General features: G+C 38.2%; 1 protein-coding gene across 1 annotated transcript; it reads left to right on the plus strand.

The window, feature by feature from the left end:
- The first annotated feature begins 44007 nt into the window (after nt 1–44007).
- On the plus strand, nt 44008–191770 carry si:dkey-234i14.6. Its single transcript, XM_039763357.1, has 5 exons — nt 44008–45313; nt 77432–77608; nt 136061–136288; nt 185380–185593; nt 189714–191770. The coding sequence occupies exons 1-5, from the start codon at nt 44849–44851 to the stop codon at nt 189890–189892; spliced, it is 1263 nt and encodes a 420-aa protein (XP_039619291.1). The 5' UTR covers nt 44008–44848; the 3' UTR covers nt 189893–191770.
- The last annotated feature ends 96588 nt before the right edge of the window (nt 191771–288358 follow it).

The raw sequence follows: 288358 nt of genomic DNA on the forward strand, positions 1-288358 counted from the left end.
GAGGTGTCACCCGCTACACTCGGGTCCTAATCCAGGTGTTTCGTTGTGAGGTGGTTAGTACATGCTCCCTACCTATATACAGGTTGCACATGTGCGCATGGGAGGCAGCAAGGTGGTCCAGTTAATGTTGAAACTCTTGTGTGTGGGGATAATAATATGTACTAATGTCTCTTCTCACTCCTTACAAATAAGACCTAGTCCACTTCCCCTTCTGACTCCAAACCACACGCTCCACCAATTTCATTTCAGCCTTTTTCCTTCAGATGACCCACCTCTTCCTTCCCCTCAGCTACAAAACCCCACCAGCTCTGCTGTGCAATTGAGCCCTGTTTTGTGATTCAGTGTTTCATGACTACTCAGTGGAGTATCACGTATCATTTCCCTTGCAGCGACTCTACAATATACAGGGTGAACCCCCATACCTTTAGTGTTTTTCCTTTCTTTACAAATTATATTTAGTGCAACAATAATGACAAGCCAGTATTAAAAACATCTGGTTGGTCTAAAAATATTTTCCTGATATATACTTGAACAAATGGGATGCAAACTGCAGCATTTATGGATCTGCTATAGAACATCATTCAAACCTTCTGTGTAAACTGGTAAAATAACAGAGTAATTTCAACCTTGGAGATATTACATTACCACTGGTTCTGCAATACATTATCAGGGCTGTCACTGGTTTAATTAGTCACAGATACTGGAAAAAGCACAGTGTGGTAACATACAGAGAACTACTGGGATCACTTATTTCATGGAGTACACTTATTTTCCTTGCCCATTCATTGCCCACTTTAAGATCTAAGTGATTTTATTTAAGGCACTAATATTAGATATTGAAACAAAATCAAGTACAATTATAATACAAATGTACTAACTTAACAGGCTGTACTCCTTAGTCTTGGAACAGATCTTTATGAGGCTGCATCCAAGGGTTTTGGATAGCAGCTAGGGAAAAGCTAAAAGTAGGATTATATTACTGAAGTATAATGACTTATCAGTGGAGTTTAACAACCTTTTTTTGGCCAAGCAATAAACTTTAACTTTGTCAGTGATTTTAATACTGACATAGATGTGAAAGTGGACTCTAAAATGTCCAAAGAACTCTCAGTCATATTTTAGATGATATAGTTTTTCTAATTTCTGATAACATAACAATCCTACTTATTTCAGATTTCTGCTTAATTATAATTGACACTTTCCAGTCAATGTTTAGGTTAAAACAAAAGTATTACATCTAAATTCTAAAAGTATTTTGTATTTTATGAAATTTGTTTTTGTTGTTTAAAGTCAAATTATATCTTTGATCCAACAGGTCAGTACTTGTATGATTATACATTGTCACTGAAAGACACTTTACTGCTCATATAATGAAATCTCAACAGAAAGGTGGTTAGAAAAAAAGACATTTACTTCAGAATTGCTAAAACTAGAATGCAGATAGAGAACAGCAAAATTAGGAAAAAAATAGCAAAAATAGGAAATCTAAACTTCCATATAAAATACCTTGCTACATGTTTTTTTAACATTAAACTCAAAACATGACAATACATAGAGCCTTGGCTTAAGGCATTTGCAAAATAATTAATTATATATCACACATGCGCAAATAGTGGGCAGCCAATGGGTCAGATGGAGCGTGGTAGAACAAAATGTATGGGTTTTGAACAGAGCACTAACACCTTTCTCCCTTATTCAGCAGAAAAAAAACAAAGGTTGATGAATGTACCTTTTGGAGGTCCACCAGGGTAACGTCCATTCCACATCTCTAAGACGATGCCACTTCCAGGTTCCTCACAGCCGCTGATATTTCCGTCTTCCCTCCAATGACTTCATCTCCAGTCCACTACAGATGACCTCACTTTCATCCCCTGATTGTGTCATCACCTCTGTCCATCATCATCATCGTCACTTCCTCCATTAATTCCACTTCCTGCTATGACTCCATAAATGTCCCGCAAACTTGTGTTGCTTTGTCAAATATATAATCTAACTCTCATTAACCATAGTTTCAGTCTCAAACGATTATATGGTTCATTCCCCTAAATCTTGATCTGTGCCTTGTTTTTGTTTGTGTCGTTACATATAAAAATAATAGACTTTGAAGGGGGAAATCACATTAATTTCTAGAATGAAATCTACAACTCTTCCTGAGAACGAGTTTCAACAAATGTATTGAAAAACTAGGTATTTTGGCTGAAAATGATAGAAATGCATTCTGAAAACCAAAAATCTTTGCAAACAACAAGCAAGTGAAAAAAGTTCAATGTTAAGGACAGCACCCATGTGGCATGCTGCATGAAATCATATGAGCAGTGCTTTATATAAGCTTTCCAAATAGATATATATATATATATATATATATATATACAGCCTGCTAACCCTGTATGACTGAAGTTTTGAAAAACAAAGAAAAACACTGAATAATGCCAGCAATATCTTCTCAGACACGAGTTCTCAAATTAAACTGATTCAAGATGGTGGATCTTCTGGTCTTAGGTCATTAGGCAGGTACAGGAAGTGCCATCAGTGGTGGTCTACTAAATGAGGAAGAGTAAAGGCATTAGCACATAGTGCCAACCCCTGAAGCAGCTAGGAATTATAATCACAAGAGCAATTAATTTGTCCCTTATGTGCAAATGCTTGAAAACGTATTTTTATATACAGACAATCTTCACTTAACAATCAAATTCCATTCCTACAACTAGGTTGTTAAACAAATTGGTCGATAAGCGAGGAGTTAGTAATAGAGTCCATACTATGTGCCCCCTCCATTCTGGGTGCATTATTTTTGAGGGAACAGAAAGGACAAGGGCACAGCAGCAGAAGAAGAAGCAATGTGACTCCTGAAGATTTTTCTGCTGCAGGGTGAATTGAGATGCATCATGTGAGATTTGGTAATGTGGAGATTTTCTTCTCCCCTTTTTCTCTTTTTCATAATCACAGCCCCATTGTAGGTGCAGAAGGGCCTCTGCACCTCTTGTGACAGAAAAATGCAGCCGATTCAGCGGGCCACATCATGTGATGGGCATGCAGTGGCTGCAGCACAGTGACTGCGAATACCGACCAACTACAGAAACGAGACTGAGACTGAGAAAGAGTGATGCGAGATGAGATACTTGACACTGAGACGCCGCACAGCCATTTTCATGACCATAGTTCATCATACAATACCGGCTGGCTGGAGAGCTGGTCTTAAGTCCACATGGTTGTTAAACAGGTAGGTCATTAAGAGAGGCGTATCTATACTAATAAAAGGCAAAGCCCTCACTGACTGACTGACTGACTGACTCACTCACTCACTCACTCACTCACTCACTCACTCACTCACTCACTCACTCACTCATCACTAATTCTCCAACTTCCCGTGTAGGTAGAAGGCTGAAATTTGGCAGGCTTATTCCTTACAGCTTACTTACAAAAGTTAAGATAGATAGATAGATAGATAGATAGATAGATAGATAGATAGATAGATAGCAGGTTTCATTTCAAAATTCTACACGTAAGGGACATAATGGTCGATAACGGTTGACAACATCTGTCGTGTTGAACTTTCTTATTTATGGCCCCATCTTCACAAAATTTGGGAGGCGGCTTCCCTGCGCTAACCGAAACTGATGTACATACTTATTTCGATGGTATGACGCCACTGTCAGCTGCCATATTGAACTTTCCAATGTCACTAATTCTCCAACTTCCCGTGTAGGTAGAAGGCTGACCCCATCTTCACGAAATTTGGTAGGCGACTTCCCTGCATTAACCGAAACCAATCTACGTACTTATTTCGGAGGTATGACGCCACTGTCGGCTGCCATATTGAACTTTCCAATGTCACTAATTCTCCAACTTCCCATGTAGGTAGAAGGCTGAAATTTGGCAGGCTCATTCATTACGGTTTACTTACAAAAGTTAAGCAGGTTTAATTTCGAAATTCTACGCGTAACGGTCATAACGGTTGACAACGTTCGCCATGTTGAACTTTCTTATTTATTGCCCCATCTTCACGAAATTTGGTAGGTGGCTTCCCTGTGCTAACCTAACCAATGTACATACTTATTTCGGTGGTATGATGCCACTGTCGGCTGCCATATTGAACTTTCCAATGTCACTAATTCTCCAACTTCCCATGTAGGTAGAAGGCTGAAATTTGGCAGGCTTATTCCTTACAGCTTACTTACAAAAGTTAAGCAGGTTTAATTTCGAAATTCTACGCGTAACGGTCATAACGGTCGACAACGTCTGCCATGTTGAACTTTCTTATTTATGGCCCCATCTTCACGAAATTTGGTAGGCGGCTTTCCTGCGCTAACCGAAACCAATGTACGTACTTATTTCGGTGGTATGATGCCACTGTCGGCCGCCATATAGAACTTTTCAACAGTCTTTGTTACTTATGGGCCCATCTTCAAGAAATTTGGTACGCGGGTTCCCAACGCTAACTGAATCCTATTTACATACATATATACATCATAGCCTGCAGCTTGGTCACTGTGTGAGGTGGCGTTGGGTCCCCCATCCCAGCGCCTCCCATGTTGTTGGCTGCCTGCCTATATAAGGCCGTCCGTTGCTCCGGTCTCTACATTCCCTTCCTTGCTTCGCCACGGGATTCACGTCTCCCTGCTGATAACTACAGCCTTTTTATTTAATTCACGGCTTCTCCGCTGTTTTATTGTTCGTTTATTACAATTATAGTTATTGTGTAGGTATTCTAGACTTACTTTACATTGTTCAGGTACCCATTTCCTTTATCATTCCAACTGTACCCCCATTAACATGTCTATCGAGGTGATCACTATCGATCAAAGAACTGTCACTTACCGAGTGGTTTTCATGCCCAGAGATGGCACCTACCTCCTCCATTCTCTTTGTTACATATTGCACGGCCATATCAGGCTCACTCTTGATATCTAGAGGAACATTGTGTCTTATGTATTGAATGACTGGGACAGGTTCAAGATGTGGACTGATGACAGTACAGGAGATAATTATACTACACAGGTGCACTATAAGAGTAAAAATGCTTAAGCCCTTCACCTATGGTTCTGCATGTGAGTTGATGGCTGCTGCTGAATTGTTCGGTTGTCGCTTTCAAGTGTACTGCAATGGCCAAATATTTTACACCTTTTAACAACCTCCAATGCCTCTTAAACATCTTAGGTTCACAGGTGACGATTTGAGTAGTGGACACTTTGATGTTTATGAATGTTTAAACTCTCAAAAGCTGGATGTGAAGTTATCGATGAAACCGGTTGTATGCTTACAACACTTGACAGATGCCGAATGTCACTTCAACACAAGTCCTGCAAATACTGTTGTAATTGAAACAAACCATCAAACTCAAACCGATTATGACAGCAGCAATCCAAGCTGTGAGATTTGAAACAAGATTACTGTTCACATGGCCAACTGTACATTGCATGCTCAAGAGTAAGCTCAGCGCACAGCTTGGTCATATTACAACGGGACGGCCGAACTCACAATGTGGTATACAAAGAGATCCTTAACAAATAAATATTGGTATATTTTCCCTCAGTTTGAAAAGGTTTAATTTTCTTCTTAATAAAAATTTTAAGGCAGTACTTCGCTGCTGCGAAGCACGGGTATTTTGCTATGTATATATATAAATATATATATATATATATAGTGTCACTGACGACTGGGGTTCTGACCCGGCAGGGATGCCTAAATGGACCGGAAGGTCATAAGAATAGCTTCCGGGACACAAGGGGGCAACCGCCCTGGAGCAGGAGAGGACCACGGAAGAGGAGGAGAGACTTTCCAACTCGTTGGGACCCGTGGCCACCGCCAGGGGGCATCTTAAGCCTCCTAGAACCTGGGAGAACATTACTTCCGCCACACTTGGCAAGATGGCGGAGGAACCTGCCAGGGACGCCTGGAGTGCTTCCGGGCAAAGGGCAGCACTTCCGCCACACCAGGAAGTGCTGCCGGAAGATCGTCATCAGCCACCTGGAGCACATCCGAGCGGAAATAAAAGGCGCCGCCTCCCAGCAATCTGGGAGCTAGAGTCGGGAGTGGGAGCAGGACAAAGCTCCCAGGAGGAGATTGGCGGCCATGGACAGAGATAGAGAAGAGTTCATTGTGGGTGATTATTGCTGTGTGCTTTGTGTCATGTTTGGGACTGTGTTTATTTGTGGATGAATAAACGTGTGGCTTTTATAAAGATGTGGTCTCCAACTGGTGGTGTCCGGGCAAGTCTCACAATGGTGCCCGAACAGGGACTTCCTGTCTGTTCCAAGACGGGGAACCCTTCAAATAAAATTTTTGTGAGCTGCCTGGTACCCCAGTCAACCACACACACGTCCTGCAGGGAGGCAATCCGCACACGCACCGCGGATGTTCCGCACATTGCCCGGTGGCCGTTGGAGATTCTCCAGAGGGCTGTCTTCCACCCAAGGGGACTGAGGAATGCCAGTCAAGGCTAAGGAGAAGGGGATTCCCCAGCGTTTGTCGTCGCCGGAGGGACTGCAGTAGGCACAACCACTGATGGGTCCGGAGGAGGTTGCCTGGACTCATGTCACTGTCTGGGGTGTGCATATCTGGTCCGCGAAGCCGGGACGGCATCGCTAGAGGAAGGGGAGGATCCGCCACGTCTCCAGCAGCCGAGGCAGAGGGACGGCAGCGAGAGTTGCAGTTCCCTTGGGAGAGGCAAGATGGCCGAAGATCGGAAGTTCCGCCCCGTGACAGGCGAGGGATTGGATGGTGTGTGTCGTGTTCCCGTCAATGATTGGTTGAAGATGGGGCAGGCGAACGTCCATCTCTAGCAAGGGGAGGGACCGGTGAATCCCGGAAGAAAGCTCCAGAAAACACAGCTGGTGAAAAGGACTGATGGAATGGTAAGTCCTTCACTGGCTGTTGATTATTTTCTACCTGCAGGTCCTGACATGTCGGAGAAGATGCTTCGATTAAGGGGGATGGTTAAGCAGGTAGAACATGACATCCGAGTCTGCATGGACGAGCTGGAGAGGAAGGCAGTCGCATCAAGTCAGACGTTACGTCACGAGACAGAGAGAGGCGACACTGGAATCTTTGGCCGGAGGATCGTGGCGGTAAAGGTAATTAATACCCGTACTGTAAAGGAAAAGGGAGGCGCGAGCGAACCCGTTCCAGGATCACGTGGTTCGAAGACTTAGTAGCTGTATCTCCGACAGTGGAAACGAAGCTAATTGCTGATCGCTTGGAAGGGGTGGAGCCAAGACGCCGGCTGACAAGTGCTGTGGGTCTTAGTGCTCAACCGCCAGAGCCAGCATCAGTCTCGCATCTTTCTACAAGGGCACGGATGGCAAGGGGTCTTTTCCTTTTAAGTAGGAAGACCAGGCCGTCAGAAAGCCCCAGAGAAATGGGAAGAATCGATGGGGGAAAGCCAGTTCTTCCTACATAGGGAGACGTGAGCCAGTGAGCTCACGTAGCGCGATACGTCGTCTTCTGCCCGGGCAGGGGAAAGCCCCAAAGTCAGCAAAGGCGAACCCAGTATGTACCCCGATGAAGGGGAGTGGACATTACGGGAGCGGGTGCCAAGGTTTTGGTGACCAGGGTGCTGGTCAAAAGGGGGAGCGTTGGCTCTATTTCAGGGAGAAAAAAGCCAGACAGTGGCATCAGGGCAACGTCTCCGTCCCTATGTCTATTTTATATTTTATAGGACCAGACCATGGAAGAAAACCAATTATGCCCGCTTCGTCTGAATTACACACTTGCGGGACAGGCCGCTACGAAAGACTTCTTCGCTGGCTTCCGGAACACAAGGGGGCAACCGCCCTGGAGCAGGAGAGGACCACGGGAGAGGAGGAGAGACTTTCCAACTCGTTGGGACCCGTGGCCACCGCCAGGGGGCATCTTAAGCCTCCTAGAACCTGGGAGAACATTACTTCCGCCACACTTGGCAAGATGGCGGAGGAACCTGCCAGGGACGCCCGGAGTGCTTCCGGGGCAAAGGGCAGCACTTCCGCCACACCAGGAAGTGCTGCCGGAAGATCGTCATCAGCCACCTGGAGCACATCCGGGCGGGAATAAAAGGCACCGCCTCCCAGCAATCTGGGAGCTAGAGTCGGGAGTGGGAGCAGGACAAAGCTCCCAGGAGGAGATTGGCGGCCAAGGACAGAGATAGAGAAGAATTCATTGAGGGTGATTATTGCTGTGTGCTTTGTGTCGTGTTTGGGACTGTGTTTATTTGTGGATGAATAAACGTGTGGCTTTTATAAAGATGTGGTCTCCGACTGGTGGTGTCCGGGCAAGTCTCACAATAGATATATATATATATATATATATATATATATATACAGTATATGTGGATGTATGTGTGTATATATATATATATGTATGTTTATATAAATGTGTGTATGTGTATATATGTAGATATGTATGTATGTGTGTATATGTGTGTGTATATTTGTAGATATGTATATATATATATGGATGTGTGTGTGCATGTGTGTATATATATATATATATGTTTGTGTATATATATACATGTACTGTATATGTATATATGTAGATATGTAGATATGTATGTACATATGTATATGTGTATATAAGTTTATATGTGTGTGTGTGTATATATATATATATATATATATATATATTACAGCAACACTCATAACAGTGATAAAACAATTACATTGACAATCATATTACATTATTTTGAAAATATTTCCTTTTATTTTTCATTACTTCTTTAACACACTACTTCTCCGCTGTGAAGCTCGGGTATTTTGCTAGTATATATATGTACATACGGGCTGCTGTTCAATTTATAGTTAATCTCACAATTAAAATATTTAATTTAGACTAACTGCATATTAATTGAAATTGTACGTATTTCCTTGCCTAGGAATATTAAATTATTGTTTATGGAAAAATTTTGTGAAACATGAACAATATCTAAAAAAAGCACAAGCCAATATACAATGTATGTTGTTCTAAGTAATATAATATTTGAAGCAAATATAAGCAACACAGCTATAAAGATTATATAAGCAGGATGTACAAAAGTGACCATTTAAATTAAATGAATAGATAAAGTAGACAAAAATAATAATAATAATAAGCCAATAATTAAATATGGTGTATTGGGAATCAGAACTGCACTGATAAAACAGTTTAAAAATCTTACTTGCAAATAGGTGCATGTTTTATTGTATTATCAATCCCAGCATACAATAATGTGTTGTACATAGTCAAAGATATACACTTAATGCAACAATCACAGCACATCAGAAAGAGTCAGCAAATGTAAGATAATTAAATACCCCAGGATGAAATATCTCAATATATCTATTACCATTAGCATAATGCAAAAAATAATAATAATACTAAGGGAACAGGCATCAGTTTCATCCAATCGACCTATATAAACCATGGTTGTGAAAGGATACTGAATATGAAACAAAGGGGATTTGCTGATGTAAATGGGTTAAATGTATGATGTATTTCAGAACTGTTCTGGTTCCTTCCTCTTGGATCATATAGTTCAGATTTCAACAACTCAACAGCTTTCAAACTCAATTGCAAAGTCCTCAACACATTGATGTTGTAACAGCCTGGTGCCGCTCAGATTCACACCATCGAAGGAACAGTGATTTATTTATTTTTTTGGTGGGGATTCCAGGAATGCACCCAGCCTTGGCCTGACCCACACTAACTCACAGACAAAGACATGAAATCAAATAAATGAATGAATAATATTAAATGGAAAATAAATATAAAAAACAAATAATCAGATAACCCTCCCCTTCCCCTACTGCGATAACAAAAACAACAATTAACACCTAACAATAAACACCCATGACAATGTTCATGAATCAATTCTAAAGCAGCAGTAACAGAAGTAGTGGTAGGGAGTAAAAGATGACAATCCCGAAAACAGCTTTCCATAAGTAATGTAATAAACAGTCCTACCAGTAGTCCTGATGCAGCCAGGGGCGAGATTTGGGGAGCGCTCGATGACCAATCCAACACTACTCACACAACAGGCAGCCACAAGACAGTCCAAACATCCTTACAAGTTCACGATCCAGGGTATAAATGATATTCCATACGTGTTATGGCAGACGAGACAAACTGGTGAACAGAAGCACAGACAACAGCTTCCTTTGCTGTTTGGGTGGCTCCTTTTTAAGATTCCTGCTGGCCCCTCTTGTCTCCAGCAACCCCTATGTTATCCTTGATTGTCCCATCAGGGCAATACCCTCGGGGCAGCTGGGAAGTGGAGTCCTTTAAGTTGAAGTATTGCTACAAGGTATCCAAAGTTGGAATTAAAAATAGAAGAGGATTAATATATAAAAGATTTATTGTTATTGTGATGGAACAGATCAGAAGAAAAGATATGCTTGAATGAGTGATCAGCTGTAGTACTCTCAGAATAATACAGACCGTAACAATAGCATGTTACATAATTGATACAGGAAGTCAGGTTTGTAATGCTCATTTAAAGGGGAAGAACCCAACTAATTTAAAAATACACTTAAACTGTTTTCAAAAAGAGGGCTGTGGATTGTCGTAAGAGAAATGAAAACAGTACTTGAAACTGTCTGTCTGTTAATTTTGGACATCCTGACTTCATGTGTATCAATAAATTTAACTTAGAAAATGAAATAATATATAACATTTATTTAACTTTATTTTTTATTCAGATTATTATATAAGACGTCTTGTTTATTTTAACTAGGTATTTACTCATGGCTTTTCATTATTCATTATTTTGGGGCTTGACATAATACTTAACAGCAGAAGTGTATTTCTGGACAGTACTATTTATCTGTATGCTGACTGGTGTGTTTGAAATGTTTGGTAATCATTACATGTAAAAGAAACCTAGCTGAGTAAAGGAAGCTTTTTCTGTTAGGTTTCTTTAGTCTGCCATGATGCTTTCAACAAGGCACATGTGGCTCTATCATCTGTATAAATAAAGGTTGTCATTGTTTGTATTTCGTATTTAATGGCTAAAGACTCTTCCTTATTTCCTAAGTCATTTCTGTAACACTGTGATATACTGAAAAAACAAAAAAACCTACCAAAGAGAATAAAAATGACAGGTGGGATGGTCGCAGAATGCTGCTATCTGTTCACCTCATTTGATCAAAATCACCAAAAAGTGCCCAGGTACAGCTATTTCTTGAATCTTATCTAGCAGGTTATATGGGTGCCATCACAAGGTACTGTGAAGTAGCTGAAGTAGTTTAAAATCAAAACAGTCTTACTCCTTGTAAAGACTCTGCTACAATGCCAGTCAGGCACATTTTACAGAACATTAACAGAAGATACCTTTACAAAACAGCTGGAACAAAAAGAGACTTACTAAATCTTTTATAGATATATTTGCATGTTTCCACAATTCTGGCACTGCAGAGAGAGAGAGAAAGAGAGATTGGTTAGGAGCATGCTCTGATACAGCATGTTGCCGCTCCCACCACATGACAAACCACCTCAAGATCCCGGATTAGGACCCTAGTGCAGCCATGTGGTGGGTGACACCTCAGCACCACACTAGTTCAAATGGAATGGAACACTGTGAGGTTTTTTATGGTGACTGGAGTGCAAATTCTGCTACCAATCCCCATTTTTTTCCCCTGCAGGTTGGAGGGCCTACTTACAAGGCTAGATGCAGATTAACGTCATACACAGGAATGGAGCAATTGCAGGTTAAGGGCCTTGCTCAAGTGCCCAACGGAGTAGATTCACTTGGACACAGTATATATTTCTTAAACTTTAACATATGCCTATAGTTTTTAAAAACTATACTGAAACAATTATCTCAGAGTAAAAAACTAACTGATGTAAGTCATCATTAATAAAAAACTAAAATAAAAATGGTCAAAACTTCATAAACCTAAACTGCAACTACCGTATATACTCGCGGATAAGTTCTCACACGGATAAATCAGGACTTGATTTTACTGTATAATTTCTGGTATTTTATAATGTCAGTTGTATAAGTTGAATATGGAAAGCTCGCGTTATTGGTCCAAAAGATTATGATATGCTAACGCCCACCTGAGAGAGTAACCATGGAGCACACTGCCTTTTTTTCTATGTGGGTGCAGCAATGCGCTGTATCAGCACGTGCTCCTAACTTCTCTATCTCTCTCTCTCTATTGTGCCTATGTGACCACATAGTAATACCCAAACTATTCCGAAGCAACATTTGCACTCATTTGTGTTTTTTGTATCTCACACCCTCATACTTTTATCATAAGAGCATCCGTTATCAACAATGGAGCATTCGATCAGAATTAAATACGAAGGTGGTTTTAAAGTGGTGAAGGAAATTGGTAACTGCGCTGCTGCAACAAAATTCGATGTGTCTGAGAAACTGATGCCAAATTGGAGGAGGAGAAGATGAAAAAAAAAAACAACAAATAAGTATCACATTTTTGAACTGGCCTATAAGTCAAGATCTGATTTTATGATCGATTTTCTGGGTTTGAAGACCCAACTTATACGTCAGTATATTTGGTAATCAGAAAATGAATTGACAGGTTCAGAAAATATATAAACTAAAGTTATTTTCAGAAAATGGAACTAAAATAACACTGGAAACAGATAAAACAGCTTTACAATACTAAATCTTTAAGGAGATGTCTTAATCTGCGTGGATTTCTGTTTTTCCTTTGGCTCCAAGTAAAAACATTTTCTTGTAGTGTTGAGCACTTGTTGTCTTTTCCATGGGGTCCATGGTGTGGCGTCATGTTCCTCGACTCACTTCGGGTACCTTAAAATTTGCTATGTATAAAGAGTACAACATTATAAGGAAAAACAGAACTCTTTCTGGTACAAACCTAAAGTCACTGAAGCTCCCTCTTTCAAGTTGAGCTTCTTTTCCTAGATCAAGTTCAGTCACTGTCAGGCAATGTAGCTTAGAGATGTAGCACTTAGAGTTTATAATCCCTTCTGGGTTCATGATTTAAGTTTGAGGTTGCACAATTAACATGAATACTCTTCTAGGTTCTTCTTAGTTTGGTAAAGTCTACAGAGATGTCATCTTTGATTAATACCTGTGAGTATCCGATGAAATTCAGAAATCAAACTGACAAAAGATGGAAAATACTATAGTAGAACTGCAAAACAGCCCAGCCACTCAATGGAGTATCATTCTGTAATGCATAACGGGGAGGTTTAATTTCTGCATCCCTGTCAAGTGTGTTCTTTTCATGGAGAATCTCTTATGAGCCACTGAAAGCTTAGCAAACATGAGTTAATACCCATTTTACCCTATATCACCAGTGCTAAAATTGCCATGATTAAAAAAAATCATGTTCTAATATATTCTGATCCCACTTTGTTTGTTTTTGAGCAATTTATACTGTAAGAGGTCATTACATTTATTTCTGGTCTCAGGAAATGATTGAGTTTGATCACATGTTGCACTGTTTCTTCTTGGGAGAGGTTTGGTCCCGCAAATTTTGCTTATTTATGATGTGTTTCTGCATTGATACAGTAGATGTTGCAATTCCTAATTTCAGAAGAATTTTGGAAAGACTCCCATTTTCAGGAGGAACTTAAAAAAGCAGAGAAGATTAAACGATTCTTGCTTTCTTATAATAGGAATGGTTTAGGAGAGTTAGGAAGGTGAGCCTCTATCAGCTGGAAGATTTGTTGCTCATCTTAAAAGAGATGTTTATGTTGAGCTTCAGGGTTTAGGAATTGTCAGTTTAGCTTTCAACCTTGATATATTTTTGACTATTTGTCTGGTTCTTCTTTTGTTTAGACACCTGGTTATAGATTACAGCAGCATGGTGACCTAGTACTGTCTTTTTTGGCATTTGTATGTTAGAGATGACTTTTCTTAACATGCTGTTTTTTTCCCACGTCCTAATATTATGTTACTTGACAGCTCTAAAATAGCCCAGTGTGACCCAGTGTACCTTACAATAAACTTTCCAGGCTCAGAACACTAAAAATATACTAAACAGATTAAATACGAGGACTGAGACATTTCAGATTTCTTGCTTATGACCTATTTTTAGTTTTTTGATTCAGTTTTCACTTAGGGAATGGTTTAACATTTTCCCCTTGAGAGTACAATAAACAATCTAGGAGCCAAAAAAGAAACATGATTTTTTTTTGTGACATTTCCACTTGGCTAGATTATGACGTGCTTTATAGTGAAAACATTATTCTTACTCCAGAGAGAAATGGACCAATCAGAAGTCTGACTTGCCAGTAAAGAAATAATATTTTCCACTTTAAACCTGTAAGTACTGTAGATCAACTAAAGACGATATAATAAAGTCAAAGCATTCCCCTGTGTGTCGCGCTTGTCAAGAGACACAGAGATAACATACATACTCCACACTGACAGTGACCAGGCTGGGACACCATCCATACCTCAAGTGCACTTCAGAGTGGGACTGTGGCAATGGCTGTGCTATTTTTACACTGCACTTGAAAATAACATCAGTCAACTGAGACCTATGTAGTTTCCATGTGTTTCTTGCATTTCTGCCATCTGCTTTTAGTTCACTAAGGCAAATGCCAGTTCTGTAGGTTATATCTGTTTTGGCAGGTAGTACTGACTACCAAGTATATATCAATTAATCATTTCTACTGTGAACATGAACACACTACTAACAATATTATTTTAAAAGGTCATTAGTATGATCATTAATACCATATACAGTAACAGTCATTTTTGTGGGTTAATGCCACCCACTCACCAGCTGATGCCACGCTATTCTTGCTTTTTGAAATGGTGCATCAGCGTGATATTGCCTTCTGGAATATCCAAAAAGCTAAATAAATGACTGATTCATTGTAATCATAACATGCACTCTGGTATGCAGAATATGTATTTATAAGTTCAGATAAGTACATCAAGTACTTATCGACCATAAACTTAACTGGAAGCCTGTGTAAAGACTAGAGGGCAGGAGCTACATGGTCATCATTCCTGGCAACAATGTTTGCAGCTACATGGATTGACTGAAGACTGCTAATAGACTGCACTTTGAACAGTCTGGGAATAACACACTGCAGTAATTAATTCTACTTGAAAAGAATGCAATAATAGTTTCAAGGTGTTCTCCATCTTTAGAAACCATAATTTAATTCTCCTGTTGTTTTAAGCAGGTTTTAGTTAGTGTTAAAATGTATTTAGTAAAAGAGGCAAAAGAGGGGTGTGGAAAAGATAACAGTTGACGAATGTGTATGACTACTGAGTAAAATGGAGGCATTAATAACATTTATTTATTTATTGTATTCAAAGACAAGAAATTATCTCTCACCAGTCTTTTAACTCATTACATAAGTCATTATTCTCTGTTTGTTACTTTATGTTCAACTAGCTCTGCTACCCATCTGAGCCTGGTACAAATCTAACCAATGTAGACCTCAGCATTAATGTTTGCACTGCACCATACAATGCCTATGTCTCTGTTATGTCATAAGGTATAGGATTCATAAAAGCAGTGTTAAAGTGTGTGATGTGCCACCTACTGGAATGGCAAATGCTATGCATTTTATTACAAAAAATGTTTGTGATGCTTCATCTTTTGAAATGACAGAGACAAAGCAACCGACATTTAAACAGACATTTATCCTTCTTTTAGGTGGATTATTTTTTCATTTCCTGATTCTTTTTGAATTTCTTGCTTCATTTACTATCATGGTAAGTCACTTCACTTGCCAGATTCTTCTGTAGAGTTTTTACAGAATCTTCTTTTTGTGTATAAAAGTGGTTATTCCTTAGATAAAAATTCTTCAAAATATATTAAGGATTATTTTCAAATGTGTTTAGAATATATTTTTAAACTATTTGTAAGAACAATAATATCACTATGTAGAAACAGCTTTCTTTGCCAAAAAATAATTAATTAAAAAAAGAATTCCTTGTGTAATGTAAAAAGATTAATTGATGCATCAATTTATTGATTATGCTTTCTTTTACTTGTATTTTAAGAAAGATGGTCCAGAGAGTATTAATTAAATGCGTTTTAATTTTAAATTGTTATTTTTATGTAAGAAAATAGATTTTTTGTCAAAAATTGATTACAGTGAGTTTTATTGATGATTCTGTAGCATTGTCACATGCATTCCTTTTTGTATAGTATGCCCTGTTTGGTGATTGTTAAATGTTAGTAACAACACTGGATGCTCAGATACCAGGTTTGTAAATATGGGGTCTGCATCTTTAAACAGGTTTGCACAGATGCTGAGGGGCTTGTGGAAATTGTAGTGTGTAGCTGTAGGCACTGTACATATAAAAACAGAAGAGAAGGATGTGGCTGGACTTTTTGACTTTTCCATTTTCCCACCAACTTCATTATTGGCAGTGTTGGAGGATTTTACACAGCCATCGGATACAGGGATGGCAAGTATGTAGTTTTTCCCAATTCCTGTTTGCAGTTGCTCTTGATGAAGATGTGTGCCTCAGAAGTCCATTCACCTTCTGGACTCTGGTGGTAGGACTGTGTTCATTATCTGTTCTTCCAGGAAGCAGTTTACAAAAGGAGATTATTGCACCGTTTGCACTTCAGGATCAACTCTCAACACTTATAGTAACTTTTTCAGGACTGTACATATCGTCTGAGGGGGAGAGATGTTTGGGAAGTTCATTTTATGTTTGGCATTACCTTTCTTTCCTCGGTTTGTAAATACTTACATATACATTTATTGCTTTATATATTTTAATTATTTTGACATTTTTCTGGTGTGTTTTTTTAATATTCGGTGTTAGGTTGGAAAATACTGTAGGGCTTAGGCATTGTCCATATTCCATCCGTCGCTCATTTTATCAGCATAGAAGCTTATTGCTCCACAAATCTCTTTGCAACCTTGGCACCTTCTCAGAAGTCTGGGTCTGCTACAATTCTTTTTTTTTTTAACCTATTTTATTTACCTATTTAGGGTGTAGAATGGGCGGCACGGTGGCGCAGTGGTAGCGCTGCTGCCTCGCAGTTAGGAGACCCGGGTTCACTTCCCAGGTCCTCCCTGCGTGGAGTTTGCATGTTCTCCCCGTGTCTGCGTGGGTTTCCTCCGGGCGCTCCGGTTTCCTCCCACAATCCAAAGACATGCAGGTTAGGTGGATTGGCGATTCTAAATTGGCCCTAGTGTGTGCTTGGTGTGTGGGTGTGTTTGTGTGTGTCCTGCGGTGGGTTGGCACCCTGCTCAGGATTGGTTCCTGCCTTGTGCCCTGTGTTGGCTGGGATTGGCTCCAGCAGACCCCTGTGACCCTATTCTGATTCAGCGGGTTAGAAAATGAATGGATGGATGGGTGTAGAATGAGAAAAGTCAAACTAGAATTTCAACTTGAATGGGAATCCAAAAAAATGCACACAGTAAAAAAATGCTACTGTCTGTGTGTGTGTGTGTGTGTCCGGTCCATCTGAGCAATGTGATTGGTCAGTTTGGCTTTGGTGACTCAATGGTAGGGATGATAACCCGGTACCAGGGGTGGGAAGTTCAATTCCCGATTGTGACAATTTGTTTTTTATGTTTATAGAAAAGGAGTTAAAATGGAACTCAACAACAACAAAGCAAATAGCATAATGAGCACTGTTTGGTCACTAAACACAACCCAAGTCTCCTTCAAAAATAGCAAGTATTTGCAAGAATAGAAATAATATTATTACAGGAAGTAATAAGGACCCATCTTCCATTGATGGTAGTCAAATAGTTGGCAGCAGCTGAGCAGTTTGCCTCAGAATGACACAATCTTTACACGAATGCAATCAAGAGACGGAGCACTGGGCAAGAGAGGGTGGAGACATGAGCATACTGAGGAAAGGCTTAGGAGGAACACTGAAGGTTCACATAGGGAAAGAGATATCAAATATTTTACATTTATTCTATTAGTTTTCTTCAACAGGTAACAGAGCTAGTAGTTAATGAAAAACTGCCTACTCAATAGCATTAATTCATAAAGATACAAAGCACTCACACATATGCTCGCTAACACAGATTTATTCCAGTGTTTTAAATAATGCTCTAGTTTGGTCAGGGCTGCGTTATGGAATGCTCGACAATTCTGTTTAACTTGACTGCTTTCCAGAATTAATGACATGATTAATATTTTAGGTTATTTCATCGTGTGGGAATCCTAATCAAACTGATCACACTGAATTGCATTTATAGCTTTTAGATTTCTTCAGTTTTAGGTGGTGGTTAAAGAGCTCATTAAAAGTGTACAATATATTTTAACTTTTAATCTCAAAGCTGCATCACATCTCCATGAACCTGGGTTCTAATCACATAATGGCAATTTCCTGCACAGATTTTGGGTATTCTCTCTGTATAAGTTTTCTCCAGTTACTTTGGTTTCCTACTGCCTCTCAAATATAGGATAATTACAGACTCTTAATTGGGTCTGCATAATTGAATATGGATTTTGCATAACTGTGCCCTGATAAAAACATCAAAGCTGAAAACAAAAAGATTATTTATAGCATGTGCAGTATGAGTATATTTTATTTATTTGCCTGGGCTCATTATGACTTGTAAAGTCTCCCATTCAAAGTCAGAGACATTTTCCTACCTAATAATTCTTTCATGCCATCTGTTGACTCTGGTGTAGATCTCTGTCACGTATTAGACAACTTGAAATATTTTAAATTTATGTCTCTATGAAATCTGAAACTTACATTTTACAATTGTTTATAACTTTCTTGTAATTAAAATCATATGGTTATAATTACACTCTTAAGAGTAATCCATGATATACTGCAGGTTACAATATAAGCATGACTGTTAATATTTCACCCTTTATGATTATAGTTATTTTCTAAAATTCAGGAATATGTTTGTTACTTTGACAAAGAACAAAAGATTAAAGACAAATGGAATAATGTAGTTAGTTTATGCTTATTAATTAGTAAAGGTCAAATTCATAATCAGATTCAGTGGTAGAATGAGAAAAACATTTGGTACAGTATATTTAAAATTCTGCTTAAGAGAAGACTATTGTTAATTAAGCATCTGTTCAGAAGGGAATGGTTGCATATATCAATAAATAACACAATCAGAATAAGCAGGCAAATGAATGAAAAGCTATTACTTTGATAGAACAGTAGAATACTGCAGCATGTAGGAGTAGAGTAAAATTACAGAAGTCTTATTATGATGCTGTTCCTGAAACAGATAGATAAAAGACAGCCAGGGCCAGTAGGAATCCAACAAATATAAGATACAAATATTTTATTTTACTCTTATGTTTTTAATTTACTTTAAATGCTGATGATTAAGGTTAAGTGTAATCAAAGAAAAACAAAAGCCAGAGCAGAGGTACCGAAGGGTAGAAAGCTTGTAGGCAACAAAGTAATCATAGTAGACACTGAGGAAGAACAGGAAGTTCTTATCAATAAAATGAACGCTAAAGGTAACTGTTGTGTTTTAGCTCAGGCTTTTACCTCCTTCTCTACTAATTGTAGTCAATTAAATCTCTTAATTGGTAACTGCCCTTCAAGGGAAGCAGTTAACAACTCCGCAATCATCTAAAGGGCTTCAAAGGCCTATGTAAAGGCCAGGATTCTGACTTTTAATTTATTCTTGCCACAGCTCCATCATTGTTGTTTTCTTACTCTGTTTGACTAATTGACATGTTCTACTGTTTTTGCCTATGGTATTGTTTAAGGTTATGTTTTTGCATATGGCTATGTTATAGTTAGTTGTTTTAGTCTTGGTATGATTATGATCTTGCTTATTGTGTCTGACTTGTAACTGGTTATACTCTGCTTATATGTAAAAGGATATTCAGGTAACAACTTTAGGTTTTCTGTCATTATGGCAAATTGTGTAAAAAATTAAAAATTCACTTATTTAGATTTATTTTTCTCTGCTTAGTTTTGTTAAATCCAATAAAGGTTTTATATTTTTAGACTTTAGTTTTAGATTTGTCATATGGCCTGACCATTTTTTATGTAGTACTTTTTTAAGCATGTGAGACAAATTTCAATAAGTCTTAAGAATTTTAACCGTTCACATCAAATAATATACTTACAAGTTTAGCGATTATTGTTTGGCCACAATCATACTGGTTATTTACAGGACTAAGTGACTTAGATTGTATGATATATCCAGCATAAATTAAAATAAATAAATTCTTTGCATTTATATAGCGCTTTTCTCACTACTAAAAGCGCTCAGCAATTACAGATTAAGGGCCTTGCTCAAGGGCCCAACAGAGCAGAGTCCCTATTTGCATTTACGGGATTCAAACTGGCAACCTTCCGATTGCCAGTGCAGATCCCTTGCCTAACCCCTAACCCTAACCCTGTGAGTCCCTGTCTTGCACCCCAAAACATAAGGCTGAATCTCAGTACTTTTGCAAAACCAGCTTTATTCAGCTTGAAACAGGAACAATAGAGTTATTTATTGTAGCAGGATTCACCACTCTTTGATACATAGACTCGGTAAGCGGGCAGGGTTGGGACCAGGTCAGTGGCCAAGTTATACTGTTCCCTGCTTAAAGTGCGACTGCAATTGGCTCATAGTTGGTTCTGCAGTGCTATGCTACTATGCTGTGAACCTGCCTCGGTGATAGATAAGCAGTCCTCCACAGACAGGGCTCTCTTAATGCATGGGCACGCTTAACAGCTACCTGGGGGCCCCAGGAGCATAGGGTCCCTATGTTTTATGGTTTTCCAATTGAGTATCTTTTATATGTTGAAATTTTTTGTGTTTTTCAAGGCTCGTGTTTTATTGTTCAAACATTTGTGTTGATTAATCTTTGGTTTACAGCATGTTTTTTTTAATGTTTAAACACTTATTTTGTTGGAAGTACCAATACAATAAATATATGTTAAATTTTATCGACCATTAACATTTTTATTCTTGTGATTGGTTGTATAGGTAGGATCCCTAGTGGTTTGCCTGAGGGTCTATAATACTGTTTAGACAGCACTGCACTTCAACGTGTCACCCTGTTTGGTTTTGGGGGTGTTGGGGGGTATTGAGGGTCCCAAAAGAGTTTAGTAGTTTAGAGTTTGCCCTCCATGCCTTACCAACTGCAAGACAGATTATAAATTGGAACTAGTCTGTAGTCATAGGGACAAGAAATAATTAGAATATTCAATTTATAATTTAGCTAGAGGAGGTTACTATAGAACCTCCCATTGACTATGCACAAATAAATAGGCATACATTTCAATATAACTAAGAAAATACTTCTGTCAATTTAACATAACCTAACTAACTGATAAATGGCTCTTACATATCTGGCACCTAATTGTTTATGGTAAGGGCAAAGACAATTACTACTACACTACTTGGGTAAGAGCCTTAACTTATTTATAAACACTTAAATGTAAAAGCAAAAACAAAATGTAAGCACACGAAATATCAGATTTATCATTCCAAGGGAACCGGAAGTGACCTCCTTCTGACGTCATAACAGGAAGTGACATTCTTCTAGGTGCTGGAACTGGAAGTGCCGTTCCTCTAGGGGCTGGAACTGGAATTAACGTCTTTATGTCACAAAGGTTTTTCCATGTTTGGTCTGTAGAGGTAACAGAAGAAGGCTTACTGCACCCCGTCACCCCCTGGCCTGTCATGGAATTACCCTCACTTGGTCCATACAGCTTCCTCCTACTCGCACATGTGTAGCACTGCACACAAACTCTTCTGACTACACCTTTGACGTCTGGCATTATCTTGCTGACTTGACCCTGGTGTAGCTTCATCTACAATGAGAACAATGTCTCCTGGTTCAAATTTTCTTCTTGGTTTAAACCATTTTTGACATTCTTGGAGTATTCGTAAATACTCTTTAGTCCTTATGCATTTTACTTGTCTCCAGAATCTTCGTGTGTGCTTGTCATTCTTTGAAAAAAGTCATGAAGGTATGCTGGGTTGAGTCTTTAGTAACAGCAATTGGTTGGGTATCAGTGCTTCCAAATCATTTGGGTCATAGTGGTAGGCGCCGTTGTGAGTGGCAGCCTTTCCAGCAGCTATGCTGCTGCTGGAGTATGTGAATTTCCCCTTGGGGATTAATAAAGTATCTATCTATCTATCTATCTATCTATCTATCTATCTATCTATCTATCTATCTATCTATCTATCTATCTATCTATCTATCTATCTATCTATCTATCTATCTGATACCTTTGTGAAGGATCTGTTGTTGATTATGGATTCTGCTTCGCACATCACTCTTTGAAGACTTATCCCTAATGTTTGTTGGCTAAGTGCTGAGTTAAGGACTTTTCTTATGTTACTTTCTATACTTAAAGGTTGTGTTATTTCTCAATGGCAAACCTACATAGGCTTCACTTAGTATATGCAGTATATTCTGTACATATGGTTTGAAACTGTCTGACAACCTACAAGGCAGATCATATACTAGTCTGTAGTAGGAAAGACAAGAAATAATTTGTAATTTAGCTTTTGGGGGTTATAATTATATAATCAATATATAATTATGTATCAATAATAATTGAACCTTCCACTGACTATGTGGTAATACATATGTATACATTTTAACATAACTAATAAAATACTTCTGTCAGTTTAACATAAATTAATTTACAAATGTCTCTTACAAAGAGTTTGAGACAATCCTGGCAGTATCAGGTGCAAAGTATGAGCAAACATTAGATACATCACATGTCTAGAGAATACACTCATGTGCATAGCCATTTATACTGTACAATTGCAAAGGGAGAATATGTAGACTCCATATAGACTGTGACTAGGCTGGGAAATGGAATCTGGGACTCACCAACCAGTGTGACAGCTTTACACTCTTCAATCAATTAATATACTTACTTTACTTTGTGCAATCCACTGTAATGGAGGTTACAATAATGCTTACTTCCATTTAAGGTTGAGATTCTGAGAGGATGCTAGAAGAAAATGAGTAACCTGAATCGCATAAGGAAAACTTTTCTAGGTACTAACAGCAGCACCTGGCCTTGCCTAGGTAAGTAGATCTAGAGCAGAACTATCTAACTTCTATTTGGCGGGAGAAGACACTTTGCCAAATGCAGTCATTTTTTTAGGGTACATCATGTTGACAAAAACAGGAATTAATACTGATAAAACTCAAAAAGAAATCTTTGTTTCTGACACAAAAATTATGTGTGACAATTCACTTTAGTCAAACACAGGCCAGTGCTTTTTACCAGATTTTGAGCCCTGAGATTAATTTGTTTCAAGGCTCAAAAACTGGGAAAGGCACTATCCTTAAAACTCACTGTAGTAAAAAGAACCCCCTCCTTAGGGTGCTGCTAAAATAGATATATTACTAGGGGGCTTTGCCCCCTGCTTGCTTCGCTTGGCCACCCCCTCCCTTCTCCCACCGGGCCACTACGCTCCAGCCACTTTGTGTCTCTGCCGCTCGCGTTATCAAATGGGGGAGGGGGAGAGGGCTCTGAACGCACGCTGAGGAGATGCGGTCTGATCAGCTGCTGGCTTTCTGCCGCTGGTGCTGAGCTGCGTGTTCTGCTTATCACGCTGTGCATCGATCATGTAAAAGCCTGTACAGCAGCTGTCCTTTTGTCTCACTGTCTTGTCTCGCGTGATGTTAAAGTGTCTCCCGCAGGACATCAGATTGTCTTCTGAGAAGATCATGTATTGTCTCCTTCCAAGCCTTCCAAATTTTTTTTTTATAATAGAGAGATGAGGGACGACTGGAACCATTGCCAGGCCAGGACACCCTCAGCATGAAAGGATGGGGGAAACAGCATGCACAGGGCATTGTCTCCACCAGATCACTAAATGGCAGCTCCCCTGGGTTGCTTCAGCACCACAGATTCCCACAGGGCATAACGGGAATTGGAGTTCTTTGGCTCTGCCCTATTGGGTTCCTTGGGTGTCGTCAGGGGGTGCTGTAGAGACTAGAGAGCCCTACTTTGTGGGGCTCCCACCTGACCCAGAAGTACTAAAGGGCCAAGTCCTTGGGACACCAAAAGTACTTCTGGGGATCACTTAAAAGGAACTTCCTTCAAGCTTCTCCCAGCAAGCTTCATCTCCTTCCTCCCAACTCTGGCTCTTGGAGTTGTGGCAGATAGCTGTGATGTTCCTGCAAGTAGTTTTGCTCTCCAGTTACAAATATGCAATCCATATCACTGACCTTTGCTTCCATATGTATAGGTATGAAGCAACCAGATTTACAGTATTTTCTAAGGCAAGATGTTCGCCCAGTACCGTTCCCTCATTGCTCCCAAGTCATTTGGTGTTTTCCTACATCCCAATGGCAGGTGAGGTTGATTAATGGCCCCAGTTTTCCCCAATTTCAGTTATTATTCAATTTAACATTCCCTAGTTCTGAGTCTAGAGTTGATTCCTGTCTTATGTCTGATGCTGTCTGAACAGACATCTAGAAACTTGTAGTGAAGCAAGTGCATTAAGAAAATGGAGGCAGGGATGGACGATTAGTTAAGTGTGTAACACAGAGTAATTGGGACTTTTTAAAATATCTAACACTTTTCTCACAGGCAGAATTAAATGATCATCCCGAAAGGCATAACTTGATTTCTGACTGATTGCAAAGCTATCCTCTAACATCAAATATGTCCAGTCTTAAACTCACACAATACACATTCGAATTCAGGGGTAAAGAATTGTTCTAAGATTAATATCAGCTTGTTTGGAGTGTGTTCATTTAGCTCACACATTTAAAGCAGAAATTGATTTAGGGTTAGAAGAATGTCTAGAATTGCAAGAAAAATTATTTAGATGCCAATTAGAAATTACTTTTTATTTATTAATTTTCAGAGGGTATTGTTCGACTAACAAAAGTGCTATTTTCAAGGTTTTCTAATGCTAAGCATGTCTAAAATGCACTAAATCAGCTTCATCAATAAAATACATTTAACCTTCATGTGAACATATTAAAAACTCTTTACAATATTTAATACAGTACATGATTAACATATAGCAATTAATATCATCACACTCAATAGACTTAGTAAAAGTGCGTGAGGCTTTAGGTTGTATTGATGTGTAAAATATTAAACTTTAGGTAATTCACACAAGCTTCGGTTTCCTCCCACTGTCGAAAGACATGTAGGTTGAAGAGGTTGAGGAAGGTGAACCCAAGGAAGGCTGCATGACCCGACCGGGTGGCTGGACGTGTGCTGAAAGACAGTGCGGATCAACTGGCCGGAATCTTCACTAGGATTTTCAACCAGTCCCTGTCCCAGGCCACTGTCCCACCCTGCCTTAAGTCCTCCATCATTGTACTGATGCCGAAAAAATCTATCACAAGTCTGAATGACTTCTGCCCAGTGGCACTCACATCTGTCATTATGAAGTGCTTTGAGAAACTGGAGCGGAGTCATGTCATCGCCTGTCTGCCAGTAGACCTAGACCCATTTCAATTTGCTTATCAAGCAAAAAGATCCATGGATGCCAGTGTGGCTACAGCCCTTCATGCTGCTCTGACCCACCTGGAGCAGCAGGGGAGTTACATCAGACTGCTCTTTGTGGACTTCGCTTGGCATTTAATACCATCCTCCCACATCGACTGGTGTCCAAACTGCAGATCTGGGACTTCCATCACTCACCTGCAGTTGGATACTATACTTTCTGTCTGGTCACTCCCAGAGGGTCAGGCTGGGTCCCCACACCTCCACTGCTCTCAGCCTCAACACCGGGACGCCTCAGGGTTGTGTGCTCAGCCTGTTCCTCTACACCCTCTACACATATGACTGTGTTCCCACACACCACAGCAACAGGATCATAAAGTTCATGGATGACACGACAGTGGTCGAACTCATCGCGGGCAAGGAGGGTGAGCTGGCATACAGGGATGAGGTGGAACGACTGTCAGAGTGCTGCAGAGTCAATAACCTGCTCCTCAACACCACAAAAATGAAGGAGCTTGTTATTGACTTTAGAAGAAACAAAACTGACATCCAGCCACTCATCATTGGTGGGGTCTGTGTGGAGAGGGTACCGGTGTTCAGGTTTCTGGGCATTGAGCTGGAGGATGACCTGACCTGTAGCGCAAACACCAAGGAACTGCTGAAGAAGGTGCAGCAGACTGTATTTCTGAAAATCTTCAGAAAGAACCATCTCCCCAAAAATATGCTCCTTGCCTTTTATCAATGTTCCATCGAGAGTGTGCTCATGTACGGACTGTGTGTGTGGTACTCCTCAGAAAGGAAAGCACTCCACAGGGTTGTCAGGACAGCAGAGAGAACAATTGGCTGTAACCTCCCCAATCTGGAACAAATCTACACCTCCCGATGCCGCAAAAAAGCAATAGACATTTCACAGGATTCATCACATCTCAGTCATTGCCTCTTCCAGCTTTTGCTATCGGGCAAAAGATACAGAGCAATGAAAACCAGGACAAACTACCATAAAAAAACAGTTTTTATCCAAAAGCAATCATGGCCTTGAACTCAAATAAAACTACTCCATATCATTCTCTAAATGTGAAATATAGACCTTAAGTCAACCAGTGCAATTTGTACATTTAACCAGTGCAATTTGTATATATGACAAGTGTAATTTGTATATATTTGTAATGTACTTTTATTACTATTCCTTTTCTTAATTTTTTAACTCTTATGCCTTACATTGAGTTGACAGCACCTTCAATTTCATTGTTCTTTTGTAAAAGTGACGATGACTAAAAAGATCTATCTATCTATCTATCTATCTATCTATCTATCTATCTATCTATCTATCTATCTATCTATCTATCTAGGTTAGGTGTATTGGTGATCCTAAATTGTCCCTGGTGTTTGCAGGTGTATGGGTGTGTGTGTGCCCAGCGGTGGGCTGGCGACCTGCCCAGGGATTTGTTCCTGCCTTGCGCCCTGTGCTGGCTGGGACTGACTCCAGCAGAGCCCCGTGACCCTGTGTTAGGATATAAAGGGCTGGAAAATGACTGACTAATTCACACAAAGCACTATGGATTTATTTTACATTATATACTTGTATCTTATAAGTATCATATTGGCGTCCATGGATGTTCTCTACAAAGTCATCTAGTCAATGTTGTGACAAGGACTTTGGGATTATGCAAATGAATGCTGTGATAAGGACTGGCTATTTACAAACATATATAACTTTGATATTTTTCAGTAGTATGGTACTTTCAAATTCAGCAAATTTCTTCAATTTTGCATCATTCATTAAACTTTATTATGGATATTTTACTCATTCTCTGATTTTTCCCCCTGTTTAATATTCAGCATATTATAATTATACTCTACAAGTTATAAATTGATTAGATCATTAAATGCATAAGCTGTTTGTCGACAGTTAATTTTATTAGCAAGCAGGAAATTCAGAAAAATAAACAAAGAAAGACAGCCCCTGTTTCCATGGTTCCCAGAATTTCTTACTTGCTAATGAGATAGTAGTTTGTTGTAGCTCGCTAATGAGACTTCACTTCTCCTGACTAAAAACATGCACTGGCCAGAAATGACAGAAAGTAGATGGTGAGAAGCACAGAGGATGATTAATGAACACCATTTAACTTATATGTCAGTAAAGCTTATCACCATTATTTGGAATATGTAATAATGTGGTGACCAGACCAATGTTTTAACTTTGGTGAGTGTCTGATGCTAAAAGTGCCTGGCCTGTGGCTGGGTGTCGCACAATATCAGCATTGTCCAGCTTACTGAAACGCTGAAATAAACAAAGTTACTAAATCAATTTCCCTATCCGTATGGGGATACTTACAACACAATTAAAAGATAAATGTCAGATACGCAAACTCTTTCCAATGATATTTGGAAAAACCAAGTTTATCCACTTGATGAAATTACAATCAATCTATATATAACTCACAGACATTCACAATTAACAAATTTATTTTTCAGGTAGTAAGTGATATTGTACAACTACATTGGATTATGCTGTTATACTTTCAAATGTTAATACTGCATGCTTGGAAATTAATTATGATTCCTAATGCAAGGCATATCATCAAAAAAGGTACAGTTAGATATAAACTCATATTCTTTTTAAAAACTCAAAGTTTATCCTTCTCTTTTTTCTGAAACAGTGTTCTCTGTGGTAAAAAAAAAAAAATCAGGTTTGTTTTTGTTGATAATCATGTATGTATTACTTAAAATTATATTCATTATTCCATTTTTCCATTTATTATTTTCATAACCCACTTTTCTATTGCTGATTATTGAGGATTGTGATCTAACTCACTAATACTGTGAACAGAGTAAAAAAAATCTGAACTGTCACAGGGCTGACTCATGCATGCACACTGCTAAATATCAGACTTATTTAAAGTCACCAATTACACTAACATGCATGTCAAGGGGATTGGGCAAGGAACAGCCACATGGGGTCTACCGCTGGAAGTCTGTAGCTAGACTTTATTGGCTTTGGCAGGAAACTGAAACACCCCAAATGGAGAAGCTATACACTGACAGTGCCATGGAACATGTCCACTTGCCCCTCACAGTGTATTGGAATAGGGCAGGCTCAGATGTCAGGCACATCATGTTTGAGTTAATAGAAGGTGCTTACTCTAATCTACAGCACCAGTTACAGCATGGAGTGTACTGTACTGTGACATTTTCTGGGCCAGTGTCATGCACATATGGACCACTGGCACACATGTACGAACGGTGTCATGGGACAATGGCACACACATACAACAGTGTCATGGGACAGTATTGCATGCTCACAGGCCAGTATTTTGGTTCTATGGGCCAATGTCTTGCCTTGCGTTACAGGTTACTGGAGTGCCATCACACACTCCATAGCATGCCAGGCTGAGGAGTTGTTTGAGACCCCTAATGGCACAGGGCGCCAGGGCTGACTAACAGCATTATGGGTCCCCAGACAAAGTAGTGTGCTGGGGCCCCTGTTTTGATAGCAAAACTGAAACATATGTAGGCATCAGAAACATTGTGTCCCCTATGCCAGTGCCCATTGTGCCATACTTTAAGAAGGCCCTGCAGGGCACCCATTACAATAGTTAGGAGCCATTACACAAGTGCAGTCACTGTTGTAATGTGTAACCTTTTTCTTGTTCTTCTGAATGTAATCAATATTATACAAAAATACGTAATGTTTGCAATTAAACCGAACGCAAAGCAATACCAAAAAAATGAAGAGGGTTACAACAGCCTTCAGTACTGTTTCCTTTGTCCAGACCAGTACTTTCCTGAAAGGTTTTTGTTATTATTTTTTTTTTTTACATCTGTATCCTGGAAAGAGAATTGGATTCAAATATTTGCAGTGTATTGGGGTAGGAGCAAACGGTAGGAGACTTTGGGACAGCAGGAAAATAACTATCATCCTAAGAATTAGTAAGAATAGACATGTTTCCTTACTGAGAAGGAATTAGGGTGTATGAATAGTTTATACTTTTTATTTTATTAATTGATTTTATTTATTTAAAAACGTAACATAGTATGCAATCAAGCAGATAGAATTTATATACCAAATAATTTCAAAATTAATCTAGAAAAAAAACAGAAAAGTTTAAATATAAAAGAACTCAATATCTACTCAAGAGAAGGATTGCCTAGAGCAGAGGGAAAAATACATTTCCCCTATATGTATGCTTACTGTAAGATTTTTAAAAGTTAAGTCTTGCCATTTTTTAAAGAGGTTTTGGACAGTTCCTTTAAAGAAGAATTAGATTTTTTTCCAATTTCAAATAATATACAACATCAGTTTCTCAGTTATATAATGTAGGTTGGAAGTCTTCTAGTTAAGCAAGACAGTTTAACATGCTACTTGTGTGATATGGGCTGGTATGATCCATTTGTCCCCATCCAGTATAAGCCCATCTGGGAGTCAACGAAATATAGTTGAAAATGTGTTAGAAATGATTGTGACCCCAATGCTGTCTGATAAATATTTAGATTTTTTGTCCAAATTTGATGCATTCCCAAAACGTATGGTTGGAGGCAGTTGAAGGGTTTGAATCAGGGTGTTGACATACCGGAACCAGGGGTTGACGCTAAGCAGTAATATAACAGGTGTTAAGTAACTGCAATGGTAAATTTAAACCATTATTTATTTTTTAACTAAAAAGGGATCTGATTAATTTACTAATGCAAGTTTTGATTATGAGGCCAATATAATGCAACTTCTGTTCAATATTGGAGCAGTTTTGGATGGCTTAGATGAATTAGTCCTTCTTGATTTGAGATAGAACTATGTGTGTCGCAGTCAGACACAGGCGCAAGTAAAAGAGGCACTCTGTCCTCGTGCATCAACCCCAAAATTGTAGATGTCAAACCGTCTTCAGGACATTGCAGAATTGGACAGTGACTCTGAAAACTCTGGGGTGGTAGGCAGGTATGTGATGGACTTAGTCTGTAGAGGTATTGAAATGCAGGTTTTTAATCCGGGAGCAGGTACTATTGTGCGGTGTATTGTCTTCTGGATCCACAGATGGGGGAATGCCAGAGTAGAGATGGATATAGATGTAATTTCCACGTTGGAACTAATAACCTAAATTACATTAGGCTATCAGTTCTGCTGTCAAAATTTAAAGAGTTAAAAGAGTTATGTGCCAAGCTGAGGTAGAGTGGTCTGAAAGTCTTCCTGTGCTGCACAGCCATCCAGGTTAGGCTGAGGACATTAAAACATTTAACACATGGCTCAGACCTTGGAGTAGGATAGAAAGGTATAGGTTTATGGGACCTTAGGACTCTTTCTGGAAAAGATGTCACCTGTTATGTTGTGATGGATTACATTTCAACAGAAGGAGTACCAATATTCTGAGTAATCAAGGATTAGAAGCGAGGGAGATTAGGACAGGTCAGGTTTAGAAATTTACATAAGGAATGAACAGTGGTAGAATAACAAATACGCATGGGAAATTCATTTTGTAGCCCAAGGTGAAAATTCTAAAGTAAAATAAATAACATGTTGAAAATCGCTTGTTTAAATTCTAGAAACATCAAAAATAAAACGAGCAAGTTGAAGTTCTATGTACCTAAGCACAATTAGGAAATTACAGCAAGAACTAAAACCAAGGCCAAGATGGGTCATAAAGATGGGGACAAGTATAACATTGACAAGTACACATTATTTAGGATAGAGAGTTGTCATTTATGTAAAATAGACTTTGAAATGAAGTCTTCATCAAGAAGCTAGTGAGCCACTGCTTACTGAATTTGTTTGTATTTGATGAGAAAGCATTAAGGATAGGGGTCCGATATTGAGACTGTGTTAAAGACATTCACCAAATGGAGAAAGTAATTTCAGTATGAATCTTTTTAATAATATTAACATGGCAGGTTTAGAGGGGAATGTTATAACTGTGTTAACTGTGTTAACCTTACAAAAAGTGAAGTACAACTGCAGGAGTTTTCAGACATAATCAGGGACTCATTTTTGACGAGGAAGGCAGCCTGTCTGGATTTCATATTTTGTAATAACCAGGAGAGAATTCAGGGTGTACAAAAGTACTGATGTACTGTGGTCAAGTGATCATATTATAATATATTTCACAGTGTTCTGACAGGGCACATATTCAAACACTAAAGCTAAAACCTAACATACAGAGTAGGTAAAATAATGGAAGGAATTACTAAGGGACAGATTAAGCATCACATGGCAAGAACAAGAGTCTTACTGAACAGTCAATATGGGATCAGATTAGGAAGGCTGAGTTTCACTAATATTCTTCAATTTCAATAGGAAGAAACAAAAAGCATATGATCAGGGAGGAGCATACAACACAATTTGTGTTGGTTTTTAGTACTAGGGTGTCATACCATGTTAGCCATTGTGAAGGAAGTGAGAAGTCAAGCAAAATGAAACCATTTTCTGGCTAACTAAAAAAGATTACAATATGCAAGCTTTCGAGGCAACTCGGGCCCCTTCTTAAGGCAAATGTTGGGTTTTAGAATTTTTTGATAAGGTAAAAACAAAATGTTAAGGCAAAGTATAATGTAAGTGAAAGTTATCTGACAAATTTTAATTTGAATGTTTATCCTTAAGAGGCAGAACTTGTAGTTGTAGTGTACTCACTGGTGTCCACATCGAGACATTGTGAAAAAGTCATAAAGAAGGCATAGTATGTATAAGTCAGTGGTGGTTATATGCAAGCTATGTACCTCTCCTGGAGTTCTGTGTACAGTTATGGAGTCCAAGCTAAGAAAAACACATAGCTACGCTAATAGGACCTTCAGAGAAGATTGACTAGGCTGATTCCAGGTAGAGGCTATGACCTATGAGGAAAGACTGAGGTAGAGTATGAGGTCATATGATTGATGTTCCCTTTTTATTTGTGAAATGAATTAGTTCAGTGGATGTTTCAAGAAATGGAGACAGAAGGAAAACCATTAAGAGAAGATTTACTTCACACAACGAACAATAGACACACAGAATAAGAGACCAATTAGATGGTAGAGAGCAGGACTTTGGGGCCTTCATAACTCAACTAAATGTTATTTTGCAGAATTCAAGTTGATATGACTGACAAGCTATGTTGAGCTTAATGGACTGTTCCCATTAAAATTGTTTTAGTGTTTGTTATGACACTCTTTATTTGTAAAAATTATGAATGCTTGCTTTGTGAGGACTGTTATGTTCTCACCGAATAAGCAGTACAATGCTTTTTATTATTTTAAATACAATATTACCAGTATATCATAAGAGCACATTTTAAAAGCAGTACATAATAATAGCTACATTGTTTGGCTGGAAGAAATCATTCAATCTGATATGTGTTTGCCATTCAATCAGGTGAATCGGTCTATTTTGGTTCTTGATCCTTTAAAACCATTTTATGCTAAAATAATTTAAAAAAAGATGTGTACCATGAACATGAATTTTTTAACTGATATGTAGCTTTAAAATGCTACAACTTGATATTAAAGCAAACCATGTTAAAATCGAATGTGTTGCTGTCATAGATTTCTTAAACAAGGTCGAGCTGTCTGACGTTTCTAAAATGATTAATTGACCCATGTATACTACTGAAACAGCTTTATGATAAATTACACTTTTTATAACAGGAAGAGCTTTTGGTATAATTACAGAGCTAACATTATGAAGAATGTACTAAGCACTGATAAATGTAATTGTTTCATTTTCTCATCAGGGTCACCACAAGCTTATGAAATCCTCAAAATTCTATTATCTCCTGCATCTCACTCCCTATATTTACACACACCCATGTCAGGAATGATTAAGTAAACACTACACCCTCATGGTTTAATGTTGTCAATGATTTTATTTTAAAAACAAAATAGAATTATTGAGAATAAACTTCTGCAATGTTCAAATGCTTTTCACATTTTGACATCCCCTGAGATTAGTGCAAGTTCCACTTCATATCAACAAAGCTCCTAACGTTTATGTAAGATGTTAATTGTGATCTATAAAAATACAGTATAAAAACAGACAAATCAGATAGAAGACAATGACAATACAGCAAAGTACAGTTAACCTTTTTTGCTACTTTTTTAAAAGATAAATGTGGGAAGGGGCACTTGACACTGGTCTGTGAGAGTCAAACGTAACTGTACTGTACAGTAGACTCAATGCTCAAACCCCTGCAGCTGCTCTGCGACCCCAACACCCTGCAAAATTTGAAGACAATTACTTTTCCTGGGTTCTTGAAACACTCACCTTTACTCACGCACAAGTGAAAAAAGTAATAAAACACTTTTAAAGGGGGAGAAATTGTTTAGAAATTGACGACTTTTAGTGGGAAAAAGTTTTAGGGTAAAAATTTAAATTTATATAACTGGCATACAGAACTATCATGCAACATCTGGGACTGTTTATAATTCAAACATTGGTAACATTACGTATTGTAGTTTAATTCTGTTTCAGTTCAGAACAAGAACAAAAATGTGTTATAAAGGCAACTGCATAGACTGTTCCTCAGCCCAGCGTGCTATGGAGTACATGAAGGCACCCTAGTAAACTATAATGCAAAGCAAAGCATATTACATCATAACACTTTTTTTTATTTTTAATGTTTGCAGTATTTGAATTATAAGTGATGCCAAGTGTTGGATGTTTTGCCTAAGGAGACCCTGTTGCAATAATTTCTCCCTGTTTAAAAGTATTTTTTCAAGCACTGAGTGTACAGTACTGTACTGTTACGTTTGACTCTCACGGGCCTGTGTCTCACACCCATGAGCCACTGCCCTCTCCCCCAATGTCCATCCCCGTCATGGGCCTGCGGCCTGCACTTATTGACCATTAGCTCATCTTCACACACCAATGGCCCACCTTTTGCTCTAGGCCATTGACCTGCCTTCACTAACCCACCTCTTCAGAACAATAGTCTGCACCTCAGGCTATTTAAGAAACAGAGAGATTAACGGAATAAATTTCTGCAAGTCGACTATGTGATGTTCTTAAGCTACATCTAATTACTGTATGTTCTACCCCATTTTTAATAGTTTAAATGATTAAAAAAAATCAGACAAAAGCTTTCTTTTGTAAATGTACTAGGTTATATATATATATATACTAGCAAAATACCCGTGCATCGCAGCGGCGAAGTACTGCCTTAAAATTTTTATTAAGAAGAAAATTAAACTTTTTAAACTGAGGAAAATATACCAATAATTATTTGTTAAGGATCTCTTTGTATACCACATTGTGAGTTCGGCCCTCCGGTTGTAATATGACCAAGCTGTGCGCTGAGCTTACTCTTGAGCATGCAACGTACAGTTGGCCATGTGAACAGTAATTTTGTTTCAAATCTCACAGCTTGGATTGCTGCTGTCATAATCGGTTTGAGTTTCACGGTCTGTTTCAATTACGACAGTATTTGTAGGACTTGTGTTGAAGAGACATTCGGCATCTGTCAAGCGTTGTAAGTATACAACCGGTTTCATCGATAACTTCACATCCAGCTTTTGAGAGTTTAAACATTCATAAACATCAAAGTGTCCACTACTGAAATTGTCACCTGTGAATCTAAGATGTTTAAGAGGCATTGGCGGTTGTCCAAAGGTGTAAAATATTTGGCCATTTCGGTACACTTGAAAGCAACAACCAAACAATTCAGCGGCAGCCATCAACTCACATGCAGAACCATAGGTGAAGGGCTTAAGCATTTCACTCTTCTAGTGCTCCTGTGCAGAATAATTATCTCCTGTACCATCATCAGTCCACACCTTGAACCTGTCCCAGTCATTCAATACATAAGACACAATGTTTCTCCAGATATCAAGAGTGAGCCTGATATGGCCGTGCAATATGTAACACAGAGAATGGAAAAGATAGGTGTCATCTCCGGGCATGGAAACCACTCGGTAAGTGACAGTTCTTTAATTGATGGTGATCACCTCGATAGACATGTTAATGCGGGTACGGTTGGAATAATAAAGGAAATGGGTACCTGAACAATGTAAAGTAAGTCTAAAATACCTACACAATAACTATAATCGTAATAAACGAACAATAAAACAGCAGAGAAGCCGGGAGCAGGGAGACGTGAATCCCGTGGCGAAGCAAGGAAGGGAATTAAGAGACTGAAGCGACAGACGGCCTTATATAGGCAGACAGCCAACAACAACGTGGGAGGCGTTGGGATGGGGGACCCACGGTGACTGAGCTGCAGGCTATGGACATATATATGTACGTAAGTAGGATTCAGTTAGCGCTGGGAACCCGCCTACCAAATTTCTTGAAGATGGGCCCATTAGTAACAAAGACTGTTGAAAAGTTCAATATGGCGGCCGACAGTGGCATCATACCACCGAAATAAGTACATACATTGGTTTCGGCTAGCACAGGGAAGCCGCCTACCAAATTTCGTGAAGATGGGGCCATAAATAAGAAAGTTCAACATGGCGGACGTTGTTGACCGTTATGACCGTTATGCGTAGAATTTCAAAATTAAACCTGCTTAACTTTTTTAAGTAAGCCGTAAGGAATGAGCCTCCCAAATTTCAGCCTTCTACCTACATGGGAAGTTGGAGAATTAGTGACGTTGGAAAGTTCAATATGGCGGCAGACAGTGGCATCATACCACCGAAATAAGTATGTACATTGGTTTTAGGTTAGCGCGGGAAGCCTACCAAATTCGTGAAGATGGGGCCATGAATAAGAAAGTTCAACATGGCGGACGTTGTTGACCGTTATTACCGTTATGCGTAGAATTTCGAAATGAAACCTTCTTAACTTTTGTAAGTAAGCTGTAAGGAATGAGCCTGCGAAATTTCAGCCTTCTACCTACACGGGAAGTTGGAGAATTAGTGATGAGTGAGTGAGTGAGTGAGTGAGTGAGTGAGTGAGTGAGTCAGTCAGTCAGTCAGTGAGGGCTTTGCCTTTTATTAGTATATATATATATATATATATATATATATATATATATATATTTATATATATATATATTTATATATATATATATACAGTAATCCCTCCTCAATCGTGGGGGTTGCGTTCCAGAACCCCCCGCAATAGGTGAAAATCCGCGAAGTAGAAACCATATGTTTGTATGGTTATTTTTATATATTTTAAGCCCTTATAAACTCTCCCACATTGTTAACATTATTAGAGCCCTCTAGACATGAAATAACACCCTTTAGTCAAAAGTTTAAACTGTGCTCCATGACAAGACAGAGATGACAGCTCTTTCTCACAATTAAAAGAATGCAAAAATATCTTCTCTTCAAAGGAGCGCTGTCAGGAGCAGAGAATGTCAGAGAGAGAGAGAGAGAGCGTGACAGAAAAGCAAACAATCAAAAAATCAATACGTGCTGTTGAGCTTTTAAGTATGCACACCGCGATAAAGCAGCCGCAACAGAAGGGAGCAATGTGAAGGTAGTCTTTCAGCATTTTTTAGAGTAGTCTCCGTATCTTCTAGACAAACAGCCCCTCTGTTCACACCTCCTCCATCAGGAGCAGAGAACGTCAGAGAGAGAGAGCCCGCGAGATAAAAGCAAACAATCAAAAAATCAATACGTGCTTTTGTGCCACCGCGATAAAGCGCCATTTCTTAAAGGAGCGTCCATTTCCTCTAGGCAAACAGCCTCTGTGCAAACAGCCCCTCTGCTCACACCCCCTCCGTCAGGTGCAGAGAATGTCAGAGAAAGACTGAGAAAAGCAAACAATCTGCTCGGGAAGCACATCGTATATCATTGAGGAGTTTTATTTAATATGTAATACGTGCACTGATTGGGTAGCTTCTCAGCCATCCGCCAATAGCGTCCCTTGTATGAAATCAACTGAGCAAACAAACTGAGGAAGCACGTACCATAAATTAAAAGACCCATTGTCCGCAGAAATCCGCGAACCAGTGAAAAATCCGTGATATATATTTAGATATGCTTACATTTAAAATCCGCGATGGAGTGAAGCCGCAAAAGTCGAAGCGCGATATAGCGAGGGATCACTGTATATATATTTAGATAGATAGATAGATAGATTGACAGTGATGTTTGCAATACTGAGTCCAAAACAGAACTGATTTCTTGGTTGTAAGATGTGGAAGTGACGTCATCGAGGGGGCCGGACCCAGAACTGTCGTTATTGAGGGTGCCAGACCCGGAAGTGACGTCATTGAGGGAGTCAGAACCTGGCAAGATTTCTTGGGAACGGTCTGCAGGGAACTGAGAAAGACAGTTAGTGCACCCCGCTGCCCCCTGGTCAAATGTGGTAATACCATTACTTAAGCCCTTCAGCTGCCTCCTACTCGCACATATGTGACAATATATATAGATATATTTATATACTGTATATATATATATTTTATTTCTTGGACTGTTTTTTCATCTGTTTTTCAAGTATGTTGAAATACAAATTTAGTTTTTCAGATAAATTAAACACCTCCAGGGCACAATGTCCTTACTGTTGCAACCTGACCGAATCATCGCTGGAACACATAGAGAAAAGACATCTTAAAACATGCAATTCATTTCCTATAATTACCTCTGATTTGTACATTACTATCTAAATGTAGATACTAACTACTAGGTCCTTCTTATTAGGTGTAATGTCAAGTTTCAGACCTCCTGTTGAACATTCAAATTTAATTTTTTTACTTCAGTTAACTTTTACTTAATTTATAATTTATCTTAAAGTTTCATTTTTACGTTGTCAAAAAAATTCTAAAAAACAACATAAACTGTGTTGTATGCTCCTCCCTGACCATTTGCTTTTGTTGCTTCCTGATGGAACTGAATAAGATTAGTAAAAGATAACCTTCCCCATCTGATCGCATGTTGACTGTTCACTAAAACTGTTGTTCTTGCCACGTGATGCTCAACCTGTTCCTTAGAATTCCTTCCATTAATTTACCCATGATGCATATTAGTTTTTAGTTTTTGTGTTTAAATTTGTGCCCTGACAAAATAAATAAAAAAAAAGAAATTGCACACTCCAGTACTTACTTATTACTGTACTATTATGCTGGGAGCTGTGCACATTGAAACATTTTTCCCTTGTGCTAGCATGTAGTGTTCTTCTCCAGCACCACAGTGTCAGTTATGTACCTTCAGTTTAAATAGCATTTTGTAGCTTTTCTCTTGTGTTATAATGAATCTACTATACCTTGTTATGGCCGATAAACATATGCATGTGGTTTTAGAATTGTCACAAAAACTTGAAATTATTAAACATTTATGAAACGGCAAAGCTTCTTCAAGTATTGCATCAATTTAAGGAGTAGGAAGAACAACAGTGAACAATATAAAGCGTGATGCCGACATTTGAAAAACATATCAAAAATGGAAACCACTGACAGTAATGTTATTCTGTATTGATGTTAATGCTCTTCTGTATGTAATTTTATTTTTAACTTTTGTTATATTACATTTTGTTAATATATTGTGACATTCAGGCTTCTTCTGATTAGCTGTGCAGGTGCAGAAAGGGTGGAATGAATGCTGTAAGTGATGGGACTGGGTAAACGACTTCTGTTCTGTGAGGGGCAGACACGCTTGTTTGGAGAAGAGTGACAGCACAAGTTAGGAGAAAAAGGAAGGTGCGGCAGAAGGAAGTTTTAACCAGGGAGTCAGGAGGCAAAAAGCAGGAGTGTCTGTGGTAGAGAGAAAAAAAGAGTGTAAGTGGCAGGAGATAAACTGATTGGTAGGGAAAGCTTTGTTTTATTGTTTTGGAGATGTGCTGTGTAACCCAGATAACAGAGTACAAGATAGGGCACTGTTGGTTATGAAAGTAAGACTCTAAGTAAAATATAGAAAACTCCAGTACCTCTGAGTTGTATTTGCTTATTACACTGGTCATTACAATATTATATAGATTCATTAATTTTGTTAGAACTATATTATATTCTGTAGATATAGTTTTGTTTTGTAAATAAATATGACTATTCACTAAGCTAATCTACTGTATATCATTTTTAAAGTAGCTGTTCTGTTATCCGTCTTTTCTCTTATCCGTCACATCCTCAGTCCCAACCCCTGACGGATAATCGAGGTTTTACTGTAATGTGTACTTGTCAATGTTATACTCATAAAGTCATAAAGTTCATAAAGTCTGTACTGCTAATATCTGTTGGTATTTTGCACTGTTGATCTGAATTCCCATTTGTTAATTTAGCCACTGTTCTAAACAGTACCCGAGGATTTTTATTATTGCTATCTATTAATGTAGAATAGTATTCTGAGCGAGCTTTAAAGAGGGCTTTTTTATATTTATTAACACTCTCTGTCCATGCAATTTGAAAGACATGTAGCTTTGTTGTTCTCCATCTGCGCTCCAGTTTTCGACACTCTAATTTAAGAGCTCGAGTATTTTCATTAAACCAGGGAGAGTTTCTATGTGCTTTGATCACTTTTGTTTTAAGGGGAGCCACTGTGTCCAGAGCATCTTTCAAGGTCACATTATAATGTGATGTTAGCTGATCTAAATTGTTTTCCACGTTTACATTTGATGTTAACTGATCTAAATGGTTTTCCACAATTACACTCGACTTACTCAAGGTATCTATAAATTTTGAAGCAGAATTACAATCTAGATGTCGCACTGTCTTTGTTTTAATCTGTGAGTGCGTTGGCATGGGCAGAACTAAATCAAATGTAATTAAGAAGTGATCGGAAATAACTACATTTAATGGAGTAATATTTAAATTTTGAATTTCAACTTTGTAAGTTATAATTAAATCTAATGTGTGGTTATGATTATGAGTTGGACCTTTGACAATCTGACAAAATCCTACTGAATTTAACAAATAAGTAAAACATTTGCTAAAAGTGTCAGTTTCCACATCAATGTGTACATTAAAATCCCCATCAGAACTACGTGATCATAATTTATAGCCAAATCAGACAGAAGGTTGCTAAATTCAGTCATGAACAATGAATATGGCCCTGGTGGTCTGTAGACTAGCACTATAATTGTGTTGGAATCTGTTTTAATATTTAAAATGAATGCCTCAAAGGATGTAAAGTTGCCTAAATTTTTAGGAGTGATTTGCAATTTGTTACAATGAATTATTCCAAGGCCTCCTCGACCAGAATCTCTAGACTTATGAAGGAACGAGTATCCATCTGGTGACGCCTCAGCTAGGGGAACAGTGTCATATTTACTAAGCCAGGTTTCAGTAAGAAGACACAGATCAGATTTTGTACTTAATATATATCATTTACCAAAACAGCTTTAGTGCCAAGAGAGTGAATGTTCAATAAACAGCATTTAAAACTGCATGGTTCTTTCTGAACTGCTGATATATTTTTTGTTTTAATTTGAATTAAATTTCTATTACAGATGCCCCTGGTGGAGGTCTGGTTTTATCCCTTGGTCTAATTATACACCTTATTTTTGGTTATCAATTAATTTAAGGTTTGTATCAAGACTAAATTTACTGGATGCCCCACAACAGGGATTATGGGTAACAGCTTCAGGAAAATAACAGGTGGGATAAACAACAGCCTGTGATTTAAGATCACATGACTGCGGCCTGGATGGTGCTCTAATCAGTCAACCAGGCAGTTTTGCTGCCATATTTTGGGATAATACATAAGATCCACTCCAGTTAGGATGAAGACCATCTCTTCTGAAAAATCCAGGCCTTTCCCAAAAATCATCCCAATTGTTCACAAATGCTATGCTTTTATTTGCACACCAGGTTTCTAGCCAGCAGTGAAAGGAATGCAATCTGCTATAAATCACATTCCCTCTATATAATCTTGGTAAGGGACCAGATACAATTAAATTCCGACATTTTGTTTTAGCTTTGGTGCATAGAGATGAAGTTCGCTTTAATACCTTAGATTGCTGTAAATAAATATCATTAGTGCCGACATGCAGCAATAAGGTAGATACTTCATCGTCGGCGACACAGTCCAGTGCGGAATGCCAGAAATCTTGGCCCCTGTGAGGCACTTAACATTAACTGCTGGTTTAACATAGTTTGGAATTTCGCACTATGGAATCGCCATTTTTAGCACTTTATTATTCTCAGTCTCCACAGGCTGCGAGAGCTGAGAATCTGTTCTGGGTCCAATTGGTGACCTGGGTGCTGGGGACTACATTTTGGATTCTTAGACCCCCATCTTACTGTTACCCACTTGCCCTGTGGCTGAATTGGTGCTGCTGATTTCGGCCGACTGACTACAGTGGGACCTGGAGAGACTGAAGCGAATCAGATGTAGCGAATTGTCTAAACAAACTGAGTCGATCCAATTTTCGGTTTGCCTAATCGCTATCAGATTCCTAACGCGGTCCTCCAATTCGTGTATTTTCCTGACCAACTCTAAATTAACTAAACATTTTGGCAGGTGAAGCTATCTACACTGTCGGCGGAAAACCTGAACTGTACATACTGCAGGACACGCAACATATAAACGTACCCTCGACGGGCAGAGAGCAGATAGAACTTACGGTAAGTGTTGAAGTCATCTTTGCCGTTTTTATAGGTGCTTCGGCGCTTTCTGTGTTCAGCTGAATCACTAAGAGATCATTGGCTTTAAGTTTCCACCACCCGCTGAGCGATCGACTTTAATTTCTTCCATGCTGAAGAGATTTGACCAGAAGCAATGACTTGTCCACCGACATTGGTGTACCTTGTAAAACTACATATCAAGCAATATCAGGTTAAATAGTTATGGCTTACAAACATTCACATTGTACTTTACTTCTATAATATTTTAATGAATATTATCAATTATACATTATTAAATGTGTAACATGACTTCTGGTTGTCCTTTTACTGTGTATAATTGCCAGATGTTATAGATGTAGAAGAGAAGGTAGGAGAAATGCTAAAATACAGTACCTTATAAAAGTGGTAATCGTATGGGATTTAAGGCACTTAGTAAAGTTTACACAATAAAAAGTAAAAAAAGGGGAAAGCAGAGAGACATAACACTCTACCAAAACAATACAATGACTTCTCAATTAACACCTCACAAAAGTAGTGGCCATACATAGCATTATATGCTTATAGCACTCAGTGGCATTCACTAATTCACTGAGATCACACTTCTCTTGTTTAAAACTGTCCAAAATGTACCTATAGGGCAAAATCCAGCCTGTGAGCATTGCCATCTCGTTCCAGCCTCACCAGGACATTTGTTTTGGGAATGCGTCAAATTAAAATCATTCTGGACAAAAAGGTCTTTAAATATTTATCAGACAGCTTTGGGGTCATGATCATTCCTAACCCATTATCACCAATATTTGGAGGACTCAAAGATGGGCTTACAGCGGATGTGGACAAAAGGACTGTACGAGTCTATACCACACAACTAACATGAAGAATCATCTTACTTGACTGAATGATTCCCAACCCAGCTTGCATAACTGAGGAACTGTATTATTTGAAACTAGAAAAAAAAATCAAAAGACCCTGTCCAAAACTTCTTTAAAACATGGCAGTACTTAATTTATTTTTTTTAGAATAAGCATACATATTGTATAGGGGAACATGTTTTTTTTTCGTCGGCTCTAGGTTATTCTCTCCTTCTCTTGGGTGGGGGTTGAATGTATTTATTTTGTTAGTTTTTTTTTTTATCTCTGTCTTCTTTTATATTTAAAAATGTCTGTTTTTTTTAGATTAATGTAGAAATTATTTGGGGTATAAATTATATCAGTTTGATTGTATACTGCTACTTTTTTGAAATAAAATCAATTAATAAAATAAAAACGTTATTCGTACACCTTAAGCCCTCCTCAATAACGAAACGTGCCTATTCGTTATTAGTCCTGGTTATTTTTTTGCGGTCCCGAAGTCTCTTACCGTTTGCGCTCTTCCGCTCCCCCAACACGCATGTAATATTTGAACGCAATTCCCTTTTCGGGATTCAGGTGTAAACAATAACAGCAAAAACGTTTTGAGATTAGCATTGGTCTGGACAAAGGAAACAGTACGTAGGGCTTTTGTAACCCATTTTATTTTCTTTGGTTTTGTCTTGCGTCCGGTTTAATTGCAAACATTGCGTATTGTATTGTGGTATAATACTGTCTCCGTTCAGACGAAGAAGAACATGAAAAAAAGGTTACAATGTTATAACGGCAACTGCACTTGTGTATTCATTCCTCCTGGCTATTGTAGTGAGCGTCCTGTGCCATTAGGGGGCACGTACTGTTCCTCAGGCAAGGCAAGGCATTGGACCGTAGAACCGACACACTGGCCTGTGCGCGCGCGCTACTGTCCCGTGCCACTGGCTTGTGAGCGCGCGTTATGGTCCTGTGCTATTATCTCATGTGTGCGTGACGCTGTCCTGTACATGCGTGCCAGTGGCACGTACGTGCGGACGGTAGCCCGGAAAACGAAACAGTACGGTACACTTAATAGCCTAACCTCTCTTTCCTAATGTACTATACTGCTGTACACAGGTAATTCTCCGTAGTTATTGAGGATTTGACGTCTGACCTTGCCCTGCGTCACCTCATGCAGCTCGGACCTGCTTGTTTGATCGGGACTATCAGTCCAATACCCTAACCTAAACATCACTTGGCAGACCTGAAACTGGGGTGTGTGCGTTCATCTTCTTGTTCACTTCTGAACTCACTTAATCCTTAAAGTAAAGATATTGTCATTTAAAATAGCCTAACTACATTGGAATATCTTTATCGACCAATGTTAAAAGCAGTTTTGTATGGAAACGTGGTGTCGCGCATGCACCATCCTGTAAGTGTCAATCAAGCGTGTAAGAAAGGCGCCGGCTAGTGTACATTCTGTAAGACAAAAATCAGTGAGAACCAACACACTGCTCTTCACATCATAACATACGGACACACTTTAGTGATAATACATTTGTAACTGGATTATAGGTTCTACAGTGTAGTTCTGATGTATTTATGAAAGAAATGACAGAACGGGTTGTCGTTTTGAAAGATGAAAGCTTTTTGGAGTGGGACACATTTCAGTTTTGCTTTCCGTTTAACTGCCTAGAAATCCACGTTTATTTTACGCTGGCAAACATATCTAAGACTCGCTTTTAATTGTTCTTATGAAGCTTAATATTCTTTAACATTTGCTGAGAATGCAAACATAAGAAGCTAGTATGGAAAAATCGAATATTTTTTATAAGGCTAATGAAGTCTACGGATCTGAAAACACGACATAGTAGCTGCCACGGCAGTTTTTTTCCTCTCTACGCGAAACTGCAGCCACAGCAGCACCGGAGACTGTAATCACATTGCCGATGGAGAGCGTGTGCATACGGCATAGGGGTGTGTCTTGCTTTTTGCTGGAGGAAAAACCTGATTATTGCTAGCTATAAAAACTTAGCTCATAAAATATTAGTGACGCGTATTGTTCCACCTGCTTTCTGTCTTGCAGCAGAAGTGCTTTAAAAAATATTTTCTCCAGGACTGTTTTACAGCAGAGTTTTTGTCACATTTCTGTTTAGAGCCTTTCCTCGAGCTCTTACTCTGCAGTTGGGCTGCTTGGGCAATGTGCGGTTAATTTGCGGTTAACCGAAATTACAGCAGCTCTTTTTGTAATTACAGAAATTATCAGACTTTCATGTCTTTTCAAACGAAGAACATGAGGAGGTTTTGGGACAGCTGTTCACAATAATTTTCGCACATGTAACTGGCGACTGAGATATCCTATGCAGCTGTCAGATTAAATATGAGTAACACTGAAGATTACTTTAACAGCATTGAAGAGAAGTATGCAACTTTGGCCTACGACACGATCCTTAGTACTTTGTTTGCAGTTTTGGTGTATGTTGTAGTTAAAGTCAGTTTGGATGGGATCAGACAATGGAGAGCTCGTATCCCAATTTTAGTCGTTGGTTCTGGTCCGGTGGGGCTAACTGCTGCATTAGTCGCTGTCCGTTCCGGAAAGGTGCTGAAACTGACTTTACTGGACGAACGTAATCGGACGGCGTTACTGTGCAGACCTCAGCAGATCGCACTGGACCCCCGTAGCGTAAAGTTTTTGCTTCGCCTTGGGGTTGATTTCGATAACATGGAAGGCTGTTGGCACAACGACCACTTTTTTACAAAAATAGGCGTATTTCAAGAACATCTTTTAAGCATTTTGGAGCAAAAGAAACGACGGATCGATATCAATATTAGCTTGGGCACAAAGGTAAAATTCTATCTATCTATCTATCTATCTATCTATCTATCTATCTATCTATCTATCTATCTACTGCTCAGTTTGCCACTAATTTTTAATGCGCTTCAGAATTAATTTAGTTGATCTTAACGATCCATTATTTTGCCACTCTAACAAATCTGCAATGCAATGAGAATTGGTGTGGGAGATATTTTTCTTCGGTAACCTTGCGTCTTAAATGGAAAAAAAGACAAAGCCGATGAACGCAAAGTGTCGCTATTTTTCAAGTAAGTAGTAATGTACAGCGTTTATTGTACTATGGATATTTTGGGGCAATGGAAACATTTTAACCTAATAACTGAAAAAGCAGGCATACAAATACTCGTCTAAGTGATGTACTGAATAAAGTACCTGAACACTTTACATCACATTATACTACTTCACATCGTATACAGATTTACTTTTTATTTAATAATTTAATAATCTGACAGCGAATTGTCTTATTTAGGGTTAGTAAGAAAAGAAATTATGCATGGCTTGTAATCAAAAGCTGAAAAATCCGAGCACTGCTCACAATGTGCAGTGCTTGTTATCTTGGCATTCATTTTGGTCCTTTTTATGGAGCTGTAAAACAACGAAAATTTAATTTGTTACTTTATTGGCTTTATTTGTATTTAATGACGCAAGTCTATGTTGTATTTTTTTCTGCCTGCTAATGATGCAACTGGTGGTTATAATATACTTATAATATAAAAACATTTTGTCTGCACCCTATATAGTCAATATGCATTTAATTTGATTGCCGTAAACACAGTGACTTGTTTATAGTTTGTAAGAGGTAGTAGCAATAGGCTTACATTACTATGTTCTCAGATCATTTCATTCTTACCACTCACAAGTATACAGGTACACCCACAAACTGTTGTACAAGTATTCTATTTTAAAATAAAATATAAGACTGTACAAATGGCTATAAAACTTTTTATGCATTAATGTATTCATAGCGAGTAAAATGCCACATGCTGTGTGAAGATTACCATATTCTATTTTAATTTATCTAAATATCTTTTTTTCTGATACAGCTTATATAAAGAGAAAAAAGAAAGAATCATAGTTCCATATTGCAAATCACTACATTGGGTGCTTGAATTCTAAACTAATAGACATGAAAATACTAATTGATATTTTACAAAATAATGTATACTCATTGTAAAATCATAAATAATCATAATAAATCATGAATATAAACTAAGATGATTCCACATTGATAAGGATACTGCATTATGAAGGAGTATCTTTAAGAACAAATTTATGGATTTTAACGTTTATGTGATATTTAGTAGATATAGATAATATAAAGTGTTTAATAATTTGAACACTTGTGCTACAGAATGGTACACAAGTATGTGTAGCAAAAGGCAGCAACAATAATGTCACCCAGTCTGTTTGTTATAAATGACTGAATGAGTGTTATCAGTTGCTATGAGTCCAATGAATGAGCCAGTAGGTACCTAGTGAGCCTAATGGTCTTTCTAGTAGATTCATTATCATCAGTTTAATGAGCAATTTTAACATTGCTCATGTGTATCAACATCAATGATTTTGATTGACATTATTTGCATATGGTCAAGTATTGCTAATTGAGTATACAATTGTAAATTAATGTCATTTTGGAAATGTTTTACACAAATGGCATTCTGTAAATGAAATCCATTCCAGCATGATTTTGTTAAATATGCTTCTGTTTCAAAAATCTAGTTAGTAGATTAGGTTAGTAGTTAGCTTCTTTTGTTGCATGTCACATTTTCATAACAACAAGCTAAATCACATTGTTGTATTGTATAAAGCACATGAACACTGTTATCATTCACCGTACTGCCAATAATGAATTCCCCAAATCTACGATGAGGCTACTGGCCCACTGTTACAAGGGTGATGAACACTGATATTGCTGATTCAGTTGTGTAATAATAAATATATGCAATGCAAAGTTGACCAACTTACTCAGTAACTCACTCATCAATAAAAACACTTTCCCATTTAGCTAAAAAGCTGAAATTTGCCAGAATGGTACATCAAGGTATCTACTAAGAACAGGCGTTTCAATATATCAATATTTAGAGGAAAAAAAAAAACAATTTAAAAATTTAATTAAATTAAATATCCGAAAATATCAAAAATGTTTTGACAGATTTGATTGAAACTTGATAATGTTTCAGAAAAAAACTAAATTAGCCAACACTTTTTATTTTTAATTTGTTGATTTTTCCCAATAATGCTGTGGCGAGTAGGGCATTGTAGCGTTTCACATCTCCAGTTTCATAGCAGTGCTGATAAATGGGGCCTGCTGGTTTATGTATATATAAACCATCTGCAGAAGTGAAGTAAAAAGTGCAAAGTTCAGCTCAAAGTAGCAAGTGTTTGCCAGGTCCCATAGGTGTGTGCGCGGTCAGTCTTATCCGCAACCTTGTGCAAATGCTGAACTAGGAGCTACAATTCCCATCAGCCAATGTTCTGCTCCAGATGATTTCATTAGTGCTCACAAAGTTTAAATAAGAACATCGATAAATGCAGCATGTCATTAAAAGTAGCAACTACTGCATTATCTTTTTTCCTGAACCACACTGAGATAACAATTTCATTGTCTTGTTGGAATAGAGCAGTGCTACTCAGCTTTTGTGGCCTTGGGACGCAGTTTTACCTTAAGTCCATCGACAACCCACAGACTGTATTTAAAAAGCGATTGCCTTCTTAGTGAAACAAGTGCAGCTAAAAGCAGAGAAAAATATCCCACAGCACTGTTGGTTGTTTTGACAGATCAGAGGGTCTGTCACATGTGACAATAAATTGGAGATAAAATTATTTCTCTACATTTTTATCAATGCATAGCATTTTTAAAAAAGCCAACACTATAGTCACTCTTCATATTGCTATTAAGTTTGCAATATCAATCAATGATAAGCATTAAGCACTTTTTGTGGTTAAAAGAATTCCAAGAGAAAAAAACAATGCTTTATTATTTAAATCCTAATAACTGCTCTTGAATAGTTTAGCATTACTGATCTGGGGCTTAAATTGTAAAATCCTTCTATATAAAAGCGGTCGGGTGTCCTTCCGTCCCGTGAGTGCTACACGGGCGCGGAGTTTCACACACGCCCCATCCATTTTGCAGTGCACGATGGGATTTGTAGTTTCGTTTTTCCAGGTAAAAGATGATTTTTTACTCCAGACTGTGCGAGTAGCACGGAGTTTCACACACGCCCCATCCATTTTGCAGTGCACGATGGGATTTGTAGTTTCGTTTTTCCAGGTAAAAGATAATTTTCTATTCCAGACTGTGCGATATCTTCTTCTTCTTTCTTACTATATAAAAATGGTTGGGATTGTCCTTCCGTCCCGTGAGTGGAAAGTGTAGCGGTATTCCGCTTATCAAAGACTTACTACTTGCAGCTTGCGGTACGAAGCGACATGGTGCTCCCATCGTTTCCTTGCTTTTGTGCGCAATGCACTGGAAAAATAGACAAAATATGTCTCTGGAAATAATTAATGTTGATGGAGTACAAATGTCTCACCGCGTAGTAAATATCAGGAGGGTTCAAAAGGGCAACCTTTTTAAATTTCATCACAAAAATAACAGAAACTACTAGTGTTAAAGTAATACCGCTCAAATGCAATATAACCAAATTAATGAGTTTGTATAAAATATCAAATTGATCTACATATTGAATTGCCTTAAGAAGTGGTCAACTTAAAAGTCGTTCGCCTTAAAAGGCGGGTCAGCCTAGTAAAACATAATACTTGACATAATAATGTAACTCCTGTAACCAACATAATGTTTTCCCTGTTACTTTGCTGACAAATCAATACAACAAAAATCTTTACAACACAGTAACAATTTGAGATTGACATTTTCTGTCATCCTGTAAACATTTACTTTTGTCAGCATGTCTATAGCCTCGTTCAAATGCTTAGTGTGCCACAGGAAATGATTTAAAATGTATTAGTGATTCTGAAGCATTTTATTTTTCAGCTAAAAGTCACTGATCAGTAGCACTTTAAGACATAAGTGCTCCCTGGTGACAGACAGCCAAAATATGTCCAATGTTTTATGATTCTTCATGTTGTAAATCTGCAACTATGCAGATTTTCTGTGTATTACTTTATTACACATCACAGTGCACAGCAAATATTTGAACTGCAAAAATGCCTAATTGCAGTTTCAACAGCTTTTCAGTAACACCAGTACAAGCTTAATGAAGGGACCCAGAGGTAACCCTTTTAGTACAGAAGAATAGGCAGGCAGTATCCAATGAGTGAATGAGGCATCCAATAATATTGAAGTCAAGAGTTGGAGCAGACAGAGGCAGGAAATATAGACAAATGAGGAAAAAAAAAGACTTTCCTGCCTTTCAATGGGTTGCAGTACAGAGCTGAATAAAATAGGAAGACATCTTTATCTGTTTTAGTTTTATTTCTTTAATGGTGGATGTTGCACAGTAGGTCTGATCACCGTTGCTACCATGTTACATACCGTTGTCACCATGCTACATATAGCTCTTGGTGGTGTTGGTGTAAAAGAAATTGCTTCAGAACTCTTTATTAAAACAGTATTCAGTAATGTTACAAAGGTGATTTAAAACTCTTTCATTCCAAGCTAATAACTGCAAAAAATCTCGACTCACCATTAGCATCAAAGCCTAAAATAAGCATTGCCTTTGTATATAGTAGGTTTCAATAATTGTCTATCAAAAAAAAAAAAAACACTAATGACATTTACTCACACAAAAAGCACCATCCTGTTCTGTTCTTACCACATTCTGAAAAACAGCATCTCTATTTTAGAATATCAAACACAAGACATCAGACAGATGAGCTCCTCTTCTATTTGTGAGGTTCAAAACATGTGTGCTTCTTATTTCTTACCACTGCATTATATGCATTGTACCTCTGGATGAGCAATCATTGGCAGTCAGCTCTCCTGCACAAACAGTTGGTCTCTACAATTAAAGGGAAAGTAAAGCCTGTATGATTTTATCTAAGCTTGTCGCACACTTGGTTGTTGGGCATGTCACATTAGGTGATCACCTTCATGGGAGAGCACTGCTGACTGCCTCTGACTTGCTACGATTATATAAATGAAGGCTGCAACTAAAAATCAGTTGTGTAATATGACACAGACTCATTGAAAACCTGCTCCAGAGAGATGTAGACCTCAGACTGGGCAGAAGGTTCACCTTCAAACATGACAATGAATGCAAGCAAAAAGCAAAGCAAAATGTCACCTAAACATGTGCATGTTCTCTTTGCTTGTTTTCCACATGCCAGAGACAACTTTTGATTGATTGTATATGTTTGAGTGGACATGAAAGGGATAAAGCAGATCCAGGAAAAGTGATAGAAAGCAATCAAGAGATGTACCAGAAGCAATATTTAGTAATGGTCACAACTGCTGAAATATTAACACAGGTTAAAAAAAAAATACATATTAATTCTTTAAAGTAACTGCATATTCTGCTTTTTATTTTGTAGAAATGGAACTGAAATGCTCTTCAGTTTTCTGTTTAGGAAAAGAGCAGCTCCCAGTTAAAGTTAAGATTTTAATATGAGCCAGATATTATGTTCTTGTTTCCCACTATACAAGCCTGAAGAAATAGTACTAGTAATTAAACTTTATTGTGTAACGACTGTTATCTATATACCACTATCTCTTGATCCATTATCAGTATCTAACTTTGCAGGATCACCATAAAATCATAAATATCACTCATATCGCTCATAAAATTGATTTTGACTAACCATTTTCACCCATTTCAGGCTCAGGGGGACCGAAACATATCCCAGTACCATTGGGCTCACTGCCACACTAACATTCATTCAAAGCACAGTCTATACTGGGCCAATTAATTATCAGTTAATTGGACCTGCATGTCTTTAGGGATATACGAGGTAAACCACATTACCCAGAAAAAAATTCACATCTATATCTATATCTAAAATCCAACATCTGTCTGTCTGTCTGCTTTTCACGAGAGAACTGCTTAACGGATTTAGATCAGCTTTTTTCTATAATTTGCTTGAACATTCTGGTTGATTTGCCAGCCTCTCTCATCGAATCATATCATAGTTCGCTCACGGTACTGATTTATTTGCGCAAATCTGAGAGAGAGCATACAGGGCCTCGGGTGGGGCTCCTCACTGAGCTCCAGCCTCTGTTCCAGTCACTCTTCCTCTCACCAATGTGTTGGAGCATACCTTGGCCCCGCTTAGCTAGTGATACCTGTTTGTTCAACAGACATTATCATCTACAGATTGTAAAGGAGTAAGTCCGGATATCTTTGAGAGAGGGATCAGAGAGATATCATTGCCACATGGTTTTCTTCCCACATAGGGGATGCTGTTCTGTCAGAGCTGAACACGATCAAATACAGTGACAAACATTTGAAATTGGAATGTAACTACCTTCCGCTTGGCCATTTTTTTGTTTGTTTTTTAAAGTTTGTCCTGTTTCACTGCTATGTAGGTGGAGCCAGCAGAGGTCAGCTAGTATGGAAAATGAGAATGTACAAAATCCATGACCAGAAGAATGACTGATAACCAAGGCTTTGATTCTTGAAAAAACACTGGTAAATACTACACCATCATTCCATCTAGAAAATAAAATATGTAGCCATTTAAATAGCAATATATATATATAAATACGAGATTCTGCATACTTTTTAAAACAGAATTTAAAGTCTCAAATTTTTTACATCACTCGTGGTTAACAAATTTTTACCCAGAATTCTCTCCTGGTTCAAGGCCCATTTCTGACTCACTCTGTGATCATGCTCAAGTACAGCATACAGTATACAGATAATTAAATCTACAAACCTTTACAAATAATTTGATGTAAAGGCTAAAATCTAAATTGATCAGAATTGACATTTTTACCCTTAATAAGATTTGTAACCTATAATAGTGGAAAGAAGTGTGTAAGTTTTAGGGAAAATAGACACTTTCAGGGCCAGAATAAATATCTAGATACTGTATACTTAAATCAGATTTAATAAACAAATAATATTGTGCCACCACATATTACTACTGAGACATGACAATGATGGAACATCTAAGCAACATTAATTATTCTGTGTTATCAAATGCAACATCTAAATAATTTAATTTTGCTTGGTTGAGTAGTAGTAGTAAAATTAACTCAAAGCACATGGACCCAAGTTTAATTTCAGGCTGTGGTGGCTACTTTATAGAGCTGTCATTATTTTCCGATGTTGTCCTTCCACAATCCAAAGGCACGCAGTATGACCAACCACTTCTTTAAAATGCCCAAGACTGTGTTTGTGTGTGTTCTATGATAAAGCAGTATTTTGGTCTGAGAATGCTCCGGGTGTTTTGAGGTCAGCTCACTTGTGACACTTACCAGGGCATACTGTAAATGTTTGCAAAAAGAAGTAAAGTACTGTGGTTTACAGTGAACTTTAAATATTATATTGAGTTTTCTTTGTTTCGACATTTGGAACAGTGTATCTGATATTTGTTGCATGGCATCCATCTGTCTATCCATCAATTTCTTGAACCCATTTTTTCCCCAAAAAACATAACGGGAAAATAATGATCATATGGTGGTATATGTAATGCTGTGAACCATTTTTAATACAACTAAGGGCATAGAATGTAATTTTATGGTGAAAACAACAACAGAGCAACTATTAATGATGGAAGGGAGCCTATACACATGCAATTAAAAGCCAGACAGTTTGTTAATATTTAACTAATCTAAATCATACAGTGATTCAGATATGAAAAATTTTGATTTGGCATCTTTAAAACACATATGGCACATATGGCAATTGTTTATATTCTTTAAGGCAATTTCTTCATCACACTGACAATGACAAAATGACTATTTTTGAATGGTTCAAATATAAAGGGCAGAATTGTATGGTAGATGATGCAACACATTTTCCAGTATCCTGAAATTTTTATAGTCCCGCTGATTTCTTAGCTAGAACTGAATTATTGCTGCCAGTTGAATGTATTTTTGAGATACCAAGTTGCTTGTTTATAAACATTCAAGAGCTTTAATTATATCTTTTTTTAGTAAGCTACAGTTAAAAATTATATGTAGATGACAAGACAACCACCAGCTATGTCGATCTGAATTGTTCCTGCGTGTACTCCAATATAAGTATCTGTCTCAGTATTTTTGTGGAAGAAAATAAATAAGAAAAAAGTAAACGTATTAGAAGAACTAATTGGTTCCATTTCACAAAATGTTTTAATGATGTTCTCAAAAACAAAAAAATTCTACAATATTAGATTTTTTTCATGGCACAATAAGAATACTAAGAACCCAAATGATTAAATAATATCCTTCCCTAAAAGCTAGAAATAATGATTATTTAAAAAGTATTTAAAGTTAAAATCTTCAGCCACTTCAGACATTTAGAATCTTCTCAAAATATATGTGTAACCTTGGTCTCAACTGTGAATTGCTGGGTTCAGCATTTAATACATCTTATCAGTGCTTTCCAGATAGTGCTCAAGGACTAGTATCTTCGAATGCCACAAAATAGTGAAAAAAAATTTCCTCAATTTTGGCAGTTATTATTTGGTGCATGTAATAAACAGAATAGTCATACTGGACTACTGTTACTACCACTGTTGAAGAACCAAGATGGATAAGGTCACGTACTTTACTACAGTGATTTTGTGCTTAAGAAAGTCAGAAAAAAAGGCTTTGAACCATAAAGAAGGCCTGGCCCTAAAATTCAAATAAAGGCTGACAGCTTGTACCCTAAAAAAGGGTATCAGGCCTATATTCTTCAAAAAGGGAAAGTGGAGCCATAAAAATAATAAAACAATCCTTATAATAATAATAATAATAATAATAATACACTCTAATCAAGAAATGAATACAATCAAAACAAGAAGAGAATTCAAAAATTACCTGAGAAGGAACAAAAAAGTTGGTTCAAAGAGGCAATCCAAAAAAGAAGAATCACCAAGTCCACAATCCATAATCTAAAGCCAAAGGCAAGAATCCAAAAACCAGACAACCAAAAGAGAACTTACAAAATCCCAAACAGGCAGTAGGGAGATTCCATGAATGAGAGTCGAACAACATGTCAAAAACTCTGACTCTGTATACCCTGTATAACATGTTACCTCCTGTATAGTCATAGCCAAAAGATTTGAGAATGACACAAGTATTAGTTTTCACAGATCTTTTTGTCAGATGTTTCTGCGGTATACTGAAGTATAGTTACAAGCATTTCATAAGTTTCAAAGGCTTTTATATGACTATTACATTAAGTTTATGCAAAGAGTCAATATTTGCAGTGTTGGCTCTTCGTTTGCAAGACCTCTGCTCTGGCATGCTGTTAATCAACTTCTGGGCCAAATCCTGACTGATGGCAGCTGCCCATTCTTGCATAATCAATGCTTGGAGTTTGTCAGAATTTATGGGTTTTTGTTTGTCCAGCCGCCTCTGCATTGACCACAAGCTCTCAATGGGATTACGGTCTGGGGAGTTTACTGGCCATGGACCCCAAATTTAGACGTTTTTTTCGCAGAGCCACTAAGTTACCACTTTTGCCTTAAGACAATGTGCTCCATCATGCTGGAAAAGGCATTGTTCATTACCAAAATGTTCTTAGATGGTTGGGAGAAGTTGCTCTCTGAGAATGTTTTGGCTGTGTTCTTAGGCAAAACTGTGAGTGAGCCCACTCCATTGCCTGAGAAGCAACCCCACACATGAATGGTCTCAGGATGCTTTACTGTTGGCATGACACAGGACTGTTGATAGTGCTCACATTTTCTTCTCCAGACAATTTTTTCTGGATGCCCTAAACAATCACAAAGGGGATTCATCAGAGAAAATGACTTTACCCCAGTCCTCAGCAGTACAATCCTTTTACCTTTTGCAGAATACCAGACTGTCCCTGATGTTTTTCTTGGAAAGAAGTAACTTCTTTACTGCCCTTCTTGACACCAGGCCATCCTCCAAAGGTCTTTGCCTCACTGTGCGTGCAGATGCACTCACACCTGCCTGCTGCCATTCCTGAGCAGGTTCTGCACTGGTGATGCCCCAATCCTGCAACTCAATCAACTTTAGGAGACAGTGCTTGTGCTTGCTGGACTTTCTTGGGTGGCCTGAAGCCTTCTTCACAACAATTGAACCTCTCTGTCTAACTCAATCAGCATGGCAGAGTGATCTCCAGCCTTGTCCTCGTCAACACTCTCACCTGTATTAATGACAGGATCACTGAAATGATGTTAGCTGGTCCTTTTGTGGCAGGGCTAGAATGCATTGGAAATGGGTTGTTTGGGATTAAGTTTATTTTCATGGCAAAGAGGGACTTTGCAATTAATTGCAATTCATCTGATCATTCTTCATAACATTCTGGAGTATATGCAACTTGCCATCATTTAAACTGAGGCAGCAAACTTTGTGAAAATTATTTGTATTATTCACAAAATGTTTCGCCATGACTGTACATTTTTTCCTTTTTCTATTTCTCATGGCATCCAGTTGTCATTTTCATCTATTCTTCTTCTCTCTCTTTTACTTTTTTGCACAAATTCAGCTGTCTACACTATCATTCTACACCTGTTAAATGTGCATGTTGCACTTACTCCCTTCCTCACCTGCTTGAGCATAAGTTACCTGACCCACCTTTTTCTAATCCCCTTCTTTCCTTCTATTGAATTACACTTGCTTTTTCTATATTAAGTGACAACGATAAATTACTTCTGGCATTGCCACCTTCTCTTGCCCTTGTTGTAGAGTAAATACAGAATCCTTTCAACCTCACTTAAGTGTATGCCTAATGATACTTGTGTGAAGCTGAAAAAACAACAAGAAACGTCAATAGAGAAAAAGCTGTAAAAAAAAAAAACACAGCCTCTTATTGGCAACCAAAAATGCAATTTTAGAAGAACACACTGTCAGTGCAAGTACCATTGCACACAGATAAAAAAGCACAAAAATAAGCTCACCATAGTAGCCAAGCAAAGACGATTGTATGTCATCAAAGTCAGACAGTCTTGTATCTAATATAAAACAACAGGAATATAACAGAAACTTGGCTATGAAGAGATAAACATGGATCTGGGTGCAAAGAAAGTAGACATTGCTTTCCAGGCCTTTGATTATTTGATAGAAGAATCTGCTAATGGATATTGAGCATTTGCTGCTAAACACAAATAGGTGAAGTGAGACATTAGTGGAAGCATGTGCGCTCCGATTTATGTTCATGTCTGGCTCCATCAGCATTTCCATCATTAATTAAGAAAAACTGGAACTTCTCACAGTCAACATGAATAAGGATGGATGGCCTTTTGGATTCTATAGAGCTCCATCTTATTCAGCTACAGAGACAGCTGGTTACTTCAGGTTGTTATAGTTAAAGATCTCCGATACTCAGGTGCTCAAAATTGAATTGGATTAGATTGGATTTACTTTATTGTCATTCAAACTATACAACAAGGAGTGTGCAGCTGAATGAAATTGCATTTTTCCAGGCTCAATGTATGAACACCAACATAAAGACAAGTTAACGTTATGTAACAACAGATAGATATAATAGCCAGCATAACACACAGAATATATGTATAATCCAATAGACACATTGGTGAAGAGCTGTAAAGTGTTCAAGTGATGAAAAACATAATGCACATATATAACAGCATTTTATGAGGTATGCGATTCTGATATGTGTTCAAACAGTCTGTGTGTGTGTTTTGAATTATTTAACAGTACCAATATAGCAACATGTTGCTTGTTGTTGGTGGGAGTTTAGTAGTCTGCTGGCCTTTGGGAAGAAACTCCTACTGAGTCTGGCAGATTTGCACCGCAAAATACGGTGGCGCATCCCAGAGGGCAAACATTTGAATAGTCCAAGGGTTGGGTGGGTGGTGTCTGTGACTATCTTAGTAGCTAAGGCAGCGTGACAAATACATGGAAGGAAGGGTGGTTCTGATGATTTCCTCTGCTGCCTTTACCACACTCTGGAGGGACTTCTGATCTAACACAGTGCAGCTACCATACCAGACTGAGAGGCTGCTGGTCATGATGCTCTCTATAGGGCCTCTGTAAAATGTTGTGAGGACAGGAAGGGAGAAGTTTACATTCCTCATCAGTTGTAGAAAGTGAAGGCATTTCTGAGGCTTCTTGACAAGGGAGATGGTGTTTGTATTCCATGCCAGGTCATGATCTGCACCCCCAATAACTTAGTGCTTTTTTCTGACTCCACAGAATTGCCATGGATTATAAGTGGAGTGTGTGCCATGTGTTTCCTCCAGAAGTCAACAATGATCTCCTTTGTCTTCTAGACATTCAGTGACAGGTTGTTGTTGTCACAACAGACAATGAGTTGGTTCACTTCCTTGATGTAGGCAGAGTCATCATTGTTGCTGATGAGGCCCACCACCATTGTGCCGTCTTTGATGATTTGATTCGAGTCATGCCTGGCATGAAAGTCATGAGCCATTAAAGTGAACAACAGAGGACTCAGAACAACACAGCCTTGGCAGACTACAGTGTTCATAGTGATGGCCTCAGAGATGTTTTTTGCCAATATGCACTGTCTGGTGTTTGTCTGTGAGGAAGTCCAATATCCAGTGGCATAATAGGGTGTTGGTGCCAACTGGGTCAAGTTTTCTTACCAAGTGCTTGGGGTTAACTGTATTAAATGCGGAGCTAAAGTCAATAAAGAACAGCTGCACATTAGCTGTTCTTATTTTACTTAAGAGCCATGATCAGATGGAGTGTTGTTGATATGGCATAATCGGTGGAGCAGTTGGGGCAATATGCAAACTGAAGTGGATTGAACGTTGCAGGGAGTTTGGATATTATATGGTCTTTGACCATCCTTTCAAAGCACTTCATCACGGTGGGAGTGAGAGCTATAGGGCAATATTCATTGAGCATTGATGCTGGTTTTTCCCAGTTTTTTTATGGTGCTTTGACCTAGCCTGAGACACTGACTGATTTATGTCCCTGTTTAAAACCAATATGACACAAGCAAGACAGGAAGAATGGTCTGTTTTGGCCAATAGCAGAGCACAGATGAGGACTGAGGTAATGCCATAATTAATTACATCCTTTCATAATGGCAAAATATAACAGCACATGTATAGTCAGGTGTCTCAGAGCCCTTCAGCTTCTTTTTGAGATAGCAACTAGAAGTGTGTCATCCAAAACATGTATAAGACATTGAGGGGACTGTTTGTAAAGGTGTTGAGTGAATCACCCTGGTGGAAAAAGGAGGTGGGGGAGAAGAGCATAAAAAAGTTTGAGCTGAGGTTTGCAATTCTTATTTTACAAGAAAGAACTGTCTCTGAGAGATTAACCCAGGGCTCCCAGAAGGGACATAAACGGCCTCTTTCTGCTAACCAAACTTTTAAGATATGCTCCAGCATATCTGCTTTCTGTTTGATACTGACTTAATGGCATATATATTTTACATTCTTTAATTCTTTGCACCATGGATACAGCAAAATACTAGTAATGTTATTTAGGGATTCTGGTCCATGCTGACACAATAATATTACATAATTTCTGCAGATACTTGGCCACACATTCATTCTGCAAACCTCCAATTCCACCCATAAGTACTTTGTTTGATTGAAATCTGAGGACTTTGCAGACCATTTGAGTCAACTAAAGTCATTATGCATTGTAAAAGGCGCTATATAGTGCCCGACCCGGCACAGACTTACGCAGAGGCACGTGTAAAACAAACAGGCTTTTATTAGTTTTCTTCAGCCGTGGGGCACGTCTTCCCTGTGTCCCACAGGCCCAATACAGTTCCAAAAGCACAAAACACAGTTCAAACAACCCTTCTTGGCACCACCACTCCTCCGAGGCAACCTCGTCCTCTTCCTCCCGATTCTGGCCTCGAATGAAGGGAGGCTGGCCCGTTTTATAGCCCACCCGGAAGTGTTCCAGGTGCTTGACTAGCTGGCCCTGATTGCACCTCCGAGTGGGGCTGATAACTCGTCCAACCTTGTTGCTGGCTCTCGGCAGCACCCCCTAGTGGCCACCCCATCTCCCAACCAGGCCGTGGAGGACTCTATGTCCCATGGAGCCACGTGGGAGACTGGGAAACGAATAACGGCCGGGGAGGCTGCCAGCAAGCGTTCCGAGGAAGGTATTGAGCTGTCCATGGTGGCTTCCCCAGAACATATGTAGCAGGGGCGTCCCGGCCGGGCATGGGACCTGGCTGTCCGTCACAGCATGTTATAGCAGAAATCAAGATTTGTGAAATGAAACAATTTTCCCAGTCTTCAGTCATTTATTTTCAGCGAACACATGCCTGATCTTTCTGTTCTTAGTTGTCAGGAGTTGAACTCAGCATGGACGTCTGTTATTTTGTAAGTCATGCACTGGAAGTTCCAATGTATTGTACATTCAGAAGTGTCCTTTTGCAAACTTCTGTTCTAAACAGCTATTATTTGAAAAAGTCTGGCCAATCATTGAAAAGATGTTTTCACCCACATGACTGCCACTCGCAGAGTGTTATCTATTACCCCATTCTCTATATATTCTTGTGACTCTAGTATGTGAAAGTCCCAGAAGGGCAGCTGTTTGAAATGCTGAAACCGCCACATCAGGCAGCAACAATCATATCATGGTCAAAGTCACTGGTCATACCTATGCTAATATTTGGGGTGACTACCACTAAACCTTCTGTGTCCTTGCTATACACTATTGAGCTGCAATTACATGACTGGCTGTCAATACACATTTGGCAAGAATGATTTGTTTCTCTCAATTAGCTTGAAACTTACCTAAAACCAATATAACAGCTTGAAAGCCAGCTCTGCCTCCTTGTTCTAATCCTTGTTACAACTTTTCACACTGTATGGTAAGAACAGAGGAATTTCAGTGGTCTGGGAATACATCGTCACAGTTGCTAGTTCTAACCCTAATAAAATTTCTTTTTTATTTATATTAGCATTGCCATTATTTAAGCATTTTAAATTATTATTGTAAATTATTGTAAATTTCCCCTTGGGATTAATAAAGTATCTATCTATCTATCTATCTATCTATCTATCTATCTATCTATCTATCTATCTATCTATCTATCTATCTATCTATCTATCTATCTATCTACTGAGTCAGTTATAGAGTACTGTGTATACTCACATTTATAAGGCTGTGTTAGCTTACAATGGTTTATTAATTGCTCTCTATTGGCAGTTTATTTAGTTTTAAAATTAACTGTGCAGTAAAATTATCTGTAAACGTGAGAGGAGTTGTACAGAATTTAAAAGTATTCTTTTAACATTCTTAGCTTTCACCTTTTGTTTTGGCAGTAAGCATTTAGCAGTTACATTTCAGAAAAGGTCTGTGCACATTTCTGAATGGATTTTGTCAAGAGCAGCAGCACATTCAATGTCAAAGTCATTTCAGTTCAAGCCTGATCATTGGTTCCTTTGATCTATCCAAATGGTACATAACACACTACTAATAATGCTGGGACAAGAAAACACACAATTCACTTCTTGAGTTTAACTGGGCAATGAGTGCAAACGGCAAAATAAACAAAAAATTAACTAAAATGAAGCGACTGAAACCCAGGTGAGAGGCAAAACTCACAATTGATATTTAGCCAGTAAGTCAAAAACCAGGCAAAAAATGAAAATTAACCATAGAGAATACAAAAAAGGTTTAGAGGGAATTATCTTCAGATCGGATAAAGCTAAGTGCAAACACTGGAGATGGGTTCAGCTGCAGAACTCCACAGCTCCACGATTCAGTAGCTCCGCTGGACAGCCAATTGGATTGCAGGTTTTTGTCACTTGGTTTACTTGACTCTTAGCCATAGTGTAAACAGGTGTTATCACTGATGTATAATATAAAGCGACAATATTCCACAAATGGAGAGGAGCTATGGAGGTCTGCAGCTGCTAGTATCTATTGAAACACTGACCTTTTATTCCATCTTCTGATGAACTCTAGGTCACGACCCCAGAGACCACACCCCTAGAAACGCAGGATTCAATCCTAACAACGGTACACAAAATGGCTTCCATAACAGGAAAAAGCTACAAGACCCCAAAATTCAGCCCTGATTATGACATCCAGGTGGCTCAGTGGTTCGATTAAGAGTGTTAGGCTCAGTCCCCAGTTGATATACCATGTCTGTATAAGTTGCTTGTTTTCTTTATGTTTATGTGTAATTTTTCAGAAAGATAAACTTTTTAATAATTGGCAAAATGTAGGTTCAAATTTGAAGAACAATAAAATATCTATGGATTTACAGTAATGGGTCTTTGAGGTACAATAATTTATCAATCAAACCTGACACTAAATGGTTTTCTCTTGTTTATCAAATTCCTTATGTTCTCATTTTCTATTTTTGTATTAATTCAACATCAAAAAATAGAGATCTGTGAATTATTTGATAAATAACACTAATTTTGAAGTCCTGTGTTCCACACTATAGTTAGCATATTACTGTAGGCCCCTTAGTTCCTCTTATTTCTCTAAGAATAAGGTAGGAAAATTTGGCAAAAGTAGATCACATTGTCTAAAAAACCTTATCTGATATATGTAATAAAGCATTCCTCAACAAACTTCATCCAATTTTTGTTCATTGGGGACTGGAATCTAAGCATGTCTCATCCTTTGCAAGGTAGGATCCAACCCTAGGAAATATGGCAGTCCATTGCAGGGTCTATTCATGCACAAACTGAGACTAGGATTGGCAATTAATCTAAAATATGAGAATATGGAATATGAAAAGAAATTTTCAGTATCTAGAGTAAAACCAACACATATATAAGGAAAATGTGCAAACTTCACATAGACACAATGACTAAGATGAGTAAGATTGGACCTCAGGACAATGGATTAGTGATAATCCTCAGACACCATGTTTGTCCATGGTGCCATTTATTAATGGAAACTTTTTTCAACATGAATGGACAATTTGTTCACAGACAACATAATTCTATGTAATTATCAGCCATTTAAGTCTGTGTCTATAAAATGGTGTTTTGCTATTGATATGAATGAAATATGCAGGATTAACATTCTGAAAAATATTTCCATATTTTGAATTGCAGCACAAGCATAAAGATTTTTCTCTCCACTATGCAGTTAATGCAAAAAAGAAAAAAAAAAACAAAACTATAAAATCAACCATACATGTCAAATGAAATGTTTCAGGTTAGTGACTACAGGTCCTGTTTTGCCCCTGGCTATGTTCAATTTGCCATTCCCTGCTAGTCTACTCTCGGTTCTGGGCCTTCTCTCATCCCTAACATTCTGTGGCATTTTTGAGGCTTTGTTGATCTGTCTGCCTGATTTGTGCACTGCACCTAAGAGCAGAGTAATGCTAGTACCGACTGTCGGAATTATTTAATGTAGTTTATTGAAACATTAAAGAATGGAGGTTGAGACAATGACATTCACTCCTGCCTTAACACAGAATATTACCCTAGCTAAGCACTTACTGACTGATTAATATACAACAGGAAAAAAAGATTAACTCTTCTGGAGTTACTACTTTTCAGAATGTGAACAAGTCCAGTGTACTAAATGTATAAAATAACTTATGTTTCATCAATAAATCAACAAGGTGAAAAGATCTTTATGTGAAAATGTTTAATTGTGTCATTTCTCTTAATGTGCTCTTCCTTATCTTCACCCTGCACCCACTTTCAGTTTCCTGAAATAATTTTTATCTAATTTATTGCCTGCAGCCATTCAAAAGACCTTGATCAAGCTTGAAATAATCTTTTTTCCTTTCAGGTTTTATGGATTAATCCTATTTCTTATATTAAAGTCTGTTTAATTCAATGTAATTTTTCAAATGGTGCACAAGCTAATAATAAACTTAGAGCATCCTGAAACATAACAATTTAAAAATAAAACTCGCAATAACATTAAATCCAAGCTCAAAAGTTTTGTTACTCTTTTCTGAATCTTCCAGTGGCATAAATGTCACACATAGTGTGACCTGGCTGCAGAAAACACACCAATAGAAATTTCATCAGCTTATGTACAGCACCTAGTAGGTTTGAACAGCTGGACAGAGCAGGTTTGGTTTGGCAGAGCCGTCTTATGGTTGGCTCTGGTCCAAAGGCCATTTTTTATAGGACAACAACTGGAAGGGGCAGAGTCATTTGTCCACAGTGGGGTCTTCTCACCACTGTGGATACTGTTAGCGATAGTGTCACCCTCTTTTCTTGGTGTGGGAGTACATACCCTTGACGAGCACGGAAGGCAATGCATGACTTGAGAATGAAAGCCACCATGTCGCACAGTATTTAATGCTGCTGACTTTCTTTCTTCAGAATGACACTCTGTTTCTGTGTCTTCTTGAGATTTTTTCATGGGTATTCCTGCCACATCTCAATGACATTCATGATAGGTTTATTAACTACTTTAAATCAGCCCACATTTGAGTGTTGACTATGAAACACCTGCACTTTGACAGGTTTCTTCCTACGTTCTGATCAATCACTCTGGAGTAGGCCTTGATTCCCAGTGACCCTAAATTAGATCAAGCAAGTTTGGTAAATGAATGGTAGGATATTTAAAGTATATATAATAGACCAATATTTTATCAGTTTTTAATGATCTTGTTATCTTTTCTCTAATGGCTTGTTAAAATTAATTTCTTTTTTAGAAGATAATCCTATATGTACCAAATGCACAGACTTATACACAAAGATATTAAAATAAATCTATCATGTCTACTCTGGTACACCTTATATTCGGATAGCACTAAACAGCAGTAGCTTTGACAAACAATGTAATAAATTACAGCAGAGATAGTATAGCTCATAAAATTGTGATGGCTTCACCATAATATGCTATGCAGCATGCATGTTACTGAAAAATATTGGTTTTTAGTTTAGGTACTGCAAAAATGCATCAATTATCCATTTACTCTTATGTAACAAGACCTTAACAAAGGTATTTTTGGCCTTCATAATACTTATAAAACATCAGTATATAGGTTATTAATTTCTGTGTGGTGTGGAATATTGACATGATGGTAAAATTAGTTGTTAATATGAAGGATTGACAGGTTTTATAATTAACATATAATATCAAGAGTGATGTGCCTTAAGTAAGCAGCCTCAGATTACTCCAAAGTGACGTTTTGTTAGTGGATCACACTGTAGAGATAACACTTTACTGATGCTATGTAATTGTTACAAAGTCCCAACTAAGTTACATAGTAGTGAATGGGCAATAGATGCATTTTTGCAGTATCTAAACTAAGGTGGCGCCAAAATATCTTATATCTGCAATCTGCCGTAATACTGTATAGCCAAAATACGCAGAATCTATTAATCATTATTTTATATACAACCTTCCACAGTAGATCACAAAATTCATAGCTTTAAATCACAAGGTTTCCAGAATTTCAATGTGACCTTCAGCAGGTCACTCAATTTTTGGTACTGTATGAAAAAATGGGAACTGTTAAACTATAATTGTACTATAATACTGTAGCTCGGTACTTATAAAGTGACTTGGAATTGATAAGGTGCAATATGCATATAAAATTTCTTGTGTTATAAGTTTCTGAACAATGCATCTGAGAATGCACTTGTAAATGCACATTCAATAATTATAAATAGATACATACTGTAATTGCATAGATTCTAAAACATTCTAAAGCCAACTTGGGGTTACAGGGGGCTGAGCTTGTCATGCCAGTATTAGATGCAAGGTAGAAACCATTCCTGGACTGGCATAAGTTTATCACAGGGAATTCTTATTCATGCAACCACATTAGCAATGGGCAATTAATGGGTCATTTATTATTTTTTTTTTTTTTGTCTATGCATCCAATTAAAGATCTTGGAAGAGTTTATCCCAAAAGCAGCAGGACAAGGTGCCAGCCCATCAGAGGATAAACTCCACATAAGGCATCTAAGGTGCTATATACAATTAAATTGTAATGGTGTTTTGCAGTATAAAATCATTTATATATTGGCTTTTGAAGTGTTAACTCATTATGTAATAATGTAGTAAACTGCTAGTTGGTTTGTATATAACATAACATAGCATGACATAACATACTCGACCCCTCTTAATGTCAATTTCAGTCATGGGGACTTAAACAAGGCAGCCCTGGTCAGAGCACCGGTCTATAACACGGCCCTCACATGCACACACAAACACTCGGACTTTACTCGAGCAAATTAAAGATAACACATAATATAACATTGTTCACTGGAGGTGGGAGCATAACCTGTAGCATTGGGTGCAAAGCAGGAACCCTCCAAGGGCAGTGTGCCACTCTGTCAAAAGGCCGACTCACACATTCACGAGTCTTCATACATGGCAATTAAAGATGCTGCTTAAAATTTATTTGAAATGGTGGTCTAAAATATATAAACTATTTTAATATGGATTTTGGAATTATTCTTGAATGTAATCGGCTAATATACATGGGGTTGTTTGCTTTATGCAGTATATATAATTAAATATTTTATAATCTTGAGCAAAATGCTGTTATACTGCCATAGATAATGATTTCTCTTTGAGGCATTCGTGTTTAAAAATAAAACTAATGGCTTTTTTAACTATAAGCCTCTTATGAAAGGATGGGATTACTCCAGGCTTCTTGCCATTTCATGCGGTGATCCTTTGGACATATTAATTAATTTTTAAGCTTAGTAGATGTGTCATGCATGTGTGAGATACTGAGTCTGTTATTAAGAACTAATTATAATAGACAGTAGGGATAAAGTATAATAGGGTCAAGAGGTCACAGTATTGTCAAAGGATCTAGTATATGGCACCCAAACACTGTAGAAGGATTACAGATTTTACAATTTATTATTTTTTTCTATATTAGTGTTATGCAGGCAAAACCAAGACTGCCTAGCCCCTAGAGGGATTAAATAATTTAATGTAGTCAACAGTTTTGTAGATGAATTTATTTATAATAAAATTAAAACACCCTTTCTTCCTCGCTGTTTGCCTTTCCTCCATTCCAGTGAGCTGATGCCCCAATCTTTCTTCATGCACGTTGTATTAACAGTTTTTTATAGCCCTTTTTGTCACTTTTCATGGGCTGAATCAATACTAACTATAAGTCTCAGTGCCTCTGCTATGTATATAATGCTGAACATGCTGTCCAGTTTTGCATGTTAGCTATATTCAAATTCCGTTATCCGTACTGTTTCTAAATATTCAACTATACTTTTTGTTACACATTTCCCTTTTTTATTTTCCCGATAAAAAACTCAATTCTTATTTATTCCATTTTTTTATGATACTCACTTTGCTGTAGGATATTTCATATTTATAACGATGCCTAAACCTAATGCTTACTTTTAATATGGAGTTGTATTTATTTTGGTATACTAACTGCATACTGTATATAAATTGCATTTTTTATGGTTTATTGTTCTGCACCTGGTGATTCCCACACTAATTTTCTAAGTCAAAATGTGCCTATTGGAATGACTAAAATATATGGAAAGGATAATAATAATAATAATAATAATAAACCTAACACATTAACTGTTAGGTGGTGAAAGTGAGAAATAATTAGCCAATTATAGGGCGGGGAAGACTAGGTGGCCAGAATTACAAGGTTGTGATGGACAATTTAGTCAGGATATCGGGATGCACCGTACTCTTAACGAAAGAGGCCCATGGATCTTTTTATGACCACAGAGATTAAGGACCTCGGTTTTATGTTTCATATGAAGGAAAGTGCCATTTTTACTGCACTTTGTCCCTGTCACTGCGCTGAGGCATTGGGATCCACATTAAGACCACAGGGTAAGCACACCCCTGCTGGGCTTTGCCAACACCTCTTCCAGTAGCAACCCAAGCTTGTCCTGGTTGGTCTCCTGTCCAAGTACTAGCTGGGCCTGAACATGCTTAGCTTCAGGTTGATAACCTGTTCTGAAGTACACGTGATACGGTTGCTGTGACAGCAATTTCCTTTGAAAGATTATTAAGTATTTGCAGAATGCTGCCTCATTAATTGACTTCAATGTGAATTACCATATTTAATCCTGCTGGCCTTTCAGGCAGACAGGACCGAGCACTGGCCCACTTCCAGACTGCTAAAACTCTTTGTTGGTATATATTAAAATGATACTGACAGGTCTACAAGTGTCAGATCTTCATACTCTGCTGAATGACTGACTGCTGTTGCGTACCTCAATGATAGTTACGAGTCATGCTTCTGTAAAGTTTACTAATGGTCTATTGTATAGTACTGTATAATGTTTATAATGTGTGTGGTGTATAGAACATTATATATTGCATGGCAAAACAATATTAGCTCCATTTTTGTTCTCTGCTGTTTACATCCTTTATTCTTTTTCTCATTTATAATGTATAAATGTCTAAAGAAAAATTCCAAGATGATATATAAAAGTTTATGTTAAATTTATAAAGTGTAATGTTAAATTGAAACATAATGTACCTATTTTTTATTGAGATAAAAAATTATCATTAAAAAATGAAGTGAAAAGAATAAAGAAACATTACATATGCAATTAAAAAATAAAAAATAAACCTGCATCCAGTCAGTCAGTCGTTATCCATCCTTCTATTATTCAACGCGCTATATCCTAACACACGGTTACGAGGGTCTGTTGGAGCCAATTCCAGCCAACACATGGCGCAAGGCAGGAACAAATCCCTTGGCAGGGTGCCAGCCCACCACAGGGCACACGCACACCCACACACCAAGCACACACTAGGGACAATTTAGGATCGCCAATGCACCTAACCTGCATGTCTTTGGACTGTGGGAGGAAACCGGAGCACCCGGAGGAAACCCACACAGACACGGGGAGAACATGCAAACTCCACACAGGGAGGACTCGGAAAGCGAACCCAGGTCGTCTTACTGCGAGGTAGCAGCGCTATCACTGCATCACTGTGCCGCCCTACCTGCATCCACCCCTACATATATTATTAAATGACAGAGGAAATTACTAAATAACCTAATGCACTTGCGTGTATGCTTACCCCACCATAATAGGGGACCACAACTTTTACTCTGAGCCCAGGATGCACCTAACATAAAGTTGCAAGAAAGTTTGTATATGGGCCATGCACTTTAACATCTCTAATAATAATGTGTAAATATTACACGATACAACAATATTACTAAAGCATTGAAGAACTACAATTCACATGAATGCAGAAATTACTAAATATGGCACACTGGGTTTGAAGTATAAACCAGAGGCGGCCTTAGTGGTGTGTGTGGCTTAGGGCTGACCAACCTCACGTGGGGCAGGTTACGTCAAATGCTGTTACCGGTATGTGTGGACTGTATAAATTTGTGTGCAAATTTCTTAAAAATAATGTTAACATACACTGAATTTTGTCATTACAGTATTCAGCTAAACTTTTGCAAGATAACACATAGACTTTATAAAAATATAATGATATAATCTATAAAAAAGTGCAATGCATAATTCATGACAATACCACAACAGTACGAAATGCGATGTGGTGTCATGCGGAAATTAGTATGGCCTCTTCTAGAAAAGTATACACTGAGTCTCGATATGCAGGATGTCATAGTCATAACTCACATTGATAGATAGATAGATAGATAGATAGATAGATAGATAGATAGATAGATAGATAGATAGATAGATGTCATGTCAGTCAGTTATCATTAGCGATACATGTTTTTGTGCATTAATATTCGGACTCCGGAGTGTTTTCAAAGATGTACATGTACGGAATATGACCTTGAAGAGGGATTTTAAAAGGGTTCTTCTTAGAATCATCTCAAATATATATACTGTATACTGGAGAATATAACTTGACAAATCCGCTCGAATGGGACACTTGGACTTCAAAAGCGGGGCCCCCTAAGGCACGGGGCCTGGAGCAGTTGTCCCACTTGCCACCCCCAAACGCCGCTCTTGGTATAAACAATATCATTACAATAATAATCACCAGTGTAGATTACATGCTGCACAGCAGGTTTTATTCTTAGGTGCTTGCATAAATGGCAGCAATTTTTAATACCATTATTAGTTAATTTCATAAGAAACTCATTGTGCATTCATTCATTGAAGAATTTTCGGCCTATTCAGGATCAGTGGGGCACAACCTGTAAATGTCCAGAAATACATTTTGCATTTTTTACTTTCAATCTTTTTGTCGCTCCAGTTTTGCTAACAGCATGAAAGATGAAAAAAAAGATGTATGTATTATTCAAGAAGACAAAAAAAAATTAAATAAGTAATTGGCATAATTCCATGAGGAAAATGTTTTCTCGACATATATGAAAGAGAATGCAAAAAGAGAGAAAGCTAATTGTGTAACAACTTCATTTTTGATGCTTGTAATATATCAATAAAATATCATACAGTAGACAGTCTTACAATGAAAGATATAAATTATTGTGGACAATAAACCTGTCCTGCTCAATACTGTTTTGGATACGAGGATAAGGTATCAAAGAGCAAGTGATCTTAGCTTTCCTATCAATAATGAAGGCCCGCTACTCGGAACACTATCTTGGCTACTAAATGTTTAATAAAATGATCATTGTTAAGTTAGCAAGATAATTATATATCATTGTTACTAGTGACAATCAGTGCAACTGCTTTTATTATTTTATATGGGCTATTTGTCTGGCATGTTTACCCAAGGCAGTTTGTAATATTATTGTTCATTACACTTATTTACACACTGCCTTTTACACGTGGAACACGAGATAGGTACAGGTACTGAGATGGAACCAGCAGTCTGTTAAGTGCAGTTAGCTAGTCCACTACACTTTGGTACGTTTACTTTGTAATTTTTAACATTTGCAAAATAAGATCAGTTTATCAAATTTCATTGTCTTTATGCTTTTGTGTATAGTCTTAAATAAAGGCCAGTTGATATAAGCCATTCAGTTGCCATTCACGTGCCAATGTATTTAAAGAGCACCTTATGTTAATTGTGAGAACTGAAAAACTAAGGGGATATGTAAACTTTCGTAATATGGACCAAGTAATTGTAGATTGTATATTTGGCTGATACATTTATCAAAAGTAATTTACAAGATTATTGTTCCTTATGGTTATTTACACAACTTGAACATGGACTGGGTAAAGGACTAGCTCATTTTCACACACTGTGATGGAGGCAAGAACTGAACCAGCAGTTCTTTAAAGTGCAGTTACCTTGAGTACACTTACTCGACAAGTTTTAACATGTGCAAAAATAATAAGTGCTATTTGTTTAACTGAGACAAATTTATCCCATTTTATTGTCTTTATTTTTATGTGTAAAATATCTCAGATAGGTATAATCTTAAATAAAGAACAATTGACTTAAGCCGCGCAGTTATATTCACATTCATTTAAACAGCACCATATCTCAATTGTTAAAACAAAACAACTGGTATATTCCATATTGGCATACATGATCCTCTATTCTCAATGTTGGTCCTGGGGACCCCCTGTCGCTGCAGGTTTTTGTTCCAACCAGCTTCTGTTTAATTGAACTCCTGGGCTAATTAAGTGAACTGATATTTCCCAAGTTCTGTGTTTAAGGAACAATATATTAATTAGAAAACTAAGTTTGCTAAAAAATATATAAACTGCTCAAAAAAATTAAAGGAACACTTTGAAAACACATCAGATCTCAATATGGAAAAAGAAATCCTCCTGGATATCTATACTGATATAGACTGGGTAATGTGTTAGGAATGAAAGGATGCCACATCGTTTGATGGAAATGAAAATGATCAACCTACAGAGCCCTGAATTCAAAGACTCCCCAAAAATCAGAGTGAAAAATTTATGTGGCAGGCTAGTCCATTTTGCCAAAATTTAATTGCAGCAACTCAAAATTGTACGCAGCGCTTTGTATGGCCCCTGTGTTCTTGTATACATGCCTGACAACATCGGTGCATGCTTCTAATGAGATGACAGATGGTGTTGTGGGGGATCTCCTCCCAGATCTGGACCAGGGCATCACTGAGCTCCTGGACAGTCTGAGGTGCAACCTGGTGGCATTGGATGGACCAAAACATAATGTCCCAGAGGTGTTCTATTGGATTTAGGTCAGGAAAGTGTGGTGGCCAGTCAATGGTATCAATTCCTTCATCCTCCAGGAACTGCCTGCATACTCTCACCACATGAGGCCAGGAATTGTCGTGCACCAGGAGCCACTGTACCAGCATAGGGTCTGACAATGGGTCCAAGGATTTCATCCTGATACCTAATGGCAGCCAAGGTGCCTTTTTCAAGCCTGTAGCGGTCTGTGTGACCCTCCATGGATATGCCTCCCCAGACAATCATTACCCACCACCAAACTGCTCATGCTGAATGATATTACAGGCAGCATAATGTTCTCCATGGCTTCTCCAGACACTTTCACTTCTGTCACGTGCTCAGGGTGAACCTGCTCTCATCTGCAAAAAGCACAGGGCACCAGTGGTGCATCTGCCAATTCTGGTATTCTATGGCGAATGCCAATCGAGCTGCATGCTGCTGGGCAGTGAACTCAGGGCCCATTAGAGGACATGGGGCCCTTGGGTCACCCTCATGAAGTCTTTCTGGTTGTTTGGTCAGAGACATTTACACCAGTGGCCTGCTGGAGGTCATTTTGTAGGGCTCTGGCAGTGCTCATCCTGTTCCTCCTTGCCCAAAGGAGCAGATATTGGTCCTGCTGATGGGTTTTGGACCTTCTATGGCCCTCTCCAGCTCTCCTAGAGTAACTGCTTGTCTCCTAGAATCTCCTCCATGCCATTGAGACTGTGCAGGGAGACACAGTAAACCTTCTGGCAATGACACGTATTGATGTGCCATCCTGGAGAAGTTGGACTACCTGTGCAACCTCTGTAGGGTCCAGGTATCGCCTCATGCTACCAGTAGTGACACTGACTGTAGCCAAATGCAAAACTAGTGAAGAAACAGTCAGAAAAGATGAGGAGGGAAAAATGTCAGTGGCCTCCACCTGTTAAACCATTCCTGTTTTGGGGGTCATCTCATTGTTTCCCCTCTAGTGCATCTGTTTTTAATTTCATTAACACCACAGCAGCTGAAACTGATTAACAACCCCCTCTGCTACTTAACTGACCAGATTAATATCCCATAAGTTTCATTGACTTTATGCTATACTCTGATTAAAAAGTGTTCCTTTAATTCTTTTGAGCAGTATACTGTATATTAAAATGTAACAAGCAGTTATATAGGAATATTGTATTTTTTTCTTTTTAACAGTATTTTCATCTTGATTTTCATTCTACTTTTCTAGGTGTTCTAATTGTTTAATTAATCCATTATTTACTAATTAGTGGGTCCAACTCTAAAGTAGCTGCAGCCTTTGATTATTCAGTGTTGTTTGCCTGGGTGTCTGATTTGCTCGCTTTAAGTTGTCATTATTAAGATACAATGAAGGGGGAAAAACTGCACAGAGAAAGGGCAAAGTATAATGAAATCAACAAAAGAGAGTTAAGCATTTAAATCAATAGCAAAAGCAGAAATATTTGTAAATGTCTTATACATGTGAAAATCATGCTGCTGTGCTTTTCTGAATGTTGAATAAAAGAAAAAAAAATACCAGCTAATTAAATGAGATCAGTGCTATAAGGTGTTGTCACTGATTAGAAATCTGGTTGGAACAAAAACCTGCAGCCACAGAGGGTCCCCAGGAACGAGAACCCCTGCTCTATAAGATGCACCAAATGAACAAATTTAGTTGTATTCCTTGATGAATCTATGTATAAACTACTAAAACTACTAATGGGTACCTGCATTCTCAACATGTTCTTGACTAATAAAAATAAAAAAATATAAAAAATCATTGTATTCCACAATTCCCAGGGAGACTTGGAGAACAACATTACAACAAGACCTCTAAGCTAGTGGTGTAACATAGGAAGAAGCAACTCAGCTGGCCACTGACAGAGCCCAATGTTCAGCTCTTGCTGCCTGATATCCCAATAGGGGCAGGAGAAACTACGGATTAAGGATACCTTCAGTTTTGCAGTACAATTATTTACACGGTAACTTGTATTTCACAAAGTGTTTCATGGAGGTGCACTGATTAGCAGTGCTATTGAAAAGCTACAGGAGTCTGATTAAGAATCATGGAGCTGTCACTGCCTGTGTTGAGTTTCCAAGTCCTACCTTTATGTAGACAGATTTTCCAGATATTTTTCATAAAGAAGATTTAATAAATAAATAAATATTACTGTGTCTTGCAAACTTGTTTGATATCATTCATGTCTGGCATGGCATAATTTATAAAGTAAATGATTAAAAAGGAAATATTACTGAAAAATCATTTGGATTTATGGCAATGATTCATTCATTTACTTGTATAAAGCAGAGATTCCATAATAATGAAATTTTGTCCCATTTAGTCTGGATATTGAGTATATTATCTGGGTAAAGTTCAGAACTGTCCCAAGTGCAGAAATTTCCCTAAAGGGCAAAAATGGGAATAATGTTGAGAAAGAATATGGAAAGCATCACAAAACCATTTATTTGTGAAAATAAGGCATCTTTGGTAAATAGTTTAATAAAGAAAAAAAATCATAACTTAAATTTGACTTTAACAGGCTAATTATGCATTACGGAATATGACAAATTATTAGTGCTCTTATGAAAATGCAATACATGCCACATTCCAGGTTACACCTTAGACCAATAATTGACATATCTTGCCTCCATGTCTTTGATTCTCAGTTTAAAAACATGCAGGTCTTCATGGAAGTGCAACAAAACAACTCTATGATTCCAAAATGAAAAGGTGAAGGTTGAAGGTCTGTTAAGTCCTTTTTCAAGGACTGCTGGCTTTCTAATCTGTACCAGATCCAAGTGGCTGATTCTTGATATGGAAAACTACATTGGGAAACAGCAGTCAAGGGTCGTTTGTGCTGACTTTCAAACAGCAAGGTAAATTTCTGACTGACATGTTTGGCTGTAAAGTACCATATTGAAAAGTGTACCATTGTTCACAGTGTGTGCTGAAAAAAAGTTGTTTTTCTAAAACGAAAGACTATTAGGCTGGCAGAGCCGGCTAGTAAAAGGGCACCATTCAGAAGGCAAAGGGCAGCAACAGATCTGTCAGAAAGCCACTAGAAAAGTGAGAGAATAAAAAAAAGAGAGAGAGAGAGAGAGACTGGTAGGAGGAGAGGTCAATGCACAAGGGGGTGCTAAAGAAGCTGCAGCTTTTTGTTGGGGTAATAATTGAGCATTAGTGCATGGCTAGAGGTCTGCATGAGTTAACCTGGGCTAATGCCTAAAACCCCACAGACTATTGGGAACTTGAAATTTATTAACTTCTATGAAGATTTAGTTTTCTGTTTTTCACAGAAATATTCCTGCCTCTACACTGTCTGATTGTTTCCTCTTTAACCTCATTACTGTTATTCCTGATATCACTGGTCAACCATTTAGCCACAAGCACCCCGTCTTTTACGTTCTGGACACAGAGTTTGAGACAGCAGGACTGGCAGAATATGGTCTGTCAGAACATGAAGAAGAAATCAATTTTAATGTTAGTGACAGTTGTTTAGAAAAGGCCAATGACTGCAGTATACAGTAGATTGCTATAGTGAAGGATACGAAGGTGATGACTTTGCCTAAACAGTAAACTTCGGAATGTGTGACTAAGTATAACACAGGTATTGTCCTGTCCAAAGCAAAAAAATGTTTGGTAGCTGCTGGCTTAGACTGTAGTTAGTCCATTCCAGGTCTAAACACTGCTTTTTTCTTGAGAATGATGATTCAGATTGCAATGTAAGTCCATGTCTTTTTTACATAACTAGTAGCTTAATTAAGTATCAGGTTCCGTATACTGTATTATTACATTGTGACATGTGAGTCCCTGTCTTGCACCCCGAAACATGAGTCAGAGTACTTTAGCAAAACCAACTTTATTCAGCTTGAAACAGGAACAGCACAGTTATTTATTGTAGCGGGATCTACCATTCTCCATAACACAGACGCAGCAATCAGGCAGGGTTATGGCCAGATTAGTGACCAAGTAATCCTGTTCCCTGCATTTATAATGTTCCTTGCATCACCCATCAATGGCAATCACTTATGCCGTGACCGTCATTTTCTCAGATCTGCTTTAGCTGCAAGCTGCGTCCACGTTGGGATAAACTGTCTTCCATGGATACAGTGATTGCGCTTCAGGATGCTCTTCGGCATGTCGTCCCGTTGGGGTGACTCACAAATGAGTTTAGAAACCTTACAATATCTACATTTTCCATTTACTTTGTGTGTTCACTGGTTTGTTAAGGAGTGTAGGTAGTTGGAGACTTTTCTGTTTACTTGCAGCTGGTCCTATGTATGTGTGCGGTACACATTGAAAGCAAAATCCAAGTCTGCAATCTGGCAAAACACAAAATTAATTTCTCATCTGCATATTTTAGGACATGTAGACCGAAGTGGATCATGTAAGTATTGTGTATAGTCAAAAACTGATCCCACAGCCCTGGTCATGCATATGTCAGTGTAAAAGTAAAGGGGCCACCTGTGGTAAGTATGTCCTATATGCATTGCAGGTCTGAGAAGGGCATTAAGACAGGGGAACCAACATGACCGTGTGAAAGAGTTGGCCTGGGTTTAACTACACAGCTTCCTCAGAACATTAGATAATTAGTCCGCTGGCCAGAGAGAGAAAACTAAAGGCAACAATTACTCCTGGCCCTCCTTCTTCCTTATCCTTCTTTCCCTCTTCTGTGTTGGGTCAATATGCTTGTTCAATCTTTTTTTACTTTATCCTTCCACCTCTGCTTTGGGCTCCATCGCTTTCTCTTCTACTGTACTCCCATTCCTATCACTCTTTTGTCCACATATTCATTGTCTTTCCCCATCACATGTTCATATCTAACTTTTTCTCCTACACTCCTTTTACTGCCCATGTCTCAGCTCTGTACATCATTACTGGTCTTACCAATGTCCCAAAAACCTTACTTTTAACCGTCACCTTAATTCCTCTATGACACGATACTCCTAATACCTTCTTCCAGCTGTTACGTCCACACTGCACTGTATGGGTTATTTCTGTATCCATCTTTTCATCTTGGGCTACCACTAACTCTAGATATTTAAATTTATCCCCTCTTTTCAATAGCTCTCCCTAAGGCTAACTCCTGAATCCTGTTCATCGTCAAACGCCATATATTCTATCTTCTTCCTATTTATCTTCAACCCTCTATCTTCCAAAGTCCTTCTCTATTTTTCTAACTTCCTCTCCTCTTCCTCATTTCTGGTGCTAAACAACACAATGTCTCCAGCAAAAGCCTAAGAATCAATTTTTGCGACCATTTTGGGCAAGGGAGGTGCTCTCATAATGACACCCAGCACAGAATGTAGTATTTGTTGCACCTTCTTTTATATTTTAAAGAATATTTAAGTGACATGTTTGTGTGTGTCCTTCGGTGGGTTGGCACCCTGCCCAGGATTGGTTCCTGCCTTGTGCCCTGTGTTGGCTGGGATTGGCTCCGGCAGACCCCCGTGACCCTGTATTCGGATTCAGCGGGTTAGAAAATGGATGGATGGATAAATATAATTTTTGGATTTATTTTTAAATACATTACAGCAACAACATGCTTATAAATGTCAAGTTCAGGTTTATTGTCATGTGTACATTAAACAATTAAATTATTTATCATCATAATAACAGTAATGAGAAACCAACAAAAGACACAAAAAGTTAAACAGTATACAAAAAATGGCAAGATGAATATGCAGTTATATACAATACTAGCCAAACTGCCCAGTCTTGTCTGGGTATATCTGCAAAATGTATTTGTTTCAACTGTTGACCCTTTTGTCATTGCTGTCTGAAATGCAAGAGACCCATTCATTATCTACACCACCTTTCTGATAACTACCAATATCTCTGCTTTCATCAGATGAGAATTTGTTCTTTTTGTGTGTGACTGAATTTTATAATGACCTTCTCTTAGGTCTTGATCAGATTTGGTTGGTACAAAACGTTATGTACGCTGATAACGATGTGTTCCTATCAGCCCCAGCCCTCTTCCATTACCACCCATCTCACTGACAGCCTATATTTTAAACTGGATCAATGGCAATGAAAATGCAAAATTTTGAGAAAATTGGCTCACCTGTCTCTATATGATTGGCATTTTTATTTATTGATAATGATATCTTCATTTTATTGATACATATTGGTGATTTTTTTTTTCTTGGCAGTTTACAGAAGAATACTTCAGGCGGATAACATCTTCTGAATGTCCAAGGATCATTGTGGTAGCAGATGGTTCATATGGGGAGTCGTGTTCTGTTCTTGGGATCAGTTCAGATTACATAGTAGAATCCTGCAATGCCTATGGTGTCAATGCTACCATAGAACGTCTGGATCAGAGACAGGTAAGCAGCTTTCCATTGAATAAAATTCATCTGTCAATTTAGTTGTATACATTGAACAAAGTAAATTGTGTAAATAGATGTGTGGCGTAAATAGATAAGTCAAAACAATACAATGGACTTGATGATTAAGAAATACAATGGTAGGCATTGCTTAAAAGTGAACTTAAATTTGTCAGACGAGTGTCTAGAGAACATGGGGACATGTTGTCAGGTAAAAATCATTCACAATTAGGGTTATGAGGTTCATGTTTAAAAGCAATAATATTATTATGAACCAGGTTTTATCATTTGCCATGATTTTTTGTACTTTGCTGTGGCTCTTGTATAGCCCAATACTGCTCAAATTTAACTTTCAGTGTTTTCTTTGTTTTGAAAAAGTGGCATAAACAATAAGAAAGCAGCTGCAACAAATTAGATGAAGCCATGTCTCATAAACACTGGCTTATAAAATAGGAGTATAGCAGAGTTCAATGCTATTTGTAACTGTAAATCTCTGTATGTGTCTTCAGATCTTCTTATTACTTTATTTGGGTTTAGATAAAATAAACAATCAGACTATGCCAGAATTATTTACATTAAAATTATTTTGGCATTAAGGCTAATTATTTCCATAATCTAGCCAGATGGGGATACATTTATTCTTTACATTTTCCACTCATTTTCCCCTCATTTATCATTTCTGGTTTCAGTCTTTTGTTTACCTTTCAGTTGATTTATGCTTCTCACTTTATGAATGCTGCTGTAATACAAAAACAAAATTTATTTTTATATGCTGTGTTATCCTTTGTCCATTTTTGCTAGATTTATTTATTTCTAACATCTTTTTATTGTAATAAACTCTCCAATTTGGATAATTGTGGTTTCCTGAAGGAGACATTTTTCATAAACAAGCACTATGAAGCAGGGCAGTATTTAATGTATAGGAGTTATATGACAGGGAGATATAGGTGCAAAATGAGCTGGCTGCATTCATGCCCAGAAGGCAGTCAAAAAGTCAGCAAACACTTTAGGGAAAGTAAAACCAACAATCAAATGGAAAAATTGCTAAACCAAAATTATTGACCAATTATTGAAGTTGGTAAACAAAGAAGCCCAAAGCTACTTTGTTTTGCTTACCCCTTATTAAGTTACCAAAGATTTTTAAATCGAATAGATCAAAAGCTAGAATGCTTGAAGTTGCATGCCGCCATCTTATATAGGTAGCATGTGATGATAAAAAGGTGTCATGCCATGCAAGGATCAACATAAAAATGTAGTCAACCACAGCAAAGCATAATACTGATTACAATGATAAAAGATTTTGATCTTTTTTATCTTTTCAAATGACAATGTAATAATTTCAGAAATTAATCAAAGGTGCAAATGCATTATACATACATGTTCAGTTCTGAATTATTCCGTTTTAAAAGCAACAGCTTCTGGACCTACTTTTCCATTAAAGGGTCTGTATATGTTGCATATAATTATTTTGTCTTTCTGCTATATGGCAGTGAAGCAGCTTAAAATAATAAGCAAAAAGGGTAATATGAAAGAAACTGGATGAAATATGGCTCTTTGCTGTGAGTTTCCAGATTGCGGAACTCAAAAAAGGCTCTTAAAACTGATAAAAAAAGCTTCTAAACATAAAATACGTCTGACCAGGAAAATCCTAAGCAGGCTTACAAGTTAAACTCACAAAAAAATACAAGGCAGAACTTACAAATTCAAAAAGGGGGAAGGGAACCAAGAAAACCCTTGGGCAAAACAACAAAACCAGCATTCTTTTAAGAGATGTTTGTCTAACAAAATGATTAACACTGGCAAAGAAATAAAATAATATTTCAAAGAAATTAATCCAAAAATAATCAAAACAATGTCCAGAATTCTAAAAGCCAAACTTTAAACTGTCAGAATTTGGCTTAGAATTTTTATCTTACCTTTTCTTGGTTTCTACAAATTATTTGGGGATTATTTTTAAGGTTTCTGAATCCATGCAATTTTTTTGTATATAATTCAAAAAATTCAATTCTATTTTGGAAACTTTTTGCTAAGACTCAGCATCCTGTTGCTAGTATGCAGTTCTTGGAAGTCACATGTCATAACATCAATAGGGTAATGCTTTAAAAGCCTGCGCCACACGCTCCTGGTCATTCTAACTTAGAATCCCAAACAGAAAAACACTGATATATTTTTTATAGTTATTTTTTAAATTACTGGTTTTAAAAATTGTTATGCTCTTTGAACATGATTTCTGTTTTCTGTTTTGGTTTGATTATGTGTATAGCATATAAATTACTATTTTGTTCTCTGACTTCAATTCTGTTTACATGTTCCGAGCTGTGTGAATTAAACAGTAGTCTTCCCAATTATGGTCCATGCATAAATTCTGACTTTTCCATGCTATCTTTTGATTTCATTTTGTTCTCAAAATTGATTCTTTTGAATGACCCATTTAAGATAATTGTTTGTTTTGATTCATTTAATTTTTAGGATGAAATGCTTGTGCATATACACTCAACTAAAGGATTATTAGGAACACCGTACTAATACGGTGTTTGACCCCCTTTCGCCTTCAGAACTGCCTTAATTCTACGTGGCATTGATTCAACAAGGTGCTGAAAGCATTCTTTAGAAATGTTGGCCCATATTGATAGCATCTTGCAGTTGATGGAGATTTGTGGGATGCACATCCAGGGCATGAAGCTCCCGTTCCACCACATCCCAAAGATGCTCTATTGGGTTGAGATCTGGTGACTGTGGGGGCCATTTTAGTACAGTGAACTCATTGTCATGTTCAAGAAACCAATTTGAAATCATTCGAGCTTTGTGACATGGTGCTTTATCCTGCTGGAAGTAGCCATCAGAGGATGGGTACATGGTGGTCATGAAGGGATGGACATGGTCAGAAACAATGCTCAGGTAGCCTGTGGCATTTAAACGATGCCCAATTGGCACTAAGGGGCCTAAAGTGTGCCAAGAAAACATCCCCCACACCATTACACCACCACCACCAGCCTGCACAGTGGTAACAAGGCATGATGGATCCATGTTCTCATTCTGTTTACGCCACATTCTGACTCTACCATTTGAATGTCTCAACAGAAGTCGAGACTCATCAGACCAGGCAACATTTTTCCAGTCTTCAGCTGTCCAATTTTGGTGAGCTCGTGCAAATTGTAGCCTCTTTTTCCTATTTGTAGTTGAGATGAGTGGTACCCGGTGGGGTCTTCTACTGTAGCCCATCCGCCTCAAGGTTGTGCCTGTTGTGGCTTCACAAATGCTTTGCTGCATACCTCGATTGTAACGAGTGGTTATTTCAGTCAAAGTTGCTCTTCTATCAGCTTCAATCAGTCGGCCCATTCTCCTCTGACCTCCAGCATCAACAAGGCATTTTCGCCCACAGGACTGCCGCATACTGGATGTTTTTCCCTTTTCACACCATTCTTTGTAAACCCTAGAAATGTTTGTGCTTGAAAATCCCAGTAACTGAGCAGATTGTAAAATACTCAGACCGGCCCGTCTGGCACCAACAACCATGCTACGCTCAAAATTGCTTAAATCACCTTTCTTTCCCATTCTGACATTCAGTTTGGAGTTCAGGAGATTGTCTTGACCAGGACCACACGCCTAAATGCTTTGAAGCAACTGCCATGTGATTGGTTGATTAGAAATTGAACAGGTGTTCCTAATAATCCTTTAGGTGAGTGTATAAAGATCTATACATGTATAGTGATGTGTACGTCCCAGACTTGCACAACAGAGATAGAGGAAAGTCCAGATTTCTAAAAAAAAAAATCAGCTTTATTGTTGTGACGACAAGACCATTCTCAAAACATTTATTCAAACGGGAGCTGTCACTCAAAAATACTCAGCATGCAAGCAGTGACGATGACGTCATCCTGCATTAGCGCCATTCTTACAGTATATCAAAAGAACAGATAGCCTTCATGCACAAGAGAGGAGACAGAAAGTGAGAGCAAGGCCAGTTTTAAATGTTCCCTGCATCAACCATCGGGTGACAGACACGTTACGTGGTGGGCCTGTGAACATACAGTTACACTGGTGGTGAAAAACCAATCCTTCCCTGTGTTCACAGCACAGTTAGGGGGGGTTGTCGGGGTCTCAAAAATCTCACTATATATTTAAAATTAATTATATATGTATCATGATGGTAATTGATATTTACCAGTAGTGTTGCAGAGTCACAAGTGAAGGAGAAACATGCAATTTGTTTGTAGTTAATGATTCAGTTTGTGGATCAAATGAATGAGATTTGTGCAATTGGTTCTCAGGTAAAGATTTGTTCATAAATCAAACGAATGAGAATCAATTGGGTAATGATTCAGTGTGATGATGTTACATGTGCAGTATAGTCACGGAGCCATAAAAAAGTGTGTGCTAAAGTAACTTTGAAACTAAACATTTGTTAGAAATCAGAATCATATTTTTATTAGGTTCATTTTGTGTGACTAATTTCTTGAATGTACAAAGTGACATGCACACAATAGTTTTACTATTGTTTAGTTTCAAACAATTCCAATAATGAATTGTCTAAAACAAAACAATACATTCTGATGTAAGTGTATTGTTACTGTATTGTTTTTGTATGACAAATGAGGAATTTTCAGTGACAGAGATTTTGTTCGCCAATATTGATAATATTTGAACTCAAAAGTATCAATTATGAAGTGAGTTGAGACTCATGATTCAGGCAGTACTTGCACATGCATTTTCATCATTTACCAGCATCAATAAACATGAAAGAAACTGATGATATCACGCAGGACAGGCATGTGCTTTAGCAATCTCATTGAGCTACACTGAATAGATTTTCGATCGATTCATTTGAGTCACTGAAAATAATCTTTCAAAAAGAACTAATTACTCCTGTGTCGCTCATCAGTACAAAACTGTTGTGTCCTTTGACAAGTAGTACAAATGCAGTTATTTAGAAAATCAAAAAATTATTTCAAGTGGAATCCAAGGATGGGCACCAAACAACACCAGTAGTAACTCATGCCTCAGCACAAGGCTGCAGCATCTCAACACTTTATACAGTATAGGCTGATGGTGATCCCCACAGAAGGCCCTGACCCCGTGCCTCAACATATATAAAACAAGGAATGTGACTAACAGAGAAAATAATATCACAATGATTACAGTGATAAAAACACATTATGTGAAAATAACAAATGACAGGGATTAACAAAAACAATAACATGAAAAATAACCAGAAGTACCACTAATCTACATAAAAGCACCAAAATAAATACACCTAACAAAAGAAATCAAAGAGTAAGAGACCGAGATCTAGTTGAATCATAATAGTCTTGAGAGCTCAAAACATAAGAAAATAATATCAGCAGAAGGAACAGTTAGCTCCAGAGTAGCTTCCTCCATATCTGTTCTGTGGGTAAATACATATACTATGTATCTTTCATCCATCATGGAGGTGTTTAGGAGAGATGGCAGTGGAGTTTTTAACCAGATTGTTTAATGGAATCTTGGAAAGTGAGAGGATGCCTGAGGAGTGGAGAAGAAGTATACTGGTGCCATTATTTAAGAATAAGGGGGATGTTCAGGACTGTAGTAACTTTAGGGGGATAAAATTAATGAGTCACAGCATGAAGTTATGGGAATGAGTAGTGGAAGCTAGGTTAAGAAGTGAGGTGATGATTAGTGAGCAGCAGTATGGTTTCATGCCAAGTAAGAACACCACAGATGCAATTTTTGCTCTAAGGATGTTGATGGAGAAGTATAGAGAAGGCCAGAAGAAGTTGGATTGCGTCTTTGTGGACCTGGAGAAAGCATATGACAGGGTGTCTCGAGAGGAGTTGTGGTATTATATGAAGAAGTCGGGAGTGGCAGAGAAGTATTTAAGAGTTGTATAGGATATGTATGAGTGATGTGTGAACATTGTGAGGTCTGCGGTAGGAGTGATGGATGCATTCAACGTGGAGGTGGGATTACATCAGGGATCGGCTCCGAGCCCTTTCTTATTTGCAATGGTGATGGACAGGTTGACAGATGAGATTAGACAGGAGTCCCTGTGGACTATGATGTTTGCTGATGACATTGTGATCTGTAGCGATAGTAGGGAGCAGGTTGAGGAGACCCTGGAGAGGTGGAAATATGCTCTGGAGAGGAGAGGAATGAAGGTCAGTAGAAACAAGACAGAATACATTTGTGTAAATGAGAGGGAGGTCAGTGGAATGGTGAGGATGCAAGGAGTAGAGTTGGCGAAGGTGGAAGAGTTTAAATACTTGGGATCACAGTACAGAGTAACAGGTATCTATAGAGAGGTGAACAAGAGAGTGCAGGCAGGGTAGAATGGGTGGAGAAGAGTGTCAGGAGTAAGAGTGAAAGGGAAGGTCTACAGGACAGTAGTGAGACCAGCTATGTTATATGGGTTGGAGATGGTGGCACTGACCAGAAAGCAGGAGAAAGAGCTGGAGGTAGCAGGGTTAAAGATGCTAAGATTTGCATTGGGTGTGACAAGGATGGATAGGATTAGAAATGAGTACATTAGAGGGTCGTTTCAAGTTGGACAGTTGGGAGACAAAGTCAGAGAGGCGAGAATGCGTTGATTTTGACATGTGTGGAGGAGAGATGCTGGGTATATTGGGAGAAGGATGCTAATGGTGTAGGTGCCAGGGAAGAGGAAAAGAGGAAGGCCTAAGAGAAGGTTTATGGATGTGATGAGAGAGGACGTGCAGGTTATGGGTGTAACAGAACAAGATACAGAGTACAGAAAGATATGGAAAAAGATGATCCGCTGTGGCAACCCATAATGGGAACAGCCGAAAGAAGAAGAAGTATCTTTCACCCATCATTAAAATAATCAATTAAACAAAATGCCCTTTTTTATAGTTTTTGCTTTAATTGAAAAACATATAGAACTATGTTGGTGGTCTGATTTGTGTTCCTGATGTCAGTGAAAAAAGGCAAAATAACTTATGATGACCCACATATACTATGTGCCAACCATATTTAAAGTTTGAGAAGCCTATAGCTTACTAGCTGTGTAATTTCCTGGACAACAAAAAAAAAGAAGTAATGTGTCAAATATTTATTAAAGGATCATTAAAAACATTAACACTATAATTAGTTTTTCACATTTCTAAGAGTTAAAACTAGAATGAATTCCCAACACCTTAAGATATTGTAAAAAGAAAATAAAAAAGATCCAGGTCCAGATCAACTGCGTGTTTGGCATGCCATTGGCTGTATGTACAGAATTGTGTATATTCTGATTATGACAGTTGCAGAATTTAATAAAGCTTGGCATGCAATGCCAACATTCTTTTCATCGGTATTACAGTTCCTTTATTGTCATATTGACAGATGTTAAGCCTTCCTGAAATCAAAGGATTTTAGTGAAATATCTATTTTAGTAAAATAATATTTTTATATTTCAGAAGACATTATGTTACTGAATATAAAAAATAATAAATAGTAACAAAGACAGATAATGCAAAAAATGCTCTTTTTTTGTACCTACTGGTCTGTAACTATTTATGCTTAGGATGGCTTTATTGACTACTCTTCCTCCTTAATTGGCCAGATGCCAAAACATCATTACATCTGTGGTTAATCTGCATAAAGTTTAATATTTTCATGTAAACCAAAAAGAAAGTTTGAATCCAAATGTCACAGTATTTGAGCTGTTTTTAACCGAGAATAGTTGTAATTTTTAATATTAATATTTGACTGTTTCAGAGTCAAAAGTAATTTCTAGGTAAGCAAGAGTAATTTTATCCTTTTTGATATTTTAAAATTTCTTTCTTTTATATTACTAGATCTTAGATATAAAGAAGTTATACACTTCCCTATTATACACAAATGAAGCTTTCTTACATTATACTATTCTAGTTTCCACAGTTTAAAAAGAACATTTAAATGTGTAGACCTCTCAGGATAATATTATGTCTTAAAATATTTAGATATACTAAAACATTCCAGCAATACACTATTTCATCCTTTAAGAAGCCAAAACAATAGGCAATGCTTTCAGAATGGATTAGCCTGCTTCCTGCCTTAGGAGACACTTTTACTGACCTGTGATTTATTCCAGCCTATTTTAACTGCACCTTTTTTTACTGTGGCTGGTTTCCTCTGGCACATTCAGGTCTAATCAGCCAGAGGACGGTAGATTTCTGTTTCTGAGGGTCATGTCAGTTGCTTCACCTCTACTTTCTGCTGCCAAAACTTTACACCTACCACATTTGCTTCAGTCACAAAGGGTTAACTGATAAAAAAGCCTTGTGAAGGTTAAGACCCCCATTAAATAGCAGTGAATCATTTTTTTTATTTTAATGCTATAAATCTGAGGTATGTACAACAGCTTGCTTTAGAAGGCCCTGACCTTTGCAGTGTTCTAAATAGACTTCAGACTCAGCAGCAGAAACAACAGATAAGTAATGAATTTGCGGAGAACTGCTGGTCAAGTAACAGGACTAAGTTGTGCACACTCATTTTTTACAACTCCTGTAGAGCACCTCAGAGGACTAAAGCTTTGAGCCAAAAGTCACTCCTTAAAATCAAGTATCTTTCAAATATTCTTCAGTATCGAGACAGAAATACCACTTCTGTCTCAGTGCGTATCTGAACATGCTTCAGTAGTAATCATTTCTTGTATGACATTTAATAAGTGGTGATATCTCAGTAAAACTACATCTGAAAATGTATGAAACAAGTAAAACTACGCAGATTGTGAGCTTCCTACATGAATATGTTGCTACAGAGACAGAGGAAGTTGAAGCACAGGTATAGAATATGTCCAGTGCACTTGTCGTTAATTTACTAGTTTACTGCATGTATCCAGGTTCTTTTCACACCCTGTATGTACCATTTTCTTTAACTCCTTAACATACTACATACCCAAAAATAAACAGCTATTACTCTGCTTATGCAATAAAGGGTCTGCAAAAGGCTGAAGAGTAGTGAGTGTAATGCTACAGATTTTTAAAAGAAAGTATTTACTATATATGATTAAAAACCTTTGGTTTATACCAATACCAACTAAACAGAGCAGAACAAAATCTGGAACTATAGGATTTTCTCTCCAAAAAAGTGGATTTTATAGTACATAACCAAGACATTTTTATGATTCATAACCCTGGAACCAAGTTTCTTTTTGTTCCCGAATATGCCAGCTATCATTATATACCAAACTAGGATGTCATATTCCATAGCATTGCAAAATACTGTTTGGAAACATTTAGCACCTAAACATTCTCTAAAGACAAGTATTGCAGTAGCAGTTACATTTTTATTTTTAGGGAAAAAAATAATAATCTATCTATCTATTGTGACAGCTCTCCAGGCGTGCCAGCCACCCAACCTGACACAGACAGATGCATGAAGCACACTTATAAAAGCACACATGATTTTATTTTATTTTCTTCCCTTGTGGGAAACATCTTCCCCATCTCTCGCAAGCACAACAACACAGTCCAAAGCACAAAACATTGCACAATACTTTCCTTCTTTTCTTCTTTTCTCCTCCACTCCTCCTCGACAAGCTTCGTCTCCCTCCTCCCGACTCTCTGCTGGCTCCTTTTATATGTTACCCGGCTGTCCAGGTGTGGTGAAAGGATGACCCATATAGGCTCTCGAGCAGCTTCAGTGACCCCTAGCGACGCCTCCGAATCCGAAACAGGGCTGTATGCAACTCCATCTCCCATGAAGCCCTGCGGGAGTCCGAAGCACTGCTGCCACCCAGGGCGACTGCCATCTAGCGTTCCAGGGGAGGTAATGCTTTGTCCACACTTGCTTCCCCAGTCCTTCCAAGGAAGAGGCATCCCGGCCGGGCAAGGATCCCAGCTGTCTATGACACTACCTACCTATCTATCTATCTATCTATCTATCTATCTATCTATCTATCTATCTATCTATCTATCTATCTATCTATCTATCTATCTATCTATCTATCTATCTATCTATCTATCTATCTATATACATTGTGATGGATGGTGGCTGGTGTCTTTACCCGGCTGGGGCGCTTCCTTAAAGGAAGGATAGGGGGAGATTTTGAAGGATGCTATCTCCCCCAAACTGCTATTTGGTAGCCCACCTGGGTTGTAACCACACCACTGAGTCCCACAGAGCTATATGGGACTTAGTATTGATCTGCTCATTCCAGTTGGGTTCCAGGGATGCCGCCAGGGGGAGCTGAGGGACCTGCAGATCCTACATTGGACTTCCACCGCACCTGGCAGTAATTCCAGCCATCTAGAGTTTTCCCGGGTGTGGCTTAAAAAGGAGCCAGCTAGCTCACAGAACGAGCCAGAGTCGGGAGGTGGAGGACAAAGATTGCTGGGAGAGGAGTGGAGGTGGGAGAAAAATAAGAAGAAAAAAAAGAAAGAAGGGACTGAGCATTACTGCTGGTGCTTTTGTACTATGCTCTGTAGTAGGGAGTGAGGAAAAGGCTGCCCCATGAGAAATAAAAGTGTGTTGCTTTAGACTTGGGTCTTTATGCCAGACTGTGTCTGGGTTTGGGAAGCTGTATGCCTCCGGTATTCCACAACATATACAACTAAACACACACAATATATCATTCTGAAGCAAGAAGTAAACAATTTGTAACTATGTACCTAGAATTATGTACTAATATCCAAACCTTTACTTTCTGAGTTGTTTTTTTATAATTCCCCTTGAAATAATTTCTGTTTACCATTGGACACAGAAAAACCATGCATTTTGTACAATACAGTACATTGGGCTTTTTGTGCCGCAACTCACACATTTTCTCCTGCCTTAATGTTGCTCCACAGAAGTTCAGTGTGTTTTTATTTATTTATTTTTGCTGTTGTTGCTTTTTTCTTGCATTTCGCATCCAGAATAAATTAAGTACGTACAGTATATACATTTTTATACCAGCTTCTTCCAGTGGTGGGTTATGGAGGTGGGGACAATGCCTTTGCTCACAGCCCTGGGCACAGTACTAGTCATACAGACTCACACACTTTATTAAGCATTGTTTCTCAACCTCTTTTGAGTTGCAGGTTGCAGTTTCTGGGTCTCAAGCATATGAGAATAACTCACTGTATAATCTGCCCCAATCCCGCCATGGCCATCGAAGGGATCAGCAGACTTATGTGAAATATTTTTAATATATGCTACTCAAAAAAATTAAAGGAACACTTTTTAATCAAAGTATAGCATCAAGTCAGTGAAACTTCTGAGATATTGATCTGGTTAGTTAAGTAGCAGAGGGGGTTGTTAATCAGTTTCAGCTTCTTTGGTTTTAATGAAATTAACAACAGGGGCAACAATGAGACTAACCTCAAAACAGGAATGGTTTACTAGTTTTGCTTTTGGCTATGGCCAGTGTACTACTAGTAAATTGAGGCGATACTTGGACCCTACAGAGATTGCACAGGTAGTCCAACTTCTCCAGGATGCACATCAATGAGTGCCATTTCCAGAAGGATTGTTGTGTCTCCCAGCACAGTCTCAATCTGAAGGGTATGGAGGATATTCCAGGAAACAGGCAGTTACTCTAGGAGAGCTGGACAGGGCTGTAGAAGGTCCTTAATCCTTCAGCAGGACCGGCATCTGCTTCTTTGGGCAAGGAAGAACAAGATAAGCACTGCCGTGCCCTACAAAATGACCTCCAGCAGGCCACTGGTGTGAATGTCTCTGACCAAATAATCAGAAACAGACTTCATGAGGTTGGCCTGAGGGCCCGATGCCTTCTAGTGAGCCCAGTGCTCACTGCCCAGCACTGTGGAGCTCAATTGGCATTTGCCATAGAATACCAGAATTGGCAGGTCCATCACTGGCGCCCTGTGCTTTTCACAGATGAGAGCAGGTTCACCCTGAGTACATGAGACAGATGTGAAAGGGTCTGGAGAAGCCATGGAGAATGTTACGCTGCCTGTAACATCATTCAGCATGACCGGTTTGGTGGTGGGCCAGTGATGGTCTGGAGAGGCATATCCATGGAGGGATACACAGACCTCTACAGGCTAGACTATGGCACCTTGACTGCCTTTAGGTATTGGGATGAAATCCTTGGACCCATTGTCAGACCCTGTGCTGGTTCAGTGGGTCCTGGGATCCTCCTGGTGCATGACAATGCCCGGCATCTTGTGACGAGAGTGTGCAGGCAGTTCCTTGAGGATGAAGGAATTGATACCATTGACAGGCCCCCATGCTTGCTTGACCAAAATCCAATAGAACACCTCGGGGACATTATGTTTTGGTCCATCCGATGCCACCAGGTTGCACCTCAGACTGTCCAGGAGCTCAGTGGTGTACTGATCCAGATCTGGGAGGAGATCACCCAGGGTCTAATCCATCGTCTGATTAGGATCATGCCCCAACGTTGTCAGGCATGCATTCAAGCACATGGTGGCCATACAGACTACTGAGTACGATTTTGAGTTGCTGCAATGAAATTTTGGCAAAATGGACTAGCCTGCAGCATCATTTTTTCACTTTGATTTTTGGGGTGTCTTTGAATTCAGCCCTCTGTATGTTGATAATTTTAATTTCCATCAAACGATGTGGCATCCTTTCATTCCTAATATATTACTCAGTCCATATCAGCATAGATATTCAACAGGATTTTTTTCCCATTGAGATCTGATGTGTTTTCAAAGTGTTCCTTTAATTTTGTTAAGCAGTTTATTTGTAATCTTGCTCGAGTCATAATCCTAGCTGAACCCCCCTTCCCCATAAAGGCCTCACTTCAATATTATTTCCCATTTGTAATCATGCTCATTTCTGACTTCCTTTTGGTTCAGAGGAGTTAAAAACAGGATAAAAAATATTGTAAAACTGAAAAATTGCATAGTTTCAAAGTTTTACTAAATGCAGTATTTACAAATCAAATATAGTATCAAGTCCTTCAACTAATGCATCATTCTTAATAGTGTCAAAACTGTGATCAGAATCTGACTCAAGCTTTGTGCGTAATGGTGCAAAAAGATGAGCTGTTGCTGAAGCCATTTACTGTATTTCCTGTCCTTTACGCACAGTTGTGACATGTAATAAAAATTACCAATCATAAACAACTATACATCATTTAAATGGTCTGAAACTCAGCTATCCCATGGTAATGAGCCTTACATTGTATGTGGCTTGAAGTAGGTGAGACCTTTGATAAAAGCAGATTCACTCATTTGTTACACACTGCTCGTCACGGAGTATGTGTGTGCAAAATGCTTATTTTAATAATGGAAGAGAGCAGACAACATGTAAACTTGTGAGTTTACTTAAAAGAAGACACCCTTAGATATGTAAAAATATCATTATTGCTTTTGATTGACTTGTGACTATACTGCAACATACACTAACAACTTTGAAATATGGCTGTGTCCCACTGGCAGTACACTTCATGCTTAAGTGCCTATGATAGTCCAGTGGCATCATTTTTTATCTTCCACTTGACTTTTTTCTCTCTAGTCTCCCTTCAATAATATCTCAGAGCAGCCTGTGATAACTAAGTGCATGCCAAGCCTTTTCCTCTGTCATATTCAAATTAATCTATTTAATGTCCTTTCCTCTCCTGAATTTCTCAGCACCTCCTCATTTCTCATGCCTTCTCTCCAGTTTATTCTCTCCATTCTCTCCATCCATCTCAAACCATTTAAGATCTACTTTCATTAGGGTCTAAATGTCTGCTCCACAAAATAAAGCCCCTTTACAATTCACTTTTATTTCTCTGTTGAATCCATTGGTGAAGAGAATTTTTCCTTAACCATCGTAATTCTTGCTTTAATCTCTTTCTTAGAATTTCCATCTTCTGTCATTTTGCTATACTGACCCACCTGTTATTTTTTCTGTAAACTGTTACTTGCAATTCATCATATCTGTACTTTACAGTATTCATAGCTTTCATCTTTTTTACACTAATTTTCATTCTAATGTTATCTGCTGTGGTATAAAGACAGCCCAACATAGTTTGTAGCCCATATCTTGTGGTTGCTCTTAATGCTTGATCATCTGCAAATTTAATAGTTGTCATCATCTCTCCTCCAACTTTCATTCCTATATCTAATGTATATTCTCTAGTTCTTCTCTCTCACAATTGCTTACGTATTAAAACTGAAAAGACCTGGTGAGACAAGGCAGCCTTGTCTAACTCCTGTTCCAATGATACAAGGCTCTGTTGTTTCTTCACCAGGTGCCACCCTTACAGTTTGTCTCATATACTGTATGGATATCAATGTTCAATCTTTCCAATCTATTCCTCTACACTTTAGGTACATTTGTCAGTTTGATCCTGTTTACTCTATTGATTATCTTCTCATATGCAACAAAACACAAGTTTATGTAATGGCCTTTGTGCTAACTAAAACAATAATAATGTAATGGCATATAGTCAATGGATTTTTGATACTGAGGGAGTATTGTATCATATAATACCACATTTTTGTAATTGTCCTGTTGGGCTATATTCACCACTATTTTCTGTAGTTTATTGCATTAACAAATACAATTAATTTATCCTATTAATTTATGCAATTTTTGTAATTAGTATGCAAAGCATATAATTGGAATAACAATAATAAGAATAAATGGAATTGAACTAAGCATTCTTTTTAGATATTACCGATAAATTATTGGAGTTTCACTGGACATATTCTTATTTTACATAAACATTTCATATGGCAAGCCAAATTAACATTTAGAGATATATCAAAATGAATTTTGGATATCTTAAAATGTAATTTACTTTTTAAGATATCTGAAACTCGCTTTGAGATATCTTAAAACAATTTCCTTTACATTTTAAGATATCTGCAATACATTTTGAGATATCTCAAATGTATTTCAAGATATCTCAAATACAGTTTCAGATATCTCAAAATAATTGTGTCTGCATTTCAAGATATCTCAAATGAATTTTCAGATATCTTAAATTGACCTTTCATGCATTTTAAGATATCTTAAATGCATTTCAAGATATCTCAAAATCATTTCCTGTAAAATTGCCTATTATTTCAATGGGACTACTTGTTTATTATAAGATATCTTAAAATGTATTTGAGATATCTTGAAATGTGCAGGAAGTCATTTTAAGATATCTTGAAATGTATTTGAGATATCTGAAAATGGACAGGAAGCTGTTTTAAGATATCTTAAAATGCATTTTAGATATCTTGAAATACAATTTGAGATATCTTGAAATACATTGTTAGATATCTGAAATGGAGCAGAGACCCATTTTAAGATATCATGAAATTAATTTTAGATATCTAAAAATGTATTTCAGATATCTGAAAAAATGAATTTCAAGATATCTTGAATGCTTTTAAGATATCTAAATTATATTTCGAGATATCTCAAAATAACTTCCTTCTCATTTTAAGATATCCCAAATTCATTTTGAGATACAGTGGTGTGAAAAACTATTTGCCCCCTTCCTGATTTCTTATTCTTTTGCATGTTTGTCACACAAAATGTTTCTGATCATCAAACACATTTAACCATTAGTCAAATATAACACAAGTAAACACAAAATGCAGTTTTTAAATGATGGTTTTATTATTTAGGGAGAAAAAATCCAAACCTACATGGCCCTGTGTGAAAAAGTAATTGCCCTCTTGTTAAAAAATAACCTAACTGTGGTGTATCACACCTGAGTTCAATTTTCGTAGCCACCCCCAGGCCTGATTACTGCCACACCTGTTTCAATCAAGAAATCACTTAAATAGGAGCTGCCTGACACAGAGAAGTAGACCAAAAGCACCTCAAAAGCTAGACATCATGCCAAGATCCAAAGAAATTCAGGAACAAATGAGAACAGAAGTAATTGAGATCTATCAGTCTGGTAAAGGTTATAAAGCCATTTCTAAAGCTTTGGGACTCCAGCGAACCACAGTGAGAGCCATTATCCACAAATGGCAAAACATGGAACACTGGTGAACCTTCCCAGGAGTGGCCGGCCAACCAAAATTACCCCAAGAGCGCAGAGACGACTCATCCGAGAGGTCACAAAAGAGCCCAGGACAATGAAAGAACTGCAGGCCTCACTTGCCTCAATTAAGGTCAGTGTTCACGACTCCACCATAAGAAAGAGACTGGGCAAAAAATGGCCTGCATGGCGGATTTCCAAGACGCAAACCACTGTTAAGCAAAAAGAACATTAGGGCTCGTCTCAATTTTGCTAAGAAACATCTCAATGATTGCCAAGACTTTTGGGAAAATACCTTGTGGACTGATGAGACAAAAGTTGAACTTTTTGGAAGGCAAATGTCCCTTTACATCTGGCGTAAAAGGAACACAGCATTTCAGAAAAAGAACATCATACCAACAGTAAAATATGGTGGTGGTAGTGTGATGGTCTGGGGTTGTTTTGCTGCTTCAGGACCTGAAAGGCTTGCTGTGATAGATGGAACCATGAATTGTACTGTCTACCAAAAAATCCTGAAGGAGAATGTCCGGCCATCTGTTTGTCAACTCAAGCTGAAGCGATCTTGGGTGCTGCAACAGGACAATGACCCAAAACACACCAGCAAATCCACCTCTGAATGGCTGAAGAAAAACAAAATGAAGATTCTGGAGTGGCCTAGTCAAAGTCCTGACCTGAATCCAATTGAGATGCTATGGCATGACCTTAAAAAGGCGGTTCATGCTAGAAAACCCTCAAATAAAGCTGAATTACAACAATTCTGCAAAGATGAGTGGGCCAAAATTCCTCCAGAGCGCTGTAAAAGACTCATTGCAAGTTATCGCAAACGCTTGATTGCAGTTATTGCTGCTAAGGGTGGCCCAACCAGTTATTAGGTTCAGGGGCAATTACTTTTTCACACAGGGCCATGTAGGTTTGGATTTTTTCTCCCTAAATAATAAAAACCATCATTTAAAAACTTAATTTTGTGTTTACTTGTGTTATATTTGACTAATGGTTAAATGTGTTTGATGATCAGAAACATTTTGTGTGACAAATATGCAAAAGAATAAGAAATCAGGAAGGGGGCAAATAGTTTTTCACACCACTGTATCTGAAATGCATTTTCAGATATCTTAAAATGACTTCCTGCACATTTCAAGATATCTCAAATACATTTCAAGATATCTTAAAATAACTTCCTGTGTATTTCAAGATATCTCAAATTCATTTTGGGATATCTCGAAATAGACAGGAAGTCCCATTGAAAGAATAGGAAATGTTACAGGAAGTGATTTTGAGATATCTCAAAATGTATTTGAGATATCTTGAAATGCACAGGAAGTTATTTTAAGATATCTCGAAATATATTTGCGATATCTCAAAATGCACAGGAACGTATTTCAAGATATCTCGAATTGCATTAAAGATATCTTAAAATGCATTTCAGATATTTCAAAATCTACAGCATATCATTTCAAGATATCTTGAAATCTATTTAAGATATCATAAAATGCTTTTTAGATATCTTAAAATAGATGCATTTTTAGATATCTGTAAGTCAATTTGAGATATCTAAAATGCATTTCCAGATATCTTAAAATCCATTTTGAGATATCTCTAAATGCCAGTTTCCACAGTGTGGATGTCCTTGATCATCCAGTCCTGATAAATTTATGTTATTCCATTCAGTCTGCCAAGAATGAGTTTTATTCTTCATGCTGCTGTAATTTTTTTTTTTGTTTCCACAGAATAACTTTAAATGATTACTCTGTCTAGCCAGAGTGGCACACTGTCACATTATTCTATACTCAGAGAGGATTCTTTTCTTAAAAAATTAAATATGTTTAGCCCCAAAAGGAAAGCACCAAGGTTGATCATATTAAAAATAGGAAGACAGAAAAGAAATTAGAGGGGAGCTCAAATAATATGGCTATATACTTAGAATACCAATGACACATGTGGTATAAGTGAAGGAAGTCTTCTGCAATAAAGAATGTCATTTGTCATTGCTCAGTACTGCTATGTCATATCAGTTTTCTTTTTTTAGAAACACTGCATTTGATAACCATTTGAATGTATATTATTTCATGTCTGGTGTGAAAATAATAATTTTTTGGCAGGTAAAAACCCTGAAAGGGTGCCAGAGTGAACACACACACATCCCACACACCAAGGCCTATTTACTGAAGCCAATTCACCTAACCTGTATATCTTTACATAATGGCAGGACATGAAGGAGCCTCACAGAGAACACGCAAATTCTTCACAAAGAGGACTTGGGACTTGATCCCTGGTCTCCTTACTGCAAAGCAGCAGTGCTAACACTGTACCACTGTGCCATTCGTGAACACTCACTATAAATTTTAAATCCATGAAATTTTGAAAGATGCTTAGCTTCCATATTCAGCATTTTATTTCAGTATTGTTATTATTAACACATTATTGAGAGGAAAAGCAGTAATTATCTTATAAATACTCCACATTATGCGAGTGAACACATTCTGTAATTATAAGTGCAGCAGGTGGGCTAAGGTATATCTTATCAAAAGAAAAAATATATATATTAAGGTGAATACAAAAATAACTGAATAGGTTTCTCAGACCAACTTAATATAATTTAGAGTTGCAAGGGATTGAATCTTACCTTGACAGAGTTATGTACAATTCAGGAAGCATTATTTTAGCATTGACAATTAATCCAAGAAAATCAAAGGGGGGAGAGAAACAGGAGTAGTGTTATTCTACTTATATCTTGATAAGAGTTGTCCATATGTGGTCATTGATCTTCAGGAAGCATACTAGAATCTGCTATGCATAACAGCATTTTAGTTTTAATTAGGTATTTAAATTTTTTATGAGTAGCATTTTCGTAAAAGTAAACTTTTTCGAATGTCATTTAAATTCACAGTAATAAAAAATATATGGTGTTTAAAAAAATTTGTAAAAACTGGCATGAGAGTTACTGTATTTCAATATCAGAAATGCTTTATACTTCTAAATTAGAAAGATCCTTGTCCTATTTAGCTGTGAAACACAGAAATGAGGCAAGAGCAGGGACAGCAGCTCAAGGAGAAGGCCTTGCTATGTTCCTCTTTTAATCATATTTCTGGTGCTTGTTGCTTAGTTACAATTTTGAACTAGGCTGGACCATCTTCCAGGGCTTTATAATCTGGACAAAAGAAGCATGGAATACCATGGCTTGGCTCTGAAGGACACAGAAAATTATGGTGCTCTTGTTGATTTAAAAATCAAAGAAATACATATTACTCTTCAAAGCTCTTAGGTTGGAAAATATAAAATCATATACAAAAAAATCTCTTCAGAAATACATTGTACAAAGATTTCATCACGTCATTGTATCATTCAGCAAAACAGCTTAAGAAATATAAGTAGATATGCTCTGTAATGCTAATAAAAAATATAAATAAGTTGTTATAGAGCATTATGTTAAAAAGTAAGTAGTGCAGCACAGTGGAGAAGTTGTTTGACCTGCTGCACAGAGATGGACTGGCGATCTGGACCACCAAGATAATTCCCAGGCTGTCAGACCACAAGCTGTGACACCGACTGAGAGAAGATGGGAGTAAATGAGAGAGAGAGAGAGATACTAAATGTGAGTGGTCGCACAGTATAAATTGTCTTCTACCATTCACCTCTACCTGAACCTTGTTACTTAACTAAAGCGAAGAAGAGGGAAGTGAGTGACAGAAACAAGAGAAGGGATGAAGACTTCTTCAAAAAAGGGGAACATGATGGGTCTGAAAACTAAGAATAAAGAATACAAATTATTCCAACAAGAGCAAGGGGCAGCAGCGTAAACTCAGCAAGCAAAGAAAGTTCATCAGAAGATTATCATTTAAAGAAATTTTAAATTATTTAATATGCCATAATCAGGAAAGTTTAGGAACACAGTGTTATTTTTCAGTGTTAAACAAGACAATGTGAATAGGTAAAATGTTGCTCTTTGATGTTATTTCCTTTAGTTTAATGTGGGCATTGATCTAAAATGTTTCATGCTTTTTTTAACAAAGAAGAACAAGTTTCAAATCCATGTGGTGTGACATTAACATTTGTTCGCGTGTAGTTTTTGTGGCAGCCAATAATGTGCTGTCTGACAGAGCCTGTGCTGTACTAAGGGTGTACAGATACAGAGAGTTTAGTCTCAGTCTTGTTACTTTTTTTCTTTTTTCCATTCTGTCACAGTATGTAAACACAAGACATCAAGTAGATGAGTTTCTTTTCTATTTATGAGGTCTCAAACACCCACCTTCCTTTTTTCTCGTTGTTGCATCATATGCATCTACTTCCAGATAAGCATTCATTGGTTGTCAGCTGTCACGCACACAGAGCCCACTCCTACAACTAAAGACATGATTTTGTCAGGGCAAGTCACAAACTAGTTGGAGTTAGTTGCTGGGTGAACCACACTAGGTGACTAGACTCATGGGAGTGTCCTGCAGACTGTCTCTGACTCACTGTAATATAGCAGGTCTGTGAAAGAATAACAGGCCAGTTTTAAATAAATAATCGCTGCGCTCGTGGCTTAAAGAGGGGACATGGTAGTGTGGCCGAAGTGGTTCCTGGGCACGATGTGGGCTTAGGTGTTTCTACACTGAAGTGCTAATCGCCACACCTGTGCCACGTCCCCATTATATATAGTAGGAGTGTGAGTGTAAAGGGAGAAGAAAAAGATCGGAAAAGAGGATGGAGGTTAGAGGAGGAAGAAGAGGAAGCTGGAAGCTGAGAGCTGGTGCAGTAGTGAGCGAATTAGCAGGAAGAGCAAGCTCGCTGGTAGCAGAAGGCAGCTGGGAAGTGAGCCCTAGTGGGGTGTTTGGCTGGCACCTAGGGGCAGATGGATTGGGTCTCTCCTGCTGAGTTTTGCAGAGGAGCAGGAGTGACCACGATTGAGGATGGCTTGCCACAGAAGGCAGCGGGAGTTGGAGGCTTGGGAGGTGGAAGCCCCAGTGTGAACGCCGTGGTCGCTGGGGGAACCCGAGTCTCGGTCTGGCAGAGCCCTACGGACCCAGGGTCCAATAGGCTACCAAAACATTAAGAGAAGTCAACTGCAGGTAGGGCGACTCCCGTGGTGCAGGGCCCGGATGGGAGAAGCATGGGGAGCCACCAGCTAAAGAAGGGACTACTTCCAGCCTTAGTATTTTAACCTCATTTTTAAATGGAATATTTATTGGATTATTTTAACCTCCACTTTGGATCACCCTGTTTTTAATGGATTATTTATTTGTTGAACCGATTTGAACACTGAACTATTGTTTTGAACACTTTTGGGTTTGGAATGTTTTAAATAAAAGCACTGTTTATAGTTTGCACCTTTCCCTTGCTTCATTTGGTGTCCTCATTATCCAGCTCATCCAATGACATTACCGATGGTGTCGGGTTCAAGAGGCTCACAGAAGAGTGGTGGGAGCATGGAGCAGAATCTGCATCATCACAATCATTAATATTATGTAAATGAAGGCTACGACTGAAAGCCAATGTCATATTATTTGACTTCTAGCCTTTGGGTATGTAAGACTAGCTGACAGCAGCTGCTGTTCTTGTCAGTGGACCATGTCAACGTCTTTGATCTAAAATTACTTGTCATGTTAACTTTAGGGACTGCATGCTAACCGTAATCTCAGCTGCAATCTCAGCCCTTTTTTTCTTTCCATTCTATCATAGCACATAAAATACAAGACATCAGACAAATGAGTCTCTCTTCTACTGGCAATGTCCAAAACACTTGCGTTCCTTATTCCTCATGGCTGCATTATATGCATTGAACCTGTGATGCATTATTATGTAAATGAAGGCTACAATAAAACATTACTGGAAAGGTTGATGGATGGATGAAAAAGAAAGTATTAAGAACTGCAGTTTGAAATAGTTTGTTTTCTGGTCAGGAAAATATTTTATAAGGCTTTTGAGGACATGGAGTAATGCTTCTGTGAACATTAAATGTGGGCAATGAATAAACATTGAGTTATCATGATTTGATGAATGGAATGTGATTAGGCACCCAATCTTTGTTAACACACTATCAAATCAGCATTATCAGTGTTCATCAGCTCCGTAGAAATGATGTGCCAGAAGATATGTAGTGAGCCTACTAGCAGTTTTTTGTTTTTACCAGTGATGTAATAAAAAAATGAGACAAACATAAGCAATTGGAATTTGTTTGATGTGCACTAACTGAACCATTGTTCATTGAATGTTCAAATGTTAATTAATATATTTTGGAAGGCCTTCTGCCTTATCTTGGTTATATTCATTGTGACACATTTTTAAAAAGTGTTTAAGGTTAGGTTGGGCTTGTCAATCAAGTTTTAATGACCATTATGCATTGTATCCTAAGAAAAAATGCTGTTATTTATGTTTTTGTAAAAGCTTACTCACTCTTAATGCACATGAGGATTGCTATTGATCAATAAGCAGATGAATGCAAAAATCCTAAATCTTTCAATGTGCAAATTACTTATCTAGAAACTCGTTTGTTTGAGACTGATTATATGTGATAGCACACATACAGTTATAAACAACAGGCAGAAGGTGAGGACTAACAGAAATTCCTGCATAGAGATTTTCATTTAACCCAAATTTTTATAATGTAAAACATGCATTAACACCAAAAAGAATGCATTTAGCTATATAGAATATATTTTAGACATATCCTGATAATAGGTGCCTGTATTATATTTGTTCGGCACGGTGGCACAGTGGTAGCACTGCTGCCTCGCAGTAAGGAGACCTGGGTTCGCTTCCCAGGTCCTCCCTGTGTGGAGTTTGCATGTTCTCCCCATGTCTGTGTGGGTTTCCTCCGAGCGCTCTGGTTTCCTCCCACAGTCCAAAGACATGCAGGTTAGGTGGATTGGCAATTCTAAATTTGCCCTAGTGTGTGCTTGGTGTGTTTGTGTGTGTTCTGCGGTGGGTTGGCACCCTGCCCAGGATTGGTTCCTGCCTTGTGCCCTGTGTTGGCTGAGATTGGCTCCAGCAGACCCCCGTGACCCTGTGTTCGGATTCAGCGGGTTGGAAAATAGATGGATGGATGTATTATATTTGCTAAATTTTCTTAATATCTTACATTATGGATTATTGATTTTTGAGAAAATGAGGGCAACCATTAAGAAGGATATCAGAGAGGCTAAAAGACAGTTGGAGAGGAATATAGCAGATAAGGCGAAGGAAGACCCCAAGAGATTCTTTCAGTATTTTAGTAGTAAAAGAACAGTTAAGGAGGAGGTCAAGTTCATCAGGAATAGTAAAGGGGAATTAAAAGATACAGACAATGAAATAGCAGATGCCCTAAACTTACATTTTTCTGAGGTGTTTACAAGTGAGGGTGGCACGGTGGCGCAGTGGTAGCGCTGCTGCCTCGCAGTTAGGAGACCTGGGTTCGCTTCCCGGGTCCTCCCTGCGTGGAGTTTGCATGTTCTCCCCGTGTCTGCGTGGGTTTCCTCCGGGCGCTCCGGTTTCCTCCCACAATCCAAAGACATGCAGGTTAGGTGGATTGGCGATTCTAAATTGGCCCTAGTGTGTGCTTGGTGTGTGGGTGTGTTTGTGTGTGTCCTGCGGTGGGTTGGCACCCTGCCCTGGATTGGTTCCTGCCTTGTGCCCTGTGTTGGCTGGGATTGGCTCCAGCAGACCCCCGTGACCCTGTATTCGGATTCAGCGGGTTAGAAAATGGATGGGTTTACAAGTGAGCAAGTGGATAACCTGCCAGAGGTAAACGTAACTACTAAGGAGGTACTGAGGGATTTGGAAATTGTAGAGGGAGAAGTGCTGCTCAGATTAAATAAGATGAAATCAAACAAATCACCAGGCCCAGATAATATTTATCCTCATGTTCTTAAGGAGGCTAGTGAGTACATATATAAACCCTTGACACATATTTTTAGGAAGTCACTTAGCACTGGAGAGATTCCAAATGACTGGAAAATGGCAAATATCATCCCATTATATAAAAAGGGTGACAGGGCAGATCCAAGCAACTATAGGCCAGTAAGCTTAACAAGCATCACAGGAAAATTAATGGAAGGAATTATTAAGGATAAGATTGAGCAACACATGGCAAGGACAGGAGTTAGTCTGAACAGTCAGCATGGGATCAGAAGAGGGAGGTTGTGTTTTACTAACATGTTGGAATTCTATAAGGAGGCAACAAAAGGATACGATCAAAGTGGAGCTTATGATATTTATCTGGACTTTCAGAAAGCATTTGATAAGGTGCCACATGAGAGGTTGGGCATCAAGTTAAAAGAAGTGGGAGTTCAGGGTGATGTTTTTAGATGGGTGCAGAATTGGCTCAAACACAGGCAGCAGAGGGTGATGGTGCGAGGAACCTCATCAGAACTGGCTGATGTTAAGAGTGGTATTCCACAGGGGTCAGTCCTAGGGCCGCTGCTATTTTTAATATATATAAATGATTTAGATATGAATGTAAGTAACAAGCTGGTTAAGTTTGCAGATGATACCAAGATAGGTAGATTAGCAGATAATTTGGAATCCGCTATATCATTACAGAAGGACTTGGATAGCATACAGGCTTGGGCAGATTTGTGGCAGATGAAATTTAATGTTAGTAAATGTAAAGTATTACACATAGGAAGTAAAAATATTAGGTTTGAATACACAATGGGCGGTCGGAAAATCGAGAGTACACCTTATGAGAAGGATTTAGGAGTCATAGTGGACTCCAAGCTATCAACTTCCCGACAGTGTTCAGAAGCCATTAAGAAGGCTAACAGAATATTAGGTTATATAGCACGATGTGTGGAGTACAAGTCCAAGGAGGTTATGCTCAACCTTTATAATGCACTGGTGAGGCCTCATCTTGAGTACTGTGTGCAGTTTTGGTCTCCAGGCTACAAAAAGGACATAGCAGCGCTAGAAAAGGTCAAGAGAAGAGCGACTAGGCTGATTCCAGGTCTACAGGGATTGAATTATGAGGAAAGATTAAAAGAGCTGAGCCTTTACAGTTTAAGCAAAAGAAGATTAAGAGATGACATGATTGAAGTGTTTAAAATTATGAAGGGAATTAGTACAGTGGATCGAGACTTGTATTTTAAAATGAGCTCATCAAGAACACGGGGACACAGTTGGAAACTTGTTAAGGGTAAATTTCGCACAAACATTAGGAAGTTTTTCTTTACACAAAGAACGATAGACACTTGGAATAAGCTACCAAGTAGTGTGGTAGACAGTAAGACGTTAGGGACTTTCAAAACTCGACTTGATGTTTTCTTGGAGGAAACAAGTGGATAGGACTGGCGAGCTTTGTTGGGCTGAATGGCCTATTCTCGTCTAGATTGTTCTAATGTTCTAATGTTCTAATAGTTCAAAGTATCTGTTCTGGTTGGCATATTGGTTCAGTGGTAGCTCTGCTGCCTCACAACAAAGAGACCGAGATGTCCTGAATGTTCACTATGTGGAGTTTGCATTGTCTCCCCATGTCCACATGAGTTACCTTTGGGTGCACTGATTTCCTCCCACAGTCTAAAGACATAGAGGTTAGGTGAACTGGTGTTGCTAAACTGGCCTGTGCATGTGTGACTCTGTGTGTGAGCATGTTTAAATTGTGATAGATTGGTACTCTGTCCAGGGATTGTTCCAGTCTTATACCTGTTCCTTGCTAATGATAGGCTTCAGTTTCCATGCGACCCTGCTCTCGATACAGTATACAGTTTTGGACAATAAATGAATAGATGTATCTGTCCCTTTTCAAACATAATACTGTATAGTTGAGTGGTGCAGTCTTTAGCATTACTGCTGTACTGTCTTCATATCTCATGCCTGATTGTTGTTTGTGTGGGGTTTGCATGTCCTTTCCAGGGCTTTCTATTTATTGGTTTTGCTAAACAGGATCTTTGGCAATGTGCATGAATGGCCCTTATGTTCCATCCAGGGTCAGATCCTACCTTGCTGCCATGATATACTTTAATCATCTGCAACTCTGAAATGGGTTCAACAGGATTGAGATTGGTATGTTATATTAATTTGCCCTGTGAATAAATTGAGCCCTGTCTACCTTTGATTCCTAGTTTGTACCCAATGGTATAAAGAGACGATCAAGTCACTGCGAGCCCAAACTAGATTAAATGAAGTTTTATCCAAGTAATTTAATTTGGAAAATACAAAATCGTAATTAATCTCTGTGTAAAAATAACAATTGTTTAAGATAAGTACGGTGGACCTATCACAACATTATTCTGGAAGCAATGGGTTCAGACAATGGATGCATGTGTGACAGGTTATAAGCTCTATAAGGATAATATAATTTGTAGGTGTGTTTTAGAGTGATTGGTCATATTGTTCACAGTAAAACATTATATACGTTACTACTTTAGATACCTCCTTCATTTTGAAAATGATTAGATATTTAAAGAGTATGACTAGCAAAACCACTCTTAACCAGGCACTTGTTAATTTCAATTATTTATGATTTTTTTAATTTAGTTTTGCCCATCATTTGACCATTCATGACCTTTCTTAAGGCTGGGTATTTACAGATAATACACAAATGAAATTTAGTAATGCTATTAGGCAATGCATAGGCAAATTCATTATGAGATGTTCACATATTATTTTGTGATTCCTATCCTTCAGTTAATTCAAACCAGTAAGAACAGTAAGATTGTGCCCTGATACAATCAGAGACAGTGAGATATTAATAGTGTGATGTTTGCAATAGAATTAACACAATAATGAAACAGGTTAATCTATTCAAATGTATTTAGTAGTTGAATTTTTACCATTCAATTATATATATTCATTATTCACTAAGTGTATGTTTAGAGCACAGAGCCTGCGTTAAGAGCATTGCCAGCAGATTGAGGTGAGTTTTAAAATACCTAAAGGTAATAAACAATAAATGCAAACTCAAATGTCAGAATTCAAATACAAAAAACTATAAATCCCAGGATTCAGCAGAATACACTCCTTTGTATACTTTCCTTTAGAAATTCTGTTTTCATCTCTTTGTTTTCTTTTATGCCTCCCTTTATTCTGTTTTTCATTGTGCAGGTTTCCTTAGTAGTACACCTCAGAAGGTGAAGGATATTTTATAGTAGCAGTACTGTGCAAAGCAGAGCAGCCAGCTGCATCCCAGGACTTAAGGACAAGATATTCTCTGAAAGATTCAGAGAAATAAAACTGTTTACTCTTGATAAGAGAAGGCTGTGTGGGGACCTAATCCAGGTCTTCAAAATCCCCATTTATAAAGGAAATCCACCAGAATTCTTTCAGCTTAACTGATCATGTACTCGTGGATACCAATGGAACAAAGGGGAGGTGCAGGTAGGACTGAAGGCAGGAAGCAATACAAATGCAAAGAGATGTGAGAATCTGGAACAAACTAATAGTTGAAGCAGAAACCTTGACAATATTTAAGGAGTATCTGGATGAGATATCGGGACAGCTTAGCTACTCACTAAACAAACAAGCTTGTTGGACTGAATGGTCTCCTTTCACTTTTCAGATTTCCTCTGTTCGTATGTAGTAGTGGTACTGTAACATACAGTATACAGAGTACAGTGAAATTCTTACTTGCATGTCTAACCAACATGCAACACATTGCCACTTTCTACCAGTATGATAAACAAGAATGTACTGTGTGGTAGTCTGTGCATATGTGAAAATGCACTAATGTGACATTTTAAGGTAAAAAAATTCAGTTCTTTCACCCTTTCCTAAATACTAGGGGGTTTCCTCTTTGTCAATGCCTGTGACAACAGGTAACTGCAGCTAAATACCTTTCTGTATAAGATTTAAATAAGATACAATGTACAACATTGTCAATATTATTAAAATACATATTTAACTAGAAAAGCAATTTATTTCTAGTATTTTATTTGACAAAATATGCATCTGTTGTTCTTTTTTTATCCTGAGGAATATGATTCTAATATTTATTTTCATTGAAAAAGTTTGAATATTATTTAATGTTATGCTACTGTATTTTGCTGTGGGTGTTGCTATTTTCTAGCATCAGGATAGCTTGTTACCATGCCAACCGTATCCAGAATGGTTTGATATGGCACAGTCTGTGACATCACCAGAGTGACCACATAAAAGCCAACACATGCAGTCCCAAATCATCCAAGTAGTAGATAAAACTACTTTTACTTTTGACCTGGTTTATGACTTCTTACTATCAATAAGTTCAGTTTTTGGTTTCTGACCCTGTAGTTAGAATATAGTGGGTTGGATAATGGATGGATGGATGGATTTAAGCTTTGGCAAAACCTACATATTGTGTCCCAATCCACAAACTTTCAAACAAATCTTTTCCTTTTTTCCTTAAGGCGGGTGTTCAGTGGACTCCCCATACATCAGAAGGGCAGAGAGTCCTGGCTCTTCACACCTACATTACAATAAGGTCTCGCTTGTACACTCAGAAAAATACTAAATTTACATTCCAGACTAATGCAAAGTTACAGTGTAAATAAAAGCTGGTGTATGAGTGAGCTTGTCATGTGATGATGATTTGTCACCTAATCCATGGATGGTTAAGGTCTTGAAATTGGTGCTGCCAGGAAAGACCCCTGCTTTGTCCCTACATTTTTATAATTAGGTTTAAAAATTGGATAAACTGAGAGGTACATAACTTAATTTTTTATCCATCCATCCATTGTCTAACCCGCTGAATCCAAATACAGGGTCACGGGGGTCTGCTGGAGCCAATCCCAGCCAACACAGGGCACAAGGCAGGAACCAATCCTGGGCAGGGTGCCAACCCACCGCAGTAATTTTTTATGTATTTATATTTAAAATTTTGAAATTAATAATTGAAATTTTTTGTTTGACAATACTTGAATTATAAATTATTTAAACCTTTTTTAATGCATTTTCTGACTAGTAATTTAGTTCAAGAATATTTATTAAGCGAAAAGATTCTTATAGAGTTAAATATCTCCAGCTGAAAGCCAATTATAATGCACTTATATCATTTGAGGTCATTCTTATCTTAGCTTTTAAAACAAAGCTCAACATCCAGTTGACATACTCTAATTGTAATGTTCTGGGAGCTATTATGAGCAATGCTGTTAGAAACAGATAACTGATATGATCCTCTTTTTCTTGGTGGATAAAAATGTGTTCTGCTATTGGAAGTGGCCCAATTTTTGCCTTGCCAAGAGGTGCAGTCACTTGTTAAATAAACAGTTATAAACTTGATGCACACAAAAGAAAGTTAGCGATAAGAATGAAAGACCTGGCATGGACTTGAAAAATGAATACAGAAATACTGCCCAGTATCTTACTGTTTCGTATTCTGAGGAATACAGTATATATGCACAGAAATACACAGAAGTAAAAGGTATTAGTCATTACATTTGTCCCAAATGTATATTTTTTATCTCGAATAAGAACTGCATGTACAGTATATTACTGAAGCATTACTACAGAGCACAGCAATCCTGAACACTTCTTTCCACCTATTTTCCAGCAAACCATACAGAAGCATTCAGACTTGCACCGCTGGATTCAAGGAAAGCTTTTATGTACATGGCCTAAAGCTACTCAAGAGTTGTTTATTGTGACAAATGCATATGTACTTCTCACCTATATAGTCAAATGTTGCATTTTTAATTTATGGTTTTCTAATCATTGCTTGTATTTGGTATTGTCAGTAGTTTAGGGGAAACATGCAAGAAAGAATTTCATTGTACTATGTACAGTAGATGTGAAAATAGATTTGAGCTTAGACTTGAAGTACAATCAAAATGACAACTTTGAGTTTACCTTTCCAATAAATATGCGTTCTTCAACTTTAAGGAAAGAATTACATCAGGGCACAATCACACATACACCCACACACTCACATATTGAGCCAATATAGAGTTGCTAAGCACCCAGCTTGAATGTGCTGCTAATAAACATTGTGATCAATTCATTTATCTCACTGTTAAATCGCAGGTGGCTGAAGATTAGCAGATCGTTAAAATTTTCCATTTCTATTATTGCCAGGGGAAGTGGTTATGCTGTTTCAGTTAAGTAAGCAATAATTAACTTTCTTCATGGTGGATAAGAAATCAGAGGAAGACAGCCTATTTTACTATGTCCTAACTAGTGTGTTGTATTGTATTTATTAAATAGTGTACCAAATGCCAAAAATATAGGGGCTTCTGACATACAAACCATTGAAAGTAGAAATGAGAATATGAAGTCATTGCTTTCCTCATTGAGCTATGATTTAATTAGACAATGTCAACTACACATCCATTTTTTTTTTTTGCAGTTTACAACAAAATTAGTACTTGTCCTTTTTTATCTGAACACATTACCCTCAGTAAATCTGGTTTCAAATTCACTGAGTATCATAGATAATTATAGATGCTAATACTAACTGATCAGATTTTTGGATTTATTTATTTATTAAGTGGGATATATATATACATTGTCGCATGCGGCTGGGGGTGGAGCCCAGCCGGGACGCCCAGGAGGACCGGAGGAGGGCTTGTACCTCCTCCAGACCGCGAGGGGGCGACTGCCCTGGTTGTATTGGGGGCCACGGGTAGAGGGCTTGAAAGCCCAACCCTGTAGGGGCCCGTGGCCACCGCCAGGCGGCGCCCCGGTGCTTGAAGAAACCTGAAGCCCAGCACTTCCGCCACACCAGGAAGTGCTTGGGGAAAGAAGACAGTGGACACCTGGAGGGCTTCCGGGTGCGCAGCCGGCACTTCCGCCACACTGGGGCGTGTCTGCGGAGGAATGCCGGGAAGCAGCTGGAGCCCATCCGGGTTCCTATATAAGGGGCCGCCTCCCTTCATTCAGTAGCGGAAGTCGGGTGGAAGAAGGACGGAGCTGGAGAGAGGACTGGAGGTGGCCAGGAGAAAGGCATTTGGACTCTGAGGCCTGGACTTTGGGGGATCGGTGCTGGAGGCTCTGGGTTGTGCACTAATTTGTATATAGTGTAAATATAATAAATGGGTATGTTGGGCGAGAAACCAGTGTCCGTCTGTCTGTGTCCGGGCCAAGTTCCACAACATTTACAACATCAGAGGTGTGTTTCTTTTTTATTTTGCTCTGATAAGGTCTGTGTAATGCTTTTGTTATTTGAGCTAATACAATGTCACAGGAAGATTAATTTTATACTGGCACTGTCAGATTGAAGCCATTTAGTTCTCGATGAATCTTCCAACCTGTCTTTTGCTCATTAAAGGCTCTACCTTTAATGTCCATACACCTGATACCCATGCCAAGTTTTCCTTACTACTTATTCCCTTTTCTGTGTGATTACAGCATGAATTCTTTATGGCACTCTAACATATGAAAATTGACATAAAGTACTGCTTCTGTGGTGTGCACCATTATTTAGCTTTCTGGATTCAATTACTGCAAAGTCACATTATCTTGTCTGTTCTGCAGAGTCTACCTTTTTTAATACGTTTGAAGTTAATGAATCTCTTGTATTCATCATGTTTATATAGAAATGTATTCTGCTGTGTGGGGATTGTAGTACTTGATTCATCATATATAAGCCTCATGAGGTATACCAAAACAAAGTCATTCATCTACAGACTATCAACATCCTTGTGTTACTATATTTAGTCTATGTGAAATTTTAATGTGATTGTAAACATACTCAATTATTATTGACATTGAATTGCTGAAATTATAAAGCAATCATCTGATGTGTTTAGGTTTTCCTTATCTTATAAGTTAACTAATGTTATTATGGGCATTGTAAATTATACCCATAGTATATTTAAAAAGGTTAGCACAATTCATATATTTTGCAACATTATGAACAACACATACTGTATGTCTTTAATATTTTGTATTTGTATTTCCCAGGAATTAAGCTTTTTAAACCTCAGTTTATTCAGTCGTTGTTTAAATGTTGTGTGTCTGTTTGCATTATTCATTGTATAACAGATGACTTGCAGTACTTATGATACAGTAACTATTTTCTACATCTATTTTCAGCACAATTATAAAGACCCATTTGTTAAATACAAATGTTTATTTTGCAATGTTATTGTAACCACTTTAAAGTTTGACCCTGCAAGCTCCAATTTACATTTCTCGTCCAATTTTGCTGGATACTACTTAAAGTATAGCTGAAAACAAAAGAGTTTTGGAAGCTACTAACAAAACCAATTAAAATTTTAGTGACTTTAAGAAAACTGCGGGCAGTGCAGTTGAAGCAAAATAGACACAATCAAAAGATAACAAATGTTCTTTGGATATTACTAAAGTGAATGATTACAAGCATTGCATTGTTCTTCAGACTTGTTTATATGGATATGAAATTGTATTGGGAATGTTTGAATATTTAAAGTACATTTGAATCTTCTTCTTTTTTTGGCTGCTCCCGTTAGGGGTTGCCACAGTGGATCATCTTCTTCCTTTTGTTTTTGTCCTTTGCATCTTGCTCTGTTACGCCTATCACCTGCATGTCCTCTCTCACTATATACACAAATCTTTGTTTAGACCTTGCTCTTTTCCTCTTCCCTGGCAGCTCTATCCTTAGCATCCCACTCTCAATATACCCAGCATCTCTCCTCTGCACATGTCCAAACCAACGCAATCTCGCCTCTCTGACTTTGTCTCCCAACCGTCCAACTTGAGCTGACCCTCTAATGTACTCATTTCTAATCCTATCCATCCTTGTCACACCCAGTGCAAATCTTAGCATCTTTAACTCTGCCACCTCCAGCTCTGTCTCCTGCTTTCTGGTCAGTGCCACCGTCTCCAACCCATATAACATAGCTGGTCTCATTACCGTCCTGTAGACCTTCCCTTTCACTCTTGCTGATACTGTACCTGTCTGTCTTATTACTCCTGACACTCTTCTCCACCCATTCTACCCTGCCTGCACTCTCTTTTTCACCTCAGTTCCACAACCCCCATTAGCCTGTACTGTTGATCCCAAGTATTTAAACTCATCCACCTTCGCCAGCTCCACTCCCTGCATCCTCACCATTCCACTGACCTCCCTCTCATTTACACACATGTATTCTGTCTTGTTCCTACTGACCTTCATTCCTCTCCTCTCTAGAGCATATCTCCACCTCTCCAGGGTCTCCTCAACCTGCTCCCTACTATCGCTACAGATCACAATGTCATCAGCAAACATCATAGTTCACGGGACTCCTGTCTAATCTCGTCTGTCAACCTGTCCATCACTATTGCAAATGAGAAAGGGTTCAGAGCCGATCCCTGATGTAATCCCACCTCCAACTTGAATGCATCCATCACTCCTACCACAGACCTCACCACTGTCACACTTCCCTCGTACATATTCTGTACACCTCTTACGTACTTTTCTGCCACTCCCGACTTCCTCATACAATACCACAACTCCTCTCAAGGCACCCTGTCATATGCTTTCTCCAGGTCCACAAAGACGCAATGCAACTCCTTCTGGCCTTCTCTAAACTTCTCCATCAACATCCTCAGAGCAAACATTGCATCTGTGGTGCTCTTTCTTGGCATGAAACCATACTGCTGCTCACTAATCATCACCTCACTTCTTAACCTAGCTTCCACTACTCTTTCCCATAACTTCATGCTGTGGCTCATCAATTTTATTACCCTGTAGTTACTGCAGTCCTACACATCCCCCTTATTCTTAAATATTGGCACCAGTACACTTCTCCACTCCTCAGGCATCCTCTCACTTTCCAAGATTCCATTAAACAATCTGGTTAAAAACTCCACTGCCATCTCTTCTAAACACTTCCATAGGTATGTCATCTGGACCCAAAGTTCTTTCCATTTTTCATCCACTTCATAGCTGACCTTACTTCCTCCTTGCTAATCCATTGCACTTCCTGATTCACTATCTCCACATCATCCAACCTATTCTTTCTCTTGTTCTCTTCATTCATCAGCCTCTCAAAGTACTCTTTCCCATCTTCTCAACACACTCTCTTTGCTTGTGAGTACGTTTCCATCTTTATCCTTTATCACCCTAACCTGCTGCACATCTTTCCCAGCTCAGTCCCTCTGTCTAGCCAATCAGTACAGGTCCTTTTCTCCCTCCTTAGTGTCCAACCTTTTATACAACTCATCATACGCCTTTTCTTTAGCCTTCACCACCTCTTTCTTTACCTTGCGCCTTATCTCCTTGTACTCTTGTCTACTTTCTGCATCTCTCTGACTATCCCACTTCTTCTTTGCCATCCTCTTCCTCTGTATACTCTCCTGTATTTCCTCATTCCACCACCAGGTTTCCTTTTCCTCCTTCCTTTTTCCAGATGTCACGCCAAGCACCCTTCTTGCTGTCACCCTTACTACATCTGCTGTAGTTTCCCAGCTGTCTGGTAACTCTTCACTGCCACCCAGTGCCTGTCTCACCTCCTCCCTAAACTCAACCTTGCAGTCTTCCTTTTTCAACTTCCACCATTTGATCCTTGGCTCTGCTCTCACTCTCTTCCTCTTCTTGATCTCCAACGTCATCCTACAGACCACCATCCTATGCTGCTTAACTACACTTTCCCCTGCCACCACTTTGCAGTCTTCAATCTCCTTCAGATCAACTCTTCTGTATAGGATGCAATCTACCTGTGTGCATCTTCCTCCACTCTTGTATGTAACCCTATTTTCCTCCCTCTTCTTAAAATTCGTATTCACCACAGCCATGTCCATCCTTTTGGCAAAATCCACTATCCTCTGACCTTCTTCATTCCTGTCCTTGACATCATACCTACCCATCACCTCTTTGACTCCACTGTTCCTTTCACCAATATGCCCATTAAAATCTGCTCCATTCACCACTTTCGTGTCCCTTGGGTACACTGTTCATCACTTCATCCAACTCACTCCAAAAATCTTCTTTCTCACCCATTGCACACCCAACTTGCAGTGCATATGCACTAACAACATTCATCATTACACCTCCAATTTCCAGCTTCATAATCATTACTCTGCCTGACACTCTTTTCACCTCCAAAACACTCTTGACATACTATTCCTTCAAAATAACTCCTACCCCATTTCTCCTCCCATCCACACCATGATAGAATTGTGGCTGGGTTATTAAAGTACATTTGAATGACTAATATAAATATTACATTTCTGATGTATCCTTGCTGTACTGGGTACATTTTGAATAATATCTACTTTAGTTCATTTTTAAGTTTATTATTATATCATTTTTAGTATAATTAAATACTTTCATTCATGGAAGAGTGATAGCAAATATGAACCTGAGGATACCTACAACAACTACATGCATTAAAAGAAGACAAAATGTATGACTAAAGGAGAGATATCAATAGATGATGCTAAATGGGTTAACAATCTAAGTGAATAGAACATTTTAAGTGCTTTACTGCATGCTTTTATGCAGCTGATTATGTTCATATTTTCTTGTTGTTTCTTTCCTAAACTTTTGGCAGTTTTTTATCATGAATTCTCAGGCAGATGAGGCTTGCTAGCCCAGGAAGGCAGTCCATTTAAGAGAAGGAAAACTCTGATTCAAAACCTCTGTTGCGTTGCAGCTACAGTGTATCTAGGAATAGATAACCTTCAAGGAAAAAATCTGGATTTAGAGTTCCTAAAGCAGATTGTCACATTCTGTTACCTTGTTCTAGCAACTCTTGTGATGCACCTAGTGCCAAACTGTAACAACGTTGCTGTTCCTTTGGATCCTTCAACATCATGGATGAAGGGGGCATGTTTTATGGCCAACAGCTTGCCCTCCATACAGTACTGCCCAGGCTTACATTCAACCTTTCATTTACTAAAACTTAAACCTGCATCCTGGAGAGGACACTCCAGCTTCGCTCACACCCTCGATGCAACACAGGGAGCAACAGATACCGGTTATAAGCTACTGCTCGATTAGTGTAGAGTGAGGCGACATGGGTTTCTTCTAACGGTGGGAGAGATTCTCGGATCTCACTGGGCAGGTGTCATTCAACTCAAGCTGGCCAGTCCCCAGCCAGTAAGGTGCTGTCCCGCCAAGTCTACTATCTTCATTGGGTGCATGGAGATTAGGAAGTATCCAAACAGCACACTATGACCATTGCACCAAGCAATAAAATAAAGACCTCAAAGAAAGAAAATAGCTCTAAAACTGGGAAGTTAGAATGGACAATAATGAATGGCCTTCCTGGAAACATTTTAAAACATCTGTAATAGCAGGAAAACAGCTGTCATAAACAACAAGCTCAGGAGACTGAACATGGTCACCGTAGCCCTTCAGGATAAATGACTTACAGATTTGGACACACTGAAGGAGAAGGGCTACACATTCTGCAGTTAGGGGAAAGACTCTGATGAGCCCAGAGTGCACAAAGTAGGCTTCACAGTGTGCAACAGCATGCTGAGTATGGTGGAGCCAGGCAGCAATGGTTCAGAGCAACTCCTAACTCTCCAACACCATCAAAGGCCACATCACACTTGTTAGTGTGTATACCTCAACACTGTCCTCCAAATGCAAAAGACAAATTCTATGAGAACCTAGCATCCATCATCAGGAATATCCCCCAACAAAAAGTAACTCATTCTCTTGGATGACTTCAATGCAAGAGTGGGTGCAGACCACAATCCATTGCCTTCCTGTCTAGTCCAGTTTAGTGTGGGAAAAATTAATGGGAATGAACAGTGACTGCTTGAGTTGTGCACCTACCATGACCTGTGCATTACAAACTCCTACTTTCAGACCAAGCCTTAGCACAAGGTCTCCTGGAAACACGTTCAAAGCACTGGCATCAACTGGATTTTATCCTGGTCATGATCACTGCCATCAAGAACATCCTTCAAATGCGCTCTTACCACAGCGTTGACTATGACATTGACTATTCTTTGGTGTGTAGCAAGATCAGGCTGCAACTGAAGAAGTTCCACTATACTAGAAAATAGGGGAACCCTTGCATCAACATTAGTAAGATGTCTCAGCCTGACTATGTGGACCAGTTTGCACAGGCTTTTGAGAAAGAATTTGGCACCTTGCAGCCTGGAAACTCTGCCACACAGAAGTGAGAAATTCTGTGGGATACTATGCATCACACAGCCTTGCTTACCTTTGGGAACAATATGTCAAAAAGCTAGACGTGTTAGAAACAGAGCCAACTGTAGACGAGCTCAGCAAGGCCATTGACAGCTTGGTCTTAGGCAAGGCTACAGGCAGTGGTGGGATCCCTCCAGACCTAATCAAGCACTGTAATACTACCCTACTGCTTCCATTGCATGAAGTCCTGTGCCAGTGCTCGCAAGAAGCAGCTGTAACACAGGACATGAGGGAGTCTTAGATCATTACACTCTACAAGAATATAGGAGAGAGAAGCAACTACAAACATTACAGAGGCATCTCCCTCCTCAGCATCGTAGGCAAAGTCTTTGCTCGAGTCATTTTGATCACCCTACAGAAGCTGACATAACTTGTCTATCAGAGTCACATTGCAGCTTCTGAGCTGAGAGGTCAACAGTAAACATGATCTTCTCCCTTTGTTAACTTCAGGAGAAGTGCAGAGAACAACCCCTGTATGTCACTTTCATTGACCTCACTAAGGTGTTCGGCCTTGTCAGCAGAGATAGTTTTTTCAATGCTCTCTCAAAGATTGGCTGCTCAGCAAAATTGCAGAGAACTATTGAATCCTTCCATATCAACATGAAAGGAACAGTAGAGTTCAATGGCAGTTCCTCCAAACCCTTCGACATTTGCAGTGTTGTCAAATAAGGCTACGTTCTAGCTCCAACACTTGCTGGAATTTTCTTCGCTCTGGTCCTGAAACAGGCCTTCAGCACTGCACAGGAGGGAATCTACCTGTGGACTAAATCAGATGGCGAGCTTTTTAACCTTGCCCGCCTCAAAGCCAAGACAAAGGTGCAAATTGCTTTTATCAGAGATATGCTGTTTCCTGATGATGCAACAATTGCGACCCACACCCAACAGGAACTGCAGTCACCGATGAATGATTGTAAGGACTTTGAACTAACCATCAGTCTGAAGAAAACGAAAATCTTGGGACAGGATATAGCTGTGCCACCAGTCATAAGAACTTTCGGAGCAGGGTCTGTCATGCTCGCATTGGCCTCTTCAGCCACAAGTGACACTGCCCCAGCTGAGTAGACAGCCAGGACCAATATAATAATGAAATAATGTATTCAACATGAATGAATAAGTATGTATCACCCATGGTTAGCCTTGACTAACAGAGGCCTACTACTTATCATAAATTTTAATGACATTTATTCTTGTTAATTCACTTCTTTCAACTTTTTTTATTTGCAGATAACAAAATACAACTAGTGGTTTATTATACTGTAATTGCATTTGTGCATGTTATCTAAAACCTTAGGAAATTTTCTAACACAGTACAGTATTTAGATTTGCTTCTTCACAACTTCAAAATCCTAGACTTAGATTCCAGCCCAGATTTACCACGTTCTCCCTGTGCAGATTTTCTTCAGATATACTAGTTTATTCCCATCACCCAGTGAGGACCACCTTAGGTTCATTGCTTACTATACTTTATCTTCAATAAACACTACAGGCTATTTACAGATTGTCTTGTCAGTGTTTTCCGTGAGATGTTTTGTCTTTTTGGAAAGATTCTTCCGGTCAGAAAATCTGTTGTGACTAACAGCTGATGCTTGGCACCCAGCAACTTAGAACTGTGTAATAAAGATACTTTTATTCCTGCAATTATTTTAAAAACACGCTGTTCTCTTTCTGCAGATATTTGAGTATAGCTGATAGGGAAAATAAGTACTTAACAATGAAAGACAAATCAACAATATTGTTTCCATTTAACAGAGTAAGGTCTTTTTTCAGCATGGGTATCTGATCAGGAAAGGACATCCTTGTGGAGTTTTAAACTTTTTGTGATTTTAAGCAAACTTCCTTTCTTTCCTCTAGGCCCCTTTATATCTCCTATGGGCCTGCATAACCAGAAAGCATGGGTGGCACCAGTATTGGTCCCAGGTGAGCCTAAGCCCACCCTCTTTCCTCATTGGCCCACACTATAGCTTAGGTTTTAAATTTTTTTCCCCCTAAAATGAAAATTAGAGCATCTCCCCTACACATATCAGATGATTAGAAACTTTCACAACAAGTGTTAAGTTATCTGTAGAAATGTTCATTTAACTCTTTAAAAGTATTTGGAAAGTGCATATCTGGATGGTGATTATACAGTATACATCTGCATAATAAGTTTAAAAAAAAAAGATTGACTTAAAATTTTGTCAATTACAGCTAATCAAAACACATGACATTAACAGAGTCTAGTAACTTACTGAAGTTAATTTAGCACTCCCATTGAGTGCCACTGAATCGATTCATATGATTCACTGAAAGGAGTCGCTCAAAAAGAATGAATCGTTCATGAGCTTTTTAGTTTTTTAGTTTTAGCTGTTATTAGTGCAAGGAAATAAACAGAATTTCTAAACATGCCAGAGTCTGATGTTAACAGATGATGATGGTGTTACCAGAGTCTGATGCCCCTAAGACAAGTGAAAACCCCACGTGCTAGCTGTTTTCACTTTAGCAATGGGTATGCTACACTCAGCCACCAAATGCAGAAGGACTGCCCAGGTCACTGATTTGTCTGGTATCTATGAGCCACCAAGTCAATTGGCGTTAAAGTTTCCAACTTCTGTTACAGCATAGGTTGAATATGAGATATTGCAAGATGGAATTTTGTTATTTTTGTAGTAATATAGTTGAGGAGGACAGATTCACTTGTGTATCTGAAGGCTGAAAACACGTATCAGGTATGCATTCACATTCACAAATTTAAAAATGTGGCAAAACAGCAATCATATTGTTTGCTGTAGTTGTCAAAATTATAATTGATATTATTAGGCTGTTTGTGCCATGTGATGGGCTGGTATGACTTATGTATCAACAAAAAGTAGGCAGTCAATTTATCTTCATCATTTGTAAGTGGATTTAAATTAATGTTAAACAAGAACCATTCAAATATATGTGCAAAAAAAAGTTTTTGTTAGTATGACTGACCTTCTATATTATTTTTATGAATGTATATTTAACATTAATAAAAATAACATTAGATCCACCCTTTAATAAAATTCTAGCACCACTACTGCCAGAAAGGCTAACCATTTCTGTTTTCCTAAAGAGCTGGGGCAAAACATAGACCCATAATAATTCATTATTACAACCTTTACACTGCAGTCATCAAGTAAGATGTGAAAAAAAATCAGTCTCAACACACGAAAAAGGTTTGGGGCAGCCACCCATATTACTGTCCCTGGCTGCAAAAGTGGATAGAAAATAGAATAGATGTGTTCTCTTTGAGTTCCAAGACTGAACTGATGAAACAGTGATATGATGGCGGCCTTAAAGGCCAAAAACGGAAGTGATGTCATCTGTGGCTGGAATCGAAAGTGATGTCATTCTTGAAGCCGGAACCGGAAGTGATGTTGTTGATGATAAATAAGGTAGGTTTTCCCTATCTGGCCTGCAGATAACAGAAGTAGGTTTAGTGCACCCTGCCACCCCCTAGCCTGGCGGGTAATTAACTTAATTTGGTCCACTCAGCTTCCTCCTACTTGCACGTGTGTGATAGATGCTATTATCTTAATTGTGTATCAAGAAGCACACAAAGTAATTCTCATAATGTTTATATTTTTTCTTTATTTTACTAAGTGGCTCTGAGAACTATAACTCTTAGTCATTTATCTCTTGAGCCAGAACAACATTTTTGACATGTGGGAGAAGAAAACTGAAGTACTTAGAGAAAACATAGGTAAAATGCAGTATTACTTATAGCAAAAAGTTAGTTTTTTTTTTCATTTTAAAATCTGAACAGTAGATAGTTATACTCTTTATACTACTAAACTGTCATACTTTTGCTGATTATATTGTGAAAGCACAAACTGGGTCCAGGATGGAGTTTTGGATCAAAGTGGTTCTAAATAATTTTCATTTTGTGATAAGAGATGGTGTTTATGGATTTTCTGTGATTGAAAGTGATGAAATTTTGTTTTTTTCACACCAGGCCTATATGATATTTTTTAATATGCACAGTTTTACTGCAGGTGATTGGAGAATATCACAGCAAATTCTTCTCTTTATTTGGTTCGTTTCCATCTAGTCAGATGTTACATCGTAGGGGATATGGCTTTAGGCTTAGTAATTTGAATCTAGTTTTACCTCATACCCCCCTCCCTCAAACTCAGATAGTGTTCCTATTATCCATATGATATTAAGCAGATCTAGTTTCAGTTTACTAGCAAACTGTTGGTAAATTATGATCTCTGCTCAACATTAATCAACTGTAAATCAGCTGTTTGTAATACATTCACCTGTTCAGCTTTAAAGCTCTTGCATTTGTTAGCAATACAATTTTAAACAGAATGAATAATGCAAAACAGCTCACAAATAACTACTTTAACATAAAAATAAAAGAAACCATTGGCCTACAAGCTTAGTTATACTGATTAAACAAATTGTCTAGGCAAGGAGTGGAAAGCAGGTTTTTATCACCTTTTAACAATAGTAATCCTAAGGTCAGTACCGTTTATCGTATTGGTACAAGAGACAGCTCAGACAGAACAGACCAAAGTGAACTGTACCGATTTTTATCACATCCCACTTCTTAGATAGATAGATAGATAGATAGATAGATAGATAGATAGATAGATAGATAGATAGATATTTTATTAATCCCCACTGGGAAATTCATAAATTCCAAAGAGAACAAGGGATAGAATGAACTAAAGAGTTTATTTCAATTAATTTGCTATCACATTTTGCATAAATGAACTCTCCTGTGGTGCTGCTCAGACTTATTAAAGTGAATGGTTGTGATTATGTTGCAAAGTAATTATGAGGAAAGATGCAGTATTTTTGGTTTAAGATATCATTAGAGTTGTGCAAACTATTTACAGTGCATCCTGAAAGTATTCACAGCGCATCACTTTTTCCACATTTTGTTATGTTACAGCCTTATTCCAAAATGAATTAAATTCATTTTTTTCCTCATAATTCTACACACAACACCCCATAATGACAACATGGAAAAAGTGTACTTGAGAGTTTTGCAAATTTATTAAAAAGAAAAAATCTGAGAAAGCACATGTACATAAGTGTTCACAGCCTTTGCCATGAAGCTCAAAATTGAGTTCAGGTGCATCCTGTTTCCCCTGATCATCCTTGAGATGTTTCTGCAGCTTAATTGGAGTCCACCTGTGGTAAATTCAGTTGATTGGACATTATTTGGAAAGGCACAAACCTGTCTATATCAGGTCCCACAGTTGGCAGTTCATGTCAGAGCATAAACCAAGCATGAAGTCAAAGGAATTGTCTGTAGACCTCCGAGACAGGATTGTCTCAGGGCACAAATCTGGGGAAGGTTACAGAAAAATTTCTGCCGCTTTGAAGGCCCCAATGAGCACAGTGGCCTCCATCATCCGTAAGTGAAAGAAGTTCGAAACTACCAGGACTCTTCCTAGAGCTGGCCGGCCATCTAAACTGAGCGATCGGGGGAGAAGGGCCTTAGTCAGGTAGGTGAACAAGAACCCAATGGTCTCTCTGTCAGAGCTCCAGAGGTCCTCTGTGGAGAGAGTGAGAACCTTCCAGAAGGACAACCATCTCTGCAGCAATCCACCAATCAGGCATGTATGGTAGAGTGGCCAGACAGAAGCCACTCCTTAGTAAAAGGCACATGGCAGCCCGCCTGGAGTTTGCCAAAAGGCACCTGAAAGACTATCAGACAATGAGAAACAAAATTCTGATGAGACAAAGATTGAACTCTTTGGTGTGAATACCAGGCGTCATGTTTGGAGGAAACCAGGCACCATTCATCATCAGGCCAATACCATCCCTACAGTGAAGCATGGTGGTGGCAGCATCATGCTGTGGGGATGTTTTTCAGCGGCAGGAACTGGGAGACTAGTCAGGATAAAGGGAAAGATGACTGCAGCAATGTACAGAGACATCCTGGATGAAAACCTGCTCCAGAGCACTCTTGACCTCAGACTGGGGTGACGGTACATCTTTCAGCAGGACAACAACTCTAAGCACACAGCCAAGATATCAAAGGAGTGGCTTCAAGACAGCTCTGTGAATGTCCTTGAGTGGCCCAGCCAGAGCCCAGACTTGAATCTGATTGAACATCTCTGGAGAGATCTTAAAATGGCTGTGCACCGACGCTTCCCATCTAACCTGACGGAGCTTGAGAGGTGCTGCAAAGAGGAATGGGCGAAACTGGCCAAGGATAGGTGTGCCAAGCCTTTGGCATCATATTCAAAAAGACTTGAGGCTGTAATTGCTGCCAAAGGTGCATCGAAAAAGTATTGAGCAAAGGCTGTGAATACTTATGTACATGTGATTTGTCAGTTTTTTTATTTTTAATAAATTTGCAAAAACCTCAAGTAAACTTTTTTCACATTGTTATTATGGTGTGTTGTGTGTAGAATTCTGAAGAAAAAAATGAATTTAATCCATTTTGGAATAAGGCTGTGAATACTTTCCGGATGCACTGTATATTTTTTTTTCTGAAGAAGATAATCAGATAATGGACAATTTATCCATTTGCACTCCCACTGTCTGAGCCTGTTTATCCAGTACAGGATCATAGAAACAAGAAGCCAACACCAGCAATATTAATAAAAATGAGGGTCCTGTATATTTTGTGCAACATAAAATATGACATTTTACATTCAGAATAATTGAATACGTATGCACAATATAAAAACATAATGAATTTTACAAATGAAAATAACCTATCAAGCTAAATTTGCTGAAGATATGCTGTCTGTAAATCTGATTTAGGTGTTTTTAGAAGACATCAGTGTCTGAGCTTCAGCTGTAAGTTATTTCAGCTGTTCTTTGCCTGACACAGACCTGTGCTGGTATTTATCAAGATTCTGAGCAGGAAAATTGGCCTGACTGGCTCAAAAATCTCAGAGTAACACAAATCTGACCCTCCTCTTAGAAGTAGGAGTTATAGCATTTCATCAGTTTTCCAAATATATACTTCTAACTTGACTAGGACTGAGGAGAGCTTGAGAGTTTAGAAGCTCTCCTAAGAAGAGCTAAAGAGCTCCTAAAAAGAAATGGTATCCGTAAGCGATTTTGTACATCACAGGATAGTTCCATCAATGCATAGAGCTCATGAGCTTTCAGCCAAGATGCAAGTGCTGGTTGCATTTTTTTGGCCATGAGGAAAATGCAGCTTTGCAAGACCATGGGTATGTCACAACTAGCCATTTCTAGAATTTCATACCAAGCTTTGAAAGCAGTTACAACATGTGACAGATTACAGATTCAGTATACAGATTCATACATTTCCCTACCACTCCACAAGAGATAATGTTAAAGCCACTACATTCATGCAAATCTGTTTTTCTTGGAGTTGTTGGTGTGATTGATGACGCACACTAAAACGTCAAGTGTGAATAAGCAGGCATATCTGAAGCTATATCACAAAATCAACACACAAGTGGTCATGGATGCAAACTGTGTTGTAGTAATCAGCATATTACTTTAAAGATAGGGCTGGAAGTGTAATTGACAGTGCAATGTGACATTGGTAAGTTGAACTTTGAATTCCCCGAACCTCTGGAACAATCGCATTTCATTTTACAAGTCTGGGAAGGTTTAAGAAGGCAAGCAGAAACTCCCATATTCTTCTGAAAGTACAACTTTGGATCATCCACTGTTAAATAAACAGGCCTGTTACATTTAGTGCAGCTCCTAGTAGTAATTCTGAGACAGTTGATAAATATGGGCACTGGTTTCTTTCATAAATACTCTTGTCTTAATTTTCTCCAGTGTTCTTTATGATTGGTTTTATTGTTAATTTAAAATGATAGTTATAGATTAACATGGTCAGTGATTTGGAGAATATTGGATTATTGAATATTGAATATGGATAATTTTGCATGTGAACACCCTTGACCCTCTGCAGTTTGCATACCAGGAGAAGGTGGGAGCGGAGGATGCCATCATCTATATGCTATACCTCTCCCACTTGGACAGAGGCAGTGGTGCTGTAAGTATTATGTTTTTGGACTTCTCTAGCGCCTTCAACACCATCCAACCTCTGCTCCTTAGAGACAAGCTGACTGAGATGGGAGTAGACTCACACCTGGCATGGATCGTGGACTATCTTACAGACAGACCTCAATATGTGCGTCTTGGGAACTGCAGGTCTGACATTGTGTTCAGCAATACAGGGGCGCCGCAGGGGACTGTACTTTCTCCGGTCCTGTTCATTACATATATATCAGACTTACAATATGAGTCGGAGTCCTGTCACGTGCAAAAGTTCGCTGATGACACTGCTATTGTGGGCTGCATCAGGAGTGGGCAGGAGGAGGAGTACAGGAAGCTAAACCGAGAAAAATACCTTTAATCCACCAATATGCTTGAGTGGTTGTTTCTGCATACTGCTTCTCTGTCATTTATGATCAGGAATATTCATAGTATTCCAAATAGTTTCCCTCTAGTCCTTTCTTAGACAATAACACTCCTTGATTTATATTGAACATTTGTACACAATAGCCTAATATTTTATTAGCCAATTCTTGCTTCAGGAGAGCATGTAGAGGATAGGAATGTTATGTCAACAAAAATCTCCAAATGCTTTTAGGGGATTGATTTTTATTGGTTATGTCCATTCATTCTGTGTTCATAATTAATGCATCCTTTGCTTGTGCATAGAATGTGCACTTATAGCCCCACAAAATGAAATGAATAATATTACACCCTAGATTCAGCATCATGAAATTCCAATTCAGAACAACTTGAAGCTGCGTTTTGTGTAATTAAAGTACTTGCCAGAGTTTCATTTTGGTGATGCCTCATCTCTCTTATCATTCTTGTATAACTATTTACTTCCTTTTAGAAATTATGAGTAATATTTAGTCATTTTATACAAATAAAATGAAAATTACATTTTAAGTTACACTACCTACATTTAAAGTCAACAAGTCTTTCCTAAGAGCAGTTAGTTAAATCCCCTTATTCTGACACTCTGTCAGAAGAACTAAGGCTGTTACTAAGGTTGCCAAGCAATGCTCAAAGATGGTTATAGGTAGTCATAGATAGTTTCCAATATTTATTTTTCGACTACTGATAAGCATTATGACTTGCACAATTCCTATTTGCCCTTTTCTATGCAATCCCTACTTAAAATATAAGAATGACATCATCGAATTAAATATAGAAGTCAACAGTGTGCAGATTTCATTTATTTCAAGAATATCACTTTTAAAATAAGTATTTATTTATAGAACATTTCAAGAACACTATACAGATAAATATTTCAGAATAATATTCAGATAGGACACATATATGTGTAGTGATTTGAAAATAAGAAGTGAAGAACATTATAAGGTTTGGGGTTCCAGCTAACAAACCCCATTTAATACTGGAAAATGAAAAATTCATAAGTAAATCCACATGAGGGCGTGAAACAAGTTTGCATTCAGGCAGTCAAAATAAAGAGAACGAATCAATCGATCTTGCTTCTTAGCTGGTCCTCAAATGAGCATCCATTTCTAGTAGATTTGGAGTTTTTTATGGTGACAACTTGGAAGGGCCAGGGCTTCATGGCAGAAACAGTAGTCATGTGTCATCCAACTGGAAAGTGTAGGAACTGCTAATAGAAAATGACATGGAGTTAGTGACAGTGCCTCCTCTCTGGATGAATAGACATAACCAAGGATGGAGTAATAACATTGATGACACAAACAACAAGTTAGATGCAAAAGGTGCTCAGAGCATTTGTAATCCAAACAATTGAAAAGGTGTCCCAAAAGTGCAGTGTCAAATTCTCTCAAGTAAATAAATAATTCCTAAAAACCCTGCATTTGTGAAAGTTAAAATCAATCACTATATAATTATAATAGACTAGCAGAATACCCACGCTTCGCAGCGGAGAAGTAGTGTGTTAAAGAAGTTTTGAAAAAGAAAAGGAAAAATTTTAAAAATAACGTAACATGATTGCTAATGTAATTGTTTTATCATTGATATGAGTGTTGTTCTCATATCTATATCTATATCTATCTATCTATCTATCTACCTATATATATATATATAGCAAAATACCCGCGCTTGGCAGCGGAGAAGTAAAAAGAAAAGGAAACATTTTAATAATAACGTAACATGATTGACAATGTAATTGTTTTGTCATTATCATGAGTGTTGGTGGCATATATATATATATATATATATATATATATATATATATATATATATATATATATATATATATATATATATATATATATATATATACATACATGTGTACATATATACACACACATATACTATGGGGTGCCAAACAGGCAAATACATTGATTTTATGAATATATAAAGTCAGCGTCGGTATACATAAAGTCAAAACTTGTTTCTGAATATATAAAGTCAAAACTTGAATATATAAAGTCAGCGTCAGTATATATAAAGTCAAACTTGTTTCTGAATATATAAAGTCAAAAGTTGAATATATAAAGTCAGCGTAGGAATTTATAAAGTCATTCCTGATTATATAAAGTCAACATCGGAGTATATAAACTCATTCCTGAATATATAAAGTCAAAGTCAAAATATATTTGAAAATATGAAAATATGATTGAAACGACTCTGAACTGAAGTAAGTTAACAAAAACATATTCAGAAAAATAAATTAAAAAAACACTGTTCGGTTAATGTTTTGAAAATGATGCATGTCATGTACCCTGCCCAGGATTGGTTCCTGCCTTGTGCCCAGTGTTGGCTGGGATTGGCTCCAGCAGACCCCCGTGACCCTGTGGTCGGATTCAACGGGTTGGGAAATGGATGGATATTCCAGCTCTGACTTTGTATATTCCGACGCTGACTTTATATATTCAAGTTTTGACTTTATATATTCGGGAATGACTTTATATATTCAAGTTTTGACTTTATATATTGCAGCGCTTACTTTATTTATTCCGACGCTGACTTTATATATTTAAGTTTTGACATTATATATTCCAGCGCTGACTTTATATAATCAAGTTTTGACTTTATATATTCAGGAATGACTTTATATATACAAGTTTTGACTTTATATAGTTAAATTTAGTCATCATTGCATAAATTTTTCTTCACCATAGAAATTTAAAGACTAAATTCAACTTCCATTCCTAACAAAGATATTTCTGGCGACTAAATAGAACCCACTTATATCCAAATTCGAGCTATTGAGCTGTCGCCTGCCTGCCTGCCTGAATAAGTCACCCTCGCTTCGCTCTTACTTTTTTACCGTTCATTTAATCATGGCTAGTGGCGGAAAAATTCTAAAATTGAAGGAGGATTACACTGAGTATGGCTTTACCAAAACAATTATTGATGGCGAATCGATTATTCATAAAGCTTCAATTGGTGATCTATTTTTCTGTGTTAACCTCATATTTCTTCATACTTCTTCTCAAACCTAGGGGGCGCGAGGGTAAAATGAATCGGGAAGCACTGATCAATGTAATCGGTGTACCAGGAAATCATGCATTGACAGAAGTTCCCCTTTGTTTGTAATGCAAAGTGTGATTAAATGTGTGATTTTTTTAACGCGTTATGGCGCACATGCATCGAAGCTTCTCAGCTGTGCTTGTGCTAAGAAAAGGAAACATTTTAAAAATAACGTAACACGATTGTCAATGTAACCTTTTGTAAGTAGTGCCTGGAGGATACAGTGTGGAGAAACTGTAGAGACAGCGTGTGTATTAACTTGTGGATTTTTCTGTGAGTATTTGGTGGCAGCATCACAAACTCGCTTCCGTAACACTGTGTTAGCTGTGGAGCTCAGCTCAGAGCGAAATGAGGTGAATGGGAGGGGAGATGATGATGTGACTCCCCCACCCGCCTTAACTGTCAATGCCCCACAAATACAGTCTCTCGGAATTTGCATAAGCACAGCCCTTCACCTGTGATTTTAACTTAGTTACAAAGTGATCAAAACTCTCGTTTATATCCTGCGTCCTCTCATTAAACTTGTATCCCGCATTACCCATGATTATGACAAACGCCAGCGGCAGCCTGTCTATGAACTTAATTTAAACTTTAAGTTTACACCGTGCTTTGTTTCCGAAGTAGCAGCACTCATGAATGTGGTTGTATATGTCACTCGCTCGCTTCTTATTGTTTCGCTGCCTTCTCAATTATATAATGCATGTTTTCTTTAGCGCTTTTTGGAGCTCTTCCAGGTTTTCTACGTACTGCGTTGATAGTCAGTTCACGTGATTATGTGGGAGGCGTGATGATGTCACATGAAGCTCCTCCCCCGAGTTTAACTCCATTACAGTAAATGGAGAAAAATAGCTTCCAGTTATGTCCATTACGCGTAGAATTTCGAAATGAAACCTGCCCAACTTTTGTAAGGAAGCTGTAAGGAATGAGCCTGCCAAATTTCAGCCTTCTACCTACACGGGAACTTGGAGAATTAGTGATGAGTCAGTGAGTGAGTGAGTGAGTAAGTCAGTGAGTCAGTCAGTCAGTGAGGGCTTTGCCTTTTATTAGTATAGATAGGTTAAAATCAAGATTAAAAGCAAGAATTGGTTAATCAGTCCATTTTGCCTATTGAGCCCCAGCACATCTCTCTCTCTCTCTCAATCGAGTTTTCTCTATTTACTGTACCGGTCTGCTCAGCAGTCTTTGACTCTTTTCCCCTCCATCATCTTTCAGCATATGTCGGTACCTATGACAACTGTTAGAGTCATTGGCTGCTTCTGCTGCTCGCAAAGCTCAGCCGGAACAACCTCACCTCTGCAGTGACACTCTTCTCGCTCCACCTAAGGCATTCCAACTGCCTTGCATCCTTTCCACCACATCAGCTCAATCCTGATCCTGGCATTATCTCTCTTTTCATCTGTATCTCAATTTTACCTCCATCCTTTCTTAGTCTTACTTTCTTTTGTTTCTCTCTCATCCTTCCCCTTTTGTTGCCTACTCAGACCCTTTATACTCCATGAGTGCAGGTGCACCAATTTGTATTGTTGTCCGCATATTGATCTGGCAAACTTTTACACCGGATGCCCTTCCTGATGAAACGCTCCCCATTTATCCGGGCTTGGGACCGACACAAAGAAACACACTGGATTGCGCGTCCCTTGTGGCTTATAGATGTGGTGAGATAGGACATGCAGGTGATGGTTGTAACAGAGCAAGATGCACAAGACAGGAAGATATGGAAGAAGATGATCCACTGTGGCAATCCCTAACAGGAGCAGCTGAAAGAAGAATAAGAAGAAAAAGAGTGCAGGTGCACCAAACAATCTGTGGAGACTCAATGAGGGAGAGCTGCACTAATTTCATTTGTGCACATAATGCACAATTAGCCAATTCCTTCAAGAAGTTCTCCACAGCCGCATGCCTTTTCTCCTGTACACCTACACTCACAGGCTGTGATCTGCTTTACTGTATTTATAAAAACCATGCACTGCCATGGGCCCCTGATGTGCTTCACCACAAGGTTACATTCTAGTGGCAAATTTAAATATGGTGGTGCAGACTTAATGTAAGAACATAGCAAAAGCAGAAACCAAACAATTTTTTAGAAATGTCTCTAAATAATAAGGGGGTTTTAGTGATAGAATCTGTAGCAAGTTCCTTAAGCAAGAGGACTAAGCAAAACATCCTAAACTGCCTAAATTTAGATTGCTTTGTATGAAAAAAAAAATTCTAGCATTGCCCATTGTGATATATGGCCGGCAGTTTATCCTGGCCAATACCCCCATGCCGCTAGATGGAGTCCTCCCTGCAACATGGAGGTGTCTCGGATTCCAGCAGGGCATCATGGACCATGGAGTTCAGCTTCACAGCCCTGCTGGATACCGTGGGCGGCCGCCAGGGGACGCTGTAGGGAGACATGAACATTGTTTCTATTATAGCCCAGAAGTACTTACAAGTCACGGGGATGGAAGAACTAAAGTACTTCCGGGCTGAAGAAAAGAAAAAGTTTTCATCTGACCCGGAAGTGCTATGAAATCACATGGACTGAGGAACAGAAGCACTTCCGGATCAAGGACTTTCAAAAGGACTATGCAAAACCCAGCAGACTGAGCCGGAGTTGGGACAAAGTGTGATGGAGCTGCTGGGTGGAGAGGAGGATTTATTGTTATTGGTTATTGTGTTTATTATTATTATTATTATTATTGATTTAATAATTGAGTATTGTAGAGGTGGAGGTGCTTTGTGCACAATTGAAGAAATATTAAATTCATTTCTTTATTTTACCTGGTGTCTGGACGTGTTGTCTGTGGGTTTCACGGGGCAACTGCAACCCCTGCTATCACACCATGAAGAAAACCAAAACTAAGCATCAAGTGAAAACTGGTAAAATTTGAAACCAATCACCTTATTTACCATGGCAATATATTTAAAAAGCTAGGGTATTAAATTATTATGCATAAGTATGAAGTATTCTAAAAAGATCACAGGAAGAATCCTGGACGGATTATAAAGACAGACAGAAAGGGAATAGCCAAGATAGGCCATTTAAGAAGAAAACCAATAAGAAGAAAAAGTAGTAACAACACAGAGCAAAATTAGAGTCAGAGAGCAAATCTAATCATAATGAAGACACAAAAAGAATGTAAATAGATTTTTAGCAAAATTATAAATAGCACAAACCAGGATATGAGAGTGTACAGGATGGCAATTAGGATAAAACAAGAAATTAAAATGTTAAAGCAATTTTGATGTATATAGGGCATTTGGAACAACAAAGCTCATCAATCTCATTCATCTAATTTCTCCAAAATGACATCAAGTCAACAATCAAAGTCTCTGAAGTATACTACTATCTACAACACTACTTGGTAACATATCTATGGTTATCCTTGGGTAGAAACTCTTTCTAATATTTATCCAAATCTTTCTACAAGTTTCCATCTGTGTCCAAATGATCCTGGCGAATGGCTTATTTTACAGTCAGAGCTGGCATCAACCATGCTTATTTCCTTCATAATTTTAAACACTTCAGTCATTCCACCTTTTAATCTCTTTTTACTTAAACTGAAAAGGCTCAACTCCTTGAGTTTTTCCTTACATCTCATATCTCACAGTACTTGAATAATCATTGTTTTTTTCCGTGGACTTTCTCTAGTGCTGCTAAAAGAATGGTATTCCAAGGCTGCAGAAACTGAGACTAACAATTCAAAGCTTCATAAAACTGCAATGAAATGACAATAGAAACAAGCAAACATATGGATGCAGAATTAAGCATGGAGGTGGTTGTGGTGGCTTAGCTGAATGAATGATAAAGTAAGATGCTAGACTCCAAAAGGAGGACTGGGAATCAGAAGCTAAGCTGCAGATGAGATAAAGTGTCATGTCTTAAACATGCTAAATGTGTGATTATCGGCCTATAAGAATAACCCAAAATTTCATTCTAGTCTCCAGTGCCAAGATTACAGTTGACACAGTTTACCATGGTTATGAGTATTGACTTCTACAGCAATAATGTGCCTGAATTTAGAGACAAAAAATAAAGAACAAACTAGTATCCAGTCTATCATTTAAAGTATATAAAGAGGTAACATGGAATGTTACAGGCTAATCTTGAACCAAAGTCAAGAGTGAAATGTCACAAAATGAATTTGTATGGAAACAAAGTTTCTAGGAAGTATCACCCCTTTGTTAATGCACTTTCCTTTGTACTAGAATCTGATATAATCTAGGAGATATAAGATAGCAGATTGTTACCCAGCAACCAAAGCAATCAGCCATAGATGTTAGGCTGTGAGATTAGGAGCCAGGGCATCCTTTGTGATTGAGGCTAGGCTGTTTTAGCAAGGTTTCACTAGGGAGCTAGTATCTAGGCTATAGGTGCGATGATCAAAAGCTGCAAGAACTAGACTAGAATTTAATTTGGCTTTTCTGATGTTGATCAACAGAAAAAAAAGTCTCTTTAATGACAAAGTGAAAACAGATCTCTGCAGAGTGAGCTAAATTAATTAAACAATTATAAAACCCCAAACAATTGTGTAAATATTCAGCCCTTCAAGTTAGTATTTAGTGGATGCACCTTTGACAACCATTACAGCCTTGAGTCTCTGTGGATAGATTTCTATCAGCTTTGCACAACTGGACACAGCAGTTTTCGCCCATTCTTTGCAAAACTGCTCAAGCCCTGTCAGGTTGCAGACGGCTTTTTTAAAGCCAAGCCACATGTTCATAATTTTACTGACACCTGGTGCCTCATGTATAGGGTGGTCCAGAACTAATTATGCAATTTTCATTACACTTTAACTTATTAAGTTTATTACATAGAAAATCACCTGAAAAATCCCGGACCATCAAGAAGTGTGCGAACAGATGACATGAAGAATTGTTTTCATGTTGAACTGGAAACGTCCCCACATAAATCAAAGTCATCCAGATGATCTGGATTTGCATAATTAGATCTGGACCACCCTGTATAATGCTGTGCATACATTTCACACTAAAACTTGGTGTATGGACAAACCTGGAAATCTGCATATGCACAAAAAATCCAGATGCATAAAACTGTCTGTATGCCAAGTTCCACTCACTTCCCCTTTATAAATCCCAGTGAAAATGAAATTTAACATATGTGCACACGTTTACAGCCCCACCCTGACTCCCAGAATTTTGCATATTTGAATATGCAAATCAATATAAATAGTCCCTTCCTTTCAGTGTTTGTTCTAAAGAGGTCACAACATTTTGTGTATTGTACTGTGATGCAAGCAACTGACCAAATCTGTTCTTGAACTGTTGTTGTGCCAATAGAAGTCAGTTACTGACTGGGTTAAATAAAGTGTTCACACACTAGGAAACACTGGAATGTACAGTCCTACATGGGCTCCTCTGAATAATATAAACATCTAAAACATAAATCACTTGCTTGTTAAACACTTCATAGTGTGCTTGTTTAGTTGCAGTACAAAAATTAACACAATGGTTTTCTTCCATTTCGGAAAGCATTTACATTTCCTTGTACACTGGAATGGTCAGGTACTGTGATATAAATAAACATTATGGATAATAATTCTCAGCAAAATAAAATAAGGCAATTTTAAAAGAATGGTTTACTTATTGAAAATCTGAACTGCATTTGGGTAGCGATAGAAGGAGATGTTGAGGCATTGTCACTCTTCTTGTCAATTTTCTTTCTAAACACTTTTCATTTAATAATGACTACCTGCACTTTTCATCTTTTCCAATTTAACGTTTCTCTTTACATTTTTTTAGATGCAGATTCAGAATATGACAGATTCTATATGGACAGTGAACTTTGGATGCAAATATAACAGAGTAATTTTTAAAGAGAGAGATTACAAATACTAATGGATTGGTGTACATTTTAAGTAGTTAAAGCCCACAATTCAAAATAAAAGTTGATTATAAAAGTTGAATATAATTAATGGTTTTGCCACAGCAATTACATTTCAAATCCATTAACGCAAAGACAGCAATAGTGAAAAAAAAATTAATATAAAAATTCAAAAATACATATAATATATAAGTGGGGTTTGGACATGCTTCACAGACCCCAGTGTCCCAGTGTTGGAATGCCAACAGAGTGGGAGGACCAGGGGAGAGGGCCTTGGAGAGGCAACACCTTCCCTTGGACACTAGAGGGCAGCCCTCCTGAATGGCTGTGGCACTACAGATTCCCGCAGGGCATGCTTGGAGCTGGAGTTTGGTGAAGCCCTGTTGGGTTCCATGGGGGCCACCAGGGGGAGCTGCAGATCTCTATAGAGGACCTCCAGCGCACCTGGCAGTGATTCCAGGTAATACTGATGAGTCACCTGGAACACTCCCGGGACCTGAATAAGTGGAGCTGCCTCACTCTATTGAAGAGGCAGAGTCGGGAGGGGGAGGAGTATGCTTGCCAGAGGGAGAGTGGAGGAGAAAGAAAGAAAGAAAGAAAGAAAGAAAGAAAGAAAGAAAGAAAGAAAAAGAAAACAAAGTGAGAAAAGTAAAATGTGTTGGTGCTTGTTGGAACTTTGTAAATAGAATAATACAATAATGAGTGCTTTGGTACTTGTGTCCTTAACACTAGAATTACCAGAGCCTATGAAAAAACTCGTAATTCCGTCCCACCTTAAACTGCTTCTTAAATCCCTTCACACCTCTCCGCCAGCGCCTTTGTCTCTAAATGTGCTGATAAAGAGAAGCTAGGAGCAGCCGGCTATTCCATCCCCCACCAATTTAGAACGTGCACGAACTTCTCTCAGCTCATGCCTTGATTGAGTATCTGGGAGTGAAGTGGAGTTTTAGAGTGGAAATAATAGATCGTTGTTTGGAACACACGCATTTCATGTCTGTTCCGTTTCTACAGTAATCTGTGTCAACACGTTGTTAAAACAGAAACGTTTTTATATTCAAGTAGTAGATGACAAAATGTAGGCATAAACTATATAATGTATGAAGCCTGAAGTCCAAATAGCAAAGAAACATTTTCACAAAAATAACACAATTGCGCTTTTATTCAAAATATAACTGCAGAAACAAAAGCCGCCTTAACATGCGACATTGACACCAGTTTACTGTAACTGCCTCCGTGGTTCAATAGACTCAGCCCCCGCTTGGGAATCAAGGGGTCACGAGTTTGATCCTGCCCCTCCGTTTTGAGAAGTAAACTGCTCTTATTCTTACTATTTTAGAATAAAAGCATACATTTGATTTCAGTCTATAACAGCAGGTGCAATTTATGATCCTTGTAAAGGTTAGCTTTTTTTTATTCACTTTTCATTCACTCAGTCGCGTTCAGAATCAATCCATACAACCCCATCTGACACGGCTGTTTTCACTAAACACGCGCTATAGCTCTGCAGTGTACCACGATGCATACTAACGCCAAACAAACCCCCCCACCCCACCCCCCGGGTTCTGACACACAAACGCTGGCGAAGCTGCCTTCTTCGTATCTCACCGTCACTTGCTTTTCTTTTTATTCAGTTTTATTGAGTGTCCCCGCATGTTGCTGTATGCTTTTTCTTTTGTACTCCAGGACATGCAGAGGAAAGAATGGTAAAGACCAGTAACTTCGGCGCTATATGCAATCATCAGACACTCCCCATCTGCCCGTGTCGTTCAAACACAGGAACATATATTGGTGTAAAAGTATAACAAAAGTGCACTTTTATTCAAGTGCACTTTTTCCATCGCCTTTTCCTGTAAGAAGCAATGTACACACTTCTCTCTATGCTGTGGTTTCTATTACACACCTGAAAGAAAGAGACAATACATGTGAACATATCCAGCATACAGCAACATGCGGGGACTGGCAGGAACACTCAATAAAACTGAATAAAAAGAAAATCAAGTGACGGTGAGATACGAAGAAGGCAGCTTCGCCAGCGCCTGTGTGTCAGAACCGGTGGGGGCGTTAGTATGCATCGTGGTACAACGCAGAGCTATAGCGCGTCTGTATTCTGTTTCTTTTGTACTCCAGGGCACGCAGAGGAGAGAATAGTAAAGAGCAGTAAGTTCGCTATATGCAATCATCAGACACTCCCCATCTGCCCGTTGTTTTGTTATACTTTTCAATACTTTTATACTGCTCAAACGGGCATGCTCAAAAAATACACGTGTAATGCCACGAAAAGTGCACGCAGACACTTCATTTCGCAAACAAAACAAGTGCACTTTTATTCAAAACTACCTGTATAACCAAGAAAAAGAAAGCAAGTTACAGTAGGCGATTGATACGACAGCTTGCATGGTGCAATGCTAAGAAGTGCAGATTTTCATTCCGTGCTATATAAAATCATCACATTCAAATATTAACAGTTCCCACACACCCAAGGACCGTCCTTCCTACATTTACGACACGTGTACTTGTTGCCGTGTACACACCTCTCTGTGCTATGGTTTCTATTACACTGAATGAGCACCTGACACTGTACTTTCTTCCCTGGGGGAAGGTCCGCATCAGAGAATTTCCAGTTCCTGCATAAATTCACACCCGATCTGGCGCTGTTGTTTTCAAATAATATTGCATTAGTGCGATTATATTTTCACATATATTGTCTCTTTCTTTCAGGTGTGTAATAGAAACCACAGCATAGAGAGTGTGTACATTGCTTCTTACAGGAAAAGGCGATGGAAAAAGTGCACTTGAATAAAAGTGCACTTTTGTTATACTTTTACACCAATATATGTTCCTGTGTTTGAGCGACACGGGCAGATGGGGAGTGTCTGATGATTGCATATAGCGCCGAAGTTACTGGTCTTTACCATTCTTTCCTCTGCATGTCCTGGAGTACAAAAGAAACAGCATACAGCAACATGCGGGGACTGGCAGGAACACTCAATAAAACTGAATAAAAAGAAAAGCAAGTGACGGTGAGATCGAAGAAGGCAGCTTCGCCAGCGTTTGTGTGTCAGAACCGGGGCTGGGGGTGTTTGGCGTTAGTATGCATCGTGGTACACTGCAGAGCTATAGCGCGTCTTTAGTGAAAACAGCCGTGTCAGATGGGGTTGTATGGATTGATTCTGAGCGCGACTGAGAGAATGAAAAGTGAATAAAAAAAAAGCTAACCTTTACAAGGATCATAAATTGCACCGGCTGTTACAGACTGAAATCAAATGTATGCTTTTATTCTAAAACAGTAAGACTAAGAGCAGTTTACTTCTCAAAACGGAAGGGCGCAGGATCGAACTCGTGACCCCTTGATTCCCAAGCGGGGGCTGAGTCTATTGAACCACGGAGGCAGTTACAGTAAACTGGTGTCAATGTCGCATGTTAAGGCGGTTTTTTGTTTCTGCAGTTATATTTTTGAATAAAAGCGCAATTGTGTTATTTTTGTGAAACTGTTTCTTTGCTATTAGGACTTCAGGCTTCATACATTATATAGTTTATGCCTACATTTTGTCATCTACCACTAGAATATAAAAAACGTTTCTGTTTTAACAATGTGTTGACACAGATTACTGTAGAAACTGAACAGACATGAAATGCGTGTGTTCCAAATAACGATCTATTATTTCCACTCTAAAACTCCACTTCACTCCCAGATACTCAATCAAGGCATGAGCTGAGAGAAGTTCGTGCACGTTCTAAATTGGTGGGGGGATGGAATAGCCGGCTGCTCCTAGCTTCTCTTTATCAGCACATTTAGAAGACAAAGGACGCTGGCGGAGAGGTGTGAAGGGATTTAAGAAGCAGTTTAAGGTGGGACGGAATTACAAGTTTTTTCGTAGGCTCTGGTAATTCTAGTGTTAACGTCTGTCTGTGATCCGGGCTGGAATGTTCACAATATATATATCTGTGAAACATGTCCAAACCCCATCTGTCCCCCCATGGTGAGCACCAACATTAAGGTGTAAAGTTGAACAAAGAGGCCTTCCATGATGTATTACCAGAACGTTCTGTAGATCTGAGTGAATGGCAATAAGGGAGCAGATGAAGCAGTGGCCAAAGCAAAGGCTTATGTTTGGGTGGAGTTTGGTAAGGTTATGTAGAAAGACTTTCTGATGGCCTTGAGGAGGAGCTTGGAGACAATTTAATGACTTGGTAAGGATAGGCAAGATATTTCCCAAACTGCTTTCAGGAAGGGTTGGTAAGCATTTACTTCAATTGAGGAATATTATCAAGGGGTTGAAGAAGTGTTATGAAGAACTACTAAATCTGTAGATATGACTTCCTTCTCCTCTGAAGCAGTGCAAGGATATGTCCATATGAATATGTTGTAAATGCCACCCACACATAGTAAAAACAAATAAATCAAGAGTTTACAGCCTATGTGATTTTCTCTTCTTGTTTCTAAATTAGGTTCCCACTCCTGAAATACGAGCACATGGCCTTTACTTTGATCTATCTGCCTATGGAATTGACTTTTTCCTAGAAGGAAAAGATGCTCAAAGCTCTCAGCATACCTCTGTAAAACCAGGATTTCATCTGAAAATCTATGGGACATTCCGCAATCGCTATCTGGCTTTGGCTTGCCCTGCATCAGACAATAAAGTTGTCCGTTTTCTGCGACACACTACTAATTCCTCGGTGAGTATAGCATGCAAATCGTTAACCAGTCATTAATAAGCTTGTGCAGAAAATGTTGGGTTGCTACATGTATAATTGTATGTACAAAATGAAATACTTTAAGTTTTCTAAACATATTTTTTCCAAATAAATCGTCATATTTTAATATCATGTTTGACACCCAATGACATTAAAATTAATCCGAAATAATAATATGTTTAGCAGTTTTATGCATTGCAATACAACAAATGAATTCCAAATCTGACATCCCCTTCTCGGCCACCTAGAGTTCAAGGCATTAAACAATTTGATGTAAAGTAAATCTCATAAACGCTGAGGCACTGTAAAGGTTGGCAGAGTTTCAACCTGCTTAAATAGTTAAGAAAAACAATAAATGTCTGCCATATTTTTAATAATTTTTGAATAGTACTAAATTAACTGAATTTGACTTTTCCTGATTAATTAAAATATTGTGTACTTTTCCCACTGTGTTATTGGTAGTTGATTTAGTGAAATGCTAACATTAAAATTAAGTGCTAAAATTAAGTGAAATGCTAACAATGCAATGTAAGTTATCATATTAGACTGTTTATTAAGTAGTGCTCTTAGAGGCTTAAAGATTATTGTACATCCAAAACTCTCTGAAAGATAAAAGACAATTTTAGCCCAAGAAGGTTTAGCATGGGACACATCCCAAAACATATGTCCTAAAGAATCAGGTGCCTGATTGCAGAATTTACAATGTAAATCAAGTACAATTTTGGATAATCTAAGCCAAAATAAATGTGTATGAAATACATTTTGAGTTTAATTACATCGTATTTTCCACAAACGTACAGTAAAAGGAGTATTTTTTATATACTGTTGCTTGAAAATCTAATTAAAAGGTTGCATTCCCAACGTCTCAGTTTATCGTCAGATCAGCTGTAAATGTATGGTATTTCTAAAAGTTTGCTTATTTCAGTTTTATTGTCTCAGTCATGTTCATGCTCTCCCTGACCTGACTATAACTTTCAGTGCCAGTATTGATTCAAACCCAATCTGACGCTGTTCGAGTTCAAATGATATTGCATTAGTGCAATGATGTTTTCTGATTGGTACTATTCAGGTCATAAAATGATTTTTTCAAAATGTCACATATATTTGTTTCTTTCTTTTCTGCCTGGTGCTGCATTGACATTGTGCAGCAGAAGGCGTAAGCTTATTCAGTGTGAGCAGGAGCACGCGGGTGGCCGGTTGCTTATGCTATAACACGCTTGACTTAGCGGCAATCAACGCGCATGTACTGTACAATGCATGCACGGGGGCCACTGAGAAAAGAAGAGTGTTCATGGCTTACCTTGCAGAGGAGCTTCGTTGTCGCTTCTTACAAGAAAAAGCGATGGATAAAGCAAAAGAGGCTGCAACATCGACAAGCTTCTATTTCAAGATCACTGCTTCCCTCAGCCCCTTCAGTGTAATAGTAACCACAGCCCAGAGAAAATTGTGTACATTGCAACAGATATACATGTCGTAAATGTAGAAAGGATGGTCCTTGGGTGTGTAGGAACTATTAACATTTGAATCTGATGATTGCATATAGCGCGGAATTGAACACTGTACTATTCTCTACTCTGCATGTCCTGGAGTACAAAGAAACAGCACCGTGCACCGTGGAGACTGCATGGACTTGATCGGAAAAAAAAAATGCGGTCACTGATTACAAGCACAAGAAAGCATGTGAATGAATATGAATAATATGAATAATGTTGCAACAGTGTCACATTGTTTTACAGGTCATAAAATGAGTTATTTCAAATATCATATATACCTATGTCTCTGTTTTTTGTCAGTGTGGCTTTGACATCATGGACCATAAGGTGCATACTAATAAAATCAATAAAACTGAATAAGAAAAAATTCAAATGACGGTGAGATACGAAGAAGGCAGATTCACCAGCGTTTGTGTGTCAGCCTTCATCCCTCCAGATCAGAGAATTCCCATTTCAATTTTCTCAAAACACCACTCACATCTACAGTCATTCCCAGTTTCAGATAAAAAGTAACCACGTCAGATCTGGGATGAGTGTTGTATCGTGATCATGACTGAGGGAATAAAAGTGGAAAAAAATGCTAACTTTTACAAGTATTTTATATTTACACCGGCTGTTACAGACACAAATCAAATGTATGTTTTTATTGTATAATATTAACAATAAGAGCAGCTCACTTCTCAAAATGATAAATTTGCCAGGCAGCTAGTTTCAAACTCATGACCTCCAGATTATACAGTAAGTCAGCAGTTCTAGCCACAGCACCACGGAAGCTGTCATATTGTTTTTGCACCTTTTGTGAAAGTGTTTATTTGATATTTGGCCATCAGCCTTCAAACATTATACAGTTCATGTCTACATTTTGTCATTTATTACTAAAACATGAAAAACATTTCTGTTTTAACAATGTGTTTACATAGATTGTTGTAGACATAAAACACACATCAAATTATTTCCCCTTACAATTCTAGGTAGCTCACTCCAAGGTAATCAATCAAGGCAGGAACTGGGAGAACTTCTTGGTCATTCTGAGCTGGTGGGGGAATGGTATAGTAGACTGTTTGCTGCTTGGGCATATTGACACATTTACAAGACAAAAGAGGCTGACAGAAAGGTGCAAAGGGATTTAAGGTTGGCCGGATTTACGAGTTTTTTCGTTGGCTCTGGTAATTCCAGTGTTAATGTGGGACGTGAAATCCGTCACATCTTCTGCAACTCTGTGATGGCCAGTGTGATTTTCTACACTGTGGTGTGCTGGGCTGGTAACATCACTCAAAAGAGAGGCCTACCAAATCATCGGAATAATGTAAAGAGCAGGCTCAGTTATGGGACAAATTCTGGACTCCCTTTAGGTAGTAGCAAAGCACAGAATTCAAACAACATTGAGTGCCATTATGAACAATGCTACACATTCTCTCTCTGACACTCTAACACTAAGAACTTTCAGCCAACTAATTTTTCAGTAGAAGTGTGTCAAGACTGGGGCTCCTTTATACCTACAACAACATGTCTGCATAATTCCTCACTGTGACTGAGACTGCCAAGTCAGAAGTTTTTTTTTTTCTTTTAATATTTCTTGGTTTTTAGGCATTCTGATATGTGTGTTCAGACTGTAGTGTGTGAATGTGTATATTTATTTATTTGTTTTATTTATCTACTGTGGCCTGCAGAGGGCGCTCCTCTTGCCCAACCCCGACACAGAGAGACGCTGAGGCACAAGTACGAGCAGACGGGTTTACTTTTTTTCCTTTTCCTCGTGGGAAATGCCTTCCCCCATTTCCCACAAGTACAGCAAGCTTCGTCTACCTCCTCCTGACACTGGCTCCCGGAATAGTGGCTGCTGGCTCCTTTTATAAGAGACCTGGAAGTGCTCCATGTGTTTGTTGACTGACTTCTGGCAGCACTTCTGGGTGTGTCAAAAGAGCTGCCAATAAGGGCTCAGCAGTAGCTACAGCACCCCCTGGCGACGCTCATGGATCCCAACAGGGCTGTATCATACTCCAGCTCCCATGGAGCCCTGCGGGAGTCTGAGGCACTGCTGCAACCCAGGGGGGCTGCCACCCAGAGCTTTGGGGGAAGTAATTGTCTTGATACCTTCCAGCGTGAAGGCGTCCCGGTCGGGTACTACCTATTTATGAATTAAAAAGCTTCTGTAAAAAGATGAATAAATCTATCTAAACCATGCACAGGTTATCTTAATATCTCTGATTACCTCTATGAAGTAGCAACATTTGATGGCACATGTTTTTCACTTTACATGTTGTAATTTGTAACTTTTTTTAGCTTTCTTTGCTGTTTGTCTTCCTTCCACATAACCCAGTTTAATTTTATCCAGTGACCAAAGGTCTTTATTTTTGAGGTAGATATAGATCCTGTACCGCAGATATAGATGCCCTCCTACAGTATGTGAGCGATGGGAGAATTAATGCTTTATTCCTCTGTGATACTGCATGCACACGGTACACATTTACAGCCTTTACAGATGCATGGAAGCCATGGGAAGAAAGACTGCTTTCTGCTACTAGTTCTCATGAGGTCTACAAGTAATGTGTTTACATAGATAAAGAAGGCTGCTTCTAAAAATATGTACTTGTATATTTCTTTTTTTTTTAATTGAATACCAAACAGCAGTTTATCTCATCAGACTAATATATCTATTTGAGACAATTTCAAGAGAAAAAAAGCAAGGCACTCAGGATGTAAGAGTTCTTGATCTTCATAAGATGTTCTGTATTTTTTTTTTAGCTTTTTTGCAGTAGGTATGTTGTGAAGAGAAAATATAGCACTTTTACTCATTTGCACTTAAATTACCGTACATCACTTTTATTAAAGAATGGACAGCATGAATCCTGCAGGGTCAAATGCAGTGGTGAATGGTTTTCATTATAGCAAGCTTCAATATCAGTGGTTAATGTGATACTGTGCTGTCTGGTGGAGTGGTGGAATGCCTCATTGAAACAGCAGGTACTTCTGCCTATCTGGTGGGGTGGTGTATGGATATGTCCACCTGTCAAACAAATAGAAGGATTCTCTTCTCATATCCCATCTCTCTCTCACTTTCTTATGACACTAACTTCTGTTTCTCCATCCAGTTAACCTTTCACCTCACCACGCTCCTCACTTTATAGTTAATTGTACCTTTAGTCATGATGTGGCTTTAAATCCCTCACCAGGGTTATTACCAGCCAAAACTGGAAATTACATTTGTAGTTAGTGATGGTCCCATTTTTGCACCATACACATCAGACTAGATCTCTGTCTAGCCATTCCAAGTGTCCCTATACTCCTAACCTTCTGTTGATCTTCCAGAGCTGCCTCTTTAAGTCAGTAGTCTGGCTTCTTCATTCATTAAATGCACAATGCTCTACAGTCCATCAGTAGGCAGGGGAGTACTGGATCATTGCCAGTCCTCCATAGAGTAACCTTTAACTAGATAGCCTGGATGTATTTTTCTAACTAGTTGTCATTGGCTGGCACAAGTCAACTGGGAGGTCTTGCGAGCTATGACCTGCCTATCTGGGCCTTAGTCTCTACCTTTCTCTTCCTTCCTTCTTAGAGGGTCAGCATTCTTGTCATCTTCTGAGTTGCATGCACTTTAACATTTTGATAGAACAACGCATGCCCCAGGTTTCATCTCTGCCCCTCTTGTCTCTGATCTGAATTTGCACCAGCCCTAGTTGTCAATGTCCTCCTACATTGGTATGAGCAAAACCTTTCCAGCTCTAATAGTGGCTCTGTCCTGTGTAGGGGTCTCTTCTTTTTCTTTTGATCAACAGTTCTTAGCTGCTCCTTGCAACCTTTTGTTGACTGAAAATCACTTCATGACAGCATCTTAAATATGCAGACAAATCATTTGAAAAAGGTAAAGAATCCTAATGTTTCACATAGAATAGAGTGTCCAAATGTAAAATGACAATAATTTATTCTCTCTATTTCACTGCAACAATGCTTTGAAATGACTCTTTATTATCCATTTCACTTTGATTAGCTCCTTTTCTTTGGCACAAGAGACATTCTCATGCAGATGGCTCCTTTGTATATGTTACAACCCATATTGTATTTTCCCAACAACCTAAGAAAATTACAAGTTTGATAAATGAGAGGAGATCATTCAGTCCATCAAGTGCATGTGGTTAACTAATAACTATCCCAATAATTCCTGCAGATACTTTTTAAAGATTGTCAAGATTCAAGATTATAATGACTATAAATTAATACTTCCTATTGCTTAAATTATTATTTAACTTAGGTTTATTATTTTCATATACAGTAAATAGTCTTCCAATTTATTTCTAATTATAGTAATTATAATATAAAATTACTAGGCTTATTGGCCTGTAATTTCTTATATTTATTTTGTAATCTTGCTTGTGGACTTTTGCAACTTTCTAGTCATCAGGCATTTCTAAAGTGACTACAGGAATATCCTTATTAATTACTTCTTTTGTCTCTTACACTAGTGGTAAAATGCTGTCTGTCCCAGTAAATTTATTATTTAATGTAATCTTTTTTAAAATCTGCTATTTGGTGGTGGTTTGTACTTGTTTCCTGCTCACCAATCTACTTGTTTATCATGAGCTTTGTTTCCAAGCCAGCCACATTCTTTAATGTGTTTGTAGCGTGCGGCTGAGGCTCTTGCCCAGCTGGGATGCCTCCAAGTGTGGCCAGAGCATTACCTTGCCCGGGACACTAGATGGCAACCGTAAAACTCCAACTCCCAACTCCCATGCAGCCCTGTTGGGATCCGCAGGCACCGTCAGGGGGTGCTGCAGCAGGAGCTGCTGAGCCCTTATGGGCAGTTCTTCTGCCACACCTGGAAGTGCTGCCAGAAATGAGTAATCAAGCACCTGGAGCACTTCTGGGTGCATTATAAAAGGAGCCAGCAGGCACTACTTGGAGATCCAGAGTTGGGAGGAGGAGCAACAAAGCTTGACCCGAGGACTGAAGGAGGAAAGAAGGAAAAGAGTAAAAGAAGGGAGTAATTATTTGTGCTGTGCCTCAACTGTGTTATACTTGTGGGGAACGGGGAAGGCGTTTCCCACAAGGGAAAAAAGAGAAAATAAACCTAGTGTACATTGAAATAGAGTCCCATGTGTGTCTGGGTCGGGTTCAGCTGGCAGTGCCAGCCTGGTGGTCCACAGTTTATTTTCCAGAGTGATATAAAGTAATAATCTCAGGTGTGCTTAATCCAATATAGGGTCACACTAAGCACAAGTATAAAACTGTGCTAGAGAGCGTGCTTGTTAATTCTAGGCTGTGACACTCATATTAACACATTGGCCAATCTGGAATTAAACGACATGTCTTTGGGGATGTGGGAAGAAAAGTGGATTGCCCAGATGAAAACTGATCCAGACACACTGAGAATGTACAAATTCCTTACACATGTCATTCTGTATGGGATTCTAACCCAGGATGCTGGACACCCTGATCTTAAACCACCATTTTCCACATTTTCTTGGTTTAGCTTAAGTTAAAATGGAACCCAGAGACTTGGACTGAATTAGAAGACACAGATTTTTGGAACCTTATTCATTTGAGAAAAAAATTACGGAAAAAGTGCTATGGTAAAATGTTCTATTTTGAGTAGAGGTTATGCTGTACACTTAAAAGTTAAAATTAATATTAAATGTTCTCAAGTACAGGAACACATAGACCTTATCTAAAAGACCCCTCCTTGTGTGTGTGTATGTTTGTATGGGGGTATTTAGTTGTTTTTGTGTATTGTCAAATTTCTGACTGTTATTCTTATCATTGGTGGCATTATTTAAAGTACATATATGATATGTAGCTGGATGTAAACCTCATGTCAAGTGTGTCAGTACCATCCCATCAGCATTAACAGACTTCACAAAATCAGGGAAAGGAAACTGAGCACTTATCGCTGCCATGAAACTATTGCACTATGCAATACTAGGTAGAATACAAAAAATAAGAGAAAAGGGAAGGATAAATCAATTTAATGTTAGGCTGCATATTGTAGTTTTACTAACTGCCAACATTACTACCCTTCCAAATACTAAAATGAACAGAATCTGCAAGTGTTCAAGTATTTAAATATGTTATTTGAACATTCTTAGGTTGTCATCACAGTTTAACCACTAAATTGTATTTTAAGAGGCAATTTCAAGAATGTGTCTTTTCAAAAAATAATGAAAAATGTTAAAAAGCAGCAATTGCTCAGTGTCATAAATAATCACGTTGGAATCAATATAGTTTCTGAATAAAGAAAATTTTAAACTGCAAAAACACACGGGGAGTTAAATTCTAGGAAATTCAGTATCAGCTACTGATAGAAAGAATATTCCACAAAACGTTTAATAATCCAGTAAATGTTTTAATGTTTTCTATTATTTATACATGCAACGTCTAGGGATTTCAGGAGTTATATATTTTTATGAAGTGTAAGCAGTATTGTCAAGTACTTTACTTTGGCTGTTTTGGTTTCAGTGTTGTAAATTCTTGGTGGCAGGGTTTGTGGTATCTTTTATCTCTTCATATGGCATGCAGAATGGCAGCTTGTAAATGTCATTGTCTTTGCACTGTAAACACAGCCATGATGTATAAGAAGTAGCCTATTCATTTCAGCAGCTTTTAATGAGAACATCAAAACCGCTTCAGTAGAGTATGGAGGACATTTAAATGAGTTTTAATGCATTGTTATATTATTAGTTTTGTAAAGGATATTGGTGCAGTGCTCAATATCAATAATAACATACCATTTTTACTTCCACATAGTCCAATTCCGAGTTGCAGGGTGCTTGAGCCAGTTCTGGTAGCATTAGCTGCAAATGTGGCAAAATCATTTGACAGGATACCAGTTCAATCAGAGGGCTCAATCACACAAACACTCACCCTTATAGTGTGCCAGTATAACCTAAAAAAAAAAAAACCTAACCTTCACGTCTATCGGGATATGGGATGAGCAACAGAGTAATCAGAGGAAGCCCACTCAGAGAGAATATGCGCAAATCTATGCAGATAATAACCAGGTGCAGGATTTACTAGGCCAAATAAATCTTAATTAATCTGATGGAAATAAGAAACTGGCTGATTGTCAGGAAAAATATCTGATAAGAGAAAAGGGTGTTTAAGAAAAATAAAATCCATAGGCATGATGTAATTTTAACAAGTAATGTTGAAAGAAATTGAATCAACTGTTTACAAAATTTAACTAATAAAATGTAGCAATTGCTTCAGAATGTATAACTGGAAAGCTGCAAATGTGACGATCCACAAGAAGGGAGACAAAACTGAAGGTCAAAATACAAAACACCACATATGCACCTTTTTTCCACCCCCCAGGTATTTTGATAATGACACAGTTCAAGTCCAATCCTGGCCATTTCCCATTCTCCCGCTGTAGCTTTGGCAATAATGTAGTTAAAAGACATTTAATTCACACACAACATGGCAATGTAACCCTAAAAAAAAATCTAATTTTAGTATTAAGGGCATTATACACCATTTATTATTTGCCTACCCATTAATATACATAGGTAAAACATGCTGATAGGCACCTTATTGCTGAGCACAAAAGCACCATTAGAAACACTTAGTTTTGAGAGACTTTATTAAGGCACATCACCTAATTTCAGACCTAAAATATACAGTATTAGAGGTGGTAAAACCACACGCTAGGCAAAGGTGATTTCAATCATTCTGTTCTTTGCTGTGTAGCTTTCTGCATTTATAAATTGAACTCTCATCACTCAGTTTAGCTTAAATGAAACCCATGATTTTACCTGCTTCTTTTGAATTCCTTTCCCAGCATTCCCTGTTCACATTTATGTACACTATTGATGAAAGCTTTCTTACATTAATATTCTACTGTAAGGAGAATTTTTCTTTTTCTTTTAATTAGTTAATTGTCCCATTGTATTAATTATTTGCATCTGGATTCAGCTTTTTTCTTTTTTTTAATATTTTCCAGTCTTTTGGTTTGAGTATTGTAAAACATTCAGATTTATTGTCCTCAATCAAACTTGACAATATAGGTGAGCCTCTGTAATTCATCTTTACATAACCTTATGTGTAGCTCCCGTTTTTAAAAAAGAGTTTACTTTTAGTTTTTTTCTGCTTCAAAAATTGCACTTATTCAAATTAAGCTACCTTTTTTTCTTATAGTCATCACCCTCCAATCATCATCGCTACTATCTGGGTTTGTAACATTTATCTTTGTATGCTAGCTATCAGCCCTTTATTTTTCCTTCATTTTAATCCCCTTTCCACCTTTTACATCACTCGGATTTACTTTTCTATTTCTCTTTTCAGTGGATTGCTTTACATGGCCCTGAAGGAGAGTGCTTTTAGTCTTTGAAATGAGTTGGCCTCCCCACTACTTTCTTGAAAAAAGCTTAGGTCCAAGTTTTTCCATAAAGCCAAGCCTCCTCCTAAGACATGTTCTGATTAACCCAGGAAGGACACCTTTAGCTATCTTTTGTAATTATTAAAAAACATTTTTTAGTCATTTTGTTATTTGTACAACTTAAGGGCATTTTCTTTTTTTTTCTGCTTTTATGGTATATTTGTTTGTATATACAGTATGTACTCATTTATCTAATTGTTTAATTAGACATCTTTAAATTGCTGTGTATATGTTTATTTTCATAATATTTTTTGTGGTTTCAGGCATTTTTGCGCTTTTCCTTTTTTCTTTTTATGTTTCTTTATATTTTTTATTTTTATTTTTCTTCATCTACTATGTTCACATATGTTTACTTTATTGGATTTTGATGATTGAACTTGATTCAAGTACATTTATTTGAATATATTGTGAGCAGAATAGACTATATTGGCGCCCAATTCAAGACAAGAATGGAGATAATCTAGAAACTACTTAAATAAATTGCAAATGTCATTGTAAGGTTTCTAAATTCTTTTGGGACTCCCCCCAACGGGATGACATGTCGAACAGTGTCCTGGAGCACGATTACCGTGTCTGTGGAAGACAGCTTATCCATTGCCAGGGCAACTGCAGGCTCTCAGCGCTGCAGCAGCTCACTACGAAAGCAAATCTAAGCCAACTGCGGTCATGCTATAAGCACCGTCGTCGATGGCTGATTCAAGGAACATTATTAATGTAAGGAACCGTATTACTTGGCCACTAACCTAGCCACAACCCTGACTGATTATTGTGACTGTGTATAGGACAGTGGTAGATCTTGCTACAATAAATAACCATGCTGTTCATGTTTCAAGCTGAATAAAGCTGGTTTTGCTAAAGTACTGAGACTTAGCCTCACGTTTTGGGGAGGAAGACAGGGACTCACACGTCACATGGTACCAGAAGTGGGGTCTTTGCATCAATAGATTCTCAAGAAGTACAGCAAAACCCAGAGCAAGAGAAGGCTTCGATGGCCACCATGAGATGTACTGCCTGAAGATTGCTCCCTCAGACGACTCTGAGTGTTTCTTATTCTGCTTTGAACGTAAGGCAACATTGATGCACTGGGACAGGGGAGACAGGCCAGCTATTTTGGCCCTTTTTTAACCGGAGAAGCCCTCCAAGCCATATGAAATCTCCCTCCCGAAAGGCTCAATGTTTATGAATACCTGAAGCAACAGATCCTCTTCCACACAGCTGTGAGCCCAGTGGTCATGGAGTTCCAGTTTCAGCACTAACCCTAACCCTAATTGATCCAGATCCAGATTGAGGACAGATCCAGGGCTTAGTGGACCTGATTCACTGCGTGCCTATCCCCATAGTGAATAGAGAGGGACTCGCCATAGACAATGTCAATCAGGGAAACAGGTTTGTAATTGAACTGGAGTTGTCCAGTGAGCTAGGGGAAGAGTCCTCAAGTGAAGACCTGGGACAGCTGGCAAGCTTTTCCATGCCATTGCATGCACCAACAGTCTCCACAGCCCAAACACTCAATACAGACACAAACGAAAACGAAATAGTGGGAGGGAAGTGTGATGCTGCATCAGAACACGGTAGCAGTGGGAGGCTAGTGCAATTCTGTACCAAATACGGAGGAAGCAGAGACTGCCATCCAGGGAGGTTTGTGATAACAACTTGGATTTTGCATTCAGACAAGCCCACATCGCAAATGACTCTTACTATGTGGAGAGAGTGGTTTTAAAACACATTTTTTACTTAAGGATGGTTTTTTGTATTGGGTGATTTCTGATTGCATGGGTGATGAATGTATTGAGCAGTTGGTAGTAGCAAGTGAGCACAGGGAGAAGGTTTTAAAAATTGTTAACAGTCATGTTTTGGGGGGCTACTTTGGAGCGGAAAAGACAAGGGAATGCATTTCGAAATGCTTTTATTGGGTGAATATGGGCCAGGATTTGGAGCGATTTTATACGGCCTGTCCTGTCAAATAGTTTCTGCTCACAGACCCACCAGGGCACCCCTTCTACCAATGCCTATTTTAGATGTCCCCTTTGAGAGGGTAGGATTAGATATTGTTGGCCCGCTTCCCAGGAGTAAAAGTGGCTTTCAGTATATGCTTGTGAATTGATTACGCCACAAGATACCCAGAAGTAGCAGTGCTGCCACGGGCAGACTTCCAAACTATTGCAAATGGACTCTCGCATTGTTATCCCTTACGAGTTTCTCACTGATCAGGGCACACCCTTTATGTCTCACATTATGAAGCAGCTTTGTGAAAGTTCTAGAATTAAGCAGTTACAGTCCACGGTTTATCATCTGCAGACGAATGGCCTGACTGAAGGATTTAATAAAACCCTAAAACAGATGATTCGGTAGGTAGCCCATGGCAATCCATCTTCCACCGTGTCTGTGGAAGACAGCTTGTCTGTTGCCAGGGCAACCGCAGGCTCCCAACGACTCTGCAACGGCTCACTGCGAAAGTAAATCTGAGCCAACTATGGTCGCGCTATAAACATCATCATCGATGGGTGATGCAAGGCACATTATTAATGCAGGGAACAGTATTACTTGGGCACTAACCTGCCCATGATCCTGCCTGATTGCTGTGCCTGTGTATTAGGAGAGTTGTAGATTCCACTACAATAAATAACCATGCTATTCCTGTTTCGAGCTGAATAAAGCTGGTTTTGCTAAAGTACTGAGTCTCAGCCTCATGTTTTGAGGTGCAAGAAAGGGACTTAAATGTCACAATATACCCAAAGATATTTCTGGAAATTAAGAGAAACTGTTCAAGACAGAATTCAGGAAACTTGCCCTCACCCTAATAGTCGCTAGAATCTGGAGCAAACAGATGGATTCTTATAGTAGTGTAAAATTGGAATGGGAACAGGATGGAATACTGGGGAAACTCCACTAGTAGCTACTCAAATGACACTGAGGCCTGAGTCATCTTCTCTCAGTTGTCATACTGTACTTGTATTATTATTTTCTGTACTGATTATTGGTTATTTAAAATATACTGGATTACTTTCTAATTATATGCAAATATAATATCCTTCCGTTGCACTATTCTTTGGGGCTACTAATGGGTATTATATTAAATAAGTGCATTAAGTTCCCTTGTATTATAACAGCAGCATACATCCTCCAAACAAATACCATAGATAAGATCTTTTGTGCTATACTGTAATGTAGAATAATATTTCATGTGCCTGAGACTGACAGACAAAGAGTTAATTTCATCAGCGTTGACCGGTTCAGGCTTTTAAATCATTATCTTGCATTCCTATTACTCATCTGCTATTTATGGTGAATGACTGAAAATGTTAATGAAAATATTAATGAGGCATCTTCACTTGCAAGGCAAGTTCCTGATAAGCCACACTGTGCAGACAAAAGTGCATGTGGTTACCAGGCTACCAGTCATAGAAATGAAATCATCTGCCTTAACTGGAAGCACCCATGACGAGTCTTATGCAGGGATGGATTATGATCTGCTAGTACTGACTATGTTGCATAGTCCAAAAACATTAAGTAAAGCCCCCATACACACAAACAATAAAAATAAAAATGAACCACTCTATTTCAAAATAAAAAACAAAGTTTAATATAAAAAAAAAGTTAAGTAAATATTTTAATACTGAAATATTAGAAACATAATGCATAGTGTAACTTAGTTGTCAGTTTTTAGTACTGCCCATTGTTACAGGGCTATTTATTAATCTTCCTAACGACATGAGTGGGATTTATAATCACATAGGTGCTGATTTATTATGATAATTCTGTACTTAGCGCTCATAATTCACACACATCTGCAAGTGTCCTTTTGTTACTGACACAGAAAAGCCACTCAGAGCGACAGGTCCTCCAGCTGGAGCACTGAAAGTAATTCTGTCAAAATCAAGCAGTGAATGTCTCAATTAGTCATAACCGATGCTCATTAGAAAGGAGCAAATTAAACAAGGGCAAAAAGGATAGGGTTCTGTTCACATCCCGATGAAATTTAGAATGATACTTTAGTATTATATTACTTTTTTATTTAAATCACATACAAGCTGTAATGTATTGCTTTTAATCTGGTGTTACTTTAAGGCGTGATACTACCTGTGATGAATTTTCTTATGTCACCCTTGTCTTTGTGCATTTTTCAAAGGTCCTATAATGTTAAAGAAGGTACATTTTAGATTAATTGACAGATATCTCTGTCTTGCAATGGAGTGACCTCTCAGCTAGTCTTAATGTCTAACTTGTTCAAGATGCTGTCAGAATAGGCTTTGAAAAATCCATAGATCAGTAGTTTTTAATTTTGTTAGTAAATAAAAGTATGGTAGAATCCTATATCTGAATGTTTTTTTTTTGGGTAGTCATCCATATATATATAAAACAACATTCAGCATCCATGCGTGGGCATAATGTCATCTGGCATCCACAACAGGGCTGCAGTGTCTAATTAGCACAGACAACAAGAAGTGCAAAGAAATAGGGACATAAGGGCAAGAATATCCGGTGTACAGAGGTTTCTAAATGCACAAAGTGACCGAAACAGATGGGATTATCATTGCACCATTTGTGCTAATTCTCAAATAATTCACTCAGCACCGGAAAACCTTAGCACGATAAGTTGTGGCAAACAGTTTAACTGCGCCATTGTTGAAGGTTTTCCAGTCTTTCCTAAACAATAGAAATTATTTATTTTCTCTTTTTTTCCAAATTTTCTTTCAGTAATTGAAATAAAATTAATCTGAAATACCTTGCGTCCAATGCTTGCTGAGATAGGCCCCAACTTCCCCATGACTCTGCTCTGGATAAAATAAAATGGATGAATAGATGGATGAATAATACACCTCATTCATTTTATTCTTTTTCTATAGTCCAGGAATTTATTTTTAGGCTAAATGGCAGAAAAAATGCAACCTGTTTGAGATCACATGATGTTTTATACAATTTATGAACAACAGATGGTAGACACTAGTAGAAATGTAAGAAAATTTTTCATTTCATTTAATTAAACTTTTAAGTAATTCCACAAGGTAAATGCCTTGTGTCTTTTAATTCAATATAAAGAGCATAACAATAGGAAAAATATGAAAAAATATTTCTACACCAATTCAATTCCATTCAATTAAGTTTATTGTTTATAGCACTCTTTACTGAGGCTGCTCAGAGCACTGCAACAATTACACAGATAAATGTAATTACATATTTTACAAATTACTGATTGCTTAATGAGTACAAAGAAAGGCAGTTTTGTACCTCTCCATTAACTAATTGCTGAACTATAGTTAATTGACAATGGAGGAGAGGAAAGCAAAAACTCCAGTCTGCAGCATCCCTGGAGAAGGTTAACCTCTGGGGAAATCCAAGGTCAGTTATAACAGACAAAATTAGTCAGACACAGTCACAGACCTGGGGCCTTATGTATAATGTCGTGCGTAGAATTCGCACTATAATATGATGTAAGCACAAAAGCCGAAATGTGCTTACGCACAGAATAAAACAGATGCAGGAATCTGTGCGTACTCCAACTTCCACATTCTTCCGCTACATAAATCCCGGTCAGTGTGAAAAATAACGTTCGTGCATGCGCCTTCTGTCCTGCCCCAGCTCCTCCCAGAATTACGCCTCTTTGAGTATGCAAATCAATATAAATCGCCCTTAAGCTCAGCCTTCTGTGAAAAGACGATGGGAAAAGCACGGGGGAAAATATAAGAATTTCAGTGAATACCAGGTGGAGGGAATGAAAAAACATACTATTTTTTTATTTAAATGTGGTATAATCAACAAAAGGAAGTTGATCGAGTGACATAGCATGTTGGAGAAACTTGAAAGCTTACGTTCACAAAGTTGCAAAGTGCCGGAAATAAAAAAGAAGTTGTCAGATATCAAAGTCGCCGTGAAAAGGCGAGTCGTAGATGAAAGCTTATTAGGGTACATAGAGAAAAAAAGGCACACAGTGGGGAAAAAGCACGAAATGTCAACTTCAATCTCGAAATTTCCACTTTAATCATGTAGTTTATTTTGTCATTAAAGTAGAACATCATAAACTTCATCTTAAAATTGTTTAATTAACCAGTTTCTCAAATCACATCGTAATTAAAGTAGCACGTTAAATGCTTTGTTTTGTATGTGATCTTCTACGTGCTCTATGTGTGTTTATCACTACTTGTTTCTTAAACTGGCTCTCTTCCTCCGACTGGACACAGAATCCATTACATTCGTGATATTACAGCTCTCTGAATAACTAAAATACTGAGATGTATACGTGATATCATTTTCATGATAATAGGAGTTAAAGCACGTTATTAAACATGAGTTTCACAGCGCAGTGATTGTGCGCGACCTTCGATGAAATTATTTATTGCAGCAGTACTCAGGGGCAGCTCTAGGCTAGTAGCGGCCCTGGGCAGAGAAAGAATTGGTGGCCCCTTCGCCCGGCAATGTCAATATGGTATCTTATGAACGGTGGATGGCCACATCCGTTGCGGACACTGCATAGCCGCCTCGTGCTCATGACACAAGCGTTTAACTTTTATTGAAATTTGCCGCTGCATTTTTAGCTGTGTCGTTATTTTCTCTTTCTGTTTTATATTCAATATATATTGGCGTGGCCGCCCCTGCAGTGCTTGCTTTTCTTTCTCCAAGTAACCGATTGCCACACAATCAACTCTGTAATAGACGTTAAGCCATCTGTATGCTTAGAGCGCCGATTCTTCAAAACGTTTAAGGTACATTGAAATATCTTCGCAGTACATGTTTAATTATTCTATCCTTCTGCCAGTCCCAGTGAAGAATATAGATTATTTAAATGAAGTTAAAGTTTTATCTGTGTAATATAATAAACATATTTTGCTGCATTTCATCTTAAAAATGATATCATCATCATATGTAAATATGCACTTTATAAAGTGGCTCAGGTTGTGTAATATAACTATAGTGCAAGTTTACAGTGGGGTGATTGTACTTATAAGTACAAACAGTTCTACAAGGAGCAATTGATTAAGTACATTTAAAGATCTTGGGATGAAACTGTTTCTGAACCGCGAGGTCCGTACAGGAAAGGCTTTGAAACATTTTGCCGTGGCTGAGACAATGTGTGCTTGATACTGTATACTGATTATTCTCTTTCCGATCAGCTGCTGCTGTGATTTCCCACTCAGATACAGTAATATAAACACTCCGAGTGGTGATGTGAGAGTAATATGGAAAAAGATGATCCTCTGTGGCAACTCCTAACGGGAGCAGCTGAAAGAAGAAGAAGATGGTGTAGTGAGGGTAACAACGCTAAATCAGTTATGGAATTTAAAATATTATTGCTACTCCCTGGACCATTATATTGTTACAAGTTAATTATAATCAGATGCAATACACTAATAAACAATATGCGGTTAGTTTCAGTGTATTTATAAAGCCGTGTCAGGAAAATAAAAGAGTAACCACACAGGAACAGTAGCACTGCTTTGACGCTGGGTGCCGCCAGTCTGCAAAACCGAGCGGAGAACTTGCGTACGACAAGGTATGAGGTACCGTGGAAGAGTGCGTGGCTTTACGCCAAGTTTAGGTTTTATACATCGCGATTTGAACGTGGAAAAGTTCTTACGCAACATTTCTGTGCGTACGCACCGTTTATACATGAGGCCCCTGGAGATTTAAGTCAATCTGCCGTCAACCCTCTTCTGGGCATTCTACAATAGGATCTATATTGGACTGTCTCCGACGACAGAATTTTACATGCTTTCCAAACCTGTAAAAATATATCCTAGATCAATGTGACAAAGATATCTATAGCTACCACTATATATTAGACTTTTTAAATATCAGCATTAAAATCCACCATTGCTGTTTTAGTTGTACCTACAGTACAAAGAGGTTACATGCTATCTTCAACTCAAACATTTTCATGGATTAATTTTTATTCCACAATCCCTTTAGGTAGATTCACAATTCCTGGATCCCATTTCAGCTTTTCACTTGAAGATTATGTTGTTTACAAGGTTTCCTGTTGTTTTATTTTATGTTCTCTCTTACATGATCTTAATAGTGTTAAATTGACTTAGTGTGGACATGGGCTTGTGCCCTCTCATAACTGGCATTCCAAAAAAAAAGTAAGTGGATTGTTGTATTAAACCATAAGATTTTTTATAAAGTTATTTTTGGGTGTCTTAGTGGACATCTGGCTAGCACTACCTCCTAAGAGCTCAAGATTAAATTCCTAGCCCAACTGTCTGTGTGGAATTTGCAGATTCTCTCAGTATTGTATGAATTTCCTCCATCCATGCCTGTTTGGTCATATACTGTATCCCAAAACCACATGTTAACTGATGACTCTAAATAGGCCCATTTAGGGGGAATTTGTGTTAGTGAGCCCATCGAGATTTGGTTTCTGCACAGTGTCAAATGATGGTTGAAACCTGTCTAGTACATTTTTGTTTTGTCACAAATTAAAAAAACAACAACAACAAAAAAAATCATTGACCATTGAGATACTAACTTTTAAAGTAGTCATATGTTCTAAGATTTTTCAGGTATGGAAGACAAATGTTTTCATACACACTAATCAAGGTGTCAGACAGCAGCGGCATGTTACGTGTTCAGTGGTATACACAAGTGCAAATTACACCATAGTTTCTACACATAACAATTATAATACTATAAAAAGATGGAATTCTCCTGACCAGCTTTAAAACTGTTTCTGAATGAAATAGTTTAACATATAAGTTAATAACAAATGGATTAAGTTATCTGGCAAACCTTAGGGTTCCACAAATATAAACAGATTTCATTAGAGGAGGATATTGTTGTGACTGACCTGTGGTCAGCACAATGGTAAAAAAAAAAAAAAAACTTGTGTCTTCCTAATGGAAAATTAAATTACATTTATGAGACGGCCTTGGTAACCTCAGCATCAAGCATCTTATCCTGTTATAGGTCTGAAAAAGAGACTTTCCCCAAAGAATATAGAATGGAAATTGCTTTTAATACCATAGCTTAAGTGACAAATGATTAATAATTGAAAATTCTAATTGCAGCATATTTCAGTTCAAAGCTAATATTAAATCACTCTCAGTTAAAAAAAGATTTTCTGAAATAATTGAAATAATTACTAAAAATGACAAAATCATTTTAAAATTCTATTACTTACCAGTGTTTGTGAAGCAAACAACTTAGGCATTACAAAATAATTATTCTTATTCTTAGATGATTTTTTTAATTTAAGCACAGGTTCATGATGATACCGTTTCCATGGTGTTGCACAAATAATAAAAAAATAAACAGGACAGTTACCTCAATGTCTGTATCATAATGTTTGCAATGTGCTTATCAAATGAACAATTCTTCCCATTGTCATAATTAAAAGAGAATAATTTCAAGTTATTATATGTGAGACTTTCATTTCTCACTGACAGACATCTTGATTTGAGATACTGTTTGGGTAATATTTGCTCAGTGGCTTTAGTGGGGTCTGCCAGCGAGGTGTAGTCAACCTTATCTGAAACACCTGGCATATTAGATATGGTCTAAACCATTTAAAACGATTTACTTTGAATTACAAAATGATCATCTAACCTTTTGTTTAAGTCTTTTGCCAGTATACTTTGAGAGAAATTGCTCTGCACACATGTCACTGTCTCCCAATGTAAATGCCTATCACTGATGAAGTGTTACACTGGGTAATGTACCATACTTATTTCTGCTTTTTATTATTTTCTGCACTATTGCAGCATTTAGTTTGAAGTCAAGAGGGAGCCAAGACCATATCCTTCCCATTTGAAATGCACGTAAGGCAAATTGGATACCACATCAAGGCACAGCTTTTATAAGTTTTAAATACAAACTAGCAAACCCGCGGCATACCATACACCAAATAATCAGGCCGGTTTTTTAATGATTTTTAAACACAGAAAGAAAATTAACATTTGAAAAAGCAGTAATGTAATAAATCAGCAAGAAAAGCAACATTGTAACAATGCACGGAACGAACCAACACACAATCGTCCGTGACTGAAAACTGGCGGACCGCCAGATGGAGGGATGGGGGTGCGCTCAGGTGCGGATTGTGAAACGAGAGGAGAGGAGAAGGATGTCCATTCAGCTCCCTCCGTCATGCTAGTCTGCTGATTTCTCATTCAGTATGCACTGCCAGCTCATGTGCCCACCTCCAACTTGTCACTTGAGTCGTTGTCGTCTTTACACAGTCTAGATGCACCTGTGACTCACGTAAACTTTTCATTGCTTTATGCGGTTTTTGGCTGCTTTTCTATATATAATCCACCAAGACACCCGACCACGGTAGTAGCGAGGTGGGAGGGGGGTGTGTACAAAGGGTAGGGACGTAACCAGTGGGAGTGCATGAGTCTCACATAGTGGGAATTCCACGGTTTGCAGCCCGAATGGGGTTCAATGGCTTACCCACGCCACTCTGCGCCAGGTAGACACACGCTCAATCTCATGCATAATTATTTATTGAATGCTAAACACTTCTGGAAAGACACGGTTGTCTAAAATGGGTTGGTGTGAGAATACAACAGTAAGTGAATGAAAAGATGGAACTCTGGAGAGAACAAAATACAACACAATAGTGAACCCGCGGCATAACAAACGCCGCATAATTATTTATTGATGGTTGAACACTTCTGGAAAGACACAGTAGTCTAAAAAGGGAGGGTTTGAGGATACAACAGAAAGTGAATGAAAAGATGGAACTCTGGAGAGAGCACATATAATTGTCCGTGAGTGAAGAGGATGCATGTTTGTCGTGGATGCGAATTGCTGTATGTAGCGTTTAAAACAGTTTGCTATGGTGCACGAGGTTGTGCGTCGTAACCGAAAACTCGGTTTTTAAAGACTGCTTACTTCATTGTGTTTTACCCTCAGTTGTAAATGATTGTTTTAAGGATCCAATGGGATACCCCTTGCAAACCGTTTTACACGCTGCATATGGCGACTCACCTCTGCGAAAAACATGCCTCTATGAACAGTCAAGGGGTCTCGGAGGTACATGAGGCTTCTACAACAGACGAATATAATTGATGCCGTTCTTTCTGTGTCGTCGTGTCCGAATTGGTGGGCGAGGCTCTGGAAGTTCGTCACCTGTGAATCTAAGATGTTTAAGAGGCATTGGTGGTTGTCGAAAGGTGTAAGATATTTGGCCATTTCGGTACACTTGAAAGCAACAACCGAGCAATTCAGCGACAGCCATCAACTCACATGCAGATGCATAGGTGAAGGGCTTAAACATTTCACTCTTATAGTGCTCCTGTGTAGTATAATTATCTCCTGTACCGTCATCAGTCCACACCTTGAACCTGTCCTAGTCATTCAATACATAAGACACAATGTTCCTCCGGATGTCAAGAGTGAGCCTGATATGGCCGTGCAATATGTAACAAACAGTATGGAAAAGGCAGGTGCCATCTCTGGGCATGGAAACCACTCGGTAAGTGACAGTTCTTTGATCGATGGTGATCACCTCGATAGACATGTTAATGGGGGTACAGTTGGAATGATAAAGGAAATGGGTACCTGAACAATGTAAAGTAAGTCTAAAATACCTAAACAATAACTATAATCGTAATAAATGAACAATAAAACAGCGGAGAAGCCGTGGATGAAATAAAAAGGCTGTAGTTATCAGCAGGGAGACGTGAATCCCATGGCGAAGCAAGGAAGGGAATGTAGAGACCGGAGCGACGGACTTCCTTATATAGGCAGGCAGCCAACAACGTGGGAGGCATTGGAATGGGGGACCCAACGCCGCCTCACATGGTGACCGAGCTGCAAGCTATGGACATATATATGTATGTAAGTAGGATTCAGTTAGCGTTGGGAACCCGCGTACCAAATTTCTTGAAGAAGAAAAGTTGAAAAGTTCAATATTGCGGCTGACAGTGGCATCATACCACTGAAATAAGCACCAAATTTCAGCCTTCTACCTACACGGGAAGTTGGAAAATTAGTGACGTTGGAAAGTTCAATATGGCGGCCGACAGTGGCGTCATACCATTGAAATAAGTACGTACATCGGTTTCGGTTAGCGCAGGGAAGCCACCTACCAAATTTCGTGAAGATGGCACCATAAATAAGAAAGTTCAACATGGCGGATGTTGTTGACCGTTTTCGACTGTTATGACCATTACGTGTAGAATTTCGAAATGAAACCTGCTTAACTTTTGTAAGTAAGCTGTAAGGAATAAGCCTGCCTAATTTCAGCCTTCTACCTACACGGGAAGTTGGAGAATTAGTGATGAGTGAGTGAGTCAGTGAGGGCTTTGTCTTTTATTAGTATAGACTAGCAAAATAACCGCGCTTTGCAGCGGAGAAGTAGTATATAAAAAATAAACTTAAATTTTAAATATCCCAAAAGATTTTGCTCTCCATAAAAATATATCCTGTCAAAATTATACAAATTCAAATATGAACATGGTGCATAACAAAACCTGGAAATATAAATAAAATTTGTTCTTTTCAGCAATAACAAATCAAATCATTCAGTTGTCTTTGCTCTTATGTCATTTTATCAGAGCTGGAAGCTTGGCATCTTTTTTTGGCAACAAGTTTGTTTATGTTTGTTGTGAGGTTCTGTGTTGTGGAGATTCTCAGGATGGACTGCAGGTGCTCATCAGTGAGGCGACTCCTGTGTGCTGTTTTGTTAGTCTTCATGACTGAGAAGAGCTTCTCACACAGATATGTGGTACCAAACATGCAAAAGGTTCGAGCCGCATGTAGACGGAGCTGGAGCATTTGTGCGGTAATGGAATGAATAAACTGTGCGGGCCCTGTAGTATCGTACTTTGCCTTCAGTGTGCCATTACACTACAGCTCAATCACCTCCATCTGAATCTGCACAGGTGCAGTTTCCACATCGACGGCAAATGGGTTTCGAAACAACTGAAAATTCTTTTTTTGTTCTTCAAAGTCACCAAAGCCATGCAAACTCAGTGCGCAGTGTGCTCAGTTTATCAGCAAAATGCGTATTTGGGAACACCGTGGTGCCGACTTGGTTCAACATTACTTGGCAACAGGGAAAGTGGGGCAAGTTGCACTGGTGCATTTGTGTCTCCCATAAAAGTAGCTTCACTTGAAATCACTTTGTGATTTTGCACGGTAAAAACGTCTGCTGAAGTGTCAGATTCTTCTTTAACTCTTCTGCTTTCTGTATCTTGTGCATTGCATTCAGGTCTTTCAGGTTATCTTGATGTTTTGTCTCATAGTGCCGTCTTAGATTAAATTCTGTAATTACAGCCACATTAGCTCCACAAATGAGACACATGGGTTTACTGGCAATGTCAGTAAACATATACTCAGCCTCCCATCGGTTTTTAAAGGCTCTATGTTCAGAATCACCTTTTCTCTTCGGCATCGTGTGGGCTAGCTTCTCAATAACTTGCAGCATCATAAGCTAGACTTGATTAACGCAGTAAGTGTTCGGCAAGGCAGCTGAAGCGCTGCATTATGGGATCTGTAGTTTATTGTGTTACCAGCACTTCATCTCCCTGGGCCATTAGTAACAATAATACAGTATATAAAATGATCTCGGGCCGGATTTAATTACACGCCGGGCTGGATGTGGCCCGTGGTCCTTGAGTTTGACACATATGGACTAAATAGAACTTGAAAAGATTTTCTCGAATGTGATTGCGCAATTCAGATCGAGTTGACGTGCACTACAGTACATCGAGCCCGTGTGCTATTGTGGTTTTGCTTGTGTGCCTCAATAAGTTACCCTCCCCTCGCTTTTACTTTTTTACCGTTCATCTAATGAATACACTGAGTATGGCTTTGCCAAAACAATCATTGATCGCGAATAAAGTATCCATTATTCATAAAGCTTCAATTGGTGATCTGTCCGCATATTTTTTTATACGTCTCAAACCAAGGGGATGCGAAGTTAAAATGAATAAAAATGCGTGTGTACATACTTAGTGCATCCCCTCTCGGGAATCGAACCTCGGCGCTAGAGGCAAAGCCTCTACTATTGCGCCACGGCATGTGGTTTATCTATTTGAGCGTAGCAGTGTAATTCGGTTTTTGTTCAGCACTCTTTGGAACTGTTGCTTTTTGTCTGCGCAATGCGGCAGTTCACATGAGCCACTGAATATGGTTTTATAAGTCACTCGCTTGCTTCTAATTGTTTTGCTGCCTTCTTAATTATATAATGCATGTTTTCTTAAGCGCTTTTTGGAGCTCTTCCTGGTTTTCTACGTACTGCGTAATTACATGGGAGGCGTGATGATGTCACATGAAACTCCGCCCCCCACGGCTTTCGAGCTCAACTCCATTACAGTAAATGGAGAAAAATAGCTTCTAGTTATGACCATTATGCATAGAATTTCGAAATGAAACCTGCCCAACTTTTGTAAGGAAGCTGTAAGGAATGAGCCTGCCAAATGTCAGCCTTCTACCTATAAGGGAAGTTGGAGAATTAGTGATGAGTCAGTGAGTCAGTCAGTCAGTTAGTCAGTGAGTCAGTCAGTCAGTGAGGGCTTTTCCTTTTATTAGTATAGATAACTAGTTTGATAACTTTGCATAATTCATGGATACTAATTTGCTTATTACAATGTACATTTACTGTCTGATTTTGCCTACTATTGATCAATGTACAAAGTATGAGAAAGTTATCTATGGTCTAGGAGGGTGGTGCCCTTACTTCAAATAAATGGCTCATCGAAGAATAAAGCTATTTCCTTCTTCATTAATCTGATTCATACTGAGTTCAAGCACATTGTGACTTTTGTTGCTTTCTTGTTAAAAGTGCAACCACCTGTCACTAAAAAATATCGTTTTCTTTACTTGACAGATCATGAATTACATCATGTGTGGGAGAACTCTGCCAGCTACTATAATTACTGTTATTTTAGCTGATTGTTTTATGATTATGCTTTTGGTGTTACCCCAAAAGCATGACTTAATCACTGGCCAATAAATCTAGTTTTTTTGTTTGCCTGTCATATATTTTCAAACTGTATTGTATACTTCTTTTATGATAATACATTATGCTAATATGTACTTAGGAATAAAGGCAAATATACACGTTTATATTTTGGTATTTGTGGCCCCACAATAAAGGTAGGGTACGTAAAGGAACAGAGCTAGATTTCTCTTGATCTTTACAGGGTATACAGTACATTATAAGTCTGTGTTTCCATTACCATGTGATATTATTTTCACTCTCAGTGGCTTGTAGGTGGGTAATCTTTTCTGTTCTCACTATGTGAACATAACATTCTCGGACCTGGTTAATGTGGTTTAGGGTGACTGGATACTAGAGCTGTTCCTGGCAACACTGGCATCAAGACAAGAAACAATCTTGGACAGATTGCCAGACAATCCCAAGGCCCACTCACATACCACTGAAACCCACACTCGGAATAACATAACAAAAAAATATTAGCGATGTGACACATCATACAATTTCCAGACATGGGATTTCAATCTAGGATGCAAAATGTAACCCATTATTTCACCATCCCATCAACTTCTCTATGTTACTTGTTACAAACTTATGTTATTTTTTAGTAATAAACAAGCTGTGCTATCCATCTAAGACAGTCTGAAAGCTAAGTAATCAAAGTAGACCTTAGGGTATAACATTAGCAGTGCACCATATAATGTATATGTCTGTGCATTATGCCATTTGGTATGGGATCAATCAATCAACATTTATTTATATAGCACATTTTCATACAAAATAATGTAGCTCAAAGTGCTTTACAAATTGAATAGAAAAATAGAAGACACAATAAAAAATAAACATAAGTCAACATTAATTAACATAGAATAAGAGTAAGGCCCGATGGCCAGGGTGGACAGAAAAAACAAAAAAAAAAAACTCCAAAGGCTGGAGAAAAAAAATAAAATCTGTAGGGGTTCCAGACCATGAGACCGCCCAGTCCCCTCTGGGCAATCTACCTAACATAAATCAAACAGTCCTCTTTGTTTTTAGGGTTTTCATGGAAGGACCTGATGATGATGGTTACGTAGACTTCTGGCTTTCAGTCCATCAATGTTGGTGCATCACCACTTCTTTTAAGTTTTTTTCTTGGAATTCTAAGAAGACACTCATTTGAGGATCTGAGGTTACGATTTGGAATATAAGGTGTCAGACATTCCGATATATAAGATGGGGCGAGATTATTTAAGGCTTTATAAACCATAAGCAGTATTTTAAAGTCAATCCTGAATGACACAGGCAACCAGTGTAGTGACCTCAAAACTGGAGAACTGTGTTCGGATTTTCTTTTCCTAGTCAGGATTCTAGCAGCTGCATTCTGCACTTGTTGCAAGTGATTTATGTCTTTTTTGGGTAGTCCTGAGAGGAGTGCGTTACAGTAATCCAGTCTACTGAAAACAAAAGCGTGAATTCATTTCTCAGCATCTTTCAATGATATAAGAGGTCTAACTTTTGCTATATTTCTTAAGTGAAAAAATGCTGTCATAGTGGTTTGATGAATATGCGATTTAAAATTCAGATTACAGTCAACAGTTACCCCTAAGTTTTTTACTTCCGTCTTAACTTCTAATCCTAATGCATCAAGTTTATTTCTGATAACCTCATTGAATCCATTATTGCCAATTACTAAAATTTCAGTTTTCTCTTTATTTAGTTTGAGAAAATTACTATTCATCCATTCAGAAATACCAGTAAGACATTGTGTTAGTGTATCGAAAGAGTCGGAGTCATCAGGTGCTACTGATAAGTACAGCTGTGTGTCATCAGCATAGCTGTGGTAACTCACGTTGTAACCTGAGATAATCTGACCTAACGGAAGCATATACTGTAGATTGATTCATTGAGGCAGTGTTAATGTGTGTGATGCCCCATCTATTAGAATGACAGGGATATAGCAACTGGCCAGACACCTTTTTATTAAATTGGATGATCATAAGTAATTCAATGGTAGTGTAAGTAAGGATACTGATTATGTTCCAAGAAAATATATTACAGTGACCACATTTTAGCTACATTAAATGTAGCATTGCTGTAACATAGTCCTGGGTTTACAGTTAATGACCTTCCCCTTTTAGTCTGAGTTTCCTTAGAGCACATGCTTTACAGATGATTAAAGATTCTAATGTTATCTATTGATTTCAGCTGCATACCTTGTACAGAGTCTAGAATCATGTCCAGGAAGCTGAATCTGCTACAGATCTTTTATCATCACTAAAACCAATCACTAACCATAACTGTGAGTCAAAACAAAACAAGAATTTAAAATCAGTTTTTCCCAACATGTTAAGATCCTGAAGAGAACATCCGAATGCAGGCTGGGAGGGTTGCCTGTGAATCTGAGTACAATGGGGGATAATAATATTAAAATCATGAAAACAGGCAAAGGTCTAATCCTATGAAAAACTCGTAATTGATTACTCCATACAGAACTTCCATGTAAATTTCACTTTAGTGATATCATAGGAAATCATTCGTTGGAAGATTTTACAATATAATACAGTCAATTATACTGTACAATAATACACAATGAAGTATATTGTCTTATATTTATTAACATACTGTCCCCCACGGCTCCACCCACATAGTAGTGAAACAGAACAAACTTTTAAAATCAATAAAAAAAAAATTAATTGTGGCCAAACAGAAGGTAAGTACGCTCCGACTTAAATTTGTTGGCACTGTATCTTACCGTGTTCAGCTCTGAAAGGAGAGCCCCTAAACCCGTGTGGGCAGAAGGGCACATGGCCATGATATCTTTTCCAATCAACAACTAACCTCTAAAAAACATGTAGCTCTGATCTCTCTCTCTCTCTCAAAAACACCAAACATTACTCTTTAACAATCTCTAGATGATAATGTCTGTTAAACAAATGGGTATAGCTAGCTAAGTTGGATAAGGTACATGCCAACACCTGGCAAGAGTTAGACTGACTCAAATGGAGGCTGGTGCATGACTGAGGAGGGTCCCGCTTCCCCCTCCTCTCGCTCATAGCCTCTCTCTTGGATTCAACAACAACAACATTTATTTATATAGCACATTTTCATGCAAATAATGCAGCTCAAGGTGCTTTACATGATATAGAAAGGGAAAAAAAAACAAAATAAATAAGAATTAAAATAAGAGAACACTAATTAACATAGAATAAAAGTAAGGTCCGATGGTCATGGAGGACAGAAAAAACAAAAAAACGGCTGGAGAAAAAATAAAATCTGCAGGGGTTCCAGACCACAAGACCGCCCATCCCCCTCTAGACATTCTACCTAACATAAATTACCTCAATCAGTCCTCATTTTATTCAGGGTCCTCATTGAAGAACTTGATGGTGACGGTCATGTGGACTTCTGGCCTTTAATCCATCAATGTAGGGGCATCAGTGTGCTTTGATCATGTGGTGTTGGCGCAGGTCACCACCCCAGAAAACCAGAAAAAGAACACAAGAGAAAGTAGGGGTTAGTACGGATTTTGAATATGAATACTATGAATAATAATGATAATTAATTGAATATACAGAGCATCAGGATTAAACTAAGATGGAGCTATGAGAAAGCCATGTTAAAGTAATGTGTTTTCAACAGTTTTTTTAAAGTGCTCCACCATACTGTATTAGCCTGGCGAATTTCTATTGGCAAGTTAATCCAGATTTTAGGTGCATAACAGCAGAAAGCCGCCTCACCACTTCTTTTAAGTTTAGCTCTTGGAATTCTAAGCAGACACTCATTTGAAGATGTAAGGTTATGATTTGGAGTGTACGGTGTAAGATGGAGTGAGATTATTTAAGTCTTTGTAAACTATAAGCAGGAGTTATAAATAAGTCGCTGCGGCAAGTGAACCATGATACTTAGTGCAATGAGAGAAGTTGCAAAATCAACTGGAATGTTCATGCAAATTATAGAGAAAAACTTGATCTAAATTTTTTAAGTAGTTCTCTTGTAAAAACCGGACAGACATACAGGCAGACAGACAGACATTGGATTTTATATATATATATATATATATATATATATATATATATATATATATATATATATATATATATATATTGTGGGTCAGCCAGGACACAGACAGGTAGACATGTTCTTTCTCCACACACGTGTTTATTTTTACTATTTACAAATGCACAAACCCAGTGCCGCAGCACCAATCACCCCTTAAAGTCCTGGCCGCACAACAATGCCTTGCTCAGTTCTTCTGACCGCCTCCACTCCTCTCCTCCGAGCTCCGTCCTCTTCCACCCGACTCTTGCTGTCGACTGGAGGGAGGCGGTCCCTTTTATCCGCACCCGGATGAGCTCCAGGTGCTCCCCTACGGTTTGTAGTGGAGATGAGTGGTACCCGGTGGGGTCTTCTGCTGTTGTAGCCCATCCGCCTCAAGGTTGTGCGTGTTGTGGCTTCACAAATGCTTTGCTGCATATCTCGGTTGTAACGAGTGGTTATTTCAGTCAAAGTTGCTCTTCTATCAGCTTGAATCAGTCGGCGCATTCTCCTCTGAACTCTAGCATCGACATGGCATTTTCGCCCACAGGACTGCTGCATACTTGATGTTTTTCCCTTTTCACACCATTCTTTGTAAACCCTAGAAATGTTTGTGCTTGAAAATCCCAGTAACTGAGCAGATTGTAAAATACTCAGACCGGCCCGTCTGGCACCAACAACCATGCCACGCTCAAAATTGCTTAAATCACCTTTCTTTCCCATTCTGACATTCAGTTTGGAGTTCAGGAGATTGTCTTGACCAGGACCACACCCCTAAATGCACTGAAGCAACTGCCATGTGATTGGTTGATTAGATAATTGCATTAATGAGAAATTGAACAGGTGTTCCTAATAATCCTTTAGGTGAGTGTACATACATATACAGGTGCCGGTCATAAAATTAGAATATCATGGCAAAGTTGATTTATTTCAGTAATTCCATTCAAAAAGTGAAACTAGATACTAGATTCATTCATTACACACAGACTGATGTATTTCAAATGTTTATTTCTTTTAATTTTGATGATTATAACTGACAACTAATGAAAGTCCCAAATTCAAAAATTAGAATTAGAATAAATTAAATAAATTAAAATTAGAATATTGTGAAAAGGTTCAATATTGAAGACACCTGGTGCCACACTCTAATCAGCTAATTAACTCAAAACACATGCAAAAGCCTTTAAATGGTCTCTCAGTCTAGTTCTGTAGGCTAAACAATCAGTTGTCTAAAACACGACCATTGACACCTTGCACAAGGAGGGCAAGACACAAAATGTCATTGCTAAAGAGGCTGGCTGTTCACAGAGCTCTGTGTCCAAGCACATTAATAGAGAGGTGAAGGAAGGACAAGATGTTGTAGAAAAAAGTGTACAAACAATAGGGATAACCGCACCCTGGAGAGGATTGTGAAACAAAACCCATTCAAAACTGTGGGGGAGATTCACGAAGAGTGGACTGCAGCTGGAGTCAGTGCTTCAAGAATCACCACGCACAGACGTATGCAAGACATGGGTTCAGCTGTCGCATTCCTTGTGTCAAGCCACTCTTGAACAAGAGACAGCGTCAGAAGCGTCTCGCCTGGGCTAAAGACAAAACTGCTGCTGAGTGGTCCAAAGTTATGTTCTCTGATGAAAGTAAATTTTGCACTTCCTTTGGAAATCAAGGTCCCAGAGTCTGGAGGAAGAGAGGAGAGGTACAGAATACACGTTGCTTGAGGTCCAGTGTAAAGTTTCCACAGTCAGTGATGGTTTGGGGTGCCATGTCATCTGCTGGTGTTGGTCCATTGTGTTTTCTGAGGTCCAAGGTCAACGCAGCCGTCTACCAGGAAGTTTTAGAGCACTTCATGCTTCCTGCTGCTGATGAACTTTATGGAGATGCAGATTTCATTTTCCAACAGGACCTGGCATCTGCACAAAGTGCCAAAACTACCAGTACCTGGTTTACTGAATTTGGGACTTTCATTAGTTTTCAGTTATAATCATCAAAATTAAAAGAAATACACATTTGAAATACATCAGTCTGTGTGTAATGAATGTATCTAATATACAAGTTTCACTTTTTGAATGGAATTACTGAAATAAATCAACTTTGTTATGATATTCTAATTTTACGACCAGCACCTGTATATACATATATATATATATACATATATATATATATATATATATATATATATACATACATACATACACTCACCTAAAGGATTATTAGGAACACCATACTAATATGGTGTTTGACCCCCTTTCGTCTTCAGAACTGCCTTAATTCTACGTGGCATTGATTCAACAAGGTGCTGAAAGCATTCTTTAGAAATGTTGGCCCCTATTGATAGGATAGCATCTTGCAGTTGATGGAGATTTGTGGGATGCACATCCAGGGCACGAAGCTCCCGTTCCACCACATCCCAAAGATGCTCTATTGGGTTGAGATCTGGTGACTGTGGGGGCCATTTTAGTACAGTGAGCTCATTGTCATGTTCAAGAAACCAATTTGAAATGATTCAAGCTTTGTGACATGGTGCATTATCCTGCTGGAAGTAGCCATCAGAGGATGGGTACATGGTGGTCATGAAGGGATGGACATGGTCAGAAACAATGCTCAGGTAGCCCGTGGCATTTAAACGATGCCCAGTTGGCACAAAGGTGCCTAAAGTGTGCCAAGAAAACATCCCCCACACCATTACACCACCACCACCAGCCTGCACAGTGGTAACAAGGCATGATGGATCCATGTTCTCATTCTGTTTATGCCAAATTCTGACTCTACCATTTGAATGTCTCAACAGAAATTGAGACTAATCAGACAAGGTAACATTTTTCCAGTCTTCAACTGTCCAATTTTGGTGAGCTTGTGCAAATTGTAGCCTCTTTTTCCTATTTGTGCGTGAAAATCCCAGTAACTGAGCAGATTGTGAAATACTCAGACCGGCCCTTCTGGCACCAACAACCATGCCACGCTCAAAATTGCTTAAATCACCTTTCTTTCCCATTCTGACATTCAGTTTGGAGTTCAGGAGATTGTCTTGACCAGGACCACACCCGTAAATGCATTGAAGCAACTGCCATGTGATTGGTTGATTAGATAATTGCATTAATGAGAAATTGAGCAGGTGTTCCTAATAATCCTTTAGGTGAGTGTACATACATATACAGGTGCCGGTCATAAAATTAGAGTATCATGGCAAAGTTGATTTATTTCAGTAATTCCATTCAAAAAGTGAAACTAGATTCTAGATTCATTCATTATACACAGACTGATGTATTTCAAATGTTTATTTCTTTTAATTTTGTTGATTATAACTGACAACTAATGAAAGTCCCAAATTCAGTATCTCAGAAAATTAGAATATTGTGAAAAGGTTCAATATTGAAGACACCTGGTGCCACACCCCTAAATGCATTGAAGCAACTGCCATGTGATTGGTTGATTAGATAATTGTATTAATGAGAAATTGAACAGGTGTTCCAAATAATCTTTTAGGTGAGTGTATATATATATATATACACACACACAGTATATATAAAGAGAGAGAGAGAATACCTACAAAACAACACAAGCAGTTATCCTTTTTGTAGGTTGTCTCTGTCCTTCAAAATTATCACATTTAAGGCTTTGCTGTAACAAAAATTGGGAACATCTGCCCAAAACCCTAGCATGGCAACATTCACTCTGAAACCCAAAAGACACATTGGCCTAAACACTATTTGTGCTGAAGTAGTTACAAGTAAAATGAATCATCAGAAATGGAAAAATAAATAGTAAACAAAGTCATTAGAGTGAACGTTCCCAGGGAACAGATACTTATGCAGAAATAAATCCCCACTGCTTATATAAGTCTGGCAATATGGAGTGCAGACAGTTTGCTTGTATTTTTTGTTTAGTGTGCAATATGGTGCTTTATTTGCTAAGTTGAACACACATCAGTACTTACTCAAGCCTTCAATCACTAGAAAATGGCCCATTAACTGTGTCTATTTAACAGGTGAGTCAATTGTTCAAATAAAAAATAGTTAATAAAAATATGGAGAATTCAGTAAATAACATATATGAAAGGTAAAGCAGGGCATTTATTCCTTTTCATTTTTTCAGTAGGGATGCGTGTGAGTTCCAAGTTGTCTGACTTCAAATTTGAATGCAAGAGCAGGATCTACAGCAGTTGGACTAGTTTATCCACCCTGTCGAAAACTCATATTAACTCATATAATACTCATTAACTTTTTATCTTATTTTTATTTTCCATGTTGAGTTGCCAAACAAGTATTATATACAGTGACGCGTAGACATAAATGCTCTTAATCAGAGTGACGTCACAGCAATGCCAAATTAAAACAAAATTACTGAGAACAGTAGGAATTTAAATCAGCGAAAATGGTAAAAATACAACATCAAATCAAAAACATCACATAAATTATGATATAAATTTGTTTAATCTAGATCATTACTTCCACCTCTCTTTACCCTGAAATGTGAGACTAATCCTTCAGAATCTTTAATCTTTTTGTGATAACTCAGGTGACTGCAGCCTTGGGCTTCCTCCTGTTCTCGGGAAATTCATATTTATGTACAGAGATGGACTAATACTGTACAATGAGGATACAAACAATAATCTTTTGGTGCAAAAGTGCTTAGTGCATTAAAGATAACTGGTAAGGCTCCGATCAATTGGCCACTGATTTAAATCTCCCAGTTTTCACTACAAATGACTCAATTGTTGAACTGTTACAATGGGTGATCTAATCTCGCTCTGCTCACTATTTAATCAGATATACCCAAATAAATAAATCAACTGGGGCTGAGACACCTGCCAAAGCAGCCCATGTACGCCTCTTGCCATAGCCACCTTCCATCAGCTTCCACAGAATCCCTCGGAACACGCAATCATGACTGCTGTCTACTGTTTAACAGGACTGATCTGGTCTAGCCCTGGAGTGCCTCTCACTGTGCTTCTCTGTGGGGTTTCCACAAACATTTCCCCATTTTCCATTTGCACTGCCTCCCTTTGAATACTATTCTCTCTCTCTTTTTGTGAATCTTTCATCATCGATTTTCTCTTTGCAAGCTGTCCTTCCCTCACCTCCTATCTACATTTGGCGTCATTGTGGCCTATTCCAAAGTAACAGTGCATGGTGACATCACAGACAACTAAAGAAATGTTGAAAAAATAAAAGATGCAAATAAAAAGAAAAACAAAAGAACCATACAGTATATTATTGATTTTATATGTCTAATATAGTCATACCAACCAAAACTGAAAGGACAAGACAAACTGATAGTCAAAAAATGATCAAGAAATCAGGAAACCAATTTTGTAATTATAAATAATTTATTTTTTGGGTCACATGTTTTACGATTCCTAACATGGTAGCAACTGCATAGTTCCTAATGCCACAGTCACCACCATAACCAAGACAGAGAAAATTGATTTGTTATAGTTTTATGAAAAATGTGGCACATTTAAATGTAAACACATTCAAACCACATATAACAAATATAGAAACTAACAGTTTAACTATCAGAAGAAGGTAGAAGAATAAGTCAGTAGTTAGTTGAATATTATTTGAAGCTACACCTTTTAATAGAGGGTGCAGACGTATAAATACCTGGGAGTGCAGCTGGATGATAAACCAGTCTGGACTGCCAATACTGATGCTCTGTGTAAGAAAGGACAGAGCCGACTATACTTCCTTAGAAGGCTGGTGTCCTTCAACATCTGCAATAAGATGCTGCAGATATTCTATCAGATGGTTGTGGCGAGTGCCCTCATCTACGCGGTAGTGTGCTGGGGAGGCAGCATAAAGAAGAGGGATGCCTCACGCCTGGACAAACTGGTGAGGAAGGCAGGCTCCATTGTAGGCACGGAGCTGGACAGTTTGAAATCCGTGGCAGAGCGACGGGCACTGAGCAGGCTCCTGTGAATCATGGAGAATCCACTGCATCCAGTCAACAGTATCATCTCCAGACAGAGGAGCAGCTTCAACGACAGACTATTGTCACTGTCCTGCTCCACTGACAGACTGAGGAGATCGTTCCTCCCCCATACTATGCTACTCTTCAATTCCATCTGGGGTTCTTGAACGTTAACATTATACAAAGTTATTGTCTGTCTGTTATACCTTCATTGTTATCACTCTTTAATTTAATGTTGTTATTTATCAGTATGCTGCTGCTGGAGTATGTGAAGTTCGCCTTGGGATTAATAAAGTCTATCTATCTATCTATCTATCTATCTATCTATCTATCTATCTATCTATCTATCTATCTATCTAATATGTATGTAAAAGATGATATTTATGCCTATTGGCAATACAAAATGTCAAAGGCACTGAAAGCAGCCAGAATGCCCCATGAATTATATTCTGTTTTTTTTTATTTTGTTTTGCTGAAGTACCATAATTAATTGATTTAATACTAATACTTTCCCAATTAAATACTGCCAGTGCCTGCTCAATGATTGTTAGTATTGGCAACCAATGTCTTCCAAAATGTACACAGCACCTTTCACTCGCAGCATGCACATACTCATACCTTTAAAAAAGTGCATACTTTTTGAAGACCAAATGAACTATAGTAGTCAGGAACATATATAGATAAATATCAATGAGATATGCAACATCAGGCTCCCTGCTAATTCGCTATTTGCTACTGTATATTGCTGTTTACTATATTTTGAGCTGGTTGGTCTCAAACTGATGTTCTTTTCATTCTGGCAATGAATTTTCCAAGAACTTATTTATGGTTGTTCCTCAGATTTCAAATTACTATAATAACCATTGTTTAACTTCTTTTCATTTTAATTATATTTTTACTTTTGTTTTAATTTTTATGACTGCCATTTTGTGTCTGGGGGAATCACCATTTTGTGTCTAGCAATGTCTTGTGTTGCTTTGTTATGACACACATGATTTCATCATGAAGTGTTGCACTAACATCATTATTTATATTTAATAAAACAAGATTCTGTCTATAAATACTCTAGACTAAAGAATACTTCAACACTTTGAAGATTGTTCTTTTTTATTTCAAACTCTATTTAAATCAAGAGTTAATTTTACTTTGTTTGGTTAGATTTTTGTATTTAAGGAAAGCCCTCAAAAAAACAGCTTTATTTCAATTGTTACTATTTCCTACTTTTCAAAAACACATTTTGATTGTATCTTTGATTTTATCTCAATCACTTTGAAATAATTAATTATTAATAATTATTCATTGGAAATAAAAATTTCCTGTATACTTTCACAGCACATGATAATGCATGACCAGAGCCTATTATATCAAGCATATTATATCAATGTATCATTTTCAAGTTAATTAATGTGATCAGTCATATAGCCATTGATGAGACTTCACCCTGCTGTTTTGTGATCTTAATCCAACCAATAATACTACCTACTATTTAAAGTAAAATAACATGAGGTGATCTAAGGTGATTGTTCTAAAGTGGAGGTAAATTAAAATCAATTACATTTACAGTTTTAACAGTAAGATTTCAGTGAATATTGCAAGGCAGAATTGAGTGTCCATCACCTTCAAACCCTGCTATGCAGTCTGCCAAAGAAAGATGTAGTTCCAAATGTGTTTGCCAATAAATCATTATTCACTTAACAAGGAAGTTATTAGCTATTTTAGTGAACACATTTAGCCTAATTTAAGGTCATTAAACAATTGCTTAACTTATAGGTAGATCTCATTAAGACTAAAACATCTTTCCTATTTCACTTGGTGCTAATTAAATACTATAGTGAAAATCACTGTTAAATTTTCCATTTTTCAAGTTAATGAAAGTTCTGTTTTGCTTTTAGCATCAGACCATCATGAAAGAGAATCAGGTCAAAATGCCACTATTTAAAAAACAGGAGATGTCCAAGCACAATTAAAATGTGTGATTATAGCTAATCATTTTGTTTCAGAAATGACTGATTAGCTATTCAGATATACTTGTTTAAAACTGCTAAGTAGGTCCATAATTTTTGCAAAATGTTTATTTAATAAGCCAAAGCACTCATATTTAAATGTCAAAAAAACAAAAGAGGAACACTGATGGGTATATATAAAGAATTTCACAGATTCATATGAAAAAATGTAGATCTTCACTTCACTCCAGCTGTCTTACATTATTTTTGTTTACTTGATTCATGTTATATACACACTAGTGCAATTGTAACTGCCAGATTATATTACAGTTGGCAACAAAAGAAGACTTTCCAAAGCCATAAGCAGTGCAGTGTCATAAAAAAAACCATCAAAATTATTCATTATCATTCTTGATCAAGACTACTATCTTTAAGGATGCTGAGGAGCATGATTTACTGTTCTATTACATTTTTTTCTGCCTTACTTTATTTGATAAAGAAACCCACAAAATATATTAAGTCAAGTCAGGCTTAAAATCATGAAAAATCCAGAAAACATAAAACAGATGCAATAAGCCATCCACTTCGGTCCTCCCTGAAATGTACCTCACATCACTATATGGTATAATTTTATTCATTCATTTTCCACCACTTATCCAAAGTGGGACATAGGGGCAACAGTCTTAGCAGTGAGGCCCATATGTCCCTTTCCCCAGCCACACTTGCTATCTCATACTGTGGTGTCGTAAGTCGTTCACAGGCCATTTGGGACACATAATCTTTCCAGCGAGCCCAGGGTCTCCCCCGGGATCTTCTCATAGCTATTCCTGCCCATAAGACCTCCCCAGGGAGGTGTCCAGGAGGCATCTGTATCAGATAACCAAACCACATCAATTGCCTCCTCTTGATGTGGAGGGTCAGCATCTGTACTCCAAGTCTCTTCCACATGACTGCTGTTCTCCCCCTATCTTTAAGGGATCCATTATGCGGAGAAAATTAATTTTGGCCACTAGTACTCTACCTGCAATCTCTTACTTTTAGTCATTACCCAAAGCTCATGACTATAGGTTAGGGTAGGGACGTAGATCAACTGATAAATCAAGAGCTTCACCTTCTGACTCTGTTCCTTCTTGAACATTACACATAGGTATAGTGATTGCATAGCCGTGCCTGCCCCCCAATCCATCTGTTGATCTCACCTTCCTTTTTCCCTCATTTGTGAACAAGACCCTGAGGTACATAAATTCCTTAACTTGAGGTAGTAACTCTCCTCTGACTCTGAGAGGGCAGCCCACCTTTATCCTACTGAGTAACATGGCCTTACAGTTGCAAGTGCTGATTCTCATCCCTGTCATTTCACACTCTGTTCGAAAACTTTTCCAGTACATGCTGGAGTTCACAGCCTTATGAAGCCAATAGGACCAGTGACGTAATCTTAAGGCCACTAAAGTGGACTCCTTCCCCTTCCCGGCTGCACCATGATATTCTGTCCTTGAAAATCACAAACAGGATAGGAGACAAAGCACAGCCTCGGGGCAGTCCCACATGCACTTCAAACACTGCTGATGTTTTTCCAAATATGTGGGCACAGCTCTCACTATGATTATACAGTCTGAGTGAATCCCTGCCTTTAGGTTCTGAGTCATCTGATGTTTTGCCAGACCCCTTTTGAGCCTGATCGATAGTCTCTTTCCATGGTCTCTTCAACCTACTCCCACATCCATATTTTTGCTTCCCTGACCACCAAGGCAATAATCCTTTGGTCTGTCGGTACCTCTCTCCTGCTTCAGGAGTCTCCCATGCTAACCATACATGGAAGGCCTCATTTTCCAGCCTGGTATAATTTTATATTTAGAAATTTGAAAATACTTTTAATTACTTTCACATTTTTCATTATTAAACCCTTACAAACCTTTAAAATGGATGAATAGACTTAATTTTAGATTGGGAACTGCTAGAAGATTTATAACCAATGAATAGGTTATATGTTAAAAGGTAAAGCAACATCATATAATGTCTGCTAATGCCTTATTAATTAAGCTGTGTATACTCAATTTTACACTAAAAATATTACTTCTTTAGACTTTGACCAAAACACTCTTGCCAACTTATGCACTCAATATCACATTTAGTCCTTCTTTTTTCCCGGGATTCTTGTCTTTAGTGACTCTTAACGTTACTGCAGAAGGCGTCTTCTAGGTAACAAACACCCAATGTGTCCTCTCTGTTACAAAGGAAGCACTGTCCCTTTAATCTCTCAGTTTTGAGGAGATCAAGTGGTGCTTAAATCGTGTGCTTCTTCACACTGCCTCTAATGGAAAATTTCTTTTGAGCAAATATGCCAGAATCTTATGATTACCTTGCAGATTAATGCAATGTCACCTACAGGATGTAGAACCCATTCAACTGTCAGTAATTCTCCAAGAAAGCCTTAACATTCTGATATGGAGGTTGTTATTTTATTTTATTGTATTATTCAATCACCTGTGATGTTCACCTAACTTGAAAGGTACTATAGTATAACCTCATAGGTTTTTTTTCGTAATGAGCGAAGGGAAGAAAAACAGCCATGTAATTGTTATCTGTAACATCTTACCTGTTTAACTTGGCTATTAAAGCAGACAAAGGTATGCAAAAAAAAAAAGATGGAGTACCAACCAGATCACCCATTTTAATTAGAACAAAAAACAGTGGCATTTAGTGCCTGTAAATAACAAAACAAAGAGGCTTCAGTCAGCCTTCACACTTTTATACAGCCACAAAAGAGTCAGGATTCTGTCACTCTCGATATGTGATGACGCCTTATGTGAGCGGCTCCATTTTATGTATGTTCTGAAATGGACAAAGATTACCAGAGAAGTTTGATCTCTGCAGTCTCGTGTTTCTTACCATGACTCAGACATAAATGCTTTCCAGCTCAAACTCAGGAACCCTCAAAATTAAAATTAATGCAGAAGAAAAAAGGGCATATCAAGAAAACATTTGTATTGTAAGCCTTGAAGAAGATTCAGAAAATAATAAAAATTTCAACCCCTTTCTAATCAAGATGTTATCTAAATGGCTTCCTAAATTTTCTTATTTCAACCCTGATGATGTACACTGGCCTTACTGACTCATGCAGAACCTTGTCCTGTCATCATTAGGTTTTTTTAAGATCAATGACCACCATCTGATCTTGAAAGAAGCTTTTCATTTGCAAGACATCTCAAATGAATGTTCATGCCATTGTAAGAGACCCATATCATTCTTCAGATAAACAATATTCCTTTTCTATATTACGTGGGTTAGTACATTTTCAAGCTTTTATTGTCCAGTAGTGCTCAATGCCTCATATCCTCTATTATAAATGAAAGGGGGGGCAAGATATTTTAAAAAATATACATAAATCTCTTAACTGTAGAACACAGTTTCACGTGCCAAATGCATATATGGTATGTTTGCGAAAAAATTAATTTAACTTAAAAAAAAAATGCTGAACCTGTCATTTAACTGGAAATAGTATGCTTTTATTCATGTTAGTCTTTAACTTGCAGATTCCATAAAATTCCTTCAATACATATAATACCCTTGGTATTGATGAATATGATCCAATAATGAAAATCCCTGTGTATTCTCAATATGGAGATATGATTTGTTTAGTTCCCTGTTGCAATCCACTGAATATCTGCATGCTTACAAATGATGAAAGTCTGAGGTTCACTCGCACTAGCAAATAACATTGATAACTGCAGCAGCCATGTCTGATAACTCGGTCTAAAGTAAAATAATCAGAGTTTATATTACAAAGGTGAACAGATGCTGCTGGACTACAGTGAAATTGTTTGTTTTGCAGTTTCAGTACACGTTACAATTTAGTATAGTAAGCAGATATCTCTAATAGGTTCTATCAGAAGGTATTTTTGTGTTAAGTGCTAGCACAACCTCAGAAAGCTCAGTGGCTGCAGAAGAAAATAACACATTGAACATCTGTCAAAAGCATGATAGTATTTGTCTATTTTTAGTAAACCTCATTTGATCTCCTGAAAGTATGCATATAAAATCCTTTTCCATCATTGCTGAGTAATGAAAGTTAATATTGTTATTCAATAATAAAATTGGTTGGTAGGATGCAAATTCTGCAGTCATACAGGAGAACTGCATACTTTTTTTGCTTCTTCAAATGTAGACATCTCCAATAAACTGAAATGACGTTCTGGCTTTGTAGAGATATCATAATTTTTTGATTTTCAAGATTGTTACGAGGTCTACCCATTTTCATTATACAGTGTGTGTAAAGCTGTGGCAAGATATGTCATGTTTATCAAATAGTCTTAAAAATTAACTTCAACTTTATGGTTTATACTAGCAAAATACCCGTGCTTCGCAGTGGAGAAGTAGTGTGTTAAAGAAGTAATGAAAAAGAAAAGGAAACATCTTGAAAATAACGTAACATGATCGTCAATGTAATTGTTTTGTCACTGTTATGAGTGTTGCTGTCATATATATATATATATATATATATATATATATATATATATATATACTAGCAAAATACCAGCTTAGCGTGAAGTACTACATTCAAATTTTTATCAAGAAGAAAATTAAACCTTTTAAACTGTGGGACAATATGCCAATAATTATTTGTTAAGGATCTCTTTGTATACCATGTTGTCAGTTCGGCCCTCCGGTTGTAACATGACCAAGCTGTGCGCTGAGCTTACTCTTGAGCATGTAACTTACAGTTGGCCATGTGAACAGTAATCTTGTCTCAAATCTCACAGCTTGGATTGCTGCTGTCATAATCGGTTTGAGCTTCATGATTTGTTTCAATTACGACAGTATTTGCAGGATTTGTTGTGTTGAAGTGACATTTGGCATCTGTCAAGCGTTGTAAGCACACAACCGGTTTCATCGATAAAATCACATCCAGCTGTTGAGAGTTTAAACATTCATAAACATCAAAGTGTCCACTACTGAAATCGTCACCTGTAATTCTAAGATGTTTAAGAGGCATTGGCGGTTGTCGAAAGGTGTAAAATATTTGGCCATTTCGGTACACTTGAAAGCGACAACCGAACAATTCAGCGGCAGCCATCAACTCACATGCAGAACCATAGGTGAAGGGCTTAAGCATTTCACTCTTCTAGTGCTCCTGTGTAGTATAATTATCTCCTGTACCGTCATCAGTCCACACCTTGAACCTGTCCTAGTCATTCAATACATACTGTAAGACACAATGTTTCTCCAGATATCAAGAGTAAGCCTGATATGGCCATGCAAAATGCAACAAAGAGAATGGAAAAGATAGGTGCCATCTCTGGGCATGGAAACCACTCGGTAAGTGACAGTTCTTTGATCGATGGTGATCACCTCGATAGACATGTTAATGCGGGTATGGTTGGAATGATAAAGGAAATGGGTACCTGAACAATGTAAAGTAAGTCTAAAATACCTACACAATAACTATAATCGTAATAAATGAACAATAAAACAGCGGAGAAGCCGTGGATTAAATAAAAAGGCTGTAGTTATCAGCAGGGAGACGTGAATCCCGTGGCGAAGCAAGGAAGGGAATTAAGAGACTGGAGCGACGGACGGCCTTATATAGGCATGCAGCCAACAACGTGGGAGGCGTTGGGATGGGGGACCCAATGCCTCCTCACACGATGACTGAGCTGCAGGCTATGGACGTATATATGTACGTAAGTAGGATTCAGTTAGCGTTGGGAACCCGCGTACCAAATTTCTTGAAGATGGGCCCATAAGTAACAAAGACTGTTGAAAAGTTCAATATGGCGGCCGACAGTGGCATCATACCACCGAAATAAGTATGTACATTGGTTTCAGTTAGCGCAGGGAAGCTGCCTACCAAATTTTGTGAAGATGGGGCCATGAATAAGAAAGTTCAACATGGCGGACGTTGTTGACCGTTATGACCGTTATGCGTAGAATTTCGAAACGAAACCTGCTTAACTTTTCAAAGTAAGCTGCAAGAAATGAGCCTGCCAAATTTCAGCCTTCTACCTACATGGGAAGTTGGAGAATGAGTGACTTTGGAAAATTCAATATGGCGGCCGACAGTGGCATCATACCACCTAAATAAGTACGTACATAGGTTTTGGTTAGTGCAGGGAAGCCACCTACCAAATTTCGTGAAGATGGGGTCAGCCTTCTACCTACACGGGAAGTTGGAAAATTAGTGACATTGGAAAATTCAATATGGTGGCCGACAGTGGCGTCATACCATCAAAATAAGTATGTACATCAGTTTCGGTTAGCGCAGGGAAGCCGCCTACCAAATTTCATGAAGATGGGGCCATAAATAAGAAAGTTCAACATGGCGGACGTTGTCGACCATTATCGACCGTTATGACCGTTACGTGTAGAATTTCCAAATGAAACCTGCTTAACTTTTGTAAGTAAGCTGTAAGGAATAAACCTGCCAAATTTCAGCCTTCTACCTACACGGGAAGTTGGAGAATTAGTGATGAGTCAGTGAGTTAGTCAGTCAGCCAGTCAGTGAGTGAGTGAGTGAGTGAGTGAGTCAGTGAGGGCTTTGCCTTTTATTAGTATAGATATATATCTTCTGACGCTCCCTCCACCCTATGAGCGGACTCCTTCGGGGAAGAGTCTTCCGGGCAGCTTCCACCCTGCAGCCATTCTGCAGTCGACAGCGGCTCCTCTTCGTCTCCTGTCGCCGTCTCGTTGTCACTCCACGGGTCGGCGTGCTTCAGCCACAGACACGGATTTGGGCAGTCCCCTACTAAAAAACAAGACCAGAGGACTGCAGGGTAAGTCCCACCAAGCGTATTACCGTCAGACGCGAGACTTACCTCCCGAATTCCATCTTCTTGAATACGCTGTCGCTGGGCGGCCTCTTGCGCCGCCCGTGCATCCTCAACGACGACGCCGGGTAGAGGCGTCGCTATCTTCAGGGCGCGTTTGCCCTTCTTCTCCCCCATAATAAAAACGTCCGTTAGGCGTGGTCCTCTGCGAGCGTTTTCAGAGGCATTGGCGTAGGCTTGCGTGCCGCGATGGAAATGCGCTTTCATCTGCTGTGCGGGGTTGCCTCCACAAAATATTTTTGAAAACGGGGTCCCCCCTTTTAGCAGGAGGTAGGCCCCACGTTGGGCGCCATTGTGAAAAGCGCACCCCCTGACACAGACAGACCGACACCAGAATGTCCAAAACACGCTTCTTTATTTTCTTTTCTTAAGCACCGCAATGCCTTCAATTACCAACCCTCTCCTTTCTTTTCTTCTTCTTCCTTCTTTCTCTCTTTCTCTCTTTCTTGACCTCCTTCCTCCTCCTCACAAGCTTCGTCTCCTTCCTCCCAACTCTGGCTTGTCTACTGGAGGGAGGCTTCCTCTTTTATTATGACCCGGATGAGCCCCAGGTGCTCCCCTTGACGTCACATCCTGGTGTGGCAGAAGTGTCAGGAAAGCACCTGGAAGCACTCCGGGTGTCCTTGGAATTACTTCCGGCAGCACTTCCTGGTGTGGCGGAAGTGCTGCCATCCAGGCTTCTCTAACTGTCCGGGCGCCTCCTGGCGGTGGCCACGTCCTCTCATAAAGAGCGTCCCAACTCCATCCCTGTGGCCCCCAAATAGCCCCGGGCGGCTGCCCTCTCGTGGCCGAGGAGTAACATTATCCAAGTCGGGGACTATCCAGGCGTCCCGGCCGGGCAGTGTCCCCGGACATCTGTGACAATATATATATATATATATATATATATATATATATATATATATATATATAAAAGGTGGTCCAGATCTAATTATGCAGATCCAGATCATCTGGATGACTTTGATTTATGCGGGGACAATTCCAGTTCTGCGCAAAGACGATTCTTCATGGCGTCAGTTTGCACATTTCTCAATGGTCTGGGATTATTTGGGTGATTTTCTATGTAATAAACTTAATAAGTTATAGCGTAATGAAAATTGCATAATTAGATCTGGACCACCCTATATACTATGGTATGAGCACACTCTATAATTACTAAAAAGATAGAAATCTTTCGACATGGCAGTCACAGTCACAGTGAGGCATTATGCTGGTGTATTTCTGTTGGCATAAAGGAGCCCCAGTGATACACTGAAAGTCCTCAGTGTTGTTGTGTCACAGAAAAACAACATTGTTGCGTCAGCATTATTCATAATGGCACTCAGTTTTGTTTTAATTCCTTCACTACGACCTCCAAGAGATCCAGAATGTGTCCTATTACTGTGCCTGCCCTTTTTAATTAGCTTGTGGATTCAATGGGCCTCTCTTGAAGCAATATTACCAGTTGTAAAAGATGTGAAGGATGACACTACCCACATTGCAACAACAACAGAGTCATTAGCATTTATTTCAATAGCACATATACAAAATATGTAACTTAAAATGCTTTACAAGATGTTAAAGAGAAACCTACAAGAAAAGACAAACAAATCAAATTAGGCAAAAATTATGAATAGGTAACAAAGAATAAATAAATAAATAAATAAATAACTTGATACAAGCTTATATGGCATAGACATATAATTAGTAGAAAAGTAGTATCCTTATATACAATATCGTATTGTAAGTCATTACACTTAAGTACGATGATAAGACCAAATGGCTGTGAGGACAAAAAAAACAAACATAACCTGTCAAGTTTACTTAAAGGTGGAGAAAAAACAAAATCTGAAGGCCAAAAGACTACCCAGTCTCCACACCCAAATACAGTCATTACATCCTAACATACATGTGATTAAATCACTACTCATTATTTCCAAGTTTCATCCCTGCTCTGTCCTTTCTGGTTTAGTTTATCCATGTCAGTGATGTTTACCCATAAGAACTTGTAGGATTACACCAGCTCTGCATCCACACTTTGAATAGTGCACCAAAAGTCAATGACCAGTTCCTTGGTTTTGCGCCAGTGTTTCGCCCATCCACATCAGAAACATGGTCCTTGAGCCACACAAGCTACAGTCTGCCTGACAAATAACCAGGACATCATAGTCTCCTTCATCTGCGTATCTGTCAGCTTACCACTTTAAGAAGGATGGCGGGGTGGTATTGAAGACACTGGAGAAATAAAAGAAAAATCCTCACTGTACTTCCAGCTTTGTCCAAGTTGGAATAAGTCTTGTGGAGCAGAGAGATGCATGCATCCTCCACTCCAATCTTTGTCCACATAGGCAACCAGCAGTGGGTCCAGGTGTTCTGCCACAAGAGGGCTCATATAATCCAGGGCCAGCCTCTCAGAGGTCTTCATTTTGTAAGATTTAAGTGCCACTGGTCTTTGGCCATTAGGTGAAGAGGCACCTACCTTCTTCGGAACAGGAACAATGCAGGATATTTTACACAGCAGCGTCAATGGAGCCTTGGGGACAGACTGAACAGGTGACAGAGGACCAAACAGCACAGGCCTTTAGAACTCAAGCACAGACTCCATCTGGTCCTACAATTTTCCCAGCATGTAGCTTTCTCAATTGTCTCTTTACTTGGTCTTTAATTATGGACAATCCACACTGATGATCAGAGGTGGACTCGTTACTGGCTGTTCCAGTTGACTTTGTTGGAGTTGTTGATGTAGTAGTGATGGTGTGGGTCACTGGAAGAAGGTGGCAGTGGGAGGGAAAATTTATATATATAATTCACTAAGGGCACGCAAGACACTGAGCGCAAGCAAGACACTGAGGGCACGTAAGACAGTGAGCGCAAGCAAGACAGAGCTCTGCCCGCCAACTCTAAGACCATGGGATATGCTCGACAGAGCCCCGCCCGCCAACTCTAACCCTCCTACCGCGTCATGGGATACGCACGACAGAGCCATGCACGTCAACTGTGACCGATCTCCCGAGTCCAGTGTCGCTCTCGAGGCACTCAAAAACTCGCCAAACACAGCCTCAGTCGCTTTCATCTGTGCAAAAGTCCACATACACCTCTGAGCCACATTGACTTTACACCGCACGCAAGACAGAGAGCCACGATCGACAACTCACAGAGCCCTGCCCGCCAACTCTAACTAAGGGCAAGCAAGACAGAGAGTGCACGCAAGACAGAGAGCCCCGCCCACCAACTCAAGGACCATGGGATACGCACGTATTTAGTGTATAAATGGATATAAATAATTGCATGTAAAAGATTTGCCAATATCTGTTGTATGTAATTGATACTGTTTAAAACGTTATTGTTTTTTCATCAGAAAACCCGGTTTCCACATCTACCTCTATTAGTTTAAATGGCACTTTTACCTCTCGCAATAGGGCAGATGCGCTGACTTATCGTGTCGACTGGGCAACACAGTGAATGCGGCGTCTATCTATACAGTATATGTCTATGTTTTCCGTAGCCTGCTACAGGAAGGTACTCTCTCGACCATTGATATTGGTTTCGCTCCTTGGATATTTTCATTATACTGCGATGGTGGTTTCCTAAGCCTTTGTTATACTGAATTCCTTTCTCATCGTTTTCCATTCCTATTCTTACACCACCATATGCTATGGCGGGCTTCGGCTAGTCTATTATAAAATGGGTTCTGAGTGTTGACTTTGTCCATATTCCCTTCTAGCATAACAAAGCATTGGATTGCTTGATGCAGGAAAAATGCCCAGTATATTCCAGACGTCTTTCAGGTTATTCTGTGTGAGCTTGTTTTCTACTTTAGCTTTGTAAGCTTCTTTGTCTCACTCGTCTTTTCTTTAGCACTCACTGTGCATCCTTCAGAGTCTCTTTATCTTCAGATTTGAATGCTGTCTTTTTCTCATTTATGAATTTTTAAATAATCCCCTTAAGTATTCTTTGAGTGTTCTCAAAAGTGTTGTATCTTGGAAGATGCATTAGTTTCAGCAGAAAATTAAATACAACTCTTCATCCGCTGCTGGTTTCAGATAACAGTTGCTGTCAAGTATCGAGTCAACATGCTTGCAAGAAAGAGCAACATTTTGTAAAATGCCAGTGACTGCTTGTACCTAAAGAATAGTACACATTATAGTGAAGATGCAAAGAAGCAGATATGTTGAAAGTAAAGTGTATTTTTTAAGTCCATAAATCAAAAATGTATACACTAAAATTACAAAATTACACCAGGAAATCAGTTTTAAAGCAAAATGCAAAAATCCTATTCAAAGCCAAACGGTCAGAACATACTGAACTCTAAGTAAATGCACTAAAACAAATTGCCATTGTCTGTGGCAAAATTGCGATTGATAAAGAAAGAGCAAATAATCCAGTGAAACCTTTATCCTTGACTCTTTTCTTTGTTTTCCCAATTGTTAGTATGCAGCAGACACTGATAAGAGGTGTTCGAAGCAAAAGACAAGAGAGAGGAAAGGCTAAGGAGCATAGCCACATCCCAGTTCCTGACAGTTGCATTTTGGGATAGATTTATTTAAAATGTTAAGCTCCTGGACAATTAGAACATGGTCAGAATTAACAATAGCATGATAAAAATATATATTGATAGAAAAATAGCGGATTTATATATGACTGTGATACTCACAATAAGCAAAAGAATATTGTCTCTAATATGGGTAGAGAAATCTCTAGAGGCTACACAAGGTTAAGGTCCTTGAAAAGCATGAAATTACTGAGCCGATCTTAGATATTGTGGAAACAGTTGGAGATGATTTATTTAATGTAGGATTTATTACACAAAAATCTCCCTCTATAATGATCTTCTGAGTGTTCAAATTAGGGACTATCAAGATAACTTTGGGAATTGTTAGTCGTCCTAAATTGGTGTATATATGCTTGCCAAAATTTTGTCTCATTCATTAATTTTGCAAACCACTGTCATATGACAATCCTCAGAATCAGAGAGTACCGCACAAGCTACAGAACAAACAGGGTTACTTTATGAATCATTATTATGGTCCTTTTGTTATGTCATGTCATGCATCTCATCTGTGACAAGGTGCTGCAGATAGGATTTTTGAAAAGTACCTGGGTTCTATAAAACACATCTTCTACCATTGTAGGATGCAGTGGAATTAGTTTCCCAAACAGTGTTTTCTACTCCCTTTTATCTTCAGAGATTGAATTTTATTGTTGTGTTCAAAGGTAAGTTTGGTGTTTTGTAGTATTTTACTTTTTTATTTCTTCTTCATATTTTTAATTTGCATTATTATTGCATTTTTGCTACTTGCATTCTGTAATTTTGTATTTCTTTTGATACTTCAACTTTTTTCAAAATGTTATTTGTTTTTGCTTGCCTTTATTAATTTAATTATTGAATAATTAAGTTTCTTTGCTGTGGTCAGGGCTTTGATAATTTCACTCTCAATTTTGTTATCCATTCTGTGGCAAAGCATAACACTCCAGTCTTCTACCAGCGAAATACCTGACCAAGTCTTTTTAGCCTAGACTAATTTTTAAATTTTTAAATAGACCAAGCTCCAAAGAGAGAGCTTACAGAGAATTTCTATTTATTGTTTGAACTACTGAAAAAAAATGTAAACAATTTAGTTCTAAAGCTACACCTGCTTGAACTGTTTCTCTGCATTTCAGATTATGAAGAACATATTCCACCAGTCTTTCAATGCTTACAAATCAGATATTGAGCCTCGGATGAATGACCTGACATTACACCACCTACAATGCAGTCGTCGTTTATTTGAGATTATGTTATCTCACAGAAGAATTAATGCAGCATATATTGAGGGAGATAACATTGCAGTTACAATCGAGGGAGAGGCAGCAAGAGTTCTAAATTTTGATACAGGTAAGTAGCTGGTCTATAGCCGGGTATGATCTGGCAGTAATGACTGAAGAAAATTAAGATGTAAAATAATAAAAGTGGTTAATCATATGATAAACGTATGAATAGAAGTAGTAAGGTACATGCTCTCTGTTACTTTAAAATATGTTCATACCAAAGTATATTGGGGGCATCATTAGAAGCTGGTATGTGGGAAATTTGTTAACTTTATAAAATGTTGCTTCATTTAGAAAACAACCAACACATTCAATAAATTACCAGTCAGTGCATTTGATATTTATTCTCTGGGGAACTTCAAATCCTGACTTCATGATAAATCGAAAAACTTAGCTGTATAGCTATGGACAAATTATGATGGACCTAATCATTCTTGTCAAAACTTTTCTTACATTACTAGATTTTTATAATGATGCAGTTTATAATAGTCTATCAATGTACTTTTAACATATTGTATTTGTAAACTGGAAGCTAACTGGAATGCTAGAAATGCCTCTAAAAATGGAGTCATCAGCTTTGAAGAAATGGCAAATAAGATTATTTTAGTACCTTTACAAATGGTGAAAATATTTAAGTATTTTACATTCTTTTTTCTTTTTTTTCTGCACATATTCAAATATCACATTATTATTATGGCATTGCTAATTTCAGATACCATTATAAAAAGATCAGCATTAATGATGGCTCTTACTGCCTTTAAGAAATAAAGAGGACTTCAGTGTGTCAGGTTAGTTTGATTGTCTCAAAATCTCATTCAAAGTTTTCAAGAAGGACATTGTGGTTTCCGCTTCACGTACAGCATACAACTCAGTCGTTTATTATAGACTCAGAACCCATTGTGTGAAGAAGTGAAGCAGTATATATTCTGAAGGCAATTAATTCCATAAAATAGAAGAATTATTCTAGATGATATAATTAGAACAATCTAGACAAGTTCTATCCCCTTAATTCTTCTAAAATATAATCATGTCTAGTCCTACTGTCTACCACAATACTCGGTAGCTTATTCCAAGTGTCTATGGTTCTCTGTGTAAAGAAAAGATTCCTAATGTTTGTGCCAAATTTAACTTTATCAAGTTTCCAACTGTGTCCCTGTGTTCTTGATGAATTCATTTAAGAATAACAGCCTTGATCCATTGCACTAATTCCCGTCATAATTTTAAACACTTCAATCATGTCTCCTCTTAGTCATCTTTTGTTTAAATCTTTCCTCATAATTCATCCCCAGTAGCCCTGGAATCAGCCTAGTCTGCTTTGAATTCCAAGAGCTAATTTCAGAAGTGGTGAGGCAGCCTTCTGCTGTTATGCACCTAAAATCTGGAATTGGCTGCCAATAGGAATTCATCAGGCTAATACAGTGGAGCCTTTAAAAAAACTGCTAAAAACACATTACTTTAACATGGCTTTCTCATAACTTCATTCTAGTTTAATCCTGATTATCATTACTGTTCATGGTTGTTAAAACCCCTAATCTCTCTTCTTTTTCCGGTTTTCTGCGGTGGCGAACTGCACCACCACCACCTCATTAAAGCACCGTAATGTCCCTACATTGATGGATTAAAGGCCAGAAGTCCACATGACTGTCATCATTAAGTCTTTCCATGAGAACCCTGAATACAATGAGGACTGATCATTTATGTTAGGTAGAATGCTGAGAGGGGGCTGGGCGGTCTTATGGCCTGGAACCCCTGCAGATTTTATTTTTTCTCCAGCCATCTGGAGTTTTTTTTTTTTGTTTTTTCTGTCCTCCCTGGCCATCAGACCTTACTTTTATTCTATGTAAATTAGTGTTCTCTTGTTTTAATTTTTTCATCATGTAAAGCACTTTGAGCTACATTATTTGTATGAAAATGTGCTATATAAATAAATGTTGATTTTGTTGTTGTAGTCGCTCTTCTCTGGAGTTTTTCTTGTGCTGCAATGTTCTTTTTGTAGCCTGGAGACCAAAACTGCATATAGTACTCCAGATAAGGCCTGACCAGTGTGTTGTAAAGCTTGAGCATAATCTCACAGGACTTCTATTGCACACATTGTGCTATAAAACTAAATATTGTGTTAGTCTTCTTAATGGCTTCTGAACAGTGTGTGGCATTTGATAGCGTGAAATCCACTACAACTCCTAAATCCTTCTCATAAGGTGTATTTTCAATTTTCATACATTATATTGCGTATTAAAGCCTAACATTTTTACATCCTATATGTAATACTTTATATTTACTTACATTAAATTTCATCTGCCACAAATCTGCCCAAGCCTGTATGCTGCCCAAGTTCCTCTGTAATGATTCAACAGATTCCAGATTATTATTTTGGTATCATCTGCAGACTTAACTAGCTTGTTACTTACAATCCTATTCTGTCACTGTGAACTCTCAATCTGAGGTCCAAAGAACTGTCCATGCAAGTAAAAACAGTCCATCATTAGGCTGAAAAAACAACGGAACCCCTTTAGAGAGGGAGCAGAAACACAAGATGTGGTCAAATTAGCCATTTTGTACATTCTTAAAAAGAAGGATCACACTGGTAAACTCAGCAACAACAGAAGGTTCAGAAACCCTCAGAAGACAACTATGCTCGATGATTGCAGAATTCCCTCCTTGGAGATGAAAAATCCCTTCACAACATTTAACCAAACCAAGAACACTCTCCGGGAGGTAGACCTATCATTGCCAAAGTCAACACTCAAGAGAAGACTTCATGAAAGTAAAGACAGAGGATTTACCACAAGGTGCAAACTATTGGTAAATCTCCAGCATAGGAAGGACAGATTAGACTTTTCAAGGCCTTTCAAAGCAAAGAAGTGGACTATTTGACTTGCTGAAGACAAAACAGATGGCAGAAAGTCCAAGGAAGAAGTAGCAACTGAAGACAGCTGCAGTAAAGGACTTGCAAAGTATCACTAGGGTGGAAACCCAGCATTTGGAGATGGCCATAGGTTCCAGACTTCAGGCAGTCATTGACTGTAATGGATTTTCAACCAAATATTGAACATGATCATTATATTTATATTAGTTTGTCCAAATACTTTTGAGCTTCTGAAAATGGGAGGGGGCTATGCAGAAAAATGGCTGTCATTCCTAAACAGCTCATATAAGATTTTGGTAAACTCCTTAAATTAAAGCTGAAAGTCTACACTTCAATCACATCTTGATCACTTTGTTTCATATCCATTCTGGTGGTGTACAGAGCCAAACTGATCAAAATTGTGCCACTGTCCAAATACTAATGGACCTAACTGTGTGTGTCCTTAATAAACTGGCAACTCGGCTTATTAACTCAAAATAAAACTCAAAAAGAAAATCATATCAATATATATTGATTTAATGTCCTAAGATAATGTAATGAAATTGCTATTGCAGAGAACTCTTTGATTCATTTCTTCTTGCCTTTAGAGGTGTATATTGTGTGCTGCCTGCATTAATCAGAAGAGAGTTTGGGTTTGTTTTTGTGAACAGAAAATGAAACACATTTGAACATACATGATGGGCCTACATCAAAAACCATGCATATTTACAACTCTGCAGACTTTGACTATTCGTATAATAAAAGCCTGGTTTATTTAATTAGTTTTGGATTACACTGCATAGTAACTTATTACGCTAAAACCAGCCAACAGTAGGATTAGAAATTTTGACGAAAAGCCAGCAGGCCTATCGTGCCTGTGTCACAGGTTGAGTGTGGCCCACGGGCTTTAGTTTGCCAGCTCCTGAATAAAAGATGGTGATGCACACCTCTCACCATGAAAGTATTTGCATTAAAATATAAAAACGACATCTTGTCGCATTGTAGAGTTAGCAAATGTCTATCTAGTTATTATCAGGAACCAACTTTGTTATTTTAACTATGATTTTAGACTGCATTATGGGTTTTAACTCTTAAGATTTTTCATCTTCTGGCTCTAGATTGGACCATGTGCATGTCTATATACTACGTTTGTCCCATTTTTCTGACCAAGTCTGTTGTCCTTTGCTGATCTCGCTAGTGCTAAAATATTGTGTATGCTTATATATCATGTTCAGTCAAAATTAATTTTTTGCAAATTAAGGACTGTTCTGGCTCTTGATCCATTTTTTTTCTAGAGTATGTTCATTTAGGCCTTATGTATTTATATTTTTTCTTTTTTCAGGTTGTGGTGTTAACTTGGGGTTAAGAGGACTTGAATCACTGGAGAAATTCATTTACAGAATTGCTACAGCTTTAGACCAGAACGATGTCCTAGAAGCACTTTCTTCAAAAATCCAACATTCCAAGCATGTGGCAGAGAATTTCCGACAAACTGGACTCTTGTCTACAATGTTTGAATAATAAAAAAAAAATGATTTTGAATAGTAGATGATTTTTGAAAGATGTCATAAGTGGATCTATCACCAGCAAACAGAGGAGAAAGAGAAGTGGTCATGTGATATTAGTGCCTATCAACCCAGAAACTGAAGACTATTGTGAAGTGAAATTTTTTAGCAATTCAAAGTTAACACACATAAATAAACACGCACCCACTGTAGTTAGACACACCTCAGGTAACATTGCTTTGTTTACAGCAAAGACTCATAACAGTGCCAACACATTTCAATCTGAATGTTGATAATAAATTCCTTTAACTCACCATTTTCTTCTGTTTCATTTTTTTTTTATTCGTGAACCTTTCCAATTTTGTAGCAAACTGAAACTGTTAAATGAAATTGTAAATTAAGTATAAGCCAAACTACTCCTGAAAACATATGCATATGTGTTATATTTTTTATACTTGCATCCTTCTGAAAAACTGGGGTATCTTTGTCACTGACACAGATATACTGTAGAGCAGTTAAGAAGTTTTGTAATAGCTAGCTTAGCTGTCTTAATTTCCACCTATCCTTGTTCCTTACCTGGCCCAGCCAGTGTCTGTGTGGTTTTTGCAGTTTTTCACCAAGTCTTCATTGCTTCTACTCCTATCACTTTGACCCTCTTGATATGTCCATCATTCTTTGCTTATCAAGTGAGATGATAATGAAGAATATTAGAGTAAAAATGAGCCTCTACTGGGTGTTTCAGCTATGAAAGCCTTCTAGTGCTTAACAACACTCAACCATAATGAGCATGCCTTCATGTGTGTTGTTCATTCATATACTGTAGACACTCACAGCCCCTCTTTGCTTCCAAGTACCTCTCCTTCCGTCTTTGTGGTTGTGCCTGACACTCTATTCAAGTGACAAACAATTTCCCTAAACTTTATGATGACAAGAATAGCAAAATTGCCCAGTGTAAAGCCCTGGCAGTTAGTCAAGTAATTAAATGCTCTGTTAGAGCCCTAACACAATAATGCTTACCAAACACCACAATGTGTCACAGATGTTCAAATAACCAGAGGGGATTATGATAATATTTTGCACAGCCAGGACCCGTATGTTTGCAGCCATCACCTCATCTGTTTTCTAGACCTTCTTTTTCTTTACAGGATTACAGCTAATCCTAACAGCATTGAAAGCAAAGCAGTAAACAGCGCCTAGACAGGGTCACACTTACATTTAATGCCAATCATATTGAGCCAGTCTAGAGCTGCCAGTTAACTTACATTTGAACTCCTCTTGGATGTGGACAGAAACTGAGTTACCTGAAGAAAAGTCATGTTGACAAGTGTAGCCAAAGGTTTGAAGTGTTCCACTATGATCTGTGAGGTTTATTCCATATGTAATATTTTATTTTAAACAAGTAATTGAGGCCATAAATAAATACAATTGAATCCATGTAAACCAGCATACAGGGAAAACACTACTGCCATGTAAGCAACCTTAAAGGAAGATAGGAAGAGACAAGTGGGGACAACTCAAACAGGCTGTTAAAAGTGCTGATGTGATACATATTTGGTGATGATCAGTATATTGCCAGGGGCTACTGTCTGCAATTTACAGTGGCCCCAAGAATGAATCATATGTCCAGCAAATACATGTTCTTATTTTGGAACCTGTGAAAAGTATAAAGCTCTAGCAACTGCACTGAACTGGTGGATGGAAAACAACGCTGCTGCCCATACCTATGAAACATGCCTCCTGCACTCACACTCAAAGCAGGCCAGAGTTGACTGCAGGAAACACACAACAATCATACTTTTCGCCAGTAGCTCTGCTTCTAATATTATATTATTACGAGCGTCCAGCCAATATTGAAAAAAGCTAAGTATATATATATACTGTACTAGCTGTGTAAGCACAGGGTCCTAGAAACTATTGAAATCGTCAGAAAAAAATTGAAATGTAGAGATGTCATGTAATTGAAAGGAACTACTCTGGGCATCTCTCTCCTAGGAGGATTTGTTTTGCTGACATGCTCGTATCGCTTGTGCATTAGTGGCGGGAGAAAAAGTAAATGGAATACCATTTTGCAGATGTGCTCGTCTCGCTTCTGTATTCATTTGTAAATTTCCCCTTGAGATTAATAAAGTATCTATCTACATCTATCTATCTATCTATCTAATGCCTAAGCGAGTGACTCTTTCTTTGGAGGTTTCGTTTTGCCAACATGCTCGCCTCGCTTATGTATCCTCGGAGATGGAGCCCTTAGCCCGAAGCCTCCTTTCAATTCTGGACCGGACAGACAGATAAACACACTTCTACACATAGATGTTTATATATAAGATATAAATACATTTTATTTATATAGCACCTTTCACATGCTTAAGGCACTTCACATAGTCTTAGAAACACAAAGCATGTATGTGCAACATTGTATACAAATGTTTCCTGAATAGAACACTAAAACTGATAGATACAGGATACACAAAGCATTAAATAGAATAAAAGACAATAAAGCAGAGTAAAAAACTAAAATCAATACTAAATGAAAAGCTTAGCAGATAACATCATTTGTAATATAACACACACACAAATTATACTGAGCATCTGGACAAAGAGGGAGACTGAAAGAGGGGTCAGGTTAGGTTAAACACCTTCCTGAACATGGATGAGTTTTAAGTTGTTTCTTAAAAGAATGAAATGAGTCAGCAGATGTAATTAATTTGGGAGGTCATTCCAAAGTCTGGGCGCTATACAGCTAAAGGCCCTGTCACCCATAGAGTTCACATTAGTATGCGGCACAACAATATTGCCAGAATCGGAGGATCTTAGTGGCCAAACAGAAGCATGCTGATGGAGAAGGTCACTGATGTAGTCTGGTGTAATGCCATTTGAAGATTTGATGGTTATTAATAGAATTTTATATTCAGTCCTGTGGTACTAGGGTGCTATATCATGTTAGCCATTATGAATGTGATGAGAAGTCAAGGAAAATGACACCTTTTTTTGGCTAACTAAAAAGATTACAATATGTAAGTTTTCGAGGCAACTCGGGGCCCTTCTTCAGGCAAAATGTAATCAAATCTCATCTTGCCTGAAGAAGGGGCCTGAGTTGCCTCGAAAGCTTGCATATTGTAATCTTTTTAGTTAGCCAATAAAAGGTGTCATTTTGCTTGACTTCTCGCTATATTCAATCCTATAAGACACAGGAAGCCAGTGGAGGTGAAGTAGGATGGGTGTTATTTGCTCACTTTTGATGGTTTGTTTTAGGACTCACGCAGCAAAGTTTTGAATCAACTGGAGCTGTGATATAACATTAGAAGCAGCACCTGCTAATAGGTTAGAATAATGGATATGGGATGTGATAAAAGCATGGACAATTTTCTCAGCATTAGAAAAGGAAAGGGATGAGCAAACATGGGATATGAGTTGAAAGTAAGAAAGTTTCTTAATGTGGTTTATGTGGGAGGAATAAGAAAGGGAGGAACCAAAAACGACAGCAAGATTCCAGAACCTGAGACAGGCACAGTGCAACTCAACTGTTTGGGTCTTTCTGATTTATTCAAACAAAGGCTGCCATCAGAAGGGATAAGAAGGGCGCACACAGAGCAGCACTAACCTGTAGGTTGGACAGACAGGAGAAGAAGTAAAAACACATGTCATAATATGTGGGCAAGAACAAAGTCTGACAAAGCTCAAGTAATACATAGTTAGCAACCACCTTTAATCCACCTACTGTGGTTGTGAGTGTACGTGTTGCAATACATTTACAAGGACAAATCAACCCTAAAATTAAAAAAAAAATTCAATACTTTTCCTGGGCAACATACTGTAAATCTGCAGCCTTCAAATGTTATTGCTATTTGTAATCAGGTAAGTAAAACATGATTCAGTGTTAGAACTTTATGGTGTGGTTATGGCTCTTAGGATAAAATCATGTTAATAAAAATTAAAAAAAGAAGCTTAAACATAAGACTGACAAATAAATCACAAAAACAAATGCATGACTGAACAACAGTGGCAAAACACATGAAAACAAATTCTTGAGTGAACAAAGTAAAAACCGTCAAATGAAGCTGACTTTAGTTCAGTTGGCTTGTTACCATTGAGTGATAAATATGTGATGTGCATTGCAAAGTTAAAATTGAAGTTTACTGTACTTTGTGTTTGACTTTCCATAGTTTTCAGTTTTTTACATTTATTTTGGGGTTATTTCAGTACTTATTGGTTATAGATTTTAGTTCCTGACTTTCTCTGAAGTAACTTGTTGTTTCCATATACTAGCCCTGTTTCTATTTGTATATTGCTTTTGATCTAAACCCTTCAAAACTTTGTAACGATACAATATTACAGATTAAAGTGTTACATTCAAAATTGATTGAAGCTACTATTTTTACAGAATTTCCTACAGGAGAAAATATATTTTTCCCCAAAATCCCTATTATTCCTATTAATTAACCATTTTAATTAAAAAAAATATATGATTTCAAGCAAAATTTTGTAATGCAATGATCATCAACAAAGGCATATTCAGTTACTAGAAAAAGATTGAATTAATCAATGGCAGGAAATGTTTTGTTCATGGCAAATGGTATGTAGCATATTCAAGAAAAAGGAGTTTCAATGACCAAATAATATTAGCTCACAGTAAAAAAAATTCAAATATTGTATGCAGAAAAGAAGTACTAAGTGACATAATACTTCTTATAAATCCAATAAACCATCAACACATTTACTGAGGCCCATTGTCTTAGAAAATTATTTGCATGAAGCTGGATAACATAGCTAGTAATAGATAAAATCAGGTGAGATAAAGAGTAATTATATATATTTTTTATAAAGACTAAAAATGATCAAGTAAATGTCCAGCTTAATACATAAATGTTATGGTCAGATGACTAGGGAGGAAAGGAAATCAAAAATTCCAGCTGATGAGGACAACAGAGAAAATAAACCTCTGAGAACTCAAACAAACATGAATATTTCAATGGTTATTGATTACAGAAATGAGTATAGTCTAACACAGATTGTATCATTCTTTCCAGCATTACTGAAGGTTTCAATGTGTTTTGACCAGCACCCCTTATGTAGTGAATTACAAATTATGCTGCCTCATGGATGTAGCATCCTGAGTTCAGATTCTGCACCTGGTGGGGAATGTTGACATCATTCAAGTTACCCTGGACTTCTGTATCCATAAAGAACTACAGGTACTGCAAGTTAATTGGAGAATCCCAGTGGGGAATGTATTAGGCAATGAATATGAGTGAGCCTTGTGATTGGCTGAAGTTTCATCCAGGTCTCGTTCCTACCTTAATCCTATACTGCCGAAATAGGCTCCAGCCTCCTGTGACCCTGAACTAGATTAAGTTTGTTTGTGTTATGCCATTGTGATGAGGCACCTCTTTGTGCCACTCTTACAAGAACATAAAAACATTCTCTATCAAAATTAAAGTTCAGTCTTTTTTTTACTTGTGAGGTGACTCATTTGCTAACCTATCATCCAAAAAAAATATACACTGATGAGCAACAACTTAAACCACTGGCGGGTGAAGTGAATAACATTGGTTATCGTGCTTCAATGACACTTGTCAAGGGGTGGGATTTATTAAGCAGCAAGTGAACGGTCAGTTCTTAAAGGTGAAATTTTGGAAGCAGGATTGGCCAAGCATATGGATCAAGAGCCAGATTGTGATGGCTTGACGACTGGGTCAGAACATCTCCAAAATAGCAGATCTGGTGGTGTGTTCCAGGTATACAGTGGTTAGTGTCTTCCGAAACAGGTCCATGGAAGGACAATCAGTGAACTGCCGACAGGATTATGGGTGCCCAAGGTTAATTGCTGCTCATGGGGAGTGAAGCTACTATGTGGTCTATTCCCACAGAAGAGCCACTGTAGCACAAGCTACTGAAAAACTTAATGCTGGCAACATGATAAAGGTGTCAGAACTCACAGCACATTGTAGCTGCAGATCGGCCATGCTGACCCCTGCCCATCACCAAAAGCGCCTACAATGGGTACATAACAGCAGAAGTGGACCATGGAGCAATGGAAGAAAATGGCCTAGTCTGATGAGTAATGTTTTCTAGTAGATCATGTGGACAGATAGTTGCTTGTCCATTGCTTACCTGAGGAAGAGATGGTGGCAAGATGCGATATGGGAAGAATGCAAGCCAGCAGAGGCAGTGGGATGCTCTGGGCGTGATCTGCTAGGAAACCTCAGGTCCTGGTATTCATATGGTTGTTATTTTGTTATTTTTGTACCATCTACCTAAAGACTGTTTCAGACCTTGCATACCTCTGAATAGCATCAGCATTTCCTGATGGCAGTAGCATCTTTACTCAAGATAATGGCCCCTGCCTCAATGCAAAAATTGTTCAGAAATGGGTTGAGAAACATGGTTCAAGGTGTTGACTTGGCCTCCAAATTTCCCACATCTCAGTCTGATCAAGCATCTGTGGGATGTGCTGTAGTACTAGGTTGTTGTACCGTGTTAGCCATTATGAATGTAGAGAAAAGCCAAGCAAAATGACACCTTTTATTGGCTAACTAAAAAGATTACAATATGCAAGCTTTCGAGGCAACTCAGGCCCCTTCTTCAGGCATGATGTAATCAGATTACATCTTGCCTGAAGAAGGGGCCTGAGTTGCCTCGAAAGCTTGCATATTGTAATCTTTTTAGTTAGCCAATAAAAGGTGTCATTTTGCTTGGGATGTGCTGGAAAAACAAATCCTTGGAGACCACTTAAAGGACTGCAACATTCTGAACTTGAAGGATATGCTCCTAACATCCTGGTGCTAGAAACCACAAGACACCGTCAGAGGTCTTGTAGAGTCCATGCCTCAATGGGTCAGAGGAGGACCTATACAATATTAGTAAGGAGTTTTAATGTTGTGGCTGATTGGTGTATATAATGCACAGGCGCCTACAATAACCTGCTGCCCTCCTAATTCTTGTACACCGCCCTGGCTATGCTACTTCTGAGTTCCAGTACAGGGTTAAAGGGCCAAGTTGTCCTTCAGCCTTCTGGATCTCCAATATCAGCAGCAGGAACCCATCTGAACCATGTAGGTGCCTAATATTACCATCTCATGGTTTGTGGGAACTGTCATACTTTTCTGTCCATCATCTGTGGCTTTGCTATTAAACTAGAACTCTTTGAGTTCTTGTCATTTCCTTAACTATGACACTGTCTTAACAGTCCATCTCCCTGTCACACTTTCTATTTGCATAAATTAACTTTTGCTGTTAAAAACATGAATACAAATACTTTACTATGAGTCTCTGTGACATGGAGAATGTCAACACAAGACAGGCTTGGAAGAAAAGATAACTTATTTTGACTTATTCCAAAACATCGTTAATTAAATATTTCTACTGATACTTCCAACACAAGTTCACAACCACCAAGTAAGAAAGTTGAACACAATGTGGTACAATTCTTTTCCATCTATCCATCGACATTTTCAACTTATTTTATTATTACAGAATTAAAGAGGCAATTTGCATACACACTGACAATCTATGGTCACACATTAATCATCATGGATGTCTTTGGGAAGTAGGAAGAAAGTGAAATACTGCGAAAATGCCAATGTCAGTAGAAGGAGGAGATGAAAACGCCACACAAATGGGCACCATATGAGGCAGGGTCCATGGAATTTTGGCGTGGAACTTTGTACTTATCAATGCAAAGTTGTGCTGCTTCCTCAATTTCAAATTCATATTATTTGGACCATTTAAAAAAAAAAACACTGTTTTTCATTTTTTAATGTCACCTTTAATATGATTTGTTGTTTTAGTATGCAGTCCAGTGGTTATGCATTTTAATTACTGTATACCGTACTTGCATTTCATGTATGAAGGAGTAAGCCTCACGGGGAAATGTCATACTGGTACAATGCAAATGTCAAGATGTTTTCTTTTTCTTCTGCTGAATCCTCTGCAAACAAGATTCACAAGGAGGCCTATCATATTTCATTGCTTTTGCTTTGACAGTTTCAGCAGCAGATGGAGCAAGCTGATGCATTATGGGCTGCTTCATGCATTGTTAACATTGTCAACAAGGTGTAATAAACAGAAGAAATGAGTCATGAGACTGTTTATGTTGAATTAAGAACACATCTTATTTATCTCACAACATGAGCAATTTCATTTCATTTCACATCTAACATTCACCCTAAGCACCACAGTATAATTTGACCTTTAGTTTGAAACCATGGCTTTATACCTAGAACAGATAAAATAATGTCCTGATTTTTTGAAGTGCCTCTGTCGCTGTGAAAGTTGTCCTTGGAACACTTTTTGTAATTGTACAGATTTTTTACTTAATCTGCACCCCCCACCCTTTCCTGATATATTCCTACATTAATTAGTTTTAATCTATTTTCTTCAAACTACTTGCCAGTTAAGTTGTGACATCTGTGGTCTGTTAATAATATTGCCGTCTTAATTAACTATATTATATAATGTCAGCCTGTAGTTATTCAACCCTTGCACTGTTCATTTGCATGTGAAATATGGGTTATAGTACATTGGAAGGAAATGATGATGCCAGGCTAGGCTGTATTCAAATGGAATTGTGCCATATGTAAGTGTATTGTACCTTGGTGATAAACCACTCAAAGTAAGCTGAACATGTTTCTGTGGTTGTCCTTATAATTATTGTTCCAGATACACTGAGATACATGGAAAGGTGCTAATTTGCATATGGAGCAAATAAAGCATTTTTACTGCTATCTGTGCTTTCAACCTCCAGTACTGGCAATTTGTTACAGATCTTTGAAAATTCTGTGATCTGAAACAAGTAATTTTCTATTTATTCTTACACAATATCATTTATCCTTTTCTTTTTATATGGAAGAAAACAACATAAGATCGACAAGTAGATTGGAGCAATAGCAACTCTTTTCCTGGTGCTATACTGTTCTGTGGTGGTGAAATGGGAGCCGAGTTTAAATACAAAAAAAATCTTGGTTTACCGGTCTATCTACCTCCCTGTCCTCACCTGTGGTCATGAGCTGCGGGCAATGACCAAAAGAATGAGATTGGGAGTAATGCAGATGAAATAAGGTTTCTTTTGCAGGGCTTCCCCACTGACACTCTATGACAGGGTAAGAAGAGCTCAGCAGTTCAAAACAGCATGAGATTAGAGTTGCTGCTTGTCCAGATGGAGAAGAGTCAGTTGAGGTGGTTTTGGCATGTTGTGAGGATACCCTTTTAACCCAACAGCTCCTCCCAGAGCTTCTCTGGGCATATACCACTTGGCAGAGACAATGTGGCAGACCCTGGACAAGATTCAGTAGATGAGATGACACTTCTGAGCCATAAAGATGACATTTAGAATGTTTTAATGGGCTGTTAACAAGCAAGCTAACTCTGCAAGCAGTGGAAAAATCCAATAAAATCCATGGTAGGTCAAAACTGATCTGAATAATGTGGCAAAGTAAACATTTTTGAGAAGCTGTAGAAATTTTTGATGCTTAACAGAAGTTACTTTACTGATTTCAAATACAAAACTTGGTCAAGACTGACCAAAGATGTTGTAATGGTTAAATCCCTTTTGCTTCTAAATTCTTCTAGATTAATATTCCTAAAAGTTTAAAAATATTTCTTGCAAACAAACCTGAGGAAAATTGTTTATATGTCCTTGTACAATTTATTTATGTGATGTGTTACATATGTACAGTATATATATTATAGTGAAAAGCCGGGACCCTTACCTGGCTGGGACTTCTGTTTAATGGAAGGACCAGAGGAGAGAACACATACAGGGCATTATCTCCCCAGAGCGCTATATGGCAGCCCTGTTGCAGCAGTGCCTCTAATTCCCTTGGGGCAACATGGCATTTGGAGCTCTGCATAGCCCTGTTGACTTCCGTGGGTGCCACCAGGGAAAGCTGCAGAGCCCTAATCTGTCTGGGTTCCACCACACCTGGGAGTGCTTCTGGACCTTGCTAGGGAGCCATGTGGATTAATCCCAGGTGCAGCATAAAATGGTAGTGTGGATATGGAGCTGTTGATTGATGAGAACCTCACCCCAAAGTTTTCTGAAGAGTAACACGGGCCAGCCCCAGAGGTGCGTGGAAAAACCAGAGCAAAAAAAGGCCTTGTACTGCCTGCAATCCAGTCTGATGGACTAAATCTCACAAAAGGGGGAGGGCGAGGTGGAGGACCTAGTCACCCTCCCTGAAACAGACAATGGGTTGGAGGGTGTATGTTGTAATCCCACAAATAAATTTACAAAAGCGGGGCTGGAGAATGTCCGCCAAGAGCCTAAAGGACAACTAATTGAGCAGGAGGCACGCAGGCGTGATGACTCACAGCTGGTGAGTAAGTACAAACAAGGTTGAAGACCCATATTGGCCAAAAGAGATAATGGTGCTGTGGATAAATGGGAGCTGGAAAGCCTGCTCCAGCTGGTATATTCTCTTTTACAGGTAACCAGACTCCTGAAGAAGATGATTGCGAGGATGGAGAAGACTGCAAAGGTGTCTTTGGAGAGAGTGGAGACCTGCGGAAACTTGGAGTCAGCCTCCCTTCCCAGTTTGATGTGATTGTTACAGTTGAGTGTCTCTTTTACTGTAAATAAAATGAGCAAATTGGCTCCAGATGCACGAACATCTAAAGGGGTGCACACAGTGTGGGGTATTTCTTCATGCCATAGAGAGACCCAGATTGTCGTTGGCCTCCCAGAGAAGGAAGGCAACCCATAAAGAAAAGGTCCTGCTTCCATTCGCGCAAATCGCGGCCGCCAGGAACGGAGTAACGTTGTTACAAGTGTCATTGTCCAGGACATGGTTGGAGGTGTTTCCCATATAGGGTACCAGTAATCACCAGGAGATGTTCTTGTTCTTTATTTTAGAACAAAACTGTGGATGGGGTGGAGAAAGACATCTCTTGTGGGACGAGCTGCTTCATCATGGCTCAGCTGAGGGAGGTGCTGTGTGGCAGACAGCTGGGGCCTTTACCTGGCCAGGATGCCTGTTTAATGGAAGGACTGGGGAAAGAACATATACAGGGCATTATCTCCCCCAAAGCGCTAATTTACAGCCCCCTCAGATTCCCTCAGGGCATCACGGGGCTTGGAGTTCGGCACAGAACTGTTGGGTTCTGTGGGTACTGTACTTTATTGGGCTTCCACCACACCTAGGAATGCTTCTGGACATTGATAATGAGGCACCTGGAGTACTCCCAGGTACAGCATAAAAGGAGCTGCCTGCCTTCATTACAGGAGCCAGAGTCGGGAGGGAGAGGACAACACTTGACAGAGGAGGAGTGGAGGCGGAAAGACAAGATAAGCCATGGAAGACAAAGAGCTGTGTATATTGTTGTGGTTTATTGTACTGTGTTAAGCAGGTGGGAATGACTCAAAATCGTTTCACGCTACATAATTGCTGTGTGTGTGCCTGTTGATGTCTGTGTCGAATTTGAGGAACTGGTGCACCCCTGGTGGTCACAATATATATACACTATAAGGACAAATGTATTGGGATACAACTCCTAATTATTGCATTCAGGTGTTTCAATAAGACTCATTGCCACAGGTGTAAAAAAATTTAGCACCTAGTCATGCAGTCTCAAACAAAATGGGTCATTCTGAAGAGCTCAGTGACTTCAATCCTGGTAATGTGATAGGATGCCACCTTTGCCATAAGACAATTCCTGAAATTTCATCCCTGCTAGATATTCCACGGTCAACTGTAAGTGGTATTAATGGAAAGTGGGAGTGTTTAGGAACAACAGCAACTCAGCCATGAAGAAGAAGACCACACAAAGTCAGAGAGTGGGGTCAACGACTGCTAAGGTGCATGGTGCATGCTGCATAAATGCCACCAACGCTCTGCTTATTACATAGCTGAAGAGTTCCAAACTTCCACTAGCTTTAATGTAAGCACAAAAACTCAATGTAAAAGTTGGATGGATTGGTGTAAAGCACACCACCAATGGATTGTACAGATATGTAAACGTGTTCTATGGAGTGACAAATCACACTTTTGTGTTTGGCAGTCAGATGTGTGATTGCTGGGAGAATATTTCCTGCTTGATTGCATTGTGTCAACTGTGATAATGGTGTTGGGCTGTTTCAAATGAAGGGCAAACTTAATGCTTCAGCATACCAAGATAGTTTAGGCAACGCTATGCTGTGACGATGCGGGTTTGGCTCCACGCTCCCATCGCTATTTAGGAGCCCTTCAACCCAACACAGTCGGTAATGTCACCGATGAGCTAGTCAGTGGAGGCGATAACAATCGAGCAAGGGGATGGTAAAAAGTGCAAAAGTGCTTTTATTTAAAACAATAATCAAAAACAAAGTGTTCAAATAAATAAAGTGCAGTGCTTCTCAAAGTTCAATAAGTAAATAAATAATCCATTAAGAAATTGGAGGTTAAAACCACTACAAAAAACAATCCTTTAAAAAGAGGTTAAAACGTTTCTTTCAGGAGCAGTCTTTAAAAATCAACAAGTTCAGTGCCTTCTTTTAACTGGTGACTCCCCTTCTTCTCCCTGTCCAGGCTTCGCAACAGGGGAGCCACTCTACCTGCAGCTGACCTTCACAGCCAAGGCTCTCACGTGGAGGACACCACATCCCAAATCCTGACTCCCGCTGCCAACTGTGGCCCCATGCAGAGTCACCCATCTCCTTTTTTGGTCACTCCCGCTACATGCTTGCTCAGCGGGAGCGACAACAACTACTACGCCCTGGGTGTTGGCCTAACACCCAGGCTGTCTGTTCAGCTGCCTATGAGTGCTCGCTCGCCCACTTCCTGCTGCACCAACCTCCTTGCTCTCTCGCTCCCTATAACCTCCGTCCTTTTCGTTCTTCTTTTCATTTCCGATCTATATTCTCCCAACCGACTCGCGCTTCTTTTATACAGCGAGGGGCTATAGCAGCTGCAGCACATTAGCTACGGGAACAATCACGGATGTGGGCAGTTCCTCACCTGTGCACTCTGTGAGAAACGCCCACACCGCAGATCGCCCCGCGGCTTGCTACAACCACTACGCCCCCTCACGAAGCCGCCTTGAGTGCGGTGATTATTTATTTAAAAAAGGCCTTTGCTCAGCGAGCTGTGGACCCATAACACCACATAAGCTTCCAGCTTTGTGGAAACAGTTTGGAGAAGGCCCTTTTCTATTCCAGTAGGAATGTGCCCCAATGCACAAAGAAAGGTCCATAAAGAGATGGTTGGATGGGTTTGGTGTGGAAGAACTTAACTGGCCAGCATAGCTCTGACCTCAACCCCATTGAACACCTTTGGGTTAAACTGGAGCAGAGATTGTGAGCCAGGCCTTCTCGTTCAATATAAGTGCCTGACTTCATAAATGCTCTACAGAATGAATGGGCACAAATTCCCACAGAAACACTCCATATATATGTATTTATATACTGCATATATATATTGTAAAAGTAGGGGTCGCTGTCACTCCTCCAAACCCACAGACAACACGTCCAGACACCAGGTAAAAGTACAAGAAATAATTTTAATTTCTCCAATAATGTGCACAAAGCACCTCAACCTCCACAATACACAATAAATCACAAATAATCAATACAATAAATTCTCCTCTCCACCAAAGCTCTGTCGACACTTCCTCCCAACTCCGGCTCAGCTTGCTTGGTTTCCCACTATCCTTTATATTGTCCTTGACCCGGAAGCGCTCCTGTCCTTCAGTCCACGTGATCCAATAGCACTTCCGAATCAGAGGAAGATTTATATTTTCCTTCAGCCCAGAAGTACTTCTGTCCCTCCGTCCCCATGACTTAGGAGTGCTTCCGGGTTATGACAGAAACATTCTATGTGTCTCCCTGCAGCATCCCCTTGTGGCCCCCACGGTATCCAGCAAGGCTGTGAAGCCAAACTCCATTGTTGGGGGACACCTCCATGTTGCAGGGAGAACTCCTGTATGGACCGGAATAAGCTGCCGGCCATCTCTCACAATGTATATATATATTGATCTGGTCAGTTAAGTAGCAGAGGGGGTTGTTAATTAGTTTCAGCTGTTTTGAATGAAGTTAACAACAGGTGCACTAGAGGGGTAACAATGAGATGACCCCCAAAACAGGAATGGTTTAACAGGTGGAGACCCTTGACATTTTTCTTTCCTCATCTTTTCTGACTGTTTTTTCACTAGTTTTGCATTTGGCTATGGTCAGTGTTACTACTGGTAGTATGAGGCGATACCTGGACCCTACAGAGGTTGCACAGGTAGTCCAACTTCTCCAGGATGGCATATCAATATGTACCATTGCCAGAAGGTTTGCTGTGTCTCCCAGCACAGTCTCAAGGGCATGGAGGAGATTCCATGAGACAGGCAGTTACTCTAGGAGAGCTGAACAGGGCCATAGAATGTCCTTAACCCATCAGCAGGACTGGTATCTGCAGCTTTGGGCAAGGACAGACAAGATGAGCACTGCCAGAGCCCTACAAAATGACCTCCAGCAGGCCACTTGTGTGAATGTCTCTGATCAAACAATCAGAAACAGATTTCATGAGGTTGGCCTAAGGGCTCCAACATCCTTTAGTGAACCCTATTCCTACTGCCCAGCATCTGCCATAGAATACCAGAATTGGCAGGTTCATCACTGGCGCCCTGTGCTTTTCACAGATGAGAACAGGTTCACCCTGAGCACATGTAACAGACTTGAAAGGGTCTGGAGAAGCTGTGGAGAATGTTATGCATCGTTCAGCATGACTGGTTTGGTGGTGGGTCAGTGGTCTGGGGAGTCAATTTTTATGGAGGGACACACAGACCTCTACAAGATAGACAATGGCACCTTGACTGCCATTAGGTATCTGGATGAAATTGTCAGACCCTGTGCTGGTGCAGTGGGTCCTGGGTTCCTCCTGATGCACGACAATGCCCGACCTAATATGGTGAGAGTATGCAGGCAGTTCCCGGAGGATGAAGTAGTTGATACCATTGACTGGCCCTCATGCTCATCTGACCTAAATCCAATAGAACATCATCATGTTTCAGTCTATCCAATTCTGCCAGGTTGCACCTCAGATTGTCCAGGAGCTCAGTGATACCCTGGTCCAGATCTGAAATTAGATCCCCCAGGAGTCCATCCATCGTCTCATTAGGATCATGTCCAGATGTTGTCAGGCATGCATACAAGCACTACTGAGTATAATTTTGAGTTGCTGCAATGAAATTTCGGCAAAGTGGACTAGCCTGCTGCATCATTCTTTCATTTTGATTTTCAGGGTGTCTTTGTATTCAGTCCTCTGTAGATTGATAATTTTCATTTCCATCAAATGATGTGCAATCATTTCGTTCCTAACACATTACCTAGTCCATATCAGTATTGAAATCCAGCATGATTTTTTTCCCATTGAATCTGATGTGTTTTCATGTGTTTATATATATATATATATATATATATATATATATATATATATATATATATATATATTTTTTACAATGATATGACCCTACAAGTAACCCAGGAGACTCAGGAAATCTGACAATCACCCCGTACAGACAGAGAAAATGATATGCAGAATATCTAAGCTTTCACCATAGGAACACTTCTTGGTTTATATAAAATCACATAATGCTCTCAATATGTCAGAGACGTGTGAAATTAGAACATAAGTATGATTTGTTAGGGAAAAACAGTCCTCGTAATTTTGTTTTCTTTATGATATTTATTGTAATGTGTTGTCGAGATGCTATATTTCCAATAGATTCTACAACTAATCTAATTTAATTTAATTTGATAGTAACTAATTTCCTAATTTAATTTACAGTGCAGGGTGGCTGGGGTCCCGCCTGATACAGTTCACTTTCCTGAGACAGCGTGTAGTGTGGATGTCATGGATCGCAGGGAGCTGTGTGCCTGTGATCTGCTATGCTGTGTTCACCACATGCTGCAGAGCTCTGCAGTCCTGAACTGAGCAGTTGTTGCACCAGGATGTGATGCATCCTGTCAGGATGGATTCCACAGTACACCTGTAGAATCTGCACAGGGCTTTGGGGGACATCTGGGCTTTACTCAGTCTCCTGAGGAAGTAGAGGCATTGTTGGGCTTTCTTGACTACTGCCGCAGTGTGACCTGGCCATTTAAGGTCATCAGTGAGGGTGACTCTGAGGAACCTAAAGCTGCTGACCTGCTCCACAGCCTCACCTCCGATGTAGATGGGGCTGTGCTCTGTTGCCTGTTTGTGGAAATCCACAATCATCTCCTTAGTTTTGCTAATGTTGAGGGTGAGGTTGTTGTCCTGACACCATTCTGACAGGAGTCTGACCTCCCCCTGTAGGCTGCCTCATCGTCCTCGCTGATCAGACCTATTACAGCAAACTTGAGGATGGTGTTAGAGCTGTACTTAACCACATAGTCATGGGTGTAGAGAGAGTAAAGCAGGGGGCTCAGCACACTGCCCTGCAGGGTGCCAATGTTGATGGTGATGATTGAGGAGGTTTTTCCACCAATATGCACTTGCAGAGGTCTGCCGGTGAGAAAGTCCAGTACCCAGTTGCACAGTGAAGAGCTAAGCCTCAGATCCAGGAGTTTAGCAATGAGCTGGAATGGAATGATGGTGTTAAATGGGGAACAGGCCCTAAAAATGGGAAACTGGCCACAAAAGTCTAAGTCCCAAAATACATTCACAAATGCCTTAACTAAGAGAGGGAAACTGTAAACCCTTGGATGTATTATAAAGGGCAGACAAAGAACCTTTATAAAAAGGAAATATTTACTTTCAGAAATGCTCTGTAACTTCAAAATGCTTAAAGTAGTACAAAAAGGCATAAGAGGATCTGCCTCAAAGGACAATTTGAGCAGCAAACAAAGTCCCAATAAAAAAAATTTAAAGAGAGCAATCATAACAGAGCAAAGGTCAGAAATCCAGTAAATATAAACCACAGAAAAACACAAGAGAGCTCACTACAACAAGAGTATAAATCAAAATGAACTGCATTTGACCTGTGGTGCTCCTCAACCTTTACTGGGCTTGGAGTGGTTCCACCTTCTGGGGAACCACCAACAAAGCACAAAGGAACATAAGGGAACATGTGACAATACATACAGTAGAAAGTAAATGAAGAAGAGAAAAAAGGAACTTAAACTGAGAATAAAAAACAATCAGACCAAACCAGGTCAGAAGGCAAATTAGCAGCATTTCTTTCTGGTCTGTTCTGGTATGTGAATGCCACAATATAGTTAAAGTCATAAGATGCAATTGTACTTAAATTGTGAGTTGAAAATACTAGCCTAACTTTACATTTGTTAACATCCACACTATTTTCATGTTTAATTAATTGTTTCACTTGTTTAAGCTCTACTTGTTTTTTTTAATCATTAGGAGTTTGTTTTTGAATATCTGCCATTGAGAAATAAACTATAAAAGATACATTTTAAGTGAATTGCTCATTTTGTGGACAGAATAATTTGAAAATCATATTTTAGCACACATGCATAACACTTGCATAGCACTAGTTTATATGCTTGTCCCTCTTGTGAATTCTTTAGAATGTTTTGGTTCCATAATGTGCCATCTGTGAGAGGTGCCATACATAGACTAGGATTACATGCAACAGAGGTCACTACATGGCTTAGATAACGCTGTACATAGCCTTAGCTATGTAGTCAGTGCCAGGAGAGCAGATGGTTTGACATCTGATGATGCTAAGGCTTACAAAGTGTAGCCCAGTGGTTCTCAACCTGTGGTCCGGGCCCCCCTAGGGGGGCACGAAGTAACAAAAAGGGGGGGCGCAAAGATGTGAAAAAAAGAAAACAAGAATCAAAAATATGAAAAAAACATCTGTTGAAACCAAAACAAATTAACTTAAACTACATTCTGATACTAGAACAATAAATATAGAGTTAGATAAATGTCGATAAAAGTTAAGTAGGTATAATAAAATATGTATCTACATTTCAAAAAAATGTTAGGGGGGGCAGTTAAAACTGTTATGAAAACTCGCAAATACTTAAAGGTTGAGAAACACTGGTGTAGCCCAAAATTATCAATGTAGGGAAATAGGATGCAGGTAATGGGAGACATACAGTATACCTGTAATAATTCAAGAGAAGTCCTAGTCTTAATCTAACGGGTGATATCTGACTATATGACCATATTTTATGGTGGCCAAGCTACCTGGATGTTGCCTAACGGTAGTCTGTGTTGGGGCTCAGGAATTCAAAAGCACCTAGGGTAACTGGTGAAGATATTGCAAGATTGACTGCAAAGTTCTAGAGACTGATACTAACATTAGAAGTGATTGCTGGTTTGGGCATAACAGCTCATTTAGACCAGATGTCTAATGAACGTGGAGTTGGGAGGTGAAGCGTTCAACTGGCTAGTGGAAGGAAGGTCAGAGATTTTGAGAAGGAGATGGGTGAAGCCAAAGAACTGGAATGTTTATGTGGTACTGTAGGTGTAAGTGGATTGACCACCCAGCTATCTTGACAGGAAAAAAAAACAATTTATATGAAGGCCCCAAGAGGCATTAAAGTTATTGTTTTCTCTTTATAGTATGTACTTTAATTGATTTATTTTGTTAATCTTGTGTCCTCTATTTATAACAATAATAATAACAAAAATAAAAAAAATCCTTTAGCATTCATTTTTGGTTTGGGTGTGGCTAAAGAGTGCTCCCTCTTCTTCGCCTGTCATTAATAGCAAAATATTCACAAGCTTCTTAAATGGAATGTTAAATGCATGCATAATAAAACAAAAAAATATTATTAAAAAAATAATAACACAATTTTTTTATTCTTTTTTATTTTGTAATTATTACTTTAAGAATCCATGTATTTCGAGCAGGATTAGCGTGGTCCAAATTTTGCTTGACACTTTTGAGTAACATAGGGAAGATTTTGTCTTATTGAATTAATAATACATTTTATGCCTTTCTTCTTAAATACAGAAATAAAGCAATGAGTCACACAAAATATTACATTATTTTCAATTGTTTCATGACTGACTGGATACACACTATATAATGTTTTCTATGAATATATTTGTAGCAATTTAATTTGTTGGGTACTGCAATTCAAGTAATGTTGTTTTTGTGAACGTTACCAAGGACACGGCAGCCTACATATTCTCTAGCAATTTGGGTTGATATGCAAATGCTTAAAAGCAAATATGTGGAAGCTTAGAGTTAATACAATAGCTTAGAGTTAATACAATCAGCTGATGACACCATATATTTTCAAGGTGTTATGAGCATCTAATTTGAAAGTAAAATGTACAATAACTGCAAGGGGTTAAATGGGCTATACTGTATATGGGTGTAATGGCTGGCAATGCTTCTTTAAAGTTTTAAGACCTGGGTTTGATATCTGGAAAAGACACTGTCTACATGGAAATTGTACATTCTTACATATAAACCTCGCTTTCTATTGAATGTTTTGCTTTATTCCCAATTGAAGGCAATTGGTCACTGTCTAAATTTGGCTGGCATTATATTCAGATGTATTGTGTGAGTTGCTTCCTTGATTACCCATAATCTTGTATTGGACTAACCTTATTTAGAAATTTCAGTGGACCTTTCCTTGGGCTCATCTGAGATATGTATTACCAGTCCAGGCTAAGAGGGAGTGCTGGTGTTAACTATGTCCTCATCTGCAGGCACACAACGGCATATATGGTGGGAGGGAGCCTTACAGCCTTCACCATATCTTCTGCCACCATTATGTTAGTTTCTGTCAGGCTGCAAATATTTTTCTTGTTTCTGCACACTTAGGTGCGAGAGAGTAACAGAGATTGTCAGTTGCTAAAAATCTTTCCAGCATTCCAAGTGTGATGCTCCATTAGGTGACTATGTCATTTGGCAACTTGCATAACAGCAGATTTAATAGTTGTAGCTTTTCCATTAGAATTTGACTGGCCAATGTGCTTCATTAGAAAAAGTTACTGATAAATCTCACTCAACCAAGCAAGGTCACAACAGCTGCAATTTTTAGAGCAGCCTTTGAGGCCAGGTTCAGTGCATAGGCAAAGCAGCCATAGGCAGAAGGTCAATCAATGTGATGGCATGAACTGTTTTAGCACTAGTATCTGTTATGATGGCTTTGTCCCCCTCTTTATGTTCCTGCTCGTTTAATGCCTCGTCAACAATGCTGCTTTGTCAGTCCTTATGTGGCTGGAATAAATTGCTCTAGCCTGTAAAACATGTGATGATGGTATCCAGTCTGAGGTGATATAGTGACATGTTATTGTGACAAATTAATCAGTTGCCTAGGAAGTCTAGCTATCATAAATTAAGACCACTCTCTTTGGTTTTTTGATTGAATCTGCAACATTTTTTTATTCACATCTTGGTTTAGCCTCAGATACCTATTTTAAGATAGGTGGCTATTGCTTGTCCAAATTCACACTTAACTAAATTCAAAATTGAATTTTCAAGATGATTTAACACTGTTTCAACAGCTTGAAAATGTTCTGGCCAATGTTTAATAATAAACTACTGGATTATCCAAGTAAGCTTTATAATTTTGTAATCCTTTTATTTAAGTGTTTGTTAGCCGTTGGAATGCAGTAGGAGAATTCTTCATTCTCTTACGTGTATGTGGAGAGGAGAGTTTAAAGGCTTGGGTAACGGTAATTGCCCACCAATCCAGGTGCTGGTGTTGTGTGTTAGTGGTTTTTCTTTTACTCTCTCTGTGGAAAGGAAGATTGATGGCTCTTTGCCTCTGGCGTCACCTCCAGGGTCCACCCATCCAGACCCACCTCTTCCTGCCAGACCATGTCATAACTGGAAGAGCTGCCATCTTGGGCAGTCCCCCTGAGAGGATGAAAGTCTGAAGAAGACTCAATTAACCAAATAATCTCTTAATAAGCTTTAATTACTCTTTTTACACCACACTGACATTGCCTTGTCTTGTGTTAAGGTGGCTTAGTCGTCAGGATTTCATGTGGATTGATGATGACAGAACAACAGAATGTTACTGCAATCATCTAGGCCAAGGCCTCCTAGAGCCAGGCTCTCAAAGTTCAGGATGGAGAACAACGGGCCCAGCTTGTTGAAACATTGAAACTTAACTGACCACATGTTGTCTTCCAACAGGAGTTCCAGATGGGACTGTTCAGGTTTTGCTGCCACTCCACCTTAATGACAACATTGAGACATACCTATTAGTGTACGAACGTATGGTCACCTATCATCACCGGGAACGTACAGAATAGGCACATATGCTGGCACCATTTTTGAGGAAACTGGCACAGTGAGCCCATTACGACCTCAACAAGCAGGCTGCTGGTAGGTGTGACCAATTGAAAAGCTGAGGGGCTGCTCCACTACAGAATCAACCCAGACCAGCGAGTGAGGGCATCTTGGAAATGGTCACCTGTGACTTATTAATAAATGTCCTTCCCGATTATCTCATTCAGCCAGTCCAGAGACAGGAACATAAGAATGTCATCTGTTCTTATACCTGGGAGGATCATGTGCTGCAGGTAAATACAGTACTCCTGACATTAAGCGAGGCCAAGCTAAAAATGGCAGAAGAGTGGTGATTATTATACCTGCAAAGGGTGGAGGGGTTGGGTGCCTCCATATTAATTCCCATAATTTTGGAATGGAATATCCAATAAACTCATATTAGAAATATTATTAGTATTAAATGTGAACAATTCTTGATAGGAATTTCTAGACAGACACAATAAAGGTTGAAACCAGTCCGTAATGGCTTATTGAATTAAGATAGGAGTCCATATAAAAGAAGAAATTTGTTAGAAGAAAATATGCATACAAATGTTTTATAACTAAATTTATTAACCTTTTTGTTAGTGCTTGTGCAGCCTATTGTAACACTGTCATAAAAGGATAAATTCAGTACTGTGGAACTGAGTGTTACATGGTGCGTGTGAAGGATGTATTTCATGCTGTTTTGGCATCATTTGAGATTGCACACTTCAATCTGTAGGATTATTTTTTCTGACTCCAGTGCCACTTTCTAATACAGATGTAATTTTATTTTAAAAAAATTGCAGTTTGATGCACTGAACACACATATACAATATAGATGACAAAATAAATTACAGTTTGTTTGAATTTGTGCCTTTTACAGATTATCAAGTGATTTAGGGAGTATGACACATCAAGGGATTTTAATGCTATAGAGTTTAATATAATATTTTTCTTACTGTATGTGCCCTCTTGGATCCAATTAGCCTCTCTAAAATTAATTCATTTGCTGCTCCATAAAGCATGTATTTCAAAACTTATGAATCCGTTTATTGTTTGTTCATCATGGTGCTGTAAGCGGCAAATATACAAAAATTCACATTACTTTATTTGCACCCAGATAGCTTTCAGTTTGTGATCTATACTGAGAGGACTGACACAACAGATAATGTTACCAGCCCATTAAAGAAAGCTTCTGTCTATTTTAAATTGATACTTGTTTGCAATTATTCATAATTTCCAAAAATATATATTACACTCCACTGCTTATGCAATTATTTTAGTAAAGAAAGTTCGGACTGAAAAGACCAGTTCAGTAATAGATCACCCACATAATGCAGCTTGCAAAATAAACATTTAAAACAACTGGCACTGTATGGTACCTTACAGTCATTAACAGCAAAAAGTTAAAAAAGCTAGAGAACAAGCATTTGTAATGCAACACTCTGGTGCCCTCTAGTGTTCATTTCAAAGGGTACAGCAGAGGAGTAAATATAGCACAATTTTCAGTATTTTCGTAAAGGATAGACTACTCCCACCTTCACTGTTTCCAACAAAAATATAAAAGTGCGGAAACATTTTGAATATCCCACATAAGACAAGAGTTATCTATAAGTAAATAAACAAAGTGTAAAGTTATTAGAATTGCACATACTTATAAGTCACAATTTCACAGTACAGAATATCAGTTACTGGTAAAGTGAATTGCACATAGCATCAATGTCTGTTCAGATGTCTGCTAGACCAGCTTGGTATCATTCAACAAACAGGGAGCAATACCTCCTCAACCAAGGGGTGAATCATTATAGAGCCTGATGGTTGAGGGTAGAAATGACCTCACATGGTGCTCTTTGGAAAAATGTGTAGTTGTCTCACTGTTCTAGTAAATGTGCTCCTCTGTTTAGTCAAAACCTCATACAGAGGTTGAAGGTCATTATCCAGGATAGTAAGCAGCTTGCCAAGTGACCTCTGTTCTGCTACTTTCTCCAGCTCTCCAATGAGTCCAACCTGTCTCCCAAGATTGAAGTAGCTTATTAAAATCAGTTTTATTTAGTCAGTTGGCATCATCTGCATTAATGCCATTTCTCCAGCACACTACCACATAGAAAAATTCAATGGCCACTAAAGGCTGGTATAAAACATTTGAGTGGCCTGCATACACCAAAAGACCTCAACCGTCTCAGCAAAAATATAGGCAACTCTGATTCTTCTTGCATACAGCCTGTATGTTCCCAGGGACAGAATGAGCTTGACCCCCACTGAAGTCTATGATTATCTCAATTGTCTTATTGATGTTGGGCTTCAGGTGATTCTGCTTGTACCATTCAACAAAGTCCTTTACTAGTGCCTTGTATTCAACTGAGGCTGTGCCATTGCAAAATTTCTGCAGATGACATGACTGAGTATTGTATCTAAAGTCTGAGGAGTACATAGAAAACAGGATTAGATGCATCTCTCAAACCACTAATTGCATTCTCAAAACAGCACTTTCAGACTTCACACCATTAATGCAGCTGGCCACAGGACTATTTCTCATTGAATTTATACAAAATGCAAATGTTAAACCACAGTTTGAAAAATGCTAAAAATACTGTAAGAGTCTTTGCATAAATACAATTCTAATTTGGTTATGACATGATGGACAAAACTCATTGCACTTTTGTAACTTGGTTATGTACATTTTACATCAGAACAGGTGTTAATTGCATAAACCGCTAAAATAAATACTAAAAATGAATACAAAATGAATGAAAAATACTATTTACGGTGTCTATACAAAGTATTCATCTCCTTAGAAGTATTCACATTTTATTGCTATATTATACAACAAAGAGTGCTAAAGAAAAAGCTGAGATAAGAAAAGGAAGCTTACTTGCAAAGCTAAAGTAGAAAACAAACTCATTCAGAATAACATGAATGTTGTCTGGATTGGACTGGGTATATGAGGTTTGTCTATTAAATAACGAGACTGACACAATAACTCACTTTTATTTATATAACAATTCTAATGCTTGCCCCCTTCGATTTACTCCCCATTCACAATTATGCACCGATGCAGTCTTGGTTTCCACTAGTTGAAGGCGTTGAGCAGGTCATTTTCTGTCAGCTGTTTCAAGACGTGATGTTTTCTTCTTTACTTCATCCATTGACTCAAAATTTGTTCCTTTAAGCACTGATTTCAATTTAGGAGAAACACATGTGTACGAGACATGCAGTCTTCCCTGTTTTCCTCAGTAAGCATTTGAAAAGATTCCATTGGTGTTTTGTTTGATTTTACTAAAAATTTCAAATTGACATGTTGCTCAACTTTTATACTTAGCTTGAGTTTGGCACACAAGAGGAAACACAACTGCATTCACAATCATCCAGAGTCACCTCTCTCAGAGATTTCGCCACTAACACTGACGGTGCCTCAACTGACTCCCGCGTAGTAGACAGAGATCCCCAAAGTTCTTGTCGACAATCGTCGGAAAAGCCCAAAGAGCCAATCGACATGGACAGACTTAAGAAGTTGGTGGAGCCATTGTTAACACTGCATTCTGTCCTGCACAATATTGAGACTGCAATCAGGGAGGTTAAGAAGCTGGGAAAAGACCCAATGAGAGCCCTACTGCAGTACCTTTGGCAGATGGGCTTAAAAGCCATAAATAAAATAAATTTGCCTATACAGGTGCATGAGCACTGTATAGTAAATCATGAGGGAGTGCAGTGTGAATTGATCCCTGATTCAAGTGAGGGGAATTGAGTAACACTCACTCCAACAGCTGTGTTATGTACCTCTGATGAGTTTACCCAGCCTGAAGCACAGGTCTCAGAGACTGCTACTCAGACCATGGAGGTCAGGCCAGGAATAGAAATGAAAGCGCAGTGCGAAATGGACTCTGATAATGCTGAGGAGATCCACCAAGCACTCATTCCTACAACAACAGGCGAAACTGTGGAGATGTTTCCCAGTTGGAGCCTATAATCAAGAAGACTTTTTCCCAGATTAATGAGGTCAGAATGGGTAAATTAAAAAGGACATTATCTGAAGGGACCCTAGATAAACTGATAGGGTGTCAAGTACGACGAACTCCCACAAAATATACTTTTAAGGCCACACAGACAATGGTGGGTTCTCTTTTAATAAAGAAAGGATCCCAGGCTGTCCGAAGGCCAAATAAAAAAAGGGGTGGTCAGTCAGTTAGGAATGATGCGCCCAATAAACTGAAGACAGCCAATCAGGGTTGCCAGCACTTATCATGTGGGATTATCTTTCCGTCCAGGTTACTGACGTCAGGAACCATGCTGTCCAACCAAAAGGACAATGACCAGGAAAAGGCAAGGCTTAATCGATTCCCCGCCTGTTTTGGCACTTATCATGGCAGGTGTTTTATCTGTGGCAAGAGGGAACACCAGTGGAGACATTGCACATATTGGGAATCGCGTGTAGGAAGATCATGGACATTGGGTGCTTTTACACATTCTTTTTCTTTATATTGTAGAGGTCCTAAGGGAGACATGGATCATAGCAACCCGAATCTGTGCTGCATTAACCCCTCGTGGGACTAGACATTGTGACTAATAGGTCTCTGCTGAGGTGAGAGATATGTAGATGCCACATGGGCTCCACGGGCATCCTGGCCAGGAGAGGGAGCAGACCTGTAAGGAAGGACCGTAAAGGGTGGATGGACAGCCCATTAAAGATATCGCTGGAGTTTTTTATTTACCCAGCAAACTAGATGGTAGCAGCCCTGGTTATCGGTGCCTAGTGGGAAGTCAGCAGGGCATGCCGGGAAATGTAATCTGGCAGGGCAGCCCTCCTGGGTTCATGGGGTACCGCAAGATGGCGCTGCAGGGAGACAAGCTCCCTACTGTGATGGACTTTCATGAGACCTGGGAGTACTTTGATTGGGTAATTGCCCTGGTACCAGAAGTACTCCCAGGTCTGTAATAAAAGAGGCCACACTCCCTTATCCAGGCAAGTCGGACCTGGGAGGTAGGGAAGCAACACTTGACTGGAGGAGGGCAGTGAGGTGGTGAGAAAATTATTGTGAGGAGAAAAAAACCTGTGTTTTTGTTCTTATTGTGATATATTTGAGAGGAGCTGGTTAATAAATCAACCTTTATTTGAACCTGGGACTGTACTTGTGTGTTCGTATTGGGGTTTGGGCTTGCTGACTTGTTGACGCCCATATTTCCTTCACAGTGTATATCTAGCTATTTATGTATTTTTGTATTTAAATTTAAATTTAATGTAAAAAGCCAAGTTTCCCCCTGTGGACAAATAAAGATCTATGTATCTAACATTGAATCACAATGCATTTAATCTGGATTTTTCGACAATGATCAACATAAAATGACTCTTTAAAGTAAAAACAGATCTAAATTACGTTTTTTTTTTTTTTAATTGCTAACACATTAAAAAACAAATAAAGCATAATCACTGAAATTGACACTCAGACTGCAAAACCTCAGGTCAAGATTTCAAAACTCTACACACATTTTCTGCTTTTCATCCAATTTTGCAGTTTTTGCACACTGTGCATAGTTCCCTACATACAACACAGGAATCTAACATAAAGCTACCTGCGCTTTTTCAAAACATTATAATTCAAAATGCCACACCCATGGACTAATTGGCTAATGCATGTGCCACTTTGTCCACACCTCCACTCCCATCAGTCAGGGCATAAGCAATAAAAATGAGCACGGCCAACTACCTGTATCTAACAATAATGGAAGCAAATAGAGCTGCAAGAGGACTAGGGTGAGGTAGAGGGAGAGTGAGAGTGAAAAGGGGAGGAAGAGCTGGAGGGAGAGGGTAAGCACAAGGAAGAACACAACTGTCTGTTGAAATTCAGGCAACATTAGTTGACCATGTTATAAAAATAAGAGAAGCTGAACAGAGTCCAACCCAACTTGAGCTGATTTTCTCTTGCCACTGTCATCCTGACATTTAGACATGCAGAACAGGAATGAAACCAAATGTTCATTTAATCAGTTGTTCTCTGACACCTATTAGCAACATGGGTGGCTGCTATGTCATACATTCTATAATTTTACAAGAATCCTGTACATTTTATAGAAAGGTTGAATATAATTAAATACACTTCAAGGCTAAACTGACCAAACACTATTTTTGTTTTTTCTAAAGGATTGAGAGAAAACACATACTGGTGTAAGGATTTCAACATTCAATAAGGCACAATAGGCAGCAATAATCAACTTAGTTTTGTCAAGTAATGCACATGGACTCCAAAAGATTCAAAGCCACATCAAAATAAAAAAAGTAATTTTCAACAACATCTGGCAAGTCATCTTGTCCACACTGACCCATTTTCTCAAAAAAATAAATGATCTTAACATGAATATGTGGATGTAAGTATAGCTGCAGTACTTCATGTATTCTTTTACTGTATGTGGTTTTGAATGATGTGCTTCATTTTGCAAGATATATGAGGTGTTTTACACTTTAGATGGGTGGTTTTATGATTTGTGTTATGTGTTAAGAAAATATAAGTCCTGCTTTGTAAATGAGAATTGGTAATTGAAAAGAACTGCAATTATCAATATATAACACAAAATAATTGATTACATTAGTCACACCCTTCAAGCCAGTATTTGGTAGATACACCCTTGAAAGCCATGGCAGCCTTGAGTTTGTGTACATGGGTCTCCTTATCAACTTTATACATCTATACACTGCAATGTTTCCACATTCTTCTTTAAAAGAAGCTCTACAAAGATGCATGGGGATTGCAAGTGAAGAGCCATCATTAATCCTTTCTTAATTCTCAATTGGATTGAATTCTGAACTCTGACTCAGCTACTTTGGGACATTAACATCGTTGTTTTTAAAACCATTCATGTCTCACCACTATTCTGTTATTCTCAGGAAAGACAACATGCTATAGGCCATTCAAATAGCCAATAAAATGCACTTTTTTGTAGGATTCAATGACAGGAACATGATGGTTAACAACCATTTTCTGATACAGTTTCACAAATAGTTATGTTAGCCCCACAATGACTTGGTACATCCACTGTGGATGCCCTATGATGTTCCTGCCATGTTACATGATTTTGTTTCAGGTTCAATTCAGCTTAATCTACATACACAAATGTATGGAGTGTCATTTGCCTACATCCCCATCATCATCCACAAAACAAACCAAACAATTTAAATACTGTAAAATCCAAACATCACAAAATACCAATACTGTATATACAACAAAGCAGTAACAGAACACCTGCAACATTTTACTTTTTGTTACATTGTCTGAAAGACATATTAATGTTGGCACACTGAAAGGAAAGCAATTACTTTTTGCCCTTTTTGGTTCTATCTTTCTGTCTGTTCAATGACAGTTGTGCTTCATGTTTTGTAATTTGTGCTGTAGCATTTGTATTTTGTATAAATACATTCAGAATTGAAGTAGTGCTGTGGCTGACTGCATTAATATTGTGTAGTTCTGTGGTACTGTTTCGAAAATGTGGTTTGAGATTTGAGAAACACAATTGAGAATAACTGTACTTTTCTTCCTGTGATCATTGTCACACTGGCATCCCTTACAAGGTTTTCTGTGTTTATTATGCTGTTGTCATGATAGGATGTGGTTCCATTTTACCAGTGACTGTCCTGTCTCTTCTATTTCTTTGAGTTGTTTGCTGTCTTTATAACAATAATTTTATATGGCTTGAACAAGCACTCAAATTGTACTGATAAATATTTCATTTTCTGATTATGCTGACATAAAATATATCTACAAGTGGAATCCCATTACAACGAAACTAACCGGACCATAAAAATATTTTGTTATAATGGAAATTTCATTATAATGCATATGGGGAAAATACATAAAGTATTGTGACCAGGGCCACCAGCGATTCGTCATACCTAACAGCAGCGGCGCAAGGACAGCTCTGTAGCTGCTCTGCTGTGTCTGGTAAACAGTAAACCAAGAGCAAAGCAATTGGTTGTCCTCTGCAGGATCAGGGTTACTGTGTACCATGCTTGTCTTACAATGTTTAACATTTAACACCAGGCTTTGATCTGCTTTTCCTCACACTCTCCTGATCTTTCTTATCCAGACCGCGTCTGCCACAGCTGTGATTCTGAGCCACTGGTGTTCTTCTAATCTGAAGATGGGAGCTAAAGCAGGACGATCGCCCATGCCGCAGCTCCTAACAGCTCCTATTCTGAATGAAGCCTTGAGACTGCTTACTCTGTACATCAACAAAGTACCTGATTTTTCCTTGAAAACCTGGACTCATCTTTCTGTCTCTCGTGCAACTCTGTGACCCAAGCTTGACAATACCTGTATAAAAACCAGCATTTCTTAAACTGTAAAAAATATTTTATTTGAAAATGAAACAATAGATATGATTTTTTTTTTTATAGAAATACAGGTATAAAAAAACAGAATAAAAATGAGTCGTTAGATGTAACTTTTTTTAAATAGAAAGACAGGTATGAATACTGAATGAAAAATGAGATGTTAGTTTTTTTTTAATACAAATACAGGTATGAAGCCAGAATGGAAACGAGACGTTAGATGAAGGTGCAATTCCAAAATGCTTTCACCATGTAATTTTGCAATCAACTTTTCCCAGGATTATTATTTTTTCTTTCAGTGTAAACGGATGCTGTTTCTCACTTTTTTTTTGTTCTTCTCAAAGAAAACTTTGAAAAGCGATTTGAAACTTGAACATTTCAGTATCCGCGCATAGCACAACTACCCATTTTTTTTTTGCGAAAAATCTTATATGGGTATAACACTAGTTCTCATCTCTCATCACAAAAACTTGTATGGGTGTTGTCAACAACAGTGTATATAATGCTATCCATTTTAGAAAATCACAATCCAGTAATGAAATGTGTCTATAGCAATCATGCCACATTGCAAAAAAAATCAAACTAACTCTAATGAAAGTGATCTATGGGATACTTAATCTGTTATTTTTGGAAGATAGATAAAGGTCTCAAGAATTTCATCCATTAAGCTGACTGGAAACATTTCAACTCAACTCATGTTGCAAAAACAAGTGGTCTTGTGACCAAATATGTCAATGCTTTCCAATGATAGTGGCAATAAGATCAATTCTAGAAAGCATTTACATTTCCCACATGTGCCTCACATTAGAAACATAATCACATTCAGTCTCTGTAGGTCAGCTTACCTTTTGCTCTCAGTTTATTACATCTCCTCCTTATCTGTGTTCAGGGTCAGGTAAGGGCTGACAACAAACCTAAAAATCAGTTCCACAGTATGAACTATCATTCATATAATTTGCAATTTATTTGTCTATAGGCTTTGGAAATAAAAAATTAAGTATCCAACAAAAGTAAAGCCTAAAGCCAAAGTGCAAGAACCGCTGCCACAAAACTTCATAAGTTTAGTTTTCAGTAAGGCTAGCTGCAGTAAGACACTCCAGGGATGAAAGGGAGCAATACAAGTGTAAGAAAGCTTGGATAAGCAATTAATCAAGATATATACAATCTTGGGAAATAAATCAATATGTTCCGTGTTTAGAAATGCACATGTTCAATATGATTTACAGCAGGGGTCCCCAACTCCAGTCCTGGGAGCCCCAGTGGCTGCAGGTTTTCATTCTATCCCTTTTCTTAATTTGTGACCTGTTTTTACTACTAATTAACTTCTTTTGAATTAATTTTAATTGATTTGTTTTTAAGATTTGTTCCCCTAAATTTCTTCATCATTCCTCTGAACTGCTTCATTTATTTCCTTAAATGGCATCTAGACAGAAATGAAATGTGAAGTGAATGAACCAACAGAAGACCAACTAAGTCAGGGCCTCAAACTCCAATCAATTTCACTCCAACCAGTTGCTTAATTAGGCGCTGATTCTTGTTAATTAAAACCGTTGTTTAATTCAATGGCTTGTTGCTGCTCTGATTGTGCAATAGCATACAAAACCTGTTTTCAAAATTGTTGATTTTCTCTTTTCTTAGAGAAAAATGCCTTGGGGACCTGAGCAGATAAGCATTCCTGAGACCTTCGCCTTTCTTTAATTTCAGATATTGTATGATGGTCACAGTTTGCTGGTCATGCTTTGTTTCATTTTGTTTCTCACTATTGTTTAGCTGCTAATTAAGGAAAAAGAAACAATTAAGGGCTCTGAGTGATCAAGAGCAAGTCAATTAAAATTAATTCAAAATAAGTTAATTAGGAGCAAAAACAGGTCACTAATTAAGAAAAGGGTTAGAATGAAAACCCGCAGCCACTGCGGCCCTCCAGGACCAGAGTTGTGGACCACTTGTTTGCAACTTTGGATTGCTGAATCATTAATTACAAGTTAAGTTGCTCAGTAAGACATATTTTTTCCTTTTTTTATAAAATAAATTACGAATACAGTTTAATCTTTGTGTCTTGGAATAATGACAGTATGACATAATTGTGAAAACTTTACTTTAACTTTAAAAATGCCCAACTTTTCATTTACAACATGATGTACATGTTGATGTCAGAGGGGGGACATTTTTTGTACACTAAGTCATTCCATTTCTCTCTTAGGAAAAGAAACATGTCAATATTACATTTAAAACCCAGCAGATGAACAGGCAATAGGCACCCATTGTTGTCACTGGGGATGAGAAGTTAAAAGGCTGTTTGCAGATTTTAGGTATTGGCTGTATTGCAAAGGTGTCACCATTTTGAAGTTTATGGCTGGTTGAGATTTACAAACAATACCACGTGTGATAACAGAACTGCTGCTTCCTTGGAGGATCCTGGATAATCCAGTTACTGATTGTGTCAGGATTGTTTGTGTAAGTATTTGCTGTCTTGCAAAGGAATCACCGCTTTGAAGTCTGGCCTTGGAGGATGTCTGTATTTACCGGACTTGGAAATATTGGTTTTTATTCAGCATATCTGTACTTATTCATGATTTGTAACAATTCCTTTTTTTAACTTGTGTTTTCATTAATTGTTAAACCCAGGAAATGCAGATGTACCATTGTTTAATCTGATTGTCCAGAACTGATAATGGCAGGGACTGAAGTAGATAAAAACTCCTGGCAGCAGAAGGCAAGAGGGACAGTCCACTGAGAATGCTGCCAAGACTTGCAGAGAGCACAGAGGCTCACTGGCAGACTGGGGTACCTGGCTGGCACGACGGGAGGCACAAGGATAGCAAGACTTACTTCCAGGGAGGAAGAGACAGCTCCACAAGGAGACGCCAGTTGTGAGTCCAGCGAGAGAGGGAAGCCGCATGAAAGGACCGAGCAAAGCTGGCAGGCGAGAAATGAGGCGTGCCTAGGTCACAGCAGCCCAAGGAGCCCAGAATGGAAAAAAAGGAACAACAAAGAGACGCTGACAGGGATTCCATGATTTTGACAAAACTTCTGTTGTGAAACGAGTGTCCAGTGAACAGAGTGCATCCATGGACAGTTGAACAATTAAGTGTTGGGGTAACACTGAGAACAAACTGGACTCTGCACCACTAAAGGTTGTATCCTCCAATTCTGTTTTTGATGGACTTTTAGAGTGTGGACTGTGTGTTTTTCTTTTAGACAAAGGAAATTCGTTCTTGATATTGTTAGATTTTGTTTATGTTCATTTATCTTTTTCATGTACTTATTATTGTCTAGTGTAATAGAAGTTACTGTTGCTTTTCCTAATATTACTGTTGTGTCTTTCATTGTGTGTTTACTCACCGCCCAATTTAAAGAACACTGTGTGCTATTATTGGTAAATTTCAGGAGTTCCCAGTCTCTTAAAAAACTGGGTGGCGTAGTCGGATATTTAAATGGTGTCTAAGTTAGATTACCTGTAAGTGTGACCAGACACCTGTCACATTTACATACAGTAGATTCATACAGTGTTAAACCTTTTCACTTTCTGCACACTTTATTATGTTGTAGAATTAATTTTAAATGGACAAATTTTACATTTTTACCCATCAGTCTACATTTAATAACCCATAATGACCAAGTGGAAGCATGTTTTCAGATAGGTTCGCAAAAAATCAAAAACTGAAATTTCAGGCACTGCAGATTGTGGTCAAATGTTGTTGGCTTTAATTGTCCTTCAGATGGGTCTAGAACTTGATTGGAGTCCACTTGCAGCAAATTAAATTAATTAAACATCATTTACAAAGGTACACATTTGAGTATATCAGGTCCTACAATTCACACTGCAGGTCAGGACAAAAACTAATCCATGAAATCCATGGAAATATTTCTAGACCACTGTGATAAAAGTGAGGTGAGGCATAGATCAGGGCAAAGGTATGAAACTATTTCTAGATTTTTGAGTGTTCCCACGAGTATAGTGACCTCAATAATTATGAAATGGAAGAAGTTTGGAACCGACAGGGCTCTTCCTAGAGATGGCCTTCCAGCTAAACAGTAACCAAGTAAGAATGGCCTTGGTCAGTGAGGTCAACAAGAATTCAGTTTCAGAACTCCTCTGCTGAGATGGAAGAACCTGTCAGATGGACAACAATTTCAGAAGTACTCCATCAATTAGTCATTGATGGTACAGTGGCTAGACAGATACTTCTCTTAAGTGAAAGACCAAACAACATTTAAAGGACTTGGAGCATGAGGAAAAACATTCTCTGGTCTGCTGAGATAAAAATTAAACTCTTTGGGAAGAACATTAAGCTTTATGTCCGCTGAAGATCAGGCACTGCTCATCGCCTGCCTAGAACTATCCCCACAGTGAAGCATTGTGGTGGCAGCATAATGCTATAAGTGTGCTTCTCAGTAGCAGGGATGGAGAGACTGGTCAGAATTGATGAAAGGATGAATTTAGTCAAATACAGAAATGTTCTTGAAGAAAACTTGCAATAAAGTGACACATCCTCAAACTTAAGCAATTATTTCATTTTTTATTTTTTAGCCTAACAATGACCCAAAGCATACAGCCAAAGCAAAACTGGAGTGGCATTGGGTCAAGTCTCTGCCTGTACTTGAGTGTCAGCTCAGCTCCACATTCTCTGACTGCTTCTGGGATCCTCTTGAACCCGGACCATCAGTGGAATGAGATAGTGGCAGTGAGGAACAAAGAGTGAAAAAAGAAACCGCAAGGGTGATTGGTGCCTGGCTGTTTTACAAACCCACATACCCAAGTCTGAAGAGGAGTCTTTAGAATTTGGAACTTTTTGTTTTCCACTTATTACAGATTTTGTCATTTTAAAGTTCTCATTCCTTTAATGTCCTGTTTTGAGAGAGGGGATTGGGCTTTGTTTTTTAGTGCTTTTATTGTTGTTGTTCAGTGATAGGGCCACTACATGGTCCTTGGCCACTAGTTGCACTGGGTTGGGAGGAGTGTGGAACCTTCCCATGCATCTGGCGGCCTTTTTAAATAAATAATCAGGTGTCCCAGAGGGTGCAGGCTCCAAGCGGGTGTGGGTGAATGTGTGAGCATGCACACACGATTCCAGGTAGACAGGAGTATGCCCCAGAAAAGCGACTAGCAGGCTTGCACTCAAGTCTGGGAGTAAAGATGGGGCACTCTTTAAAGCAGTGGTTGCCAACCATTCAGACCTCACAGACCATTATACTCACAATTTTGAATATCATGAATCACTAACATGAATTTCTTTTAAAAAGATATAAAACAGGTATAAAATAGTGATCATAAAACTTCCATTCAGTACACTTGTTTAATTAAAACAATTAACAACAATTAAAGCTTGTTTAATTATAACAAAATTTAAATTAGAAAATAACAATTTGAAATAACAAAATTATTAGTGCAATATTTGTTGTTCCTTGGTTGAAATTAATTTATGGATTCATGGCTCCAATGATGTCACTGATGCATGTAGGGTTGGACGTATTTCACGCCAACAGCAGTACATAACAGATGAGAATGTCTTTTCACACAAGTAGGTCATTGTGAATGGAATCAAAATTTCAATGGCCTTTTCACTCAGCACTGGGTGTTCACTTTTTTCGGAGAGCCAAAAATAAGATCTTGATGGTGATGAGTGGCATTTAGCTTTGAGATCATTGTCGAATGATAGATCGATTAGTCTTTCCTTTTTACTCATGCTCAAGTTGCTCTCTTCAGTTCCTGAGGAAAATGGCTCCATTATCTACATATTGCCAAGTCTGGGGTCCTCTTTTTTTGGGTAATAACGGCCAAAAGATTCTGTCAGTGACTCTAGGTGTTGTCGAACAAGAGTTATTACCTGCCGAGTACTCATCAAAATTCGAGAACATTTGCAGATCTTCTTCAGCTAATCACATTTGCCACAGCAATATTTTCTTTTAAAACGCATCAATATTACCTTGCAATGTGAATGCGTCCATAAGCTGACCTTGCAAGGATGTGTTCAGCTCATTTAACAAAGAAAAAACATCTGCAAGATATGCAAGATAGCTAAACAATCATCATTGGAGAAGAGATCTTGGAACTTCAAATTATTTTACTGCTGGAAGAATAACATTATTTTTTGCTGCAGTTTGAACAATCGGATTAGTATTTTACATCTCGACAGCCATCCCACCTCAGAGTGAAGAGGAAGATGAGTATGTTGAGAGCCCATTTCTTCACAAAGTGTCTCATATTTTCGAGAACTGAGAGCTTTGTGCCAAATTTCATTTACAATTTTAATTACATCTGAGAGTAGTTTGTGTAGTTCTGGACATATTCTTTTCACCACAAGTTGTTCATGATGTATAATACAATGAGTAAACAAGATGTTCGTGTGTCCATTATCTTTTACCTTTGTAACAATTCCTGAATGATGCCTGTTCATGCTTGCGAAACCATCTTTGCATATCCCAACACATTTCTTCCATTTAACAGCGTGTCTCAGGAAATAATCATTAAGTGAATCGAAAATTTCAGAGCCAGTTGTTCTACCCGGCAAGTTGAGGGAACAGAAAAGTTCTTCCTTTAACTCTCTTTGGCACTCAAACCTCACAAAACAAAGGAGAACAGCCTTGTTAGTTATATCTGTTGATTCGTCAAGTTAAATTAAATAAAAGATTGAATTTTTCACCATTTCAATCACTTGATTTTCAATACCTTCGACCATGTCTTCAATTCTGTGCTTCACAGTGTTACCGGACATAGGAATTACTTTCAGTTTCTGGACAGCCTATTTCCCCAAAACTTCGTCACAAGCTTGTAACAAGCAAGGCTTAATTAATTCTTCTCCAATCATATACAGTCTTTTCATTTTTGTGATTTGAAGTGCTTTTAAAAAAGAAGCCTTTACTAAAGACTTACCTCCAACAGTCATTTTTGCTAATATACTTATTTGCTTTTGCATATTTTCATGCATTCTATGGAAATATTCAACTGGCTTCTTAGCTAAATCTGTGTTTTGACTGCAAGTGCCTGCTGAGTTTCAAAAATTGCATGGCATTATTGGATAAGCTCTCAGAACACACAATACAAAGCAGCCATGAATCCAGCTCACGTCCAGGTTCTTGAATAAAACCCACCTTCAAACATCACATTTTCTTGAACCTTTAAACTTCCTGATGGTGCTTGACGGAATTTGTGGAGGATCTGATTCATTGACTAACATGAAGTTTACATGAGATATTACTAAAAAAGTGTAAGATGCTTGGTTGTTTCACCTCACCCATTTTTTGATTTTGGTTGTTATTTTGGTAATTTCTGCTGTATTTTTGTAACTTTGGGTAACAAAAAATACCTAACCTTTACTTCATTCGAATTTGAAACCAAAGAAGAAATAAGATAGTTGTCAAACTCAAATTCTTCGAAGCCACTAAATATCACACAGTACAGATTTAAAATAAAACAATAAAAATATCACTGGCACTTACCTAAGAAGAATATCGTGAGATATAATAAATCAGTATAGAGATACCGATGACAATTTAATTCATAAATAAGCCCAAAAAAACAAAACAATTGGATGAGAACCTATAATTGTGGAGATGTTTGACTGTTGCAACCATATAACTATAATACCTATGGAACCAGCTTACGTTCAAATGTGGGAGCATACGAGTGAGTAAGAGGCGAGGAACTCAAGATTAGGGTTGGCCCAGGGCGTCAGTCAAGACAGAACCATATTCACATATGGTGTATTAGGGAAAAATAAAATATTAATGTAAGGAACTTTAACGTTTCTTTAATTATTTTTTATCAATTTTCATTTTTTCAGTTTTATAAAATAAAATTGAAATAATGTCCAGATTTCTCAGCAAACTATCAAATTCCCAGCAGTTGGTGTTCAGTGCCTTAGAGTAACGTAGAGAAGTAGAACTCTGTTGTACATCTCCCTTTTGATGCTGATAGACAGGCTGAAGGAGACAAGAGTGCGATTCGGTGAAGAGTCTAATGAACGCCAATGGACTGCTAGCATCCGGGATTTACAGGATGACTGCACCTGTCAGCAGGTGCCTCTTCATGCTGCAAGGTCCTGATGGGATAAGCTGAAGAGAGGCCAGATATTAGAAAGAGGCATTGGGGCTCATGTCTATTTTAGGAGAAGAACCCTGCCTGGGATTTTAACTTTGATTTAAATGGAATTATATTTATGAGAATATTTCAATCTCCATTTTTTGGCACCTGGTTCTATTGGATTATTTTTTCATTGATGGACTATTTGAAGATGCACTGCACATTTGAAACACTGTTTGGTTTTAATAAAAACACTTTGCACCAACCCCTTGCTGACTGTGTCTATCCTCATTTGCCGAGCTCTTCTTCGGGTACATTATCAACATGTCCCAGCCAAAGCCCAGACTTAAACCCCATAGAACATCTGTGCAGAGAGCTGAAGATGGCAGTTTATAGATGCTTCCTATCCAGTCTAACAGAGCTTCAAAGTATCTGCCAGGAAGAAAGGGATAACTGCCATAATTCAGGTGTTCAAAGCTTGTAGACACTCATCCCAAGAAGACTCGAAACTGAAATTACTGCTAAAAGGCTTCTACAAAGTATTGAATTAAGGGTTTGAATACTTATATGAATGAAAAACTTCACTTTTTGATTTGTAATAAATTTGCAAACCTTTCTGAAAACATGTTTTCATTTTTCATTGAGGGTTATTAGGTGTAGGCCGATGGGCAAAAATGACAAATGTATCCATTTTAAATTAAATCTTCAACAAAGTAAAGTGTGTAGAAAGTGAAGGGTTCTGAATACTTTCTGAATCCATTGTAGATAGAACTTGGGGGCTGGAATGAACTGTCCAGATATGATGAAGAAGATAACGTGTACTTATGTAAACCTCAATTGACCTGAGATACTACCTTTCTTATATTAATTAAATGAATGAGTTAGATGGTCAAAGTTTTCTCTTTAAAGCTTGTTATAGCTTTAATATATTCAAATTTATTAGGAGAACACGGCACCTTCTACCACCTCTAATGGGGACCTGGGATGCTGGAAAGGAACAATATCTCCTGAAGGAAAGAAAAGGGTCATTTTATTAGACAGCACTGGATGCACATCTTTGCAGTTACTGTTTTGTTATTTTAATTAGTCTGAAATGCATTAAAAGGCATAATGAATTAATTTTTTTTTTCAGACACCAGATCATATTTAATAAAGATGTTGCGGTGGTGAAGAGTGCCTGCTGGCTTAACTAATCAAGTCTGTAGAGATGAAGATTTACAAAACAAATGTGTTTTTAAGGCATTGTCTTACACTGAAAACATATGTACTAGTAAAGATTTTCAAAATCAAGTCATTGCAAAACTTGCAAACGAGTGTGGAAGAAAACCGTTTTTTCAGCATGTTGTATATTTAAAGAAGCACTAGATGGCAGTAGAGAGACAGCTAAAACATAGGCATTGCATTAAGAATCGTCTCCAGGCTTATAGCACTGAAGACTGTAGTACTCCAGTCACACCTCAAAACACGGACAATCAAACTAAACAAAATGCTGTGCTTTAAATTAACTAACTAGCAGCAATTTTACATTACTATTAGATTTGCTTATTAATGAAACAGCAACACATTCACTTGATAGCTTTAGGTAGCATAATCTGATTAATTTAAAATAAAACATTTAATAGAGGAACACTGCAAAAGCAAACACACTCATACAGATTCTAACTTTGTTACTTTACATCACAGCAACTTCATCCCATCATTGAAGTGATGAGTGTTAAATTAATGTTCACTTATATGGATTCAAGTTCAAATTCCAAATGAGTCACTGACACACACTGTGTGACCCTAAAAGGGGAAAGCTGATCATGCTGTTGGTTTATCCTTTTTTGCAATGCGTCAAAGCTGAACTGTAACTCTTATTGTCTTTAGCAGCACACTGGATAGATTATTGTCGGTATCAATAAAGTGGTCAAGTGTTCCTCAGGGAGATGACTTTACTATCCAAGTAAAGTATTATGAAGGCTTATGAAGGCTTACGAAGTGAAAGCTCCCAAAAACAACTCCCAAGAAAAGAGACCTGAAAATGTGCTCAGCTGCTGCAGAAGTATTTTCCCATTCTTTAATATTTTGGCACTTCCTGTCTTCGCGTCCATTTTTTTGAACTCCGCATTCCTCATTGTAAATTCCCCACATTGCTAGGTGCTAACACTTGTCTCAGAAACAGGTGCCTGAAAGCTGTGAGAGGGTCATCGGGCCTACTTATAACCATATTGCATGAGAGTACCTACAGCAGTTACTTAGTGGCTCTTGGTGAGGAATCCACCCAACTTCTTTAATTACATGGACAAACATGCCTAGGCTCTTTGTATCAATTACTTACTGGATTAAGCATTTAGCAGAATCAGGACCACTCTTCTGCTGTTACTTCCAAGGGGAGATTTCTGAGTGGCAGTTATTAACTGTTTTGTGGACAAGACCTGTTTTCTAGTGTGTCACAATCTGTCAAGAGGCTCGTATGTCACAGCTAAATTTATTCAGGCTGTGTTTTTACATCTAGCTTAAAATACATGTGCCAGGGAGAGACTGTGCAGGAATCCAGGTTTGAAATTTAAGCTAATTAAAGTTTCTGCTGCTGAACATATGGGTTCAGATTTGTGTTTGTTCCATAGCAAAGTTTAAATAGGCCAACATTTCCTTATAGCTCACCATTAGGCTTGCAAAATTTAATTTTCCAAAAAATCTAAGCACACCTTTTGTTTTCCTATAACCCCGTAAGCATATGTACTGTGATGATACGCAATATAGATAACACATCAGAAGATGGTGGGACTGCAAGTGTTATTCCTTGCCAATTATTAAGTCACAAGATTTGGGCAAGTGAAAACTCATGCAGTACAGTTTCTTTACTAAATTTGGTTCAGTGGCAGTGCTTAATCATCCTCATCCAAGTGTGGGTATTCCACAATAGACTGGCCAACCACTTTGTTGACATCCTGCTTTGTGCTTGGTGTTACCCCGCCTCACATAATGTAATAAAAAGCAGTTTAAATTGATGAATATTACAGTTTTAATTTATAATGGGGTAATAGGGAAGTAACTCAAACTTTGTGTTCAATTTTACGATTTTACTTGATTTCTTTTAATTAAATTAGATTGCTATTTGCTTCAGTAGGCCATCTAGATGTTAGGGTCCACTGCATTTTATCAGTTGAATAGGTCTTTGCACCTGTAATGGACTAGTATGCCTTTAAAAAGGGTTTCTGCTTGTTGCTGCGACTCTGGTACTCAATAGGTACTGACCAAATATAAGTGGTTTCCAAAAACAGATCAACTATTTATGCATAAAGGAATTTAAAGAAACATATTTTAGTTCCTAGAATAGTTGGCAACAGTTGTACTATATTAAGTCTCAAAAGGACTGGAGTCCCATTTGGAGATGGTTCCTGCTTTGTGCCATCTGTTTGGATGTGCTCTAGTTTCCCTTTCCTCTTCCAAGACAAAAACAGGTAGTGAAACTGGATGCATAAATTCTGCATAACAATTTGCAGGGCTATGTGCATTTGTCTATCACAGTTGTTTCCCAACCTTTTTCTGTGGTAGCACACTTTCTGTAACCAAAATCATCCCAAGGCACACCACTATTTTACTAACCACAATCTCATTGTATCTCATACACGTGCTAAAATGCCCTAAGGTTACTTGAGAAGCAGTGAAAAGCAGCTCCAAGATCAGTGTTCATAGACACAGCTCTTATAGAACATCTCCCAGCTGCTTTGTCCCTTATGCCGCCACTCTCTGCTTCAGAGGCAACTTGTACAGGATGCCCACTATCCATTGGCAATCACACAACCAGGCAGATGGGTCCTAGCAGCCAGGAGGCACGTCTGAAGTGTTCTAAATGCTATGTCTGCAACAAGTGATTGTGGAGTTGCTTTTATGGTAGCTTCTCCAGTTAGTCCTGTCCTCCTCAGACAGGTATCGACCTCCTGAACAGCTTGTCCCTCTCAGATTCAGTCCGAAGTGCGCTAGACTATTATTTCCATGGCACACCTTGGTAGCTCTCACACTGATTGAAAAACAGTAGTCTATGACATTGTTTCAAGTTCATGTAAACCTGAAAATAATAAGGGATGCACTTTAGATACATCTGGCTACTTTTAAAAAGTATAAAGAGAAGTAAAATAAAAATGTTATAATGGAAAGCTTTAACAATAAAGAAAATGTGAACAGCCTGGAAAAGCTATACTCATCTTAGTCATGCAAAGGTAAGGGGGGAAAAGTTATACAGAAATTAAAGGAAAAATGTAAAAGGTTAAAAACTGTAAAATGTATCACTTAAAGGAAGTCAGTCCATCATTTTCTAACCTGAACAGGTTTGTGGGGGGCTGATGGAGCCTATCCCAGCTAGTATAGGGAGCCAAGCAGGAACAAACCCTGGATAGGGTGCCAGACCTAAAGGAAGGTCCAGAAAGGAATTTCTGCAGCTTAGAATCATATTTCTCTGTTTTCCGTATATTGAAGCCAGGTTAAGAAGTGAGGTGATGATTAGTGAGCAGCAGTATGGTTTCATGCCAAGAAAGAGCACCACAGATGCAATGTTTACTCTGAGGATGTTGATGGAGAAGTATAGAGAAGACCACAAGGAGTTGCATTGCGTCTTTGTGGACATGAAGAAAGCATATGACAGGGCGCCTCAAGAGGAGCTGTGGTATTGTATGAGGAAGTTGGAAGTGGCAGAGAAATACTTAAGAGTTGTACAGGATATGCACGAGGGAAGTGTGACAGTGGTAAGGTCTGCGGTAGGAGTGACGGATGCATTGTAGGTGGAGGTGGGATTACATCAGGGATAGGCTCAGCGCCCTTTCTTATTTGCAAAGGTGATGGACAGGTTGACAAATGAGATTAGACAGGAGTCCCTGTGGACTATGATATTTGCTGATGACACTGTGATCTGTAGTGATAGTAGGGAGCAGGTTGAAGAGACCCTGGAGAGTTGGAGGTTTGCTCTAGAGGAGAGAGGAATGAAGGTCAGTAGGAACAAGACAGAATTCATGTGTGTGAATGAGAGGGAGGTCCGTGGAATTGTGAGGATGCAAGGAGTAGAGTTGGAGAAGGTGGATGAGTTTAAATACTTGGGATCAACAGTACAGAGTAATGGGGATTGCGGAAGAGAGGTGAAAAAGAGAGTGCAGGCAGGGTGGACTGGGTGGAGAAGAGTGTTAGGAGTGATTTGTGACAGACAGTTATCAGCAAGAGTGAAAGGGAAGGTTTACAGGACAGTAGTGAGACCAGCTATGTTATATGGGTTGGAGACATTGGCACTGACCAGAAAGCAGGAGACAGAGCTGGAGGTGGCAGAGTTAAAGATGCTAAGATATGCATTGGGTGTGACAAGGAGGAACAGGATTAGAAATGAGTACATTAGAGAGTCAGCTCAAGTTGGATGGTTGGGAAACAAAGTCAGAGAGGTGAGATTGCATTGGTTTGGACATGTGCAGAGGAGAGATGCTGAGTATATTGGGAAAAGGATGCTAAGGATAGAGCTGGCAGGTAAGAGAAAAAGAGGAAGGCCTAAGCGAAGGTTTATGAATGTGGTGAGAGAGGACATACAGGTGATGGGTATAACAGAACAAGATGTAGAAGACAGAAAGATATGGAGAAAGATGCTGTGGCAACCCCTAGCAGGAGAAGGTGAAAGAAAAAGAAGAATCATATTTCTCTGTCACTGTCACTGTCACTGTCAAAAACAGATAGGGAGACTGGACACATAAATTATATATACTGTAAAAAGTTGCAGGGCCTGCTCAATGATACAGTGGTTCTGAGGTTTTTGAATGTTTACTTTTAAGATGAATAACAAAGAGTATTTTGACTGCAAAAAAATGCAAAAGGCATCTAAGTTCAAAGAAAAATCAGGGCTGTTTTTTCAAGAAGTATCTTAGTGCACAATGCCAATATCCAGTGAAGGGAAACTAAGACCTCAGTGTTGGACAAAAATTGCAAGATAGTCATTTTAACCCTCTAGACGTGTTATCAGTTAGCACAAATGGAAAGCTGCCTGTGGAACAAACCTTGCAAACACCCTTTGTATGAGAAAATCAAAAGCAAACTGAAAAAGGTGTGATGGACTGATGACATTCATCCATCCATCCATTATCCAACTCGCTATATCCCAACACAGGGTCACAGGGGTCTGCTGGTGCTAATCCCAGCCAACAGAGGGCGCAAGGCAGGAACAAATCCTGGGCAGGGCACCAGCCCACCATAGGGAACACACAAACACACGCACACACACCAAGCACATACTAGGGACAATTTAGGGTCGCCAATGCACCTAACCTGCATGTCATTGGACTATAGGCGGAAACTAGAGCACCTGGAGGAAACCTGATGACATTGTGATCGGGAAATAGAAAAGCAGAAAAGCATCACAAAGTGTTGTAGTATTTAGATCATTTGGATCATAGATTTAAGAGTATGTGTTTCATTTTCACCCTGGATGCCCAGAATGTAGAAATTAACAACACTCTTTTAACCTGTATGTATTTTCTCTTGGTACTACACTTTACGATCCTGCCATGCTAGTTTAACTGGAAACTGGCTAGGCATGAATTAGGTTGTGGGTGACTTTTGAGGTGTGCACTGCAGTGAAATGGTATCTAATCCAATATGGTTATTATGTGCTTAGAACGCTGAATGTTTCAAGTGATTATGAATCAGAAATAGAAGAAGAAGACCATAAAGAGAAGAAATTGTAAATTTGTTGTCCAAGCCTCAAAAATATTTTCACAGCCTTTCAGATTCTCATTCCAGCAGCCTCATGTTTATGATTCATGTCCAAGGAGTTACAGACACTGCAGACTCTCAAAAAAGTATGTTTGTTTGTACTGATGTTTTGCTTCTGTAACGCTGTTCCTCCAGCTGTCTCCTGCTTTGGATAATTAACAGGTGTGAAATGAATAGCATTGACACACGAAAAAGGTTTGGGGCAGCCACCCGTATACTGAAATCATGGCTGTAAAACAGTAAATAGGTTGCCAGTTGTGTACAGAATTGAGTCCAAAACAGAACTGACTCAGGAGCTACAAAATGGTGGTTTTAAAGCTGAGCAGAGAGAGTGATGTCATTGAAACCGGAGCTGAAAGTGACATAATCAGCATCACATTCATACACACACACACACACACCCCATAGCCACCCCAAGAAACGCACACCGGGACCAAAAGTGACGTTGTGGGACCTAGGCAGAATTTCCCATATTTGGTCTACATGCAAAAAAGAGAAAGGGTTATTGCACCCTGCAACCCCCTGGCCTGGTGTTGAATTACCTTCTTTTGGTCCTTCAAGCTTCCTCCCATGCGCATATGTTTGACACAGGAAATAATGACCTTGTCTTATATGCACTGTAAGTCTGGACCATACAATACCTGGAAGAACAATACACTACCATTCTGGATATCCAAAATTTCTCTTCTATGAGATTCATTCTAACTCAATTTTTTGCGATTTCTCTTCCTTTAAAATAACAAAAGATAAGGAGATTTTTGGGAAGTCCAGAAGATCGTATTTGTGGAATCAATATTATTAACATTCACTTATGAAAAGAGATGAGGGCTGAAAAATATAATGAATAATTATGTTTTATTACGTACATCTACCCAATGCTGTGTTAGCCCCCATTTGTCTCAGAACTGTCTGAAACTGTCCAAACATCCACAGATGAACGTAATGAAAAAACATTACAGTGACGCTGTGCTATGTCAACTGCAATGTTTCCAAAATTTGAAACAACTTAGTTAAGAGAGGATTTCTACACACAATACTGTTGCTTGGTTGCATTTTATTCCTAAGATCCTCGATTCAAATGACATCTGATGACAAGGTAGGAGAGGCTGTGCGATAAACTGAATTATTTGTCTTGAACCCATAATCATCAAAGGAGTTTCTTAGCTTCATGGCAAACAATATCTTCCAGCTAAAAGAGTCAAATCCCTAATATGATGGGATGCACCTAAATATTAAATATTAATATCTGAAATGTAATTTAAATATTACTTTACTTTCATCAGGGGACTCAATGTATGCCATGAAACCACACTTCTTGTCAATGCACTGCTTCCACCATAGCAGAATGGATCCAAGAACTCATCGGATTTTCACCCTAAAATGACCCTCCAACTACAGTAGCATGAGATGGCATAAATCTAGAATTTATCATAATAGAATTTTTTTATTCCTCCAGTGTTTGTGTTGCTTGATTCACTCCATCCAACCTGGTAGAATCTGTTCGGATCTTTCACTGAATACCTTGCTTATGACAAGGTCAAAGATATGTTATATTCTGATATGCACCTCTAAGCTCCGCCATTTGATCCAGTTGTCCAGACTGTTGCTTTGCACAGGTTCTGTCAGACTCAATAAGCTCAATTATTCAGTGGCTGGTTTTTGACCACAGAACCAGCTTTGCCTGATTTTTGAGTGACGCCGCTATCATGGATAGGTCAGTGGGGTTTATGCTCTCACATTCAAGTCTAAATCTTTATTTTTGTTCACTTCCTTCTAATTAGCACACAAAGGTGATCCTTTTGTACATATCACTATGTCTTAATTATTATCTGCACTTATGATACTGTTGCTGAGTGAGCAATCACTTTGGAAGTAGGGGGTACCTAGTGAAGTATGTGGGTAATTATTAAAGAACTTGATCGATGGTACAGTAATTCTGAGCTTTTTGAATGCTGCCTGTCCTATGTAGTCAGTTTCAAGATCCCCTTATTACCTCCAATTTTTCTTTTAGCTGACACCCTTAACCTTCTGCAATTCACATTAACAAAGCCTCCAGCCATACCACCAGCATACCAGTGACAGCAGTGGGTGAGGTAAGGCGTTTCAGTAATACATTCCTCTGATATAATATTCTGCACCTCTGAAGGACATAGTTCTTATCAAGACAGGTGAACATCTACATTTACCACTTTTTTCCTCTCTTACTATTTCTCTGTTTGCATTTTATTCTCTATATTTGACTTTTGCAAGTATGCTTGTTGCCACTTTTATCTTGGTAGTTACATTGGCTAAAATTAACAGGTTGTATGCTGGTTAGTGATGGAAGGAAAGGGACTATCTGTACAGTTTTACTGATTGTTACTGTTTTACACATAATTAAACCTTTTATGCATTCAATATCTTAAACATCAGATCAGAAAAAAAATTCAATCAAACATCAGAAGGTTTTTAGATTTCGGTCAAAAGAAAATCTGTTAATAGCATTTGGTAGAAAATAGATAATGAATTCAGTCACTGTCACCTGTGAGTACAATGTTGTGTCTATTAAAAGAAGACTTTATTAGAGCCCCATTAAATGTATTCTACAGTAAAATATCATCCTGGAAAACTCCAGTGCAGTGCATTTAAGATGAAAATGGTGAATGTGTTTAATTTGGAGCTGGAGTGATAGATTCCTCTGTGAGTGACAGGTTAATGAGCACCAACACCTTTTTAACTCAACACCACCCTTTATTTTGGCTCCTGCCACAAATGTACAGAGAGCCATGTGGTAAAGGATATGTTTTCACAGGTTTGAAGGTATAAAGGAAAACGCTTGAATAAATGAATAAAAATGATTGTATAATTTGATTGATTGGGTTACTATTATGCTAATGCTGACCTTCTGGGTCTCGACAGTATTTCAATGTAATGCTAACCAATGGTTTACATTTGTAATATTGTTGTACTTGTATCATTAAAAATGAAAGGAAAAAAGCTTCATAACAAGTCTACATTATTATAGCTCAATTTCCTTCATCTTGGTAAACGTACATTAGTGGGTATTTTCATTCCAACAGACCTCTTTATTGTTGAAACAAATCCTTTAGTTTTTCCCCATTATATTATTTTAAATATTTTTTTAAAAAGTCACTATTTATACAGCAGCTGTCGTGATGAGACTCATTCACATTCTACAGAGCTCAAACAACTTACATTACTGAGCTTTTTCTTGTAGAGTCAATGTTAGATCTGCAGCATAAAAAAAGCACCTGAATATTGCCATTACCAAAGACACGTAATTAAGCATGCTTGAAGGGAGAAGTAATATGACAAAATTGTTAATTATCTAATGAGGGTTTCACTTACTGAACTTTAATCTTCTTTTTCCAGGGAACATTAAGTGATAGCATATGCTCCTGAAAAAACAGAAGTCTCTTTCTCTCACACACACACAATTTAATTCTAACTCTTCAGCATTGGGATATTGTGAAAGAAGATCAACAAGCAATAGAGATGAGGAAGATGACGCTGATTTAATGAAGGAATAAAAACATTAACATTATTAAATGTGATTGCTGTTTCACAGCCCACAATACATCAATCGTGGAGAAAGAGATTAAACCACTTACTGCAAATGGCTGAAAAAGCACTGCTTTAATAAAAGTGCATTAAAAGATTGAAACACCTTTTTTTTTCTAAATACATTTGCCTGGTAATTCCAGCTAATAGTATCATGCCAGTCTGCCTCAAATAGAGCTAGGAATGGTTGCCTCTGGGAAACATTCATAAAGCCAGCTTGACAATGCATTAATATATTAAGCAAATATTAAAATGAAATGTAGCATCCCAGATACTGTATGGTGTAATAGCCCCTACAATTTCCCTGTGTCAGCCATTCAGTGCAAGAAGACTGTCTAGCCCATAAGTTTGAAAGTGAGAGCAAGAATATCTACAGAACAACTGTTCCATTCATTGCTCAACATTTTCATTAATGCAGTGTTTTTCTCAACTTCTAAGAAGATACTTGCAATATACAGCAATCTCATTTCTAATAAAACTAAAACTACTGAAGATATGAATGAGATCTAAAGTCTCTGATGCCTCAAAATAAAAGCATTTATTTATTCATGCTTCACAATCAGCTTATTTCTACAGGGTTGCAGGAGTCTGACCTTATCCTCGCATCACTGGAGCTCAAAGCATACATCAACACTGGAAAATGTACAAGTTACTGGGCACACTCATACTTGCACATGTGTTATGAAGCAACATTCATGGTTCAATCTAAGATAATTTTGGAATTTTTACATTTTGTTTCCTTATGTTTATTCGGTTTATTCTTAGATTGGAAACGCCATTTTGTGTCATTGGCTGCATGTTGTTTACTGTTGCTACGACTGCTGCCAGTCACGTGATACAGAAGGCAATATTTCATCACTCTGTCAACACTCTCCACTTCAGTGCCCAGCAGTTTGTTATCTAAGTGCTAAATCTAAGACAACAGCACTAATGACTAATGTTGTGAGTGCAGGGATTTATCAAAGGACTTCTGTGTTTCTTTGATTACAATTTTTTTTTTGATTGGCTGTAAACAGCTTTTTGGTTTTGACTTTGACTTTGTGTCTGCCCACAACTCTACTGGCTCCCTTTAGTTCCTTTCATCTCCTAGTTTTTCTATTACAGTAATCCCCCGCTCTATTGCGGTTCAACTATCGCGCCCCTGCTACATCGCGGATTTATTAATACTGTACCATTAATATCACTAGAGGGCTCTGCCCCCTTCTCGCTTCACTCGTCCACCCCCTCGTTTGGTTTACCAGATAAACAATTTAAAGAGATTGTTATTTTTATGGGAATTGTTACATATGCATTATTTTCATTTTTACTTTAAAACTTTTGTAAAAACAATATTTGTCCTTTATTTCCTGCCCCATGCGTGGTTAAATCCCTTTCTCGTGGCACTTATAACGCTCCCCGAGTTGTGAAGGGGGTTTGAATACACGCTAAGCAGAAGTGGACAGATCTATGGCAAGCCAAATTAACATTTAGAGATATCTCAAAATAAATTTAAGCTATCTTAAAATGTAATTTACTTGTTAAGATATCTGAAACTCGCTTTGAGATATCTTAAAATAATTTCCTTTACATTTTAAGATATCTGCAATACATTTTGAGATATCTCAAATGTATTTCAAGATATCTCAAATACAGTTTCAGATATCTCAAAATAATTGTGTCTGCATTTCAAGATATCTCAAATGAATTTTCAGATATCTTAAATTGACCTTTCATGCATTTTAAGATATCTTAAATGCATTTCAAGATATCTCAAAATCATTTCCTGTAAAATTGCCTATTATTTCAATGGGACTACTTGTTTATTATAAGATATCTTAAAATGTATTTGAGATATCTTGAAATGTGCAGGAAGTCATTTTAAGATATCTTGAAATGTATTTGAGATATCTGAAAATGGACAGGAAGCTGTTTTAAGATATCTGGAAATGTATTTGAGATATCTTAAATTGTATTGTAGATATCTGAAAATGCTACTGAGATATCTTGAAATAATTGAGTGTCCTTTTAAAGATATCTTAAAATGCATTTTAGATATCTTGAAATACAATTTGAGATATCTTGAAATACATTGTTAGATATCTGAAATGGAGCAGAGACCCATTTTAAGATATCATGAAATTAATTTTAGATATCTAAAAATGTATTTCAGATATCTGAAAAAATGAATTTCAAGATATCTTGAATGCTTTTAAGATATCTAAATTATATTTCGAGATATCTCAAAATAACTTCCTTCTCATTTCAAGATATCTCAAATTCATTTTGAGATATCTCGAAATAGACAGGAAGTCCCATTGAAAGAACAGGAAATGTTACAGGAAGTGATTTTGAGATATCTCAAAATGTATTTGAGATATCTTGAAATGCACAGGAAGTTATTTTAAGATATCTCAAAATGTATTTGCGATATCTCAAAATGCACAGGAACGTATTTCAAGATATCTCGAATTGCATTAAAGATATCTTAAAATGCATTTCAGATATTTCAAAATGTACAGCATATCATTTCAAGATATCTTGAAATCTATTTAAGATATCATAAAATGCTTTTTAGATATCTTAAAATAGATGCATTTTTAGATATCTGTAAGTCAATTTGAGATATCTAAAATGCATTTCCAGATATCTTAAAATCCATTTTGAGATATCTCTAAAGGAGGAGGAGGAGGAGGAGGAGGGGGTGTGACGGCTGATCACATGCTAAGGAGAAGTGCTCGGATCTGGTCACGATTGCTTTGCTCAAAGCCCCTCCCTCCGGAGGCGCGCTACGCCCCTGCCACTTGGCGTTGTAAAAGCGGGGAGGGGGTGTGCGGACTGAATGCACGCTAAGGAGAACTGGACTGTGCTGGCTTTGCCAAGATGCTTTTTCAGCTTGTCGCTCTGCGTGTCAATCATTTAAAAGCATGTACAGCAGCTCTTATCCTGTCTCACTGCCTTGTCTTGCGTGAAGTTAAAATGTTTTATAATAGAAAGATGTTACTCATATCCTTAGCCCGACATCCACATATCATATGTGTTTACAAAGTGTGTTTTAATATGTTTACATGTGTTTAAAGCATGTGGGAAGGGTATTTTAAGATTTAAACTATAAAAAAATGTGGTCTTTCTATATCGCGGATTTTCACCTATCGCGGGGGTGTCTGGAACATAACTTCCGCGTTAGACGGGGGATTACTGTATTAAACATATAAAAGAAACATCTCTGAGCACCTGTTTCTTCCTAGGTGATCATTATGGCATCCTTCCTCACATATCTATTGTATATTCACTCAAACAGGGTCAATTAAGAGCCCCACCTCAGTCTAACCTGTACATGTTTTCAATTTGGGAGCAAACCCAAGCACTAAAATTAAACTCTGCAATCAAGAAGGAGAAATTGCAAAATCCATGCATATAATAATGAGATTGATTTTTGAAACCCAGGAGCTTTAAGGCGCCTCATTCAGCTCATAATACCAATAAACAGACTTAACAATTTTTATCTCCTATTTTTGTAGTGATGCATAGAACCATAGTGCACATATATTTTTTTTTAAGATTTAGAGCAAAGGCAGGTCAAGAGAACTGCTTACACATAACAAATCAGTTAGAGACTGATCTGGGATTTGTTACTTAAAGTTACTAGGTCAAATTATATACACTATATTCCTTTTTATATTTGCTTTCTGAGGCGCATACCATGCAAGCTGGTGACCCTCAGAAACTTGTCTTCTGTTTGGGTTGTGATTTTCGTTCTGTCCGATCTCATCTTATCAAAGTTTATTCCAGTTTCGAATTGCTTTTGGATTGTGTAGGACACTGTGCTCACTGACATTTTGATCTTTTTTGTAATTTTCCTAAATGAGAGAGAGGCCTGCACTTCTAAGGGTAATATTGCTCTGTCTCAGTTCATTTGTTAATTGCTATTTTCTTATCATTATCACTGGAATAATGGCCAAGTAGTACGTCAGAGGGTGTAGTTACACAGTCTGTTCCAACTCTGCTTTAAAACAGACAAAGAGTTTTTAAGTAATCAGCAGAAAGTTGGGACACCTGTGCAAATTGTTTGCTTCAACTTGCAATGCTTAATTTATTTTAACTGCAGAACATCGGCAGGTTGTAACCTATTAGCTGTTCCCTGAAGAAGGCCCATTCGTAATATTCTGATATATACTTTTTCAGTTTTTACTAACCTAGACTTTAAATTTAAACCTCTGGCAGTTTATTGCTTACCTTTTCATCATTTAAAGTCATTCTTTGCATTCCAACTGATTAAATTTGAAGAAAAACTGAGGTGTTCTAAAACGTTTGACCGGTAGTGTACCACATACAGTTATACCTGTTACTGCATATGGAATTCTATCATAAAAGCATTTTGAGAGATGTGTTTAGTGATTGAATAATGTCACCTGAGACAGAAAGGCTGTTCGAGGATAAACAGTAAGCTGTCATGGTGCAGACCTAGTACTCAGTGTCCTGAGAAGTTGGCTTACTCTTAACCTTTTGAAAACAACCTTCCCAGTGTATTATATTCACATTCTCATTTCAGATACTGACTGTTCTTTTGCCTTCACAAAGATAGGTTGCCAAATTAGATGCCTCTGGTGATGAAGATTTAAGGTTGTGAACTTTTATCAATTAGGAACTGGACTGAAGCCAACTGGTATTCATTTCACTTCTAGTTGTCTAGTGGCCTTCATTTGACAATGACTTTAAAGGTATGCCATTGTATATTTGATTAAAACATTTGCACACTGTAGCATAGGACTTTAAACTTATATTTACCAAAGTAAAAAATTTGAAAAAATAAACTATTTTACTCAATATATTCTTATTCTACTCATTTACATTCTTTTTTGCTTAACAGATGCTTTTATCCAAAGCAACTTTTTCATCTAGAAACTCTTTGCATGTTTGCAGCTACTGTATAATATAGTTAAAATGAATAAAATAAATACATTCCAATGAAAATATAAATACCATGCACATATACCTACACATATACATATACATAATTTAGATATGCATGTGAATACAGTATGTAACAATGGGTGGCCAAGTGGGTCAAAAGGGCTGCAGGTAGGAACAAACGGCATGCAGAATAAGGGGACATGGTTTATTGAGGTCATAGGAGAAGGAGAGAAGCAGAACCAGAATAGCATAATGCTGTTTACTATTATTTGACTCAAACATTTATTTTTTCTTTTTTAAAGGTTGTTTTTTTCTCTGCCTCTTATTCCAACAAGTTCCTGTTTAGTTTCTCTGATACCATGTTAACTTTCCATGTGTTATGTATCCATGATCATTCCCTCAATAAAGAAGGTCAGATCCCTATGATTTAATATTTAGCTTACAAAGAGGCATTAGTTAATAAAGGCTATTGTGAGGATTGTTGCAGTGAATGGAAATAGGTACCTTAGCCAGACTGGATGATTGTACTTTAAAAACATCTGTATATTAATGGAAAGTCAAAGATATAATTATTTTATTTATATTGAATGTTTTATAAAGATTACAAAATATAATTTAGGTAATAGTGAAAACTGGGTTAACACGTGAAAGCAGAAATAGTAGGAAATCTTTACCATTTATTTCTTAAGATTTATGTTTAATTTCTATTGTCAGTACTTGAAAGAGTTCCCATCTGTTTTCCAGATGACGAGTAATAGAGGAACACTCAACAAAATTAATTAAAATATCACAGCTCTACAGGAAAGAATTTAGCACATTTTTGTGCCAGTTATATTGCGTAACACTCAGGACTATCATGCTGTCTCCTTGTTCATCTGTACTTTAAATAGCTATGCAGGAGTCTTACTATGATCTGCTCTTGAAGATGCAGTGTTTTCTTAACTCTAAGCAGTCAGGAAAAAAAGTAAATAAACCAGCATTTACCATATGCATACTTTATACATACATTGTCAAAGGATTTCATGTTTATGATGACATTTTATGAGGCACAGAAATTCACTCCAAAGGGCAGGCTTATAACACCTGGGTTAAATCTGCAGCTAGGATTTCAGCTCAATCATTAATCATTACACATAACACTTCAGATCATGAGCACATAGTCAAAATGAGGCCTGCTAAGATGTCAGGGTCACTCTAGGGGGAAGCAACGATTAGTGGCTAATCTTTTTATGCCACAGTTCCCTGATTCCAGCCCTACTCTGAGTGTATAACTAAATAAGGATGTCTAAACGTGCACTGGCATTAAGACAGCTGAACGTTGTTTCCTGATGAGTGTCAAAATTCACTTGTAAAGAATGATGGATGGACGTGTGGTTCTACATTTATTTCAGTGCTGTTTATACCTATAGTTGCTTCAGACAATGCTAGTCATTTAGAGCTCTTTTCGAAATGAATGTTCAAATGACCATTTAAAACTAAAAAGTTATAAGCAGCTTTGATTTGGGTCTAAGCAACTTGCAAAATCAGGAAATGTAATAAAAAAAAAGGTAGTAATCATGCAGTTTTTTTCTATTACAAATATGTGTAACTATATAAAAAAATTGGATTTCCAAAATCAAAAAATATAGCATTTAATATCAGCAATACAAAATTCTGCTCTTTATTTCTCTCTAAATTGTGAATACTATTAATAACATTTTTGGAAGCATATGAGTGTCACTGACAGTAAGAGACATTTAGTGAGCAGGTGTAAACCAGAAAAAAATGTTTCTAAGGCTAAGTAAATCAAAAACAATATTTTGCATACAGGATTTTTCTTTTAAATTAGTAGTAAAGCCTGACTGATAACACTATAGACTTCAAACCTGGGGTGAAGGTTCATGAAGCACCAGAAGCAAAACAGGGTACTTAAAAAACAGCTAAGCCTCCAGCCTTTTGTAACACCCACTCTTAAAGTCTTAATGACTTATCTGTAGTCTTATGTTAATGAAACTGAAACTTGAAAAAGCATGTCATATTGTAATATAGTGGAACTGAAAGACATGGTCAAACTGCAAAATTTGTGCTAAATAATGCATAAAGTGAATAGATTGATAACAAAAAATATTTTTTTATCTTTGCAATGGAAACCATACTTCTTCTGCTATAATGGGTACAATGTGATGACAATTATGCATATACAAAATGCTAAACACAATGCAAAAAAAAACACATTGATAAAATACTGTACATTCCAAGCATTTATATACACTGGCTCAAAACATTAAGGGAACAGTTAATCAGCACAGTCTAACACCAAGTCAGTTAAGCTTCAGAGATATCAGTCTGTCCAGTAATTAAGTATAAACGATTATGAATTAACGACACCTGCTTTGGTGCAAATGAAAGTGACAACAGGTGCACTGGAGAGGCAATAGCATGACAACCCCCATAAAGGGAATGGTTTTGCAGGAGATGGCCACAGACAGTTGCTCTCTCCTTATCCTCCCTGACTTGTTCTTCTCTAGTTTTGCATTTTGCTAGAGTTCTAATTTCTATTGGTAGCATGAGGTGGTACCTGCAGTTGAATCAGGTTGCAGAGGTAGTCTAGCTCCTCCAGCATGGTAGATCCATACATGCTGTTGCCAGAAGGTTTGCTTTATCTCCCTGCACAGTCTCAAGAGCGCGGAGGAGATACCAAGAGATGGGCCATTACCTGAAGAGAGCTGGACAGGGCCACAGAAAGGCATTGACCCAGCAGCAGGGTCAGTATCAGTTCCTTTGTGTGAGGAGGAACAGAAAGAGCACTGCCAGAGCCCTACAAAATGACCTCAAGTAGGCTACTGGTGTGCATGTTTCTGACCAAACTGATAACAACAGACTCCATGAGGGCCCAACATTCTCTAGTGTGGCCTGTGCTCACAGTCCAACACCATGCAGTTCACCATGCCATAATTAGCAGCTCCGCTATGGGCATCCCGTTCTCTTCACAGATAAAAGCCTGGAGAGGCAGTGGTTAATATTATGCAGCCTACAACATCATCCAGCATGACCAGTCTAACAGTGGGTCACTGATGTTCTGGTGAGACATATCCTTGGAGGGTCTCAAAGACCTCCACATGCTAGGCAATGGTACCCTGACTGCATTTAGGTACTGGGATGAAATCCTCAGATGCATTGTCAGACCTTGCGCTGGCGCAGTAGGCCCTGGGTTCTTCCTGGTACAGGATAATGCCAGGCCTAATATGGTACAGAGTGTGTAACCAATTCCTGGATGACAAAGACATTGACATGTTCCCCAGACCTGAATCCAACTGAGAACCTCTGAGACATAATATATCTGTGCACCCAACACCGCCAAGTAGTGCCACAGACTGTCCAGGAGCTCATTAATGCCCTGATACAGTTCTGGTAGGAAATCCCTTAGTCTGGTATCTCCATCTGCTGTCTCATCAGTAGCATTCTCAGACACTGTCAGGAGCACATACAGGCACGTGGGGGCCATAGGCACTACTGAGCCACATTATGAGTTGCCATACAAAAAAATAAAAGCTCACTTTTATTACATATTTATTTGTCTGTAGCTGTGATGTACTCTTTAAGTAGCTCCACGGGCTGCTGACTAAAAAACCTTGAACCAGACAAACTGTTCTTCAAGTGCCGCCACTTTTTTCTCTACTCTGTTGCCTGAAGCTATATATTGGGCCAAATAATTTTAAGAAAGGACTTATACATGCAATATAACTATTAAAAATATAACAATTGGTCTGGGAATGTTTCTTTTGCAGAGATATTGTAGTTCAGAATTTTAAATGTTCTGATGGAAAAACTGGCCAGTAAATGAAGTACTGTATTACTTAATTTTAATTGATGCACAACTTAAGACTCAGGCCCCTTAATTATTTCTTTTTTCCTTAATTAGCAACCAAACAATATTAAGACATAAAATGTACCAACACATAAACAACAACCTGCATCCATCACACAATAACTAAATATAAAGAAAGGTGAAGGCCTCAGTAATGTTGATCTGCTCAGGTCCACAAAACATTTTGACAGTGCTCTTAAAAAAGAAAATCAAAAGTTTTGGAAATGTCTGCCATGGCAGAATGAGCACCATTGAATTAAATAATCGGTTTAATTAGTAACGAGAACTGGCTTCAAATTGAGAAACTGAATGAAGGTTAAAGTTTGAGGCCCCAACTTAGTTGGTCATCTGTTGACTCACTTCACATCAAATTTATGTTTAGGTGCCGTTTAAGGAAAAAGAGAATTCATTCAGTGATCATAGTCTCAAGAAAAGTCAATTAAAATAAAGGGAAATAGTTAATTAACAGCAAAAACTGGTCATTAATTAAGAAAAGAGTTAGAATGAAAACTTGCAGCCACAGTAGTTCTCCAGGACTGGAGTTGGAGACCTCTGCTCTAATATTTCTGATTAAATAAAAAGAAATAGAAGGACAAAGTGCCTCTAAACCTGCATGGCATCATCAACATTCCAGAGGATTAAAATGTTGTTACTTATTTACAATTAAATAATTGGTTTGAAACATTTTAGATGTACTCTTATATTACTGGCCCACCAGGCTTCCTTATTGTTCCCTGGATTAAAACAAGACTTGATAAAGCTGCTTTTAGATATTATAATGCACTTAAATGAAACAAACATACATGAGACTAAAACTAATCTAAAAACTTGATTTGTGATTGATTGATTTTTTGACCTTCAAAGTTTTTTTAAAGTTTCTTCTTATGTTAAGCGTTTCTTTAATTTTTTTAAGACTGCCCATTTATTGTCATGTATATTATTGAAAAAACATTTCAATTTCTTCTTTAATGAAATGTGCTATACAAACAAAATTACATTTTTCTTTGTCTCTGGATCACCCAGACAATCCCGGAAAACAAATAACAAAAAACTATAGGAATCCATTAATACTCTAGTAGGGATTGACTTAGCTCTTAAAACAAAAAATAGAATAATCTCAGACCTGAAGAGAATATAAAGCTAATTGTATTTTATTTGAGAAGACTGTTGAGCAATATAGAAATTAGACTAAGTCAAAGAGTAGATACATAAAATCAAGGTAAATACAACAAACGACATTAGTGGGATCATTAAAGTTTTATTTTGCATGCATAAAAGCATAGATCTTGTAAAGATATGTTATAGGAAATGTGGCACAGCAGTTGAGTTTTGAACTTACACTAAATGGCAGCAGGTTCACTAGGCCTGAAATAATCTCTTAAACTGTAAATTCTCCAATATTAAAATGTCTAAATAATTATGCTGCTAGACAATTCTTTAACATAATATTCAGTAAAATAATGTTTGCTTATTATACTCAACTTAAAACATTGACACATTGATCAGATTATACCTTTTCTAATGGTTCCTTAGAGGTACAGTGCCCATGACAAACTGTTGTGTGCCCACCAAATGAAACACCTGTAATAATGCTTTAGCCTATATAGGTATTTAGGTACTCTCCTTACATATTGTCACACATGGGCAATTAGGAGGCAGTCAAAGAGCCTAAAGGTGAGTAAAACATCGCGAGATAAGGGGTTGTCACGTGGTACCTACCTGAACTCTTTTTTCTCATCAACAGAAAACACGAAGAAATCTAAGTTCCACAACTTCCGGGTTCCAAAATGGCCGCGGTGACATCACTTCTGGCCACCTCTGATGACGCCACTTCCGGCTCCCACAAAACACCTCACTTCCGGTTCCTGTTGCCACATCACCACCTTGCCAACCGTTTCCTGTCACATGTCTATTACTTGCTATATAACCACCATTTTGAAAAACAGTAAATTGTTCATTGTACTTTTCAAAAGACTCTGAATCAATTCTTTTCTTATTGTCTGGCGACAATATACGGGGACGGTCCCCAAATCTTTATTTTTGTCTTGTGAAGTTATTTGGATCACAATATCTAAATGTTCACTGTTAAAGAAACATTTCTGTGTAAGTTTGTGAGTGTTTCTGAGTGCCTCCCCTGTCAAGCTAAGACTTTCCATACCATCTGTTTCCAGCAAATTTATGATGAGATCATCTCACATATACTGTATAACAAGTTGCTATTGAATAAGATGTTTGCCAAAGACTTTTAATCTATGTAAATATTTTGGGACCTTTAGATCTACAAAAAATATAGGGTGTGTTATGGGTTATACTGTTCATTTGTATGTTGATTCACTGTACTCTCTAATTATCCTAGCTTTATAAACCAATTGCTCTCACAATCATATTATAGTGAACTGAGCTCTTCTTATGCTGGGCTCCCTCAGGCTTGTTGTAATAAAGGACAGCCATCTTTGAAACATTAGGATGATAATCTCAATTGTTATTTTGTAGTGCTGCCACATAAATATAATATGTTTTTTCTGCTGTCAATCGGATGTTGTGGGGATTGTTTTTACATTCTGAGATTGACAGCGGTGCCCCAGAGGTGGAACTTCCAGTTTCCTTTCTTTTTTGGGGAGTGATTTGCATAAAGCGCATGGTTTAAAGAGACGAGAGACAAGAGAACGGGGGGAAAGAAAATCTGAAAAAGTAGATCAGCTACTGCATTGGCCTTGTGATGAAGTCCAGGAGCTCCTACAGTCCTGTCAGGGGTGTGGAAGTAATTCTTTTTGACCGGGGAATTGAACATTCCGCTATTTCCTATGGACTCGGGTGAGCTATATCAACAGACTTACTGTACTGTATCATAGCACAAGACTGACTGTATATCTTTTATGGCAAAGATTTGATTGCTGCTAGGAGTCTGCAATTGACAAAACTCCTTGTTTCGCCTGCCGGCATCAGGGAGCAGAACTGTGGACTTATTTATAATCTCTGGAAGGGGAACTGGGGGAAGGAATATTGTTATTGTATATATACAGTATATATATATATATATATATATATATATATATATATATATATATATATATATATATATATATATATATATATATATATATATATTGTGGAGGATGGCCAGCCGTTTATCCCAGCCAATACCCCCAAGCCGCCAGGTGAAGCCCTCCTTGCAGCATGTAGGTCCCCAGAAGACCAGCAGGGCATCATGGAAAATGTGTTTTTTATACACAGCCCTGCTGGATGCCATGGGGGCCACAAGAAGGAGCTGCAGGGAGGACCGAGGACTTCTTCGTGCCCTATGACCCGGAAGTTCGTCATAGGAAGAGTGACAGGCTTCCGGGTTGAAAAAAAGAACTTTTACCTGACCCGGAAGTGATTGAGAATCACATGGACTGGGTCAGGAGATATAAAAGGACAGTGAGAGTTCCCAGACGGCGAGCTGAGCTGGGTGGAAGGGTGGCAATGCGTCTGGGAGCTGGAGGATTGTTTATTGTGTAGTATTTGTGATTTATATGAGTATTGTGGTGGAGAGTGTGCTTTGTGCACTGTGGCAATTAAATAAAGTCTACATTTGGACTTTTACCTGGTGTCTGGAGTCGTGGACAGGGGTTCAAGGGAGCAAGAGCGCCCCCTATCTACCACTATATATATATATATATATATATATATATATATATATATACACATATATATTTATATATGATATAAATATATTTGTAGCACCACATTTAAGGATTATTTAGGGTTGGGGAGCATATGTAAGGGATTGTATTCTTTTTTAATAATATATTCTTCGTGGGTTTATAAAGATTGACCATTAGTTTTTTTTTTTTGTGAACTATAAATGCATCGGCATCAGGGGTGACTGAACAGTGCAGAATAAGGGGTATATGGGGGATTAATTGGGGTATTATATTGGCCTATCCTTTTATCATCTGCCGACACTTAGGACAGGTTAGCAGTAGCAATCGTCTTGTGTCTGCATGCGGGACGAATTGTTACAATTTAAAGACAATTTCTCCTACACCACCAGAGGATGATATTTTAGTAACATCACTGGTTTGTTATATTTTATGTGATAGGTAGGCTGTCAATGTTACAGAATGCTACAGAAAATAAAAAGGTTCCTCAAAAGGTGAATACATATTGTGGGTTGTAATCAGAGACAATATCTCTGGGAAGCCCGTGCCTGTGAAATATGTTTTAAATAAAAATGTAGTAGCAGCAGTAATATAATAATGACCCTGTAAACCTATATACAGTATGTAATTATATTTGTAAATGCCCTGTGACCCAGGACTGAATTAAGCAGTTTAGCAAATGTTACTTTGTTTTAGCAAATGGAAATTTAAATGAGGCATAAAATACCAGGATGACCATGTAAACCTTCAGAACAAGTGATTTTACAAACACATTTAGTATTGCAGTAAACCACCAGAAATAGATTCTTTAAAGCTTACCAATGCACCTTCACACAAAGATATTCAAATTTCAAAATTATAATACTAAAAGAGTGTAGTTTCTCATAAAGTAGGTTTCACAAGTACAAAAATCAAGAGAAATTTTAACTTGTGGCAACTTTTCATGAAAAGAGTTATCTAAAAAAAAACATTGGTTCCACAATGTTGCACTTGTGTTTCTTGTGGTCTCATATAAGTGTCAATTATCATTCTATAAAAAACAATAATTTTCTTTACATTTTTGAATTTGTCTTCTAAATTCAATTTAGTTTATTTTTATATATCACACTTTCATGAAATTGTCCAAAGCCCTACACATAATTACCAACACAGCATAGTTACAAACAACACAATACTCAACATAAACAAATGCTAGGCAGTATGTACATTGGCAAATAATATCTACATTTATATAAAAAATAAAGCATCTAAACACAATTCTGTAGGATCAAAAAGTGAATGTAAAAAGTTAAGTCTAGTTAGCAAAGAACAACAGAAAACAAAATTATGCCCTGCAGAATCCAACTGCTGTTAGCCAACATGTCATCCTGACCCTCAGTGAACATTCTAATGATATACACTGTCTCAAAATAAGAATCTTAAACTTGACCATAAACTTAATTGGATGTCTGTGCTGTAATTTAAGGTCTTGAGTTATATGTTTAAAATCCCTGTTTCTAATTATGATCTTTGTGGTAGTTTATTAAACTATCTGAGGAGTAATAATTTAATCTACCTGACAGTAAAGTATTAGGAGAGATGAATCAGCCTGATATAAATAAAAAAGTAGTTTTTTTTAGCCTGCATTTTCATGTTAGAGAAAGAAGACAAGTTCAATTTCAAGCTGATTATCATGCACACCTTTTTATGTTGAATGGTTAAATTTACAACATCAACAACAACATTTATTTATATAGCACATTTTCATACAAACAGTAGCTCAAAGTGCTTTACATATTAAAGAATAGAAAAATGAAAGACACAATTATAAAACAAAATAAATCAACATTAACATCGAATAAGAGTAAGGTTCAATGGCCAGGGGACAGAAAAACAAAAAACTCCAGACGGCTGGAGAAAAAATAAAATGTGTAGGGATTCCAGACCATGAGACCGCCCAGTCCCCTCTGGGCATTCTACCTAACATAAATGAAACAGTCCTCTTTGGATTTAGGGTTCTCACGGAAGGGCTTGATGATGATGATGGTCACGTAGACTTCTGCCTTTTAATCCGTCCATCATTGTTGGAGCATCATGAAGCTTTGAGTAGGTGGAGGTGGCACAGGCCACCACCACAAAGAAACCGGAAAAAGAAACAGAAAAGAGAGTAGGGGTCAGTACGATTTTAGAGCCACCATGAGTAGTTATTATGATGAATTGAACATACAGAGTATCAGGATTAAGTTAAATTAAGATTAAAATGAAGTTATAAAAGGCCATGTTAAAGTAATGTGTTTTCAGCAGTGTTTTAAAGTGCTCTACTGTATCAGCCTGGCGAATTCCTATTGGCAGGCTATTCCAGATTTTAGGTGCATAGCAGCAGAAGGCCGCCTCACCACTTCTTTTAAGTTTTGTTCTTGGAATTCTAAGGAGACACTCATTTGAGGATCTGAGGTTACGATTTGGAATATAAGGTGTCAGACATTCCGATATATAAGATGGGGCGAGATTATTTAAGGCTTTATAAACCATAAGCAGAATTTTAAAGTCAATTCTGAATGACACAGGTAACCAGTGTAGTGACATAAAACTGGAGAAATGTGTTCTGATTTTCTTTTCCTAGTTAGGATTCTAGCAGCTGCATTCTGCACTAGTTGCAAACGATTTATATCTTTTTTGGGTAGTCCTGAGAGGAGTGCGTTACAGTAATCTAGTCGACTGAAAACAAACGCGTGAACTAATTTCTCAGCATCTTTCAGTGATATAAGAGGTCTAACTTTACTTATGTTTCTTAAGTGAAAAATGCTGTCCTAATGATCTGATTAATATGTGATTTAAAATTCAGATTACAGTCAACAATCACCCCTAAGCTTTTTACCTCCGTCTTGACTTTTAATCCTAATGTATCCAGTTTATTTCTAATAGCCTCATTGTATCCATTATTGCTGATCACTAAAATTTCAGTTTTCTTTATTTAACTTGAGAAAATTACTATTCATCCATTCTGAGATACAAGTCAGACATTGTGTTAGTGAATCAATAGAATCAGGGTCATCAGGTGCTATTGATAAGTACAGCTGTGTGTCATCAGCATAGCTGTGGTAGCTCACGTTGTGCCCTGAGATAATCTGACCTAACGGAAGCATGTAGATTGAGAATAACAGCGGACCCAGGATAGAGCCTTGTGGAACACCATATTGGATATCATGTGTCTTGAGTTGTAATTCCCACAACTAACAAAAATTTTCTCCCTGTCAGGTAGGATTCAAACCAATTTAAGACACTGCCAGAGAGGCCCACCCATTGACTAAGGCGATTTCTAAGAATGTTGTGATCAATGGTGTCAAATGCAGCACTCAGATCTAAGAGGATGAGAACAGATAAATGGCCTCTGTCTGCATTTACCCGCAAGTCATTTACTACTTTAACGAGTGCAGTTTCTGTGCTGTGATTTGTTCTAAAACCTGACTGAAATTTATCAAGAATAGCATGTTTATTTAGGTGGTCATTTAACTGCATAATGACTGCCTTCTCTAGAACTTTACTTAAGAGAGGCAGGTTAGAGATGGGTCTAAAATTTTCAAGAGCTGAGGGGTCAAGATTATGTTTCTTAAGTAGGGGTTTAACTACAGCAGTCTTAAGACAGTCTGGGAAGACCCCAGTATCTAGTGACGAATTTACTATGTCAAGAACATTATCAATTAGCACGCCTGATACTTCTTTGAAAAACCTTGTTGGTATCGGGTCAAGGACGAGGTGGAGGGTTTTAATTGAGAGATTATTTTTTTAAATCAGGTAAATCTATCCTAGTGAAAGAGTTTAATTTGTTTATAACAGGATGCTGGGGTTTAGGGGATCCTTAGTGTTGGGGATATACTATGTTATTTCTAATATCATTAATTTTTGATTGAAAATACAGCGACAGCCTCACAGGTTTCACTGGAAGCACTTAGGAGGCATTCCTTTGAGCTACCTGGGTTTAGTAGGCGATCAATTGTTGAAAATAAGACTCTGGGATTACTAGCATTGTTATTTATAATCTTGAGAAATAGCAGCGTCTCTCAAGACGGACAGTGTTATTGTATTCTGTTATTTTGACTTTTAATATTTCATGGTGGATAGTAAGTTTAGTCTTCCTCCATTGACGCTCAGCTCTACGGCATGTTCTCTTTAAATCAGACACTCTTTGGGTCTTCCATGGTATAACAATGCTAGAAGATTTTTTCACTGTCTTTTCAGGTGCAACTATGTCAACAGCAGCTCTCACTTTAGAATTAAATCTTTCCACCTTACTATTTACATTGTCCTCGCTATTATAGCTGGCACTATAAACGGACTGATTGCTTAAAATGTTTGTAAGTTTTAAAGCTGCTGCCGAATCAAAGAAGCGTTTTTTAACAATATGCTTCTCATGAGTGTTTTTATCATTATTTCTATATTAAAAGTAGAAGAAAATGGTCTGATAGACCAATATCAATGATCTGTTTTATATCAACTTTCAGTCCTTTAGTAATCACTAAGTCTAATGTATGACCTGCTTTATGTGTAGGCTGATTTATGAGTTGTCTCAAATCAAAAGAATCCAGGAGGTTCATAAATTCTTTTACTTTTAGATCACACTGATTATCTATATGAAAATTAAAGTCGCCAACTATTAGGAGTGTGTCATAGTTAGTAATTAAAATTGACATTAAGTCAGAGAATTCCTCAAAAAGCGCGTTATATTTAGGAGTGTCTATACACGGATAGTACTAGAACTTGAGAATCTCCATGAATAACAACGGCGAGATACTCAAAGGACTTGAACTTACCAAAACTGACATCTTTACATTTTAATCGCTCGAGTAAATGTTAGCCAATCCGCCCCTTTTCCCTGGCGGTTTGCATGAGTAAAACTGTAATCCGGAGCGCAGATTCGATTAAAACTGCGCGCTGTCTGAATTCAGCCATGTTTCATTTAGTGCAATAAGATCTATTTTTTATCACTAATAAGATCGTTGATAAAAAACGTTTTGTTAGTTAAAGCTCTAACATTTAATAGTGCCATATTTAATGTTTCGGAGGTGCAGAGATGAGTACTATGTGCGTATTGTTATTTGGAATAGGAACTAAATTATTATTATTAGCGCTCTGTGTGTATTTTTGTTTAATCTGTGATCTGTTTTATAGTTTTAATACATTGTTCCTCTAAAATAGTGATTTTAATTAGATTATTGGAGTTTATGCCGTATTTCCTAGGTTTTCTACGTGCATTGAGATTGCTTATTACAGTATTAATGGTGTGCACTTTAACGGAAGACTCTATTAAACATTCATCATGTCCTGGCACAACAGTATTATTTCGGAAGGGGTTAAGAGCAGAGATAGATAGTCAAGAAAAACGAATTACCTTGATATGTTTTGGAGAGGACCCGGCGCAAACTGTTCGGATGCAGGCCATCACGCTTGAAGAGACGCGCCTTTCCAAAAGAGATTCCAATTGTTGATGAAACCGACATCCTTCTTCTTGCAGAAACCCTGTAGCCAGTTGTTCAACCCTAGCAGACGACTGTAGTACTCGTTGGAACGTCTGACGAGAGGTAGTGGACCCGAAACGAAGATCTTTGCCGATGGGGTCCTCTCCTTCGTGTCTTTAATCAAAGCTGCAAAGTCAGCCTTCAGGATTTCTGATTGTCGGTGCCTTATATCGTTTACGCCGGCATGCAAGACGATTGATCCAACTGCCCTCTCCTTGTGTTTCGTAGACTGCTGGCGACGCTCATTACATCTCGGACACGAGCACCGGAAAACAAGAAACAAACGATTTTGCATTAGGGCATGCGACATTAAGGTTTCTAACGATAGAATCACCTACCACTAATACATCACCAGGTGCTGAAGGTGAAATGGGGACGCGGAGAGGGTCAAACCGGTTCTGAGATAGAATGCTCGCCTGTGCCGATGGAGGTGCTCTGGCCTTAAACCCTGCCTGCATAGCTGAAATCCACCCAGGTCAGCAGCGGCGTCGCTCCTACGAGACGCGGGGGTGAGGTCAGCACAACGCGGGGTTGATGTTTCGCCGGTTCCAGATGGCAAGGACGGTTTATCCAACAGCCGGGCCTTCAGATTTCTCAGGTATCTCCGTCGGGACAGGAGTTTCTGAATCTGTTCATCAAGTGCCTGGAGTTCCTCAACTACGATTTCAATGCGAGTTACCCCACTGTCGGCCATTTTCTGCTTCGAGCCCTAGGAGAAATGAGAGAGAGAGAGAGAGGTTAGACTGTTGAAAAATTTATGACAGAAACACCACCTATATTTTCATCCTTGTACATTTAGAGTTATCTATATTGGTTTATTCTTTGCAGAATTAACCCTAAATAAAAAGTTGGTTTGGAATGGTCCATACAGTATTTCCATGTAAATTTCTTTTAGGTGATACTACAGAAAATCAATCAATGTAAGATTTTACAATACGATACAACCAATTGTACTGTGCAATAACATTCAATAAAGTACATATACTGTATAATACCTATGTAATACTACATGTTAAACATAGAGTAAAATGAACAGGAAACTAAATGAAGGATGCAATATCAATAAAATTTAATACAAAAACTAATCATTGGTTTAAATGAAGTAAACAAGCTGCACTGGTAGATTGTTGTGGGTGGCTTAATGCCTCTGTGCCAGTTGACCTTTGCAGATCTAGGGGGTTTGGGGGGTGTTTAAGTGTATTAATCTCTTTCTCTTCATCATCCAGCATGTACTCTAGTAGGCAGACAAGCTGTCAGCTATCTTCACTTATGAATTGTTTTAAGTGTGCATGAGTGTGCATGTGGCTCTGTGTTAATACATGTATACATAAATAAACTAAAAAACTACTTGTGCAAAAAGTTTTATTGCAAAAACTCACAGTCACATGAAGAAACTATCTATGGCAGTTATCATTGGAAAGGTCACAATGTTTAAGAAGAATATCGAGTGCTGGATCAAACTGAACCAAAGACAACTGGCCTGGAGCTTGTAACAAGTCAAACATTATGCAACTTGATTGAGAAAAACAGGTCAATTTTTAAAGGTTATCGTCGTACATATATTTTCACAGAAACACACACAGATAAACATATAGTCACCATGCTAAAATTGGCTTTTTTAAGAGTTTTGAATATCAAAGAATCAGAATGTGAACTTAACTTGATAGTGAATTTTTGACCCCATCTTTTTTTTTAATTTTAAAGACAAGAATTTTCCCTCATTTATTGTTTCACCTCACTAATGTAGTTGATTTAATATATTGTTGTGGAATAGTGTCAGAAATAATTGGACAAATAGCAACAGTATCACCAAAATTAAACAATTTAATCCATTAACACACAAGGGCATAAAAAAATAATGATATGTATGACTATTATTATCATATTAAAACTTTGAAATGAAATAAGGTTGATTTTTTGCTGCTTCTTTTTCTCGTGCCTTTGTGTGCTGCCTACATAAATCAACCAACCACTGGAAAATGACAGCTGGATTCAGAGTTACTTCACATTGGTTCACATTCACATTGTAAATGCCAGCACCAGATACTACAGAAACAACATTTATTAACTGTTCACTTGTTGCGATCACCCTCTCTCTGTTTATTGCTTGACAAGCTTTCAAACTCAGTCCCTTTGTGGTCCGGCCTTTATCAGTCACAATACAGATCTCTTTTAAATGCCCCTTGATTTCAGCCTGGAGAGTCCACCTGTTGCCATTGGAATCCTTTAATTTCATGTAGCTGGTAATGTGCTACATCAGTGTTATCAGGCCATCTGCTGTTATGCTACCTTCACAGGCAAAAAGTTACTCTCAATCACTGGCTAAAATGTGGTTCTTTGAAATGCATACTTTTGAGTTAATCCTACTATGGACTCACATCCTATCTAGTGCTGGCTCCTGCCTTGTGCTAAGAATTGACAGGACAACCTATTACATTAATTGGCTCCTCAGCAGAAATCCAACATCATCAATTCATGCATTTACAGCAAGGAAACGATGTCATCATCTAAAGATTATAGACATTTATTCCAGTACAGTAAACCTTTTAGGTACCTAGCAATAAACACAAAGCCTCCACAGGGTAGACAAACCTGAAAGCGGAAAATTTCAGTGGTCTTAATTAACAGATAATTTTGCATGCCTCAGTGCACCATTACAGGATTTCTATTGATATTTTATTAGGTGATTGCGAATTGCATTCCTGGATTCAAGATGTCCCCAATATGGTAATGTAATATGGTAGGAAGACCATATGATGCAGTGGGCATTCCAATATGCATTGGTGTGTGATGTCTCTGACACCTTCCTTTCTTATAAAAACAGGTCTGAGGAAACTGATTATATGTCAGTTCTTCGAGTTTACTTATAAAGAGAGACTCATGGAATTTGTTGATTAAAAAATTATCTTGCTTGTTTTGTATTTTGCTTCTTTTGTGCCATTTTCACATTGCACTCTGGTACTTTTTGCATGTTTTTAAGGCTAATTAAATTTTTTGGCTTGATGGAGTTTTGTTTAGCTCATTAGATCTTATGTAGGAAGGTACGCTGCCCATGTATCTGGTTGATTAAATGAATCAAACAAGCTTTGTGTTTTCAAGAACATGAGAGTTCCTAAGCACCATGACCCTAAAACTGTAGCAAAAAGCCTCCCAAGTGGAAATGTCTATCAAGCTCTGCTTTGGTAAACATAAAGGGTAGATGAAGAATCTTTATAAAGACTTATTTTAAAAAAAAGGCAATCCAAAACAAATAAGTCCCAAAAACACATATCCAGAAACCAAAGTCAAAAGCAGAACACAGAGGTCAGAAAATACAGAGAATCAACAAAATACAAAAAAAGCATATTTAATGAACCGCAAGGGACTGTATGTTTCCCCTGCCTATACAGAGATGAGGGCAATCTTTTGACTGAGATGGACAGGAGGCTCCACCTCTCGAGGAACCACCCACAAAGGACATCGACCATAACACAATAAGTATAGACAGGTATATATTAAATAATACACAAAAGAATAAAAAATGAACAGAAAAGACATTAAGCAGGAACTGGAACACCAGCTAGAGTAGGAACTCTGATAAAACCATAACAATAATATGTGTTTTGATCATGAAACCTCCATATTGTTCCTTTATCAGTTTAATGTTATGTATTTTACACCACATGCTGTTTTATTTCTCTCTATCTAAACCAAACCAACATGTTAATTCATCCTGTATAATGTTTATTTTCAATGCTGAATTGACATGTGGTAGCATCATTACTTTAGGTAAATGCATACAGATAAGCCGGCACTCAGTGACAGCTGTTAACTGTTGTGTACAATGGTTTGAACAAAGAAATGTTAACAAAAATAATGAACTTTAGATTGTAATGTAAGGTTTTCATTTTGATCACATGTAAATGTATACCTGTTCTTAGTTATTATATTTTTTCATCAAACCACGCAAAGCAGAATTAGATCTATTAAACAGCTATTTTGTTACTTTTTATGATTTCTCCACAGGACCCAGGAATTGTTATTAATCATTTGTATTATTGTCATCGTTATCTGTCTAGCTTTAATTTATCAACTTCAGCAATAACAAAATCCTAAACTACTTATGTTTTCAGTTAAAGTGAAAGACAACAAAGGTTAAAAGATTTGACTAGGCCTTAACCTATTGAACAGTTATCAATTTGTACTGCTCAAATGACTTCTTCAAACTAGCTGAAGAGCTGTCAAATGAATTCTATCACACTTTCTAATTAAATTCTCATTTTGGACAGCACTGTAGTGAAGGGCAACAGTCTGGAAACCTCTGAACTTTTCTTCTGTAGCACAAAGCCTCAATTAGATAAAGGACAATAATTAGCAAATCTTTTATCTTTAGGTATAATTAAATCTTTAATGAAGGACATCTTAATCAATGATTTAGAATGACAAGTTCATAAATAAATTAGGCCTGCCAATGGTTCTGTGGCAGTAATCAATGTGCAATGTTAAACAGAAATAGGAGAAAAGGGGTTTTCCATTAAAACAACACAGGCGGGTGAGAGTTTAGTGTAAACTCTGGGACTATTTCAGCATTGTATGTATTTTTAAAAAGTACTGTCCAATTCTTTGGTTTCAAAATGTTCTTTTATCAATTAACTTATATGTTAATATGCTGCATCTGTAATATGATTTATTTAACCATATTTTACTTTTCAGCAGTGATCATGCTTCTTTCTCGAAAACATATGTTTTGACTCTACAGACTCATGTCACTAGGAGTGTGCCAGCAGTCTGAGCTAATTTATGAGTGATGCTCTGCCCTGTGTGGAATGACAGTGATTTATATCAAAAAAAGTAATTAATTTTGTTCTTTAATGACAATACTGACTTTGTTATGGTCTCACATGTTAGCAAAATCTCAATGAAGTGAGAACCCAAAGTTCATCTGTCAAAAATACACATTTTGTTTGTAATGAGAGATCATCTTTAGTGTCATTTTCTTGGTCCTGACCTGAGAGGGACTACCTGCAGAAGCCAACCCTTAAAAGCAGCTCCGGACAGCATGGTAGGAGCCCTTCTAGAAGCACTTAAAATGTGTTTTTCTTCTTCTAAATTGCATGGGCTTGAGTGTGTAGCTGCCTCAAGGTATGCACACTGGCTTTGGGTTGGTGAAGTGAAGAAAGTGAGGCAGGGCTGGCAACATGTATGTGCGGGCACAGGGACAAAGCAGCTGAGAAAACATGGAACCACAGAAGACCTGAGCAGCACTGAGGAGTGGCCAATGAAGCAGATAGCAGGTCAGGCCACACAAGAAATCAATGGTCCTTCTAAGAGCCAGTTACCAGCAGATTTGTGCATACTGCTGTCCATTCCTCTGTCTTGTGCATCTCTGGTCATTACAATACATACGAGTATAATTACTATTTATATAAACTGCAATTATGTTGTACACAGATAAACATTTGGGAACCAGAGACTATACTAACAACAGCAGTTACAGGCAGGAAACATACGTAGATGTGTCGCCATGCAGTCACATGACATACATTACTAACATACACACTCACAGTAGGTTCAATAAAAAATTGACAATTTTAAAAGGGATTTCAATACTTTGACATATTTATGAAATAAACAAATTTGATATGAATCTGTGTTGAAGTGAATTCAACTGAAATCATGGTTACTGGAGTATGCATAGCATTTACATTTTTTTATATAACAGGTTTCAACAAAAGTACATTGTGTATGCTCAAATTAACTTCAGAGAAATTAAATATAAAGTTCAATTGTTCTAATTTTAAAATATTTTTTTTCTTATTAGAGTTGGGTAAAATTGTACAATGCTGATAAACACTTGTAGTTTTTTATACATACTGCATACTCTAAGGAGCTAGCTGCATTTGAAATATTATACTGTATGTATTATATGTGATTTGGGATGCAGTTGAGTGAAAGGATATCAATTGAGGAAATGAAAAATATATTAGTGTCCTTTTATCTCTGTGTTGCTGCCTCCAGCAAATAGTAAAAACCATTCAATTTATTGATAGTCAATGTATTATTTTGTTTTTACTGAAAGTAATAAAATCCTAAATCTAGTGATAAAATCTCTTGGTAGCACTGGTGCTGGATAATGCTATGCATTGTTTAGTGTGGTTTTTCACAGCAGCTGGCTATTAACTTTCTGAAAACAAACTGCACCAAGGGCCATTTGGACGATGTTTGCATGTTCTCCCCAAGCAAGTAGCTGCTTCTGTTTCTTTAGTTGACAGCTCTGACTTTTACCAGTGTGGACATGTGCATGCGCGTAACCTGCAATGGAGTGTTGTCCTGCCCAGAACCAGCTCCTGTGTTACTCATGATTGTGTTGACATTACCTTAATATTCCTGTGAGCCAGAATTAAACTAAATGAGGTTTAAATTAAATAGATGTACAAAAGCCCAGAAAATGAAATGAATAGATGGAGGGATTTAAATAATTGAACCAGTTTTGAGTTAAACACTGGAAATAAGAACAATATCTAGTGATCAGACTGAAAAAATTCAAATGTAATCAGCAACATACAAATTTGATATATTCTGTCATTTATAATTTTTTGAAATATAAACCTATAACCTATAGTGCAGTGCAGTGCTGGCTGGTGCTGATCCAATGAATTTTTCCTCATTTTATAGTTCTTTAATATCATTTAGCTGTCCTTAGAGGGAGCGACACTGTGGCGCAGTGGGTAGCGCTGCTGCCTCACTGTTCGGAGACCCGGGTTCGCTCCCCGGGTCCTCCCTGCATGGAGTTTGCATGTTCTCTCCGTGTCTGCATAGGTTTCCTCCCAAAGACGTGCATTGGTGATTCTAACGTACGTGTGTGCCCTGCCTGGGGTTTGTTGGCTGGGATTGGCTACAACAGACACCTGTGACCCTGTGTTAGGATATAGCTGGATGGATATCCTTAGAAGGACTACTCTTGGCGCCCTTTGCAGACACTGTTGTACTCACTTTTCTCCCAATTTATAACATCCTTCTGATGGTTCTGAGATAGCAGATGCCCTGACCAGCACATACTATGGCTCTGAAGTTTGTGGATGTTAGACTCGGGGGTTGTCCCAAATGCCAAGGTTACAGTTGTACCCTTCCTTGAGCCGGCACAATTATTATTATTTTTTATTAATTTTATTACAATCCATACAAAGCAATCAAGTTTTTACAAAGAGAAAAATTAAGTTAAGAACAGATCGATCCCCACCCCTGAGAGAGAGAGCAAGCCAAACGGCGTTAAATTTAAGGCTTGTAAACATACCTAAATTAATAAATTCTCTGTGCTTTATGAATTTATTTTAAAATATTACTGATTAGATCCTGCCATGTTTGGAAAAAAGTCTGTACGGATCCTCTAACTGAGTATTTGATTTTTTCCAACTTCAAATAATATAACACATCGGTTTCCCACTGACTTAAAAGAGGAGAGTTTGGGTTCTTCCAGTTTATCAGAATAAGTCTGCGTGCCAAAAGTGTAGTGAATGCAATCTCAATTTGTTTGTCTTTCTCCGCTTTAAACCCATCTGGAAGAACCACAAACACAACTGTTAATGGGTTAGGTGGGATTGTGAGTCCAAGGCTGTCTGAAAGGTAATTAAAAATGTTTGTCCAGAATAATGTTAATTTGGTGCAGGCCCAGAACATGTGACCCAGTGAGGCTGGGACTTGGTTGCAACGTTCGCAGGTTGGATCATGTCCTGGAAACATTTTGGTGAGTTTTAGTCGAGACAGATGTGCTCAATATATATAATTTTGAGTTGTATAATTGTATGCTTTGCGCATATGGAGCTTGAGTGAATTCTCTGCATTGCTACTTTCCACTCCTTTTCTGATGTATTAATTGAGAGATCTTTTTCCCAGTATCATCTTGAATCTTTGATAGGGAGGGATTGTAAAATGATTTTATATATTGTAGAGATGGAGTCTAAGTCCTTGAGATTGAGCAATATTTTTTCCAGCATGGATGAGGGTGCAAGATGAGGAAAATCTGGAAGGTTCTGTTTAACAAAGTTTCTGATTTGAAGATAGTGAAAGAAATGTGTAGCTGGAATGTTAAATTTGGAATATAATTGTTCATAGGATGCAAAGACGTTGTCTATATAAAGATCTCTAAGCAAGTTAATTCCAAATTTTTCCAGATATTAAAAACTGCATATGTTTGTGAAGGTTGAAAGAGGTGGTTCTCTTGCAGAGGTGCCACAGATAGAAGCTTCTCCGTCTTAAAATGCTTTCTACATTGGTTCCAGATTCTAAGTGAGTGGAGCACAATTGGGTTATTAGTGTACTGCCGATAGCGTGTGTTTATTGGAGCGCAGAGCAAGGAATACAAAGAAGTACTGCAGGATTTTACTTCTATTGCGGTCCAAGCCTGTGTATGTTCTTCTATTTGTATCCAGGTTCTTATCGCCTGTATATTTGCTGCCCAGTAATAAAACTGGAAGTTAGGTAGAGCCATGCCGCCTTCTGCCTTTTGTCTTTGTAAGGTCGTTCTTTTGATGCGTGGATGTTTTGAGCCGGCACAATTATAATATGTGTTGCCGTCCTAGAGCAGCAGCAAAGAAAGAAAAAAAAATCTGTGGCCTCGAGCAACCAACCCTACTTTCCTATGACACCACCCCAAGTACAGAAACACACCGGTGAATGCAGAGTTAAGTTAAAAAACAATTATTGGAAGAAATTACACACACTTAACAAAAAACCCTATATACATATTATCGCGCTGCAGCGTTTCCCACACCACACAAATCATGGCACAAAACACTTAACCACATACGCTACTAATACACAAATTTCAGAAAGAGAAAAAGAAAAAATGAATGTATTCGTAGTTCTTTAAATATTCTCTGTTAGGGATGACTATATCAGTCTGTGTAGGGGAATGATGCACCGAACCATACCGCCTGTTCCAGGAAATGTACAGATCAACAGTCCCTTGTCCTGGCCCGTCAGGTCCTCTCCTGAATACCTTCACCAGAAAGGGAAAATAATTTGTCCTGAAATAAACCTGGGTTCACCTCATGTTTTCCATGTGGTGTCAATCTCTTTCTCTCTTGCCTTTTCCTTTTATGGCATCTTCTTCTCTCTTGGCCCTGAGCTCCTTCTCTCCTTTTTCCCACCACCCATTTACATACGTTGGTTCCTCCCCGTACAGTCTGTTGGGCCTTCCAAGCCAGGCGCTCTCCTCGCCATGTACCAGTGGCCGGCCTTACAAATTAAGACATTCCACCATTATCAGGAATGGGGAAAGGTTCAAACTCACAGTGACACACACACATATTCCAGACAACCATTACACACTAGCATCCAGTTCTCAGCCAAATATAAGCAAGGCAGACGTGAAACCTGTGGCAGGGAGATGTTATTCCTTGTCCTTATAATTCTCTATTGTTAGGATGAACAGTTTGCTCCTCATGATTCTGTTTAATTACTCCACAAGGTTGTCAATCTGAGCAGAGACTTGTGGATTCATAGGAGCTGACATACTGTAACTACTTCTTCAGTTCTGACTTGAAGTTCTAACTCTGGTCACTCTGCATTCTTTGGTGGGCCTTTTTGAGCATGTGATTGCATTCATGTCCAGGAATAGGTACACCTCTTGCCACTTCATAAAAAATCTATGGACTTGAGTATGTAGAAATTACCAGAAACTCTACTTGGAACGGCACCTACATGAAGGGACTGAAGAGGTGCAGTCAACTGAGTAGTTTGGGCCTTGAGACCTATGTATTTGTCACAGCAAATGACACAAAATATTATGATCTGCCTACATCCTGCCCAGTGAAGCAGCTATCTTGGCAGTGTTTTTAAAATGTTGACATTCCCCAAATCTGTTCATCTGTGCACTCCCTGAAGGACCTGATCATGGAGGTGCAAAGGCACTAGTAGGTGTAGAAGCTGTAACTGTGTCATCAGCTGGAAACTCAATGGCCTCAGAGATACCTATGGGCTACCAGAGAAACATGTTTCTGGATCTTCAGTGGTGCCAGGGATCGAAGATACATTGAAAGTGTCAAGATGTCCAGAAATGTGCTCACTGTGTTTACCTCCAGTGCTAAATTCAGGTACGCCATTGTTTTATCCTTGTCCCATTGATTATGAAGGACTGCCAGATAACTCTCCCATGACATTTAGTCTCTGTAATGAGGAAGGCTAATTTCTTTATGGCCTCTCGCCTGTTTTCCTTATCATATCCAAGCTGCAGCTGGATACTAATATCAATGTAGCACTAAACATTTCTTGCCAGTATTGACCCAATGTACTGTTGCTCATTTTATTACTGTTTTAGGTTGGTTGCTATGCTTAGAAAGACTGTTTGTTTTTGCCAGACTAAAATGGTGATCATACGACTGTGGCAGGTTTATCCTTAAAATTGAATAATGGAATACAAGCTCATATTGTTACTGACTCAGCACTAAAGCTGTTCTTATTTTTTCGTTCCCCTATAAGAGTCAGAAATGTCACAGTACTGTACCTAATACAAAGATGATCTCCTCTAATTAAAGCACTTTTTGGTGAAAATGCAAGGCATATTTCAAGCAAGATTTCTAAGATACAAAAATTGCAACTTTTATTGCTTTGAAACATGGTGGTATAAAATAGTTCAGGGGTGGGCAAAGTCAATCCTGGAGGACCACAGTAGCTGCAGGTTTTTGTTCCAACCCAATTGCTTAATTAGAAAACAATCCTTGCCAATAATTTAATGTCATTGCTTGTTAGTGCTTTAAATCTGCCATGTCAGGTCTTTCTCATTTCCTAGATTTGTTTCTTTTTTTCCTTTCTAAGAATATCACTCAAATGATTTGAAGTCTAAAATGGCTGAATAATTCTCAGTCCTTCACTTTTTTTTCCTCTTCACTTTCCTTCCAAGTATTTAATTAAACCAAAAAGGTGTAAATGGAAACAAGTTAAATGGAGAAATGCTGGTCTCTTATTCGTTATTTGCATCTTATTGCTAACTAGCTGAAATACCCAGTGTTGCCAGGGAGAAAAATAAAGTGTTTTTTTTTTTTGTAATTGTTTGAGAAAAATATAATAAAAAAACACAACTTTAAAAATAAAAATAAATTAACAAATAATCAAGACTCACTAATGTAGTTGTCTTGCGGTCTTGTATGTATGTTATCATCCAGTTGACGCTTGGAACCGGCTAACTCTATTTAATTTCAAAAGCAACAGGGGTGCGGTGGTGCTCAAACATAAAGAATGCTAGCAGACACCTCCAGTTTGCCCTCTGGTGGTCCTTCTGAGTGTCAACTAGATGATAACATGCATACAAGACAGTAAGATCACCCCCATCCTACCCAGAAGGGGGTGGGTTAGGGTTGATTTCCATCCATCCATCCACCAACCCGCTGAATCCGAACACAGGGTCACGGAGGTCTGCTGGAGCCAATCCCAGCCAACACAGGGCACAAGGCAGGAACCAATCCCGGGCAGGGTGCCAACCTACTGCAGGACACACACAAACACACCCACACACCAAGCACACACTGGAGCCAATTTAGAATCGCCAATCCACCTAACCTGCATGTCTTTGGACTGTGGGAGGAAACCGGAGCGCCCGGAGGAAACGGGTTGATTTCACCCACAGTATTTTTAGTTGACCAATGAAAAACATGTGCACCAAGTTTCATAAAAATCACTTCAGACATTCAGAAGTGATGCTGGAACATACATACATTGACTTTTATATATATATATATATATAGATAGATAGATAGATAGATAGATAGATAGATAAGGAGCAATTCAAAACCAAAATTCCACTGTTTAAGACTAAAACTAAGGGTTCACAATCTTTACGAGTAATACAAATAAAATGAAGCAGAAGTGTTACTTGAGCATTAATTGCTTCTTTTTAAGCCACTGGGTTAAAACAAAAACCTGCAGCCACTGTGGCCCTCCAGGAATGACTAAGCACACCCCTCACATAGTTTCACAATGCTACATCATTGGTATTCCTCATAAGCATACATATGTATTAATGATTATTATCTTTGTTTTATAATTTATTTTAGTAGTTTTTTGCATCTGGGGAATCCATAGATTTTAATGAGAAAAAAAGGCAATGTGAAAGTTGTTTGGATACATGTGCCCTGATGCTATATTCCAAAGAGGTCACCACAGCTGATTTTGTGATAACCATAAGCAGTTATAAACAACACATAATATTTGAAAAAGGGAGTGTTTTTGTGAGGATTTTTTGAAGAGAAAATGCAACCAGGTGGATGAAACATAACCAAGGCTTAATGAAGAAGATCAGTCTACAGTATATCACTTATGAATCATTCATTGAAAATGTAGCAAGTGTTAAAAACTTAACATTTCTGTTCTTCAGTGGTGTGCAGGTCCTGCTGCCTGGCTGGTTTGCCTGGAGATATATTTTTGAGGTCTGTGTTTTTTCTCTCTCACTGTTGTTTATAGTTTAACTTAACATTTGCAAAAACTGCTATTCAGTCTTGCTATTATCTCTCCAGCTCATTCTCTCTTCATCAAGGCCACAGTTATATGAATTATTTTAATTTGTTGTATATAATATGTAGTCACCTTTTGTGAACATTCTACACTGTATATGTTTAAACTGTACTATTCTGTTTATCATTTCTCATGTATAAGTTAACTTTGTGCATTCTTTCCTTTTTTTAAATGACTGGTGAATATGAATATTCAGAACCCCGTTTAATTTTTCTATTAAGGCTTATTATGTGAGCTTTAAGTACAGCATCAAGCTATTAATAAAAATGAGAATTTATCAGTTTTGGTCCATTTTCACAGAAACTTTACACCAGATAAAGTGCTGGAGAAAACTGATTTTTTTTTTAACATTGTCTTCCTTTGTATTTATCTATTTAAATAATTAAGATTTTTTTTTAATTCCTAGCAAGCAAGACTAAACTTAAATTGCTTTAATTATGAAAATGCATTTGCTTCTAGAGATTGCTTTTTCTATGCTATGAGGATGCCCTAAGATTCTTGTGATGGGATGTATTAATGATCATAGCACCCTTGGATAAATAGATAGAGTATGAAAATCAATATTTGGTGCTATTTCAGTATTAAAATAAGAAGTGAGGAATGAAACATTAAGTGTTTTAAAATTCACATGTTCCACTATAAAGATGGAATCTGGACGTGTATTTGTCAGCTCAACTTAAGTTCCCAATATTTATGTTTGTTCACCTTGCTCATAGCTACATAGGTACCGTGAAAGGTCCTGTAAAGGAGTGGTGTGAAAAGATGCAAACAAATTACTGTGAATTCTCCATGCTGGAGCATATCATCCAGGTATGCAGTAAAACTCTAGAGTTCAACAGGAGCCTTGTTTTCTCACTAACGTTTGTCTTCTACATTTGTGTTTTTCAAATTTAGAGAGTGGTAAATAAAAAATATTACCTTTTTTTGTATAAAAATCTTTAAAGTATTTCAAAAGCCACATTCTAAATAAAGATGTAATTATATAAAATGAATATCAGGAAAGGTCAAATAGGTTGCAGTTTATTTACAATAGTAATATATTGAGTTAAGACCTCTATAACAATATTTATCAGCAAAATCCCAAAGTCATCTCTTTTGGTAATATAAACTGGGATGATCTAACAATTTCCAAATTGGCTTTTTTCAATGTGTTATTGTATATATGCAAACATGAACATTCTAGCATTTTACATTAATCAGCTTTTTGGCTGATAGTAACCAGAAAAGGGGGTCATAATGTTACCTTATATTGTTTGGACCCCATTTCAATTCATAGGTGTTACTTTATGGTGAATCATCACCAACTTCGGTCCTGGGGTGCTACCGTGGCTGCAATTTTTCATTATAACCCTTTTCTTAATTAGTGACCAGTTTTTGCTGCTAATTGGCTTTTTTTGTCTGAATTGTAATGGACTTGCTATTTAAGATCCAGACCCCATGTTTTCTTTTTTTTTGTTTAATTAGCAGCCAAAAAATAACGGCATACAAAATGAGCCAACATAAGACCAGGAATCTGTGGCCATCATACAATATTTGAAATTAAAGAAATGTGAAGATCTCAGTAATGTTCATCTTCTCAGGCCCAGAAAATATTTTGACAGTGTTTTTAGAAAAAAGAAAATCAACAATTTTGGAAATGTCCGCTGTGGCAGAATGACAGCACCAACAAGTCATGGAATTAAATAAAGGTTGTAATTAACAAGAAGAATCAACTTCTAACTAAAAAACAGTACTAACTTTGCTGGTCATCTGTTGGATAACTTAATATCTCATTTTTGTTTGGGTGCCATTTAAGGAAAAAAATTAAACAATTCAGAGGATTGAATCTTGAAAAAGTTGTTAATTAAAATGAAGGTAAAAGAAGTTCATTAGTAACAAAAACTGGTCACTAATTACAAAAAAGGGCTAGAATAAAAACCTGCATTCAAAATAATGCTCCAGGACTGGAGTTGAAGATCCTTGGTCTAGACCCACAGATGCATCCACCTCTCCAACTCTTGTCCCCTTATACATGCAATTACCTGGCAGGGAGGTAGAAAACTTACATCCGGGACTCCTGTTTGGCTGCACCCAGAGCGGACTGCTACTTCGACTTAATGTCCCCCTCTCCCTCACTCCCTAAACCATAGACGGCAAGACTGAGCAACAAGGCAAGTGGTTGGGGCAGATTTAGGTATTTTATTTTGTTTTTATCTCCTTTAATAACATTTGAACATGTTCTTATTGTGTCAAAAACAGAAGCTAAATGGATGTGACACCATACAACCTAGATGTTTGAGCAGCTGTTACTGACAATGCTTGTGTTGGGATTCTGTCTTTTTAGGTTACATGGCTGCTGCTGACACGTCTCACTATATGGGTCTTCTTAGAGACTGTGTTCTTCTTGCTTCCTCAGCTGATGCTTCTTCTTGCTTCCTGCTTGGAGTGTGTCAGAAGCAAGGTGGACAACACTAGCCCCTCTCTGTTCAATGTCATTTGAACAGATGATATCAGTACATGTATACAAATCAATGGCATTCAGTGGTTCGATGGCCTCACTTTTTACACATGTGGAACGTCCAGAAAATGGCCATTATTACTTGACTTTTCTTAAAATACAATTGTGCTGTGTTTGGAGTGACACTTCTGTGCTTTCTCTCTACTTAACACTTCTTTCTGAATGGTTTAGATGAGATGATTGCAAGAGTCAATCTTAGAAAGTTAATGTTAATTTTAAATTCACATGTGTCTCCTTAATTTTTAACCGAGAATAAGTTTCTCATAGTTACTTAGATTATGGTATAGTCTTTTACCCCCTGTAAGTTAACCTAAAATAGAGCTTTCTTAGCTATATTTGTAAAACAGGGTGCTAATTAAGCCAGTTATATAATAGTCTCACTGCTAGCACAGACTGCTAGATTAGTTTATAAATAGCATTGGCAAGTGTAATATGACTGTTTGACCAAACTTAGAGAAAAATAAAACAAGATTAATAAGCCTTGAACAGAACTTTCTTTAAAGAAGAACATTTCTTTTCTTTATAATATCATTTTTTCTGATTTTTCTGTGAACTATTTGCTTTGAATTTTATTCAAACTTTTAAAACGAAGATACTTGGATTGTGTGATTGTGGATTTATTTGAAAATGCATCACACCATTGCCTGAACTGTTCTATGACGTACAGTAAACTAAAAGCTGCAGAACTTTGATAATGTTGGACAAAAACAGACAAGCACAGCTACAATTATACCACAGATATACAAAAGTTCAAATAATAAAAAAAAAAAACTAAAAGAAACACACTTAGTTTAACATCAATTTTCAACATTCTTAGCTTCTTATTGTCTTTAAATCTGTTTTAACATCTTAAAGCTAAAAGGACATATCAGACTCCCCAGCAGGTGTGGTCTTTGTAATTTTCCACAGTGCTCAGATGGATTTTCTCTCCATTCCAAAACACTGTGACTGACGACAATAAATTGCCTTTTAGTTCCAGGTGTGGATGTCTACTTTGGCTAATCCCTACATATTATTGGGCTCCACTACACACCATATAGCAGAAAATGCAGCTTCAGAAAATAGTAATCATGCTAGTAGAGCGCATGTTCATCTGAAATATACTACACTAAAATCACAAGGGCTAAATCAACAATTTAAGTGAATATATGTGTTCACCCTTTCCATTTACAAACTTTTAAGAGTTACTTTAACACTTTAAGAGTTAATTTAACACTGACAATTTTGTTGTGTTAGAATGGTCCCTAGTATACATTTTTAGGGTAAAACTGTACCTTGTTTGCTAAAAATTAATGTACACAAACAGATATGTTAAATTTGTATTAGTATTTTAATAATTTAATAATTATTAAGTTTTTTCCTATCAAAAATGCAAAAGCACACCTATGGGAGCTCAACAGTGATCAGTTTTTTAAAGACATTACTTTTCATGATTTACTACAATATCATTCCATCTTTTTCAGATATGTTCACATACAATTTGAAAACTCTCATTTTTGTTGTCATGTTTCTCTTTCAGTCTCAGTGGACCAATTTAGAGAAAAGTTGGTATGCTCGTTCTTCATGGAAACATGTCATAAAAGTTCTGTTTTCATTATGATATTTTGAATAGTGAGTGCTGTGTTTTTAAATTTTTAAAATTGTCTCTCTTGAAAGAGAGCAATATTCTTTTGTGGCAGATGACCGGGGACCTTGCCCCACCGGGATGCCTGGAGAAGCAAAGGACCGGGAGAGGGGCAATTCCTTCCCCGGGATGCAAGAAGGCAGCCTTCCTGGACTGCATGGGGGCCACGGAGTTTGGAAGCTCAACCCCATGGGGTTGAAGCACCTGGATGGTTCTGGAGCCATGGACTGCAGCACTTCCGCCATGCCAGGAAGTGCTGCAGGAAGGTCATCAGGGAGCACCTGGAGCCGGAGTCGGGAGGCAGAGGACAGAGCTTGCAGGAGAGGATTGGAGGCGGCAGAAGAGAAGAATAAAGGAAAGGGAAAAGAAGTAAAAAGGACTGTGACTTGTTTATGGTGTGTTGTGCTGAGTGAACTATAAAGTAAAAGCGTGTGCTTTGATCAGAGTGCCTCTGGCGTCTGTGTCGGGTTAAGTGCTGGTATAGCACCATTGTCACACTATATATCCTCCAAATCATATTATTTTAATTTACTCTTTCAAATTTATCGTGAGGTTATTAAAACTTGTGTGACTTCCTCTTTTACATGTCTGGTAGCTGCTCCTAATGACAAAAGAAATCCCAAGTACAAGTTGTTGAAATACCAGCATGGAATTATGCACAGCTATAGGAAACTACTGCCACATCATTCCCTCGTGTCTACATGGGTGGACCTCAACAAAGATTTGAAGTCTTCACTGGGTATACTTCTTTAAGAAGTTTTATTATTAGGAAATATTAGCTAGAAATAGCCATAGACCCTATAAAACTAAAACTATTAACTAGTAGTAGTACTGTACATGAATGGATGCAATTTAATGTTGCAATGTGGTGTCTGTGTAAGTTATGCCTATGTCTATTTGGACTCAGTTTCTAACTCCATTATATTATAAAATACTATTCAAAACATGTATTTTGTGTAACCCACTAATGTAATTACATTCTATTATCACTGCTAATTTGAATATAACTCATTGTATTTGATGACAATGATAAAAAATAAAAAAAGTTCTAACTTTCAAAACAGTTAGCTAAGTCCCTAAATATGCCTGAATTTTAGGCAATGTGTACATTTTCTGACTTGTTTCATCTTATCATTTCCTTACTGGCTTGCAGGGAGTATAAACCTGTAGCCACAGTAATGGCATCAAGGTTTCAAAAAATTAAATTACCAATCAGAATGCACAAATACCCAATTACACTGAAGCAATGTATGGATTCATCAATGAAAAAATTTTGAAGCACTGTGGGGAAAAAAAAAGTAATAATAAAAACCATAAATGCTAAGTATTGAACAAGATGAGAACTATATGCCAAAGTTTTGAAATGAAAATTACAGAATGTATGACTGTGCATTATGCTATTATTATACTCACAGAAGCCTTATCTGACGGACCAGAATCCTTGTTCACACTCAAATGGGAGTTTCATCGGCATTGCCTGTCTTGGATTTTTTTTTTTTCTTGTTTTGTCCCATTGAATACTTTATATGATCCATCAAACTGTTCCAGTTCTCAACCTGTCATGAGTATGTAAAAATATTGATTTAATGTGTAGAAAAGAATATAGAAATTTAGTAGAGATTGCATTAGAATATAAATTAAATTTCATGTTCAGATCTGATTCTCCTTATATCATGGGGTCCAGTGTATACTCTAAAACACATCCCACATCATTAAACTGCTACAACCAACCTGTACTGGCAACAATAGGAAATGTATATTGATAGACTTATCATGTAAAAATGTTATCCTTCCCCTCATTTCAATATCATTGGCAGCAAATCAGGATCCCTAAGACAAGAATGTTTCCAAACTTATGTTTAGTGTTTGCACAATGCAACCATGTATTTTTTGTCAGAAATGTAACTTCATTGGGTTAATGGATACCACCTGAAACCAGAGGCATAGCAACAGGACAGGCAAGGGACACAATTGCCTGGGGCACCAAACTTTGAGAGGGCCCCTCAAGGGATCCGTTTACATAGGTATTCATTGCAATGACAAATCTGTGGGAACCACCATTGAAGCATAGCATGAACACACTATAACAACACAGTCAGAGATCTCCTGATGAACATTATTTTTTTAGTAATGTTAAATGTAATCAGTCCCATTTTAATAAATCATGAGGAAGATTTATATGTCTGAAAGCAAAAACTGGAAAAAAAACAACAACAGGAAAAAAGGAAGAAGCAGGTGAGTAAGTAACACAGAATCTGTAATGTCGATTGATTTCAGTATGCCGATGTTAACAAATTCAAGTTAAATTTTTGTTTGTCATCCCAGCCGTTTCTAAAATACAGTGGGACTAAATTGTGTTACTCAAGACCAGAAAATGTGCATAAAGGGAGAGGGAAAAAAATTGCACTAAATGCAGTTCACTAAGTTAGTCAAGTAATTACTGTATATACTCGCGTATAAGTTGGGTCTTGAAACCCAAAAAATCGATCATAAAATCAGACCTTGACTTATACACCTGTTCAAAAATGCAACATTTAATTTTTTTTTTTTTTTACATCTTCTTTCCTCCTCCAATCATGCATCAGTTTCTCAGACACATCAAATTTTGTTGCAGCAGCGCAGTTACCAATTTCTTTCGCCACTTCAATAGCTTTTAATTTAAGACCAACTTCATATTTTCTTCTGATCGAACGCTCCATCGCAGATAAGGGATACTCTTACGATAAAGGTGCATGAGGATGGGAGATATAAAAAACACAAATCAGTGCAAACGTCGCTTCGGAATAGTTCAAATATTACCACGTGGTCACATAGGTACAATACATAAGAAAGAAAAGGTAGTGTACTCCATGGTTACTCTTTCAGGTGGGCGTTAGCATTTCATAATCTCTTGGACCAACAGTGGGAGTTTTCCGCATTCGACTTATTCAACCGACATTATAAAATACCAGAAATTATACGGTAAAATCAACCCCTGACTTATCTTCAGGAGAATTTATCCACAAGTATATACGGTAACTAGCTCTAACTTCAATACAATGCAATATTCAAAGGTTTTTGGACCTGGAGGACATTGTGGCTGCATTTACTCTAGCTAAAGCCCTTAAGCAGTAATTCTGAAAATTACTTTAATACCTTTAGTAGACATTTTTTTTGTTTTCTAAATTTGTATAATGTGTACTTTTTCATTTATTCGTTCAAATATATTGATATGCAATTTGTAATTTTTTTTATTACCAAGTACATTTATTTTGCATTTTTTTACTTATTTTGATTTTTAAAATTCACTTTATTCTATTGTTTTTTTAATTTTCTGTACAAATGTTTTATTTCTTATTTATATAATGTTTTCACAAAATTAAAATAAAGGATTGATGTTTATTAAGCTCTTCCTCTTGATTTTATTAATACAGACTTTGAGCTAAAATAATGGTAACAAATTGTACCACATCAGGGTGCGGGGTAAGGTTAGTTGGAGAGCCCCATGGAGTTTTTTTTGCACAGGGCCCCCATTGTCTCTAGAATCATCTCTGCCTGTAACAATGCTGCTTGATATACTCAAATGTGAGTTGCCCTAAGTATAACCTGAGACTCTGCACATGGTATGTAGTTTCCATTGGGTTCGTTTATCAATTTTCTTCTTATGAATACTTTTAAAACTACCATTGACTGGATTGTTTGGCTGGGTGATGCCCATTCTTGTGCCTTCCATGCTAAATCCACGCATGAAGACACGTTCACTTATCCTGGCATACCAAAAAAATAACTTTTAGTCTTGGCTAGATGCCATCTAAATTGCATACAACATGCTCAATAACACTGTCTGCATATGAGGTCTTGATTTACTGAACAGAAAATTACGTTAGAAGAACAAATGTACTCAAAGAAAATTGTCCACTCAGGGTATGGCATGTAGATTGCAAACATTTATGAAAAAAATTAATAGTAAGTAGCTTAATTATTTTTAGGGGCGGGCAACAGAGTTACATTTCAGAGAAAGTAGAAATAGTAAGGAAGAGGATGGTTGTATCTCCTATGGCATCATTCTGAAGGACCACTTTGGCACCTTTAAAAGTGTACTGTTTCAGAACATGGGAGCCCCAGAAGATATACTAAAGGAACAGGAAGAGAACATCCAAATTCCATACAGAAAGAACTCCATCAAGACTTTACAATAACATGTACAGTAATAGAGCCACATGATGTATTTCTGTGCTGTCCTTGATTTGAAAGAAAGAAAGAAACTTTAAGACAATTTTATAATATATAAATATTTTAAAATACTTTTTGTCACAATAATCACATCAATAGAAACTAAAATAGAGCACTCTCTAAATATGAGTGGCACAGCGGTAGTACTGCTGCCTGACAGTAAAGAGACGGGTACCAGGTCCTTCCTATGTGGAGTTTGCATATTCTCCTTGTGTCTCTGTGGGTTTTCTCCAGGAGCTCCAGTTTTCTCCCACCATCCAATAACATTCAGATTAGGTGAATTAGCTATACTGAATTGACCCTAGTATGTGTTTGCTGGGTGTATGTGTGTGTGTGCTTGCCCTACAATGGCCTGGCACCATGTCCAGGATTTGTTCCTGATTTGTGCCCTGGGCTAGCTGAGAGAGGCTTCAGCCCACATCTCTGCAGAGACCCTAATCTGGATTAAGCAGGCTGGAAAATGACGTCTCCTAAAATACTCAGTGTAAAGGCAAATAATTTATATACAGCAACGACTATTTAATTTTTTATTTAGTATTCATTTCGTCCTCTGAATACCAGTCAGGCACATGGCGTTCTTAACGTGCATTATTAATACCAACAAAATATGTGCAGGCTGCAAATGAAATAGTTCGATAAGATTTAACATATAAATTTCCAGTACATCTTTGGATAATTTCTTATGGCCAAGTGAATTTTTGCTTATACTGTGATAACAAATTTGACGGACAATATGAACACAGGTACACAATAACCGTGGCATTTTCTAAAACCTTTCGTTACGTTTTAATCAGAATACATGTAAGAAGAATATGTACTACATAATCACGTACTGATATGCAGAGAAGTGTAGGCACGAACTTCCTATTGATTGGAACATTCAGTTATTTATAATGCAAAGTGTGAGCAATATTTTGGAGTTAAAAAGATGATAAAATTCATGCTTAGTAGATGGAGCGGCTGATGTGATGACAATAATCGCAGTAATAGTAGAAGAAAAAGCCATCGCTGCCGGTGCCGCTGTTCCGAATGATACCTGTAAGAGAGAACTCTACGAATGCAAAATTTCCCTGTTTATTTTAGATCTTGTTTTTTCTTTTTTTTTTCACCTGAACTGATTGACGACCAAATTCTCTGCTCTTGTACTTTCATTATTCTATTAATTAGCAATTGATTAATTTATAATGAATTTTATTGATTGCGTCAAGAAGGAAAAGAAATCTCTTTACTTGATCTCTTGAGGATGCTGTACGTTCTTATCGACACACTTTTATTTCAGAATAGAAGTAGCTTGGATCACACGCAAGCACTCTCTCGCCTGCAAACACACACACGCACGCACATCCAAAAGAAAATAAATGTAACCATCAAACTTGAAATATACATTATATCTGATGGTCGATCAAAAATACATTATATACATTAAACTTATTTAGTGAGATTTCTAAATTATTTACTTAATATTACGCTTTCGCATAATATTGTTCATTTCAGAACGTTCTTTGAATATTCATATATTGCCAGTTTAGCACTACGAAAAGATCAAATCCGAAAGGCAAGCGAGATGTACAAGAAGTCATAATGTTATCTTTGAGGCCACTGTCCCAGATGTAATTTTAGAAAGTCATGTTCATCTGCCTAATTCGCTCGGAATGTCAAGGGTTAATCCGAGACTCCTGCTGGGCAGCCCTTGGTATTAACGGTCTGTAATTTAAAACTCAAGCTAATTAATTTAGCACTGGTGTAAAATTCCATTTTCCATACATTATAACTGTTTGACACTTGTTCATTCGAGTTGTATGCGATTCCTGAAAGTGCTCTCAGAGAACGAAGCTTAAGACAGTAGCAATGAACTTTCACAAAGGGAAGCGATATGAATAACGGGTCACTTCTAAAAAGCAATTTACATTTACAGCAGAATATTTAATTGTATTACCTAGCCAAATGTCTCCGATGAATATTGTTGTTTTCCGTTATTTAATACACTTGTTTTGCCAGCCCAAGTTTATCTTTAATATTGTCATTTGATATTATACGAGATTAGGCTTAATTCTAATTGTATATATTTTAATACGCGGTGTGATCATATTTTTCATGTTTACAAATTGTTCTAAGCGATCGGTAATTTACACGTTTTACTCAGCTTTATAAAAGTTCTACAAGTGAAACAAAAATCAGAATAATTCCGCAGATCAGTAATCCATGAAAATAAATGCTCTTTTAAAAAAAATCACAATCAAGCCAAGCTGATTGCCCTTTTATAGCGCAGTGCCGCCCGCATATTTAAGGAGGAGAGTCCAGTTTAATCCACTGACCTGGAATGTACAGCCACCTGCAATACCTATACAGACAATTTACTTCATGTTCTTCTTTGCCTCATTTTTAAAATGTTTCAGTTGGTTTGTCTTTTTAAATTAAACCACAGGGAGGCGACATTGTTATTGCAGTGGCCCATACTGCCTCCAGAACTTGCAATGTTTATTCGCTTAAAGCTGGCGAAGGACGGTACACCTTAAAAAACTGAAGCATTTAAAAGGGATTTGAAAATGGACTTGTAAAATGTGAAAAAGAAATTTTAATTTTAATCTATTTTCCCCTTAGATTTCTTTCTTTTTGCTACTATAGTAATGCAAAAATTACATCAAAACGTGGTCTATAAAAATATTTAATTATTTTTAAGTGAATGTTAATTAGTTATTAATATAATTATTGGTAGCATCACCATGTCATGCAAAGGTTAACAACTTACTATAATGTGAAGTTTGAAGTGCTACTTTGATAAAAACACTAAAATAACATTGGACTGAATTTGTGTAATGCATCTTCCTTACAAAAGCTGCATTATATGAACAGTTTGCCATAATGTTGTGCAGAATGGAATATGATTTCTCAACTGTCATTCAAGACAAATGATTTTTAAGGCTCTTTATTTAATTACCCAACCGACTATGAGAGGTGACAACATTTTTCAGAGTTTTCGATGTTTCATAATTTTAGCTGTTGGATTAAATGACTGTACGTGTATGCAGTAACCACTCTTATTATTGTCTAAAATAACAAAGCCCAGTAAATCCACTGATAAGCAGCACATTGTTTTGAAGGACAGGTTGTTACTTTTATGGGGGCAGGGAATACCAGGACTATTGTTTGGATTCTATAAACTGCACCAGTGGGGATTTAGCCAGGCAGGATTTTTGACCTTTTCTGTGGAGTTCAAAATGTAGTGGTACACTCTTTTTAAACTCTAAAAGAACTTACTTTTAACTTATTTGACAGAAAAAGCAGAATTATTAACTACTTTACACCTTTTCTTAATTATATAATACCAAACATTTATGAGGTCATGGTATTTCAAAGTGTCTTTATGAAATTGACAATTATCAATGGAAATAAGAGTCGATATGTATTATTATAAAATATTTACAAATTGCACATTTGTTTAGCATTAAATGCTATAAGATTGTTGTTCAAAAAACAAAATGTCATTTTGGGCTATGTAACATTTGTCAGGGAATCCTGATGTATTGGTTGTTCTTGCCTATATGGCTTTAACATGTGCACTATGTGTAGAACTGGAAATTCTGTGTTTTAATACAATCTATGAAGCTGGTAAAGTGAAGAGAACAACTGTCACAAAAACGTGATTTTTAGCAGAGTTAAAGATGCTATGATTTGCATTGGGTGTGACGAGGATGGACAGGATTAGAAATGAGTACATTAGAGGGTCAGCTCATAGTTGGACGGATGGGAGACAAAGTCAGAGAGGCGAGATTGCGCTGGTTTGGACATGTGCAGAGGAAAGATGCTGAGTATATTGGGAGAAGGAAGCTAAGGATAGAGCTGCCAGGGAAGAGGAAAAGAGGATTATTTGTTCACTTATCAATGGATCATAGTTATACTTCAACTTAAAGATCTATTTACATTTAACAGCATTCCGGCACATGCCTTTATTCATTTTAATTATTCACATCACTGTATTCTTACAATTCTTATATTATATCGCAATACAGTGTTACAATGATAAAGCTAAATCTTAAATTAGTTTTGGTATGATATCTTTATTCTACTCAGCAAGAAAGATTAGTATCTTAATATGAAGCAATTGTTCGCAAACACTAACATAATCCATTAGCACTTCTTCATATTTCATTAGTATAACATGGATAAATGCTTGCAAAATTAAAACAAAATTCTTATACAGTGAAATTATTTCCCCCTATTTTAAATAAAATAATTAATTTTTTTTTATTGTACTACAATAGGTAGCATAAGTGACAAAATGGGCTGGCATCCTGAATGGAACAGAGAGTGATGCCTTACTTGGACAGGAAACCATAATGAATGAACAATTTAATTGAGGAAGCAATCTGGCTGGGTTGGTAAAGGCTTTCTATCCCAGTATGGGACAGTTTACCTGCCAACACAAGACGTGGCAGTGTGTTTCTGGTACAGTCCCATTTTGGATACCCACAGGGTATCATGGGATCTGTAATCTTGAAAGACAACCCTGTCAGGATTGCTAGAGAGGGAAGTTCTCCCTACTTTGTGAAACTTCCACTTGAACTATGAATTCTAACTACAGGCAGTGCCCTAGCACAGGAAGTACTCATGGGTCTTGTATAAAAGAAGGCAGTCTTCCTAAACCAGAGGAGTCAATCATTTATAAATTGCTGTAAGATTATCAATAACCACTCACTGATAAGTTAGTATCAATCCAAATGACAACTTTAGGAATACATTCTGCACTCAAACAAGCCTTTACAAACTAATTATAAAACCTCTTTACAATAGTTTATATCTCTTATTTGGAATATGCAGGGCATAGACAATTTTAAAGAATTATACATGGATATTATTTGAACCACTCTGCTATAAATATAATATCCAGAAATATTTCTTCCATTTTATACAAGTTGACTTTAGAATAAACAACTTTCCTAATTACTTCTTTTCATCTGTCATTAAAGCAGTACTACTGCTATGTACTGCTAATACTGATAAAGGAAGTAGCTCAAGCCTGCACTAGTGTTTCTATAACAGTACATACCTGAATTATGTGAAGCACAGCCAGGATTGCTCAAGTCTGTACTGGTGTTTCAATACTAGTATAGCTCTGGATAATATCAAGCAGGGCTGGGAAATTGACCTCACAATTAAATTCTCAGACAATAACTGGAAGCCAGCCCAACACATAACACATTCTTCCACAATCTGCAATACACACAGTCTAATTAAATTTAAACATATACAGTGTGTGTGTCTAAGACTTTGATGGTCAAAAATGTATCCTATACTAGAGCCAGTGTTTCAGAGATGAATTCAAGTGCTGGCCTAATTCTGTCACTTGTTTTGAAATGATGCTGGGCTATAATTTTCAACTACCCATCAGACAGTTTTGGGATTACTGTAAATCTTTGTTCATTAATATTACTTTATGATACTATATCCTATGTATAGTGTCAACATTCTGTGCCAATGACTGATGTCCTGTACTGTGAAACTGTAACTGGTAATTATGTGCAATTCTAATCACTTAATTACTGGTAAATATCTACACACTTTCTTAATATACTTATAGATAGCCAGCTGTCTTCTTCTTTCGGCTGTTCCTGTTGGGGTTTTGCCACAGCAGATCATCTTCTTCCATATTGTCCTGTCCTCTGCATCTTCCTCTGTTACATCCACAACCTGCATGCCCTCTCTCACCGCATCCATTAACCTTGTCTTAGGCCTTCCTCTGTTCCTCTTGCCTGCCAGCTCTATTGTTAATATCCTTTTCCCAATATACCCAGCATCTCTCCTCTGCACATGTCCAAACCAACACAATCTCACCTCTCTGACTTTGTCTCTCAACCGTCCAACTTGAACTGACCCTCTAATGTACTCATTTCTAATCCTGTACATCCTTGTCACACCCAATGCAAATCTTAACATCTTAACTCTGCCACCTCCAGCTCTGTCTCCTGCTTTCTGGTCAGTGCCCCTGTCTCCAACCCATATAACATAGCTGGTCTCACTACTGTCCTGTAGACCTTCCCTTTCACTCCTGCTGATACCCGTCTGTCACAAATCACTCCTGACACTCTTCTCCACCCAGTCCACCCTGCCTGCACTGTCTTTTTCACCTCTCTTCCACAATCCCCATTACTTTGTACTGTTGATCCCAAGTATTTAAACTCATCCACCTTTCACCAACTCTATTCCCTGCATCCTCACTATTCCTCTGACCTCCCTCTCATTCACACACATGTATTCTGTCTTGTTCCTACTGACCTTCATTCCTCTCCACTCTAGAGCATATCTCCACCTCTCTAGGGTCTCCTCGACCTGCTCCCTGATGTAATCCCACCTCCACATTGAATGCATCTGTCACTCCTACTGCAGTTCTCACTACTGTCACACTTCCCTCGTACATATCCTGTATAACTCTTACATACTTCTCTGCCACTCTTGACTTCCTCATACAATACCACAACTCCTCTCGAGGCACCCTGACATATGCTTTCTCCAGGTCCACAAAGACGCAATGTAACTCCTTCTGGGCTTCTCTATACTTTTCCATCAACATCCTCAGAGCAATCATTGTATCTGTGATGCTCTTTCCTGTCATGAAACCATACTGCTGCTCACTAATCATCACCTCCCTTCTTAACCTAGCTTCCACTACTCTTTCCCATAACTTCATGCTGTGGCTCATTAATTTTATCCCTGGGTAGTTACTACATCTCTACACATCCTCCTTATTCTTAAAAATTGGTACCAGTACACTTCTCCACTCCGCAGGCATCCACTCACTTTCAAAAATTCCATTAAACAATTTGGTTAAATGTTCCACTCCCATCTCTCCTAAACACATCCATGCTTCCACAGGTATATCTTCTGGACCAACGGCTTTTCCATTCTTCATCCTTTTCATACTGTAACTGTCCTTACTTCCTCCTTGCTAATCTGTTGCACTTCCTGATTTACTATCTCCACATCATCCAACCTTCTCTCTCATTCTCTTCATTCATCAGTCTCTCAAAGTACTTTTTCCATCTGCTCAAAACACTCTCCTCGCTTGTAAGTATGTTTCCATCATTATCCTTCATCATCCTTACCTGCTGCATATCTTTCCCAGCTCGGTGCCTCTGTCTAGCTAGTCGGTTCAAGTCCTTTTCTCCTTCCTTAGTGTCCAACCTCTCAAACAACTCATCATACACCTTTTCTTTAGCCTTCACCACCTCTCTCTTCACCTTGCGCCTTACCTCCTTGTACTCTTGTATACTTTCTGCATCTTTCTGACTATCCCACTTCTTCTTTGCCATCCTCTTCCTCTGTATACTCTCCTCTACTTCCCCATTCCACCACCAGGTTTCCTTTTCCTCCTTCCTCTGTCCAGATGTCATGCCAAGCACCCCAGCCTGCCAATAGGAATTTGCCAGGCTAATACAGTGGAGCACTTCAAAAAACTGCTGAAAACACATTATTTTAACATGGCCTTCTCATAACTTCACTGTAATTTAATCCTGATACTCTGTATATCCAATTCATTATAATAACTATTCAGGGTGGCTCTAAAATCTGTACTAACCCCTACTCTCTATTCTGTTTCTTTTTCCGGTGTCTTTTTGGTGGTGGCTTGCGCATACTTGACATACTGCTCCTTTAGAATAATCCCTACCCCATTTCTCCTCCCAACCACACCATTATAGAACAATTTGAATCCACCTCCGATCCACCTTACTCCCCTTCCATTTAGTCTCTTGTATGCACAATATATCAGCCTTCCTTCTCTCCATTATATTGGCTAGCTCTCTTCCCTTACTAGTCATACTGCCAACATTCAAAGTTCCTACCCTCAGTTCCACTCTTTTTACCTTCCTCCTGTCCTTCTGCCTCCGGACACATCTCCCCCCTCTTCTTCTACTTCTTTGGCCAACAGTAGCCCAATTTCTGCCAGCACCCTGTTGGCTAACAGTACTGGTATGGAAATTTGTATCGTCCGCATTGTGGAAGCCGGCCTGGACACAGACAGGTGGACATGTTCAAATCACCCACAACACGTTGTGAGACATGCCCAGACAACATCAGACAGACACCTCATCTTTATGAAAAGGTCTTTTATTTTTTCCTCCATCATAAATACACACAACTCAGTCCGGCACAGTCCACTGGGCCTTCTTGCCCCAATCACCTTGATACTGGGCCTCTCTCACTCTGTCCCTTGGACCGCCTTTCCTCTCTCCACGGGAGCCTTGTCCTGCACCCACTCCCGACTCTAGCTCCTCGACTGTAGGAAGGCGGGCCCTTTTATTTTCACCCGGATGTGCTCCAGGTGCTCTCTCTGACGTCACTTCCTGGTGTGGCAGAAGAGCACTCCGGTCGTCCCTGGAGGGATTCTCCTCCATCTTCCCGGGTGTGGCGGAAGTAAATCAATCCCGGGCCCTCTGAGACTCAGGGCACCCCCTGGCGGTGGCCACAGGTTCCAATAGGCGTAAGCCTCCTTGTTCCTCTCCTGTGGTCCTTCTCTATTCCAGGGTGGTTGCCCCTTCTTGGCCCGGAGGACGTACATGCCACCTTCCGGTCCTTCCAGGCATCCCGGCTGGGTCATAGCCCCAGCCACTCGCCACAACGTTTATTATACATATTTACAAGTTAAAGTGCACTTCAAAACCCCCAAACTCCCCAAAGTCCTGGCCACAACAAAATGCCCTCGCTTCTCTTCAGGCTGCCTCCTTGCCTCCTCCAGAGATCTCGTCCTCTGCACTCCCGACTCCAGCCATTGTCTGAAGGGAGGCGGTTCCTTTTATCAGCACCTGCATGTGCTCCAGGTGTGCTCCGGGCAAACCTTCCACCGGCACTCCCCAGTGTGGTGGAAGTGCCGGCTGTGTACCTGGAAGCACTCCGGGTGTCCCCAGTCCTCTTCCCCCCAGCACTTCTATGTGTGGCGGAAGTGCTGAGGTCCAGGGCTCCAAAGGCACAGGGGCGCCCCCTGGCAGTGACCACGGGCCCCTACAGGGTAGAGCTTCAAAGCTCTGTACCCGTGGCCCCCAAAGGAACCAGGGTGGTTGCCCCCACATGGTCTGGGGAAGGTGTAAGCTCTCCTCCGGTCCTCCTGGGCGACCCGGCAGGGTTGCCACCCTAGCCATCTCTGACAGCATATTGATCTGGCAAAATTTTACACAGGGTACCCTTCCTGACGTAACCCTCCCCATTTATCCGGGCTTGGGACCGGCATGATGAAACACACTAGTTGATGCATCCCCTGTGGCTGGGTTACTTATAGATAACTAGCTGTGTTACCCGGAAATTTTCAAAGTCAGTGGGCTTCAGTTATAGTACCATTGATTAATCAGATGTAACGGAAGTACTATGTAACTAAGCACTTTTCTGTATACAATATTTGTACTTTTATTAGGAGCTAATATTATTATTCACTTGAGCTCCTTACTGTTGAAGATGCTACATGCAGTTCTTGATGGTTTTGGTGTGAAAGAGATTGCAACAGAACTCTGTATGAAGGGGTTTTCAGTAATTTTACAAAGGTGATTGAAAGCTAAAAACTGCTAAAAATCTCGACTCTCCATTAGCACCAAAGCCTATAATTAGTATTTCCTCAGTATACAGAGGGTTTGAATAAATGTCTACAAATGAAAACAAAAGTTACTAATTATTTTACTTACTCAAAAACACCACCCAGTTATCTTCTTAACACATTCTGAAAAACAGCACCTCTGTCAGCTATAGAAAACACTGCACTTCACTCTATTCAGTAGTGGCTGGGCTCCATCAATTTTTCTGTCATGTGTTTTTTTCTTTTCTTTTCTATTTTTCTTTGATTTTTTTTTTTACTCAAAGAGAGGCTTAATGTTAATCATTGACTGGTATCACAAACTTAATGATGATGATATGCAGGTGAACAACAGCATTGGCTTCTACAAAAATGCAAGGCTATGTACTAAAAAAAATACTGTAATCACTTTATATCAGATTTTTTGTTGGTGTACACAGTAAAATGAAGTGCTTGCTTGGCCAAGTACTTGAAGCTGGCATCATCCAGCTGCCCAAATCTTGCTTCTTAGATTATGGCAAATATAACTTAGTTTGGAATTTTTTTTTATTTCTTTTCTCATGACAAAATGTTTCCTTTGTCTTGAAGACCCAGAATCACCGCCGACTGTCATACCTGTCATATTACTCCTCCATGGAGATTCGATGCTGCAGATCATAGTGGAGCAATGAATACAATTCCCTTTGAATAAAATTTTGAATCTGTGTGGCTCAAAATCAGACAACCCCCAACCCAAAAATGGAGTACGACGCAAAGTTTAAGAAACTAGGCAATAGGTAATGATAAGTAAAACAGTTAAGTTTCCTTTTGAATATATATGTTTTCCACATATTTAGATTAGACTAAACATTAGATTAGAATAAACATGGGACAATTGTCTTTTGTAAAATGCAACATGTCTAAATATAGCCCAAGATGAGCCAAAAAGACGTACTCTTAGATGAACATGGTAATCCAGTGTGGAAACCGTACCCCCAACACAGACAGACCGACACCAGGATGTATGAAACACGCTCCTTAATTTATTTTTCTTTACTGCACCACAATGCCTTCTCTCATCAACTCTTTCCTTTCTTCTTCTTTCACCAACTCTTTCCTTTCTTCTTCTTCTTTCTCCTCTTCTTTCACCAACTCTTTCCTTTCTTCTTCTTTCTCTTCTTCTTTCCCTCTTTCTTTCTCTCTCTTTCTCTTTGACCTCCTCCTCCTCCTCACAAGCTTCGTCTCCTTCCTCCCAACTCTGGCTCTCTGTCTGGAAGGAGGCGGCCCCTTTTATCAGGACCCGGATGAGTCCCAGGTGCTCCCCTTGATGTCACTTCCTGGTGTGGCGGAAGTGTCAGGAAAGCCCCTGGAAGCACTCCGGTCGTCTTGGAACTGTTTCCGGGAGCACTTCCTGGTGTGGCGGAAATGCTGCCATCCAGGACTCCCCAACTGACCGGGCGCCCCCTGGCGGGGTCCACGTCCTCTCACGGGCATCCCAGTTCCGTCTCTGTGGCCCCCAAATAGACCCGGGCAGCTGCCCTCTCGTGGCCGAGGAGAAGTATTGTCCCCGTTGGGGACTGTCCAGGCATCCCAGCCGGGCAGTGTCCCCGTACATCTGTGACACCAGCAAGACAATGAAATTGTTATCCCAAAGTAAAAAAAGGAGCAGTTAAAGATATGTCACTTTTCTCAATGCTCTTATTTAAACTATGTGAATTCTGATAAATCGTACTGTAGTTGATGTGAATTGTAGTCCCCACGTCAGCATTTGACACAAGGATGCAGATAAGATGGTGGGAGAAATATATGAAGTAACTTTCTTACTAGATCAGTTGTGTAAAATTGACTGTTCTCACAGCCACAGTGCCTGGCAAGCACTTTAGCATTCTTGAGCTTCACCAATCTTTACTACTTTCACTTCACTTCTGCAGATATCCTTCATTTGCATACCATCCTGACAAATTTCAGCTTTTCAGCCAAACAGGAAATAATGTTTTTGTTGATGAGTGAGTGAGTCTGTCAGTCAACTTTGCTTTACATTGGTTCTTGTTTTATGCATATTTGTACCTTACTAACATACTTAAGATTTGGACAATTCTTGCAGTATTTACATTTGTGCTTATGTCACGTCTTATGCTCATGGTACTATTCCCCATTGATAGATGGTGGTATGGAGTCCAATTTCAGTGTGTTTGGGAACCTCTGAGATATTCCAGAAGACAGAGTGGTTGGGCTGATGGTCAGCTTACAAAAGTGCAAAAGAAGCAGGGGAAAGTAGAGTAAGCTGGTGCATTCCCCCAAATAGTCCATGTCCAGGGCTTAAATGCCACATAGCCACAGGGTAGATGAGTTTGGAGTGAGGATGTGAGTTATTAGGAAGGACTTAGCTGAGAGGTTCTCAACCTGTAAGACACATTACAAGCACTTATCAGGTGATAAGCAAAGGAACGCATACGTGAGTGTGGCCAGTGAGAGAGAGAAAGAGAGACAGGGAGAACCCCA

The sequence above is a fragment of the Polypterus senegalus genome, chromosome 9 (assembly GCF_016835505.1).
Source record: "Polypterus senegalus isolate Bchr_013 chromosome 9, ASM1683550v1, whole genome shotgun sequence".
NCBI classification, from domain to species: Eukaryota; Metazoa; Chordata; class Cladistia; order Polypteriformes; family Polypteridae; genus Polypterus; species Polypterus senegalus.

Excerpts from the sequence above, each read along its gene's own strand:
- si:dkey-234i14.6 (XM_039763357.1), top strand. The coding sequence starts at position 44,849 with ATGAGTAACACTGAAGATTACTTTAACAGCATTGAAGAGAAGTATGCA. Across the intron at positions 45,314-77,431 it reads ATATTAGCTTGGGCACAAAG|TTTACAGAAGAATACTTCAG; the intron begins GTAAAATTCTAT and ends TTTTCTTGGCAG. Across the intron at positions 77,609-136,060 it reads AACGTCTGGATCAGAGACAG|GTTCCCACTCCTGAAATACG; the intron begins GTAAGCAGCTTT and ends TTTCTAAATTAG.